General features: G+C 32.5%; 10 protein-coding genes across 18 annotated transcripts in view; 7 read left to right on the top strand and 3 right to left on the bottom strand.

The window, feature by feature from the left end:
- Positions 1–52,984: 52,984 nt before the first annotated feature.
- prom (prominin) lies at positions 52,985–154,536 on the top strand. 4 transcript variants are annotated; one of them, XM_075311073.1, is made up of 17 exons: positions 52,985–53,412; positions 102,736–102,901; positions 102,975–103,030; positions 103,099–103,325; positions 103,466–103,653; positions 103,957–104,052; positions 107,226–107,437; positions 112,204–112,360; positions 113,246–113,852; positions 119,142–119,433; positions 133,456–133,709; positions 133,791–134,144; positions 134,224–134,328; positions 134,384–134,500; positions 135,927–136,073; positions 139,638–139,800; positions 154,446–154,536. In XM_075311073.1, exons 2-16 carry the CDS (start codon positions 102,745–102,747, stop codon positions 139,729–139,731), a joined length of 3,063 nt encoding a protein of 1,020 aa, XP_075167188.1. In that variant the 5' UTR covers positions 52,985–53,412; positions 102,736–102,744; the 3' UTR covers positions 139,732–139,800; positions 154,446–154,536. The 4 variants fall into 4 exon arrangements, with proteins under 4 accessions (XP_075167188.1, XP_075167187.1, XP_075167185.1 ...); XM_075311072.1 differs by lacking the exon at positions 154,446–154,536 and adding an exon at positions 150,012–150,150; XM_075311070.1 differs by lacking the exon at positions 154,446–154,536 and adding an exon at positions 145,878–146,018.
- Positions 154,537–165,366: 10,830 nt separating this feature from the next.
- On the top strand, positions 165,367–189,051 carry Dark (Death-associated APAF1-related killer). Of its 3 annotated transcripts, none has more exons than XM_075309804.1 (10): positions 165,367–165,506; positions 175,973–176,165; positions 176,243–176,473; positions 177,772–178,451; positions 179,216–179,336; positions 179,437–179,654; positions 183,502–183,909; positions 183,972–185,562; positions 185,624–185,743; positions 187,518–189,051. In XM_075309804.1, the coding sequence occupies exons 2-10, from the start codon at positions 176,001–176,003 to the stop codon at positions 188,493–188,495; spliced, it is 4,512 nt and encodes a 1,503-aa protein (XP_075165919.1). In that variant the 5' UTR covers positions 165,367–165,506; positions 175,973–176,000; the 3' UTR covers positions 188,496–189,051. The 3 variants fall into 3 exon arrangements, with proteins under 3 accessions (XP_075165919.1, XP_075165918.1, XP_075165917.1); XM_075309803.1 differs by having other exon boundaries at positions 165,390–165,677; XM_075309802.1 differs by having other exon boundaries at positions 165,390–166,104.
- Positions 189,052–193,392: 4,341 nt separating this feature from the next.
- On the bottom strand, positions 193,393–198,750 carry Spt (Spitting Image). Of its 2 annotated transcripts, none has more exons than XR_012723340.1 (6): positions 198,590–198,750; positions 197,615–197,797; positions 196,889–197,549; positions 196,021–196,836; positions 195,837–195,966; positions 193,393–194,036 (listed from the first exon to the last, which is right to left on the bottom strand). XR_012723340.1 is itself a non-coding variant. In XM_075312349.1 (6 exons), exons 1-6 carry the CDS (start codon positions 198,680–198,682, stop codon positions 193,960–193,962), a joined length of 1,932 nt encoding a protein of 643 aa, XP_075168464.1. In that variant the 5' UTR covers positions 198,683–198,749; the 3' UTR covers positions 193,393–193,959. The 2 variants fall into 2 exon arrangements, 1 of the variants encoding a protein (XP_075168464.1); XM_075312349.1 differs by having other exon boundaries at positions 195,837–195,938; positions 198,590–198,749.
- A 1,333-nt stretch (positions 198,751–200,083) lies between these two features.
- On the top strand, positions 200,084–205,617 carry LOC142241398 (uncharacterized). Its single transcript, XM_075313163.1, has 2 exons — positions 200,084–200,430; positions 203,728–205,617. The coding sequence occupies exons 1-2, from the start codon at positions 200,304–200,306 to the stop codon at positions 205,224–205,226; spliced, it is 1,626 nt and encodes a 541-aa protein (XP_075169278.1). The 5' UTR covers positions 200,084–200,303; the 3' UTR covers positions 205,227–205,617.
- Positions 205,618–206,819: 1,202 nt separating this feature from the next.
- LOC142241399 (uncharacterized) lies at positions 206,820–208,344 on the top strand. Its single transcript, XM_075313164.1, has 2 exons — positions 206,820–206,970; positions 207,030–208,344. The coding sequence occupies exon 2, from the start codon at positions 207,056–207,058 to the stop codon at positions 208,187–208,189; it is 1,134 nt and encodes a 377-aa protein (XP_075169279.1). The 5' UTR covers positions 206,820–206,970; positions 207,030–207,055; the 3' UTR covers positions 208,190–208,344.
- On the bottom strand, positions 208,341–209,513 carry AIMP1 (aaRS-interacting multifunctional protein 1). The gene is made up of 3 exons (XM_075313165.1): positions 209,331–209,513; positions 208,639–209,272; positions 208,341–208,570 (listed from the first exon to the last, which is right to left on the bottom strand). Exons 1-3 carry the CDS (start codon positions 209,484–209,486, stop codon positions 208,395–208,397), a joined length of 966 nt encoding a protein of 321 aa, XP_075169280.1. The 5' UTR covers positions 209,487–209,513; the 3' UTR covers positions 208,341–208,394.
- A 2,890-nt stretch (positions 209,514–212,403) lies between these two features.
- Positions 212,404–227,077, top strand: LOC142240900 (guanine nucleotide-binding protein subunit gamma-1). Of its 3 annotated transcripts, XM_075312652.1 has the most exons (3): positions 212,507–212,521; positions 212,592–212,639; positions 219,462–227,077. In XM_075312652.1, exon 3 carries the CDS (start codon positions 219,482–219,484, stop codon positions 219,692–219,694), a length of 213 nt encoding a protein of 70 aa, XP_075168767.1. In that variant the 5' UTR covers positions 212,507–212,521; positions 212,592–212,639; positions 219,462–219,481; the 3' UTR covers positions 219,695–227,077. The 3 variants fall into 3 exon arrangements, with proteins under 3 accessions (XP_075168765.1, XP_075168766.1, XP_075168767.1); XM_075312650.1 differs by lacking the exon at positions 212,592–212,639 and having other exon boundaries at positions 212,404–212,521; XM_075312651.1 differs by having other exon boundaries at positions 212,485–212,639.
- Positions 227,078–235,009: 7,932 nt separating this feature from the next.
- Positions 235,010–237,361, bottom strand: CCT8 (chaperonin containing TCP1 subunit 8). The gene is made up of 3 exons (XM_075309659.1): positions 237,202–237,361; positions 235,914–236,944; positions 235,010–235,854 (listed from the first exon to the last, which is right to left on the bottom strand). Exons 1-3 carry the CDS (start codon positions 237,259–237,261, stop codon positions 235,305–235,307), a joined length of 1,641 nt encoding a protein of 546 aa, XP_075165774.1. The 5' UTR covers positions 237,262–237,361; the 3' UTR covers positions 235,010–235,304.
- A 1,358-nt stretch (positions 237,362–238,719) lies between these two features.
- LOC142239301 (guanine nucleotide-binding protein subunit gamma-1-like) lies at positions 238,720–240,173 on the top strand. Its single transcript, XM_075311089.1, has 2 exons — positions 238,720–238,843; positions 238,924–240,173. The coding sequence occupies exon 2, from the start codon at positions 239,122–239,124 to the stop codon at positions 239,326–239,328; it is 207 nt and encodes a 68-aa protein (XP_075167204.1). The 5' UTR covers positions 238,720–238,843; positions 238,924–239,121; the 3' UTR covers positions 239,329–240,173.
- Positions 240,174–257,733: 17,560 nt separating this feature from the next.
- Positions 257,734–288,358, top strand: part of LOC142240243 (DNA fragmentation factor subunit alpha-like) — a 187,906-nt gene continuing 157,281 nt past the window's right edge. The window contains exon 1 of the mRNA XM_075311935.1: positions 257,734–258,085. Coding sequence (XP_075168050.1) covers positions 258,056–258,085 — 30 coding nt within the window. The 5' untranslated portion in view covers positions 257,734–258,055. The remainder of the gene's footprint in view (positions 258,086–288,358) is intronic.

Below are 288,358 nucleotides of genomic sequence, written 5' to 3'. Positions count from 1 at the left end.
CAACTATAGCTGTGGAATAGGAAAGGATGAGGAACGATAGGTTAGAGTGGTCGCACACCTCTACCTGTCAGATAGGAAAAGGGGAAGAATTGTAGGAGCACGTGGCTGGAGTGGGATAGGTAAGGAGACTACTATGGTTTCTACGTTAACTACATCGCGCTACTACGAAATTCTTATGTTGATCCACTTACCTCGTTGATGTGTCGTTCTTGGCTGCTGTTTATCGCACACTATCACACACTATATGCCTTTTATACTTTTCCCCAGCATGCGTAATAGGTTGGTTTATAACGGCAACTTGTTTATTCCAAATACTTACGCTAGCTTATAGTTTTATAATATAATATTTCAAATGTACTTTTATATTATATCATTATTATTAAATAGTTACTATTATTATATGCTGTGGCTGGAAACGAGGGTCTCCGACTTCGAGCGTCACAGTAGTTGTCATTGATGTAGGTCGGATGGTATTACTAATAGGTCATATTGGACCACTTTTAGGTATAGTCCCAATATAAATGGACCCCAGATTTTACTTCTGATTCCCCGGAAGATTGTATCTCAACCAATCCGGTTGACGTTATGTCGGTACATAGTTGGCATGACCGAACTTTCGGCCATTAATACTTGTTTTCTGGTTTTAAGATTTTGAACTCAACGAAAAAAATTTCAAAGGCCAGTCCTACCACCTTATAAAAATAAAGCATGCCCTCGTACTTTTTACACCTGATTTTAGCTGCTTGGGAAAAATCATATGCGCACAGTTTTATCCCTAGGATATATCGTGAATGAAAAGCATCCATGCATACTCACACAAAGGAAATTGCTTATGTGAAGCTTTAGTAATATGGAAATTTACATATTCTGCGTTTATTCCCCAAAAAAAGAATACCTTCCTTTACCTGAAAATAAGGAAATGTAAGTTTTTGTTTTAAACAATAGACGTAAAACTAGGAAGCAATTTTTAGAATATCCATAAAAAAACAACTAAACATTGGCAATTTTCAGTTTTGGTAAAAATACATTAACGTCCGAAAAATTATTGTTAATAAATGTCGTTGTAGTCGTATATCTCCAGTGATACGAATATATGAATATAATATAAACAAGTATATACGGCCGTAAGTTCGGCCAGGCCGCATCTTATGTACCGTCCACCATGGATTGCATAGAAACTTGTACTAAAGACTGTCATCCACAAACGAATTACTTGGGTTGCGGTAACACTTGTCGATGACAAGGTATCTTGAAAACTTCTTAACACCATCTTCTCAGTTGTAAATTAGTCCATATGGGGTATATATTAAAAAAAAGCCGATTGAACACGTATATAATTCAGTATGACACAATTTTCTATAGAAATAAAATTTTGACAAAAATTTCTATAGAAATAAAATTTTTTATAATAATAAAATTTTGACAATATTTTCTATAGAAATATAATTTGCAAAAAATTTTCTATAGAAATAAAATCTAGACAAAATTTTCTATAGAAATAAAATCTTGACAAAATTTTGTATAGTAATAAAATTTTGACAAAATTTTCTATAAAAATAAAATTTTATATAGTAATAAAATTTTGGTAGATTATTTTTGGGGGTCGGCTATATATAACAATAGATCGATATGGACCACTTTTGGCATGGTTGTTAGCGGCCATACACTAGCGCAATGCAACAAATTTCACCACGTACCATATTTCAACCGGATCGGATGAATTTTGGTCCTCCAAGAGCTCCGGAGGCCAAATCTGGGGATCAGTTCAAAATGGAGGTTATATATAATTAAGACCGGTATGGACGAATTTTTGCATGGTTGTTAGAGACCATATACTAACACCATGTTCCAAATTTCAACCGGATCGTGTGAATTTTGCTCTTCCAAGGGGCTCCGGAGGTCAAATCTGGGGATAGGTTTATATGGGGGCTCTATATAATTATAGACCAATGTGGACCAATTTTTTCACAGTTGTTAGGGACCATATACTTACACCATGTACCAAATTTCAGCCGGATCGGATGAAATTTGCTTCTCTTAGAGGCTCCGCAAGCCAAATCTGGGGATCGGTTTATATGGGGGCTATATATAATTATGGACCGATTTGGACCAATTTTTGCATGGTTATGAGAGACCATATACTAACACCACGTACCAAATTTCAGCCGCTTCTCTTAGAGGCTCCGCAAGCCAAATCTGGGGATCGGCTTTTATGGGGGCTATATATAAATATGGACCAATGTGTGCCAATTTTTGCATGGTTGTTAGAGACCATATACTAACACCAGGTTCCAAATTTCAACCGGATCGGATGAATTTTGCCAAGCCAAATCTGTGGATCGGTTTATATGGGGGCTATATAAAATTATGGACCGATATGGACCAATTTTTGCATGGTTGCTAGAGACCATATACTAACACCACGTTCCAAATTTCAACCGGATCGGGTGAATTTTGCTCTATGGGGGCTACATATAATTTTGGACCGATATGGGCCAATTCCTGCATGGTTGTTAAAGACCATACACTAACACCATGTACCAAATTTCAACCGGATCGTATGAATTTTGCTCCTCAAGAGGCTCTGCAAGCCAAATCTGAGCGTCGCTTTATACACAGAATAAAATTTCACGAAAAATTTTCCAATTAAAATTTTAATTGAGTTTTAAAAAATATTCAATTAAAAATTTAATTGAATCAACAAAGTTTTTAATTGAAACAAAAATCAATCACAAAAATTAATAGTATCAATTAATTTTTTAATTGGATCAATTAATTTTTTATTTTCCTTCAATTAATTTTTGAATTGATACTATCATTTCTGTGATTGAAGACATTTCAATTAAAAAATTAATTGGATCAATTAATTTCGTGATTGAATCAGAAAAAATTTTTTTGTGTGTATGGAGACTATACGTAAAATGGCCCATTTGCAATAGGATAGGTATCCTAACTATTATTCGTTCGGAAGTTAGAGTGATTTCAACAGACGGACGGGCGGACGGACATGTTTAGATCGACTCAGAATTTCATCACGACCCAGAATATAAATACTTTATGGGGTCTTAGAGCAATATGTCGATGTGTTACAAACGGAATGACAAAGTTAATATACCCCCCATCTAATGGTGGAGGGTATAATAAAATGTTTTATTTATAAAATGTATCTCATATATATTTAAATAAAGATTAATTATTTTGTACTTTATATTATTATAGGGTTGTCATAGGGTGGAGTCATATTTTTAAGTATCCGCTGCATCGCATTATTTCTTTATATGGGATGCTATTTGTGTATTTCAGTTAGCGTTCAAAAAAGTTTAGGAATACCAAGAAAAATTTTTTTATAATAATTTTTTACTTGTGTCTCTTTATATATGGACCGATATCAATCTAATTTGGAAGTTCTTAAAACACTTCCAGATTTCCCAAGAAATCAAATCTGTCCATATGGAGGAATTCGTTGCAAATAGGCTGTACTGTTTGAGATTGTGCCGTGAATCGTGGGCGACTACAACATTTGCGAGATGTTCGAGGCCGTTATTCAGAAGCGATATCAGCTTCTCATGTACAGTCAAGCAGCTATAAAAGCTTGGACAATGCGGACATAAGGCCTAAGGTAGTCAACCCAAGTCGTAGAAAACTTAGGGTTCTCACTGAACAGCATAATGTAACTAATGACAAATAAAGAACCAGATGAGTTGGCTAAGCAGGGCGCTAATCGAACGAATAATATCCTTGGGTACGGATTTCCTCCTCTGTCTTCATATTTTTAGAGGAATCATGTCAAATACGTTGAACTTTGACGAGGACGTTGCGTCTCTTCGAAAGGTTGTGAACATCTGATGGCGATGAACAGACAGGAATTGAGGACTTTAATTGGCATTATAACTGACCATAACACACTTGGGAAACATATGGTAAGAATCGGCCTTAAAGAGGATATTATTTACAAATGGCGTCTAAACCTGGAAGTTACGGAAAACTCGGACCGCCTACAACAGCCGTTGTACTGAATTTGAATCACTTCTTAAGGTGTGATCCGAATTCAGTGTTTTGGGATTAAATTAAAAACGTTTGTGATATTTTGCATTCTAACGCTTGTCTGAAACGTTTGGCATGAATTCTGGCCTTCTGGCCGGCAAAGCGTCGCATAAAAGTGGCTCTGCGGTATTTGGGCCCATTTCCAGTCTTGACATACTCTCGATATTCCCCATGCGCAATATTCCGTAGTATTGAGATCATGAAATTTTGGGATTCAGTGCTGTCTTTAGGAAATTTTCGTGATACTATTAGGCATTCATTTTGGTCCACAACATTGCGATCGGTTTGTTGGAAAGAGTTCTGCATCCTTTGAATGGGTAAAGATATCAAAATAATGGTTTTGTTGTGTGAAAGCTGAGGTGGTTTCCTCTAAGTATGCAACTTTGTGGGTCTATGGGCTAGCCTATAGGTGTTGAAAGTTGGCCACTTCGGGTGTATGAAATTTTGTTTAGCCACCAAATCCGCAATTATGAAACGATTTTCATGATGTTTTCTCTGCTCGATAAAAGTTGTAAGCCCTGCGAATATCTCTAATAGTTAGCGAGATATGGGCCTTGCAATTTATTTTTTTCCCCAAAATGTTAACAAAGTGTGGTGAGTATTTTGTTCTCTTATCTTAACAATTCCCAAAATTCGTATCAAAAATCCCCTAAATCCCTAATGTGGGGACATATATTTAAAAAATCACCATTCTTATTTTCTTAACATAAGGTGAGTATTAAGTTCGAGTTTAGCCGCTAAAGTGAAAACTAAATCAGTAAAAAAGGTATACGATTATACATATTTGTTGCAAATTTTATTATAACGTGGCCCAAAGCTAATTTTCACAAAGTTTGTATTCCTTAAAATAAAATATTAAAGAAAAGTAATCGTTAACAATTGCCAGGCTGTTTTTAGATAGTTTACATTTTGAATCGCTAGTCAAAAAAACATTGTAGAAAATTGACTGTAAAAAATAAACTAATAAGCGAATCTACATTGTGTAAAATGGAAAATAGTACTACAAGTACGTAAAATAATATAAAACAAGTATATACGGCCGTAAGTTGGGCCAGGCCGAAGCTTATGTACCCTCCACCATGGATTGCGTAGAAACTTCTACTGAAGACTGTCATCCACAATCGAATTACCTGGGTTGCGGTAACACTTGCCGAAGGCAAGGTATCTTAAAACTTCCTAGCACCGTAATATATACCCTAAAAAAGGCCGATTAAATACGCATATAATTAAGTTTAAAGTTTCTATAGAAATAAAATTTTGACAACATTTTCTATAGAAGTAAAATTTGGAGAAAAAATTTTCTATGGAAATAAAATTTGAAAAAAATTTTCTATAGAAATGAAATGTTGACAAAATATTCTATAGAAATAAAATTTTGACAAAATTTTCTATAGAAATAAAATTTTGACAAAATTTTCTATAGAAATAAAATTTTGACAAATTTTTCTATAAAAATAACATGTTGGTAGATTATTTTTGGCTCGAGTGGCAACCATGATTATGAACCGATATTGACCAATTTTTGTGTGATTGGGGATCGGCTATATATAACTATAGACCGATATGGACCAATTATGGCATGGTTATAAGCGGCCTTATACTAACACCACGTTGCAAATTTCAACCGGATCGGATGAATTTTGCTCCTCCAAAAGGCTCCGGAGATCAAATCTGGGGAACGGTTTATATGAGGGACATATATAATTATGGACCGATATGGACCAATTCTTGCGTGTTTGTTAGAGACCACATTCTAACACCATGTTCCAAATTTCAACCGGTGATGAATTTAGCTCCTCCAAGAGGCTCCGGAGGACAAATCTGGGGATCGCCTTATATGGGGGCTATATATAATTATGCACCGATATGGACCACTTTTGGCATGGTTTTTAGAGACAATATACTAACACCACGTACCAAATCTCAATCGGATTGGATGACTTTTGCTCCTCTAAGAGGCTCCGGAGGTCAAATGTGGGGATCGGTTTATATGGGGGCTATATATAATTATGGGCCGATGTGGACCAATTTTTGCATGGTCATTAGAGAACATATACCAACACCATGTACCAAATTTCAGCCGGATCGGATAAAATTTGGTTCTCTTAGAGGCTCCGCAAGCTAAATCCGGGGATCGGTTTATATGGGGGCTACATGTAATTATGGACCGATATAGACCAATTTTTGCATGGTTGTTAGAGACCATGTACTAACACCATGTACCAAATTTCAGCCGGATCGGATGAAATTTGGTTCTCTTAGGAGCTTCGCAAGCCAAATCGGGGGATCGGTTTATATGGGGGCTATATGTAATTATGGACTGATATAGACCAATTTTTTCATGGTTGTTAGAGACCATATACTAACACCATGTACCAAATTTCAGCCGGATTGGATGAAATTTGCTTCTCTTAGAGCAATCGCAAGCCAAATTTGGGAGTCCGTTTATATGGGGGCTATACGTAAAAGTAGACCGATATGGCCCTACATCAATAACAACTACTTGTGCCAAGTTTCAAGTCGATAGCTTGTTTCGTTTGGAAATTAGCGTGATTTCAACAGACGGACGGACGGACATGCTCAGATCGACTCAGAATTTCACCACGACCCAGAATATATATACTTTATGGGGTCTTAGAGCAATATTTCGATGTGTTACAAACGGAATGACAAAGTTAATATACCCCCATCCTATGGTGGAGGGTATAAAAAATGGCAATTTTAGCGGCTAAAGTCGAACTTAATACCCACCTTTAACCATTTTGTAAAATAAAACAAAAATCCTTTTGAAAATTGCCGATTTTGGGATGACAAGAACTCATATCCAACTTGACCAAAATATAATATAAATATAAAAGCTCAAAACTTATCTTTATTTAGTGTTCTATAATAACCAAGCAAAAGTTACAAAATTATTACCAAGAAAGCGATTTGGAACCATTGTGCGGCGGCGATTGACTTTTGGCGTATATTTTCAGCTGACCTCTTTGGCAAGTGAACCCGATTATTTTTCAAAAACTCAATGCTCAATTTGAATGGGTTCGCATGGCCACCTACGTGCAGTATTTTCAGTCTACCTTTTCTCAGGCTCATTTCGTAATATGCGTTGCCTCCGTTCTCGCGATATGTTCAGCACCCGAGAAAGTTTTCTACCACTACGTTGGGGATTTTGATCAAATCTGGGCTTCACTTTTAAAATCTTTTCTGGTGTTGTTACCGATTTTTGTCGTTCACTTTTTGGACGTGATGCAACACAGCCAATATTACGATTACGAGCATTGCTACGTGAAATAAAAGATTTATTCATAATTAAATGCTAGAGGTCTTTAACGATACCCACTTGTGTCAAGCTTGAATTACATCACAAACAAGTTTATTTCTGAATACAATAGATTAAAAATGCTTTTGCGAGCTTGTAGACAATAAAATGAACTGTCACTGCACTGAAAAAAATTTCGTCGTTAACATGATTTTAAAGGACTCTGATAGCACATGAAGAAAACAAGCTGGAAAAGAGAATAAATTAAACTTTGTGGTCCTTACTTCAATTCTCCGCTTCTTTGGCTCGAACTCAATCATAAGTGCAAAGACAAAATATTTTGAACCGGACATGCTTATTATACCCTCCACCATAGGATGGAGGGTATATTAACTTTGTCATTCCGTTTGTAAGACATCGAAATATTGATCTAAGACCCCATAAAGTATATATATTCTGGGTCGTGGTGAAATTCTGAGTCGACCTGAGCATGTCCGTCCGTCCGTCCGTCTGTTGAAATCACGCTAACTTTCGAACGAAACAAGCTATCGACTGGAAACTTGGCACAAGTAGTTGTTATTGATGTAGGTCGGATGGTATTGCAAATGGGCCATATCGGTCCACTTTTAAGTATAGCCCCCATATAAACGGACCCCCAAATTTGGCTTGCGAGGCCTCTAAGAGAAGCAAATTTCATCCGATCCGGCTGAAATTTGGTACATGATGTTCGTGTATGGTCTCTAACAACCATGCAAAAATTGGTCTACATCGGTCCATAATTATATATAGCCCCCATATAAACCGATCCCCCGATTTGGTTTGCGGAGCCTCTAAGAGAAATAAATTTCATCCGATCCGACTCAAATTTGGTACATGGTGTTAGTATATGGTCTCCAACAACCATGCACAACTTGGTCCACATGGGTCCATAATTATATATAGCCCCCATATAAACCGATCCCCCGATTTGGCTTGTAGAACCTCTAAGAGAAACAAATTTCATCCGATCCGGCTGAAATTTGGTGCATGATGTTAGTATATGGTCTCTAATGGCAATGCAAAAATTGGTCCATATCGGTCCATAATTATATATACCCCCATATAAACCGATCACCAGATTTGACCTCCGGAGCCTCTTGGAAGACCAAAATTCATCTGATTCAGTTGAAATTTGGTACGTGATGTTAATATATGGCCTCAAACACCCATGCAAAAATTGGTCCACATCGGTCCATAATTATATATAGCCCCCATATAAACCGATCCCCAGATTTGACCTCCGGAGCATCTTGGAAGAGCACAATTCTTCCCATTCGTTTGAAATTTGGTACGTGATGTTAGTATATGGTATCCAACAACCATGCAGAAATTGGTTCCTATCAGTCCATAATTATATATAGCTCCCATATAAACCGATCGCCAGATTTGACCTCCGGTGCCTTTTGGAGAAGCAAAATTCATCCGATCTGGTTGAAAGTTGGTACGTGGTGGTAGTATATGATATCTAACAACCATGCCAAAAGTGGTCCATATCAGTCCATAATCATTTATAGCCCCCATATAAACCGATCCCTAGATTTGGTTTTGGAGCCTCTTGGAGGAGCAAATTTCATCCGAGTGAGTTGAAATTTGTGGATGACAGTCTTTCGTAGAAGTTTCTACGCAATCCATCGTGGAGGGTACATAAGATTCTGAAATTGATTGCAATACATATCAGCCACACTGTGGTCAGAAATACATATTTCGTTGTGTTACAAACGGAATTGCCAACTTATTATACCTCCATCCTAATACGGTTGCTATCAAAACTATGAAGTGTATACTTACATATATGAGGAAATTTATTTCAACATTCTCTTTAAAACATTATTGTTGCTAATGTTGTCATAAATGTCTGCCATCTGGTTATATTTCCTCTTTTCAATTTTAATTTTTTTTTCGAAAGAAAGACAAGATTTTCCTTAGCACAATCTCCAGATTTTCTTCGTAACCAAACAATAATTCTTCTTAGCTCTTTCACCTCATGTTATTATGTAGAGATTTTTGCCCCTGGAGGAGGGGGTGGGTTTCTATTGTCCTGAGAGCTTAGAAAGTCAAGTGACTGCATTAAATGTAATATGCGAGAGGTGAGAGAATGGATGTTTGGTTACTAAACAACACTCAGGGAAATTCCCATCCTCGCCCAAGAACAAGAGTCAAAAGAATGTCGAACTACATCTCTACACATATACACACACACATATTCTCTTTTGTGGTTACCATAAAATCCCATGGTATTGTGGCAAAAAAAAATATAAGAATGGGAGTCAAGTTAGCATTTCTCAGTGTTAAGCAATTTCACACTTGCAAATATTTCATGCATTTTCATGTTACCGACTAGAGAGGTGTATTACGAACAGAGCTCTAGAACTATGCACGATGCAAAAAAAGGTGATAGAGAAAATTTCACACAGTAAACCATAGAAAAATATCACCCCATATGATGGCGGGAAACAAATTTGTATTTATTCTTTTTTCTGCTATTTTTCATGGTGTGGTATTAGAGTAATTTAAAAATGAGGGAACCACAACTTACATTTCAAAATTATTAAAATTCAGACTCAATATAATGTATAAATTATGCTGTGTTGCAAGTAAAAAGCTCCTTTAAAATAAAAACTTGAAAAGGAATATCCTGTTTCGGAATAAAGGGTGATACGGTCAAAATTTGGTCAAGGGAAAACGCGTGCAAATCGGTGAAATCGTTTATTTAAAAAATCAAATTAAATTTCTTTTTCAAGTTCAATTAGTATAAAATTCAGGAAAAATATTCAGTTAGGCTTTCGCTTTTCCAAATCCGAATTGCCGGGCCTCACGCTTGACGCCTGCCATCAGATTTTGTACAGCCACCTTGTCCACCTTATTCGCCGCAGAAAGCCAGTTTGCCTTGAACTGCTGCTCGTCCTTAGCAGTTTTTTTGGTCTTCTTTAGGTTCCGCTTGACAATAGCCCAGTATTTCTCAATTGGGCGGAGCTCTGGCGTGTTGGGAGGGTTTTTGTCCTTGGGAACCACCTGCACGTTGTTGGCGGCGTACCACTCCATGGCCTTTTTACCGTAATGGCAAGATGCCAAATCCGGCCAAAACAGTACGGAACAACCGTGTTTCTTCAGGAAAGGCAGCAGACGTTTATTCAAACACTCTTTCACGTAAATTTCTTGGTTGACAGTCCCGGAAGCTATGAAAATGCTGCTTTTCAAGCCACAGGTACAGATGGCTTGCCAAACCAGATATTTCTTTGCGAACTTTGACAGTTTTATGTGCTTGAAAATATCTGCTACCTTTCCCCTTCCTTTTGCCGTACAAAGCTCCTGTCCCGGAAGCTGCTTGTAGTCGGCTTTGACGTAGGTTTCGTCGTCCATTACCACGCAATCAAACTTCGTCAGCATCGTCGTGTACAGCCTCCGGGATCGCGCTTTGGCCGTCGTATTTTGTTTATCATCGCGATTTGGAGTCACTACCTTCTTGTAAGTCGATAGTCCGGCTCGTTTTTTGGCTCGATGCACGGTTGTAGACGATACACCCAGCTTATTTGCGGCATCTCGGAGAGATAGGTTAGGGTTTTAGGGTCGTCTCAGTGGCTTCCGGTTTTCGATTTCCCCCCGATCCAGACTTCCTGGCTGTCGACAAACGTTCCCCAAACACTTTAATTACATTTGTAACGGTTGATTTGGCAACTTTTAGCGATTTTGCCAGCTTTGCGTGCGAGTAGCTCGGATTTTCGCGATGCGCGAGAAAAATTTTGATACGCTGCTCTTCTTGCTTGGACGGCATTTTGACAACTGAAGAGTGAATTCCAAAATCAAAATAGGAGCACCATTCTACACACACACCTTCAAAATGAGGGGTGTTCAGGTTCTTAAAATGCAAAATTCAAAGAAATACGTCAAGTTTATATTGACCAAATTTTGACCGTATCACCCTTTATAATTATGGACCGATGAGGACCAATTTTTGCATGGTTTTTAGAGACCATATACTAACACAAAGTTCCAAATTTCAACCGAATAGAATGATTTTCGCTCCTCCTAGAGGCTCCGCACGCCAAATCTGAGCGTCCGTTTATATGGGGGCTATACGTAAAAGTGATCCGATATGGCCCATTTTCAATACCATACGACCTACATCTATAACAACTACTTGTGCCAAGTTTCAAGTCGATAGCTTGTTCGTTCGGAAGTTAGCGTGATTTCAACAGACGGACATGCTTAGATCGACTCAGAATTTCACCACGACCCGGAATATATATACTTTATAGGGTCTTAGAGCAATATTTCAATGTGTTACAAACGGAATGACAAATTTAATATACCCCCCATCCTATGGGGGAAGGTATAAAAAATCCATGATGTTTGATTCATGGTGGTGGGTATTTAAGATTCGGCCCGGCTTAACATAAGGCGGTTATTCGAATTTTTAAATAAATATTTAATACTGCTTTAAATTTTTTTTTCAGTTTTCCCTACAATTTTTCTACCAAAGTTATTGTTAAATGGACACAGCGAGTGAATTCAGTCTAGCTGATCATAAAGTGGAGCAGGATATTAAAAAGTATCAAATTTTACATGCATATACATATGTTACACATAGAGCAACTTAAACACTTTTATTGCTGTTTTCTTAATTACATATGCTCTCCATCGCTTGAAAACATTGGTTTGTAAAACTTCATCTTTCTAAGAAGAATCACATAAACTCTAAAAAAAATTAGTTAATTCATAGACCTGCCTCGAATAGACGCTTATCCATGGTACACACATGCAATTATATGGAATATCAATATGTGTTTATTATGATTGTGAATGCTAGTGAATACCTATTGTGAATGTACATAGCTATTGTTATTGTTAAATAACAACAAACATACAGGTAAGGTGACTTTACAAAAAAAAGTTAAATGCTTTGGCGCGCACAGACAACAAAACCTTACTATTTCCATTATATTCCTTGAACAGGCACCCCAAGCGAGGACAATAATACAACCTGAAGTCCCCACTCTGATGACGAGAGACTTACACTATACATACGCATTTACACTAGAATGAATTTATTTACATAAATGTGCACCTTCATGCTTCCATGGTACTCGTGTATGAATAAACAGAGCAAGCAGAGAAAAGCAGACAATAAAGGAAAAATTTCTCTATAGGAGTATTACGGAAACTGTTAGTTAGTATGTGTGTATGTGTGTGTGTCTAGCTCTCCTGCATACAGATGTATGCCTCAAACTCTATCTATCTGGCAACAATTGTTTGAGCTTTCATGCATTATATCAATGTAGCTCACATTGAAAATGTTGCAGTTGCAGTCAATGGTCTAAGAGCTTACGCATTTATAGACATCCTAGCCTGTACTCCTGACATACATTCACCAGCATTATATTGCACATATACACGCATTCACTATAATCACATGCAAACTGGATATTTACTATCATCGTGTATAAACATTTCACTTGAATTATCTGGAATCACGTCGTTCCTAAGATTACATTTTCAAGTAGAGAAATCTAACAGAATTTAAACGAACACATCATCAACCTTTTTGGGAAATGAATGCAAATTTGTGCAAAGTTGAACATGTGTTGGAATTTATTTAGATATATGTGTGTGTGTGTGATTGTGTTAAACTATCAAATCATTTTGTTCACAAAAGGTATTGTGATTTTTCCTTCAAATATTCGGGTGTTTTATTTATATTTACCTTTAAAAATATTTACCAATCCCATTGTCTGGAATAATGCACATTTTCTCATGCAACTTTCACAAGAATTATTTATATGTACACGTATAAATTGGCTTCATACGATCAATATTTATATACTGCAGTCAGCAAAAGGTTGAATTAGGTTAAGTCGATGTAAAAACATTATTACTTCTATAAGAAATTATGTCAAAATTTAATTTTTTTATTTAAATTTTATCAAAGTTTCAATTCAATAGAAAATTTTGTAAAAATTTAATTTCATTAGGAAATTTTGTAAAAAAAAATGTCTATAGCAAATTTTGTTAAAATTTCATTTCTATAGGAAATTTTGTCAAAATTTAATTTCTATAGGAAATTTTGTCAAAATTTAATTTCTACAGGAAATGTTGTCAAAATTTAATTTCTATAGGAAATTTTGTCAAAATTTAATTTCTACAGGAAATATTTTCAAATAATATCATTTCTATAGGAAATGTTGTCAAAACTTCATTTAAATCGGAAATTTTGCCGGAATTTTATTTAAATAGGAAATTTTGTCAAAATTTCGTTTCTATAGGAAATTTTTACGAAATTTCACTTCTACAGGAAAGTCTTACAAAATATCATTTCTATAGGAAATTTTTACATTATTTCATTTCTATAGGAAATTTTATCAAAATTTAATTTCCATATGAAATTCGCTCAAAATTGAATTTCTATAGAAAATTTTATCACAAATTAATTTCTCTAGGAAACTTTGTCGACATTTCATTTCCATAGGAAATTTTATCAACATTTCATTTCAATAGGACCTTTTTATCAATATTTCACTTCTATAGGAATTTTTTTCAAAATTTCATTTCTATAGGAAATTTTGTCAATATTTCATTTATATAGGAAGTCAAAATTTCATTTCTGTAGAAAATTTTGTCAACATTTCTTTTTTATAGGAAATTTTGTCAAACTTTCTTTTATATAGGAAATTTTGTTAAAATTTCATTTATATATGAAATTTTTTCACAATTCCAATTCTATAGGAAATTTTGTCAAAATTTCATTTTTATAGGAAATTTGCTCAAGATTTCATTTCTATAGGAAATTTTGTCAAAATTTCATTTCTTTAGGAAATTTTATCACATATTCCTTTCCATAGGAAATTTAGTCAACATTTAATTTCTATAGGAAGTTTTGTCCAAATTCCATTTATATAGAATTTTGTCAAAATTTTGTCAATACTTCACTTCTATAGTAAATTTTCTTAAAATTTAACATCAATAGGAAATTTTGTCATTGCAGTAGAAAATTTTCTCAAAAATTAATTTCTTTAGGAAATTTTAAAATCCATAGAAAATGGTTTTAAACATTTCTTACCAAATTTAATTTCTATATGAAATTTTGTCAAAATTTCATTTCTATAGGAAATTTTACTAAAACTTCATTTCTATAGGAAAGATTTCAAAATGTCATTTATGTAGGAAATTTTGTCAAAATTTCACTTATATAGGAAACTTTTGTCAAAATTTCTCTACTATAGGAAATTTTGACAAAATTTCACTTAAATAGGAAATTTTCCTAAATTTTATTCCTATAGGAAATTTCGTCAAAATTTCAATTCTATAGGAAATTTTCCCAAAATTTCATTCCTATCGAAAATTTTGTTTAAATTTCATTTCTATAGAAAAGTTTGTCAAAATTTAATTTCATTAAGAAATTTTCTCAAAATTTCATTTTTATAGGAAATTTTTTCAAAATTTCATTTTTATAGGAAATTTTGTCAAAATTTCATTTCTGTAGAAAATTTTGTCAAAATTTCATTTCTGTAGGAAATTTTGTCAAAATTTCACTTCTATAGGAAACTTTTGTCAAAATTTCTCTACTATAGGAAATTTTGACAAAATTTCATTTAAATGGGAAAAATTTCCTAAATTTTATTCCTATAGGAAATCTCGTCAAAATTTCATTTCTATAGGAAAGTTTGTCAAAATTTAATTTCATTAGAAAATTTTCATTTTTGCAGGAAATTTTCTCAAAATTTCATTTTATAGGAAATTTTGTCAAAATTTCATTTCTGTAGAAAACGTTATCAAAATTTCATTTCTGTAGAAAATTTTGTCAACATTTCTTTGTTATAAGAAATTTTGTCAAACTTTCTTTTATATACGAAATTTTGTTAAAATTTCATTTATTTATGAAATTTTGTCAAAATTTCATTTCTATGGCAAATTTGGTCAAAATTTAATTTCTATGGGAAATTTTGTCAAAATTTCATTTCTTTAGGAAATTTTATCGCATATTCATTTCCATAGGAAATTTAGTCCACATTTCATTTCTATAGGATTTTTTTTGCATTTCTGTAGGGAAGCTTTGTCAAAATTTCATTTTTATAGGACATTTTGTAAAATTTCATTTCTGTAGGAAATTTTGTTAAAATTTCATTTGTATAAGAAATGTGGTCAAAATTTTCATTTCTATAAAAAATTTTGTTAAAATTTCATTTATATATGAAATTTTATCAAAATTCCAATTCTATAGGAAATTTTGTAAAAATTTCATTTTTATAGGAAATTTGGCCAAAATTTCATCTCTATAGGAAATTTTGTCAAAATTCCATTTCTTTAGGAAATTTTATCACATATTCATTTCCATAGAAAATTTTGTCAACATTTCACTTCAATAGGATTTTTTTGAATTTCTGTAGGGAAATTTTATCAAAATTTAATATTTATATGACACTTTGTAAAATTTCATTTCTGTAGGAAATTTTGTCAAAATTTCATTTGTATAGAAAATTTTGTCAAAATTTCATTTCTTTTGTCAAAATTTCATTTCTTTTGTGACAAACACAATTTCTATAGCAAACTTTTACCAAAATTTTATTTCTATAGGAAATTTTGCCAAAAATTCATTTCAATACGAAATTTTCTCAAAATTTCATTTCTATAGGAATTTTTGTCAAAATGTTATTTCAATAAGAATTTTTGTTAAAATTTCATTTCTATAGAAAAATGTGTCAAAATTTCTTTGCTATAGAAAATTCTGTCAAAATTTCATTTCTATAGGAAATTTTGTCAAAACTTAATTTCTATAGGAAAGTTTGTCAAAATTTAATTTCTATAGGAAATTTAATCAAAATTTAATTTCTATCGGAAAATTAGTCAAAATTTCATTTCTATAAAAAATTTTATGAAAATTTAATATCTTTTTTTCAATTTTTTTCTCAACATCACATTTTTTTTTGCCATTACCTACACCAAGTTTTGTGGTCTTAATTGAATTCTAAACGAAATATACCATATTTCTATGGGACTATATATTGATATTATATTCGAAGACTTAATTTTCCCATTCATATTTGATTTTCACATTTGCAATACAAAACCCAAAAGAGAAAAAATTTTTACTATGACATTTATTGAATTACCATATACAAATTTAATTCAATTTCTTTTTACTTGAATTCTTTTTATGCATCCACACTTGGAATAGTTTATCATTTATATAAAATATACAAATTGTTTATTGTGGTAAATCTTTTGAAAGGCAAATTTGCTAAGACATTTAAATAGACTTCGTTAGACTACAAAAATATTTCCCAAATTGTTATGGTACATACAAACACAGCCAATTAAATTTCTGATGCAATAATTTCAATAACTCAATACACATGAGTGATCTCTATTATACCATAACAATTTTATGCAAACATTCCAAGTAAAAGGAAAGTAATTTAAGCCAATATAGAATGAGAAAATGATAGAGATAACTGCACTAACTTAGCATATTCAAAGGGACATTTGCTTATAACCAAAAAGTGTTTGTGTTTGTTTGTCTAACAATAATAGCAAAGGCTATTAAAATTCGAACTAAGTTAAGTTATAGCAAAAGTTTCGATAAAAAGAATGACAAAAAATATTGCAACTTAATTGGTTTGAAGGGAGCGATATGGTATTAGTACCATAATAGGAAGATTAAAAGTCAATTAAGTTTTGAGATTGTCCATCATTTCGTATAGGCAATTATAATTAAATCCAGTACGCAAGGGGTTGTATGATGAATTTTAATTTAAATTCATAGTATAGACGTAGGAAACAGGTTTTTATTTAAAGAGAAATTACATTTTTACAAAATTTCCTATACAAATGAAATTTTTGACATATTTTCCTATATAAATTAAATTTTAAGAGAATTTCCTATAGAAATGAAATTTTAACAAAATTTCTTATAGAAATGAAATTTTGACAAAATTTCCTATAGATATGAAAAATTTGCATAATTTTGTATAGGAATGAAATTTTAACAAAATTTCCTTAGAAATTAAATTTTAACAAAATTTCCTATAGAAATGAAATTTTGACAAAATTTCCTACAGAAATCAAAATTCTACAAAATTTCCTATAAATATGAAATTTTGACAAAATGTCCTACAGAAATGAAAATTCTACAAAATTTCCTATAAATATGAAATTTTTGCAAAATTTCCTATAGAAATGAAATTTTGAATAGAAATTATATTTTAACAAAATTTCCTATAGAAACGAAATTTTGACAAAATTTCCTCTAGGAATGAATAATTGACAAAATTTGCTCTAGGAAAGAAACTTCGACAAACTTTCCTATAGAAATGAATTTTTAGCAAAATTTCGTACAGAAATGAATTTTTAGCAAAATGTCCTCTACAAAAGAAATTTTGACAAGTTTCCTCTAGGAATGAAACTTTCCTGAAGAAATGAAATTTATCAAAATTTCCCATAAAAATTAAATTTTGACAAAACTTCCAATAGAAAACTTCCAATAGACAATATATTCTATAGAAATGAAATTTTGAGAATATTTTCCTATTTTTATTTCTTCTAGAAATAAAATTTTAACGAAACTTCCTATTTCAACCGTCATATTTCAACCGTCGAACGGAACGGACGTGTTTTTTAATAGCGGATAAAATCATCGTAATAAGTACCTACTACGAATTTCAAGTGTGGTGGGATATTAGGCCACCATGCAGAGAAATTCAAAGACATCCACTGGGTTGCTAACTTCAGGGCCCAGTGGACGGGTATCGACTGGAGTTATAAATTTGGGCAATGACCAAGAGTTAGGCCCAATTAGTCGACCTGTAGACGGGTCGACAGGTGGCGACAATTTGACAAGTCGGACCTTTTCCAAGGTAACGGCATCAAAAGGAGGTAATCCCTCACGAAAGAGATTCAAAGAACGCAGAAATGCTTTGTTTATCCTAAAGAAATTAGGATCAGTCGACCCAAGCACGTTGTCGGCTAAAAAAAGCGATTCCTTAAAATGGGCTCAAGGAATTCTTGAGGCTGGAAAAAGGGAACGATCACCGGATGAGCTGCCATCCTCCAAAAGGGATCAACGATCGTTTGCCTCAGTTGCTAAAGACAGCCTTGTGATGGCTATCATAAATAAAGGAGCATTGGACGGTATGGTTCCAAAGCAAAAATGGGGGGAAATTGAGAATGCTTTGTCTGGCGTCTACTCACAGGTGCTGGAAAAGTTTCCCGGCCCAGATCCTCGACACCAAGAGGCTGGTTGGTATCAAGGACGATTTAAGCTAGTCGCATTTGAGGACCAGAGGTCTATAGAATGTTTTAAAGCTGCTCTGATACTAATTGGTGAAGTTTGGGAAGGAGCTGCTCTAGAGTTAGTCGAGAAGAAAGACATACCGGCTAGACCAAGAGCACATGCGTGGATACCTGCAAACCCTCCTGACCCTGAATCTATTTTAAATAGACTGAAACAATGCAATCCAGATCTTCCAACAGCTGATTGGAAGGTTGGCCGTTTGGATGAAGTGGATGGGCCAAGACGGCATGCAGTGTTTATATTGAACACTCAGTCTTTGCCACATCTAGCAAAGTCCCAGGGCCGTGTATGTTATGGCTTTCATTATATCCAAATGAAGGTGTATAAAAACGATCAGCTAAAGGATTCAGAAATGGACAAGCCTCTGTCTGAATCAGAAGTAAGCGGATCCTCTTGCGAAGTCGAGGGGGATACCAAGACATTTGAAGACATGGATAGATACCGTATGCGTGAGGAGGCTTCTACTGCCTCAGAACTCACCAAAGTTGAACCTATGGTTATTGCGAGAGTCACCGATATCTCTGAAGAGGACATTCTTGATGACTCGATTGAAGCGGCTGATGTGACGGTTGTTGAAAATCTCGATGGTCCTACGGATCCTCCAGATAAATCTTCATCATTGTAAGGCTGCATGTGCTGCCTTAAAAGTTCTCCTGATGAAAGGGGACATAGATATAGTTCTTATTCAAGAACCATATGTTTATAAAAACAAAATATGTGAATTAAGTACTCCGGGGTTCAAACTATTGCAGTATACTGGTAATGATGTAAATCGAGCCTGTATAATGGCTAAAAACGAGCTCAACTTGTTTCTGCTTCCTTCAATGTGCAATACAGACACCGTCGTTGCAAGTTTAGAAATAGCCAAATGCAAATATTGGGTATCTTCGGTCTACATGGGACATGACAGGGAGATGCCTCCATATGCCGTTAAGACCTTAGTGGAGGAGTCACTGAAAACAAAGACGAAACTCATTGTGGGATGCGATGCGAATGCACATCATAGTATATGGGGAAGTAGTGATACTAATGCAAGGGGAGAGTCGCTAATAGAGTTTATTTTGCGTACTAATCTGGTAGTTTGCAACAAGGGAGATGTCCCAACCTTTGTCACTAAAAACAGGCAAGAGGTTTTGGACATCACCTTGGCCTCGCAAGAACTGAATGAAATGATATCTGAGTGGCAGGTTTTATGTGAACACAGCTTCTCTGATCATCGCTACATCAGTTTTAAATTTGATGTTCATATCACCAAGATCATATTTCCGCCAAATGTTAGGAAAGCTGACTGGAATAGGTATAGGGAATCGTTCAATATGATGATACCGGAAATAACAGAGACAAATATGAGAAATGTGCAAGATATCGAACACGCAGTGGAGCGGATTACTAAGGCCTTCAACATCTCACTGCAAGCTGCATGCCCTAGAGGAAAGCCAAGGGGGAAACATCGACCACCATGGTGGTCTACGGAAATAAGTAATATGAGGAAATCCTGCAGGAAGCTCTTTAACAAGGCAAAGTCCACCAGAGCCCCTGAGGACTGGGACGCTTACAAGAAGAATCTGAGAGGATACAAGCGAGAACTGAGAAAGGCTCAGCATAACTCTTGGAATGCTTACTGCAGCAGTATTGAGAATACGTCCGAGGCTTCCAGACTACGGAAGGTTCTAGCATCCACCAACTCCGCTCCAGGTTTCATTAAAACATCGGAGGGCAATTGGACAACGTCCAGTGAGGAGACGCTGGAGGTACTATTGGACACACATTTTCCTGGAAATCAGATGGTTGAACCATGTACTGGCGGTGCCACAGTTGCTCAGCGGTCGTTTCCTGTCGAGGACATTGTATCGGAAACTAGAATAAGATGGGCGCTAAATAGCTTTGGACCATTCAAATCCCCTGGACCTGATGGAATTACTCCGGCGGAGTTACAAGCTGTAACTGACAAAATTATCCCCTGGTTGTCGGTGATATATAAAGGATGTATCAACTTATCATATATCCCAGGAAAGTGGAGGGAAACAAAAGTCGTTTTCATACCTAAAGCGGGAAAAGCCTCTCACTCGAGGGCGAAGGATTTCCGACCAATCAGCTTATCCTCATTCCTACTTAAGACTCTGGAGAGGATGATAGATATTTATCTTAGAACTAGCATCGATTCAAGTTTGTTCTCGAAACGACAGCATGCATACTCGAAGGGCAGGTCTACTGAGACCGCACTACATGAACTAGTCAGCTTTATTGAAAGCTCACTATCTGTCAAAGAATACACAATCGTGGCGTTTCTAGACATCGAAGGGGCGTTCAATAATGTCCATCCGAGCTCGATATTAAATGGACTGACAACTCTGAATGTTGATCCATGTATACTCAGGCTGTTAGACGAACTGCTAATGAAGAGACGTATTTCATCCACACTAGGACAAGCAAACATACAAAAGTATGTGAACAGAGGCACTCCCCAAGGAGGAGTTCTATCACCTCTTCTTTGGAATGTTGCTATAAATAGCCTTCTGGTTACTCTAGAAAAAGAAAGGATAAAAGTGGTGGCATATGCAGATGATGTAGCTCTGGCAGTCAGGGGAAAATTCCCATCCACAATCAGAGATATTATTCAGAGGGCCCTCCGGATGACTGAACAATGGGCGAAAGACAATGGTCTTGGGGTAAATCCTGCAAAGACAGAATTAGTCATGTACTGCAAAGATCGCAAAACTCCCACGGTTAGGCCTATTTCCTTAGGGGGCATTGAAATTCCCTTTGGTGGTTGTGCAAAATACCTTGGCGTTATTTTGGACAGGAAGCTGAACTTTAAGCTTAATATTGAAGAAAGGGCGAGGAAGGCAACTGTAGCTTTGTACTCGTGCAAAAAGGCAATAGGAAAAAAGTGGGGACTAAAACCAAAAATTGTGCATTGGCTATACACGGCAGTGGTTAGACCTATAATGCTATATGGTGTTGTAGTCTGGTGGCCGGCACTTCAGAAACCGACTGGTTTAGATAAAGTTCAGCGTATGGCGTGTTTGTGTATTTCAGGCGCATTCAGCAAGACAGGAACAAATTCCCTTAATGTCATGATGCATCTATTGCCTTTAGACATTTTGGCCAAACAGTCAGCTGCAACAACGGCTGTGCGGTTGCGCGAACTATCGCTGTGGTCGGAAAATGGTTACGGTCACAGTTCTGTCCTCAAAATAATGTCAGATGTGCCTAACGTAGTGGATTACACTTTGGCGAGTCCACTTTTCGACAAAAAGTTTGAGACTCTAATCCCCAACAGTGAGGCGTGGTGCACACATACCCCGGGGAATAAAGAATATATAGATTTCTACACTGATGGCTCCAAATTGGATGGACAAGTGGGTTTCGGAGTATATTCTAATGATCTGGAACTTCAAATAGCGAAAAGATTACCTAATCACTGTAGTGTTTTTCAGGCTGAAATATTAGCAATAAGAGAGGTGGCGAATTGGCTGAGAAGTAATGTTCCAAAAAATGTGGGCATTAATATATACTCAGACAGTCAACCTGCAATAAAATCCTTGGACTCTGTGTTCCTCAACTCGAAAACGGCCATCGATTGCCGCAAATCTCTCAATGAGATGGCTGAGCAGTACAATATTCACCTAATATGGGTGCCTGGCCATAGGAACATTCCGGGGAACTGCGAAGCGGATGAGTTGGCAAGGCTAGGGACTACCTTACATATTCCAGGGGAACTAGAATTTGTTGGTATGCCCCTAGCTACCTGCAAGCTCATGCTGCGTGAGAAGGCTGTTATGATGGCAAATGTTCGATGGGAGAATTGCAAGGGTTGTAACGACACCAAGCAAATATGGCCCCATTTCAACTTAAACCGCACACTAGATATGCTAATGTTCTCGAGACGTCAGGTATCACTCCTGATATCTGCTATAACGGGTCGCTGCCTGATAGGAGATTTTGCAAAAACTATTGGCGCGAAGTATAATGACTATTGTATGAGCTGTCATGATGCGGAGGAAAAAGAATCAATTAAACACCTCTTGTGTGAGTGTCCTGCATTTTGTGTAAAGCGCAAGCAACTTTTAGGAGCATATAGCTTCAGATTACTGGCGGATCTGGAAAAACGTTAACTTAAGCAGTCTGCTAATATTTTTGGAACAATCTGGTTGGTTCAACAAAGAAAAATAATCAAGAAGGTTCAGCGGTTAAAACTAGAAGTGTCCATATGTAATAGGTACTTTTAGTTAATGTGGTATCACAATGGACTGAATAGTCTAAGTGAGCCTGAATCTTAATCGGGCTCCCACTTTAACCTAACCTAACCTATAAAAATTAAATTTTGACAAAATTTCTTATAGAATTGAAATTTTGACAAAATTTCTTATAGAATTGAAATTCTGACAAAATTTCTTATAGAATTGAAATTTTTAACAAAATTTTTACAGAAATGAAATTTTTGACAAAATTTCTTATAGAAATGAAATTTTGACAAAATTTCCTATAGAAATGAAATTTTGATAAATTTTCCAAAATGAAAATGAATTTTTTGACAAAATTTCCTATAGAAATGAAATTTTGATAAATTTTCCAAAATAGAAATGAAATTTTTGACAAAATTTCTTCTAGAAATTAAATTTTGACAAAACTTCCTATAGAAATAAAATTTTGATAAATTTTCCAAAATATTAATGAAATTTTTGACAAAATTTCTTCTAGAAATGAAATTTTGGTAAATTTTCCAAAATAGAAATTAAATTTTTGACAAAATTTCCTATAGAAATGAAATTTAAACACAATTTCCAAATAGAAATGACATTTTAAACAAAATTTCTGATACAAATGAAATTTTGCAAAAATTTCCTATAGAAATGAAATTTTGATAAATTTTCCAAAATAGAAATGAAATTTTTGACAAAATTTCCTACAGAAATGAAATTTTTACAAAATTTCTTCTAGAAATTAAATTTTGACAAAATTTCCTATAGAAATAAAATTTTGATAAATTTTCCAAAATAAAAATGAAATTTTTGACAAAATTTCTTCTAGAAATTAAATTTTGACAAAATTTCCTATAGAAATAAAATTTTGATAAATTTTCCAAAATAAAAATGAAATTTTTGACAAAATTTCTTCTAGAAGTGAAATTTTGACAAAAATTCTTATAGAAATAAAATTTTGATAAATTTCCCAAAATAGAAATGAAATTTTTGACAAAATTTCTTATAAAATGAAATTTTGATAAATTTTCCAAAATAGAAATGAAATTTTGACAAAATTTCTTATAGAATCAAAATTTTTGACAAAAGTTCTTCTAGAAATTAAATTTTGACAAAATTCCTTATAGAAACAAAATTTTATACAATTTTCTATAGAAGTAAAATTTTGACAAAATCTCATATAGAAATGAAGTTTTGACAAGATTTCCTATGGAAATAAAATGTTGGCAAAATTTCCTCTAGGAAAGAAAACATTCCTATAGAAATGAATTTTTAGCAAAATATCGTACAGAAATGAATTTTTAGCAAAATGTCCTCTACAAAAGAAATTTTGACAAGTTTCCTCTAGGAATGAAACTTTGACAAAATTTCCTATAGAAATGAAATTTTAGCAAAATTTCCTATGTAAATTGAATTTTAACAAAATTTCCTTAGAAATGAGATTTTGACAAAAATTTCCTATAAAAATTAAATTTTGACAAAATTTCCTGTAGAAATTAAATTTACCAAATTTCCCATAAAAATTAAATTTTGACATAACTTCCAATAGAAATGAAATGTTGGCAATATTTTCTATAAAAATGAAATTTTGAGAATATTTTCCTGTAGAAAGGAAATTTTGACAAAATTTCCTTGAGAAATAAAATTTTGACAAAATTTCCTTGAGAAATAAAATTTTGACAAAATTTCCTACAAAAATTAAATTTTGACAAAATTCTTCTAGAAATGAAATTTTGATCAATTTTCCAAAATAGAAATGAAATTTTAACACAATTTCCTATAGAAATGAAATTTTGACAAATTTTCCTCTAGGAAAGAAACTTTGACAAAATATCCTACAGAAATGAAATTTTGATAAATTTTCCAAAATAGAAATGAAATTTTTTCACAAAATTTCTTCTAGAAATTAAATTTTGACAAAATTTCCTATAGAAATGAAATTTTGATAAATTTTCCAAAATAGAAATGAAATTTTAGACAAAATTTCTTCTAGAAATTAAATTTTGACAAAATTTCCTATAGAAATAAAATTTTGATTTTGGAAAAATAGAAATGAAATTTTTGACAAAATTTCCTATAGAAATGAATTTTTGATAAATTTTCCAAAATAGAAATGAAATTTTGACAAAATTTCCTATAGAATCGAAATTTTGATAAATTTTCCAACATAGAAATGAACTTTTTGACAAAAGTTCTTCAAGAATATAATTTTTTACAAAATTTCTTATAGAAACAAAATTTTAACACAATTTTCTATAGAAGTAAAATTTTGACAAAATCTCATATAGAAATGAAGTTTTGACAAGATTTCCTATAGAAATAAAATGTTGGCAAAATTTCCTCTAGGAATAAAACTTTGACAAAATTTTCTCTAGGAAAGAAAACTTTCCTATCGAAATGAATTTTTAGCAACATTTCGTACAGAAATGAATTTTTTGCAAAATGTCCTCTACGAAAGAAATTTTTACAAAATTTCCTCTAGGATTGAAACTTTGACAAAATTTCCTATAGAAATTGAATTTTAACAAAATTTACTATGGAAATGGAAATTTAACAAAAATTCCTTAGAAATTGCATTTTGACAAAATTTCTTATAGAAATGAAATTTTGACAAAATTTCCTATAGAAATTAAATTTTAACACAATTTCCAAATAGAAATGACATTTTTGACAAAATTTCTCATAGACATGAAATTTTGCCAAAATATCTTATAGAAATGAAATTTTGACCAAATTTCCTATAGATATGAAATTTTTGCACAATTTCGTATAGGAATAAAGTTTCAACAAAATTTCCTTAGGAATGAAATGTTAACAAAATTTCCTTAGAAATGAAATTTTGACAAAATGTCCTTTGAAATTAAATTTTGACAAAATTTCCTATAGAAATGACATTTTGAAAATATTTCCTACAGAAATGAAAATTCTACAAAATTTCCTATAAATATGAAAATTTTGCAAAATTTCCTATAGGAATGAAATTTTGAATAGAAATTAAATTTTAACAAAATTTCCTATAGAAACGAAATTTTGACAAAATTTCCTCTAGGAATGAATCTTTGACAAAATGTTCTCTAGGAGAGAAACTTTGACAAACTTTCCTATAGAAATGAATTTTTAGAAAAATTTCGTACAGAAATGAATTTTTAGCAAAATGTCCTCTATGAAAGAAATTTTGAAAAATTTCATATAAAAATGAAATTTTGACAAAATTTCCTATAGAAATGAAATTTTTGACATAATTTCCTATAGAAATGAAATTTTAAGAATATTTCCTATAAAAAAGAAATTTTGACAAAATTTCCAATAGATATGAACATTTTCCAAAATATCCTATAGAAATGAAATTTTGGCAAAATTTCCTACAGAAATGAAATGTTGTCGAAATTTCCTATAAAATTGAAATTTACTAGATAGATAGATATAAAAATTAAATTTTGACAAAATTTCCTATAGAATTGAAAGTTTAAAAAAAAATCCTGTAGAAATTATACTTTGCCAAAATATCCTATGAAAATTAAATTTTGACAAAATGCCTATAAAAATAAAATGTTGACAAAAGTTCGTATAGGAATGAAATGTTGAAAAAATTTCCTACCGAAATGAAATATAAAAAATAAATTTTGACACAATTTCTTATAGAAATAAAATTTTTCCAAAATATCCTATAGAAAAGAAATTTTGACAAAATTTTCTGTAAAATTGAAATTTCCTATAGAATTGAAAGTTCAACCAAATTTCCTGTAGAAATTGTACTTTGCCAAAATATCCTATAGAAATGTAATTTTGTCAAAATTTCGTACAAAAATGAAATTACGACAAAAATTCCTATAGAAATGAAAATTTGACAAAATTTTCTATAAAAATAAAATTTTGACAAAATTTTCTATAGAATTCAAATTTAACCAAAATTTCCTATAGAATTGAAATTTCGACAAAATTTCCTCTAGGAATAAATCTTTGACAAAATTTCCTCTAGGAAAGAAACTTTGACAAACTTTCCCATAGAAATGAAATTTTAGCAAAAATTGTACAGAAATGAATTTTTAGCAAAATGTCCTCTACGAAAGAAATTTTGACAAAATTTCCTTTAGGAATGAAACTTTGACAAAATTTTCTCTAGGAATGAAACTTTGACAAAATTTCCTATAGAAATGAAATTTTTAACAAAATTTCCTATAGAAATAAAATTTTGACAAAAATTTCCTCTAGGAATGAAACTTTGACAAAATTTCTTATAAAATTTAAATATACTAGAAATGAAATTTTAACAAAGTTTCCTATACAAATTAAATTTTGACAAAATATCCTATAGAATTGAATGTATAACAAAATTTCATGTAGAAACTATAATTTGCCAAAAAAATCTTAGAGAAATGAAATTTTGACAAAATTTCCTCTAGAAATAAAATTTTACAAAATTTCCTACAGAATTAAAATTTTGACAAAATTTCCTATAGAAATGAAATTTTTACATAATTTCCTTTAGAAATGAAATTTTGACAAAATTTCATATAGGAATAAAATGTTGACAAAATTTCCTGTAGAAAGCAAAAATATTGGTCTATTAGAAAATGTCAAATTACTTATAGAAAAAGAATTGCGACCGAAACCCACTTAGTGGTATGAATAATTTTAATTCCTTGTACCATGTGTTGTATGATTTATTTTAATTTAAAAATATTTTAACGTATAAGTTTGAATATTCTTTACATGTTTTTCATTTCATCTCGAGCAATATACACTCTATATACTAATGCAACAAAAATGTTACAAAGTCATTTTTGACGATCCTCGAAATCAATCGTCCAACAATAATTCAACCACAAAGTCATGTCTCAATTAAAGACGCCAAAAACTTTCCTTGGTTCATATTTACTTTTTTTAGGTTGAAACTTTATGTCTGGTAAATATCATAAATACCCTCCAATTCTATTTTGTACTAGAAAATGTATGAGTGTCAACGAAGAAGAAGAAATCATAAAAAATATTTAGAAAGGAAACTGTTCAACTCCCCAAAGAGTGGACAAGTAAAAACTTCAATGGCATTCATGATAATGATGTCTTTGACACATGGACACATTTATGACTTAATGTATTTATAACTTTGTATTGACATTATATAGACCATTGGTCTTTTGTCATTTCGTCCATAATAAATGATGTGGCCGTTTGGGGTCATTTATGTGGCACCCAATTCCCCTCAGACTGAGAAAATATTCGAGACACAAAAACATTGTCTAGGATAAACCTTTTTAATGGAACATTTAGAAAGTAAACATTTGGAAACTAAACTGTCAACCAATAAGGGTTTATGTGGTAAAAGTTTAATTTGACAGGTCTGAATACTTTAATTCAGCCCGGCTGAATAACGTTTTCTATAGAGAAACTTGAATTTAAGATGGCTGAATAAGATTTTCTGTTGGAAAACTTTAATGTAGTCTGGTTGAATATAGTTTTCTAAAGGAAATCTTCAATTCAGCCTGTCTGAATAAAGTTTGCTATTAGAAACATTTAATACAGCCTGGCTGAATAAGGTTTTCTACAAGGAAATCTTCAATTCACCCTGGCTGAATAAGGTTTTCTCTAAGTAAGATTTAATTTTGTGTGGCTGAATATGGTCTTCTATAGGAAAACTTTAATTCAGCCCGGCTGAATAACGTTTTCTACAGAGAAACTTGAATTTAACATGGCTGAATATAGTTTTCTAAAGGAAATCTTCAATTCAGCCTGTCTGAATAAGGTTTTCTATTAGAAACATTCAATACAGCCTGGCTGAATAAGGTTTTCTACAGGAAATCTTCAATTCACCCAGGCTGAATAAGGTTTTCTCTAAATAAGATTTAATTCAGTGTGGCTGAATATGGTCTTCTATAGGAAAACTTAAATTTCGCCCGGCTGAATAATGTTTTTTATAGAGAAACTCGAATTTAAGATGGCTGAATTAGGAAAACTATAATGCAGTCTGGCTGAATATAGTTTTCTAAAGGAAATCTTCAATTCAGCCTGTCTGAATAAAGTTTGCTATTAGAAACATTTAATACAGCCTGGCTGAATAAGGGTTTCTACAGGAAATCTTCAATTCACCCTGGCTGAATAAGGGTTTCTCTAAGTAAGATTCAATTCAGTGTGGCTGAATATGGTCTCCTATAGGAAAACTTTAATTCAGCCTGGCTGAATAATGTTTTCTATAGCAAAACTTGAATTAAACATGGATGAATAAAGTTTTCTGTTGGAAAACTTTAATGTAGTCTGCCTGAATATAGTTTTCTAAAGCAAATTTTCAATTCAGCCCGTCTGAATAAAGTTTGCTATTAGAAACATTTAATACAGCCTGGCTGAATAAGGTTTTCTACAGGAAATCTTTAATTCATCCTGACTGAATAAGATTTTCTCTAAGTAAGATTTAATTCAGTGGGGCTGAATATGGTCTTCTATAGGAAAACTTTAATTTCGCCCGGCTGAATAACATTTTCTATAGAGAAACTTGAATTTAACATGGCTGAATAAGATTTTCTATTGGAAAACTTTAATGCAGTCTGGCTGCATATAGTTTTCTAAAGGAAATCTTCAATTCAGCCTGTCTGAATAAGGTTTTCTTCAGGAAATCTTTAATTAATCCTGTCTGAATAAAGTTTGCTATTAGAAACATTTAATACAGCCTGGCTGAATAAGGTTTTCTACAGGAAATCTTTAATTCATCCTGACTGAATAAGATTTTCTCTAAGTAAGATTTAATGTTGTGTGGCTGAATATGGTCTTCTATAGGAAAACTTTAATTCAGCCTGGCTGAATAACGTTTTCTTTAGCAAAACTTGAATTTAACATGGCTGAATAAGGTTTTCTGTTGGAAAACTTTAATGCAGTCTGGATGAATATAGTTTTCTAAAGGAAATCTTCAATTCAGCCTGTCTGAATAAGCTTTTCTTCAGGAAATCTTTAATTAATCCTATCTGAATGAAGTTTGCTATTAGAAACATTTAATACAGCCTGGCTGAATAAAGTTTTCTACAGGAAATCTTCAATTCACACTGGCTGAATAAAATTTTCTCCAAGTAAGATTTAATTCAGCGTGGCTGAATATGGTCTTCTATAGGAAAACTTTAATTTCGCCCGGCTGAATAATGTTTTCTATAGAGAAACTCGAATTTAAGATGGCTGAATAAGGTTTTCTGTTGGAAAAGTTTAATACAGTCTGGCTGAATATAGTTTTCTAAAGGAAATCGTCAATTCAGCCTGTCTGAATAAAGTATGCTATTAGAAAATTTGCTGAATAAGGTTTTCTACGCCAAATCTTCAATTCACCCTGGCTGAATAAGGTTTTCTCTAAGTAAGATTTAATTTTTGTGCGGCTGAATATGGTCTTCTGTAGAAAAACTTTAATTTCGCCTGGCTGAATAACGTTCTATATAGCAAAACTTGAATTTAACATGGCTGAATAAGATTTTTTGTTGGAAAACTTTAATGCAGTTTGGTTGAATATAATTTTCTAAAGGAAATCTTCAATTCAGCCTGTCTGAATAAAGTTTGCTACTAGAAACATTTAATAAAGCCTGGCTGAATAAGGTTTTCTACGGGAAAACTTCAATTCACCCTGGCTGAATAAGGTTTTCTCTAAGAAAATTTTAATTCAGCTCGGCTGAATAAAGTTTTAGCCTGACTGAATAAAGTTTTCACAAAAAAATTAATGCAGCCTGGCTGAATAAGTTGTTCTTAAAGAAAACCATAATTTAACCTGGCTGAATAAAATTTTTTTAACGTTAATTCAGCCTGGCTGAATAAGGTTTGCCATTGGAAAACTTTAATTAAACTTGGATGAACAAGGTTTTTATAGGAAGACTTTAATTCAGCCTGGCTTAATAAGATTTTCTCTATAAAAATCCAAATTCAAACTTGCTTAATAGGGGTTCCCTATAAAAAAAAACTTATTTCAGCCTGAATGAATAAGGTTTTCTATAGGAAAAATTTAATTCTGCCTGGCTGAATAAGATTTTATCTACTATAAAATTGATTCATATAATATTTTTATCTTAAATTTTTGTTGACCTAAACATTTATTCGTATCGTTTCCATCTGATTTGTCCTGGATACATTGGCAAAAGTTTCTGTGGTAAGCTCATACTACTATGACAATTTTCATAAGATTTTCTTTGTTTATCCTTAATTATGCATTCTAGTCTGTTCAAAGTTTATTTGCCATGACTTTGTTTTTCTTTGCTGATTTTGGCATTAAGCGTTAAAAGGATACGGGCGGATTTCCAGCAAAAGGTCAAATCGCCATATCTATTTTTTTTCGCCATCTTAAAGAGCATTTGATAAAGCGTTACGGCATTTGCATAACGAAAAAATACACGGGAGTTCTTTGAATTGCATTTGTGATCAAATGAATGCTAAGGACTTTCTTTGAGACGTTGTACGTCTATTCCACAGCATTGCGGTATTGTGCGTAAAGTTCATTTGTTATTCCAATGACAAACAGCGACAAAACAAGCATAACAGTTCTTAAGCTATTTATGTGGGATATTGCTATTCTTGGAATTCCAAAGACCATATTGGCCATTAAATGTCTAGGAAGTTAGATGGTAGCCGTACATAATTAAAGTTTTCTTATAGAGAATCCTATTCAGCATAACTGAATTAAAGATTTCCGATGGAAAACCTTATTCAGCATAGCTAAATTAAAATTTTGCCATAGAAAACCTCATTCAGCCGGGCTGGATTAGTGGTTTCCTATGGAAAACTTTACCAAGCCAAGCTGAAAAAAACTTATTCAGCCAAGATGAATTTTTGGTTTTCCATAGAATACCTTAATCAGCGAATATGAATTATTGGTATAGAAAACACTTTTACAGTCAGACCGAATTTAAGTTTACCAATATGAAACCTAATTCAGAAAGGCTGAATTGAAGTTTTTCAATAGAAAACCTTATTCAGCTAGGCTGAATTGAAGTTTTCCAATAGAATACTTTATTCAGCCAGGCTGGATTAAAGTTTACCAATAAAAACCTTCTTCGGCCAGGGTAAATCATTGGTTTCACATAGAAAGTCTTGTTTAAACAGGCTGAAATAAAGTGTTCCTATATAAAACATTATTCAGCCAAGCTGAATTTTTTTTCCTATACAAAAACCTCACCTAGCCAGGCTGAATTAAAGTTTTGTTATGGAAAAGCTGATTTAGCCAGGATGCATCAAATTTTCTTTGCAAAAATCTCTATTCAGAAGGGCTGAATTAAGATTTTCATGAAGAAAACCTACTTCAGACAGGCTGCAGTAAAGTTTTCTTATAGAAAACTTATTCTGCCAGGCTGAATTAATACTTTACTATAGAAAACCTAATTCATCCAAGCTTAATCAATGTTTTCCTATAAAAAACTTCATTCAGCCAATCTAAATTAAATGTTTCCTAGACATAGTCCAATTCAACCAAGTTGAATTAAAGTTTTCCTGAAGAAAACCTTATTCAGCCAGACTTCAAGAAATCCTTATTCAGCCTGGCTTAATTAAATTTGTGCTACAGAAAACTTATTTAGCCTGGTGGAATAAGGTTTTTTTAAATAAAAACTTTAATTCAGCTAGGCTGAATTAGACTTCCTATAGGAAAACTTTAATTCAGCCTAGTTGAATAGAAAATATATAGAAAAATCTTATTCAGCCCCGCTGAATTAAAGTTTTCTTATAGAAAACATAATTTTGCCAGGCTAATTTAAAAATTTTGCCAGGCTAATAGAAAAACGTATTCAGCTTAGCTGAATTAAAGTTGTCCTATAGAATGTCTACTTCAGCCAGGCTAAATTAATATTTTCCTATAGAAAACTTTATTCAGCCAGTCTAAATTAAAGGTTTCCTATAGAAAGTCCAATTCAACCAAGTTGAATTAAAGTTTTCCTGAAGAAACCCTTATTCAGCCAGACATCAAGAAATCCTTATTCAGCTTGGCTTAATTAAAGTTGTGCTAATTCAACCAAGTTGAATTAAAGTTTTCCTGAATTCAACCAAGTTAAATTAAAGTTTTCCTGAAGAAAACCTTATTCAGCCAGACTTCAAGAAATCCTTATTCAGCCTGGCTTAATTAAAGTTGTGCTAAGAAAACTGATTTATCCTGGTGGAATAAGGTTTTTTAAATAAAAATTTTAATTCAGCTAGGCTGAATTAGACTTTCTATAGGAAAACTTTAATTCATCCTGGTTGAATAGAAAATATATAAAAAAAATCTTATTCAGCCCAGCTGAATTCAAGTTTTCTTATAGAAAACCTAATTTCGCCAGGCTAATTTAAAATTTTCCTATAGAAAAACTTATTCAGCTTGGCTGAATTAAAGTTGTCCTATAGAAAGTCTATTTCAGCCAGGCTAAATTAATATTTTCCTATAGAAAACTTTATTCAGCCAGTCTAAATTAAAGGTTTCCTATAGATAGTCCAATTCAACCAAGTTAAATTAAAGTTTTCTTGAAGAAAACCTTATTCAGCCAGACATCAAGAAATCCTTATTCAGCTTGGCTTAATTAAAGTTGTGCTAATTCAACCAAGTTGAATTAAAGTTTTCCTGAATTCAACCAAGTTAAATAAAAGTTTTCCTGAAGAAACCCTTATTCAGCCAGACTTCAAGAAATCCTTATTCAGCCTGGCTTTGTGCTAAGAAAACTTATTTATCCTGGTGGAATAAGGTTTTTTAAATAAAAATTTTAATTCAGCTAGGCTGAATTGGACTTTCTATAGGAAAACTTTAATTCAGCCTGGTTGAATAGAAAATATATATAGAAAAATCTTATTCAGCCCCGCTGAATTAAAGTTTTCTTATAGAAAACCTAATTTCGCCAGGCTAATTTAAAATTTTCCTATAGAAAAACTTATTCAGCTTGGCTGAATTAAAGTTGTCCTATAGAAAGTCTAATTCAGCCAGGCAAAATTAATATTATCTTATAGAAAACTTTATTCAGCCTGTCTAAATTAAAGGTTTCCTATAGATAGTCCAATTCAACCAAGTTGATTTAAAGTTTTCCTGAAGAAAACCTTATTCAGCCACACCTCAAGAAATCCTTATTCAGCCTGGCTTAATTAAAGTTGTGCTAAGAAAACTTATTTATCCTGGTGGAATAAGGTTTTTTAAATAAAAAGTTTAATTCAGCTAGGCTGAATTAGACTTTCTATAGGAAAACTTTAATTCAGCCTGGTTGAATAGAAAATATATAAAAAAATCTTATTCAGCCCAGCTGAATTCAAGTTTTCTTATAGAAAACCAAATTTCGCCAGGCTAATTTAAAATTTTCCTACAGAAAAACTTATTCAGCTTGGCTGAATTAAAGTTGTCCTATAGAAAGTCTATTTCAGCCAGGCTAAATTAATATTTTCCTATAGAAAACTTTATTCAGCCAGTCTAAATTAAAGGTTTCCTATAGATAGTCCAATTCAAGTTGAACCAAATTGAATTAAAGTTTTCCTGAAAAAAAACCTTATTCAGCCACACCTCAAGAAATCCTTATTCAGCCTGGCTTAATTAAAGTTTTGCTAAAGAAAACTTATTTAGCCTGGTGGAATAATGTTTTTTAAATAAAAACTTTAATTCAGCTAGGCTGAATTAGACTTTCTATAGGAAAACTTTAATTCAGCCTAGTTGAATAGAAAATATATAGAAAATTCTTATTCAGCCCAGCTGAATTAAAGTTTTCGTATAGAAAACCTTATTTCGCCAGGCTAATTTAAAATTTTCCTATAGAAAAATTTATTCAGCTTGGCTGATTTAAGATTGTCCTATAGAAACCCTTATTCAGCCAGGCTAAATTAATATTTTCCTATAGAAAACTTTACTCAGCCAGTCTAAATTTAAGGTTTCCTATAGATAGTCCAATTCAACCAAGTTGATTTAAAGTTTTCGTGAAGAAAACCTTATTCAGCCAGACTTCAAGAAATCCTAATTCAGCTTGGCTTAATTAAAGTTGTGCTAAAGAAAACTTAGTTAGCCTGTTGGAATAAGGTTTTTTAAATGAAAACTTTAATTCAGCTTGGCTGAATTAGACATTCTATAGGAAAACTTTAATTCAGCCTGGTTGAATAGAAAATATATACAGAAAAATCTTATTCAGCCCCGCTGAATTAAAGTTTTCTTATAGAAAACCTAATTTTGCCAGGCAAATTTAAAATGTTCCTATAGAAAAACTTATTCAGCTTAGCTGATTTAAAATTGTCCTATAGATAGTCTAATTCAGCCAGGCCAAATTAATATTTTCCTATCGAAAAGCCCTATTGCGAGAGGCTGAAATAAATTTTTCTTATAGAAAAACTTATTTAGCAAAGCTGAATTAATGGTTTCCTTTAGAAAAACTTATTCCGGCAAGCTAAATTAACGTCTTCCTATAGAACACCTTATTCGCAGCCATGCTGAATTAAGGCTTTCGTATAGAAAACTGTATTCAGCCATACTGAATTAAAGTTTTCCAATCGAAAACTGTGTTTAACCCGGCTTAGTTAATGTTTTCCTAAAGAAACCCATATTCAGCCATGCGGAATTTATGTTTTGCTATAGAAAACCTTATTCAGCTAGGCTTAATCTTATTCAGCCTAGCTGAATTAAAATTTTCTTACAAAGAGCCCAATTTCGCCTAGCTAATTTAAAGTTTTGCTATAGCAACCCTTATTCAGCCAGGCTAAATTAATATTTTCCTATCGCAAAGCCTTATTCCGATAGACTGAATTACTGAATTTTCTAATAGAAAAACTTATTCAGCAAGGCTGAATTAATTGTTTCCTTTCGAAAACCTTATTGAGAAAAGCTGAATTTTGCTGCAGGCTGATTAAAGTGTTCCTATGAAAGTCTTCTTCAGTAATTCCAAAGCTCAATTGACGATTTCTTACCTTGTGATTATTTCCAGTTTATTGAGAAAAGCTAAATTTTGCTGCAGCCTGAATTAAAGGGTTCCTATAGAAACCTTTCTTCCGTAATTCTGAAGCTCAATTGACGATTTCTTACCTTGTGATTATTTCCAGGTGTAGCAAAATGTCCTTTTTATTTTCATTATATTAAAATTAATATTCAAATGTAATACTTGAAACAAACTAGCGTACATGACCGAGTCATTGAGTACCTAGGACCACAACACCCCTGACACCCCCGACACCCAAGTCAACAGAACCTAAGCAATTCGCTAAAGTCCTTTTTTTACTTTAGTTATCCATGGAAACAAGAAAAAAGTTGTGCAGCTGACAAGGAGATGAAAACAAAATTGGTTAACATCAAAGTTTGCTTCCTGGAAAGCGCAATGACTTACTTGTGTGTACAGGTAAATGGATTGGCCCGCGAATCACCAAAGGTCCTATTGAAAAGCATCTGAACGCACTGGTAGGCTTAGCAATGAATAAAGGTCTCCTTGGCACAAAAAAGGTATTACACAACGTAATAGGCAAAATGACATAATTTCATCCTTTTATTGCGTTCTATTTTTCATCCCGCTTCTGTTGTTGGCAGTGTTGTTAGTGCTCTATGGGTATCTTGAATAAATAATGCTTATGATGATGCTCTAACTGTGACGGTGATGTGTTTGGCTTGTTTTTTTTTTTTACTCCATTCAACTATTCACCTTGTGGAATTAAATATTCTAATATACAAAATGATGGCGATGACAACGATGAAGCCTGGGAAAATGTCCAAAGAAAAAGACGATCACAACTATCCAATGAATAGTGGGTACTTAAGGAACGAAGCTTTAGATTATGGCCTCTTTGGTAACTTAGTTGTAAATTGAAAATAATTAAAGTTTTGCCATAGAAAACCTTATTCAGCTAAGCTGAATTCCATAGAAAGCCCTATTCAGCCTTATTCAGCTAAGCTGAATTCCATAGAAAGCCCTATTCAGCCAGGTTGAATTAAAATTTTCTTATAGAAAACTTTAATCAGCCAGGCTATATTAATGTTTTCCTATAGAAAACCTTATTCAGCCAGGCTGAATTAAAATTTTTCTTTTAAAATCCTTATTCAGCCATGCTGAGTTAAAGTTTTCCTAAAGAAACTCTTATTCAGCCAAGCTAATTAAAGTTTTCTTAGAGAAAAAAAAGCATTTCCGTTATTCGAATCTTATTCAGCAAGTCTAAATTAAAGTTTTTGTATAGAAAACATTATTCAGCAAGGCTGAATTAAAGTTTTTCTATAGAAAACATTATTCAGCCAGACGGAATTAAATTTTTCTATTGAGAATTTTATTCAGCCAAGCTTGATATGAGTTTTCCTATAGAAAACCTTATTCAGGAAAGCTGAATTTAATTTTTCCTTTAGAAAACCTCATGCAGCCAAGCTGAATTCAAGTTTTCGTATAGAAATCCTTATGCAGCCAGCTGAGTTAAAGATTTCCTGTAAAAAAACTTACAACGCCAGGCTGAATTAAAGTTTTCCTATTGAAAACCTTGTTCACATAGGCTTAATTAAAGTTTTCCTATAGAAAACCTTATTCACCCCGGCTGACTTAAAGTTTTCCTATAGGAAACCTTATTCTGCAAAGCTGAATAAAAGTTTTCCTGTAGAAAACCTTATTCAGCCAGGCTGACTTAAAGTATTCTTATAGAAAACTTTACTCACAAACTTTTCCTTTGGGAAATCATAAATAATAAATTAAAGTTTCTATCGAAAACCTTATTCAGCGTGGCTGAATTTAAGTTTTTCTATAGAAAAACTTTATTCAGCCAGACGAAATTTAAGTTTTTCTATGGAGAACCTTATTCAGCTAAGCTTAATTTTAGTTTTCCTATACAAAACCTTACTCAAACAGGATGAATTTCATTTTTCCTTTAGAAAACCTTATTCAGCCAAGCTAAATTAAAGTTTTCGTACAGAAACCCTTATGCAGCGCGGCTGAATTAAAGCTTTCCTATAGAAAACCTTATCCAGCCAGGCTGACTTAAAGTTTTCCTATAGGAAACCTTTTTCCGCAAGGCTGAATAAAATGTTTCTTATAGAAAACCTTATGCATCGAGGCTGAATAAAAGTTTTATTATAGAAAACCTTTTTCATCAAGGCTGACTTAAAGTTTTCTTATAGAAAACCTTATTCAAAAGCTTTTCCTAGCGAAAATCATATTAAAATCTTATTCAGCCAGATTAAATTAAAGTTTTCCTACAGAAAACCTTATTCAGCAAAGGTCAAATTAAAGTTTTCCTATAGAAAACCGTATTCAGCCAGGCTGAATTAAATTTTAAAATCCTTATTCAGCCATGCTGAGTTAAAGTTTTCCTAAAGAAACTCTTATTCAGCCAAACTAATTAATGCTTTCCTATAGAACACTTTATTCAACCAGGCCAATTTATTGGTTTCCCGTAGAAAACTCTATTCAGCAAGGCTAAATTATTGGTTTCTTATAGAAAACCATATTCAGGCAGTGTGAATTATTTTCTCCTATATGAAACCTCATTTAGACAGGCTGAATTAAAGTTTTGATAAGCAAAACCTGATTCAGGCAGGCTGAGTTAAGTTTTTTATACAGAAACGTGTATTCAGATATGCTGAATAAAGATTTTTATGGAGAAAACGTTGTTCAGCCAGGATGAATTAAAGTTTTCTTAGAGAAAACCTTAGGTTAGGTTAGGTTAGATGGCAGCTCGATGTATCAGGCTCACTTAGACTATTCAGTCCATTGTGATACCACATTGGTGAACTTCTCTCTTATCACTGAGTGCTGCCCGATTCCATGTTAAGCTCAATGACAAGGGACCTCCTTTTTATAGCCGAGTCCGAACGGCGTTCCACATTGCAGTGAAACCACTTAGAGAAGCTTTGAAACCCTCAGAAATGTTACCAGCATTACTGAGGTGGGATAATCCACCGCTGAAAAACTTTTTGGTGTTCGGTCGAAGCAGGAATCGAACCCACGACCTTGTGTATGCAAGGGGGGCGTGCTAATCATTGCACCACGGTGGCTGCCTATGAAGAAAACCTTATTCAGCCCAGCTGAATTAAAGATTTCTTAAAGAACCCCTTATTCAAACAGGCTGAATTATTGGCTTCGTATAGAAAATATAATTCAGCCAGGCTGAATTAACGGAAACTATAGAATACCTTATTCAGCCAGACTGAACTAAAGTTTTCTTGTACAAAACCTTATTCCGCCAGGCTGAGGTAATAGTTTGCTTATTTAGCCCTGCTGAATTAATGGTTTATTATAAAAACCTTTTTTCAGCCAAGCTCAATTAAATTTTTTCCTAATGAAAACTTTACTCAGCCGTGCAAAATTATATTTTTCCTTATGAAAACCTTATAGAGTCAGGCTGAATTAAAGTTTTCCTATAGAAAACCTTATTCAGCGAAGCTGCATTAAAATTTTCGTACAGGAAACCTTATTCGTCCATGCAGAATTAAAATTTTCTTATAGAAAATTGTATTCAGCCTGGCTGAATTAAAGTTTTCCTATAGAAAACCTTATGCGACCATGCTGAATTAAAGTTTTACTATAGAAAACTGTATTCATCCAGGCCGAATTGAAAATTTCCTACAGAATCTATTGTTCAACCATGCTGTATTAAAATTTTCCTATAGAAACCTTATTCAGCCAGGCTGAATTTAAGTTTTCCTATAGAAAACCTTATTTAGTCTCGATGAGGTGAAGTTTTCCTTTCGAAAACCTTAGTCAGCCAGAATTTATGTTTTGTTAGAGAAAACCTCATTCAGCCAGGCTTAATCTTATTCAGCCTAGCTGAATTAAAATTTTCTTACAAAAAAAAACCAATTTAGCCTTGCTAATTTAAAGTTTTGTTATAGCAACCCTTATTCAGCCAGGCTAAAATAATATTTTCCTTTCGCAAAGCCTTATTCCGATAGACTGAATTACAATTTTCTAATAGAAAAACTTATTCAGCAAGGCCGAATTAATGGTTTCCTTTCGAAAACCTTATTGAGAAAAGCTGAATTTTGCTGCAGGCTGATTAAAGTGTTCCTATGAAACTCTTCTTCAGTAATTCCGAAGCTCAATTGGCGATTTCTTACCTATTGTTCAACCATGCTGTATTAAAATTTTCCTATAGAAACCTTATTCAGCCAGGCTGAATTTAAGTTTTCCTATAGAAAACCTTATTTAATCTCGATGAGTTGAGCTTTTCCTTTAGAAAACCTTAGTCAGCCAGGCTGATTTAAAAATTTCCTAATGCAAACATTATTCAGCAAGGTTGAATTAAAGTTTTCTTATAGAAAACTGTATTCAGCCAGGCTGAAATTAAGTTTTTTCTATAGAAACTAATATGCAGCCTGGTTGAATTAAAGTTTTCTTAGAGAAAACCTTATTCAGCCCAGCTGAATTGAAGTTAAATTATATTTCTCTAAGGGTTATAAATTCTTTAAGTTTTATTATCGGCCCTTGTCCACACCATATTCCCATTCTCTTGTCACCCACTGTTTTCCTATCCCATTACTTAACAAATAAAACGAATCTATTTATTTGTTGTAACTCACCTTGCTTTGGGAATGTACTGACAATATTACTTCCATTGCTACTGCTACCACTCCTACCACTCTTTGCATTTTGCAAAACGTATCTTTAGTTTGTGTTCATTTATTCATTCGCCATTCATGTCGTTGCAAACACACGCCATTTCATTGTTGAATTATAAAGGATACGGAAATGAAAACAAATCGCATTGGGAAAAATTAGAAATGTGCTGAAAAGCGCATCTGATCCAAGAGCTTACATTCTTGTTACTTTTTTTTTTCGAATTAAATTGCATAGTGTCCCATTATAAACGAAATATAATAATGCACAAAGGAGCATAGAGGACCGACGAGGAACTACTATAGTTCCATTCAATTTATTGAAGGTTGATGAGAAAGATTTAAATCGAAATGAGATATTAATCTTAAATAAGAATAAATTTGTATTTCAACCGATTGCATTGGAAGTGAATACATTGGAGATGGCTAAAGAAGGTAAATTTACTTTAAATTCCTTTAGCTGAACCTGAGCCAGGATCAGTTTGGACCAAACTTAAAAGGTATTGAGAATAACAACGCATAGGCTTGAAAGGAAAATTCTCCGTTTCGGGCGAAAACTTCGGCTTGAGATAAATTCCAAAGGCTCTGCAATAAACGCCCTCATGACTGTCCTGCGTTATTCTAGGGCACCATCGCCAAATGTCCATGACAAAATTTTCTACGGAAATAAAATTTTGACAAAATTTTTTATAGAAATGAAATTTTGACAAAGTTTTTTTTAGAAATGAAATTTTTACAAAATTTTTATAGAAATGACATTTTCGCAAAATTTCCTATAGCAATGAAATTTTGACAAAATTTCCTATAGAAATAAAATTTGGCAAAATTTTCTATAGAAATGAAATTTTGACAAAATTTCCTATAGAAATGAAATTTTGAAAAAATTTCCGTATAGAAATAAAATTTTGACAAAATTTCCTATAGAAATAAAATTTTGACAAAATTTCCTATAGAAATAAAATTTTGACAAATTTTTCTTTAGAAATAAAATATTGACAAAATTTTCTATAGAAATAAAATTTTGACAAAATTTTCTATAGAAATACAAAATTTTCTACCGAAATAATATTTTGACACAATTTTTCTACCGAAATAAAATTTTGACAAAATTTTCTATAGAAATAAAATTTTAACAAAAATTTCTGCACAAATAAAAATTTTGACAAAATTTTCCATAGAAAAACAATTTCGACAAAATTTTCTATAGAAATAATGTTTTGACACAATTTTTCTATAGAAATAAAAGTTTGACACACTTTTCTATAGAAATAAAATATTGACAAAATTTTCTATAGAAATAAAATTTTGGCAAAAAAACAAGTAAGGAAAGTCTAAAGTCGGGCGACTATATTATACCCTGCACCACTTTGTAGATTTAAATTTTCGATACCATATCACATCCGTCAAATGTGTTGGGGGCTATATATGAAGGTTTGTCCCAAATACATACATTTAAATATCACTCGATCTGGACAGAATTTGATAGACTTCTACAAAATCTATAGACTCAAAATTTAAGTTGGCTAATGCACTAGGGTGGAACACAATGTTAGTAAAAACAAGTATATACAGCAGTAAATTCGGCCGGCCCGAATTTTAAATACCCACCACCATGAATCAAGTATAACAGTTTACTATGAAAACTCTTCGTCGTAGTGGGTTACTTGATAATATATAGAATTGTAGGGGGTTAGATGACAAATCTTCTCCCAAACGAGCCAGCTCCCGAAGACAAACTATAAAGATTCTACCTATGCAGACCAGGTAAGATTCTGGATTTATGAGAACCAATTTTGTTTGAGTTTTAGAGAAAATATAAACATATCGTGTATATGTTGAAATTACGCCTTGATTTAAAATCTTAAATCTGTAGATTTTTCCGCATTTATTTAAATACGATGAGTAAAATCTGGAACTTTTACTTTCAGTTTGAAGCAATTTTCATGATCAGTGCGCCTGCTATACCCTGAAAGAAGTGTTTTCTTTTTTGAGAAACGTAATTTTAGACAAGCAAAGTTTTCTTTTGACACAAATTTTAGAGACAATCGTTGAATAAACGAAAACACTTTATAAGAAAAAGAAATTTCGTTTGTCTAAAATTTTATTATAGATTACTAATTTCCAGCAAATCGGATAAAAACTACGGATTCTAGAAGCCCGGTGAAGATCGGTGTATATGGGGGCTATACCAAAACATGGATCGATAGGCACCATTTGCTACTCACATATTTGTGATCTTAAAATACCTCCAGATTTTCAATTTCAAACAAATCGGCCAGAAAATATAGTCTCTAGACGCCCAAGAAGTAAAAATCGAGAGATCAGTCTATATGGGGGTTATACCAAAAAATGGACCGATATACCTCAATTTCGGCACTCTTATTTGTGGTCTAAAAATCCCTCTAGATTTCGAATTTCAGGCAAATCATGTAATAAATACAGTTTATTGTAGCTCAAGAATTTCAGGCAAAGCGGATGGTAAATATAGTTTCTAGAAGCCCAAGAAGCAAAATGGGAGATCGGTCTATATGGGGGCTATACCAAAAAATGGACCGATGGGCACCATTTCGGCACACCTTTTTATGGTCCCAAAAGAACTCTACATTTTCAATTTCAGGAAAATCGGATAGAAAATATAGTTTCTAGAAGCCAAAGAAGCCAAATCGGGAAATCAGTCTCTATGGGGGCTATATCAAAACATGGACCGATGAGCACCATTTTCGGCACACCTTTTTATGGTCCTCAAATACCCCTAGATTTCCAATTTCAGGCAAATCGGATGGTAAATATAGTTTCTAGAAGCCCTAAAAGCAAAATCGGGATACCGGTCTATATGGGGGCTATACAAAAACATGGACCGATGAAAACCATTTTCGGCACACCTTTTTATGGACCTCAAATACCTCTATATTTTGAATTTCAGGCAAATTGGATAAAAACTACGGTTTTTATAGGCCCAAGACTCCAAATCGGGAGGGTTGGTTTATATGGGGGCTATATCAAAACATGGACCGATGAGGACCATTTTCGACACACCGCTTTATGGTCCCAAAATACCTTTAGATTTTCAATTTCATACAAATCGGATAGAAAATACTGTTTCTAGACGCGTAAGAAGCAAAATCGGGAGATCGGTCTATATGGGGGCTATACCAAAACATGGACCGATATGGACCATTTTCGACACACCTCTTTATAGTCCCACAATACCTCTAGATTTTCAATTTCAGGCAAATCGGATGGTAAATATAGTTTCTAGACGCCCAAGAAGCAAAATCGGGAGATCGGTCTATATGGGGGCTATATCAAAACATGGACCGATACGAACGATTTTCGATACACCTCCTTATGGTCCTAAAATACCTCTAGATTTTCAATTTCAGACAAATCGGATAGAAAATACTGTTTCTAGACGCCTAAGAAGCAAAATCGGAAGATCGGTCTATATGGGGGCTATACTAAAACATGGACCGATACGGACCATTTTCGACACACCTCTTTATGGTCCCAAAATACCTCTAAATTTCCAATTTCAGACAAATCTGACAAACTTATTACATCCCCGTCACCATTTTATGGTGGTGGGTATAAAAATATGTGAAACATTTAATCTGAAGCAATTTTAAGGAAACTTCGCAAAAGTTTATTTATGATTTATCGCTCGATATATATGTATTAGAAGTTTAGGTAAATTAGAGTCATCTTTACAACTTTTCGACTAAGCAGTGGCTACAATGCTAATTCTACTCCCTGTGCACAATTTCAACTAAATCGGAGCAAAAAATTGGTCTCTGTAGTCATTTGAGTGTAAATCAGGCAAAAGCTATATATGGGAGCTATATCTAAATCTGAAGCGATTTCAACCAAATTTGGCATGCATAGCTATAATGCTAATTCTACTCCCCGTGCAAAATTTCAATTAAATCGGTGTAAAAGATTGCCCACTGTGGTCATATGAGTGTAAATCGGGCGAACGATATATATGGGAGCTATATCTAAATCTGAGCCGATTTCAATAAAATTTGGCACACTTGACAATAGTACTAATTGTTCTTATTGTGCAAAATTTTAAGCAAATTAGGGTAAAACTCTGGCTTCTGGGGCCATATAAGTCCATATCGGGCGAAATATATATGGGAGCTATATACAAATCTGAACCAATTTATTCCAAAATCAATAGGGTTCTATTCTGAGCCAAAACACATACTTGTGCCAAATTTGAAGTTGATTGGACTAAAACTGCGACCTTAACTTTGATTACAAAAATGTGTTCACGGACAGACGGACATGGCTATATCGACTCAGGAGTAGAGGTGTGCACGTGAGTAATAGTTTGCTCACGCTCACGCACACTCACGACGGAGAAATCTTATTCACGCACACTCACGCACGATATTTTTTGGTAGGACTCACGCTCACGCACGCTCACGAAAAGAAAATTTGTACTCACGCACACTCACTCACGAAAATCTTTTAAATGTCGTGACTCACGAATAATTTTATGAGTGATTTTCCTTTAGAACCTGACTGAAAACATGAGTATGGTTAAAATCGTTTGTGTTATAAAAATCTTATCACCTAGGATGTCACTAAAATTATAAATGAATTCAAATCGTAAGCATTTTATGTTCGTCAGCGGAATTATTTTCGTGAGCGTGTTTATCCGAAATTCGTACTCACGCACACTCACGAGGATATTATTTTCGTGACTCACGCTCACGCACGACATTTGCTTGGTTAATCACGCTCACGCACACTCACGCCGTTGCCGCCAGCGTGACTCACGACTCACGCGTGAGTCTCACGAAAATTTTCGTGAGTCACGACAATTTCGTGTCACGTGCACACCTCTACTCAGGAGCCCACCCAGAGCATTTTTGCCAAAGACACCATGTGTCTATCTCGTCTCCTTCTGGGTGTTGCAAACGTATGCACTAACTTATAATACCCTGTTCCACAGTGTGGCGCAGGGTATAAAAATATGTAGAAATACATTTTTGACAAAATTTTCTATAGAATTAAAATTTTAAAACTTTTTCTACAGAAATAAAATTTTGACAAAATTTTCTATGGAAACAAAACCAATGGTCTATGTAAACCAAACATCTTTATTCAATAAGGAAATTTTAAGTTAACAACCAAATATGATTATTCTAGAGTTTAAGTAACTAATGTTATAACCCTATATTACTGCTGTTGCTGCTTGAATAACTATGGCCATATTTAGTATAGGCCTTTTTGTTGCAAATCACCAAAGCCATTTACCCTCTCCATGACCCGTTGACATTTCAAAAATCCCTTGGGATCACAAAAAGGGTTTGTGGAAAGGTGAAAATGACAATAGTTTGTGAATATACTTGTTGGAAGTTAGCAAATGGCTGTGAATGAAGGGTATCTGAAGGGGAAAAAATGTGTTTTGGTTTTAACCATAAGTCAACCCCTACCAACTCTAACAGTTCATTTAGCAATGGAGTCTAATAGGCTTAAAAATTTTAAGAAGTCAATGAGTAACAAAATTCTGTCAAATGAACTGAAGGCGGAAGTCCAACACATAGATATGTGGTGTGGACAAAACCGAGAAAATAAAAGAATTAAAAGAAATGTGAAGAAGAATTAGAAGATAAGTAAGAAGGGGGCTAAGTTTAAGTATGGTCGAATGGAACATACTCTACGTTAAGGGTTTGAATTATAAGGATCGCGTGATTTTTATCATTTAAATTCGGATTACTGAACTTAGCGCTTCTCTTACTGGCTTGACGGACGTGGATGATCCGATAGTACTTAGCCTATAAAAATGTACACATGCGGACCGTATTGACCCGATGGGCGCGATCGGCCAGCGGCTGCCACATCAGTGTGTCTGTTGTTTCGTCCAACTTTTTGTGTTGGGATTGGTGCATCCCGGAGATCCTCATCTGTTCGTTTCCGGTTCGATCCGAAATATACGAAAACCCTGGACCATGGTACTGTACAGTCTTCCGAAACCTGACTCATCACTGTTCGGTTTCGGTGAGGTGTAATAGGTGCCTGGAATGCGTGCATTTCTGGAACTGCTTCTACCTAACATCGCTGCGGAAGTATAGTCAAACTAACTACGACACCAGCAGTGGGTCGTCGAACTTTGCGATTACTCAGATATCCGCAGGATCTATTTTTGTAAACATTCCAGAAAGTCCATATTTTTGCAATTTCATTGCCATGGGCTCCGAGGTAAGATTATTGAGATTGTCAACTTTATCAATCGGAAGAGAATCAGGGTCGCGGGGATTCAAAGGAAGAAGCTGAATGTCAACTATAGCTTGCGCCACTGTGATGGATACAATATGCTACGTAATGATCGCACAAGGAATGAAGGTGATGGCCTGGTTTTCATATTGCACCGTTGCGTATAGACTTAACTCGCTTGTGCCAGACACTAGTGAACCCTACATGACATGTATGGAAACTGGGGTTGAAACCACGACCCTATGTATGCAAGGCGGGCATGCAAACCATTGCACAACCACTGCTGATCATAAAATCAGGGAACTGAATCTACAGTTTAGGGAGATATTCGACGAGTACAAGCTACACACATGATTAAAGGGTGATACGGTCAAAATTTGGTCAATATAAACTTGACGTATTTCTTTCAATTTTGCATTTAAAAAACCTGAACACCCCTCATTTTGAAGGTGTGTGTGTAGAATGTTGCTCCTGTTTTGATTTTGGAATTCACTCTTCAGTTGTCAAAATGCCGTCCAAGCAAGAAGAGCAGCGTATCAAAATTTTGCTCGCGCATCGCGAAAATCCGAGCTACTCGCACGCAAAGCTGGCAAAATCGCTAAAAGTTGCCAAATCAACCGTTACAAATGTAATTAAAGTGTTTGGGGAACGTTTGTCAACAGCCAGGAAGTTTGGATCGGGGGGAAATCGAAAACCGGAAGCCGCTGAGACGACAAAGAGAGTTGCCGGTAGTTTCAAGCGAAACCCTAACCTCTCTCTCCGAGATGCCGCAAATAAGCTGGGTGTATCGTCTACAACCGTGCATCGAGCCAAAAAAACGAGCCGGACTATCGACTTACAAGAAGGTAGTGACTCCAAATCGCGATGATAAACAAAATACGACGGCCAAAGCGCGATCCCGGAGGCTGTACACGACGATGCTGACGAAGTTTGACTGCGTGGTAATGGCCCGGCAATTCGGATTTGGAAAAGCGAAAGCCTAACTGAATATTTTTCCTGAATTTTATACTAATTGAACTTGAAAAAGAAATTTAATTTGATTTTTTAAATCAACGATTTCACCGATTTACACGCGTTTTCCCTTGACCAAATTTTGACCTTATCACCCTTTAGAGCACCTAAATCAATGTAAACAAGGCGCAGATACAGGTATGTTATCGTCAACAGTCAAATACTTCACGAACCCCGCTAAGATTCAGTCATTTTTACGACGAAGGTGACTGATCCGAAGAGATGCACGAGGTCTCTCAACCGACAGTTTGTTGAGCATAGAGCAAAAAAGTGAGCCATTCATCGCATTCATGGTCTCCCAACAAGCAGCACACCGCAATTTACCAAGCCAAAACAACTCATAAACAGCGCAAAACCTTCCAAAGCGCTGAACCCCGACAGAGTTGCTTAAGATCTGGGAATACTGGCAGTTGAGTACTTGACCAGACTCCTCAATTTATCCCTTCAACCATTAATTATACCCGATATCTGGAAAATAAGAAGTGTGATTCCATTACAGAAACCAGACAGCGACTCGAGCAAGGAGCCTTGTAGAGAATTTTTGGATTCAAAGTACATAGCACGACAATAGCTTTGCCTTAATAGAGGACTCAAACAACCATGCCATGTCACTGGACAGTCCTCGTGGCGCTTGACCTATAGAAGGCATTCGATACGTTCAGTCATGCCAGACTTTGCGAGGGCATTGGAAACTCCTCTCTACCGGCAGGAGCCAAACGGTGTGTTCTTAATTATATTTGCGGGTGCCAGTCGTACGTGGAATAAACTCAAGACCTCTTAGAGTGAAACAGGGGTTCCCCAAGGTGCGGTGTTATCTCCAGCACTGTTCAACATCTACATTTACCCTATTTCTCCTGACGACTTTGGGATTGTACGCAGAGTCGATAGCTAAACAATTCCAACAACAAACTCAACAGCCTTTTTAAATGGTCATGCTACACCTTTGCAATTTGTGATAAGCTCCACTGTAGAAAAGAGGTCCTAGAGTCGCTTGCCGGCAGCACTTGGGGTGCGTACAAAAAAAACCCTGTTTACTACCTATAAGTCAATTGATCGCTCATTTATAGACTAGGCTGCGCCAGTGTGAACACCTTAAACAAGTGATGTGCCAGAACTGGAACCTGTACTTAGAACTGGATCATCTCAGCGGTACACCTCTGGATCATCTTTATGTGGAGACCAAGATCCTCTCCGTGCGTAGGCACAATTATATGTTCAAATTCGTACCTCCTGGGATGTTATCACAGTAACCATCGAATTCACCTTCTTATGGATAGACATTCACTACCCAGGAATGTAAGAGTGAATACAATTCAACATCTACATTTACCCTATTTCTCCTGACGGCTTTCGGATTGTATTCACGACATGGAAGACAGAAGTACGCAGAGTCGATAGCTAAACAATTCCAACAACAAACTGCACCAAAGATCACACTCAACAGCTTTTTTAAACGGTCATGCTACGCCACTGCAATAAGCTCCACTGTAGAGTCGCTTGCCGGCAGCACTTGGGGTGCGTACAAAAAAACCCTGTTTACTAAATACCTATAAGGCAATTGATCCAATTGAGCCAGTGTAAACACCTTAAACAAGTGGTTTATCACCAGAACGTGAACCTGTACTTAGAACTGGATCGTCTCAGCGGTACACCTCTGTATCATCTTTAACATATGTGGAGACCAAGATCCTCTCCGTGCGTAGACACAATTATATGTTCAAATTCGTACCTCCTGGGATGTTATCACAGTAACCATCGAAATCACCATCTTATGGATAGACATTCACTACCCAGGAATGTAAGAGTGGATACAGGTTACAGATTAGATCGGGCAGCATACAAGATTTATGAGGATAATGTAGCTGAAGCTGTGAGAGGCTGCAGAGCAAATCCATAGCATTGGAGGAATGAAACATCCACCCAAGATAAAGATATTTTTGGCGCACAATATCACAATGGACCGAATAGTCTAAAAGCCTCTGAAACTTAATCGGGCTGCCACTTTAACCTTTGGCGCAACTAAGATCAGACAAATCTCTGCCTCAATCCTTTCCTATCAGTGTTTGATAGCAGCATAACTGACTTGTGTCCCATCCGTCATCAAAGACCACATGACATGCTTGCCCAACCCGACTCATCACTAGATCCTCTGGTCATATCTCATCTTAATCGCAGAGTTTCTCGAACAGGATATAAGCAGATGTTCCCAAAGGATGTGACCTCATTACTCAGATCATCCTTATGTGGAGACCTAAATCGTCTACGTGCGTCTCCTCAACTCCATGTTGTCAAAACAGTATCTCCTGGGTTTTTATCGTAATAACCATCCAAACGCATGGTTTGGATCTAACGTTACAAAATAAATCCAACGTTACAAAAGAGAGCCTCTATGTCAGGCTGAATACCAGGCAGGTCCAAATAGGATTCATGAGGTTACTCTAGCAGAAGCGGTGAAAAGTTAAAAGGCTAATTCTGTTCTCGAAATCCGACCATGGTGGTGGTCGGAGGAAAGAGGCTCACAACAAACTAGGGTAATGTTGACCCATAGACCATAGGCCTCAAATCAGTATATTCTGAGTTGTTATCGTAGTAACCATCCAAGCCACCATCTTATGGATAGATAAAGGGTGATACGGTCAAAATTTGGTCAATATAAACTTGACGTATTTCTTTCAATTTTGCATTTAAAAAACCTGAACACCCCTCATGTTGAAGGTGTGTGTGTGTAGAATGGTGCTCATATTTTGATTTTGGAATTCACTCTTCAGTTGTCAAAATGGCGTCCAAGCAAGAAGAGCAGCGTATCAAAATTTTGCTCGCGCATCGCGAAAATCCGAGCTACTCGCACGCAAAGCTGGCAAAATCGCTAAAAGTTGCCATATCAACCGTTACAAATGTAATTAAAGTGTTTGGGGAACGTTTGTCGACAGCCAGGAAGTCTGGATCGGGGGGAATTCGAAAACCGGAAGCCGCTGAGACGACAAAGAGAGTTGCCGGTAGTTTCAAGCGAAACCCTAACCTCTCTCTCCGAGATGCCGCAAATAAGCTGGGTGTATCGTCTACAACCGTGCATCGAGCCAAAAAACGAGCCGGACTATCGACTTACAAGAAGGTAGTGACTCCAAATCGTGATGATAAACAAAATACGACGGCCAAAGCGCGATCCCGGAGGCTGTACACGACGATGCTGACGAAGTTTGACTGCGTGGTAATGGACGACGAAACCTACGTCAAAGCCGACTACAAGCAGCTTCCGGGACAGGAGTTTTATACGGAAAAAGGAAGGGAAAAGGTAGCAGATATTTTCAAGCACACAAAACTGTCAAAGTTCGCAAAGAAATATCTGGTTTAGCAAGCCATCTGTACCTGTGGCTTGAAAAGCAGCATTTTCATAGCTTCCGGGACTGTCAACCAAGAAATTTATGTGAAAGAGTGTTTGAATAAACGTCTGCTGCCTTTCCTGAAGAAACACGGTTGTTCCGTACTGTTTTGGCCGGATTTGGCATCTTGCCATTACGGTAAAAAGGCCATGGAGTGGTACGCCGCCAACAACGTGCAGGTGGTTCCCAAGGACAAGAACCCTCCCAATACGCCAGAGCTCCGCCCAATTGAGAAATACTGGGCTATTGTCAAGCGGGACCTAAAGAAGACCAAAAAAACTGCTAAGGACGAGCAGCAGTTCAAGGCAAACTGGCTTTCTGCGGCGAAGAAGGTGGACAAGGTGGCTTTACAAAATCTGATGGCAGGTGTCAAGCGTGAGGCCCTGCAATTCGGATTTGGAAAAGCGAAATCCTAACTGAATATTTTTCCTGAATTTTATACTAATTGAACTTGAAAAAGAAATTTAATTTGATTTTTTAAATAAACGATTTCACCGATTTACACGCGTTTTCCCTTGACCACATTTTGACCGTATCACCCTTTAGGGTAATTTTGACCCATAGACCTCACAGGCCTCAAATCAGTATACTCTGAGTTTTTATCGTAGTAACTATCCAAGCCACCATCTTATGGATAGATAGCCACTAGCAATGAATGGGTTTGAAAAGGGTTGATCTTCATTATATAGAGCGGCATAATCAGCGCTACAAAAGAGAACCTCTAAATCAGGCAGCATATTAGCCAGGTTCGTATACTGTAGCTAAAGCGGAGAGAAACTGTAACCGTTCATAGCACCAGAGGAAAAACACCTCCCACGTCAGACTAGGGCAGTCTTGGTCCAACTAAGATCAGACAAATGCAGCTGCCTCAATGATTGATAACGGCCTACCTGACATGTATCCCAACTGTAATCAACGGAGCCACAGTGGATCAATGGTTAGCATGCCCACATTGCATACAAAAATGCATGGGTTCAATCCCAGTTTGTACAACACACCAAAAAGTTTATCTCAGTAATGCTGGATATATTTCTGAGTGTTTCATGTCAAACGCCGAATGGTTTCGGAGGTCTCCGTCATTAAGCTAAACACAGAGTTGAGTAGCACTCAGTGATAAGAGAGATCCTCACTACTGTGGTATAACAATGGACTGAATGGCCTAAGTGAGCCCGAAATATACAACTGTCACTATACCAAACCTAACCTAACCAGCACAAGTCATGTCGCAGGACGGTTCTCCTGGCAATTGACCTATCCACGGCCAAGGGCATCGAAAACTCCTCTCTACCGGAATAAACCAAACTTAATTATTTGTGCGATCGACCGTCGTACGTGGAATTTAGTGACGGAAAGTCAAGATCTCGTAGAGTGAAACAGGGAGTATCCCACACACATTTCACAGCCAATTTAAAGCTCCCTGATTTGTTAAAATGGCAGCCCGATTTATTTTCAGGCTCACTTACCCTACACTATTCAGTCCATTATAATACGGACTATTCAGTCCGGCAGGGTTGTCCCCTGTCGTCCACCAAAATATACAACACTATAATAAATTTGGTATTGCATCAAGTGGAGTGCCACTAAATACTTAGCGAAGCAAAATCCAATATTTCGATTTGTTACAAACCGGATGACCCATCAATGCCTTTTAATGGAGAGTGTACCAGAAGACTAAAAACAAAATAAAAAACTGGCCACATGGCCAAATAACAAATACTAAGTCCTTACCTCAAGTGATTGGGAAACAAACCACCCACATTTTACCGGCTACTTTCGATGGTGATTCAATGAATCCACAGATGTCATAACTACAAGGCACTGCAAGTAAACCACATTGTCCCATAGTGGACGTAGATGCTTTCAGCTGCCCCCTAGAAATGCGTTAAATACTGGAAAATGTAAACAAAAAAATTTTCATTCATGGACAGAAATCATTGTCGCAAATCGCAAGCGGGGCAATGGAATCATGAAAGAAAAAACTTGGAATTTCTACGATTTCACTATTCTTCAACTGTTCTCTAAAAAGGTTGAAACAAAAACTTGGCGATTTTTTCACATTAGTTTCGAAGAGTCTTCAAAAGCATTTAAACGTTTGGTTGGCTTTTTTACGGACGATAGAGAATCGAAATTCAAGCAAAAGCTAGAAGAAAATACAAAAAAAAACCTGTAAAACTATTACACAAAAACCATAGCAAAGTAGAAATCAATTTGCAACTTTTCAAATCACCTTAACTTGGCTAGAAAGTGCTAACTAAAATATAAAAAAAAAAACAAAGTTTTAAATTGAGCAAAACGAATATTCGAAATTTTTCAGAAAAAAAAATGAAATAAAAATCAATGACTTGAAAACAATGGAAATGTGTTAACGAACTGACATAAAAAAAAATAAAATAAAACTTTTATTAAATAAATATATATTAGATTTTATTGTGCAATGAGTGGATTAATATTTTAAACTAAAACTGCCAATCACTGTCTTCCTGTACATAAAGTTGGATAACAAAAAGGTTATTTATTAAAAAAAAATATGAGAAAAAATATTTAGTCCATAAAAATCGATTATGTAAGATTATTTATATTTTTCCTTTTTCTCCCCTATACCTACATATACACATATAAAACTTTCTTAAATAAATGGGTGTGGTCTTTAGACTTTTTGTGAAGATAATAATAAAATAAATCCGGTTATTAGAGGCTGAAATAAAATCTCTGCTAATAAAAAAACAAACAAAAATTTATTATTTTATAGTTTATGAATTTTTGATTCCATTTTTTATCGATTTAATTTTTTTTTATAATTTTTTGTTATATTTTATCATTCTTCTTCTGTATGCTCTATTTACTCACTTTCTCATTCAACTCCATTGATACTCTTATACTCTCCAAGTCTGTAGTGTTGACAAACTTAGCATGTTATCTCTTCTTCAGGAGAGCGGATAGTGAGAGTAAGAGTGTCTCTTCGAGAGTTTAGTAAATGGGATTGTGTAAATGAACACAGGAGACAGAGAATCTTTCATGTTGTCCAATGAATTTACGATTTTAGATATAGATCCTAAGAACAGTAATGCTGGCATTTTACTGGCTCTTGTTCCCAAAAGCTAAAATAAAATTCTTTACAAAAATCCCCAAAAATTTGTTTGTCAATGTCAAAAAAAATCATAAAATTACCTGTTGGCAATAAGTTGTATTATAATTATTTTATTGATAAGTGGCTTCTCAGGACCGAAATAGAAGCAAGTGCATACGACGGGCCGAATCTTAAATACTCACTACCATAAAACGCATACAATAATTTTCTTTTTCAAATAATTTTCAATGAAAATTACGGAATTTATGACCTCAAGAAGTCCAATCAGAAAATCGGTTTATTTGGGCGCTATTGCGACCAAGGTTGCCATATTCTTAGAATTCTACCAAAAATGGTAGATTTTTTATTGCTTGAGACTGGTAAAAAAATTTTCTATGGAAATAAAATTTTGAAAAAAAGTCTATTGAAATAAAATTTAAAAAAAAAAATCTATTGTAATAAAATTTTTTACAAAATTTTCTATAGAAATAATATTTTGACAAAATAAATTTTGAAATAAAATTTTGACACAATTTTCTATAAAAAAAATTTTGACAATATTTTCTATAGAAATAAAATTTTGAAAAAAAAAAATTCTATAGAAATAAAATTTTGACAAAATATTCTATAGAAATAAAATTTTGACAAAATTTTCTATAGAAATAAAATTTTGACAAAATTTTCCATAGAAATAAAATTTTGACAAAATTTTCTATAGAAACAAAATTTTGACAAAATTTTCTATAGAAATAAAATTTTGACAAAATTCTCTACAGAAATAAAATTTTGACAAAATTTTCTATAGAAATAAAATTTTGACAAAATTTTCTATAGAAATAAAATTTTGATAAAATTTTCTATAGAAATAAAATTTTGAGAAAATGTTACTATAGAAATAACATTTTGACAAAATTTTTTATATAAATAAAATTTTGACAAAATTTTATATAGAAATAAAATTTTGACAAAATTTTCTATAGAAATAAAATTTTCTATAGAAAAAATTTTGACAAAATTTTCTATAGAAATATAATGTTGACAAAATTTTCTATGAAATAAAATTTTGACAAAATTTTCTATAAAATAAAATTTTTTACAAAATTTTCTATAGAAATAAAATTTTGACAAAATTTTCCATAGAAATAAAATTTTGAAAAAATTTTCTATAGAAACAAAATTTTGACAAAATTTTCTATAGAAATAAAATTTTGACAAAATTTTCTATAGAAATAAAATTTTGACAAAATTTTCTATAGAAATAAAATTTTGACAAAATTTTCTATAGAAATAAAATTTAAAAAAAAAATCCTATAGAAATAACTTTTTGACAAAATTTTCTATAGAAATAGGTTAGGTTAGGTTAGGTTATGTGGCAGCCCGATGTATCAGGCTCACTTAGACTATTCAGTCCATTGTGATACTACATTGGTGAACTTCTCTCTTATCACTGAGTGCTGTCCGATTCCATGTTGAGCTCAATGACAAGGGACCTCCTTTTTATAGCCGAGTCCGAACGGCGTTCCACATTGCAGTGAAAACACTTAGAGAAGCTTTGAAACCCTCTGAAATGTCACCAGCATTACTGAGGTGAGAAAATCCACCGCTGAAAAACTTTTTGGTGTTCGGTCGAGGCAGGAATCGAACCCACGACCTTGTGTATGCAAGGCAGGCATGCTAACCATTGCACCACGGTGGCTTCCTTCTATAGAAATAAAAATTTGACAAAATTTTCTATAGAAGAAAATTTTGTAAATATTTTCTATAGAAATAAAATGTTGACAAAATTTTCTATAAAGGGTGATACGGTCAAAATTTGGTCAATATAAACTTGACGTATTTCTTTCCATTTTGCATTTAAAAAACCTGAACACCCCTCATTTTGAAGGTGTGTGTGTGTAGAATGTTGCTCCTATTTTGGTTTTGGAATTCACTCTTCTGTTGTCAAAATGCCGCCCAAGCAAGAAGAGCAGCGTATCAAAATTTTGCTCGCGCATCGCGAAAATCCGAGCTACTCGCACGCAAAGCTGGCAAAATCGCTAAAAGTTGCGAAATCAACCGTTACAAATGTAATTAAAGTGTTTGGGGAACGTTTGTCGACAGCCAGGAAGTCTGGATCGGGGGGAAATCGAAAACCGGAAGCCGCTGAGACGACAAAGAGAGTTGCCGGTAGTTTCAAACCCTAACCTCTCTCTCCGAGATGCCGCAAATAAGCTGGGTGTATCGTCTACAACCGTGCATCGAGCCAAAAAAACGAGCCGGACTATCGACTTACAAGAAGGTAGTGACTCCAAATCGCGATGATAAACAAAATACGACGGCCAAAGCGCGATCCCGGAGGCTGTACACGACGATGCTGACGAAGTTTGACTGCGTGGTAATGGACGACGAAACCTACGTCAAAGCCGACTACAAGCAGCTCCCGGGACAGGAGTTTTATACGGCAAAAGGAAGAGGAAAGGTAGCAGATATTTTCAAGCACATAAAACTGTCAAAGTTCGCAAAGAAATATCTGGTTTGGCAAGCCATCTGTACCTGTGGCTTGAAAAGCTGCATTTTCATAGCTTCCGGGGCTGTCAACCAAGAAATTTACGTGAAAGAGTGTTTGAATAAACGTCTGCTGCCTTTCCTGAAGAAACACGGTTGTTCCGTACTGTTTTGGCCGGATTTGGCATCTTGCCATTACGGTAAAAAGGCCATGGAGTGGTACGCCGCCAACAACGTGCAGGTGGTTCCCAACGACAAGAACCCTCCCAACACGCCAGAGCTCCGCCCAATTGAGAAATACTGGGCTATTGTCAAGCGGAACCTAAAGAAAACCAAAAAAAACTGCTAAGGACGAGCAGCAGTTCAAAGCAAATTGGCTTTCTGCGGCGAAGAAGGTGGACAAGGTGGCTGTACAAAATCTGATGGCAGGTGTCAAGCGTGAGGCCCGGCAATTCGGATTTTGAAAAGCAAAGCCTAACTGAATATTTTTCCTGCATTTTATACTAATTGAACTTGAAAAAGAAATTTAATTTGATTTTCGATTTCACCGATTTACACGCGTTTCCCTTGACCAAATTTTGACCGTATCACCCTTTAGAAAAAAAAAATTGGCAAAATTTTCCATAGAAAAAAATGTTGACAAATTTTTCTATAGAAATAAAATTTTGATTTTTTGACAAAATTTTCTATAGAAATAAAATTTTGAAAAAAATTTCTATAGAAATAAAATTTTGACAAATTTTCTATAGAAATAAAATTTTGACAAAATTTTCTATAGAAAAAAAAATTGCCGAAATTTTCTATAGAAAAAAAATTGACAAATTTTTCTATAGAAATAGAATTTTGACAAAATTTTACTATAAAAATAACATCATTTTAATAAAATTTTATATAGAAATACAATTTTGACAAATTTTTCTTTAGAAATAAAATTTTGACTACATTTTCTATAGAAAAAAAAAATTTGGAAAAATTTTCCATAGAAAAAATTTTTGACAAATTTTTCTATAGATAAAAAATTGCCAAAATTTTCTATAGAAAAAAAATTGACAAATTTTTCTATAGAAATTAAATTTTGACAAAATTTTACTATAGAAATGACATTTTAACAAAATTTTATATAGAAATAAACTTTTGAAAAAATTTTCTATAGTAATAATATGTTGACAAAATTTTCTATAGAAATTAAAGTTTGACAAAATTATCTATAGAAATAAAATTTTGACAAAATTTTGTATAGAAATAAAATTTTGACACAATATTCTATAGAAATAAATTTTTGACACAATTTGCTATAGAAATACAATTTTGACACATTTTTCTTTAGTAATAAAATTTTGACTACATTTTCTATAGAAAAAAATTTTGTCAAAATTTTCTATAGAAATAAAATTTTGACAAAATTTTCTATAGAAAAAAAAATTTGGAAAAATTTTCCATAGAAAAAATTTTTGACAAATTTTTCTATAGAAATAAAATATTGAATTTTGACAAAATTTTACTATAGAAATAAAATTTTGACAAAATTTTACTAAAGAAATAACATTTTGACAAAATTTTCTATAGAAATAAAATTTTGACATAATTTTCTATAGAAATAATATGTTGACAAAATTTTCTATAGAAATTAAAGTTTGACAAAATTTTTTATAGAAATAAAATTTTGACACAATTTTCTATAGAAATAAATTTTTTACACAATTTGCTATAGAAATACAATTTTGAATAATTTTTCTTTAGAAATAAAATTTTGACTAAATTTTCTATAGAAATAAAATTTTCACAAAATTTTCTATAGAAATACAATTTAAAAAAAAAAATCTATAGAAAAATTTTTTTTGTTTGGTAGTTTTTTGGTAGAATTTTCTCCAAATTTTGGTAGATTACTTGTGGCTCGAGTGGCAACCGTGATTGCAACATGGACAAATATATAGCAAATTTGGCGGAGCTACTTATGAACCTAAAATACCGCTAGATTTTAAACTTAAAGAAAATTTAATGAAAATTATGGCTTACATTGCCTCAAGAAATAAAATAGGAAGATCGGTCTATGTGGGGGCTACATCAAAATATGGACCGATATTTTTATCACAGCTCCTTTATGGACCTAAATACCTCTAGATTTCAAATTTCAAGCAACCCACACAGAAAAAAATTTCCGTATTGTAAAAAAATTATTTGTTAGTATCAGGGCTGTGGAGTCGAGTCAATTTTGCTCGACTCCGACTCCAGCATTTCTTATAAGCCTCGACTCCGACTCCGACTCCGGAGTCGACTCCAGGTGGTGTACCTAAATATCATTTTAACAGTATTCCAATTGTAATTTTAAGGTGTAGTGTTCCAAAAATAGACCAATATAAGTATTCTATGTTGCCCTATGTGTTTATATGTCCAAAAGAACTCTAATTTTAATTTTTGATATGACTCGACGACAAATCTCAGCATTTTAGGAATGTAAAGAACTCTAAATTTTAATTTCAGGCCAATAAATTAAAATACGACACAAGACTATATAGAGACCACATCAAAGTATGGGTAGATAACAACAATCTCCACACTGAAAAAACAGTGAACCCACCAGGAAGAAAACATTTAGTTAATTTTAGAAAATTTTTTATATTTTTAGAAAATTTTAACTAAATAGTATTACAAACGCTGACATCACGCCGATATCAAAAAAATAAGTCAATATTTTTCGACAAATTCAAGAAAATTTATTAGACATAATTATTTTTTTCCACTTGTTAAAGAAAATTTTGTAGTTTGAAAGAAAAAATTGGAGTTCAAAATTGCAAGAATGTCTTTAGTGACATACGAAGTTCATGAGGGACGAATTTGTAGTAAAATTTACAAATTTTAAGAAATAATGAACTATTTGGTGAGAAGTTCGAATTTAGTTAAACTTTTTACTTCATTTGTGTATAATTTTTTCCGTTTTTTAGTTCATTTAACTAACGTACGCAAAAAATTATTATTGTAAACGAAACTTTCTCCATATATAATAATTCCATGAACTAAAACAGTTAAATTGGCTTTAGTGAAATAGAGAGTTCACTTTTTTTGAGTGCAGAATATGAATTTATAAAAACACAAAATTTCAAAAAATAATTAGGCTTCCAGATGTTTAAGAAGTAAAAATCTTGGTATTGGTCTATGTAGGTATTTTATAAAAAAATAAATCTATATAAAAAAGAACAAGTATTTACAGCAGTAAGTTCGTCCGGGCCGAATCTTAAATACCCACAACCATGAATCAAATATTATAGTTTCCTTTACAATTTCAGGGGGGTTTGAAGACAGATATTCTCCCAAGCAGAACCGTTCAATTAGTGCACTTCCCGAAAGTAAATTTAAAGATTTTACCTTTGAAGACTATATCAGATTTTGGATTTATAAGAACCATTTTTGTTTGAGTTTTAGAGGAATCATTAACATATCTTGTAAGTGTACAAGCAAATGATGAAATAACGTCTTGATTGGAGATCTAAAATCTGTAGATTTTCACCCCCATTATTTAAATGATTACGAGAAGTAAAATCTGGTAATTTTACATTTAGTTTCAAGCAATTTTCATGATCAGTGCGCCTTCTATACACTCAAGAAGTGAAATTGGTCTATATGGAGGCCTTACCATACGGGCCGATAAAAACTATATCCGATACACGATTTTGTGAGTCTACAATACAATTTCAGGCAAATCCGATAAAAACTACGGTTTCTAGAAACCCACGGAGTTAAATCGATAGATCGGTCTTAAGGGTGCTATACTCAAACATGGACCGATAATCACCGTTTTCGGCACACCTCTTTACGGTCCTAAAATATTTTTAGATTTAAAATTTCAGGACAATTGGATAAAAGCTAGGGTTTCAAAAATCCCAAACAATAAAATCATTTCAATTTCAGGCAAATTGAACAAGTCCAAAAAGTAAAATCGGGAGATCGGTCTATATGGGCCTATACTAAAACATTGACCGATACTCTCCATTTTCGGCGCACCTCTTCGTAAAATAATTCTAGATTTCAAATTTAGTGCAAATTGGATAAAAACTACGGATTCTAGAGATCGGTCTATATGGGTGCCATACCAAAACATGAACCGATACTCACCATTTTTGGTATACCTCTTTATGGTCCTAAAATACCTCTAGATTTCAAATTGGATAAAAACTACGGATTCTAAAAGACCATGTAATAAAATCTAGAGATCGGTCTATATGGGGGCTATACAAAAACATGGACCGATACTCACCATTTTTGGCGCACCTCTTTATGGTTCTAAGATACCTCTAAATTTCAAATTTCAGGCAAATTGGATAAAAACTACGGTTTTTATAAGCCCAAGACCCAAAATCGGGAGGTCGGTTTATATGGGGACTATATCAAAACCTGGACCGATATATCCCATCTTCGAACTTGACCTGCCTGCAGAGAAAATACGAGTTTGTGCAAAATGTCAGCACGATTGCTTCATTATAGAAGGTTGTAGCGTGATTACAACAGACAGACGGACTTGGTTATATCGTCTTAGAATTTCTCCCTGATCAAGAATATATATACTTTATATAGTCGGAAATCGATATTTCGATGGTTTACACACGGAATGACTAACTTATTATACCCCCGTCACCATTCTATGGTGGTGGGTATAAAAATATACAAAAATCAAAATGTCGAGCTAATCAGATTTCTTAAAGCAAATCGGAGATGGGTTTTTATGTAGGTGCTATATCACAAAATTGTTCAGTATGACCAATCTTTGAACTCAACATGCCTGCCAAAAATTCAGAACGTTAGGTTCTACAATTGCCTTAAATTGTGCCTTTATCAAGAGTATGTATAGGGTTAAAAATTAATCACCGTGAAATTTCTCCCGTATAAATACAATTTGAATGGCCTGAAATCCAGTACTTTGTTTTTCGTTGTTCGATTAAAAACACCAATCGAATCTAAAATGTCAAAATATTTCTTTTGTTACAATTTTATTGATATGAAGTATTTTTCAAATTTTGTTTCGCCGGAGTCGGAGTCGAGCAAAATTTATACGACTCCGGCTCCGACTCCAGCAAAATCTTCAGACTCCGACTCCAAGACTCCGACTCCGGCTCCGACTCCACAGCCCTGGTTAGTATGTTAGTTAAATTTTATTACTTTTTGCGAATTTTTCCACAGGCCAATGAAATTTTCGTTTTTTTAAGTATGTCTCAAATATTTTATGAACTAAACGTGAGTATAAAGTTCGATGACCGCACACATAAGTTCAATATGAACTAAAGCAAATGAAAATTTTCGTAGGATTACCAAAAATAGTAAGAATGAACTACTGTATGGTTAAAATGGTCATGATTTGGCGCCAATGATTTTCTTCTTAACTTATAATTTAATATATTCTTCTATTAGAGGGTGTAATTTTGTGAACTGTAGTTAAAAAGTACAACAGGGCATTAAATTTTCCTAGATTTAACAACGCTTTGGGGAAATCTCAAAATGTGTTGCAAAATTTAGTTCAATTTTCATTTGAGTTAGTTTATTCTTCCTATAAAACAGTTTACTTTTTTTCGGTGCAGATGAAAATTGCAGTTTCCATGCCCTCAAGAAGTCAAATCGGTGGATGGGGAAACATGAGTTGATTTTGTCCATTTTCGAACTTGACCTGCCAGCAGACAATTACCGGAGAAATGTGCTAAAGACAGTATTGAAGCCTTGGACAGACAAACATTATGGCCGCAGACCATGAATATTCCAACAAGACTTAGCACCATCGCTCTCAGCCCGTGTCAACAAAGAATGGTTAATAAGGAGGTTTCTCGCTTCATTTCAATTGCACCATTTGGCCATCAAAATCTCCGGATCTCAATCCATTGGAATATTGTGCCTGGGACACTTTGGATATTAAAGTCTAAAAAATGCTAACGTCGATCAACTCAGAGCCACTTTTGTGCAGGCTTTGATGGCTTTGTCAGCGGTTCGAAGGCCATATTTCGTAGCCAAATCGAACAAATCTTTTCATGCTTGCCAAAATCAGGGACATAATTTCCTAGAAAATAACATGGTTACGACAAATAATTTAATTATTTCTCATGAAAAAGTAACATTATGCTCTTGAAACATATTTAAGGTGATCATATTCCTTCACTGGATATATATGGGGCGATATAGACATATAGAAACTGTATTCAATTTGGTCTGATTTTTTCTAAATTAAAAATGTTTAGGGCAAAATAAAACACTGATTTATACGAATGAGTATTTTGTTGGGAAATATATGCAGCTATAATTCATGTATATTAAAAAGCCCTCTAGAAAATCATAAAATGTTATACAAACCCAATAAAAATTTACAACTTCCTCAAGGGTCATCATTTCTTTGGGGGCATTTATTTCGTAACAAGTTAACAAATTCACACAATTATTACATCGTCCTCTAAATAGCTTTTTCCTATTCACATTGCGATTTGTGTCACTCCACCGCTCCTAAAAACAAAACAAACAGACTACCATCGCCCGAATAAATGTTTCTAATTCTGTGGGATTATACCCTTGATTACGAATAACATTATCCCTCAATAACATCGCCAGAGGAAACAAAATAAAACAAATACAACACGAAACATTATCATGTTCAAGTTAATTAAAGTAAATCTGCGAAAAATTCCTTAAATTCCTTAAGAACACTACACAATGGAGGATTTTTGTTAATATTGAAGGAAATATTTTTTTTATTAATATTATCGCCAGTGGAGTAAAATTGGTTCAGAAGCCATGAATTTAACATGTGCTTGTCACAAATATTTTCAACAATTCGCAATTTCTCTAGAATGGATTAGCATTTTTTATTTTATATTTTCTATCTATTATAATCTACCAATTTAAAAAAATCTTATATTGAAGTTGTTGATCAAATATTTGTGGTCAGTATAAAAAATATTATATCATTCGAAAGAAATGTTTTATATTGAATTTATAGAAAATTTTGCCAAAATCTTATTTCTATAGAAAATTTTGCCCAAATATTATTTCTATAGAAATTTTTGTCAAAATTTTATTTCTATAGAAAATTTTGTCAAATTTTTTTTCTATTGGAAATTTTGTCAAAATTTTTGCTTCCATTGGAAATTTTGTCAAAATTTTATTTCTGTAGAAAGTGTTATCAAAATTTTATTGCTATAGAAAATTTTGTCAAAATTTTATTGCTATAGAAAATTTTGTCAAAATTTTATTGCTATAGAAAATTTTTTCAAAATTTTATTTCTATAGAAAATTTTGTCAAAATTTTATTCTAAAGAAAATTTTTTCAAAATTTTATTTCTATAGAAAATGTCAAAAATTTATTTCTAAAGAAAATTTTGTCAAAATTTTATTTCTGTAGAAAATTTTATCAAAATTTTATTGTTATAGAAAATTTTGCCAAAATCTTATTTCTATAGAAATTTTTGTCAAAATTTTATTTCTATAGAAAATTTTGTCAAAATTGTATTTCTATAGAAAATTTTGTCAAAATTTTATTCTATAGAAAATTTTGTCAAAATTTTATTTCTATAGAAAATGTCAAAATTTTATTTCTATAGAAAATTTTGTCAAAATTTTATTTATGTAGAAAATTTTGTCAAAATTTTATTTATGTAGAAAATTTTGTCAAAATTATATTTATGTAGAAAATTTTGTCAAAATTTTATTTCTGTAGAAAATTTTGTCAATATTTTATTACTATAGAAAATTTTTGCAAAATTTTATTTCTATAGAAAATTTTGTCACAATTTTATTTCTGTAGAAAATTTTGGCAAAATTTTATTTATGTAGAAACTTTTGTCAAAATTTTATTTCTGTAGAAAGTTTTGTCAACATTTTATTTATATAGAAAATTTTGTAAAATTTTTATTTCTATAGAAAAATTTGCCAAAATTTTATTTCTATTGGAAATTTTGTCAAAACTTTATTTCTATAGAAAATTTTGTCAACATTTTATTTATATAGAAAAATTTTTCAAAATTTTATAGCTATAGAAAATTTTTGCAAAATATTATTTCTATAAAAAATTTTTGCGAAATTTTTTTTATATAGAAAATTTTTATAAAATTTTATTTCAATAGAAAATTTTTGCAAAATTTTATTTCTATAGAAATTTTCTCAACATTTTATTTCTATAGAAAATTTTGTCAGAATTTTATTTCTGTAGAAAATTTTGTCAAAAATTTTTTAAAGCTGAGATCAAAACAACAAAAATTATTACAGTACAAACCAACAATAAAACACAAAACATGAATGAAGTAAGAGGAAGCACGCTCAAAATAAACACAGCCAACTGCACTCAAATCGATGATTTGATGGTGGCAAAGGAAAAGAGAGATGTTTGTATGAATTTATTTCGGCATAAGCCGGCTATCATAAACCTTTTTTCGGAAGGATCAAGTGTGGTTCACTTTGGGTTTAGCGAACTGCCTGAATTTATTCTGATAATTGGTTGATAGTTTTGCTGCAAGTAGAGGATCCTGATGAGGAATGTAGTAATTCCGAAACATTCGTCCATCCAACCATCTTGCAGTCTATAGGGCTTCGCCCAAATAAATTTGACAAACATTCTATTCCTCTGTTGGTTAAGCTACTCTTGTAGTTTAGTCAACAAAATGATTTTAAAGCTGAGATCAAAACAACAAATATGATTGAAGTACAAACCAACAATAAAAAACAAAACATGAAAATTTTATTTCTATAGAAAATTTTTGCAAGATTTTATTTCTATAGAAAATTTTGTCAAAATTTCATTGCTATAGAAAGTTTTTGCAAAATTTTATTTCTATAGAAAATTTTGTCAAAATTTCATTGCTATAGAAAATTTTATCAAAATTGTATTTGTATAGAAAATTTTTGCAAAATTTTATTTCTATAGATAATTTTGTCAAAAAAAATTTTTTTCTATAGAAAATTTCGTCAAAATTTTATTGCTATAGACAATTTTTGCCAAGTATTATTTCTATAAAAAAGTTTTGCAAAATTTTATTTCTATAGAAAATTTTGTCAAAATTCTATTGATATAGAAAATTTTTGCAAAATGTTATTTCTATAAAAAATTTTTTGCAAAATTTTATTTCTATAGAAAATTTTCACAAAATTTTATTTCTATAGAAAATTTTGTCAGAATTTTATTTCCGTAGAAAATTATGTCAGAATTTTATTTCCGTATCAAAATTATCAAAATTGTATTTCTATAGCAAATATTGTCAAAATTTTATTACTATAGAATATATTGTTTACATTTTATTTCTACAGAAAATTTTGTCAAAATTTTATTGTTATAGAAAATTTTGTCAAAATTTTATTGTTATAGAAAATTTTGTCAAAATTTTATTGTTATAGAAAATTTTGTCAAAATTTTATTTCTATAGAAAATGTTTGCACAATTTTCTTTTTATAGAAAATTTTTGCAAAATTTTTATTTCTATAGATAATTTTGTAAATTTTTTTTTCTATAGAAAATTTTGTCAAAATTTTATTGCTATAGAAAATTTTTGCAAAGTATTATTTCTATAAAAAATTTTTGCAAAATTTTATTTCTATAGAAAATTTTGTCAAAATTTTATTGCTATAGAAAATTTTTGCAAAATATTATTTCTATAAAAAAATTTTTGCAAAATTTTATTTCTATAGAAAATTTTGTCAGAATTTTATTTCCGTAGAAAATTTTGTCAGATTTTTATTTCCGTAGAAACTTTTGTCAACAATTTGTTTAAGCTGAGATCAAACAACAAATATGATTGAAGTACAAACCAACAATAAAACAAAAAACATGAATGAACTAAGAGGAAGCATGCTCAAAATAAACTCAGGCAACTGCACTCAAATCGATGATTTGTGAAGTGTGGTTCACTTTGGGTTTAGCGAACTGCTTGAATTTATTCTGATAACACTAGCCAACAACCATTTTGTGAATTGTTTTTAGCATATTTTTTCTTATTGATTATGACCTACTGAACACGAAAATGATTTTTAAAAAATTTTCTGTCGATTGGTTTTCGAGATATAATTTTTTTAATTTTTTTTTAAATTTTTTTTTTTTAATTTTAGGAGGTACACCTACAATTTTGAGCATATCTTTCGTTTTCTTTTACCTTTTTGATCCTAATTCTACTCAAATTAAAGAAAACTGAGCCGTCTACAACTCATTCTCAGAAAGTTTTCAAATCGGGTAAGTAGTTTGGATGTTAGCGGCTTAAAAAGGTAAAAAATCGGCGTTTTTTAAGTAAAAATGTGGCAAAAAAAAACATATAAAAATTCATATAAAATATAAAAAAAATTCTAAATTTTGTTTTTTTACGTCCGCTATTTGTTGTCAGATTTTGTTAAGTAAGGGCTTAATTTCTTTGTAAAGATTCCAGCTACACGTAAAAAACAAAAAATTGCCGTTAGAATTTTTTTTATATTTTATATGAATTTTTATATGTTTTTTTTTGCCACATTTTTACTTAAAAAACGCCGTTTTTTTACCTTTTTAAGCCGCTAACATCCAAACTACTTACCCGATTTGAAAATTTTCTGAGAATGAGTTGTAGACGGCTCAATTTTCTTTAATTTGAGTAGTATTCGGATCAAAAAGGTCAAAGAAAACGAAAGATATGCTCAAAATTGTAGGTGTACCTCCAAAAATTAAAAAAAAATTATATCTCGAAAACCAATCGACAGAAAATTTTTTAAAATCATTTTCGTGTTTAGTAGGTCATAATCATATGCTAGAAACAATTCACAGAGAAAAGTTTGTGATTTGTTGCCTAGTGTAATTGGTTGATAGTTTTGCTGCAAGTAGAGGATTCTGATGAGGAATGTGGTAATTCCGAAACGTGCGTCCATCCAACCATCTTGCAGTCTATAGGGCTTTATTTTATTTTTTATTAAAATTGTATTTCTATAGAAAACATTGTCAAAATTTTATTACTATAGAATATATTGTCTACATTTTATTTCTACAGAAAATTTTGTCAATATTTTATTGTTATAGAAAATTTTATCAAAATTTTATTTCTATAGAACATTTTTAACAAAATTTTATTTCTATAGAAAATTTTTGCACAATTTTATTTTTATAGAAAATGTTTGCAAAATTTTATTTCTAAAGATATTTTTTTCTATAGAAACATTTGGCCAAAATTTTTTATAGAAATAAAATTATTTCTATAGAAAATTTTGTCAAAATTTTATTTCTATAGAAAATCATCGCAGAATGATTTGATTTTGCCTTAATTCTTCAGATGTGATGTTATGGGTAATCATATTCCCATATTCTTAATGCAAGTTTGAAGGCAAACTACTTTTTTCGATTATATTTTTTTTCTGGACACATTTTATAAAGACAATTGAGGCATGTGGGTATTCCACTTTTTATTTCCCTTTCCTACTGTGTTTTGCAAAATAAATGAACTATTGAAAATCTAAAGACTCCAAATAATCTTACAAAAAGATAAGAATAAATATTTACCATAATTTAAATATTAAATCCCGGAAACCAAGAAAAATGTTTCTCTAACCCCAATAACAAAATAAAATACCAAATATATTCATTTTTGGCAATGTCCTTGTGGAAAAAAAAATCAAATGGAAAACCCAAAATGCCAAAACGGAAAACCAAGCAAAATTAGTTTCAATAGAATCTTTGACACATCAATGCTTAACTATGTTGAAACAAAACAAAAAACGAACGAACGAAAAAGAACCTGGATCTTAACTACAGCCAATTCTTTCAATCGCCTAAACTAAGTCCTGGGCATTTGTTAGTGTCCTTTGGTCTACTAAATTGGCTACACTGAGAGCATGATGGGCAGTGGGTGCGAAGGAGGGAGTAAAAAGAGGAATCGAAAAAATCGCACATGCTAACAGAAAAAGAACCTTAAGATATAAAACTACCTCGACTTGTATTGAATTTTTAATGACCCAGTTTTTGGATTGTTCTTTACATTGCTTTCTTCGATTTTACTACCATTTCATTGTCTGCGGTTATTTGTTTTTTTTTTCATGTGGCTGTATTTGTTTTCGGTTTTCATTTTCATTTGCCATGGCGTTATGAAGAAACCACCATCACATTATTGGTTTGCACTAATTTTCAAGCCAAAGGCACATAAATGCTAAGAAAGAAAGAGCATAAAAATAAAAGACAAAAAAGAATACGAAGAAATCGTTATGGTAACCCAAAGGCCTTAGCTTGTGCAAAAGACCCCATAGATAAAATATATATCTAAAAGAACCAGCAACAATTGCTATGTCTCCCCATGGTCCAAAATACTCGTAACAATTGCATATAAAATCAACAATAGCAAATAATAGACCAACATCTCTCCCATACCATATTAACCTAGACAAGCAGTATTGCCAGTGTTTTTTGGGGCTCTTGTTCCCAAATGTGATATGTTTTTATTCCACATAATCCCCAATTTAAATTAAAATTCCTCACAAAAATCCCCACAAAATATTTTTTTCATATCTTTACAGTATTGCCTGTATTTTCCTGATCCTGCCCTGCTCCCCCCCAAATTGAGACACTTTCGTCCCAAAAAAATCCCCAATTTAAATTGGATATCCTCACAAAAATTCGCAAAAATGTTTTTCTTTTATCATTTTCTACAATTTTTCCATGCTCCTCGCTGTTGTACCCAAATTAAGACGATTTCATCCCAATACAACCCAATTTAAATTAAAATATCTCGCAAATATTTCACAACAAATGTCATCATCTCTTCAAAGTATTGCCAATATTTTCCTGAATGTTGTCCCAAAATTTGAAATTTTCTATAGAAATAAAATTTTGACAAAATTTTCTATTGAAAAAAAAATTGGACAACATTTTCTACAGAAATAAAATTTTGACAAAATTTTCTATAGAAATAAAATGTTTCTATAGAACTAAAATTTTGAGAAAAATTTCTAAAGAAATAAAATGTTGAAAAAAATTGTTATAGGAATACATTTGACAAAATTTTCTATAGAAATAAAATTTGGGCAAAATTTTCTATAGAAATAAAATTTTGAAAAAATTTTCTATAGAAATCAAATTTTTACAAAATTTTCTATAGAAATAAATGTTGACAAAATTTTCTACAGAAATAAAATTTTGACAAAATTTTCTATAGAAATAAATGTTGACAAAATTTGTTATAGGAATACATTTTGACAACATTTTCTATAGAATTAAAATTTGGACAAAATTTTCTATAGAAATAAAATTTGGACAAAAATTTCTATAGAAATAAAATTTGCACAAAATTTTCTATAGAAGTAAAATTTGCACAAAATCTTCTATAGAAATAAAATTTTGACAAATTTTTCTATAGAAATAAAATTTTGACAAAATTTTCTATAGAAATGAAATTTTGACAAAATTTCTATAGAAATAAAATTTGGACAACATTTTCTATAGCAATAACATTTTCACAAAATTTTCTATAGAATAAAATTTTCACAAAATTTTCTATAGAAATAAAATTTTCACAAAATTTTCTATAAAAATAAAATTTGGACAACATTTTCAATACATATAAAATTTTCACAAAAGTTTCTATAGAAATAAAATTTGGACAAATTTTTCTATAGAAATAAAATTTTCACAAAATTTTCTATAGAAATGAAATTTTCATAAAATTTTCTATAGAAATGAAGTTTAGGCAAAATTTTCAATAGAAATAAAATTTGGACAAAACTTTCCATAGAAATAAAATTTGGACAACATTTTCTATAGAAATAAAATTTTTACAAAATTTTCTATAGAAATAAAATTTTGACAAATTTTTCTATAGAAATAAAATTTGGACAACATTTTCTATAGCAATAAAATTTGGACAACATTTTCTATAGGAATAAAATTTGGAGAAAATTTTCATTAGAAGTAAAATTTTGCAAGCATTTCTATAGAAAAAAAAATTGGACAAAATCTTCTATAGAAACAAAATTTTGACAAAATTTTCTATAGAAATAAAATTTTGACAAAATTTTCTATAGAAATAAAATTTGGACAAAATTTTCTATAGAAATAAAATTTGCACAAAATTTTCTATAAAAGTAAAATTTGCACAAAATCTTCTATAGAAATAAAATTTTGACAAAATTTCCTATAGAAATGAAATTTTGACAAACTTTCTATAGAAATAAAATTTGGACAACATTTTCTATAGCAATAAAATTTTCACAAAATTTTCTATAGAACAAAATTTTCACAAAATTTTCTATAGAAATAAAATTTTCACAAAATTTTCTATAAAAATAAAATTTGGACAACATTTTCAATACAAATAAAATTTTCACAAAAGTTTCTATAGAAATAAAATTTGGACAATTTTTTCTATACAAATAAAATTTTCATAAAATTTTCTATAGAAATGAAATTTTCATAAAATTTTCTATAGAAATGAAGTTTTGGCAAAATTTTCAATAGAAATAAAATTTTGACAAAACTTTCCATAGAAATAAAATTTGGACAACATTTTCTATAGAAATAAAATTTTCACAAAAATTTCTATAGAAATAAAATTTTGACAAATTTTTCTATAAAAATAAAATTTGGACAAAATTTTCTATAGCAATAAAATTTGGACAACATTTTCTATAGGAATAAAATTTGGAGAAAATTTTCATTAGAAGTAAAATTTTGCAAGCATTTCTATAGAAATAAAATTTGGACAAAATCTTCTATAGAAACAAAATTTTGACAAAATTTTCTATAGAAATAAAATTTTGACAAAATTTTCTATAGAAATAAAATTTTGACAAAATTTTCTATAGAAATAAAATTTTGACAAAATGTTCTATAGAAATAAAATTTGAACAAATTTTTCTATACAAAAAAATTTTGACAAATTTTTCTATAGAAATTAAGTTTTGGCAAAATTTTCAATAGAAATAAAATTTTGACAACATTTTCCATAGAAATATAATTTGGACAACATTTTCTATAGAAATAAAATTTTCACAAAAATTTCTATAGAAATAAAATGTTGACAAATTTTTCTATAAAAATAAAATTTGGACAAAATTTTCTATAGCAATAAAATTTGGCCAACATTTTCTATACGAATAAAATTTTCTATAGAAGTAAAATTTTGCAAGCATTTCTAGAGAAATAAAATTTTGACAAAATGTTCTATAGAAATAAAATTTGAACAAATTTTTCTATACAAAAAAATTTTGACAAATTTTTCTATTGAAATTAAGTTTTGGCAAAATTTTCAATAGAAATAAAATTTTGACAACATTTTCCATAGAAATATAATTTGGACAACATTTTCTATAGAAATAAAATTTTCACAAAAATTTCTATAGAAATAAAATTTTGACAAATTTTTCTATAAAAATAAAATTTGGACAAAATTTTCTATAGCAATAAAATTTGGCCAACATTTTCTATACAAATAAAATTTTCACAAAATTTTCTATAGAAGTAAAATTTTGCAAGCATTTCTAGAGAAATAAAATTTGGACAAAATTTTCTATAGAAATGAAATTTTCACAAAATTTTCTATAGAAATTAAATTTTGGCAAAATTTTCAATAGAAATAAAGTTTTGACAACATTTTCTATAGAAATAAAATTTTCACAAAATTTTCTACAGAAATAAAATTTTGACAAAATTTTCTATAGAAATAAAATTTGGACAACATTTTCTATAACAATAAAATTTTCACAAAATTTTTATAGAAATAAAATTTTCCCAAAATTTTTTATAGAAATAAAATTTGGACGACATTTTCTATACAAATAAAATTTTGACAAAATTTTCTATAGAAATAAAATTTTGCAAGCATTTCTATAGAAATAAAATTTGCTATAGAAATAAAATTTGAAAAATTTTCTATAGAAATATAATTTTGTCAAAATATATAGAAATAAAATTTTTAGAAAATTTTCTATAGAAATAAAATTTTGATAAAATTTTCTATAGATATAAAATTTGGACAAAATTTTCTATAGAACTAAAATTTGGACACAATTTTCTATAGGAATATAATTTTGCACAATTTTTTAATTTTTAATTGAAAATAAGATTTTGATGCCCTTTTGCATTTTCACAGTATTGCCAGAAAATTATGGTTCTCCTACCCGAATTGAAATGCGTTCATCCCAAAAATTCGCCTCACAAATTTTTTACTCCGAATTTGGTTTAGAATTGCTCCACTATATAGGTTAGGTTAGGTTAAAGTGGCAGCCCGATTAAGATTCAGGCTCACTTAGACTATTCAGTCCATTGTGATACCACATTAACTAAAAGTACCTATTACATATGGGCACTTCTAGTTTTAACCGCTGAACCTTCTTGATTATTTTTCTTTGTTGAACCAACCAGATTGTTCCAAAAACATTAGCAGACTGCTTAAGTTAACGTTTTCCAGATCCGCCAGTAATCCGAAGCTATATGCTTCTAAAAGTTGCTTGCGCTTTACACAAAATGCAGGACACTCACACAAGAGGTGTTTAATTGATTCTTTTTCCTCCGCATCATGACAGCTCATACAATAGTCATTATACTTCGCGCCAATAGTTTTTGCAAAATCTCCTATCAGGCAGCGACCCGTTATAGCAGATATCAGGAGTGATATCTGACGTCTCGAGAACATTAGCATATCTAGTGTGCGGTTTAAGTTGAAATGGGGCCATATTTGCTTGGTGTCGTTACAACCCTTGCAATTCTCCCATCGAACATTTGCCATCATAACAGCCTTCTCACGCAGCATGAGCTTGCAGGTAGCTAGGGGCATACCAACAAATTCTAGTTCCCCTGGAATATGTAAGGTAGTCCCTAGCCTTGCCAACTCATCCGCTTCGCAGTTCCCCGGTATGTTCCTATGGCCAGGCACCCATATTAGGTGAATATTGTACTGCTCAGCCATCTCATTGAGAGATTTGCGGCAGTCGATGGCCGTTTTCGAGTTGAGGAACACAGAGTCCAAGGATTTTATTGCAGGTTGACTGTCTGAGTATATATTAATGCCCACATTTTTTGGAACATTACTTCTCAGCCAATTCGCCACCTCTCTTATTGCTAATATTTCAGCCTGAAAAACACTACAGTGATTAGGTAATCTTTTCGCTATTCGAAGTTCCAGATCATTAGAATATACTCCGAACCCCACTTGTCCATCCAATTTGGAGCCATCAGTGTAGAAATCTATATATTCTTTATTCCCCGGGGTCTGTGTGCACCACGCCTCACTGTTGGGAATTAGAGCCTCAAACTTTTTGTCGAAAAGTGGACTCGCCAAAGTGTAATCCACTACGTTAGGCACATCTGGCATTGTTTTGAGGACAGAACTGTGACCGTAACCTTTTTCCGACCACAGCGATAGTTCGCGCAGCCGCACAGCCGTTGTTGCAGCTGACTGTTTGGCCAAAATGTCTAAAGGCAATAGATGCAGCACGACATTAAGGGAATTTGTTCCTGTCTTGCTGAATGCGCCTGAAATACACAAACACGCCATACGCTGAACTTTATCTAAACAAGTCGGTTTCTGAAGTGCCGGCCACCAGACTACAACACCATATAGCATTATAGGTCTAACCACTGCCGTGTATAGCCAATGCACAATTTTTGGTTTCAGTCCCCACTTTTTTCCTATTGCCTTTTTGCACGAGTACAAAGCTACAGTTGCCTTTCTCGCCCTTTCTTCAATATTAAGCTTAAAGTTCAGCTTCCTGTCCAAAATAACGCCAAGGTATTTTGCACATTCACCAAAGGGAATTTCAATACCCCCTAAGGAAATAGGCCTAACCGTGGGAGTTTTGCGATCGTTGCAGTACATGACTAATTCTGTCTTTGCAGGATTTACCCCAAGACCATTGTCTTTCGCCCATTTCTCAGTCATCCGGAGGGCCCTCTGAATAATATCTCTGATTGTGGATGGGAATTTTCCCCTGACTGCCAGAGCCACATCATCTGCGTATGCCACCACTTTTATTCTTTCTTTTTCTAGAGTAACCAGAAGGCTATTTATAGCAACATTCCAAAGAAGAGGTGATAGAACTCCTCCTTGGGGGGTGCCTCTGTTCACATACCTTTGTATGTTTGCTTGACCTAGTGTGGCTGAAATACGTCTCTTCATTAGCAGTTCGTCTAACAGCCTGAGTATACATGGATCAACATTCAGAGTTGTCAGTCCATTTAATATCGAGCTCGGATGGACATTATTGAACGCCCCTTCGATGTCTAGAAACGCCACGATTGTGTATTCTTTGACAGATAGTGAGCTTTCAATAAAGCTAACTAGTTCATGTAGTGCGGTCTCAGTAGACCTGCCCTTCGAGTATGCATGCTGCCCTTTCGAGAACAACCTTGAATCGATGCTAGTTCTAAGATAAATATCTATCATCCTCTCCAGAGTCTTAAGTAGGAATGAGGATAAGCTGATTGGTCGGAAATCCTTCGCCCTCGAGTGAGAGGCTTTTCCCGCTTTAGGTATGAAAACGACTTTTGTTTCCCTCCACTTTCCTGGGATATATGATAAGTTGATACATCCTTTATATATCACTGACAACCAGGGGATAATTTTGTCAGTTACAGCTTGTAACTCCGCCGGAGTAATTCCATCAGGTCCGGGGGATTTGAATGGTCCAAAGCTATTTAGCGCCCATTTTATTCTAGTTTCCGATACAATTTCCTCGACAGGAAACGACCGCTGAGCAACTGTGGCACCGCCAGTACATGGTTCAACCGTCTGATTTCCAGGAAAATGTGTGTCCAATAGTACCTCCAGCGTCTCCTCACTGGACGTTGTCCAATTTCCCTCCGATGTTTTAATGAAACCTGGAGCGGAGTTGGTGGATGCTAGAACCTTCCGTAGTCTGGAAGCCTCGGACGTATTCTCAATACTGCTGCAGTAGTCATTCCAAGAGTTATGCTGAGCCTTTCTCAGTTCTCGCTTGTATCCTCTCAGATTCCTCTTGTAAGCGTCCCAGTCCTCAGGGGCTCTGGTGGACTTTGCCTTGTTAAAGAGCTTCCTGCAGGATTTCCTCATATTACTTAATTCCGTAGACCACCATGGTGGTCGATGTTTCCCCCTTGGCTTTCCTCTAGGGCATGCAGCTTTCAGTGAGATGTTGAAGGCCTTAGTAATCCGCTCCACTGCGTGTTCGATATCTTGCACATTTCTCATATTTGTCTCTGTTATTTCCGGTATCATCATATTGAACGATTCCCTATACCTATTCCAGTCAGCTTTCCTAACATTTGGCGAAAATATGGTCTTGGTGATATGAACATCAAATTTGAAACTGATGTAGCGATGATCTGAGAAGCTGTGTTCACTTAAAACATGCCACTCAGATATCATTTCATTCAGTTCTTGCGAGGCCAAGGTGATGTCCAAAACCTCTTGCCTGTTTTTAGTGACAAAGGTTGGGGCATCTCCCTTGTTGCAAACTACCAGATTAGTACGCAAAATAAACTCTATTAGCGACTCTCCCCTTGCATTAGTATCACTACTTCCCCATATACTATGATGCGCATTCGCATCGCATCCCATAATGAGTTTCGTCTTTGTTTTCAGTGACTCCTCAACTAAGGTCTTAACGGCACATGGAGGCATCTCCCTGTCATGTCCCATATAGACCGAAGATACCCAATATTTGCATTTGGCTATTTCTAAATTGGCAACGACAGTGTCTGCATTGCACATTGAAGGAAGCAGAAACAAGTTAAGCTCGTTTTTAGCAATTATACAGGCTCGAATTACATCATTACCAGTATACTGCAATAGTTTGTACCCCGGAGTACTTAATTCACATATTTTGTTTCTATAAACATATGGTTCTTGAATAAGAACTATGTCTATGTCCCCTTTCATCAGGAGAACTTTTAAGGCAGCACATGCAGCCTTACAATGATGAAGATTTATCTGGAGGATCCGTAGGACCATCGAGATTTTCAACAACCGTCACATCAGCCGCTTCGATCGAGTCATCAAGAATGTCCTCTTCAGAGATATCGGTGACTCTCGCAATAACCATAGGTTCGACTTTGGTGAGTTCTGAGGCAATAGAAGCCTCCTCACGCATACGGTATCTATCCATGTCTTCAACTTTGGTATCTCCCTCGACTTCGCAAGAGGATCCGCTTACTTCTGATTCAGACAGAGGCTTGTCCATTTCTGAATCCTTTAGCTGATCGTTTTTATACACCTTCATTTGGATATAATGAAAGCCATAACATACACGGCCCTGGGACTTTGCCAGATGTGGCAAAGACTGAGTGTTCAATATAAACACTGCATGCCGTCTTGGCCCATCCACTTCATCCAAACGGCCAACCTTCCAATCAGCTGTTGGAAGATCTGGATTGCATCGTTTCAGTCTATTTAAAATAGATTCAGGGTCAGAAGGGTTTGCAGGTATCCAGGCATGTGCTCTAGGTCTAGCCGGTATGTCTTTCTTCTCGACTAACTCTAGAGCAGCTCCTTCCCAAACTTCACCAATTAGTATCAGAGCAGCTTTAAAACATTCTATAGACCTCTGGTCCTCAAATGCGACTAGCTTAAATCGTCCTTGATACCAACCAGCCTCTTGGTGTCGAGGATCTGGGCCGGGAAACTTTTCCAGCACCTGTGAGTAGACGACAGATAGAGCATTCTCAATTTCCCCCCATTTTTGCTTTGGAACCATACCGTCCAATGCTCCTTTATTAATGATAGCCATCACAAGGCTATCTTTAGCAACTGAGGCAAACGATCTTTGATCCCTTTTGGAGGATGGCAGCTCATCCGGCGATCGTTCCCTTTTTCCAGTCTCAAGAATTCCTTGAGCCCATTTTAAGGAATCGCTTTGTTTAGCCGACAGCGTGCTTGGGTCGACTGATCCTAACTTCTTTAGGATAAACAAAGCATTTCTGCGTTCCTTGAATCTCTTTCGTGAGGGATTACCTCCTTTTGATGTCGTTACCTTAGAAAAAGTTCGACTTGTCAGAGTGTCGCCACCTGTCGACCCGTCTACAGGTCGACTAATTGGGCCTAACTCTTGGTCATTGCCCAGATTTATAACTCCAGTCGATACCCGTCCACTGGGCCCTGAAGTTAGCAACCCAGTGGATGACTTGGAATTTCGCTGCATGGTGGCTTAATATCCCACCACACTTGAAATTCGTAGTAGGTACCTATTACGATGAGTTTATCCGCTATTGAAAAACACGTCCGTTCCGTTCGACGGTTGAATAGGAATCCACTATATAAGGTCTATGATAGTTTTTACTTCCAAAAATCCCCCCCAAATAAAAATTACCCCTAAAAAACCCCCTAAACATGTACAAAACCCCTACATTTAGGGGGAAACCCTGGCAACACTGTCTTAAATTGAAACGCTTTCGTCTTAAAAAATCCCCAATATAAATCATTTCTTTCTAAAAATTCCCAAAAATGTGTTGTCATTTTTTTATAGTTTTGCCAGTATTTGCCTGGCTCTTGATCACAAAACGGAGACACTTTTGTAGGAAAAATTTCCAATTTAAATTAAAATTTATCAAAAAAATGTCGTCTTTTCAAAGTATTGCCAGTATTTTCCTGGCTCTTGTCCCCAAATTGAGACTCTTTAGTCTCAAAAAATTCCCAATTTAGAATTCCTCAACAAATCCCCTAACAAGAATGCCCAAAAATTTTGTTTTCATCTTTTCACAGAAATGTCAGTAGTTTTCTGGCCCTTGTCCTCAAATTGAGACGATCATCGTGTCACAGTATTGTCATCGTGGCTCTTGTCCCCAAATGCAAGACTTTGTCGTCATAAAGACTCCAATTTAAATTAAAATTCTTCCGCCACAAAAAATCCTCACATCAACGTTTTCGTCCTAAGAAAACAATTTACATTAAAATCTTTCATAACATTTGCAAAAAAAACTTACATTTTCACAGTAGCACTAGTTTTTCCCGGCTCTTTTCCCCAAACTGGGATGATTTAGTCCCACAAAAATATTATAATTTAAATTACAATTATTCACAAAAAAAACCAAAAAATATGTTTGCACTTCTTGACAATATTGCCTGACTCTTATCTTCTGATTGAAATTCTTTCATTTTCAAAATTCCCAATTTGAAGAAATTGCCAAAAAAATCAAATTAGTCTTCGTTAGACAGTATTGGCACTATTTTTGTGGCCTCTATTCCCAAAAGTGAAACACTTTCCCCAACAACTTTTTATCATCTTTTCACAGTGGTCAATTTTTTTGAGGCTCTTGTCCTGAAGAGATACCCAGTTTAAATTAAAATTCCAATTTAAAAAAAATCATTCACAATTGATTGTTTCTTCACATTATTCTCAGAATTTTCCTGCCTCTGGCTCCCAAATTGAGTTGCTTTCGTCCCAAAAAATCCCCAATTTGACATATTTTCACAGTTTTCCAATATTTTCCAAGCTCTTTCATTCCAAAACATCCCTAATAAATTAAATTCCTCACAAAAATTCCCTAAAAATTGTTATAATCTTTTCACAGTATTTTCCCATTTTATGTCCCCAATTATAGACGTTTTAGTTCCAAAAATTCTTCATTTAAATTAAAATTCGTGACAAAATCATCTTTTCACAGTGTTGGCCATATCTGAAAAAATCTCCAGTTTTTGGGGAAATCCCTAATTTTGGCAACACTGCAAACAATAGCCAGTGTAATAGACTGTTAGTTTTCTCTCCCCCCAAAACAAACAAACAAACGAATTCTCATACCCACTCACACACACAAACCCAAATAAACTTTTTACTACGGGGCATTCCCTCTCTCTCTCTCGCAAACTCATCGATTCCCTACACACACATATATGCATACATATACCCAGCGGGAAATGGAAGCGACGTGGAATCGATGATGGAAGTGCTGTCCGGGTAGCTATAAGGCCTGGGCGCTGCATTACGTGTTCATTTCAAAATAACATTGGATTGGATTGGAGACCAAGGCCTTGCCTCTCGCTTCTATTCGTATGCCTTCTAGAGGTGGTGTCGTCGATGCCATGTTATCAGGCCTTCATACTAAGTACAAAAATCATGCCTTCCAAAGAAGGCCCTCAAAAAGGCCTGGACAGGAAGGCATAAAAGAAAGCGTGTAAAAATAAATATTTTGAAGGCAAGGTTGTCTATGAACTGAATATTTGCCCTCATGCCTTTTACGTTAGAACTTAATTTGACTTACTTTTCCTATACAGTTTATTTTATTTTTGTGATTTTAATATTTACCTCAAGTGTATTTTTATTTTTCTGCTCCGTCGGGATTTGAACCGGGGTCCTCGTTATTGGTAGTCCTACACTCATCCACTGGCCTACGACACATTTATGTGATGTGGGAGCCAAAAGGTAAACTTAAGCTACACGTTAAGTCATTCCGCGTTCCCTTCTGTTGGAAGTGAACGTATAATGGGTATCGGATCTTTTATATGTTACAGAGAATGTCTTCTAGAAGGCCAAAGTTAGGAGTAACTAGACATAAGCAAATTAATAGCTTGGCAGCCAAGAAAGAATGAGTATGGGATCATTGGTGGGTTCGAACAGATTCTACCATAGGCAAAGTTATAGATTTTTGTTATTATTAATTTAATTATTAATTATTTAGAAAGATTTATGTTTATTTATTTAACCGCACTATAAAAATAAATAAATACGACCGTAATGTCAGGCAGGGCGAGTCTTATGGACGAGCCACCATGTATTACGAAGATAATTCTATTAAAGACAAGGTATCTTAAAACCTCTTAACATTGCCTTAATGTACATGGAGGTAGATTAAATACCTATATAAGCTAAATCAGTTCTTGGTCAGTTAACATAAAATTTCCTATTTCGATTGGATCGTACCAATCGAAATACCATCCGACCTACATAAATAGTAGCTACTTGTACAAAGTATCCCGTCGAACAGTGACCCCCAAACTGGTATTAATTCAAGGGAATAACCGATTTACATGAAATTTGGCAAAACGTTTGCTCTTGTTAATAGTAGTATCTCTGTCAATTTTCAAAGAGATCATGTCAGGTATATATATAGCGCCCGTATATATAATCGTCCGATTTGAGTTTATATCCCATATTACTCAGCCAATTTTTTGAAATTTTGAACAAACTTTTGTTTTTTTTTGAGTGGCAAGCACTTTTACTATGTTTAGTTCAAACCTGATCGGAGTTATATATACCTCCCCATATGTACAGGGTGGCTGATATGTAATACAACAAGTGCTATACTTTTTATTTTTTTTATGCCAACCACCATAGAATGGTGACGGGCGTATAATAAGCTTGTCATTCCGTTTGTAACACATCGAAATATAGATTTCCGACTATATAAAGTATATATATCTTGATCAGGGAGAAATTCTAAGACGATATAACCATGTCCGTCTGTCTGGCTGTCTGTCTGTTGTAATCACGCTACAGTCTTCAATAATGAAGCAATCATGCTTAAATTTTGCACAAGCTCGTCTTTTGTCTGCAGGCAGGTCAAGTTCGAAGATGGGCAATATCGGTCCCGATTTGGGTTATTGGGCTTATAGAAATCGTAGTTTTTATCCAATTTGCCTGAAATTTGAAATCTGGAGGTATTTTATGATCATAAAGAGGTGTGCCGCAAGTGGTGAGTATTGATCCATGTTTTGGTATAGCCCCCATATAGACCGATTTCCCGATTTTACTTCTTGGGCTTCTAGAATCCGAAGTTTTTATCCAATTTGCCTGAAATTGGAAATCTGGAAGTATTTTTGGACCAGAGGTATGCCAAAAATGGTGAGCATCGGTCAATGTTTTGGTATGATCCCCATATAAACCGACCTCCCGATTTGGGGTCTTGGGCTTATAGAAACCGTAGTTTTTATCCAATTTGCCTGAAATTGGAAATCTAGAGAAAATGGTGAGTATCGGTCCATGTTTTGGTATATCCCCCATATAGACCAATCTCCCGATTTTACTTCTTGGACTTAAAGAAACTGTAGTTTTTTCCAATTTGCCTGAAATTGGAAATCTAGAAGTATTTTATGACAATAAAGAGGTGTGCCGAAAAGGGCGTGTATTGGTTCATGTTTTGGTATATCCCCAATAATGACCGATCTCCGGATTTTATTTCATGGGATTATAAAAACCGTAGTTGTTATCCAATTTGTATGAAATTCGAAATCTAGAATTATTTTTGGATCATAAAGAGATACGCCGAAAATGGTGAGTATCGGTCAGTGTTGTAGTATAGCCCCCATAAGAACGATTTCCCGATTTAGCTCCTTGGGTTTCTAAAAACCGTAGTTTTTATCCGATTTGCGTGAAATTTCACTTCTTGAGGGTATAAAAGGCGCACCGCTCATGAAAATTGCTTCAAACTCAATGTAAAGTTTCCAGATGTTACTTCTCGGGTGAAAATCTACAGATTTAAGATTTCAAATCAAGACGTTATTTTATCATTTTCTTGCACACTTACAAGAGATGTTAATGGTTCCTCTTAAACAAAAATGGTTCTTACAAATCCAGAATCTGATATAGTCTCTCATAGGTAAAATCTTTAAATTTATCTCCGAGAAGTGTATTGGTTGAACTGCTCTGCTTGATTTGTCCTCAAACCCCCCTGAAATTTCAAAGGAAACCCTAATATTTGATTCATGGTGGTGGGTATTTAAGATTCGGCCTGGCCGAACTTACGGCCGTATATATTTGTTTTTAATTTTATTTTTCAAAAGCAAGGGAGAACAAACTATAGTAACCATGTAGAGATAAAACTGCACATATACAAAACAAAAAAACATAATTGTAAAAAGTTTATAATCTTAAATTAAAATCTATTTTATTTAAATTTAGTACGCGAATCTTTGAAATGTTCGTGCCTCTATCAAAGTTATAGGACCATAAAGTGAGGCCAATTTCACTTAATATAAAGAAGAAAAAAAATGTATTAAAGATAAAAAACTTCAAAATAGGCTAATACTTATTTGGAGGATTTTGCATTTTTGGTTAAAAATTTATTTGAAAATAAGAAAACATTTGTTGCATTAAAATGTATTTTACAATTTGGATTTTTATTCGAAATTTATTTATAGTTGTATACCTGTGTTGATATATTGCAAATCGTGAACGAAAAAAAAATATATATATGAGACCTGTATCCTAGCTTTAAATTCACAGAGCCTAGATCTAGAGCTAGTTAGCTTCCAAAAAAGTGACTTTAGATTAAAAAAAAAAACAATATTTTAGATTCAATAACGAAATCCTTAAGGAAAGGTCAAAAGATTTGAAGTCAAATAAATTTTTCTGTGTATATGCTCTCACAACAACATTACAAAACTGTATTATAACAACAACAACTAATATAGAAGACAAATAGAAATATCACGACCAAAACAAACCAATGGAAAATATGTGGGTAAATTGATCTACAACTAACTATATGTCCAACTTAATCCAAAAAAAAAAAACGAAAATTGTAAGACATCGCCAGAAATACTGTTTCGAATACAAAACGTGGAGGGTATAAAGATATATTCTATTTTAAATACACTGAAAGGCGGGGAGGGATACTAGTTTCCAAATTTCTGGCAAATGGATGAGAATAGCGCATTACATGCTCTAGAACTAAAATCAAGAACTATATCTAAATATAAATCATCTTGCGAAATAACAGCAAAATCTAGTTGTGAAGCAAATCTGTTAAAAATATTGATACAAATGTTTGTTTGATGATTATATAAAAAAAATGAATTTTCGTTCTTATAACAACAATGTAGGTCCTTCTTTTTCCAATTCCTAAAGAAGGCACAGAATAATGTTTGCGGGCATTATTTAGAAAGGAAGTGCAAGGCATTTTAGCATGCATGATAGGAGAAGGCATATGGGAAGGTGTTAAGGATCCCAAAATCATGGGTTAAGAAGGCATGATTTTTGCGGTACTTCGCAATTTTCCCGCTGGGTATGCAAACACTTCAACACATATTTATTTACTCACTCTCTAATAACTTTTAGGGTTTCATTTATTGTTTGCAAAAAACACATCTTGTGTAGCATATTTTGGGCTGAGAGTAAGAAATAAAATAAAAAAAAACGAAAGAGAAGAAGAAGAATCTTCTCAGTCACAATAGCAAATCAAATAAAATTCTATAGCAAACAATCAACAAGGTTCTTGTGCAGAATGGGTTAGGGTTAAAATCAAAAACCCATTGTCATTAGAAACATTTTAGCCAATAATGCATAGATCCACAAAAACAGGCAACCGGGGTTAAACAAAATAAACATAGGGTAAAAAATCACAAAAAAATACAATGTTGACTAAGAGAAGGAGACAATTGATTGTTGGCAAATAAAATTAATAACACGTTTGTGAAGACCTTTTTTCTTGCCTATTTATTTTTTTTTTCTTTCGTAGACTGTTGAATGCCTTTCGACCGAGAATTAGTTATTGGGATTTAGGTACATGGGAAATTTGGCTTCTTGGGGGCATAAAGAAATCAAATTGAGGTCATACATCTACTATAGTTTAAATGGGCTATATGTAGTTCTAGAAATATGGAATATGCAAACATCACGTACCAGGAGACTCCGGAATTCAAATCTGAGGATCAGTTTATATAGGAGCTATACCTAAAAGGATCGGACGGACATCGCTAGATCGACCCAGATCTTCACCACGACTCACAATATAGGTTCTTTATAGGGTCTGAGACCAATATTTTGATGTGTTATAAACAAAGTCATAAATTTAATATAACCCCGGCCCCATTCTATGGTGAAGGGTATAAATAAAGTAAAATTCCCGTGGTCGTTGTTGTTATTGTTGGAATTTCAAAATTGAAATTTTGTGATCTTCATTATCAGAAAACACATGAGATGGAGCATTACAAAAGATCCAGAATGGCTACCTCAGTGAGAGGAAATAAAGCATCGCTGAAAAACTTCAGTTGAAACTTGGATTGAAACGATTGACACATACATGACAGTACTTTGCCGAATTATGGATATCCTCTTGGGATTCACAAATTTCCTCGCCTTCCTTTTTACTATGCCCAATGTCTTTCCTTGCATTCAACCCTCAATTGAGTCATCCCTTCCTTATTTTAGCTTTTGTGGCGATTACCTAACTTTCGGTGTCCTCAGTATACACAGTACCTGTCTTGGTTGGTTTCATAGTCGGTTTCTCTCCTGTTTCTGTTTTGGTACCATATCGTATCATTTTAGACTGAGGCTTGGTTCTTTACTTCCCATATTGTCACTAGGACCTTTCTTGCATGACTTCTTGAGGGACTCCTCTCCCATTTACAAAAAGAACTAAGACAGAAGAATATCATGTCGTTGGTTTTACCTTCCCCCGGCCTATTCTCAGCACTTTTTTAAACTCAGGCTTTTTGTGAAAGACTCTTTTAGGAACTCCTCGTCGACCGTTGTCATACGACTCTTGTCTTTCTCACGTAGAACATAATGGTTTTACCTTTTGTGTCGGTACCCTACCTTCCGACTTATGCGCAGTAACATTCCTGATTGGATCTTTGGTTAGCTTCTTAGTCAGCTTCTCCCCTGTTTACCCTTTGATACCGATACCTTTCGCCTTAGACTCAGGCTCCATTCCTTACCGTCTTACCTTAGTTGTGTACTCTCCAGTTTTTCATTTGGTCCCGATTCCTTCCCTCTGAAACTCTGTCTCAATTCTTTCTTTATCACTGGAGTTTTTGTTGAAAGACTCATCGTCTGCTTTGGTTTTCCCATATTGAAAAAGACAGCTCTGGTCCAGTACATTTCCCGCTTGGATCCTTAGCCTCCTTAGTTGGCTTCTCTCCGATTTCTGTTTTGATTTCGATTCCTTGCATACCGACTTGACATCAGGCTTACCTTGTGCGATTCCTTAGCTTTTGGATTATAAACAGGGATTTTCTTGGGAGACTCCTTGAGGAACTCAGCGTGGTCAGGGGACCTTCCTATTTTGAAGAACACAGTTCTAGTCACAAAGAACGTCCTGCCTTTGTTCCATCTTTCGTGTCGATTCCTTTCCTCCCAACTTATCCTCAGTACCTTTCCTGGTTGGATCTATGGTTATCCTCCAAGTCTGCTCCTCTCCTGTTTATCCGTTGGCCCCGATTCCTTGCATATCAACTTTGCCACAGGCTCGTTTACTTACCTTCCAGGTTAATATCAGAGCCTCTCGTGGAAGACTCTGTGAGTGAATCTCCCTTCAACCCTAGCTTTACTCATATTAAAAAACAGTTTTGGTCACGAAGAACATGCCTTTTCTTCTTTGGTTCCGATTCCTTGCATTCCGGCTTAGCATCAGGCTCGATTCCTTACCTTCCAGGTTACCATTAGGTCCTTTCGTGTAAAGGGTGATACGGTCAAAATTTGGTCAAAGGAAAACGCGTGTAAATCGGTGAAATCGTTTATTTAAAAAATCAAATTAAATTTCTTTTTCAAGTTCAATTAGTATAAAATTCAGGAAAAATATTCAGTTAGGCTTTCGCTTTCCCAAATCCAAATTGCCGGGCCTCACGCTTGACACCTGCCATCAGATTTTGTACAGCCACCTGGTCCACCTTCTTCGCCGCAGAAAGCCAGTTTGCCTTAAACTGCTGCTCGTCCTTAGCAGTTTTATTGGTCTTCTTTAGGTTCCGCTTGACAATAGCCCAGTATTTCTCAATTGGGCGGAGCTCTGGCGTGTTGGGAGGGTTCTTGTCCTTGGGAACTACCTGCACGTTGTTGGCGGCGTACCACTCCATGGCCTTTTTACCGTAATGGCAAGATGCCAAATCCGGCCAAAACAGTACGGAACAACCGTGTTTCTTCAGGAAAGGCAGCAGACGTTTATTCAAACACTCTTTCACGTAAATTTCTTGGTTGACAGTCCAGGAAGCTATGAAAATGCTGCTTTTCAAGCCACAGGTACAGATGGCTTGCCAAACCAGATATTTCTTTGCGAACTTTGATAGTTTTATGTGCTTGAAAATATCTGCTACCTTTCCCCTTCCTCTTGCCGTATAAAACTCCTGTCCCCGAAGCTGCTTGAAGTCGGCTTTGACGTAGGTTTCGTCGTCCATTACCACGCAGTCAAACTTCGTCAGCATCGTCGTGTACAGCCTCCGGGATCGCGCTTTGGCCGTCGTATTTTGTTTATCATCGCGATTTGGAGTCACTACCTTCTTGTAAGTCGATAGTCCGGCTTGTTTTTTGGCTCGATGCACGGTTGTAGACGATACGCCCAGCTTATTTGCTGCATCTCGGAGAGAGAGAGGTTAGGGTTTCGCTTGAAACTACCGGCAACTCTCTTTGTCGTCTCAGCGGCTTCCGGTTTTCGATTTCCCCCCGATCCAGACTTCCTGGCTGTCGACAAACGTTCCCCAAACACTTTAATTACATTTGTAACGGTTGATTTGGCAACTTTTAGCGATTTTGCCAGCATTGCGTACGAGTAGCTCGGATTTTCGCGATGCGCGAGCAAAATTTTGATACGCTGCTCTTCTTGCTTGGACGGCATTTTGACAACTGAAGGGTGAATTCCAAAATCAAAATAGGAGCAACATTCTACACACACACACCTTCAAAATGAGGGGTGTTCAGGTTTTTTAAATGCAAAATTGAAAGAAATTCGTCAACTTTATATTGACCAAATTTTGACCGTATCACCCTTTATGACTACTTGACTCTCGTCGACCATTGTCTTCCCCATCACGAAAACGACAGGTGTGGGCACGAAGAACGTCAGACCTATGGTTTTACCTCTTGTGTCTATTCCTTACCTTTCGGGTTAACCTCAGTTCATTTCTGGGTAGGATCCTTGGTTTGTTTCCAAGACGGCTGCTCCATGCCTTTGGCTTTACCTTTGTGTGGGTGCCATTCCTCCCGGCTTATCCTCAATACCTATCATGGTTGGTTTCTAAGTCTTCCTTGCATACCGTCTTAGCCTCAGACTCAATTCATTACCTCCCAGGTTATCATCGTCGAAGATTTCTTGAGGGATTCCTCGTCTTCCCTTGTCTTTCTCATCTTGGAATAGATAGATCTGGTCACGGAGAACATCATACCTGTTGTGTTGAATGCTTACCTTCCGGCCTATCCACTGTACTTTTCTTAGTTGACATACCGACTTAACCTTTGGCTCGATTCCTTGCCTTCCAGATTATCATCAGTGCCTTTCGTGGAACATTCCTTGAGAGACTCCTCGCCGACCCTTGCCTTTATCATCGAGAAAAGGATAGATCTTGTTACGGTTTTACCTGTTTGGTTTTACTTTTTGTGTTGATTCCTTAACTTCCGCGATTGTTTTTAGTATCTTTAGTATTTATTAGATCCTTGATTGGTTTCTTAGTCGACTTCTATCCTGGTTTTTATTTGGTCCGCGATTGTTTTTAGTATATTTAGTATTTATTAGATCCTTTACTGGTTTCTTAGTCGACTTCTATCCTGTTTTTATTTGGTCCCGATTCCTTGAATATCAACTTAGCTTCAGGTTATCCCAGCATCATTCGTTGAGAGACCCTTGTCTCTCCCATCTTGAAAACGACAGCTCTGGTCACGAAGAACATCTTGCCTTTGGTTTTACCTTTTGTATCGATTCTTACCTTCCGGGGTTGTCTTCAATACCCTTCTTGGTTGGATCCATGGTTCGTTTGTTAGTGGGCTACTCTCCAGTTTTTTGGTGTGGTCCCGATTCTTTTCGTCTTAGTCTCAGACTCGATTCCATACCTGCCAAGTTCTCATTTGGGTCTTTCATGCGAGATTCGTTGAGACACACTTCGCCGGTCCTTTGTCTTTCCCATATTGAAAAAGAAAGCTCTGTCCACAAAGAAAAGTGTGCCTTTGGTTTTACTTTTTATTGGTTCCTTTTCTCCCGGCTTATTCTCAGTAACTTTTTAGGTTGGATCCTTTGGTTGGGTTAGGTTAGGTTAGGTTAGGTGGCAGCCCGATGTATCAGGCTCACTTAGACCATTCAGTCCATTGTGATACCACATTGGTGAACTTCTCTTTTATCACTGAGTGCTGCCTAATTCCATGTTAAGAAAGGGACCTCCTTTTTATAGCCGAGTCCGAACGGCGTTCCACATTGCAGTGAAATTACTTAGAGAAGCTTTGAAACCATCAGAAATGTCACCAGCATTACTGAGGTGGGATAATCCACCGCTGAAAAACTTTTTGGTGTTCGGTCGAAGCAGGAATCGAACCCACGACCTTGTGTATGCAAGGCGGGCATGCTAACCATTGCACCACGGTGGCTCCCTTGGTTGGTTGGATCCTTGGTTATCTCCTATATTATTTATCCTTTCGTCCCGATTCCTTGCATACCTACTTAACCTTACCTTCAAGGCCTTTCTTGGGAGACTTCTTTAGGGACTCCGCATCTCCTTTCTTTCCGTCTAGACTCAGACTCGATCCCTTACATTCCGGGTTATCGTCAGGGCTTTACATGGGAGACGCTTTCAAAGACTCCGCGCCGACCATTCAATCTTGAAAAAGACTATCCTGGTCGCAAAGAATGGCTAATCCTCAGTACCTTTCCTGTTTAGATCCTTGGTTAGCTTTTTAGTCAACTACTCTCCTGTTTATCTTTTGGCCCGATTTGGCCCGGGGTATTTCCCCTTTTCCTTTCTGTTTCTACGTGAGTTTTAGCACAGCTCAATACTTTTCTGTATATCGCAGTATTCGTCTATTGTGGAATACCCCTCTACTTCACCATCTTCAGTGTTTCCTGTTTCTTTTACCCGACTCCGGCTAATATTTAATGTTTTACCTGAGCTGACTGAAAATCCCTAAAGAAGTCCACAGATGAAACTGGTTTCCTTCTAGATATTTTGAGGTGTAGAGATAGAGGACCCGTATTCCTTAGAAACCCTCAATGCTTAAGTCGCCCTCTTTTCATTTTCTTCCCAACCCCTATTACAAAATGCCTTGACAATTTCTAAATATACCGAGTACTACAATGTCCATCAAATCTTCCTTGACACACTCTTGCATGTAATTGAATGTCACAAAGATTTATTTGGCGCCTTTCAATATCCCTCAACTTAGATGTTTCTTTTTTTATTGCTGGCGATGGAGAACAAAAACAGAAAAAAAACTAACATTAACACTGACCTGCTTTGGTCAAATCAGCATTTTGGTTGGTATGTGAAAACAATTCGAGACAGCATAGAAAACCATGTTGGTCTCACCAAAGGTCATTGGGGCCACATTACTGATGTGGTCGAAACATTCCAAATAATCACTCAACACTTGTCGAATGTCGAATGATTTAAACCCTCTTTTGAGACTTGCAATTTCTTTTCAAACCCCAAAAAGGCCATGATTTTCAATTGTTCACACTCAAGCCTATGTAAAATGTCACCAATTCATAGAAATTTTGAAAGCATTCGTGAGATTGGCCGATGAAAGATACCTAACATGCTCATTGTTATTCATGTTGCTACTCAAGTTGTTAATAGAATTAACAATCGAAAAATTTAAGACTATTCTTTGCATGTACCCGCTTCTCCCCTCCGCTCGCTTAGAGAAAACGACCTCAAGAGCTAATACAATTGATCTATGTTAAATTCAAGGATTTCCAATTCAACATTGTAAAATTGAATTTCAAACTTTTTGAAATGTTGTTCGTGGCTTTTTTTGTGAATTTTCAAAGCGACTAAAGCTATTTCTCTTCCTAAGCCTTTCCCCTTCGTTGTTTTGTGACAAATGTTTTTGTGGTGACAAAGGGAATTTATTAGAATTTGCAAAACAATGTTCGATGGCATATATGTATGTGGTAATATTTTTTAACGCATGCATAATCTACGTGACATTTTAGTATTTTAATGAAGTTTTGTTTTTCTAAACAGCAATTTATAGAAATTTAATAAATATTTAGCCTTTCTATAGAATATAGGGTGTCTCATTTAAATGAAGAATTTAATTAAATAATTAATTTATTAATTATAAATATAACTTACATTAAATTAAATTAATTTTATATAATTTAATTCTTATTAATTATATTTTATTCATTCTTTGTTCTTATATAATAGTTTATTTTAATTTAAAATCAAATCTAAACAAAATTTAATTTAGGTTAGGTTAGGTGGCAGCCCGATGTATCAGGCTCACTTAGACTATTCATTCCATTGTGATACCACATTGGTGAACTTTTCTCTTATCACTGAGTGCTGCCCGATTCCATGTTAAGCTCAATGACAAGAGACCTCCTTTTTATAGCCGAGTCCGAACGGCGTTCCACATTACAGTGAAACCACTTAGATAAGCTTTGAAACCCTCAGAAATGTCACCAGCATTACTGAGGTGGGATAATCCACCGCTGAAAAACTTTTTGGTGTTAGGTCGAAGCAGGAATCGAACCCACGACCTTGTGTATGCAAAGCATGCCCGCTAACCATTGCACCACGATGACTCCCAAAAATTTAATTTAAGTTCAAATTATTTCTTTTTATAAAGTTGTTCCAACTTGTTTTTTTTTTCTATAATTAATGCTTTTATAAAAAAATTATTCCATAAACTTTTTCAATAAAAATATTGTTCCGAAATATTTTCAATAAAAACATTGTTCCGAAATTTCTTTTCTAAAAAAAATGTTTCGAAATTTTTTTCTGTGATAAAATTTGTAGCAAACATTTTTTCTAAAAAACTTTGTTCCGAAATTTGATTCTATAAAAAAATTTATTCCAAAATTATTTGCTATACAAAATTTGTTTGTACAAAAAAAATGTTCCGAAATTTGTTTCAATAAATAATTTTTTTCTATAAAAAAAATTGTTCCTTTTTTTCTATAAACTAATTGTTCCACGACTTTTTTTGTATAAAAAATTGGTCCCAAAATATTTTCTATAAAAATGCTTTTGACGTTTTTCCAATAAAAAATTGTATTCGAAATTTTTGCTATAAATAAATTTTTCTGTGAATAAATTTGCTCCGAGTTTTTTTATGACAAAACGGTTCAAATAACATTTCCCAAAACAAAAATATTCCGAAAATTTTTTTATAAAAAATTTGTTCCACCTTTTTTTCTATAAAAAAATTTATTTCGAAATTTTTTTCCTATAATTTCGAAATTTGTTTCCTATAAAAAATATGTTTCTATAAAACAGCTGTTCGAACGCTTTTTTTCGTAAAAATATTTGTTTTGGTTTTTTAATTTTTTTTTGTTTGTTAAAAAAAGTGGACCCGATTTTTATTTATTCCAAGCTATTTGCTATAAACAAATGCTTTCAATATTTTTTCCTATAAAAATTCAATTCGATTTTTTTACATTTTTTCTGTAAATAAATTTGCTCCGATTCGTTTCATAGCAAAAATTGTTTCCATAAAAAATTTGTTACGAAAAAATTCTTTCAACTTTTTTCCTATAAAAAATTCTTTCGACTGTTTTCCTATAACAATTTAATTTGATTTTTTTTTTATAAATACAAAATTCTGTAAAATAATTTGCTACGAGATCTTTTATGAGAAAAATTATTCCGATAACTTTTCCCATAAAAAAAATTGTTCTTAATTTTTATACCCTCATGCTCATGCTCATGCTGCGTGAGAAGGCTGTTATGATGGCAAATGTTCGATGGAAGAATTGCAAGGGCTGTAACGACACCAAGCAAATATGGCCCCATTTAAACTTAAACCGCACACTAGATATGCTAGTGTTAACGAGACGTCAGATATCACTCCTGATATCTGCTATAACGAGTCGCTGCCTGATAGGCGATTTTGCAAAAACTATAGGCGCGAAGTATAATGACTATTGTATGAGCTGTCATGATGCGGAGGAAAAGGAATCAATTAAACATCTCTTGTGTGAGTGTCCTGCATTTTGTGTAAAGCGCAAGCAACTTTTAGGAGCATATAGCTTCAGATTACTGGCGAATCTGGAAAACGTTAACTTAAGCAGTCTGCTAATGTTTTTGGAACAATCTGGTTGGTTCAACAAAGAAAAATAATCAAGAAGGTTCAGCGGTTAAAACTAGAAGTGTCCATATGTAATAGGTACTTTTAGTTAATGTGGTATCACAATGGACTGAATAGTCTAAGTGAGCCTGGATCTTAATCGGGCTGCCACTTTAACCTAACCTAACCTAACCTACATCAATAACAAGTCGATAGCTTGTTTCGTTCGGAAGTTAGCGTGATTTCAACAGACGGACGGACGGACGGACATGCTCAGATCGACTCAGAATTTCACCACGACCCAGAATATATATACTTTATGGGGTCTTAGAGCAATATTTCGATGTGTTACAAACGGAATGACAAAGTTAGTATACCCCTCATCCTATGGTGGAGGGTATAAAAATAAATTAAATAATTAATTTATTAATTATAAATATAACTTAAATTAAATTAATTTTAAATAATTTAATAAAAATTAATTATATTCTATTCATTCTTTCTTCCTATATAATAGTTTATCTTAATTTAAAATGAAATCTAAACAAAATTTAATTTAAATTAAGTTCAAATTATTTCTTTTTATAAATTTGTTCCAACTTTTTTTTTGTAATTTTGGAATAATTTTTAAAAATTATTCCAAAAACTTTTTCAATAAAAAATTGTACCGAAATATTTCTAATAAAAACATTGTTCCGAAATTTCTTTTCTAAAAAAATGTTTCGAAAATTTGTACCAAACATTTTTTCTGTAAAAATTTGTTTGTATAAAAAAAATTTATTCCGAAATTATTTGCTATATAAAATTTGTTTGCATAAAACAATTGTTCCGAAATTTGTTTCAATAAATAAATTTTTTCTATAAAAAAAAGTTATTCCTTTTTCTATAAGTAGGTGTTCCAAGATTTTTTAAAAATTTTTTTTTATAAAAAAATATTTTTTATAAAACTGCTTTCGACGGTTTTCGTATAAAAAATTTGATTCGAAATTTTTGCTATAAATAAATTTTTCTGTGATCCATGGTGGAGGGTACATAAGATTCGGCCTGGCCGAACTTACGGCCGTATATACTTGTTATACCCTCCACCATAGGATGGAGGTATATTAACTTTGTCATTCCGTTTGTAACACATCGAAATATTGCTCTAAGACCCCATAAAGTATATATATTCTGGATCGTGGTAAAGTTCTGAGTCGATCTGAGCATGTCCGTCCGTTTGTTGAAATCACGTCAACTTCCAAACGAAACAAGCTATCGACTTGAAACTTGGCACAAGTAATTGTTATTGATGTAGGTCAGATGGTATTGCAAATGGACTATATCGGACCACTTTCAACTATATCCCCCATATAAACCAGTCTCCATTTCGCATGAAAACTGCCTCTTGTACAATCAGTATTCATGCGATCTGCTTGAAATTTGAAATTCAATTCAAATATACTGTATCAGACTGCATTAGTTCACTTTTGACATTTAGTGTAATTAAATGTTATATTACACCACTAAAAACTAACAAACACATACACGCAAAGAAAAAAAAAACGTTTGGAAAACGTGTACCGAAAACGTTTTTTGAATTGCTTCGAAAATTTTAAACTTTTATCACCAAAAAAATTCGTTTGTTACAAAATTTTTATTTATTCAATAAAAAAAGTTATTTTCGAAACAACAACACAGTCCATTTCGTTTATATCAAACACTGTTCTTTTCTGACTTTAGGTCTTTAATAAGACACATTTTACAGTTCTAAATTTTATATACTACAATGCACTATGGGCGGAAATTGAAAATTTGCGGCAAAAATTATTTACAATCAATCTAGTATCGCCAATCTAGTATCGTCCATCCGAGCTCGATATTAAATGGACTGACAACTCTGAATGTTGATCCATGTATACTCAGGCTGTTAGACGAACTGCTAATGAAGAGACGTATTTCAGCCACACTAGGACAAGCAAACATACAAAAGTATGTGAACAGAGGCACTCCCCAAGGAGGAGTTCTATCACCTCTTCTTTGGAATGTTGCTATAAATAGCCTTCTGGTTACTCTAGAAAAAGAAAGGATAAAAGTGGTGGCATACGCAGATGATGTAGCTCTGGCAGTCAGGAGAAAATTCCCATCCACAATCAGAGATATTATTCAGAGGGCCCTCCGGATGACTGAACAATGGGCGAAAGACAATGGTCTTGGGGTAAATCCTGCAAAGACAGAATTAGTCATGTACTGCAAAGATCGCAAGGCTCCCACGGTTAGGCCTATTTCCTTAGGGGGTATTGAAATTCCCTTTGGTGATTGTGCAAAATACCTTGGCGTTATTTTGGACAGGAAGCTGAACTTTAAGCTTAATATTGAAGAAAGGGTGAGGAAGGCAACTGTAGCTTTGTACTCGTGCAAAAAGGCAATAGGAAAAAAGTGGGGACTAAAACCAAAAATTGTGCATTGGCTATACACGGCAGTGGTTAGACCTATAATGCTATATGGTGTTGTAGTCTGGTGGCCGGCACTTCAGAAACCGACTGGTTTAGATAAAGTTCAGCGTATTGGGTGTTTGTGTATTTCAGGCGCATTCAGCAAGACAGGAACAAATTCCCTTAATGTCATGATGCATCTATTGCCTTTAGACATTTTGGCCAAACAGTCAGCTGCAACAACGGCTGTGCGGTTGCGCGAACTATCGCTGTGGTCGGAAAATGGTTACGGTCACAGTTCTGTCCTCAAAATAATGTCAGATGTGCCTAACGTAGTGGATTACACTTTGGCGAGTCCACTTTTCGACAAAAAGTTTGAGACTCTAATCCCCAACAGTGAGGCGTGGTGCACACAGACCCCGGGGAATAAAGAATATATAGATTTCTACACTGATGGCTCCAAATTGGATGGACAAGTGGGTTTCGGAGTATATTCTAATGATCTGGAACTTCAAATAGCGAAAAGATTACCTAATCACTGTAGTGTTTTTCAGGCTGAAATATTAGCAATAAGAGAGGTGGAGAATTGGCAGAGAAGTAATGTTCCAAAAATGTGGGCATTAATATATACTCAGACAGTCAACCTGCAATAAAATCCTTGGACTCTGTGTTCCTCAACTCGAAAACGGCCATCGATTGCCGCAAATCTCTCAATGAGATGGCTGAGCAGTACAATATTCACCTAATATGGGTGCCTGGCCATAGGAACATACCGGGGAACTGCGAAGCGGATGAGTTGGCAAGGCTAGGGACTACCTTACATATTCCAGGGGAACTAGAATTTGTTGGTATGCCCCTAGCTACCTGCAAGCTCATGCTGCGTGAGAAGGCTGTTATGATGGCAAATGTTCGATGGGAGAATTGCAAGGGTTGTAACGACACCAAGCAAATATGGCCCCATTTCAACTTAAACCGCACACTAGATATGCTAATGTTCTCGAGACGTCAGGTATCACTCCTGATATCTGCTATAACGGGTCGCTGCCTGATAGGAGATTTTGCAAAAACTATTGGCGCGAAGTATAATGACTATCGTATGAGCTGTCATGATGCGGAGGAAAAAGAATCAATTAAACACCTCTTGTGTGAGTGTCCTGCATTTTGTGTAAAGCGCAAGCAACTTTTAGGAGCATATAGCTTCAGATTACTGGCGGATCTGGAAAACGTTAACTTAAGCAGTCTGCTAATATTTTTGGAAAAATCTGGTTGGTTCAACAAAGAAAAATAATCAAGAAGGTTCAGCGGTTAAAACTAGAAGTGCCCATATGTAATAGGTACTTTTAGTTAATGTGGTATCACAATGGACTGAATAGTCTAAGTGAGCCTGAATCTTAATCGGGCTGCCACTTTAACCTAACCTAGTATCGCCAATAATGGTATATCGATATATCTTATCAAAATCAAATGTTACCAACAAAAAGGGAGTCAATCCCCCTTAGGCCAGGTGCATTACTATAGAGGGGTCGAAATTGTAATTCCACTATAGAATACCCTTAGATGGAGTTTAATTTATATTTGCTTATTTTCCTTATTAAGAAAGCGCCTTATCCCCAGAACTTGATGTAAATAGTATAAACCAATTGTCATTTTATTAAATTAATTTTATTAATTAAAATTAAACAAATATTAACCATCAAAATCAGATTCTTCGGTATCTAACTCTAATTCCGTCCCTCTGTGTTTGTTGTTCGCAGGATTCCGGTGGCAATTATTAACCGATTTTGATAAAATTTGGTACAACATGTTTTCTTGGTCAAAGGACAAACACGGTTGAATTTGGAAAAAATGGATCAAAGTTGCATATAGCCCCCATATATATGTATCGCCCGATTTCGACAAATTAGACCATACTGCGCTTATTTACCACCCGATTGTCTTCAAATTTAACACAAAGTAATTTTCTATAGTACCCTTAAAGTGTGCAAATTCGGTTCAGATTTAGATATAGCTACCATATATATGTATCGCCCGATTTTCCAAAATTTGACTATAAAACCCTTACATTTATTTTAGTATGGGCAAGTTTGGGCAGACAAACTTTACAGCACGTAAAAGTATACTTCCTCACGAACAATAATAAGCAAACATTTTCATTAAAAATCGTTAACATTTCTAGTTCTATTCCTCCCAAATATACGTATGTGTTACAATTTTCACATATAAACCGCACTTTTGAATCCATAAATTCAAGTTCAAAAACAAAAATATTTTGTAAAGTCTTTACAACATTTTGAACTACTAAACCTCCTCTTAAAATCTACATTTAAAAGTTTTCTTTATTCACTTTTATTGCGAAAAAAATTAAGCACGAAATTTGTCAATGTTTGTTCGCCTTGATTAAACGCAACTGGCATACATTTTGGTAAACATTGGCAGCCTTTTTCTCCTGAACAGGGTTGCCAAGTTTTAAATTAACTTTCGATTTTTACTATCCAAGATGTTCTATAGTAATTTCAATTGGAATATCCAATAATTTTTCATTTTGAAAATTTGACTTTTTGCCGCTGTTTTGCGATTTCCGCCCATAGTGCAATGTAATGTTGAACATTTTTTCGGAATCTTCCGAACATATCTGGATATATGTAAAAAAAAAAAACAAAAAAAAAAACTTTGGTCGGAGCGGGGATCGAACCCACGACCCATGGCATGCAAGTCGGACATAGCAACCACTGCACCACGGTGCCAAACTAAATGTTTGTTTCTGTTAAATAAACTTAGTTTATTCGGTTCGTGGGCGCCGCAAGCTATGCTATATAAATATAACATGTATGGATATTTATCTATTGATGACCATAACAGGTACATAGCTCAGTGGTTAGTGTGTTGGCTTACAAAGTGCATGGTCCGCGGTTCAATTCTCCGTCCAGGCGAAAGGTAAAACAAATTTTAAAAATTTATAAAATCGTATAATTTCTCCTACATTGTTGGTATTACAGGAAAAGGTGTTAAGAACTAAAAAACATCGTGGATGTGAGAAAGATGTGAGGGAAAATGTAATTAGCAAGAAAACAATGTTTTTTTGAGTTTGTCCTTATGAAATTGTTTTTACATCCTGGAAAAGTATAAACGTTTATCATAAAAAGTATATACTTTCTCCCAAATACACTTCCTTACAGCGAAAAGCAAATGAGAAACGAACTTTGTTTGTCTAAAATTTCGTTTGGGAGGAAAGAATTATTTTTTTGCGTGTATATATTCATGCAATTTAAAAATTCCTGATTTTAAAAATGACAATTTCCGACAGGTTAAATAATGTACAATGCAAAACCTTATGGCTATATGGAAAATCACATGCGTCCTTTGACAAAATTGGTAAATTTATCCATTGGTATCATTTAAAGCAACCACAAAACCGCCAATTCATTTGGCATTTAGGCTTGACGTTCACCAGATTAGTGGTAAAAAAAATTCTCTAATTTACTAATTGAATTTCTCTACCATTATCATAGAAGTTTGTTATTGAAATACATTTTACCAAACATGTTTTGAATTTAAGGCTAAACAAAAAACTATAGTCGTTTGAGAGCATTTTGTAATTTCAACTAAATTAACATTTATTTATGCAATGTGGTTGGCTAGCTAGGAGGATAAACCAAAAGTTTGAAATTTAAAATAAATTGAGTGTTAAATTAACTACACTATAATTTGATTTATAAAATCAAAAGTTTGGTCTAAATAATTGACTATATTATAATAGGTTAATTAAATATATGATGAAATTTAAACTAAAAGAAATATCTACCAATCGTTTTAATATGACCAAACATACTGTGATAATTTAAACAATACATTCAAAACAAATAATCTCAAACAATTTTTTTCAGAAAAAAATTGGAGCACATTTTTTAAAAAGAAAAACCGTAAACAATATTTTATAGCAAAAATCGTTAACTAATTTTTGAAAGCAAAAATTTCGTAACATATTTTATAGGAACAAATTGCCGAAATAAATTTTTATATTATTATAGGAAAATTAGAAACATATTTTTATGTTATATGAAAAAAGTCGAAATAAAATTTTTATAGAAAATAAATTTGGGACAAATCAAAAAAAGTCGGGATAAATTTTTATAGAAAAAAATAGGAGCACATTTATTTAGAGAAAAAACGTAACAAATTTTTTAATACAAAAAAACTACTAACAGTTTTTTTTTAATAGAAAACATTTTGACTCAGTTAAAAAATTAAATTTTTTTTAAAGAAAAACTAAATACTAGGATCAAGTTTATATACAAAAAACAAGTATATACGGCCGTAAGTTCGGCCAGGCCGAATCTTATGTACCCTCCACCGTGGATTGCGTAGAAACTTCTACTTAAGACTGTCATCCACAAATTTCAACTCACATGGTTGTTAAATATCATATACTACCACCACGTACCAAATTTCAACCAGATCGGATGAATTTTACTTCTCCAAAAGGCACCGGAGGTCAAATCTGGGGATCGGTTTATATGGGAGCTATATATTATTATGGACTGATAGGAACCAATTCCTGCATGGTTTTTGGATCCCCTATACTAACATCACGTACCAAATTTCAACCGAATGGGAAGAATTTTGCTCTTCCAAGGTGCTCCGGAGGTCAAATCTGGGGATCGGTTTATATGGGGCCTATATATAGTTATGGACCGATTTTGACCAATTTTTGCATGGGTGTTTGAGGCCATATGTTAACACCACATACCAAATTTCAACCGAATCGGTTGAATTTTGCTCTTCCAAGAGGCTCCAAAACCAAATCTCGGGTTCGGTTTATATGGGGACTATATATGATTATGGACTGATATGGACCACTTTTGGCATTGTTGTTGGATACCATATACTAACATCACGTACCAAATTTCAACAGAATCGGATAAATTTTGCTCTTCCAAGGGGCTCCGGAGGTCAAATGTGGGGATAGGTTTATATGGGGGCTATATATTATTATGGACCGATTTCGACCAATTTTTGCATGGGCGTTTGAGGCCATATATTAACACCACGTACCAAATTTCAATTGAATCAGATGAATTTTGGTCTTCCAAGAGGCTCCGGAGGTCAAATCTGGTGATCGGTTTTTATGGGGGCTATATATAATTATGGACCGATGTGAACCAATTTTTGCATGGTTATTAGAGACCATATATTAACATCATGTACCAAATTTCACCCCGATCGGATGAAATTTGCTTCTCTTAGTGCCAAATCTGGAGATCGGTTTATATGGGGGCTATATATAATTATGGACCGATGTGGACCAATTTTGGCATGGTTGTTAGAGACCATATACTAACTCCATGTACCAAATTTCAGCCGGATCGGATGTATATCGTCTCTAACAACCGTGCAAAAATTGGTATATATCGGTCCATAATTATATATAGCCCCCAAATAATCGATCGCCAGATTTGTCATCCGATCCGGTTGAAATTTGCAACGTGTTGTTAGTATAAGGCCGCTAATAACCATGCCAAAATTGGTCCATATCGGTCTATAGTTATATCCGGCCGATCCCCAATCACACAAAAATTGGTCCATATCGGTTCATAATCATGGTTGCCACTCGAGCCAAAAATAATCTACCAAAATTTTATTTTTATAGAAAACATTGTCAAAATGTTATTTCTATAGAAAATCTTGTCAAAATTTTATTTCTAAAGAAAATTTTGTCAAAATTTTATTTCTAAAGAAAAATTTGTCAAAATTTTATTTCTATAGAAAATTTTTTCCAAATTTTATTTCTATAGAAAATTTTTTCCAAATTTTACTTCTATAGAAAATGTTGTCAAAATTTTATTTCTATAGAAACTTTAAACTTAATTATATACGTATTTAGTCGACTTTTTATACCCTGCGCCACACTGTGGAACAGGGTATTATAAGTTAGTGCATATGTTTGTAACACCCAGAAGGAGACGAGATAGACACATGGTGTCTTTGGCAATAATGCTCAGGGTGGGTCCCTGAGTCGATATAACCATGTCCGTCTGTTCGTCTGTCCGTCCGTCTGTCTGTGAACACATTTTTGTGATCAAAATCTAGGTCGCAATTTAAGTCCAATCGCCTTTAAATTTGGCACATGTTCCTAATTTGGGTCAGAATAGAACCCTATTGAGTTTGGAAGGAATCGGTTCAGATTTAGATATAGCTCCCATATATATCTTTCGCCCGATATGCACTAGTATGGACCCAACAGCCAGAGTTTTATACCAATTTGCTTGAAATTTTGTACAAACATAACACTTAGTCGTATAGTCAAGTGTAACTGAAATCGGTTCAGATTTAGATATAGCTCCCATATATATCTTTCGCCCGATATGGACTTATATGGCCCCAGAAACCAGATTTTTGGCCGAATTTGGTTGAAATATTGCACTAGGAGTACAATTAGTAGTATAGTCAAGTGTGCAAAATTTGATTGAAATCGGTTCAGATTTAGATATTGCTCCCATATATATCTTTCGCCCGATATGGACTAATATGGTCCTAAAAGCCAGATTTTTGGCCCAATTTGGTTGACATTTTGCACAGGGAGTAGATTTAGCATTGTAGCTATGCGTGCCAAATTTGGTTAAAATCGATTCAGATTTAGATATAGCTCCCATATATATCTTTCGCCCGATATGGACTAATATAGTCCTAGAAGCCAGAGTTTTGGCCCAATTTGTTTGAAATTTTGCATTAGGAGTACAATTAGTAGTGCAGTTAAGTGTGCAAAATTTGATTGAAATCGGTTCAGATTTAGATATAGCTCCCATATATATCTTTCGCCCGATATGGACTAATACGGTTCTAATAGCCAGAGTTTTGGCCCAATTTGGTTGACATTTTGCACAGGGAGTAGATTTAACATTTGATTTGATTGAAATCGGTTCAGATTTATATATAGCTCCCATATATAGCTTTCGCCCGATTTACACTCATATGACCACAGAGGCCAATGTTTTACTCCGATTTAGTTGAAATTTTGCACAGGGAGTAGAATTAGCATTGTAGCTATGCGTGCCAAATTTGGTTGAAATCGGTTCAGATTTAGATATATCTCCCATATATAGTTTTCGCCCGATTTACACTCATATGACCACAGAGGCCAATTTTTAACTCCGATTTAGTTGAAATTTTGCACAGGGAGTACAATTGGTAGTATAGTCATGTGTGCCAAATTTGATTGAAATCGGTTTAGATTTAGATATAGCTTCCATATATATTTTTCGCCCGATATGGACTTATATGGCCCCAGAAGCCAAAGTTTTGGCTCAATTTGGTTGAAATTTTGCACTAGAAGTACAATTAGTAATATAGTCATGTGTGCCAAATTTGGTTGAAAACGGTTCAGATTTAGATATACCTCCCATATATATGTTTTTCTGATTTCACCAAAAATGGTCAAAATACCAACATTTTCCTTGTAAAATCGCCACTGAAATGACTCTAATTTTTCTAAACTTCTAATACATATATATCGAGCGATAAATCATAAATAAACTTTTGCGAAGTTTCCTTAAAATTGCTTCAGATTTAATTGTTTCCCATATTTTTTACTAACATTGTGTTCCACCCTAGTGCATTAGCCAACTTAAATTTTGAGTCTATAGATTTTGTAGAAGTCTATCAAATTCTGTCCAAATCGAGTGATGTTTAAATATATGTATTTGGGGCAAACCTTTATATATAGTACCCAACACATTTGACGGATGTGATATGGTACCGAAAATTTAGATCTACAAAGTGGTGCAGGGTATAATATAGTCGGCCCCGCCCGACTTTAGACTTTCGTTACTTGTTTTAGATTAATATATACCACGTATGGACTATGTGGTATATATTACGGTGTTAGGAAGTTTTAAGATACCTTGCTATCGGTCAGTGTTACCGCAACCCAAGTAATTCGATTGTGGATGACAGTCTTCAGTAGAAGTTTCTACGCAATCCATGGTGGAGGGTACATAAGTTTCGGCCTGGCCGAACTTGCGGCCGTATTTTATTTAATTTAATTTATTTATTATCATATGTAAAAATTTTTCTCTTCATTCCAGAACTTTATAATGGCTTACATGAACGAATCACTGCCCACAATACCAGCCACAACGGGGACATATTATTCATATACGATACCGGGTATGGATATCAGTAGTGGGTCTATGGTATTTAGTTTAATAAGTCAATTTCTGGGTGTAATAACACCAGAAGAATTGCCATTAGGTAAGTAAAACGCTTGGATAAAAATCGTTCAGCATGAAAATGATAATATGTGTGTGTGTTAAATTTCTTTAAGGTCAAGTTAGACAGTTACTGCATTCAAATTTAACCACATATGAATTTGTCACAAATGTAGGTATTCCAAATGAGAATATAAAAAAATTCCAACATTTAATTTACTTTTTGTTTTTCCTATAAAGGCTATAAAAGTTGAATCGGGCTTTATAGCCTTGATGAGTATATTTGTGATCTTGGCTTTGGTGCCATTATTAGCTGCCTGCTGTTGGTGTTGCTGTAGTCGTAAGCCAGGTGATGATGAAGAATTTGCCCGTAATGCTGCCATGACAAATGAGTCCTTGGAACAAAGTCTTTTGTGTCGTAAAAATGCCTCGATTACAACATTGTGGATAGTTTTCTTATTCCTAAGGTAAGCCGATGCAATGGAGAGGTTCCGCCACGAATACCTAGGCAATAAGCAATGGCCTTGTATTCTGGGATGATGTTAATCATGGTCATGACGATCTCTATAACGAATTTTCTTTGTTTTTTTTTTGTGTTTTACCACAGCTTAAGTGATTTGTGTATTTTTTATGCCAATAGCCGTTTGGCCAGTACCGTAGAGATGACACCCGAAATGATCAAATCAACCGTGCATGACATGGAGGTATTCCTTAAGGACACCCATTTACAAATAAAGCATAAACTTGATAATGGTTTTCATGTGTCAGTGGAAAAAGTTGTCAAAGATTTGGAAGGTTAGTAAACGAGAAATGGAAAGAGATGTTAACGACCATGGGAAAATATCAAACTATTTTACAACTTTATACCTCTACCATTTCGATTTTATTATGGGATCTTTTGCCGATGTGATATTGGTGTGACCATCACCAGGAGTTATAAAGTTGGTCTTTGATACTATGGTCTTTGCATTTCTTATGATTTTTTTTTCAGCTCGTTTTTGTGTGACATAAACGCCATCATTCATATGTGTTTTGTCCTTTCTGTGTCGTTTCATTATTTTCGTTTTCTGGGCCATTGCATATCCCTCCATCCATTAGATGTGGATGTTTTACTTGGTGAACCAATTCAAGCGGAAATTTCAGCACATACTGGCATTGAGTTGGCCTATGACTCTTTGGCAACCTTAAGTTTGGGTAAGTAATAAAAAATTGATTCATTTCTGGCAAAAATAAAAACTAACCACACAAGCTGTAAGTAAGTTGTGACCAGCAAAAACAAAGTGAGCGAAAAAAGTGGAACAGTAGTTACGATGTCTGATAATACAAACTCACTTTCGAGGATATTTATCCAACAAAATAATCTACCAAAATTTGAAGAAAATTTTACCAAACAAAAACATTTTATATTGACAAATTTTATTTTCATATCAAATTCTGCTAAAATTTTATTTTTAAAGAACATTTTGTCAAACTTTTATTTCTATACAAAATTTTATCAAAATATTATTTCTATAGAAAATTTTGTCAAAATTTTATTTCTATAGAAAATTTTGTCAAAAATTTATTTCTTTGGAAAATTTTGTTAAAATTTTACTTCTTTAGAAAATTATGTCAAAATTTTATATCTCTAAAAAATTTTTTCAAAATTTTATTTCTATAGAAAATTTTTTCAAAATTTTATTTCTGTAGACAATTTTCTCAAAATTTTGTTTCTATAAAAAATTCTGTCAAAATTTTATTTCTTATAGAAAGTTTTGTCAACATTTTATTTCTATAGAAAATTTTGTCAAAAATTTATTTCTTTGGAAAATTTTGTCAAAATTTTATTTCTTTAGAAAATTTAGTCAAAATTTTATTTCTATAGAAAATTTTGTCAAAATTTTATTTCTATAGAAAATTTTGTCAAAAATGTATTTCTTTGGAAAATTTTGTTAAAATTTTATTTCTTTAGAAAATTTTGTCAAAATTTTATTTCTATAAAAAATTTTTTCAAAATTTTATTTCTATAGAAAATTTTGTCAAAATTTTATTTCTATAGAAAGTTTTGTCAACATTTTATTTCTATAGAAAATTTTGTCAAAAATTTATTTCTTTGGAAAATTTTGTCAAAATTTTATTTCTTTAGAAAATTTAGTCAAAATTTTATTTCTATAGAAAATTTTGTCAAAATTTTATTTCTATAGAAAATGTTGTCATAATTTTATTTCTATAGAAAATTTTGTCAAAATTGTATTCCTATCGAAATTTTTTTTAAATTGCATTTCTATAAAAAATTTTGTCAAACTGTTATTTCTATAGAAAATTTTGTCAAAATTTTATTTCTATTGAAAATTTTGTCAAAATTTGATTTCGATAGAAAATTTTGTCATAATTTTATTTCTATAGAAAATTTTGTCAAAATTTTATTTCCATAGAAAATTTTATTTCTATAGAAAATTTTATTTTTAAACAAAATTTTGTCCAAATTTTATTTTTATAGAAAATTTTGTCAAAATTTTATTTCCATAGAATATTTTGTCAAAATTTTATTTCTATAGAAAATTTTGTCAAAATTTTATTTCTATAGAAAATTTTGTCAGAATTTTATTTCTATAGAAAATTTTGTCAAAAATTTATTTCTTTGGAAAATGTTGTTAAAATTTTATTTCTTTAGAAAATGATGTCAAAATTTTATTTCGATAAAAATTTTTTAAAAATTTTATTTCTTTGAAAAATTTTGTCAAAATCTTATTTCTTTAGAAAATGTTGTCCAAATTTTATTTCTATAGAAAATTTTGTCAAAATTTTATTTCTGTAAAAATTTTTGTCAAAATTTTATTTCTATAGGGTAGAGGAGTATAGAGTGGCAGTCCGGATGGCGTGGGAATAATAACCAGCTACCTAGAAATGAGAGCACATCTGCGCGAATAAGAGCAGCAGAAAATGGTACATGTAGGGCGTGTTTAGTGGAGGATGAGTCCTAGCAACACTACCATTGTTACTGTTCCTCCTTTACTACGCTAAGAACTAACCATGTTGGTGAAGAGGTAATTCCGGGCCTGACCCGGATCCGGACTGGAAACAGAAACTGAAAACAAATTAGGGAATTCGTTAGAGACACAGAGTTCCTGGAATAAAATATATGAACGATGGCCAAAAGCAGTTAGAGCGCACAACAACCCGAATACTGGTTTGGGTGTAATTTAGCCGACATGAGACAGGGAAACCTTGATGCTCTTTTCAACCTAACCTAGATTGAGTATAAGAGCAGGCCGTTATTTCAGGCTCAATTAGACTATTCAGTCCATTCACAGTGGTGAATTTCTCTCTTATTAATGACAGTTGTCTAGTCCAAACGGTGTTTCATATTAAGGCGAAACTACTTAGAGAAGCTTTGAAACATTCAGAAATATTGTCAACATTACATAGAGGCGATAATCCACCGCTACGAAACTTTTTGGTGTTCGGCTGACACTGGGGTTTAACCCATGTCCCTTTGTATGAAAGGCTGACATGCCAGCCATTAAGGTAGAATTACATACCATGCGTTCAATGCGTACAATGCGTACAATGCGTCCGATGAATGAAGAGTTGAAATTTTTCTTTGAAATCAAAAGCTCGAATAGTCTGCCGCAAACAGAAAAAAATCAACCCTTCCATCAACGCACGGATTGACGCATGGTATGTAATTCAACCTTTACACTGTGGTGACTAGATGCTCACCACAGTGTAAAAGATCGGTCCACACTGGTATTTGGGAATTTGAAATACATCTATATTGGACCGATTCGGCACACCAATTTGTTGACCTAAAATACCTCTAGCTTTCCACTGTAATACAATAAATTTCAATAAACTCTTACCCGAACTAATGATTCGAATTTGACCCAATTTTAACCACAACCATCCGAACACAATTTAAATCCCTACTCTATCCATCAATACCAAAATTATTAAAATTATGTTTCTCTCTTTACTCAAGATGTTAATCATACCACTGTCAATGTTTTAGTCCTTTTATAAATTATCGCAAAACCTGTAACATTGAACACCAAACATTATCCATACTCACACATAAATATAAGAAAAAAATAAATCAATTTACGAAGGATAAAGAAGCAAATACATAGATGACCTACTAAAATGACACAGAGACAGCTTGTAGAGGGCATCAAAACTTATAATTCAAGTATTTTTACAGTTCATTTCCAATAAAATATTGATTGAATATTCATTGTAGAGAGAGAGAAAAAAGAAGAATAAATCTATTGGGCTCATAAGTCATACACGTTTTTTAAACTCCATATATTGGCAAAATTTTTAAATGATTTATTTTAATAACAAAATATCAAGGACTTATATTTTTCTTCTCTGTTTTTAAATTTTAGCAAATGCTGAACTTATCTATCGTGTTCTAATGCTACAAGAGACCGTTGGAAGAGCCTTGAAAATCTCTCAAGAAGCTTCTGCCCGTATGGAAGAGCTACAAATACAATTATCGGTTTTACAACGTCAATGTACTTATCGTGATCGACCGTTATGTGATACGTTACGCATACGTAGTTTTGAAGAGAATGGTATAATAGATGCTCTTAAAACGGTAAGTGGCCAAAGTCAGAAAGAGAGGGGCAGTTTATTTGGGTCCCTTTTGTTGTTTTGTTTATCAAGAACCATTGCCTTAATTACATTAGGTTTGGTATTAAGACAGTGATTGACAGACAGAGATTTTTAATTGAATTTGGAATTAAGTAAAAACGAAATTTACTTCGATATTAAGTTTTCTAATTTGTTAAATTAATAATCTATTTAAAGACCCTTTCATTACTAATACTCCTTATGAATTCCACACAGAAAACGTTTTGGAGAGTAAGAGCAAACGCCGCGTAGTCTCTTTGCCCATCACTGTATTAAGATAGCCCTGTGGGTATAACGATTTTTGATAATTATCCCAAATTCTTACTGGAAGGCAGCAAGAGAGAGAGAGAGAGAGCCAGAGAAATTTTAAATTGGAGCAATGGAGAAGTTTTTGTTGGAAAATTATATTTTATATTTTGTGGAAAATTAGCTGCACGGATTCGACATATATTGAAAAATTAGCTTGTACTAAAGCCATTGAAGTTCCATAAAGTAAAAGAGCTCACCGATGCACCAAAACAAGATAGACTGGAAAAAGCCAAGGATTGGTTTCGCTTGCACGAAAAAGGCCAGTTAACCGAATTTGATTTCCTCCAATGAGCTTTGTGAACTAACAAAATAATCGGATTTACTTGCCAAAGAGGTCAGGTGAAAATTTACACCTTCGACTGGAGACCAAACCTCAAGCGCTGTCGACGGTAATATGATCGCTCCTATTCATCGATCGTGGGGTCAAAATAAATTCCCAATATTATCGAGAAAATGTCCTAAAGACAGTATTGAAACCTTGGACATACAAACCTTTGGACCGGAAATCATGTATATTCCAACAGGCCATATTTCATCCCAAAGCTAGTCAAATCGAACAAATCTAAACCGATTCCAAAATTTTATGTTTTATCCCTGAATGTCTTCGGATCACGGTTGTCACAGTTGGTAGTAAGCTACCAAAGACGGTAGATTTGTTACCGTTTACTGTTAGATTGATAGAATTCTTTATGTTTTGGTAGATTTTTACAAAATTTTCCATAAAAATAAAATTTTGACAAAATGTTCAAAAAAAATTAAATTTGGACAAAATTTTCTATTGAAATAAAATTTGGACAAAATTTTCTATCAAAATAAAATTTTGACTATATTTTCTATAGAAATAAAATTTTGAAATAATTATCTATTGAAATAATATTTTGACGACATTTTCTATAGAAATAAAATTAGGACAAAATTTTCTATATAAATAAAATTTTGACGACATTTTCTACAGAAATAAGATTTGGACAAAATTTTCTATTGAAGATATTTTTGTTTGGTAGTTTTTTGGTAGAATTTTCTTCAATTTTTGGTGGATTTTGACGACATTTTCTACAGAAATAAAATTTTGACAATATTTTCTATAGAATTAAAATTTTGACAAAATTTTCTATAAAAATAAAATTTGGACAAAATTTTCTAGAGAAATAAAACTTTGACAAAATTTTCTATAGAAACAAAATTTTGACAAAATTTTCTATAGAAATGAAATTTTGACAAAATTTTCTATAGGAATAAAATTTGGGCAAAGTTTTCTATAGAAATAAAATTTTGAAAAAATTTTCTATAAAAATAAAATTTGGACAAAATTTTCTAGAGAAATAAAATTTTGAACAAATTTTCTATAGAAATAAAATTTGAACAACATTTTTCATAGAAATAAAATTTTGACAAAATTTGCTAAAATAAAATTTTGATAAAATTTTCTATAAAAATAAAATATGGACAAAATTTTCTATAGAAATAAAATGTGGACAAAATTTTCTATAGAAACTAAATTTTGAAAAAATTTTCTATAGAAATGAGATTTTCACAAAATTTTCTATAGAAATGAGATTTTGACGACATTTTCTATAGAAATAAAATTTGGACAAAATTTTCTATAAAAATAAAATTTGGACAAAATTTTCTATAGAAATAAAACTTTGACGACATTTTCTCCAGAAATAAAATTTGGACAAAATTTTCTATAGAAATAAAATTTTAACAAAATTTTCTATAGAAATAAAATTTTAACAAAATTTTCTATAGAAATGAAATTTTTCCAAATTTTCTATAGAAATAAAATTTTGACAACATTTTCTATAAAAATGAGATTTTGACAAAATTTTCTATAGAAATAAAATTTTGAAAAAAATTTTCTATAGAAATAAAATTTGGACAACATTTTCTATGGAAATAAAATTTTAACAAATTTTTTATAGAAATAAAACTTTGACAAAATTTTCTATAGAAAAAAAAAATTGACAAAATTTTCTATATAAATACAATTTGGACAAAATTTTCTATAAAAATAAAATATGGACAAAATTTTCTATAGAAATAAAATTTTGACAACATTTTCTATAAAAATGAGATTTTGACAAAATTTTCTATAGAAATAAAATTTTGAAAAAAATTTTCTATAGAAATAAAATTTGGACAACATTTTCTATGGAAATAAAATTTTAACAAATTTTTTATAGAAATAAAACTTTGACAAAATTTTCTATAGAAAAAAAATTTGACAAAATTTTCTATATAAATACAATTTGGACAAAATTTTCTATAAAAATAAAATATGGACAAAATTTTCTATACAAATAAAATTTTGACAAAATTTTCTATTGAAATAAAATTAAAAAAAAAATTATATAGAAATAAAATTTGGACCACATTTTCTATGGAAATAAAATTTTGACAAATTTTTTATAGAAATAAAACTTTGACGAAATTTTCTATAGAAATAAAATTTTGTTTTGTTTTTTATTGTTAGTTTGTACTTCAATCCTATTTGTTGTGTTGATCTCAGCTTTAAAACCATTGTGTTGACTAAACTACGAGAGTAGCTTTACCAACGGAGGAAAAGAATGTTTGTCAAATTTATTTTGGCAAAGCCCTATAGACTGCAAGATGGTTGGATGGACGCACGTTTCGGAATTACCACATTCCTCATCAGCATCCTCTACTTGGTGCAAAACTATCAACCAATTATCAGAATAAATTCAGGCAGTTCACTAAACCCAAGGTGAACCACATTTGAACCTTCCGAAAAAAGGTTTATGATAGCCGGCTTATGCCGAAATAAATTCAAACAAACATTTCTCTTTTCCGTTGCCACCATCAAATCATTGATTTGAGTGCAGTTGGCTGGGTTTATTTTGAGCGTGCTTCCTCTTACTTCATTCGTGTTTTCTTTTTAATTGTTAGTTTGTACTTCAATCCTATTTGTTGTGTTGATCTCAGCTTTAAAACCATTGTGTTGACTAAACTACGAGAGTAGCTTTATCAACGGAAAAGAATATTTGTCAAATTTATTTGGTAAAGCTACTCTCGTAGTTTAGTCAACACAATGGTTTTAAAGCTGAGATCAACACAAAAAATAGAAATAAAATTTTGACAAAATTTTCTGTAGAAATAAAATTTTAACAACATTTTCTATAGAAATGAGATTTTGACAAAATTTTCTGTAGAAATAAAATTTTGACAAAATTTTGTATAGAAATAAAATTTTGACAAAATTTTGTATAGAAATAAAATTTTTAAAAAATTTTCTATGGAAATAAAATTTGACAACATTTTCTATGGAAATAAAATTTTGACAAATTTCTTATAGAAATAAAACTTTGACGAAATTTTCTATAGAAATAAAACATTGACGACATTTTCTATAGAAATAAAATTTGAACAAAATTTTCTATTGAAATAAAATTTTGACAACATTTTCTATGAGATTTTGACAAAATTTTCTATAGAAATAAAATTTTGAAAAAATTTTCTATAGAAATAAAATTTGGACAACATTTTCTATGGAAATAAAATTTTGACAAATTTTTTATAGAAATAAAACTTTGACGAAATTGTCTATAGAAACAAAATTTTACAAAATTTGGACAAAATTTTGTATAGAAATACAATTTTGACAACATTTTCTATTGAAGATTTTTTGTTTGGTAGTTTTTTGATAGAATTTTCTCAAAATTTTGGTAGATTATTTTTGGCTCGAGTGGCAACCGTGCTTGGGATTGTAGATGTCATCGGGATATTTTGGCTGAGATAAAGTTTGGCGCATTATTGCCTTGGAGACTATTAATGGAACTCCATTCTACCAATTCTACATTATTCTGCTTCCTCTGGGAAGCATGAATAAAGGTAGCTGCGGTTACTCACTGAAATGGCGATCGGCGTTCCGATGGAGGCATTGAAATTCGAATTCGAAGGTCGCTAGAATTTATGGATTAAGCTTCTCTTCACTTCCCATTGCTTCTTATAGTCAGTTCGATCTCACCTGGGAAATTCGACCAGCGGACATAAAGGAAGATGTTTTGCCAGTGAACTTTTTTATCACGAAATTTTGCTTCAAAAATGTCAAAATGGCAACACAATTATCATGTCATTCAATTATTCTCTCTCTCACATACTATTGTTCTTCCCTCTTTTCTCTTACTCGAAAAGTTCTTAAGCAATTTCCAGAGAAAAAATAAAAGAGAAATTTCTTAATCAAGCTTTCTTATTTAACAAAATACTCTGACCTCCCTTAACGATCACTATGATTCAACGGAAGACTCAATCGTATTTTTTTTTTAATTTCTTGATACATTGTACCCTTGATATTTTATCCATATATAAAATAATATTTATTTCCTTTAATTAACATATCTTTATTTTCTTTTCCCATGCATGCTTGCGTACTCGGCGGCATTGTGAATGCATCCCCTTCAGTTGCAAGAAGATCAAACCATATTCCGCATGAGATATTTGGGTGAGATTGAATTTGGAGCCACAGTGAAAAATTTAACATCGGAAGTTGGAATGTCACGTTCGATATTCAGTAATTTCCCCCAACAAGTTAAACTCGATACGGCATATGAACGGAATTGTAAGTATTGCAAGAATGAAACGATAAATAAATATTTGACCAAAGAACATTGTTGACCGACCGACCAACAATCAACAATGGAATGGAAATGAAAATTTTAAGAAATAGTGGCCATGAGTTTGTAAGAATAAATAGAGTTTATTTGATAAAGGAAATCTATTTGGATGTGTTTGTTAGGAAAATTCAGTTTAGAAAAAAGAAGTCGTTTTCTATTTTCTAATGGAGATGGGGGTATAATATGGTTTGCCATTCCGTATGTACACAGAAAAAATATTACCAAACTATTTTCAATTAAAAAGTAGATTGAAGTCAATAAAAAAATGAACTGATGCAATACATTAAAAAAAATAAAGTCAGCTAAAAAATTAAAATTTTTACGAATTTTATTAAAATATTAATTAAATAAAAATAAATTTAAAAAATATATATCCAATAGAAAATAATAAATAACTACAAATTGCATAAAATTAATAATTGATAATTTTGTTTGGAAATAAATTATTTCATAAAATTTAGAAATAATTAATTTCATAAAATTCATAAGAAAGTGTAAACTCTTATAATAAAATTTTGACTCAAATACACAGAAAAATCCAACTCGGAAAATTCATAAATTGCAAATTTATAAGAGTTTACACTTTACTCTTACAAATTTGAAAGAAAATTATTTAATTCAAAGGTAAAATAATTATAAATAAATAAATATTAATATAATAGATAATTGATAGCCCCCAAAAAAATTAATTGAGTTTTGCGACCCAAATCAATTAATTTTTTAATTGAACCATTAATTAAATAATAGTTTAATATCGTAATTGATCCAAAAATTGTATTAAAAAAATAACCAATTTGTACCTTTCATTCCCTTTCCCTATATACATACAGATACTTTGGAACAATTGGAAAATATACGACACCGCACCACAACCAATGCACAAATGTTAACCGACACCATTAACGTCCTATTGGGCCGTCTAGGCGGCGTTTGGGATTCCATCCAGCCACACTATGATAAATTACAATTATGGTCGAATAACTATTGGACCATTGGATGGGTAGCTGGTATGGCCATTGTATGGATTCTACTCTTCTTTGTGATGTCCTATTGTTGTTTCCTATGCGAGTCGAATGTTAAGGCCGGTGTCGTACTCTTCACCGCCGTTGTCATCATATGCCTTAGCAGTTTTGGTGTAGTCATCTTTGGTATCGTTTCATTGGCCATTGGTGGCAATGCGGAAGTGTTTCTCTGTAAACCATTGTATGATTCAGGTGACAATGTTGACAATCGCATGGATAGAACAGTACCTCTTAACATGATCCCGATACAGTATGAGACAACAAACGACAATGCCTATGAGGTATTAGGTAAGTTATTCGATAGGCCAGGCTACGTTTATGAACGTGAACCTCATGGAGGCATTATTGGTGAACTATTACGGCCACATGGTGTAAATCGGGCCATTGTTGATGTTAGCTTAGCGACAGCATTAAGGTATGTCCTTGTCGACTTTGTCGTTTTTTTTTTTTTTGGATCGTATACTAGCTATGGAGTATAATAACTTTGAAGGCTGCTACTACTATGTAATGCTAGATGTTCCTTTGTGTGATTGTTTCTGTATGCTAAATAGAAAATTTTGGTAAGATTTAAAACATGAAAATGCTTTAATTGGTTAAACTTTGAAAATAACCTTAAATTTAAAAAAGAGTACCTGGTATTTAAATATCAATAAACATTGACTTGGAATTAGAAATGACTGTGCAGTGAGTAACGGATACAAGCACTTCTCATATAAGCAAGCAAAATGCACACAAGGTGGATAATAAAAATATTGCAACCACACTGAAAAAATATTGAACTAATATGGAAGATTATGCAACTTAAATTTTAGGACTCGAAATTTACCCAATATTAAGGACAAAATTCTTTAAAATAATGACATTTTAATTAAAAGAAAGTTTATACTCCTTGCTTCAAATTTTTTTTCATTAAATTTAGGACACAAATCTTGAAGTTTTGCGTCTCTATGTTGAAGTTGTAGATCTTCGAAGAAAGGCAAATGTTCCTTAAAATAAAGAAAAACATTTTTAATTTAAAGAAGTCTTTAACTCAACTGACATATTGAATTTTTAAATTTAAGATAAAAATGCTTCAAATATAGGCTAAGATTTATTTTAAAGATTTGCATCTTTGGTTTAAAGTTTTTTTTTTAGCATTAAGAAAACAGTTTTTACTTTGAAATACTTGGTATAATTTGGATTTTGAAACTGGAATTTGTTTGTACATGAATACCTTTATTAATATATCGCAAACGGAGAATAAAAATTCGATGAATGAGATCTGTATACAATTTTAATTTTATCGATCCTAGATTTAAAGCCAGTTAGGTCCCTAAAAAATGTCTTTATTTTAAATAAGCCGCATCTTTGGCTCGGAATCAATACCAAAATCCTTAAAGGAAGGTCAAAACCGTTGGATCCAAGTAAACTTTTTTTTGAGTGTAACTTTGTTTTGCTATCATTCCTAAACCACTCACAGCTGACAGATTTATTCCAGTGGCAGATCATTTTATTGTTTACAAGCTACATTCACGGTTACCACTCGTGCCAAAAATAATCTACCAAAAATCTATCAAATTTATTATTTTTTTTGAAGATTTTTATCAATATTTTGCAAAATTTTATTTCTATAGAAAATTTTGTCAAAATTTTATTTCTATAGAAAATTTTGTCAAAATTTTATTTGTATAGAAATATGTATCAAAATTTTATTTCTATAGAAAATTTTGTTAAAATTTTATTTCTATAGAAAATTTTGTCAAAATTTTATTTCTATAGAAAATTTTGCCATTTCCTCTGTTGGTTAAACTACACTTGTAGGAGCCACCGTGGTAGTTGGAGAGGAATATTTTGCAAAATCTAAAACATCAAGAATACTAATTTTAGTACTTTAGAAAATTTTATCAAAATTTTATTTCTATCGCACATTTTGTCAAAATTTTATTTCTATTGAAAATTTTGTCCAAAGTTTTTCTATAGAAAATTTTGTAATTTTTTTTATACCCTCCACATCGAAATATTGCCCTAAGACCCCATAAAGTACATATATTCTGGGTCGTGGTGAAATTCTGAGTCGATCTGAACATGTCCGTCCGTCCGTCTGTTGAAATCACGCTAACTTCCGAACGAAACAAGCTATCGACTTGAAACTTAGCACAAGCAGTTGTTATTGATGTAGGTCGGATAATATTGCAAATGGTAGGTGTGGTGAAATTCTGAGTCGATCTGAGCATGTCCGTCCGTCCGTCCGTCCGTTTGTTGAAATCACGCTAACTTCCCAACGAAACAAGCTATCGACTTGAAACTTGGCACAAGCAGTTGTTATTGATGTAGGTCGGATAATATTGCAAATGGGCCATATCGGTCCACTTTTACGTATAGCCCCCATATAAACGGACCCCCAAATTTGGCTTTCAGACTCTCTAAGAGAAGCAAATTTCATCCGATCCGGCTGAAATTTGGTACATGGTGTTAGTATATGGTCTCTAACAACCATGCAAAAATTGGTCCACATCGGTCCATAATTATATATAACCCCCATATAAACCGATCCACCGATTTGGCTTTCGGAGCCTCTAAGAGAAGCAAATTTCATCCGATCCGGCTAAAATTTGATACATGGTGTTAGTACATGGTCTTTAACAACAATGCAAAAATTAGTCCACAGCGGTCCATAATTATATATAGCCCCCATATAAACCGATCCCCAGATTTGGCTTGCGGAGCCTCTAAGAGAAGAAAATTTCATCCGATCCGACTGAAATTTGGTACATGGTGTTAGTATATGGTATCTAACATCTATGCAAAAATTGGTCCACATCGGTCCATAATTATATATAGCCCCCATATAAACCGATCTCCCGATTTGGCTTGCGGAGCCTCTTGGAAGACCAAAATTCATCTGATTCAGTTGATATTTGGTATGTGGTGTTAGTATATGGCCTCAAACACCCATGCAAAAATTGGTCGAAATCGGTCCATAATTATATATAGCCCCCATATAAACCGATCCCCAGATTTGACCTCCGGAGCCCCTTGGAAGAACAAAATTCATCCGATTCGGTTGAAATTTGGTACGTGATGTTAGTATATGGTATCCAAAAACCATGCAGGAATTGGTTCATATCAGTCTATAATTATATATAACCCCCATATAAATCGATCCCCAGATTTGACCTCCGGTGCCTTTTGGAGAAGCAAAATTCATTCGATCTGGTTGAAATTTGGTACGTGATGGTAGTATATGATATTTAACAACCATGCCAAAAGTGGTCCATATCAGCAATCAAATATAGCCCCCATATAAACCGATCCCGAGATTTGATTTTGGAGCCTCTTGGTACGTTTAGAAAAAGTTTCTACGCAATCCATCCATAAGCTTCGGCCTGGCCGAACTTACGGCCGTATATACTTGTTGAGCACTCAAAATATCGATTTGATGTGTCATCTGCCGTATAGTCCTGACTTGGCACCAAGTGACTTAATTATATATAACCCCCATATAAACCGATCCACCGATTTGGCTTTCGGAGCCTCTAAGAGAAGCAAATTTCATCCGATCCGGCTAAAATTTGATACATGGTGTTAGTACATGGTCTTTAACAACAATGCAAAAATTAGTCCACAGCGGTCCATAATTATATATAGCCCCCATATAAACCGATCCCCAGATTTGGCTTGCGGAGCCTCTAAGAGAAGAAAATTTCATCCGATCCGACTGAAATTTGGTACATGGTGTTAGTATATGGTATCTAACATCTATGCAAAAATTGGTCCACATCGGTCCATAATTATATATAGCCCCCATATAAACCGATCTCCCGATTTGGCTTGCGGAGCCTCTTGGAAGACCAAAATTCATCTGATTCAGTTGATATTTGGTATGTGGTGTTAGTATATGGCCTCAAACACCCATGCAAAAATTGGTCGAAATCGGTCCATAATTATATATAGCCCCCATATAAACCGATCCCCAGATTTGACCTCCGGAGCCCCTTGGAAGAACAAAATTCATCCGATTCGGTTGAAATTTGGTACGTGATGTTAGTATATGGTATCCAAAAACCATGCAGGAATTGGTTCATATCAGTCTATAATTATATATAACCCCCATATAAATCGATCCCCAGATTTGACCTCCGGTGCCTTTTGGAGAAGCAAAATTCATTCGATCTGGTTGAAATTTGGTACGTGATGGTAGTATATGATATTTAACAACCATGCCAAAAGTGGTCCATATCAGCAATCAAATATAGCCCCCATATAAACCGATCCCGAGATTTGATTTTGGAGCCTCTTGGTACGTTTAGAAAAAGTTTCTACGCAATCCATCCATAAGCTTCGGCCTGGCCGAACTTACGGCCGTATATACTTGTTGAGCACTCAAAATATCGATTTGATGTGTCATCTGCCGTATAGTCCTGACTTGGCACCAAGTGACTTATTTTTAGTCCGTACATAAACTAATTAAATGAGAGTTCATCGTTTTTCAACGGGATCTCCTCCAAGAGGCTCGGGAAATCAATATTCAGTATGGGTAAAAAATAAATATTATTCTAAACAGTAAAGATGACCTGAGGTCTTCCTTCTCGTTCGTTCAATTTCTTTATGATCTTTGCCATTTTGGCAAACAATATACATAGGTGATATTGGCTTAGATTTAAATATCCATGTATTGCTATAGAATATCCTGTATCTATTCTGATTATCTCCAGTTTCATTTTTCATCACATCACAAAAATTAACTCAATATTTGTAATTAATTTCACCTTTCATTCCATGTAGAACCATTCCCAAATTAATCAAACTCAATCAATTATTGCTACCATATAACCCATAGAACTCACACCTTTGAAACTAACTTCTCAATGTCTATTCTATTTCCTTCAATTACGAAATGTGAATACATGCCAATTATCATATGATACTGTACGTGTTTCCTTCTTTTCCCTACAAAAAAAAAACAAAAACAACACAAAGACCCCTTCAGAGAAAGACAAACCTATGAATATTGCCAATATTCCTTTTGCCTTAGTTTGTTAAGTCTTCGTTATTTGGGATGTGAAAGGTATCTATAGCTAATGATGTCCTTCAATAGGTGTTTAATTTGTAACCAAATAGAACATTTCCTCCCCCTTTTACTGTGGCGAAAAGTCTTTGATATTGGAGAATACAACCTTGATTTCTTTTGCAATAATAATAATAGATACAGTATCCATGTAATAATTATCTTACCTCTGTGAATTTTCTCTCTTGAATTCTAGAAAAAAATAACTGAATTTTACCCTTCCCTCTTTTATGAACAAATTTAGCTTTCAAATGTACCTCTCTATATATTCTTCCTCTATCTCTAATTTCCCCCATTGAATAGTGAAATAACTGTATGCTTTATATGGTCTCACTTCGATAATTACACAAAACTAACATTAATTGACAACTACACTTGATTCTTGAGAAAAAAAACTAACAACAACAAAACAACATTTGTAATAAATTCTTTTGAAAATCTTCTATGTGACAAACTCTGCTGATAACATCATCTTACCACATCTGCCACTCAAAATCTCTTGGGTCTCTCTGTCTCTCACTATAAAAATCCTATTTCGTTCTATGGATACAAATCCACAACTCAACACTACAATCGCTCTCTTGCTCGCTCACTTACATGTCCCTACTCAAACATAAACAAACACACATGTAACCACCACCACCGCCACCCACACAGAGGTTGTGAAAAAAATGAAGCATCGTACAATGTCTTTCAATTGGATGCATTCGTTAATACAACAGCAATTTCCAATTTGAAGCAATTCCCCAAAGTCACGCAAGCTATAGATGCCATTGATGTATCCGAACGTACACTACTCTCATTGACTCAGACAATAGAGGAGATATTGGGGAATATGTTGGCAACATCTTCATTTAATTTGACCACATATCGAACTACAATTGGAGCACCAACACCCGAAAAGGATTTAGCAACATTCATAGATCAAATGCAAAGGGTTGCATTACAGGTGAGTATGGATGTATGGGTTGTATGTAGTTCAGTACGATTGATTGTATAGAAGTAATTATTTAGGTTAGTCGGTAGGTTAGGAGAATATTTTTTACGAGTAAAAACATAGTATGCTTCCGTTTTTTAATTTTTTTTTGTATTCACTTGCAAGATCTTGCAGAGATAAAATGAGTATTCCCTTTAGACGTTGGATCCTTGTGCCAGCATGGAGGTTTTTTATTCATACTACAAGGTGGCTGATATATAATGCAACCGAGTAAAACACTACTGTATTTTAATCTTAATGTTAGTGTTAAAAACCAAAAATATCGGAAATAACATCAAATTTTAGAATCAGTTTAGATTTGTTCGAATTTGCTACTTTTGGCACGAAATGTGGCCTTCAAATGGCTAACAAAGCCATTGCACGCTGCATGAAGGTGGCTCCGCGGAATCTTGGCCTATTCATTGCGAAGCGATGTTTTTTATAGAGGCAATCTTACTCTCCAAAATGGCCCAGGCAAAAGTTCAACGGATTGAGATTAGGAGATTTTGATGGCCTTTGTGGGAAAAGTCTCTTTTTTAAGCTATTCGTGGTAGATGCGATGCGATGGTGCCGAATCATATTGGAATGTCCATGGTTTTTTCGCTAAATATTTGTCTCTAGCCTTTCGTTCCCAAAAATCCCCAATTTAAATCAAAATTCCTCACAAAAATCCCCAATAAATTTTTGACAAGTTTTTATTAAAACAATAAAGGTATAATATCGGTAATAACAGGTTGGCTGATAAGTCCCCGGTCTGACACATAGATGGCGTCGCTAGTATTAAATGCATATTATTTTTATATAGTACCAACCTTCAAATGATTAGTGTCAAAATTTGACGTCTGTAAGTCAATTAGTTTGTGAGATAGAGCGTCTTTTGTGAAGCAACTTTTGTTATTGTGAAAAAAAAATAGAAAAAAGGAATTTCGTGTTTTGATAAAATACTGTTTTCTGAAGGGAAAAATACGGTGGAAGCAAAAACTTGGCTTGATAATGAGTTTCCGGACTCTGCCCCAGGGAAAGCAACAATAATTGATTGGTATGCAAAATTCAAGCGTGGTGAAATGAGCATTGAGGACGGTGAACGCAGTGGACGCCCGAAAGAGGTGGTTACCGACGAAAACATCAAAAAAAAACACAAAACGATTTTGAATGACCGTAAAATGAAGTTGATCGAGATAGCAGAGGCCTTAAAGATATCAAAGGAACGTGTTGGTCATATCATTCATCAATATTTGGATATGCGGAAGCTCTGTGCAAAATGGGTGCCGCGCGAGCTCACATTTGACCAAAAACCACAACGTGTTGATGATTCTGAGCTTTGTTTCCGGTGTTAACTCGTAATACAACCGAGTTTTTCCGTCGATATGTGACAATGGATGAAACATGGCTCCATCACTACACTCCTGAGTCCAATCGACAGTCGGCTGAGTGGACAGCGACCGGTGAACCGTCTCCGAAGCGTGGAAAGACTCAAAAGTCCACTGGCAAAGTAATGGCCTCTGTTTTTTTGGGTTCGAATGGAATAATTTTTACCGATTATCTTGAGAAGGGAAAAACTATCAACAGTCACTATTATATGGCGTTATTGGAGCGTTTTAAGGTCGAAATCGCGGCAAAACGGTCCCATATAAAGAAGAAAAAAGTGTTGTTCCACCAAGACAACGCACCGTGCCACAAGTCATTGAGAACGATGGCAAAAATTCGTGAATTTGGCTTCAAATTGCTTCCCCACCTACCGTATTTTCCAGATCTGGCCCCCAGCGACTTTTTCTTGTTCTCAGATGGTATCAAAAATGGTATCAAAATGGTATCAAAAAATTGGAAGGTTGTTATAATCGTTGTATCGCCCTTGAAGGGAACTATGTTGAATAATAAAAACGAATTTTGACAAAAAATGTGTTTTTCTTTGTTAGACCGGGGACTTATCAGCCAACCTGTTAATTTTATAATTTTAAAAGAATTATTGTCATACCAGCTTGCGAGCTCCAATAAGATCAAGATTTCGAAACACAACACTGGGAGACCAGTGATTATCTGTCAAATGTTCGAAAAATTAAAATTGGAGTTCGGTCACAATAAAAATGGACCGGTAAATAAATATGAAGATGAACCATCTTTATTATTTCTATATTTATGGGCTATATTGTCCAAATCAGTGATGAACACTGATGAATACATGACAATTATCATTAGGTCCGAATCCTCACGGAATGATTTCACAAGGTCTTAACCTAGCTGATTAAAATTATAAATTATAACTTGGGCCCCCAAAATAAAATCCTGTGTCCGTTTCGAGTCCAAATGCAGAATTTCATGAAAAACTGATTTATTATACTGAACAGATTTCGAAAAAATCCCCACAAAAACCCCCACATTTATGGAAATCTCCAAGTGTCCAACTCAAGATTTTCGTCCCCATCGACTAAAAATATCCCAAATTTGCGGAAAATCCCCAATACTGGCAACACTGCTTCCCAGGGCTTTAATACTGCCTTTAGGGCATATTCCCCTTAATATTGGGCATTTGTCTTGATATGACGTTCGATGACTTCGGGCTGGGAGCGACCATCGGTCGTTACAGCAGCCCCACCAATTGGCCGGTCAGTGATAAACTATACAGCGCCAGTGTGGACGACACACAGTGGGAAAACATATAGAACTGCCTTTAGAACTGCGGCAGAATGCCTCGCAGTACATACCTGGATCACCTTTATATGGAGTCCAAGAACATCAATGTGTGTAACACAAGGACATGTTGTCAAAGCAGTAACTCCTTGTTTGCTATAGCATTAGACATCCAACTCAACATCTTGTGGATAGGCAACCACCAACCAGAATGTAAGGATTGATCTTCATCTTCTAGAGCGTAGGATGTAGCGTTACAAAAGAGAGCCTCTAGATCAGGCAGAGAGGTCGGAACAGTTTTCATGAGGATACTGTAGCGGAAGCAGTGAAAAAGTGCAAGATTAATCCTGTTCTCGGAACTCGACCACTGCCCATAGCACCGGAGGAAAGAAACCTCCCGCGGCAGACCAGGGTAGTTTTGGGCCAAGACAGGTGCAGCCGCCACAATTCTTACCTTTCGATGAGTGACAGCAGCGTAGCTAACTCATCTATAATCAAGGGCCAAACATTCCCGAATCACCCTGGACACATCCCATCCTTGTCGCAGAGTACCTTAATCTGGATACAAATTTATGTACCAAAGCGTAAAACAGAAATGGATGAAATCATATAAAAAAATGTTACAACAACCATCGGCGGTGCTTGAGTTCAGGTGGCCAATCGAAGGTGAATATTTATTTTCTACTTACCTCTTTGGCAAGTAAACGCGATCAGTTTGTTTGTTTACAAACTGCAAACAAATTCGGTAACTGGTCACTTTCTTGCAAGCGACGACTTCTACAAATAGCTAAGAATCCTTTTCACCATAGGTAAACATGACCGAAAAGAGAACCAGGGATATACTGAAAGTAGACCGATGAGTACACTCGCACAGAGATCACTCTGGTACTACAAATGGTCCGAACAGGCCGCAAACACTGTAGGGAAACCCAAAGAAGCGAAGGATACGGGCGCATGGAATGGTGCAGAAGCAGGAAAGGGCCGCCAACACTATAGGGAAATTCAAAGGTGATAAAGACAATGATCAGTGCTTGCTAACGGAGTATTTATAATCCTTTTCGCCATAGGTAAACCTGACCGAAAGGAGAACCAGGGATATACTGAAAGTAGGCGATGAGTACACTCGCACAGAGATCACGCTGGTACTACAAATGGTCCGAAGGGGCCGCAAATACTGTAGGGAAACCCAAAGAAGAGTAGGATACGGGTGCATGGGATGGTGCAGAACCAGAAAAGGGGCCGCCAAATCTATAGGGAAAATTTAAGGTGATAGGGACAATGATCAGTGTTTGCTAACGGAGCGTTTGCAATTAAGGGCACCAGGGAGCTACAGTAGAAGAGTATAACGCCTAAAGCTAAGGCCGCGAGTTTCTGACTGGGTACCGATAATTAAGGGCTCTATTATTTCAAACGGGAACAGTGATTGTTAGTATATGAAATTATGCAACGATTTATCTCCTCTCAGCAATTCTGTAGACTTTCTCAAGATTACGAAGATTTTCGAAGTTGGTTCACTGATAGTGATACAAGCCGCCTAGACTAGTCTATAAATATGATGATTTTTGTGCTATGTTTGTGGTACGTTAACTGTCCAGATCGAGGAACTGGGGTTAGATGCGTTTAGAGTAATCTTGTGTAGAGACGGATAGGTTTAGCGAGGCAAACAAAAATGCGACGCTTTTCATTTGGCCTTCGATTACAAATGAGACACACGACAGCTACGCGGTTATCAATTCCTGATATATTGAAGTTGTGGGGGGCTGCACTTGCCGACTAATATTAACCTGGTTGTATTTGGAAGTCCTCTTTCCTCCGGTGCTTTGGGCGATAGACTCCGAGAACTGGATTAACTTTGTAGTTTCTCACCGCTTCCGCTACAATATCCTTATGAATCCCTTTCAGACCTCTCCAGTAGGCTGCCTCTAATAGAGGCTCAAGTTAGTATCGCTGACAATGGTCTTGGGGTAAATCCTGCAAAGACAGAACCAGAAAATGAAGCCGCCGATTTTAGCCGTCGCCGACCCGTTTTTAGCAGTCGACGCCGCCGCCGAATATGTCATCTCGACTCTAATTTAGCCACCAAGTAATCTGAAATATTGATTTATATAAGAAAAATTTAATAATATTTGTTATAGTTTTTGCAAAATTTTGAACTTTCAATCAATTATCAAGTTTTACAAAAATTTAGCTCAAAAAATTTGAATGAAATGTAAATTTGATTGTAAGATTGGTTGTACAACTAATCTCATTACAATTCGGATAAATTCAAATTGATTTTATAATAGATAATTTTGGGACGCCGAACAGACAATTTTTTATCGGCTTAGCCGTCAATCCGCCGCCGCCGGAGGCAAAAATTTAGTGTTAGCCGCCGCCGACAAAAATGGGTCAGCTTCATTCTCTGGACAGAACTAGTCATGCACGGCAAAGATCGCAAAACTCCCACGGTTAGGCCCATTTCCTTATGGGGTATTGAAATTCCCTTTGGTGAGTGTGCAAAATACCTTGGCGTTATTTTGGACAGGAAGCTGAACTTTAAGCTTAATATTGAAGAAAGGGCGAGGAAAGCAACGGTAGCTTTGTACTCGTGCAAAATGGCAATAGGAAAAAAGTGGGGCCTAAAACCATTGTGCAGTGGCTATACACGGCAGTGGTTACACCTATAATGCTATATAATGTTGCAATCTGGTGGCCGGCACTTCACCAGCCGTCAAATTTAGACAAAGTTCAGCATATGGCGTGCTTGTGTATCTCAGGCGCATTCTGCAGGATAGGAACAAATTCCCTTAATGTCATGCTGCATCTATTGCCTTTAGACATTTTGGCCAAACAGTCAGCTGCAACAACGGCTGTGCGGTTGCGCGAGCTATCGCTGTGGTCAGAAAAAAGTTACGGTCACAGTTCGGTCCTCAAAATAATGCCAGATGTGCCTAACGTAGTGGATTATAATTTGGCGACACCACTTTTCGACAAAAAGTTTGAAACTCTAATTCCCAACAGTGAGGCGTGGTGCACACAGGCCCCGGGGAATAAACGATATATAGATTTCTACACTGATGGCTCCAAATTGGATGGACAAGTGGGGTTCGGAGTATATTCTAATGATCTGGAACTTCGAATAGCGAAAAGATTACCTAATCACTGTAGTGTTTTTCAGGCTGAAATATTAGCAATAAGAGAGGTGGCGAATTTGCTGAGAAGTAATGTTCCAAAAAATGTTGGCATTAATATATACTCAGACAGTCAACCTGCAATAAAATCCTTGGACTCTGTGTTCCTTAACTCGAAAACCGCCATCGACTGCCGCAAATCTCTCAATGAGATGGCTAAGCAGCACAATATTCACCTAATATAGGTGCCTGGCCATAGGAACATACCGGGGAACTGCGAAGCGGATGAGTTGGCGAAGCTAGGGACTACCTTACATATTCCAGGGGAACTAGAATCTGTTGGTATGCCTCTGGCTACCTGCAAGCTCTTACTGCGTGAGAAGGCTGTTATGATGGCAAATGTTCGATGGGAGAATTGCAAGGGTTGTAAGGACACCAAGCAAATATGGCCCCATTTAAACTTAAACCGCACACTAGATATGCTAGAGTTCTCGAGACGTCAGATATCACTCCTGATATCTGCTATCAGGGTCGCTGCCTGATAGGCGATTTTGCAAAAACTATTGGCGCGAAGTATAATGACTATTGTATGAGCTGCCATTATGCGGAGGAAAAGGAATCAATTAAACACCTCTTGTGTGAGTGTCCTGCATTTTGTGTAGGTTATGTGGCAACCCGATGTATCAGGCTCACTTAGACTATTCAGTCCATTGTGATAGGTTAGGTTAGGTTATGTGGCAGCCCGATTTTGTGTAAGGCGTAAGGAAATTTTAGGGCGATGATTGACTATCCACTGATTTAGATGGTTTCTTCGATCACAATTTTGGAGATACTCCTTTAACCACGTGTAATTTATATATGCATTGAGAGTATCTTTGTCTCCACATAAAGACGATGTAGGGAATTGATACCTAGACGCCCGGTTGTTGTTCTGATGACAGCGTTCTGGTAGCTATAAACGTTATTCCTCTACGTGTCACTTGTCTGAGGTGTTAAGGTTTTTTGTCCGCAACCAATATTTTTGCTGTCTATGTAGTGAATTGGTCTAATAGTGACGATTTGGTGGCAGAGGAGGTACCTCATTATTGACTTTAACATGAGTCTCAGTAACATGCTCTCACTATAGATTAAATTAGTCTAAAAATCTAAGCAACTTCTTCGTACCTAATGTAAGACTTCTTTGGGTAAATTCCCACCTACCCAGTAGCCCAAAAATGAATTGAAACTAGAACTCTGATACATTATCCAAATGTGACCAGATGTACTCAACAGAATTTTAAAATTAACAGCACTCACAATTAAACCATCAACGGAAACATCTAAGCCAATCCAATGGACATCAAATATGTATCCTATATTGAACAATGTTTGACATTTAATTGGTCTTGCAAAACCTTCTTGGTAGAAAAAAAGAAACAGAATGTAATGGTAACACACAACAACCCATACGAACTCGACTCGAGTAACCAACACTAGCTTCACAACAAAATCGAAAATTTTCCATATCCATTATGGATCCTATAGTCATATGCGAAGGAGGCCTTTGGAATATCACTATCAGCATCTTAAAGCCATGGACACTTGGGAATGGTTGTTATTATTACATGGTCACAAAATGCTATGAAATTCTATCCTAGCATTGTAAACATACCAAATGTACAATGTCTCTACACATCGTATCAAATGGTAATAGCATGTCCTCGTACCATACGCATTTCTCACAATAACTTGAATGGTCACAATATCGAATTGCTAACTCGTTTTTTTTTTAACATTTGTGAGTGGCTGGATGTTGACAAGTTGGAAATGTTTTAAAGTAGCTCAAGAAAATATGCAATTTTTTTTCATCGCGTTGCATCTCTTGTCATTCTCCATTTGTACAATCCTGTCCATAGGGAAATTCATATGTTATGGCATAAGGCCTTTATTTGCAGAATCTAATATAATCAGATCATTCATGACGTAGGAGAAACCGTGGTACAGTAATTAGCACACCTGCCTAGATACTGAAGCTCGTGAGTCTTATCTCAACCTCTTCAGAAAATCTTCTTTTCTCACCAATGTTAGTAATTGTTAAAGCCTTCAGAGGCTTTTTAGTGCTGTCGCGCGTATCGCTCCATTCGGATTTGGTTATAAGAGTCTCCCTGGTCCTGATGTTGGACGTATTAATACCAGAGGTGGATTATATCCCCTCAGTAACACTGGTGACATATCTGAGTGTGCTGACGCTTCTCTTCGTGGTTTTGCCACAATGTAAAACGCCTTTCCGACTCGGCTTTTAGAAGGAGGTCACTTGACAATGAGCCATACACAGAATCGAATAGCACTCATTGATAAAGGAGATGTTCACTGCTTGTCAATAACCCTACCTTTGATCTTCTTCACTGTGCTACATTCATTTTAGAGACCTAAATAAGGCCACAGCCGATCGCTAGTGGAGTTTCCTAGAAGAGACCTACCTTGGGAATAGGGGACGAACATGGTCCAACTTAAGCTGCTGATTCTTGAATGAGGGCAAAGGGTCATGGATTCAATAAGAGTTTTGACTGAATACCAAAAGTTTTTCAGCGGAGGATTATTTCCACAAAGTAATGCTGGTGACATTTCTGAGTGTTTTGAAGCTTCTCTATATGGCAATGAGAAACACCGGCTATTAGAAGGAACCTTGGTGTAGTTTCCTAGATGAGACCTATTATGGAAACAGAGGACGAATGTAAAGCGATTCGTCGAACTTAAAGGGTGATACGGTCAACATTTGGTCAAGGGAAAACGCGTGTAAATCGGTGAAATCGTTTATTTAAAAAATCAAATTAAATTTCTTTTTCAAGTTCAATTAGTATAAAATTCAGGAAAAACAGCCACCTTGTCCACCTTCTTCGCCGTAGAAAGCCAGATTGCCTTGAGTATTTCTCAATTGGGCGGAGCTCTGGCGTGTTGGGAGGGTTCTTGTCCTTGGGAACCACCTGTACGTTGTTGGCGGCGTACCACTCCATGGCCTTTTTACCGTAATGGCAAGATGCCAAATCCGGCCAAAACAGTACGGAACAACCGTGTTTCTTCAGGAAAGGCAGCAGACGTTTATTCAAACAATCTTTCACGTAAATTTCTTGGTTGACAGTCCCGGAAGCTCTGAAAATGCTGCTTTTCAAGCCACAGGTACAGATGGCTTGCCAAACCAGATATTTCTTTGCGAACATTGACAGTTTTATGTGCTTGAAAATATCTGCTACCTGCTGTATAAAACTCATGTCCCGGAAGCTGCTTGTAGTCGGCTTTGACGTAGGTTTCGTCGTCCATTACCACGCAGTCAAACTTCGTCAGCATCGTCGGGTACAGCCTCCGGGATCGCGCTTTGGCCGTCGTATTTTGTTTATCATCGCGATTTGGAGTCACTACCTTCTTGTAAGTCGATAGTCCGGCTCGGTTTTAGGCTCGATGCACGGTTGTAGACGATACACCAAGCTTATTTGCGGCATCTCGGAGAGAGAGGTTAGGGTTTCGCTTGAAACAACCGGCAACTCTCTTTGTCGTCTCAGCGGCTTCCGGTTTTCGATTTCCCCCCGATCCAGACTTCCTGGCTGTCGACAAACGTTCCCCAAACACTTTAATTACATTTGTAACGGTTGATTTGACAACTTTTAGCGATTTTGTCAGCTTTGCGTGCGAGTAGCTCGGATTTTCGCGATGCGCGAGCAAAATTTTGATACGCTGCTCTTCTTGCTTGGACGGCATTTTGACAACTGAAGAGTGAATTCCAAAATCAAAATAGAAACAACATTCTGCACACACACCTTCAAAATGAGGGGTGTTCAGGTTTTTTAAATGCAAACTTGTAAGAAATACGTCAAGTTTATATTGACCAAATTATGACCGTATCACCCTTTAAGCTGCTAATACTTGAGAGTAATTCCTCTTCATACGCCAGGCAATGGTTCGAGTAAGGGGTGAAATGCACTAATTCACTTGAGACGCTACTTATACCGAACTACTGTAGGTACCAACTATCAATGTAGATTCCACATCCTCATGCTATTCTCTTGAGATTATAGAAAATAAGTCTAAACCGATGGATACGAATCTTTGGCTCTTAATTTGCATAGGCAGATTTCAAATTTGGAGATAAAATATTCAAGCAGCGTAGATTTAAACAAGGAGTCCCCAGGGCGCGGTGACATTACCTGTGGCCATCATCACCATTCCGTCAATAAATTACCCGTACATTATCCCAAGGCGCGGTGAAATTACCTGTGGTCATCATCACCATTCCGTCAATAAATTACCCGTAAATTCACGGGGTAATATTCTATAGTCTTTTTTAAAGTCACTTTCTAACATAACTTGGAGAGAAGACCTAGAAATCTGATGCAACTTCAGTGTAGACACAACAGACAATCGACTCATAGAGTCGATAGTAATACCTCTTGGTTTGTCTCTTCAGTAACCCTCTTATCAGCATCTGGTGAATAAGCAACCAACTCCCTGGAGACTAAGGGTCGATCTTCAATATCTAGGAAACCTCTAGATCAGAAAGTATGCAGGACATGCCTGAACAAGACTATTAGCCATTTTGTTGACAGAGGGTATGACCAACTACGATAATGCATGTGCAGACGTTTTAACTGCTAGTTATCCGGAGCTGCTAGTGAACTTGGAGAACCTGTTGAGGTAACGTGGGCCGAGGATGATGGGCACGGAAGACAACTAAAGCGAGTGGATACCAATGCAACGATCGGAAGAACGACGAAAAAACTGTGGGGTGACCTAGACAAGAAAAAGTCTGGAGAACTTCTCAAGGATAGTAGGACGACAGTCAAGAGGGAATAATGAGCCGGCAACTAGAACAGAGAGCACATCAGTGCCGAATAGGGGCAACAGAAGATGGTGCATGTAGGGCGCGTTCTAAGGATGATAAGTAGTGTCATTGTCACTGCCTGCCTTTACTAGACAAAGACTTAACAATTTCGGTTACGACCTCAAGATCTAGTAAATAATCAACCACCTCCAAGGAAACTAAGGGTCGATCTTCAATACCACTTAAGGGAACCACTAGATCAGAAGTATGAACAGACAACTTTTAGGTGACACATACAGGAAAAAGTAGTCCCTCATACTTTTTCCTGTAGGAGAGTAGGACGACTGTCCTGTAGGAGAGTAGGACGACTGTCGGAATTCAAGGAGAGTAGGACGACTGTCGGAATAATGACCGGGCCGGACCGGGAATAATGACCGGGCACCTAGAATTGAAAGCACACCTTTGCCGAATAGTAGCAATAGAGGATGCTGCATATTTGAGGATAATGAGACCTTGGAGCATTACCATTGTCACTGACCTCCCTTTACGAGACAAAGAGTTAACCACCTCGCTTACGACCTAAACGTCTGGTAAATAAGCAAAAACCTCCCAGGAAACTAAGGATCGACGTCCAATATCTTGGGAAGCTCTAAATCAGGAAGCATACTGGACATGCATGGACAGGACTATTAGCCATTTGGTAGGGCTAGGGTGCAGATGCTATAACTGCATAATGGACCAATGTGAGGAAATACTATGGGATGATCCCGACAAAAAAAGTCTGTAACTGCTACTTATCCGGAGCCGATACCAGGTCACTGGATACATAATGGACCAATGTGAGGAAATACTATGGGATGATCCCGACAAAAAAAGTCTGCTGAACTACTCAAGGAGAGTGGAGGCACAGTCAGAAGAACCGTGGGAATGATGGCCGGTGTTCTGTACCGAACAGCAGAGGATAGTCCATGTAGAGCAGATGACGAAAATACTAAGGTCTGCTGAACTACTCAAGGAGAGTGGAGGCACAGTCAGAATAACCGTGGGAATGATGGACGGTGTTCTGTACCGAACAGCAGAGGATGGTGCATGAAGAGCGAATGACGAAAATACTAAGGTTTGACCTTGAAACATTGTCACTGCCCCGCGTTTACCAGGAAAAGAGTTAACCATCTCGGTGAAGAGGTGAATTGTGAAACTGGTAACAAATTAGGGAACTCGTTAGAGTTCCTCTAAGAAAAGAAGGAGACACATAAAGCGATATGGTCCAAGGCTACGGTCGGAAGGATAACAAAACTACCTAGACAAAGGAAAAGTCTGTAAAAATTCTCAAGGTAACTAGGACGACTGTCAGGAGGGAATATTAATCGGATACCAAGAATTGAGAGCATAACTGTGACGAATAGGAGCAGCAGATGATGTTGGATTTATGACGTATTTTGTCACTGCCCTGCCTTTAATAGGAAAAGAAAGAGTTAACCATCTCGGTGAAGAGGTGATTCAGAACCTGTCCTTATTTGGAAACAGGCTCTGGAAACAAGTTAGGGTAATCGTTAGAGACACAGAGTTCTTGCAATAAAAGAAGGCGACCCATAAAGCGATGTAGACCAATGCAATAGTCGGAAGGATGACGAAAATACTATGCGGGCACCTAGACTACTCAAGGAGAGTAGGACAAAAATCAGGAGAGTCGTGGAAATAATAGTCGGTCACCTAGAATTGAGAGCACTACTGTATCGAATAGGAGCAGCAGAAGATGGTGCATGTAAAGCGTGTTTTGAGGATAATAAGACCTTGGAACATTACCATTGTCTCTGTCCTCCCTTTTACTAGCCAAAGAGATAACCATCTGGTAAATAAGCAACTACCTCCCAGGAAATTAAGGGTCGATCTTCAATACCTTGGTCTTAAATAAACTTCTAGAACAGGAAGCATACTGGACATGCATGAATAGGACCATTTTTTTGGTATAAGTTTTTTTTTTGGATCAATGGACATGGGAAACACATAAAGGAATGTGGACTTATCGTACTAAGGGGTGACCCAAACAAGAAAAAATCTGGAAAACTATCCAAGGAAAACAGAACGGCAGTCAGGAGAGTCGTGGGAATAATGGCCGGCCACCTAGAATTGAGAGCACCACTGTGCCGAATAGGAGCAGCAGAGGATGGTGCATGTAGAGCGTGTTTTGAGGATGATGAAACCTTGGAATACTACCATTGTCACTTCCTTGCTTTTACCATCTTAGTGAAGAGGTGATTTGGCCTCTTCTTGGACCAACCAACCTGGAAACAGGGTCTAGGGAACTCGTTAGGGACACAGAATTCATGGACTAAAAGAAGCAGACACATATACGATGTGGACCAAGCTTAGGTTAGGTTAGGTGGCAGCCCGATGTATCAGGCTCACTTAGACTATTCAGTCCATAGTGATACCACATTGGTGAACTTCTCTCTTATCACTGAGTGCTGCCCGATTCCATGTTAAGCTCAATGACAAGGGACCTCCTTTTTATAGCCGGGTCAGAACGGCGTTCCACATTGCAGTGAAACCACTTAGAGAAGCTTCGAAACCCTCAGTAATGCTGGTGACATTCACCAGCATTACTGAGGTGGGATAATCCACCGCTGAAAAACTTTTTGGTGTTCGGTCGAAGCAGGAATCTAACCCACGACGAGGCGGGCATGCTAACCATTGCACCACGGTGGCTCCCTGTGGACCAATGATGAAAATAAAATTGGGTGACCCAGACTAGCAAAAGTCTGGAGAAATACTCAAGGAAAGTAGGACGAAAGTCTGCAGGACCGTGGGAATAATGACAGGACATCAAGAATTAAGAGTCGAATAGAAGCAGCAAAGCATATCGGATGTAGGGCGTGTTTTGTCGATACCCTGTCTATATTAGGCAAAGAGTGAAGAGGTGATTCAAGACCTGGACTTGCTTGGAAACAGGGACTGGAAACAAATTTGGGATCTCGTTAGAAAAACAGAATTCCTGGAGTAAAAGAAGGATGCGATGGAAAGAAGAAGTGAGCGCGCACAACAAACCAAATATTGACCCCAGCGTATGTCAATCGACATGAGACTAGACAACCTGAATTCTCTTTTCAACCTAACCTTGACGAACCTTGAATCAGGGTACTGGAGCTAGATAATATTAAGAGAACCGAATCATGTATGTAGAATATTTCAAGCAAAATAACTTTCCATTTCGCAATATACAAAAGACTATTAGTCTTGAAAACAGCTGATCCCATACAATCCGTTGATTTATTCTTCATTTAAGTTTTGTACTAATCGGAAAATGAGAAAGCGACCATCGTTAAGGCCACAAAATGTTGGCCTCCATAGCCAAATTATCTCAACTGGATTGATGATATGGTTTTCTTTGTTTTTCTACATTGCTATACCAACCTCCGCCCACATATGTTTGTTTGCTATAACTTGAAACCATTTATCCTGCAGATACAAGACGTGGCAACATCCTCACGTATGACAACACTTGGCAGTCGTTCGAAACGTTTACAAGCTTCCATTCTACAACCATTGGAACAATTGCAAAATGAAATACTTTATCATTTGACAGCATTGGAATTGCAAAGGGACCCCTGGGCCAAACAGGTCAATCAGACTTTAAATCATTTGCGCAACATACAAGAGTACTTGGAGAAAACAGCCGGCGAGATATGTGACAATCAGACACGTATCTATACGGAAAGGTAATCATCATATATGGTTCATTTCGTTTTGTTCCATCATTGCGAGGTAATCATTTCCATTTAACTTTTGTTCGCTTACAGACTGAAAAATTATTTGACCAGCAGTAAGGCCACCATGTCCTCACAATTGGGTGATACAACAGCCAAATGTCGTCCATTTTTTGATATCTTTGATGCGAATCGCATATTTTTCTGTCGAAATATGATTGATTTCGTTAATGCCTTATGGTTTTTCACATTTCTCACTTTGTTATTGTGGTCCATTGCCACTCCGGTTGGTTTAAATCTCATTACAGTCCAAAGAAAATTGACGAGCTTAAAGAGAGTACGTTTGCGAGCTGCCCAAAGGGGTGACAGAGGTCGTAAACGAGATCGTGGCTCAGTTTCGCCAAGAGATCGAAGTACAAGTAGTACGGGACGAGTCAGGCCAGTACTGTAAGAAAAATAAATTAAGGTAACTTTACGAAATCTTAAACTAATTCCAAATTCTTCTTGCTGCCCTTGTAATAAATAGCAAACGATCTGCTACCGAAGAAACTTTGGATATAGATGATGTAGGAAGAGAATCGGATCGAGTTATACGAGCAAGACGATCACCTGCTCGAAGTCAAAGTCAAGGGTATGTCTATAACATTTTAAAAATTATCCTGACCTTATTGCATATTCTTCCACAGAAGACGACCACAATCTGATGTCGAAGATAATTGGCGATCACCTGGTCCAAGCCGTGGACCATCCAGAGATCGCAGCTCATATGAACGTGAAACCCCTCGCTTCAGACCACCACCCATGTAAGAGTATTCAACTAATCTTTGTAGATATCATGATGCTATGTCCTTTCCGTACTATATATACAAAATATACAAACAAAATTATTGCACATTTTTTCTTTTTATTTCTTTTTTACTTGTTTATTGGTTACTAGCAGCGGCTATTTGTAGATTTCCGGCAAGGGCTAACAATGGGACTTGATTTATTTCAAAATTTTCCATTTTTCTTCTCATTAGTGATGATGGCTCTACTTCTAAGATTATTCTTAATATTTTTTGAAATCATATGTTTGGTGTCGACATCGACTAGTAAGAAATGAAAGTGTGTAAACACAGCCATGGCGGTTGTCGATAGGCGAACTATTATTTATATGGCCTAGTACTAAGATCGTTTCAACGAAAAATTCGGGCACAACATGGATTCAATATAACAGACTCAAAAATGTTCGCAGTTATTCTGCGCAAAAAGTTTTTCATGCGGAAATGCATTTCCTATAAGAAATGTACAGGAATTTTTCAAGAGTAATTTCCATTACAATGATTTTTTTTTGACGCCAATAAGGGGTTTATGGCACCGTAGTCGATAAAGAGGTAATAAAAATTGGAGTAAATTCCTTATCGACCGTGGTGCAAAGGTTAGCATGTCCGCCTTTCATACACAAGGTCGTGGGTTCGATTCCTGCTTCGACCGAACACCAAAAAAGTTTTTCAGCGGTGGATTATCCCACCTCAGTAATGCTGGTGACATTTCTAAGGGTTTCAAAGCTTCTCTAAGTGGTTTCACTGCAATGTGGAACGCCGTTCGGACTCGGCTATAAAAGGGAGGTCCCTTGTCATTGAGCTTAACATGGAATCGGACAGCACTCAGTGATAAGAGAGAAGTTCACCAATGTGGTATCACAATGGACTGAATAGTCTAAGTGAGCCTGATACATCGGGCTGCCACCTAACCTAACCTAACCTATGTCGTGTTGGCAAATTTTGGACACTCTTAACAACTACAAAGGCAAAATTTTATTTTTTTGTATATATTTAAATGTAAACAGTCGATAATAACGCTCAAAGAATTTTCGGTTTCAAAAATACCAATGCACTTCTTGTGAGAGATAACAAATTTAGCTAGAGGTGCCTACCAGTTTTGGCTACTCTGGAATAAAATAAAAATTTAATTAGAATATTGAAGTTATTGGCATTAGGAGCGATGCTGGACACCAACCACTTATTAAGAATTATTGGCTGATCAAAAATTGTAGGATTGCTCTACCAGCGACTGCACAATCACCTTTATTCTCAAAATCAAGTGTGCTATTTAATATTCACTTTTCCAATTGGATCGTATTACTATTCTTTTTGTATTCTTTATTTACTACTCTAATAATAATTAATATTTTTAACAATATCAATTTTTTAATTTGTTTATTTAAATCAATAAATTAATGCATTCAAGGCGTCGACAAGGTACACAAGAATTTGATTTGGATGCTGAAGAAGCTTCCGGTCGAACTCGTGAACGAAGTCAACCACGTAGTGTAATTACAAGTCGCCAATCACAGGACCGTGATCAATCACAAAGCAGATCCAGGCCACCACCTTTGTAAGTATTTAACAAAAATTCTAAATAAATTTCCGCAACCAAAGAAACAATTTTATTGGTATAGAAAATTTGGTCGAAATTTTATTTCTATAGAAAATTTTGTCACAATTTCATTTCTATAGGAAATTTTGTCACAATTTCATTTCTATGGGAAATGTTATTAACCCTCTAATGCCCAAGCCCGCCTTTAGGCGGCCTTCACTTAATAAGGAAGCTTTTAGTAAAACACTCCTTAAGACAACAAAAATGGGCGAAATAAAAAGAAAACTTATTTGAAACTATTCAAGAGGCTTTGCAGCATATGCTGAATTTTACGGTATACATTTAATCAGCTGGCAAAAAAATTGGGGCATTAGAGGGTTACTATTTCATTTTTAGAGGAAATGTTATCAAAAATTCATTTCTATAGGAAATTTTGTCAACATTTCACTTCCATAGGAAATTTTGTCAAAATTTCACTTCTATAGGAAATTTTCTCAAAATTTCATTTCTGTAGGACATTTTTTCAAAATTTCATTGCTATAGGAAATTTTTTCAAAACTTCTTTTCTATAGGAAATTTTGTCAAAATTTCTTTTCTATAGGTAATTTTGTCAAAATTTTATTTCTATACGAAATTCTGTCAAAGTTTCGTTTCTATAGGAAATTTTGTCAAAATTTTATTCCTATAGGAAATTCTGTCAAAGTTTCATTTCTATCGAAATTTTGTTAAAATTTCATTTCTATGGGAAATTTTGTCAAAATTTCATCTCTATAGGAAATTTTGTCAAAATTTAATGTATATAGGAAATTTTGTCAAAATTTCATTTCTATAGGAAATTTTGTCAAAATTTCACTTCTATAGGAAATTTTGTCAAAATTTCACTTCTATAGGAAATTTTGTCAAAATTTCATTTCTATAGGAAATTTTGTCAAAATTTCATTTCTATAGGAAATTTTTTCAAAATTTCATTTCTATAGGAAATTTTCTCAAAATTTCATTTCTATTGAAAATTTTCTCAAAATTCCATTCCTATATCAAATTTTATCAAAATTTCATTTCTATAGGAAATTTTGTCAAAATTTCACTTCCATAGGAAATGTTGTCAAAATTTCACTTCTACAGGAAATTTTCTCAAAATTTCATTTTTATAGGACATTTTGTCAACATTTTATTTCTATGGGAAATTTTGTCAAAATTTCATTTTTATAGAAAATTTTGTTAAAATTTCATTTTTATAGGAAATTTTGTTAAAATTTCATTTTTATAGGAAATTTTGTTAAAATTTCATTTTTATAGGAAATTTTGTCAAAATTTCACTTCTATAGGAAATTTTTTCAAAATTTAATTTCTATAGGAAATTTTGTCAAAATTTCTTTTCTATAGGTAATTTTGTCAAAATACTGTCAACGTTTCATTTTTATAGGAAATTTTGTCAAAATTTTATTTCTGTACGAAATTCTGTCAAAGTTTCGTTGCTATAGGAAATTTTGTCAAAATTTTATTCCTATACGAAATTCTGTCAAAATTGCATTTCTATAGGAAATTTTGTCAAAATTTCACTTCTATAGGAAATTTTGTCAAAATTTCAGTTCTATAGGAAATTTTGTCAAAATTTCTTTTATAGGACATTTTGTCAACATTTCATTTCTATAGGAAATTTCCTCAAAATTTCATTTCTATAGGAAATTTTCTCAAAATTCCATTCCTATCTGAAATTTTGTCAAAATTTCCTTTCTGTAGGAAATTTTGTTAAAAATTTAATTTCTATAGGTTATTTTTATCAAAATTTCATCTCTATAGGAAATTTTGTCAAAATTGTATTTCTATACGAAATTCTGTCAAAGTTTCATTTCTAATATAAGAAATTTTCTCAAAATTTCATTTCTCTAGGAAATTTTGTCAAAATTTCATTTCTATGGAAAATTTTGTCAAAATTTAATTTATATAGGAAATTTTGTCAAAATTTCATTTCTATAGAAATTTTGTTAAAATTTCATTTCTATAGGAAATTTTGTCAAAATTTAATTTCTATAGAAATTTTGTTAAAATTTCATTTCTATAGGAAATTTTGTCAAAATTTAATTTATATAGGAAATTTTGTCAAAATTTCATTTCTATAGGAAATTTTGTCAACATTTCATTTCTACAGGAAATTTTCTCAAAATTCCATTTCTATAGGAAATTTTCTCAAAATTCCATTTCTATAGGAAATTTCCTCAAAATTTAATTTCTATAGGAAATTTTGTCAAAATTTCCTTTCTGTAAGAAATTTTGTTAAAAATTTCATCTCTATAGGAAATTTTGTCAAAATTTTATTTCTATACGAAATTCTGTCAAAGTTTCATTTCTATAGGAAATTTTCTCAAAATTTCATTTCTCTAGGAAATTTTGTCAAAATTTCATTTCTATTAGAAAATTTTGTCAAAATTTAATTTCTATAGGAAATTTTGTCAAAATTTCATTTCTATACGAAATTCTGTCAAAGTTTAATTTCTATAGGAAATTTAGTCAAAGTTTCAATTACATAGGAAATTTTCTCAAAATTTCATTTCTCTAGGAAATTTGTAAAAATTTCATTTCTATAGAAAATTTTGTCAAAATTTAATTTCTATAAGAAATTTACTCAAATTTCATTTCTATACGAAATTTTGTCAAAATTTCATTTCTATACGAAATTCTGTCACAGTTTCATTTCTGTAGGAAATTTTGTTAAAATTTCATTTCGATTGGAAATTTTGTCAAAATTTCATTTCTATAGGAAATTTTCTCAAAATTCCATTCCTATATGCAATTTTGTCCAAATTTCATTTCTATACGAAATTCTGTCACAGTTTCATTTCTGTAGGAAATTTTGTTAAAATTTCATTTCGATTGGAAATTTTGTCAAAATTTCATTTCTATAGGAAATTTTCTCAAAATTCCATTCCTATATGAAATTTTGTCCAAATTTCATTTCTATACGAAATTCTGTCACAGTTTCATTTCTGTAAAAAATTTTGTTAAAATTTCGTTTCTATAGGAAATTTTGTTAAAATTTCATTTCTACGGAAAATATTGTCGAAATTTTATATTTATAGGAAATTTTCTGAAAATTCCATTCCTATATGAAATTTTGTCCAAATTTCATTTCCGTACGAAATTTTGTCAAAATTTAATTTCTATACGAAATTCTGTCACAATTTCATTTCTGTAGGATTTTTTTTAATTTCATTTCTATAGGAAATTTTCTCAAAATTTCATCTCTATAGGAAATTTTCTCAAAATTCCATTCCTAGACGAAATTTTGTCAAAATGTCATTTCTATCGGAAATTTTATCAAAATTTCAGTTCTATAGGATTTTTTTAGATTTTAGTTTAATTTAATTAATTTTGTTTTTAATTTCATTTCCGTAAGAAATTTTGTCAAAATTTCACTTCTATAGGAAATTTCGTAAAAATGTTTTTTCTATAGAACATTTTGTCGAAACGTTGGTTTTTGTTGAAATTTTAATTCTTTAGAAAATTTCATTGAAATTTTGATTCTATAGAAAATGTCGTCGAAATTTTAAAATGTATTTTTTTCTTTGTATTTCTCTTTACCAGCCGAAGACAGGGAACAGAAGAATTCAATTTAGATGAAGAAAGTGGAAACCAGTCACAATACCGTCAACGAACAAAGTCAATCCAGAGCAGCTAGTAGCAGTAGACAATCACAACCATTGCAGCGCGGTCAACCTCAACAAATTGGCAAGGCAAAACCGCCCATGTAAGTTCCCAGCATAGGATTGGTTAGGCTTAAAAGAAATCCGTCTTTCCATACATTCAGATTATAAGATAACTTTGCTAGGAATTATCTAAGAATAATTTGAAATCATTCATTGTATTTAGTGACTTGACTTTGGAAATAATATTCAGCATAAATATTATAATAATACATCCATTATATATGGGTTTTGAACCTCTCAATTCTACTATTAGGGTTTCGATTCTGACATCTATGTATTCCTACGTCCTTTTTTATCTATTGACTTTCCTTTACTAGGCGAAGGCAGGGAACTGAAGAATTTAATTTAGATGATGAATATGGAAATCGGGATCAGAGTCGTCAACGTGAATCAAGCCAATCAAGAGCTGCTAGCAGCAGTAGGCAATACCAATCAATACGGAGGGATCAATCTCAACAGAGTGGCATGGCAAAACCACCCATGTAAGTTCAGGGAATGTTATTATTTGACCACGAGCATAAAGATCCACCATTCTATTGCAATAAACCCAATAGTTATAAAACCAAGGCCGATTTCTTTTCTATGGAAATAGGTTGCCTTAGTGTTACACTATTTATTCCTTCATTGCCCTTCCGCCCAAATTCTAAAATTATGGCTAATTCATAATTTTGTGAAGAGTCCTAAATCCAAACCCTCCGACAAAGTCGTTTATATTTAACAATCAATTTTGAATAAATTAGATTTTTAAGCATAACATCACCATTAATTCTTTTAGTTGTGGAATTTGTGGGTTCCGGCTCCATCATCAATTCTCGATTTCATCGCCTTCAGAAATGAAAGGAGATGTTTACGATCTATCATCTTTTGTTCACATAGGGTAGAATATACCACCCTCATACTAATATTGAGATTACATGTTTCCTATACTACATTCACACTATTACCAAAGTCACAAGTGTTCACATTGTCAAAAATTAGAGATTTATGCCTATATTCATAATAATTTAATGACAGTTTATCGAAGAAATTTGTATGGTAATAGTAGGTTTAAAGTTTACGTTAACGTTTGTGAATATGGAGGATAGTTAATTCGTGGATTTAACACCTGTTTTGTGTTTGTGATTTTGAGCATAATGTGAACGTAATATTATGATATGTTCCCACTGACTCGTTTTCCTCATTTGTTTTTTCAAAATATTTCACCGTTCACACCGAGTTGAGATGTTTTAGTTTGACGGTTGCCATCGAAACTCAAAATTTCCATTTACTCTAAATTCAAATATACGCACTATTTGTTCAAATAAATAAATCCCGATCGCAAAGAGGAAAAATTTTGTAAGTTATTTTCACATCCCTATGTTCTTCGAAGCCTTTTTTATTCGTTTTTTCTACGAAATTTATTTTAATAATTTGACATATATTTTTAAAAGAGTATGATCAGTCAGTGCATATTCCAAATTAGGGGCGTTTACATTATAAAATTGACGTGTTTTGGAGGGAAAAAATGCTTGGTGAGATCGCCATATTATATTCATCGTATTGCTTGTTTCAGGATACATTCTTATTAGATATTTTTTCTTGCATCATTTTCTACATACCGGCTTCATCTATCGCTCTAATGCATGAATAAATAATATTTTCGATTCTCATCATCAGTTGCTTTAGAGAGCATTCTGTACCGTCGCAAAAAAAATATTTCCGGTCGATAATACTGTTACTCTATTAGGTGTTACAGAAACGGTTGCCACAGTTGCTAGAATTTTACCAAAAAGGATAATTTTTTTTACAACTTGGTACATTGTATTATTGATGTTTTGGTAGATTTTTCAAAATATTCTTCTCCAACTACAAGGAACTTAAAATTTCTACAAAATTAAAATTTTGAGAAAATTTTCGATAGAAATAAAATTTTCTATAGAAATGAAATTTTGAGAAAATTTTCTATATTTTTTTTTTTGAGAAAATTTTCTATAAAAATAATATTTTGGGAAAACTTTCTATAGAAATAAAATTTTGAGAAAATTTTTTATAGAAATAAAATTTTGAGAAAATTTTTTTATAGAAATAAAATTTTAAGAACTTTTTCTATAGAAATAAAATTTTGAGAACAATTTTTTTTTGAAATAAAATTTTGTTTTGGTAGATTTTTCAAAATATTTTTCTCTGACTACGAGGTCTTCAAATATCTACAGAAAAAAAATTAGAGAAATTTTTCTATAGAAATAACATTTTCTATAGAAATGAAATTTTGAAAAAATTTTCTATAAAAATAAAATTTTGAGAAAATTTTCTATAAAAATAAAATTTTAAGAACATTTTCTATAGAAATAAAATTTTGAGAAAATTTTCTATAGAAATAAAAATTTGAGAAAATTTTCTATAGAAATAATATTTTGAAAAAATTTTCTATAGAAATAAAATTTTGAGAAAATTTTCTTTAAAAATAAAATTTTGCGAAAATTTTCTATAAAAATGAAATTTTGACAAAATTTTCTATAAAAATGAAATCTTGAGAAAATTTTCTATAGAAAAAAATTTGTTTTGGTAGATTTTTCAAAAGATTCTTCTCTGACTACGAGGTCTTCAAATTTTGTACAGAAATAAAATTTTGAGAAAATTTTCTATGGAAATAAATTTTTGAGAAAATTTTCTATGGAAATAAATTTTTCAGAAAATTTTCTATAGAAATAAAATTTTGAGAAAATTTTCTATAAAAAAAAATTTTGAGAAAATATTCTATAGAAATAAAATTTTGAGAAAATTTTTTATACAAATAAAATCTTGTTTAGGTAGATTTTCTCTGACTACGAGGTCTTCAAATTTCTACAGAAAAAAAAATTTTGAGAAAATTTTCTATAGAAATAACATTTTGAGAAAATGTAGTATAGAAGTAAAATTTTGAGTAAATTTTATATAGAAATAAAATTTAGAGAAATTTTTCTATAGAAATACAATTTTGAGAAAATTTTCTATAGGAATAAAATTTTGAGAAAATTTTCTATAGAAATAAAATTTTGAGAAAATGTTCTATACAAATGAAATTTTGACAAAAATTTCTATAAAAATAAATTATTGAGAAAATTCTCTATAGAAATAAAATTTTGAGAAAATTTACTTTAGAAATAAAATTTTGCGAAAATTTTCTATAAAAATGAAATTTTGAGAAAACTTTCTATAATAATGAAATCTTGAGAAAAATTTCTTTAGAAAAAAAAATTGTTTTGGTAGATTTTTCAAAATATTCTTCTCCGACTACGAGGTCTTCAAATTTTTACAGAAATAAAATTTTGAGAAAATTTTCTATAGAAATAAAATTTTGAGAAAATTTTCTATAGAAATAAAATTTTTAGAAAATTTCCTATAGGAATAAAATTTTGAGAAAAATTTCTTTAGAAAAAAAATTGTTTTGGTAGATTTTTCAAAATATTCTTCTCCAACTACGAGGTACTTCAAATTTCTACAAAATTAAAATTTTGAGAAAATTTTCGACGGAAATAAAATCTTCTACAGAAATGAAATTTTGAGAAAATTTTCTATAAAAATAAAATTTGGAGAAAATTTTATATGGAAATAAAATTTAGATTTAATATTTAAAATTATAGAAATAAAATTTTGAGAAAATTTTCTATAGAAATAAAATTTTGAGAAAATTTTCTATAAAAAAAATTTTTTGAGAAAATATTCTATAGAAATAAAATTTTGAGAAAAGTTTTTATACAAATAAAATCTTGTTTAGGTAGATTTTCTCTGACTACGAGGTCTTCAAATTTCTACAGAAAAAAAAATTTGTGAGAAAATTTTCTATAGAAATAACATTTTGAGAAAATGTTGTATAGAAATAAAATTTTGAGTAAATTTTATATAGAAATAAAATTTAGAGAAATGTTTCTATAGAAATACAATTTTGAGAAAATTTTCTATAGAAATAAAATTTTGAGAAAATTTTCTATAGAAATAAAATTTTGAGAAAATGTTCTATACAAATGAAATTTTGACAAAAATTTCTATAAATATAAATTATTGAGAAAATTTTCTATAGAAATACAATTTTGAGAAAATTTTCTATAGAAATAAAATTTTGAGAAAATTTTCGATACAAATGAAATTTTGACAAAATTTTCTATAAAAATAAATTATTGAGAAAATTTTCTATAGAAATAAAATTTTGAGAAAAAATTCTATAGAAATAAAATTTTGAGAAAATTTTCTATAATAATGAAATCTTGAGAAAAATTTCTTTAGAAAAAAAAATTGTTTTGGTAGATTTTTCAAAATATTCTTCTCCGACTACGAGGTCTTCAAATTTTTACAGAAATAAAATTTTGAGAAAATTTTCTATAGAAATAAAATTTTGAGAAAATTTTCTATAGAAATAAAATTTTTAGAAAATTTTCTATAGGAATAAAATTTTGAGAAAATTTTCTATAGAAATAAAATTTTGAGAAAATTTTCTATAGAAATAAAATTTTTAGAAAATTTTCTATAGGAATAAAATTTTGAGAAAATTTTCTATAGAAATAAAATTTTGAGAAAATTTACTTTAGAAATAAAATTTTGCGAAAATTTTCTATAAAAATGAAATTTTGAGAAAACTTTCTATAATAATGAAATCTTGAGAAAAATTTCTTTAGAAAAAAAATTGTTTGGTAGATTTTTCAAAATATTCTTCTCCAACTACGAGGTACTTCAAATTTCTACAAAATTAAAATTTTGAGAAAATTTTCGACGGAAATAAAATCTTCTACAGAAATGAAATTTTGAGAAAATTTTTTATAAAAAAAATTTTGAGAAAATTTTCTATAAAAATAAAATTTGGAGAAAATTTTGTATGGAAATAAAATTTAGATTTAAAATTTAAAATTATAGAAATAAAATTTTGAGAAAATTTTCTATAGAAATAAAATTTTGAGAAAATTTTCTATAAAAAAAAATTTTTGAGAAAATATTCTATAGAAATAAAATTTTGAGAAAATTTTTTATACAAATAAAATCTTGTTTAGGTAGATTTTCTCTGACTACGAGGTCTTCAAATTTCTACAGAAAAAAAATTTTTGAGAAAATTTTCTATAGAAATAACATTTTGAGAAAATGTTGTATAGAAATAAAATTTTGAGTAAATTTTATATAGAAATAAAATTTAGAGAAATGTTTCTATAGAAATACAATTTTGAGAAAATTTTCTATAGAAATAAAATTTTGAGAAAATTTTCTATAGAAATAAAATTTTGAGAAAATGTTCTATACAAATGAAATTTTGACAAAAATTTCTATAAATATAAATTATTGAGAAAATTTTCTATAGAACTACAATTTTCAGAAAATTTTCTATAGAAATAAAATTTTGAGAAAATTTTCGATACAAATGAAATTTTGACAAAATTTTCTATAAAAATAAATTATTGAGAAAATTTACTATAGAAATAAAATTTTGAGAAAATTTTCTATAGAAATAAAATTTTGAGAAAATTTACTTTAGAAATAAAATTTTGCGAAAATTTTCTATAAAAATGAAATTTTGAGAAAATTTTCTATATAAATAAAATGTTGAGAAAATTTTCTATAGAAATAAAACGTTGAGAAAATTTTCTATAGAAATAAAATTAAAAAAAAACTTCTAAAGAAATAAAATTTTGACAAAAGTTTCTGTAAATTCAATATTTTTAAACATTTCAATTTTCTTGTTAAAATCGTTAAAACAATTAAGATTGGATATACACCCAAAAATTGTCGCTAATATGATCTCTCCATAACATATAATATTGCAAATACTGAAATAAGCTTCTAAAATAAAATAATAAAATAATTCTTACAAAAAAAAATCATACTAACAACAAAAATTTTATCGAAAACTTCAAAATAAGATGTTTTTTTAAATTTGGTAGATTTTTTGATTATTTTTTACACCAGTGGCAACCGTGGTTACATTCCATAAGCATTTCACCTTTCCCTACTCAATGAAGTATACAAAAAAGCTCATCATTGGAAACCCCGTATACTTATTTTTAGAGCTATAACTCATACATTTTTAATTACTTAGCATTAAAGCTAAGAGTATTAAGCATTTCTTTATCGACCTCTCTTTCGGGGTAACTATTATCTAAATAATTTCCTTCACTAGGCGAAGACAAGGCACAGAAGAATTTAATTTAGACGACGAGTATGATAATCAGGATCAAAATCGTGAACGTGAACGCAGCCAATCAAGAGCTGCTAGCAGTAGTAGGCAATCCCAACCAATACGGCGGAGTCAACCACTACAGAGTGTTAAGGCAAAACCACCTATGTAAGTGAAACCAGGTGTAGTAGTAATTTCCAAGCAGGATTGTAGTATTTTAGACATGCTAAAATATAGAGCCACTGAATTTCTATTTTCTTCACTTTGAGTCCTAATTCTATCAAGATCATCTAAGCATAATAACAACATTTGCAAGGACTAATTATTTTCTCATCGAACTCATTGCCCTATTGCCTTAAGCCCGGTATGCAACACTATCCAATTTCCCACCTATGAATTACAATAGATTTTAATTTGGCGAAACGCCATTAGCCGTTACGGTATTCCATCGCATATTTTGGATACAGAAATATTCGAGAAGCATCAGAATCGATTGTTGATATTTTTCTCCCATAAGAAATGCAGAACTGTTGAACTGTTTTATCGGCATGACAACAAAATGTCCTTGAATTGAGTTCGTATGCTGTCAAGACGGTTTTAGATACGGTTTAAACAATTTTATTAGTAGCAAAGGTTTCCCTGCGGATATTTACTGGGATTTAGACCAACGCAGAGCAAGTCTGGAGCACAAGTCTGGTCGCATTCATACGAAATTACCGATACCCATAATGCGCCGTTCACACTATAAATTTATCCGGTCGGGATGTCTGCGTTTGTAAAGGATCTTACAGTTTGAAATCGCTAAGGTGTGTCGGCGATAAGCAAAATCTTTAAATATGTTATCGATCACATTAACAAGCTGCAGTATCGATTATGACATCGAACATAAATTATGGTGTGGGCAATTATCGTAGGGATAAACTGATTGTACGAACAGCGCATAAGAGATGGTATTTTCACTTTATTTATTACAAAAATTCTGCGAACTGTTGTTATCGCATTCTTTGCTTTCCGTTCCCATAAAAAATACATGACAAACTGTTAAAAACGGGAGCCACCGTGGTGCAATGGTTAGCATGCCCGCCTTGCATACACAAGGTCGAGGGTTCGATTCCTGCTTCGACCGAACACAAAAAAAGTTTTTCAGCGGTGGATTATCCCATCTCAGTACTGCTGGCAACATTTCTGAAGGTTTTAAACGCCGTTCGGACTCGGCTATAAAAAGGAGGTCCCTTGTCATTGAGCTTAACATGGAATCGGGCAGCACTCGGTGATAAGAGAGAAGTTCACCAATGTCTAAGTGTATAGTCTAAGTGAGCCTGATACATCGGGCTGCCACCTAACCTAACTGTATTGTTGGCATGCAACAGGAAGTTTCACAGGAGCTGCATAAACGGTTGCCACTCAACCTAAAAATAATCTACCAAAAACTGGAGAAAATTTTACCAAACAAAAAGAAATTTTGTCAAAATTTTATTTCTATAGGAAATTTTGTCAAAATGTTATTTCTATAGAAAATTTTGTCAACATTTTATGTCTATAGAAAATTTTATCAAAATTTTACTTCTATAGAAAATTTTGTCAAAATTTTATTTCTATAGAAAATTTTCTCGAAGTTTTATTTCTATAAAAATTTTTTCAAAAGTTTATTTCTATAGAAATTTTTTTAAAAAGTTTATTTCTATAGGAAATTTTTTCAACATTTTATTTCTTTAGAAATTTTCTCAAAATTTTATTTTTATAGTAAGTTTACTCAAAATTTTATTTCTATAGAAAATTTTCTCGAAGTTTTATTTCTATAGAAAATTTTGTCAAAATTTTATTTCTATAGGAAATTTTGCCAACATTTTATTTCTTTAGGAGATTTTCTCAAAATTTTATTTTTACAGAAAATTTACTCAAAATTTTATTTCTATAGAAAAATTTCTCAAAGTTTTATTTCTATAGAATTTTTTTCAAAAGTTTATTTCTAGAATTAGAAAATAGAAAATGTTTTCAAATTTTTATTTCTATAGGAAATTTTGTTAAAATTTTATTTCTATAGAAAATTTTGTCAAAATTTTATTTTTATAGAAAATTTTATCAAAATTTTATTTCTATAGAAAATTTTGTCAAAATTTTATTTCTATAGAAAATTTTCTCGAAGTTTTATTTCTATAAAAAATTTTTTCAAAAGTTTATTTCTATAGAAAATTTTTTAAAAAGTTTATTTCTATAGGAAATTTTTTCAACATTTTATTTCTTTAGGAAATTTTCTCAAAATTTTATTTTTATAGAAAGTTTACTCAAAATTTTATTGCTATAGAAAACTTTCTCGAAGTTTTATTTCTGTAGAAAATTTTGTCAAAATTTTATTTCTATAGAAAATTTTCTCAAAGTTTTAGTTCTATAGAAAATTTTTTCAAAAGTTTATTTCTATAGAATATGTGGTAAAAATTTTATTTCTGAAATTTTTTATTTCTATAGGAAATTTTGTTAAAATTTTATTTCTATAGATAATTTTGTCAAAATTTTATTTCTATAGAAAATTTTCTCAAAATTTTATTTCTATAGAAAATTTTCTCGAAGTTTTATTTCTGTAAAAAAAAAATTTCAAAAGTTTATTTCTATAGAAAATTTTTTAAAAAGTTTATTTCTATAGGAAATTTTTTCAACATTTTATTTCCTTAGGAAATTTACTCAAAATTTTATTTTTATAGAAAGTTTACTCAAAATTTTATTTCTATAGAAAATGTTCTCGATGTTTTATTTCTATAGAAAATTTTGTCAAAATTTTATTTCTATAAGAAATTTTGTTAAAATTTTATTTCTATAGAAAATTTTGTCAAAATTTTATTTCTATAGGAAATTTTGTCAAAATTTTATTTCTATAGTAAATTTTCTCAAAGTTTTAGTTCTATAGAAAATTTTTTCAAAAGTTTATTTCTATAGAATATGTGGTAAAAATTTTTTTTCTGAAATTTTTATTTCTATAGAAAATTTTGTCACAATTTTATTTCTATAGGAAATTTTGTCAAAATTTTCTTTCTATAGAAAATTTTGTCAAAATTTTATGTATATAGAAAATTTTGTCAAAATTTTTTTTCTATAGAAAATTTTGTCAAAATTTTATTTCTATAGAAAATTTACTCAAAATTTTATTTCTATAGAAAATTTTCTCGAAGTTTTATTTCTATAAAAAATTTTTTCAAAAGTTTATTTCTATAGAAAATTTTTTAAAAAGTTTATTTCTATGGAAAATCTTCTCAAAATCGTGTTTCTATAGGAAATTTTGTCAAAATTTTATTTCTATAGAAAGTTTTTTCAAAATTTTTATTTGTATAGAAAATTTTGTCAAAATTTCATTTCTATAGAAAATTTTGTCAAAATTTTATTTCTATAGAAAATTTTGTCTAAATTTTATTTCTATATAAAATTTTGTCTAAATTTATATCTATAGAAAATTGCATCAAAATTTTGTCAAAATTTAATTTCTATAGAAAATTTTGTCAAAATTTTATTTCTATAGAAAATCTTCTCAAAATTTTATTTCTATAGAAAGTTTTGTCAAAATTTTATTTCTATAGAAGATTTTGTCAACATTTTATTTATATAAAAAATTTTGTCAAAATTTTATTTCTATAGAAAATTTTGTCAAAATTTTATTTCTATAAAAAATGTTGTCAAAATTTTATTTTTATAGAAAATTTTATCAAAACTTTATTTCAATAGAAAATTTGTGAAGTAGTTAGAGAGGAATATTTTGCAAAATCTTCCAAAACATAAATAATTCTACCAATCTACCAAACAGTAAAAAAATCTAAAATTTTATTTTTATAGAAAATTTTATCAAAACTTTATTTCAATAGAAAATTTGTGAAGTAGTTAGAGAGGAATATTTTGCAAAATCTTCCAAAACATAAATAATTCTACCAATCTACCAAACAGTAAAAAAATCTACCATCTTTGGTAGAATTCTATCATCTTTGGTCACAGTGGATGCATACCAGACTTAATGTTGGACAAAATTATTTTTTAGGTTTATTTCTGTCTGTATAGGACTCCTCATGACGAACGATGTGTTTGTGTTTTTTCGATATTTATGTATCTCATAAATTTTGCACATTTTTATTGTGTCACTTTCTTGTTTATACGTAGGCGTAGACAAGGAACCGAAGAATTTAATATGGACGAAGAAGAAAATAGAGCCTGGAGAACTCCAGGCGATTCGACTCGACGTGGCCCTAGCGAACCCAGACGTGGAGATGGACGGTCTAGAAAATCGATGACACCAATTCTTCCTACAAGACGGGATGTACAACCTGCTCAACCATTACCACGAACGCCAACTAAATTAAGATCTCGAGTATCGTTGACCACAAGAGCTGTGGCCAATATTGTAAAAAATCGCGAATCAGCTAAAAGGAAAGGCTTGTAAGTTTGTAGTGATATGTATGTTTGTAGTGATTGATAAACAAAGTATGTGTAGCTCTAGTGAAAATTTCGTTTGCAAGCCGGTAGGATAGTTTTGTCTCGTTTTTCATAAAGCTCGCTATCTGTCAAGCTTGGACAATATGCATTTCCAGCGGAAACGGGTTTACTCATGCACTATACCTGGTATGCACTTCTAGAGAAATATCGTTTGAGTGCCAATAACACAGTTTCAGTATGTATGTCTTATGAGAGCAAAATGTAAACAATCAATAACAACGATTCCTAGCGATTCGCTAGCAAATGCTTTTCTTATGGGATGTGAAAATATCGTAGAATTTCATAGCAGTCTGTAGTCTAATAAACTCCTATAGCGAATTTTTTTTTTTACCCATAAGCCCAGTATGCCTCTCTAGCGAAATTTTCCCTACCGAGCTATATACACCTCTAACGAAAATTTTTTTTACTAGACACTGTTATCAATAATTTTTCATTTACTGGACATAAAACATAGTAAAACTGTCTTATTAATATTACCTCCGTGCATGCAGCTTTAGTGAACATTTCCTACATTCCTATATTTGCAAACAAAATTTTAAGGTGTTATTATCGACAGTATACATTTTACTACCCTAAGAAATGCGTGGAAAACTGTGTTGTTGGAACACATCCTCTTGTCAGAATTTCGTCTATGTGCCAATAACACAATTTCCCGCATACTTCTTACGATCGTAGAATACAAAAATCGATAATAACGTCTCCCATAATTTTCGTTAACAAATATAGTGATGCATTTCATATGGCTAGCGGAAATTTCGGCAGAGGTGCATACCAGCCTTTAGGGTGATATATAAAAATCGATAACAACGTAAAACTTCACTTTAAAATATTTCTCATGGTCAAACAAAAACAAATTTCCGCTAAAGGTTCATATAAAGCTTAATCCCCTTATAAGTTAGGTTAGGTTAGGTGGCAGCCCGATGTATCAGGCTCACTTAGACTATTCAGTCCATTGTGATACCACATTGGTGAACTTCTCTCTTATCACTGAGTGCTGCCCGCTTCCATGTTAAGCTCAATGACAAGGTACCTCTTTTTTATAGCCGATTCCGAACGGCGTTCTATTTTGCAGTGAAACCACAGCTTTGAAACCCTCAGAAATGTCACCAGCATTACTGAGGTGTGATAATTCACCGCTGAAAAATTTTTTGGGGTTCGGTCGAAGCAGGAATCGAACCCACGACCTTGTGTATGCAAGGCGGGCATGCTAACCATTGCACCACGGTGGCTCCCCTTATAAGTTACTATCGCAATCTTTTTATCCATGTATGCAGCTCTTACGACCATTTCTGTTGCATGCCAATAAGGCGATTTTGCCATATATCTATTTCTCATGGGAGAAAATGTAAACAATCGATAACGTCGCCCTACCAAAAGTAACGGAAATTTCTGGTACAGCTGCATACTGCGCCGTCCAATCTATCGACGGATCCCAGATGTTGGCCACACTATAAGTTTCTATAAAAAATTTTCTCACAATTATAGTTCTATGGAAAAGATTTTCAAAATTCTATTTCACCAAAAAATGTTGTCAAAGTTTTATTTCTATAGCAAATTTTATCAAAATTGTATTACTATAGAAAATTTTGTCAAAATTTAATTTCTGTAGCTAATTTTATTTCTATGAAAAAGTTTGTCAAAATTTTATTTCTATAGAAAATATTGGCCACACTATAAGTTATGACCGACAGCATAATCAATACTGCTACTTGTTAATGTGATCGTTAACACATTTGTCGATTATTTGGCAATCGCCAACAATTCGTATCGATTTGCCACACTATAAGATTCTTTACAAACACAGACATTCCGTCCGGAATAACTTATAGTCTGGACGGCGCATACCGCGTTTACGTCCAGTACGCACCTCAAGCGAAATTTTTACTAACAAGCTATATGCGCGTTATGCAGCTTCAGTTATAATTTCCAGTACCTGTAAGAAATGCATTGCTATATTTGCTAAAGTAAATTCCAGGCGGAATTATTATCGACTATAAAAAAACTCATAATAAATGTATGACAAAACTGTGTAATAGGTATATAAACAAAATTTCCGCCATTTATAACTATAGGTGAATTTCCCAAAAACTATTGGTTGTTTTCTGCCCATAAAAACCACAGGGGTACACTAAATCACACGCAAGGCATATTAATTAAAGTTAAGGTCACGAGCAAACGTGTGTACACCCCATGATATTTAGAAAGTCAAACTAAAATGGCAGTAGTGGGATTCTGTATTCAATTTTAATGATGAATCGCATCGTTAAGATGGGATAACAAGAAAAATAACATCCAAGGTATTCGGTAGACGTTTTAAACTACATTTACAATCGTTTAAAATCAGCTGTGTTGTTTTCTGTGCAGATAACAATAAATACTTCATTAAGTAAACAACGAAGATTTTTTGGTTGTTTATTTTCTCTAATGAATTCACGTTATCAGCAGAAAATTTCATTCATGCAAAATAGGGTCTTTAATTATGTACGCTACTTTTAATAGGAAAAAAATTGATCCCTTCTCTATTACAAAAAGAGTTTTCTGCAATATTTTAAAAATCTGAAGGTTCTAAGCCGTTCTAAGAATTTTATCGGGCGGAACTGCCTTAAATGGTCTTAAATTAAAGGGAATTTCATATAAGTTGAGAATATCACCCATTTTTCTCTTCCGGATTTGTGTGTTTCTTTTAAATTTCCATACAATTTCCAATTTTGCAAACTTTTTTTGTCATTCCACCATTTTCGTAGCAGGGTTGCCAAGCGCAGCGCAGCTAAAACAACAGTTGCTACATATTAGTTACAGAATGACACGATCGTTAGTGCAAACACGTTTTTTCGTAGACAACGTAAACGATGCGATTATCGTGAAGAAATACAGAATCCCACTACAGGTCACTTAAGTTGACATTTTGTGTATGTGTAGTGTTGTTGTATTGTAATATTTATGTACACAAAGAATAAGAAAGTTTTGGCTCATATGAGAAAATGTAAACAGTCGGTAACGTTGATCGAACAAATATTTCATCACCATCAGGAAATGTAATTAGTGTAACTGGATTTGAAGCAGAGTGCGCTGGTCTAGCGTAATGCGCTTTACAGACTATCAGTTATTCCGGACGACAGTGCTCGTGTCGAACATATCCCATACATTGGACACATATAAGTTAAGTCCGAAGGCATAATCGATACTGCTGCATGTTTATGGGATCGATAACACATTTTCTGATTATTTAGTCATCGCCGACAAGTCGTATCGATCCGACACATTGTAAGATTCTTTACAAACACCGACATTCCGTCCGGAATAACTGATAGTCTGTACGAGTAAAGCGCATAAAGTTGTATATGTTATAATACAGTTAGACGATAAGACAGTGTTGGTATGCGTTTCTTATTGGAATTTTTTTAACAATCTACAACATCTTCCTAACAAAAATTCTCTAAGTGTCTATGTATTTCTTATTTCGTTAGATTTATATATTGGGCTTTATGGAGATATACACAAAATCGATAATAGCGTGTATATAAGGCGTGGACTTGCTTTCCAAAACCTAAAATATCTTGGGGAAATGATTCAAAGAATCAATTAAATGACCCCCTTTAAAATAATATAATAGAGAAAATTAGTCGTGGAAGTATTTCACACAAACTTAGCACCGCTCATTAGCAATATATTGAGTAGCAAATATTTGGTTAATCTCAATATTCAGCTCTTAGGAAAAAATGCCTGATTTATGCCCATAATACAGTTTCCAATGTATTTCTTAAACCCTCTAACGAAATTTCCGCCATCCATCAAAATGCATTGAATTTCTGTGTGACGGTTTTATCGATGTTGTACATTTTGCTCCCATAAGAAACGCCCGACAAAACTGTTTGAAGCCCGGCATGCACCTTTAACGAAATTTCCGCTACCCATAAAAATGCATTGGATTTCTGTGGGACGGTTTTATCGATGTTTTACATTTTTTTCTCATAAGAAATGCATGACAAAACTTTTTTTATCGACATGCAACAGTAATTTTCACAAGAACTGTTTACCGGAATTTAGAGGTCCTTCCATGATTATAGGTGAAATATATCTCGAATATCTTCTTATTTTCAGGCAACGTCGAGACACTGAAGATTTTGATTTGGATGAAGATAATACCACATATGGCACATCAAGATCGTCAAGATCGTCAAGGCAAGCCGTTGAAGCGTAAGTTTGCATAATTGCTAATTGTAATATCTCTTCTTGTGATACAACTGTTGTGATCTTCTATTTACAGAGCTCGGCGAACACCACCACGTACAGCACCTCCCCCACCACCACCACCGTCTAACAGGTTCTCTCGTTATTAAAATTTCAGTTTTTGTTGTTACCAGACCAACAAGAACGCAATTCCACTACTACTTCTTCAAAAAAAAGAAATCAGACAGTTTATAGCATCTTTTCTGATTTTTTGAAATCTTTCTTTTCTTCTCGATTCTTTTCCCCCAACGAAGATCTCAATATAGTGATGTCCGTTCTGTTCGATGGACTACCACAAATGATGACATCGTATTCGTGGACTGCGACTCAGCGAATCCCATGTATATGATAAATGATCTCAACAATTAAAGTGATGCTGCTACTATATTGTAAAGGAAATTGCTGCTGTTCCTAAACTCAATATGAAGAAGAATTATGTGAGGTTATGATGAAAACAGAAAATAAAGGTTTCGCTCCTCACGCTAATTTTTCCTGAGTGAAGGAAACTTAGTGCCAAACCTTAGAGGGAACAAAAAAATGGAAAACTAAAACACCTTTACCATACTTACATTCACACACATATACTAGTGCAGTTGGTGTGATGATGGATCACACTCACATGTAAATATGTTTGAATGTTGGTAGTTTGTTTTTATACCGCCCACATGCACGATTTTTACAACAAAGTAATAACATTTTTTTTAAGAACTACACTTTTTTAAGTAAAATAATTAATATTTAATTTTATTGTTTTTTTTTTGTATACCTAAGTTGAATGATTAATTATAACGTTTTAATGTTTTACTTAGAGAATAGGTATTTATCAGTTAATAAAACTAGAGAAGATATAAAATAATTAAATATTTATTTTATTTATTTACAAAATTAGACTTATAAAGGGTGATTTGTTAAGAGCTTGATAACTTTTTAAAAAAAAAAACGCATAAAATTTGCAAAATCTCATCGGTTCTTTATTTGAAACGTTAGATTGGTCCATGACATTTACTTTTTGAAGATAATTTCATTTAAATGTTGACCGCGGCTGCGTCTTAGGTGGTCCATTCGGAAAGTCCAATTTTGGGCAACTTTTTCGAGCATTTCGGCCGGAATAGCCCGAATTTCTTCGGAAATGTTGTCTTCCAAAGCTGGAATAGTTGCTGGCTTATTTCTGTAGACTTTAGACTTGACGTAGCCCCACAAAAAATAGTCTAAAGGCGTCAAATCGCATGATCTTGGTGGCCAACTTACCGGTCCATTTCTTGAGATGAATTGTTCTCCGAAGTTTTCCCTCAAAATGGCCATAGAATCGCGAGCTGTGTGGCATGTAGCGCCATCTTGTTGAAACCACATGTCAACCAAGTTCAGTTCTTCCATTTTTGGCAACAAAAAGTTTGTTAGCATCGAACGATAGCGATCGCCATTCACCGTAACGTTGCGTCCAACAGCATCTTTGAAAAAATACGGTCCAATGATTCCACCAGCGTACAAACCACACCAAACAGTGCATTTTTCGGGATGCATGGGCAGTTCTTGAACGGCTTCTGGTTGCTCTTCACTCCAAATGCGGCAATTTTGCTTATTATTATTTTGCTTATTATTATTATTCTTATATTATACTAAAGGGTGATTCTTTTCAGGTTAGGATTTTCATGCATTAGTATTTGACAGATCACGTGGGATTTCAGACATGGTGTCAAAGAGAAAGATGCTCAGTATGCTTTGACATTTCATCATGAATAGACTTACTAACGAGCAACGCTTGCAAATCATTGAATTTTATTACCAAAATCAGTGTTCGGTTCGAAATGTGTTTATCGACAAATTTTGTTCAGCGATGAGGCTCATTTCTGGTTGAATGGCTACGTAAATAAGCAAAATTGCCGCATTTGGAGTGAAGAGCAACCAGAAGCCGTTCAAGAACTGCCCATGCATCCCGAAAAATGCACTGTTTGGTGTGGTTTGTACGCTGGTGGAATCATTGGACCGTATTTTTTCAAAGATGCTGTTGGACGCAACGTTACGGTGAATGGCGATCGCTATCGTTCGATGCTAACAAACTTTTTGTTGCCAAAAATGGAAGAACTGAACTTGGTTGACATGTGGTTTCAACAAGATGGCGCTACATGCCACACAGCTCGCGATTCTATGGCCATTTTGAGGGAAAACTTCGGAGAACAATTCATCTCAAGAAATGGACCGGTAAGTTGGCCACCAAGATCATGCGATTTGACGCCTTTAGACTATTTTTTGTGGGGCTACGTCAAGTCTAAAGTCTACAGAAATAAGCCAGCAACTATTCCAGCTTTGGAAGACAACATTTCCGAAGAAATTCGGGCTATTCCGGCCGAAATGCTCGAAAAAGTTGCCCAAAATTGGACTTTCCGAATGGACCACCTAAGACGCAGCCGCGGTCAACATTTAAATGAAATTATCTTCAAAAAGTAAATGTCATGGACCAATCTAACGTTTCAAATAAAGAACCGATGAGATTTTGCAAATTTTATGCGTTTTTTTAAAAAAAAAAGTTATCAAGCTCTTAACAAATCACCCTTTATTAGAAAACTTTTACTAAAATATTTTGCCAAATTGAAGAAAATCGATTAAAATTAATAAATATTTTCTACTGTTTAATAAAATTTCATATTTTAGTAGAAAACATTGGAATTAAAAATTGTTAACATATCGTTGGAGCTATATGAAGTTCTAGACAGACTCAATTTAAGCAAAATTTACTCTTTTAAGAAACTTATGAAATCAATTTCAGCAAACATCGCCCGCTTTATGAAAATATGAACTATTTTCATATTTAGTAAAATTGTGAACTTCATAAAACTTTTTTGCGCATATTTAGTTCACGTCATAAAAATAAGCAAAAAATAATTAAAATAAAAAAAATCTCACATTTGGCAAGATTGAACTAAAATCAACTAATTTTCATGAACTAAAATAAAGTTAAATCGGCTATAAAAAAATTAGTTGCCTTTTTTTCTTGGGGTAACCATAAGAAATGCATTTCTATACATTTGCCAAAGGAAATTCTGTGAGTTGTTATTACCGATTGTTTATTGGCACTCAAACGAAATTTCCACTACACTGAAAAAACAGTGAACCCAGCAGGAAAGAAAATTTTAGTTAGTTTTAGAAAAAATATATTAATTTTAGAAAATTTTAACTAAAGTATGTTGGAAACGTAGTTGTTACGCCGATTTCACAAAACTAAGTAAATAATTTTCGATAAATTAAAGAAAATTTATTATTTATTTATTCATTTTTTTCACTTGTTAAAGAAAATTTCGAAGTTTGAATTGGAGTCAAAAATGTCTTTAGTACCATACGAAGTTCATGATGGGCTCATTATGGTAAAATTTACAAATTTTAAGAAATTCTGAACTATTTTGTGGGAGACCCGAATTTAGTTAATCTTTATGCTTCATTTGTGTATATTTTTTCCTCTATTTTAGTTATTTTAACTAACGTACGCAAAAAATGATTAACGTCATGGAAACATTCTTAAAACGTAAAAATTCCATGAACTTAAATTGAATTAAATCAGCTTTAGTAAAATATAGAGTTCACTTTTTTTTGAGTGTAGAGTTGGAGGCTTTGTTATCGACTTTTACGTTTTTCTCCCATAAGAAATAACAGGTTGCCTGATAAGTTCCCGGTCTAACAAAGAAAAACACATTTTTTTGTCAAAATTCGTTTTTATTATTCAACATAGTTCCCTTCAAGAGCAATTTTTTAATACAATTTTGGTAGTACTCCTTCGGTTTTGCCTCAAAATAGGCCTCAGTTTCGGCGATAACCTCTTCATTGAAGCCAATTTTTTTCCCTACGAGCATCCTTTTGAGGTCTGAGAACAAGAAAAAGTCGCTGGGGTCCAGATCTAGAGAATACGGTTGGTGGGGAAGCAATTCGAAGCCCAATTCATGAATTTTTGCCATCGTTCTCAATGACTCGTGGCACGGTGCGTTGTCTTGGTGGAACACCACTTTTTTCTTCTTCATATGGGGCCGTTTTGCCGCGATTTCGACCCTCAACCGCTCCAATAACGCCATATAATAGTCACTGTTGATGGTTTTTCCCTTCTCAAGATAATCGATCAAAATTATTCCATGCGCATCCAAAAAAACAGAGACCATTACTTTGCCAGCGGACTTTTGAGTCTTTCCACGCTTCGGAGCGGTTCACCGGTCGCTGTCCACTCAGCCGACTGTCGATTGGACTCAGGAGTATTGTGATGGAGCCATGTTTCATCCATTGTCACATATCGAAGTAAAAACTCGGGTGTATTACGAGTTAACAGCTGCAAACACCGCTCAGAATCATCAACACGTTGTTGTTTTTGGTCAAATGTGAGCTCGCGCGGCACCCATTTTGCACAGAGCTTCCGCATATCCAAATATTGATTAATGATATGACCAACACGTTCCTTTGATATCTTTAAGGCCTCTGCTATCTCGATCAACTTCATTTTACGGTCATTCAAAATCATTTTTTGAATTTTTTTTGTTTGAGGTCGGTAACCACCTCTTCCGTGCGTCCACTGCGTTCACCGTCCTCCGTGCTCATGTCACCACGCTTGAATTTTGCATACCAATCAATTATTGTTGATTTCCCTGGGGCAGAGTCCGGAAACTCATTATCAAGCCAAGTTTTTGCTTCCACCGTATTTTTTCCCTTCAGAAAACAGTATTTTATCAAAAGGTGAGTATTAAGTTCGAGTTTAGCCGCTAAAATCGCTAAAGTGAAAAGTAAATCAGTAAGAAAAATGCATGAAATTATACATATTTGTTGTAAATTTCATTATAACTGGATGGGGAAAAGCCCAAAGCAAATTTTCACAAAGTTTGTATTCCTTAAAATGGATTATTGAAGAAAAGTAATCGTGAAAAAATGACGTTTTTAGCGGCTAAACTCGAACTTAATACCCACCTAAAACACGAAATTCCTTTTTTCCATTTTTTCACAATAACAAAAGTTGCTTCACAAAAGACGGGCTAACTCACAAACTAATTGACTAACAGAATCATTCATTCATTCATTTTGACACGAATCATTTGAAGGTTGGTACTATATAAAAAAATGCATTTAATACTAGCGACGCCATCAATGTGTGAAATTTAATCGGGCTGCCACTTTAACCTAACCTAACCTAACCTACAGAGAATGAAGCCGACCCATTTTTGTCGGCGGCGGCGGACACTAAATTTTTGCCTCCGGCGGCGGCGGCTTGACGGCTGAGCCGATATAAATTTGTTCACTCGGCGGCGGACAATTATCCATTACAAAATCAATTTGAAGTTAATCGAATGATAATGAGATTAGTTGTACAACCTATCTTACAAACAAATTTACTTTTCGTTCAAATTTTCTGAGCTAAATTTTTGCTAAATTATTATAGCAGCTTAAATATGATTGGTTGTGTTCAAAATTTTCTTTCTCTGCTAACCTATCTATGTGTCAGACCGGGGACTTATCAGCCAACCTGTTATAACTTTATCCGGACGACAGTGTTCGTGTCGCACATATCCCAAATGTTGGCTACACTAGAAGTTAAGCATGATATTGGTGCTTGTTTATGGGATCGATAGCACATTTGTCGATTATTTAGTCATCGCCGACAATTCGTATCGATTGGCCACATTGTAAGATTCTTTACAATTGCAGACATTCCATCCGGAAAAACTTATAGTCTGGACGGCGTATAACGGGCATTAGCGGAGGAAATGTAAAAAAAATCGATAACATTGGGCTTACAAAAAGTTCGGTAGTTAAAATAGCTATGCATTTCTTACGGTTAATAAAATTACCGTTTTCAGGCTCACTTATGTTCTCACACGTTTCCTCATTCGATTTCCAAAACGTTTCACGGTTCCCAATAAACACAAACGTTTGAAAAATGCTAAATTTCAACAATTTTTCAAACATTTTTTCAAAGGATTAGGGTAATATTCAAGTTGAGAAATTGTTGAGAAAATCGCGTTCTCAACAGAGAATGAAGCCGCCGAGTCGCGCCGCCGATTTTAGCCGTCGCCGACCCGTTTTTAGCAGTCGACGCCGCCGCCGAATATGTCGACTCATCTCGACTCAAATTTAGCCGCCAATTAATCTAAAATATTGATTTATATCAGAACAATTTAATAATATTTGTTATAGTTTTTGCCAAAATTTTGAACTTTCCACTTTTAATCAATTAGTATCAAGTTGCTATAATAGTTTTACAAAAATTTAGCTCAAAAAATTTGAATGAAATGTAAATTTGATTGTAAGATTGGTTGTACAACTAATCACATTACAATTGGGAAAACTTCAAATTGATTTTATAATAGATAATTTTGCGCCGCCGAACAGACAATTTTTTATCGGCTTAGCCGTCAAGCCGCCGCCGCCGGAGGCAAAAATTTAGTGTTAGCCGCCGCCGACAAAAATGGGTCGGCTTCATTCTCTGGTTCTCAACAAAAAACAGACATTACCCTCAACAGTGAAATTCAACACAGTAGCAATAATATCTCAAGTGTTATCCTCAAATTGAAATGCATCGCTACTCAATAATTTGTCAAATAATTTTCGATGCGAGTCAAATTCAAAATTAACATCGTTGCAAATACTTTTCAACCTAAATTTGTATGAATGGTATCCCCACTTCAAATTGAAAGTCAAAGCCAAAATTCTATGAATTTTGTATAATTTATTCATTTTCATCAAAAAAAATATATAATAATACACTACACTACATAATACACTACAATACCAATTGATTAAACATATCAACAAATAAGAACAAAAAAAAAAAACAAACAACAAAACTTTAAATATCTTAAACATTATTAGTAAACACTTTTGCATTGATAATTCGATTTCCTTCCTTTTGGTGTCATAAAACAGCATTAAAATGTATTAACATGCGGGCAATTTGAAATTAGGAACGTACTGGACCGCGTGTTAGAATTGATTTCCAGAAGAAGGAATTCACAAAATATCCATTTTAAACTGATAATAGCATATGAATTAAACTGACGATGTGATGCACATTTTCATCCAGAAGTTGTTGATTTCAACAATTTGTTGTTTTTAACAATTTTAATTGGTTGCACTTGTAATGTTTCTGGAAACTTTTTCTTGTCGATAAGCCACTCATTTTTCATTGGTCGGCTTCTTATTGTTTGCAAGAATGTAACATCCAAAGATTTTAGTTTTCTGCAAAGAGATTTAAATTTAGTGACTTCTTTAAAGTGTTGATTTAATTTTTCATATTGACGTACCAATTATTATAAACTATTTGAAGCAGTTCCAGTTAATTGTTCACCTTTTTTTCATTTGTCAGCTTTTTAATGTTTTCAAGAACGTAAAATCCATAATTTTAGTTTTCTACAAAGAGATATACATTTAGTGACTTCCTTAAAGTTTTATTTCATTTTTTATTTTCACTTACCTATTATTAAAAACTATTTGGTTATTTGTCTAAAATTTTCCTTTTTTTTTTATTTCTTGCAATTGACCACGAACTTCGTTGCACAAATAAGTATTGAAAACCACATGGTTTTTTCGTTGCATTTTAGGGTAGTGTTTTGTCAAAGTTTTCTCATATTATCTTCAACACCTTTTCAAAGATTTCGTAAACATTTTGGCAAATTGGAAGTAATTCGCAAACAATTTGAAGATATATTGAAGATGAGCTATTTCAAGTCAAGTTGAATTTATGTTGAAAATTATATTTACCCTCAAACTGAAAAGTTGTTGCATTTGAAAAACGCTCATCCTGTGTTTATTGGGTTCATACCGAGTTGATGCTTTAGTTTAACAATTACCATGGAAACTAGAAATTCCCATTTACTATAAATTCAAATATATGCAACGTTTGTTCAAATAAATACCGCGACCACAAAGAATTTTGTTTTTAAATAATTTTCACATACCTAAGTTCTTTAAAGCCTTTGTTTATTCGTTTTTTTTTTTTCTATGAAATGTATTTCAATAATTTGACATATATTTTGAAAATAGTATGTTTAGTCAGAGCATATTCCAAATTAGGTGGATCCTCATTCTAAAATGGACGTGTTTTTGAAGAAAACTTGTGTTTGAACTTGATTTTTTGTATGGAGAAAAAGATTTGTTTTAAATTCTTATAAAAGGAAAACATTTCAAACCCCAAAACATGTTTAATGAGAACGTCATATTAAACTAATCAGTTCATTGTGATACTACATTAAGGTGGATACTATGTTCGGTTTTCGAGTTGAAAATCACTTTATTTTCGCGATTACTTTTCCTGAAATAATCAAAATTATAAATTAAAACCAAAATATTCCTGTAAAGTCTTGCCGAAATCTAGGGGAACAAGAAACTGCGCATCAATTGAATTAATTTATCTGCTTCATATTGAACTGTTTTATTAAAGTAACCGCGAAAATTTCAACTCGAAAAGCGAACATAGTACTTACCTTTAACTAAAATACCAAAAAATCTAAACAATCGATAACAATTTTGCACCAAATTCTCGTTAGCAAGTATGTATAACAATACATTTCTAATGGTGCTGAAGGTGCATACAGTGTTTAATGCGCTTTACAGACTATCAGCTATTCCGGACGGAATGTCGGTGTTTGTAAAGAATCTTACAGTGTGTCGGATCGATACGACTCGTCGGCGATGACTAAATAATCGGTAAATGTGTTATCGATTCCATAAACATGCAGCAGTATCGATTATGCCTTCGGGCTTAACTTATAATGTGCACAATATATGGGATATGTCCGACACGAGCACTGTCGTCCGGAATAACTGATAATCTGTAAAGCGCATTACTTAGATAACGTAAACAATCGGTAATAGCGGGCCACAAGGCCGAAAATTGTGTATATGCGTCAAAGAATCTAATATACGCTGGAAGTATGATGGAATGAAGTACTATCATCAGTTTTTCCACCAAAACACTAAATTAAGAATAGAAAAAAAGTTTTATATAAAGACGATTACATTTTTATGAAGTGTTGTCAAACTATAAATGGAAAAGATTCAAGGCATTGATTGCTAAATATTTTATGTTTCTAAACTATTTGATTCATGAAAGTAACCGACAAAACAAGCTGGGTTTCAGCTTAAAAATTGAACATAGTTCTTACTTAGAAAGATTTGCCGCTTTCTTTTACCAAAGAACCTAAAAAGTGCACTTATTCACAAGAAAATTAAACTCCACAAAAAAAGAATAGAATCATATGTTTCGCAGACACTACCCAATAAACACAAACGTTTGAAAAATGCTAAATTTCAACAATTTTTCAAACATTTTTTCAAAGGATTAGGGTAATATTCAAGTTGAGAAATTGTTGAGAAAATCGCGTTCTCAACAAAAAACAGACATTACCCTCAACAGTGAAATTCAACACAGTAGCAATAATATCTCAAGTGTTATCCTCAAATTGAAATGCATCGCTACTCAATAATTTGTCAAATAATTTTCGATGCGAGTCAAATTCAAAATTAACATCGTTGCAAATACTTTTCAACCTAAATTTGTATGAATGGTATCCCCACTTCAAATTGAAAGTCAAAGCCAAAATTCTATGAATTTTGTATAATTTATTCATTTTCATCAAAAAAAATATATAATAATACACTACACTACATAATACACTACAATACCAATTGATTAAACATATCAACAAATAAGAACAAAAAAAAAAAACAAACAACAAAACTTTAAATATCTTAAACATTATTAGTAAACACTTTTGCATTGATAATTCGATTTCCTTCCTTTTGGTGTCATAAAACAGCATTAAAATGTATTAACATGCGGGCAATTTGAAATTAGGAACGTACTGGACCGCGTGTTAGAATTGATTTCCAGAAGAAGGAATTCACAAAATATCCATTTTAAACTGATAATAGCATATGAATTAAACTGACGATGTGATGCACATTTTCATCCAGAAGTTGTTGATTTCAACAATTTGTTGTTTTTAACAATTTTAATTGGTTGCACTTGTAATGTTTCTGGAAACTTTTTCTTGTCGATAAGCCACTCATTTTTCATTGGTCGGCTTCTTATTGTTTGCAAGAATGTAACATCCAAAGATTTTAGTTTTCTGCAAAGAGATTTAAATTTAGTGACTTCTTTAAAGTGTTGATTTAATTTTTCATATTGACGTACCAATTATTATAAACTATTTGAAGCAGTTCCAGTTAATTGTTCACCTTTTTTTCATTTGTCAGCTTTTTAATGTTTTCAAGAACGTAAAATCCATAATTTTAGTTTTCTACAAAGAGATATACATTTAGTGACTTCCTTAAAGTTTTATTTCATTTTTTATTTTCACTTACCTATTATTAAAAACTATTTGGTTATTTGTCTAAAATTTTCCTTTTTTTTTTATTTCTTGCAATTGACCACGAACTTCGTTGCACAAATAAGTATTGAAAACCACATGGTTTTTTCGTTGCATTTTAGGGTAGTGTTTTGTCAAAGTTTTCTCATATTATCTTCAACACCTTTTCAAAGATTTCGTAAACATTTTGGCAAATTGGAAGTAATTCGCAAACAATTTGAAGATATATTGAAGATGAGCTATTTCAAGTCAAGTTGAATTTATGTTGAAAATTATATTTACCCTCAAACTGAAAAGTTGTTGCATTTGAAAAACGCTCATCCTGTGTTTATTGGGTACCTTTTTGTTTCGCCCGCCGCCTATTGCTATGATTATGTTTACGCACTAACTGCCGTTTTTTGTGTACTTAATAGCGTCTGCAAAAGATGGCAACCTCGTAAGATGTTAATTTGCTTTGTTTGTTGTTTTTTTCCAACATCCACCGATACGAGACGTAGTGACCCGCTCTCATACGCGATAAAATTGTTAATTGAAAACGAAATTGAAAAATTAAATAAATAAAACGCGAATTAGAATATTTTGAATACAGAATAAGTCTCTTGTATGGTGCTATATAGTTAACATGATTAATTTTCTAGTAAATGACATAGCAAAACAGTGACCTCCAACTCCAGAAAACAAAAAAAAAATATATAAAAATTAATGAAAACAAAAGGAAAAAAGGAATAAGCAACACATGACTAATATTTACTGGAGTATTTTGTGAATAGAGGTGCTAGCCACAACGGTTCCAAGCAAAGACTATTAATAAAGAAGACATGAGATAAGCTTGCTCTTCCTCTTTTTCTTGAAAAAACAGAGATTAATATCATACATGTTCCATGAGACGTTGCAACTTTTTTTCGGTTTCTCTTTTCATTTTGCATTCGTAACAAAACTTAATTCGCTTATTTTAGCAATTTTTTTAACTCTTAAACGAACAAAAACACTTTGTGAAACATTTTATTAATAATTTAGTGCAACCGACACAGAAATTTGCGTGAAATGTTGGAGAAAATAGCTAAATAAAAATTGTCTGCATCAAACCAGTAAGTTCGGAGTGCTTTTCCAACAAGTATGATATTAATCTCTGTTTTCTAGTACTAACACTATCAAAGCCCATTTCATGTCTTCTTTATTAATAGTCTTTGGTTCCAAGTGTAAGTTGATTATCGAAATCAAAAACAATTGAAGAAGAAGATGTGAAAATGGCAGCAGAGGGTATCAAACCATTGACGGCGTTCGATGCAAACGTGTCGTTTATGATTTTTTGTTCCACAAATTAAACTAAGAATAAAAAGAAATTTATATCAGGGAATGACGTAGAACCATCGGTCAAAAGTTTCTTATTATTATTTACACAAAATTTAACATCATTTGTGAGTTTTTAACAAAAAATATTGCAAATTAAAAATGAACGAACGTGTATGTATCGAACACCGTAAATGCAACTTTTGGCATGACGTTGCCCATTCTCCCGTCTTCATCATCTATTGTTTTTGATCGAAATATTCTGGAATAATATTTCGAAGGTTATTAACCTGATTTGTTTTTTTTTTATCCTGCACTGAAATTGTCTCATTGCATTTTGTTATTTTGTTGACTGTTTAATGTATGTAATATTGTTGTTGTTAATTCTATAAAAAATCGTCATCTTAAACGAACACACAAAGAAACAAACTCAATGAAAAATATGATGATAGTGTTGTCCGTCCGTCCGTCTGTTGTGTCTACACGGTTGCAAGCAAGTTGCTGCTTCTTGACACTTGATTGTCCACCATATGCGTGCTCGGACCATGTATCGCCTATGGCCGCTGCCATTTTCCTGTTGTTGTCCATACTATCTTTTATATGTAAATTCGTCATTCGGAGATTTATTTATAACAACACAACAAGTGTCCAAATGCATTTACCACACAATTTTCCATATTATTCATGAGTAGTGGGTGGCCTTGCGATTTTTCATTTGCGTCCAAATAAACTCGAGAACAGAATTGGTCACATGTAAATTTTTGGGAATTTCTAACTTTTATTTGTATTCCTTCTTCCCCTCATAGTTCATTCAACTTTCGCGTTTATTAACCAAAGACTATTAATAAAGAAGACATGAGATAAGCTTGCTCTTCCTCTTTTTCTTGAAAAAACAGAGATTAATATCATACATGTTCCATGAGACGTTGCAACTTTTTTTCGGTTTCTCTTTTCATTTTGCATTCGTAACAAAACTTAATTCGCTTATTTTAGCAATTTTTTTAACTCATAAACGAACAAAAACACTTTGTGAAACATTTTATTAATAATTTAGTGCAACCGACACAGAAATTTGCGTGAAATGTTGGAGAAAATAGCTAAATAAAAATTGTCTGCATCAAACCAGTAAGTTCGGAGCGCTTTTCCAACAAGTATGATATTAATCTCTGTTTTCTAGTACTAACACTATCAAAGCCCATTTCACGTCTTCTTTATTAATAGTCTTTGTTATTAACAAAGACTATTAATAAAGAAGACATGAGATAAGCTTGCTCTTCCTCTTTTTCTTGAAAAAACAGAGATTAATATCATACATGTTCCATGAGACGTTGCAACTTTTTTTCGGTTTCTCTTTTCATTTTGCATTCGTAACAAAACTTAATTCGCTTATTTTAGCAATTTTTTTAACTCATAAACGAACAAAAACACTTTGTGAAACATTTTATTAATAATTTAGTGCAACCGACACAGAAATTTGCGTGAAATGTTGGAGAAAATAGCTAAATAAAAATTGTCTGCATCAAACCAGTAAGTTCGGAGCGCTTTTCCAACAAGTATGATATTAATCTCTGTTTTCTAGTACTAACACTATCAAAGCCCATTTCACGTCTTCTTTATTAATAGTCTTTGTTATTAACAAAGACTATTAATAAAGAAGACATGAGATAAGCTTGCTCTTCCTCTTTTTCTTGAAAAAACAGAGATTAATATCATACATGTTCCATGAGACGTTGCAACTTTTTTTCGGTTTCTCTTTTCATTTTGCATTCGTAACAAAACTTAATTCGCTTATTTTAGCAATTTTTTTAACTCATAAACGAACAAAAACACTTTGTGAAACATTTTATTAATAATTTAGTGCAACCGACACAGAAATTTGCGTGAAATGTTGGAGAAAATAGCTAAATAAAAATTGTCTGCATCAAACCAGTAAGTTCGGAGCGCTTTTCCAACAAGTATGATATTAATCTCTGTTTTCTAGTACTAACACTATCAAAGCCCATTTCACGTCTTCTTTATTAATAGTCTTTGGTTATTAACACCTTTGATTTGTTTTTGTCTTTTTGTTTACGTTTAGCCGTACCGGCGAGCCCTCTTGACAACCTACACAATAATCATTTTATAAATTTTTGCCGTCTGCTCTTTGTTACCAACAACAACAACGGCATGCAAATGTGTTAACATGTGGTTTTTGTTTTTGTACGTCTTCGACTTTGTTAAATTTGTAATACCAGAGTGAGTTATAGTGCTACTAGTCATCGTCTATTGTCCAATTATGAAACAAGGAATAATATGGACAAGGAATCAGATGTAATATTTAGTCGTTTAAAACGTATATGCAGATGTATCAATTTAAATATTGTGTATTTCACAATTTTGTATGACAATAAAGGCAATATTATACGAAGTATGATATCCCCTCAGCCCTTAAAATAAATGCACGTTAATACAGGTTTTTTGTTTTGTATGGTCGTGATTGTCTTTATCTTATAGCTTTATAATATTTAGATTTACTTTGTCGTCTTTTATCAATATTTTAGCTACAAAATCATGTACGTTGATAGTCTCCGTCAAATCAGATATAAGGCATTGGAATAAATTCTCGAAAATAAACAGTAGAACATTATATACCCTGAATAGTTGCTTAGCTTGTATGTTGCTGTAAGGCTACACACAGAATTTCCAACAATTTCAGGGAGCAGGTTTGCCCCCAATAGGAAAATTCTAAGATTGATGAAATAATTTTCCAACTCATATGGACAACTGTGACCACCAATGGCGGCTCTCCCATTGTTTTCATCGAGCTTAGGGTCAAAGTCAATTGAAACATTTTAAGCTGTATGATGATCTATAAGATTTTGATGGGTGTAGGAATTATCGGTTCCTCTTCATTGAGTTTCATCTTTCCAATTGCGCGTAATTTTTTACCTATCCGAAGAATGTAACATATATTGATTTTAATTATCTCTATCAACTTATTGATACTAACATTTGTATTTTAATACCTAGATATATGTGTTTAGCATAGGCTTCAGTATTGACTTAGTAGTCTTAATAACCGGATGGTGAGTCCTTCTCTCTGTAGCTGGTTACAACCCTCTGTTTCATATGCAATTCAAAAAAAATGGAAAAGTATTGGGTTCCAGATTTAAGGAGGACTAAACTATATATCTTTCACATATAAAACTGGAACCCCATCTTCATTTGGGCACAGTGTTCACATTTCTCTCGAGGATTAGTGCCTCCACTTTGTTCCAGCCCAAAAATTAAGACTTCCAAACACATTTTGCAATATCCGTTTTTACAACCGGATAGTGAACTAAAAGATCTTTCACATATAAATCTGGAACCCCATCTTTATCCACTTGGACATATTTCCCTCAGTTTCTTATGGGCAACATTACTGCGATTCGGAAGATTTGTGGCAAAAGGTTTTTATACCGATCGAAAGCTATCGTTTTAGTTTATCTTTGGTTAAAAATTTGCTTTTCTATCTTTTCCCGTTTGGCCAAGTTTTATGTCGTATTTTATCGCAAAAGAAGGTTTTGTATTCATTTTCCACATATAGGTGGCGCTGAAACGAATATTCATACAAAGAAACCACTGAAAGGTGGACACTTGCGGTTGCCTAAATTTTGTCCACATTTGGGAGATGTCTGGTTATGAGAGGTTAATTGTAATGTGTTAATACAGCAAACGTCCCCTGACAACTGTCCACATATGAGAGGTGTCCGGTTTTTAGAGTGTCCTAGATTGAGAGGTTTCACAGTATACGGATTATTTTTCCTTACATGCGTTACCACCTGATGATATGTCGCAATTAAATATTTCTTTTCGAAGTAAAATTGAAGGAATGTCCAGAAGTTTTTAAATCGCATCCCTCGCCATTGTACCCCCACAGTCAGCTAACAAGGATGGTATTTTAAATGTTTAAAGTTTTTACGAACCCAAATAAGTTAATTTTGCAATGGCTAGGACGAAATATATCAGCCTCAGGTCGTCGACACGAGAACGAAGTAGGGCGAAATAGTGGCCGGAGGCTGGTTTTCTGAAAGGTGAAACAAAGGCCTAGATAAAATAACTAGATGGGAACGAAAAGACCCAAATTGATTATAAAAAAGAAAAAAACTTACGCCAAAATAAAAAAAAATAAAAAAAAAATCTGTTAGCGATGAATAATAATAATAATATCTCAATTCAATTGTTAAATTGTGTTTTTCCCTACATATCAGATATAATATTGAATCTTTTTAACTCAATTTTGACTACCTCTGTATTTCCTTCGGGCTGGAAAATGGCTCGTGTGGTGCCAATTCCCAAGTTCAAGGTGGTTAATGGGCCGGATGACCTACGACCTATCTCTATTCTCCCTGTCTTATCGAAAATTTGTGAGCATTTGATTAAGGATCAGTTGATTTTTAAGTTTGGGAACAAGATTTTGAGTAGTCAACATGGTTTTCGTAAGGGCCATAGCACCACATCTTTACTATTGCACCTCACTGACTCCATCCGAGGGAATATCAACTCCGCCAATACCTGTGCTCTGGTCTCTATTGATTTGACGAAGGCGTTTAATTCTATTTGTTTTCTAACTTTGATTAAAAAGCTATGCCTTAGATATCATTTTTCCATAACCGCGTGTAGATTTATTCTTTCATATTTGAGTGGAAGGACTCAGTTTGTGGATTTGAATAAAAGAACCTCTTGTATTTTGCCTTTAAATTCCCCAGGGCTCGATTCTTGGGCCGCTGCTTTTCCTTTTATATATGGATGATTTGGGGGAATATTTAAGTGGTTGTGCTTGCTCTTTATTTATGTATGCTGATGATGTTTTCCTTCTCTTTAACTCTCGTCGCGGTTTTTCTGATGTTTTGGAAAGCAACATTAATTATTGTTTGGGTAGAGTCGCACAATGGTCAAGTGATAATTCTTTTGTTGTAAACCCACAAAAAACGAAAGCATTACTGTTTGGCGGTGATAGTGATGCGATCGATGTCCGTTTGGCGATGGATAGGATTGAATTTGTTAGTCAGATTAAGTGTTTGGGAGTTCTAATTGACCAACATTTAAGTTTTGTTCCTCATATTGAGTTGGTTCTGAATAAATTATATTCTACCTTGCGTCGAATTTATTCATGCAATTTAGTCTTTCCACCTTGGATTCGATACAGACTTGCACATGCGTTATTGTTGCCTGCTATAAGATACGGTCTGGAGATTTTTTCGGGAGTGACTGCTGCCCATTTTCAGCGATTGAAATACGCGATGAATACTATTGTCAGGTTTGTCTTCAATTTAAGAAGAAGAGATCATGTTTCAGAATTTGTGGTGAGGTTCCTTGGTGTATCGTTTTCTCATTATGTTAAGTGTGCCAATTTGCTCTTCTTATATAAAGTTATTCGTAGTGGGGTACCTAGCACTCTATGCGACTATTTTCGATTCTCTCGCTCGACGAGAAATCCTCAGATTGTGATTCCTCGTATCTGTTGTTCTTTATATGAAAAGTCATTTCTTGTGCGGGTCGCTCGTATCTGGAACATGTTGCCTCTTGATTTGAGAATTTTCTCCCATTCGAATAATGCTTTTCGCTTAAAAATGTATCTTTTTTTTCGGGAGCATCAATTTTAAGTTGATATTGATATTCTATAATGCTCTATATTTTTGGTGCTAATAACTGGACACTATCTGTTATTTAGTCTTTTGAATTCGTATTCCCTTACATTATACTTACTTGGCGGGGGCCCTTTATTTGACCTCGCTTTGTATTACGAAATAAATGGAAATTGAAATTGAAATTGAATAAGTTTAGTTGATTTTTGAAATGTATATAGGGGTAGAACCCATTCCATCGTATGTTGTATGTAATGTAGTTGCTTGACAAAAAACACTGCCTAAGTTTTTGTTTCGCATTGCCAATTTTGTTTGTTTTTTTTTTATCAGTGAAGCACGAACTTAAAATTGAAAACGATTATTGCGTTCAATTGAAAACGATTATTGCGTTCATAGAGAAAGTGTCAGTTTTTGTTTTGATTTACTGATTTGACCCTGATCAGACCCATTTTTAAGCGTAGTTAAATCTGAGATTTTGCTTATTATTAAACCTCTTTTTTAAGGCATTACCACCTTTTGATGTCGTATAGGTGTTAATTTTGTTTATTGCCCAAATTGATAAATTCTGTCGAAATTCGTCCACCGGCCCCTGAAGTTCACCACCCATTCATCATTTCATAGCATACTTCGAAAGATTCCGATTTAGAAAAACACGTCCATTAAGTTTAATGGTAATGAATACTACTATATGGTGTACCTCGAATTCCCAAGTTACTTTCCAATATGTTCCAAAAAATAGTTTAAATCGGACCGCTTCCCTGGTTGATTTTTAAGAAATTTCTAAAATGGCTTCTGGCATCATTATGTGGTTCTTCTAGTCTCCAAACGCAAAAGATTAGAAAGGTACGGTAATGATACCATACGATTTAACAAAATAATGTAAACCACCAAAAAACTTGAAGTTCAAAATATTTTGACCGAAAATGTTTGTATATCTTAATTAAATAATAATCATAGCTGGGATTTCCTTCACTCTTTTGTAAAAACCCCCCATATTATTAGGGTGATTAAATACTCAATGCTCATCGCCTAGATGGTTACGTGAAATTTTTGATTGGTGATGTGGTAAGAATGTATGTAAAATTAGAAAATAAAATACGCTATTTTTAATTGTTAATAATATATTCACGACTTTATAAAATCACACCACGCAACACAAATATCTACCCACAATAGAATTTTTAGGTTTTAGTTTTACTCCCAAATGATATGATAGGTCTATCGAGATACAGTCAGCAAAAAAGTTGTACACCAATCAATTTGAAATAAATTGTGAGACGATATGAAAATTATAAAGTAAATATATATGTGTTATTCCTTAAGTTAAAGCTTGAGATCCGGGCTACAAAATAAAAAGAAAAGTAATTCGAATTTATTTATGCACAAAATAGATTATTTAAATATTCTGAAGAATAATTTGGCCGAATCTGCCCAAAAAATGGGTCTGGAAGATAGTTTAGTTTAGGTTAGGTATAGTGGCAGCCCGATGTATCAGGCTCACTTAGACTATTCAGTCCATTGTGGTACCACATTGGTGAACTTCTCTCTTATCACTGAGTGCTGCCCGATTCCATTTTAAGTTCAATGACAAGGGACCTCCTTTTTATAGCCGAGTCCGCTGAAAAATTTTTTGGTGTTCGGTCGAAGCAGGAATCGAACCCACGACATTGTGTATGCAAGGCGGGCATGCTAACCATTGCACCACGGTGGCTCCCGTTTGGAAGATGAATTTATGTTTGTCCAAGATAACGACCCAAGCATTATTCCGATATTGTTAAAGAATACTTGCTATACAACACCAAAAAAGCATTATCTCACCCTCGGTAGAATCCGGACATGAATCTAATTCAACACCTGAAGACATATATGAAATCAAAGCCGAAAAACTTTAACATTTTTAGAAAATAAGAAAGAAAATTAATTCGGATTTATTTCCCTAAACCGAAATAAATTCGAATTAATTTTTCTTTCTATTTTGTAGCCCAGATATCAAGCTTTAATTTAAGGTATAATACATATTTATACCATATATCTACTTCATATTTTTCATGTCGTTTCACAATTTATTTAAAATTGATGGGTGTAAATTTTTTTGTCTGACTGTATTTTTATGTTTTTAGGGATCGCCCATCCTTAACACAAATGTTTTTAGATCACTTATGCATATAAAGACGTCATCCTTCCTATTGCATCATGGTGGCTTCCAAAAAATATAATCAGGCAATCTATGAATCGACCATTTTAGGGCATATAATTGCATTAATTGTATTTCTATGTAAATTGTATTTCCATGTAAGATTTTTGTCAAAATTTTTTTCTATGGAAATTTTTGTCAAAATTTTATTTCTATCGAAAATTTTGTCACAATTTTATTTGTATAGAAAATTTTGTCAAAATTTTATTTCTATAGAAAAGTTTGTCAAAATTTTATTTCTATAGAAAATTTTGTCAAAATTTTATTTCTATGGAAATTTTTGTCAAAATTTTATTTCTATGGAAAATTTTGTCACAATTTTATTTCTATAGAAAATTTTGTCAAAATTTTATTTCTATAGAAAATTTTGTCAAAATTTTATTTCTATAGAAAAGTTTGTCAAAATTGTAGTTCTATAGAAAATTTTGTCAAAATTTTATTTCTATAGAAAATTTTGTCAACGTTTTATTTCTATAGAAAATTTTGTCAAAATTTTATTTTAACAGAAAATTTTGCCAAAATTTTTTGTCTATAGACAATTTTGACAAAATTATATTCCTATAGAAAATTTTGTCAACATTTTTTTCTATAGACAATTTTGTCAAAATTTTATTTCTATGGAAAATTTTGTCACAATTTTATTTGTATAGAAAATTTTGTCAAAATTTTATTTCTATAGAAAATTTTGTCAAAATTTTATTTCTATAGAAAAGTTTGTCAAACTTGTAGTTCTATAGAAAATTTTGTCAAAATTTTATTTCTATAGAAAATTTTGTCAAAATTTTATTTCTATAGAAAAGTTTGTCAAAATTTTATTTCTATAGAAAACTTTGTCAAAATTTTATTTCTATGGAAATTTTTGTCAAAATTTTATTTCTATGGATAATTTTGTCACAATTTTATTTCTATAGAAAATTTTGTCAAAATTTTATTTCTATAGAAAATTTTGTCAAAATTTTATTTCTATAGAAAAGTTTGTCAAAATTGTAGTTCTATAGAAAATTTCGTCAAAATTTTATTTTAACAGAAAATTTTGCCAAAATTTTTTGTCTATAGAAAATTTTGACAAAAAAAATTATATACCTATAGAAAATTTTGTCAACATTTTTTTATATAGACAATTTTCTCAAAATTTTATTTCTATACAAAATTTTGTCAAAATTTTATTTCTATAGAAAATTTTGTCAAAATGTTATTTCTGTAGAAAATTTTGTCAAAATTTTATTTCTATAGAAAATTTTTTCAAAATTTTATTTTATTTCTATAGAAAATTTTGCCAAAATTTTTTTCTATAGAAAATTTTGACAAAATCATATTCCTATAGAATGTCTTTCAAAATTTTAGTTCAATAGAAAATATTGACGAAATTTTAATTCTGTAGAAAATTTTGCCACAATTTTATTTTTTAACAATTTTTTTTTAATTATCAGTTCTTTATGCCAAATATTTTTACTGTGCATCTTCTTTTTCCAATTATATTAACAATCTCTCCCATATCGTTTTTAAGTGAAATTTTTTGAGTGAAATTACCATTAACACTTGTATCAACAGAAAAATTCCTACTATGAAAACATAATTACTCTCAACTGACCTATCCTACGCAATAAAATGTTATTATTCATATCATTAACAAATTATAGACTAAAAATGTGCAGATAAAAATACACTTTTCATTCCATTCAATATTATTTTGTGTGATGAAACAATAGAGCTACGAAACACAAGTATGTCAAATGCCCGTAAATGGATTGATGGTGGCCGATCACTTGCTTTATCATTGCCTCTTGGCTTTGTGTTATTCTTAATGCTAAGTAGTAGTGGCTTTTAATTCTCCTCTGTTCTAGTTCAATGTATTAAATAAAAAAAATAAAGAACACTAACTAAATAAGCGTTGTCAGGCTTTTGTTATTCATTTTCCTCACATTTTTTTAATAATGACATTTTTTATTTATTTATTTTTTTTTTTTCATTCAGTCTGTAGTATAAACGACAAGAGGATAAAATGAGCTTTCATAGCCGTAGTTCTAGTGAAGTTGACACCACACCATTTGGTGAGATTCTATCTGTGTTCATCAAAGATTTTGGAAAAGATTTTGAATTCGATGATGTTAAGGAAAAAGTACAAAACCTATTTACCGGTGATGAATTTGACTACATAGAAAAGGCGGTATGTATAAATTCTACTATATAGCATAGCGAATACTACCAGATGGTATATTAATTAATTTTTAATTTTTTTTATAGAAAAAAGATGCACAAATTCTACATTTAATATGGGTCTTGGAAAAAAAGTCGGACGAGTGTATTATGCAATTTTTGGATGCCATTTCATATGACTACAAATGGATTGTGAACAAAGTAAAGGCGGAGCTGGTAAATCACAGTGCAGATACAAAGTTGTTTTTGGAAACGCTGCGTGACATTCAACATGACAATCAACTACATACCGATTATAATGTACATCGAACAAAACCTGTAAGTAGGCATTTATTTTGTACAAGTCATATAGTCAAACCGTACAATAAGTTCCTACAATATCCCTATAATTCTATAAGCCAAACATTCGTCATGGAGTTCTCTTCCAATTTCGGCTTTCTTACCAAACTCCATTATCTGTCATATAAATATTTTTTATGTCCCTACTTCTATGGCTTCGGTAATTGAAATATCGTTTTATCATATTTCTGTAGTAATGATATATAGATCGAAAAAACTTAAGAATTTGATTTTTTTTTTTTTGTAATCTCGAATAATCGACTTTGAATAAAAAATCAAAAAGTCAAATACTCATAAAATGTTGAAAGATTTTTCAATAATCGCAAACTTTTTCAAATTTCTAAAAATTCCATATTTGAAAAAGTCAAAAAATCGATTTTTCAAATTTTTTACAATATACAAATCTGGAAAAAAATTGAAGAAAAAATTTAAAAAAATCCCAAATTTTAAAAAAGTGGAAAATTCGAAAAGTGAATTTTTCAACATTTTGAAAATTATCTAAAAGGCGACAAACTTACAAATTTTAAAAATGGCGAAAGTTCGAAAAATTAACTTTTTGAAAAACAGCCTTTACCAAATTTTGGAAGCGAAACGATTGATTGCAATGAATTTTTGAATATCATGTCAAATATATCGCTTCTTAAATACAAAACCACACTGTTCAAAAAATATCAAAAATTATTTTTTACATACAATGTAAAATAAACGATGAAATTTTATTGTTTCGCTAAAACAGCCATCATTTTATGGTTGAAAACACCCGTAAACACACACGCACATAAACATATAAATTTTACAAAAATCATAAAATAATTAAAATTAGCTTTAAAAATGACGCTCCTGTATAATTTTCTTATTTTGACTTGTGGTGCTTTTGTATTTAGGAAGCGATATATAGGCAACTTAGAGTAGAAAAGTCGAATTTCCCATACTTTGAAAAATTCGAAAAGGCGACATATTTAGAAATTTTAAAATAGGCGAAAGGTCGTAAACTCAACTTTTTTAAATTCGTAAAAATTCGAAAACTGGAAAAGTCGCCCTTACAAAATTTTGAAAACGAAAATAACAGACAGTTGTTATTGAGCTTTGAATAACATGGTAAATATATATATTAAAAAAAAAAAAAAAACTATATAAAAAAGTGTGTAATGTCGAATAATCGAATGGTAGTTGGTGGTCACTGAATTTAAATATCTTCCTTTTGGCAAAAAAATGTGGATTTCAAAAATCTATGAAAAATTTACTCAATTTGCATATTTTTTTTATTTCATTTCCAGTTTATGTCCTTGGTTCGCTACTTGAGACGTCTCAACAACAAAAACCATAATAGTGTCGTACTATTGGGTGGTCTTGGCACAGGGAAAAAATGGCTGGCCATAGATGTCTGCTCTGATTACTCCGTAATGAAGAAAATGAATTTCAAAATGTTTTGGATAGATTGCCTTAAATGTACAAGCCCCCAAGAAGATTATAAAGCTCTTAAGACATTAATGATAAAACTAAATCCCGATTACTCTTTCCAAGATCAATCGGATTGTAGTATTCATGAGAAAATTAACACATTAAGGGCACAGATTAAACATATTCTAGAATCGAAGGAATTTATCAACTGCCTTTTGATACTAGCCAATGTGCAGAATGTTAAAGCTGAGAAAATCTTTAATTTGGGTTGCAAACGTTTGATAATAACACGAAATCAAAAAGTCCATGACTCCTTGTCCGATAAATTAAATCGTAAAATGAATTTAAACGACAATGGTTTGGATATTGAGGAATTCTATTTGCTTTTGGATAAATATATAAAACGTTATAGTTGGCGTGAAGAGGCAAGATCGTATGCCAATGACATTTATCACTCGAGCAATGGAGATCCCTATATGCTAAGTATAATAGCTCAACAATTACGTGTTAAAAGATCGAATTGGACCGAATGGAAAAGGAATCTGGATAAATTGCAGTAAGTAAAAAAAACATGTAAGGGAAAATCTATTTGTATATGCATATTCAGCGCCACCTATATATGAAAATATGACTAATATATGAATACAAAAAATCGATATAATCCTCCATAGAAATCGGCCAAAGGGGGTAGAGATATAATACCAATTTTATTATCATTAAGGAGTACTTCAATAAATATAAATATAAAATTTTAACTAAAGATACACTCTAGCTTTCCATTGGTGGAAAAACCGTTTGTCAAAAATCTTCTGAATCCCCGTAATGCATCAGATACCAAACAGAGAGATAAGGGACCACTGTAGGCAAATGGAAAAAGGTTGCGTCCAGATTTATAAGTGAAAGATAGATATTTTTGTCAACTTTCCGATGGTAAAAACGCATATTGCAAAATGTATTTAGGAGTCTGAATATATGGCTTGGAAAAAAGTGAGAGAAATGCGCCAAATGGATAATAGTGAGAGAAATGTGCCAAATGGAAAAGGATGAGCATCCCAATTTATATGTGAAAGTTTTTTCAACGGTTATTCCAATGGAAATCTATCGCTTCAGTATATCTTTGGTTCACAATTTAGCTTTTCTATATCTTCATATGGCAAAATTTTGTTTGTATATGTAAATAACTAATTTTTCACATACAGGTGGCGTTGGAATGATTTATTTCCCATACATAAGAAATATTTTTGTACTTAGGAGCCTGAGAAGATCAGAATCCTTAATTTAATTTATCCATGTTCTTCACTGATTGCGTATTTCTTTCAGGATTCCGGATAAAAAATTTCGTAAAGACATCGAAAATTCCCTTCAATTGCTAAGCCCAGAACAAATGAAACTATATGCCACCTTATCAATATTTCCCCATTGTGCTAAAATACCAGCAAAGGTAAGTCTTGAGATTGAATTAATGAATTTAGCTCCCAAATTTATAATTTTATTTATATCTATATAATTTTTTATCTCTTTGTTTTCTTTTTTGGTTTAAGCTCTTGGCAACTATATGGAAAAAGGAATTAAGCGATACTGAGATAATCATACGGAAATTCCATACAAATTCATTTGTTAAGACAGAAACATTAGATGATCATGACACAATGGTTTGTTGTTTAAAATATGTTTACAGTTCATATATCAAGAATTGCCCAAATATGCAAGCTTTAATAGATGCCCAGGAATTACATCGCATTGTTGTGGATTACTACAAGTAAGTATAATTCCGGTAGTCATGTTGAGATTACATGGAAAAAACATGTACATTGAAACCTCACAAACTTGAGCACACTGAAAAGCTGACATCTTGGACAATTTGCGTGAATTATTATCACATTAAAATTAAACTCTCATAAATTAGCATCTTCCAAGTGTGGACAAAGTTTGGGTTAAAAAACCAGACTATTTTCTGAAACCGGCAGACGGTTTTTTTAAAGAAACACTAGTCATTGTTGCCACAAAAATTCAATGTAATAGTATTCAATGAATTTTATTTTGCAGTCTATCCAATGTTTTATGTTGCAGTCTATTAATATAACCGGGTCTAATTGTCTTAAATTGGCCTTAAATTAACTATTTTACATTGAACTTAAAAAACCGAAACTCGGTTTTTAAGGGCACCACCGCAAATGAGATTTTCAACAAAACCGACAATCGGTGTAGAAAGGCAAACCAATTCAACGGTTTTGATCACTTCACACAAAAAAAATGTTTTTTGTCTTCAGTCACCAAATTAATTTTTAATTGAAATGCCTTCAATCAACTAAAAAAATTTATTAAAAAATTTATTGGTCCAATAAAAAAAAAATAATTGATAACATTAACTTTTGTGATTATTTTTTTTTAATTAAAAAATTTGTTGAATCTATTACATTTTTAATTGAATATTTCGTAAAACTCAATTAAGACTTTAATTCGAAAACATTTCGTGAAATTTTTTCTGTGCACAGAGAAGATCAAAAATCGATTTCGACGTATTTTTATTGATGGGAAATGGCTTGGCGTATAATATCACGCGTTTTCACAAATTCTTGCGAGACGAGTCCTTATCGAGTAATGCCTCCAATTCAGCATCTTTAAACTTCTTCGGCTATCCTGGATGTTCATTGTCTTCAACATCAAACTTCTTAAATCGACGGAGAAGCTTCGGAAAGTAATGGTTGCTGTTTGGTGGACACGACATATTGAGAGTACTTCAATAAATATAAATATAAAATTTTGACAAAATTTTCTATAGAAATAAAATTTTGACAAAATTTTCTATAGAAATAAAATTTCGACAAAATTTTCTATAGAAATGAAATTGTGACAAAATTTTCTACAGAAATAAAATTTTCTATAGAAATAAAATTTTTACAAAATTTTCTATAGAAATAAAATTTTGACAATCTTTTCTATAGAAATAAAATTTTTAAAAAATTTTCTATAGAAATAAAATTTCGACAAAATTTTCTATAGAAATAAAATTGTGACAAAATTTTCTACAGATTAAAATTTTCTATAGAAATAAAATTTTTACAAATTTTTCTATAGAAATAAAATTTTGACAATCTTTTCTATAGAAATAAAATTTTTAAAAAGTTTTCTATAGAAATAAAATTTTGAAAAAATCTTCTATAGAAATAAAAGTTTTAGAAAATTTTCTATAGAAATAAAGTTTTGACAAAATTTTCTATAGAAATAAAAGTTTTGACAAAATTTTCTACAGAAATACAATTTTGATAAAATTTTCTATAGAAATAAAATTTTTACAAAATTTTCTATAGAAATAAAATTTTTAGACAATTTTCTATAGAAATAAAATTTTTACAAAATTTTCTATAGAAATAAAATTTTTTTAGAAATAAAATGTTCATAAAATTTTCTATAAAAGAAAATTATTAGAAAATTTTCTATAGAAATAAAATTTTTAGAAAATTTTCTATAGAAATAAAATTTTTAGAAAATTTTCTATAAAAATAAAACTTTCAGAAAATTTTCTATAGAAATAAAATTTAGATAAAATTTTCTATAAAAATTAAATTTTTAGAAAATTTTCTGTAGAAATAAAATTTTGACAAAATTTTCTGTAGAAATAAAATTTTGATAAAATTTTCTATAGAAATAAAATTTTTAGAACATTTTCTATAGAAATAAAATTTGGACAAAATTTTCTATAGAAACAAAATTTTTAGAAAATTTTCTATAGAAATAAAATTTTTAGAAAATTTTCTATAGAAATAAAATTTTTAGAAAGTTTTCTATAAAAATAAAACTTTCAGAAAATTTTCTATGGAAATAAAATTTAGATAAAATTTTCTATAAAAATAAAATTTTTAGAAAATTTTCTATAGAAATAAAATTTTTAGAAAATTTTCTATAGAAATAAAATTTTGACAAAATTTTCTATAGAAATAAAATTTTGACAAAATTTTCTATAGAAATAAAATTTTGACAAAATTTTCTATAAAAATAAAATTTTTAGAAAATTTTCTATAGAAATAAAATGTTTATAAAATTTTTAGAAAATTTTCTATAGAAATAAAATTTTGACAAAACTTTCTATAGAAATAAAATTTTTTATAGAAATAACATTTTTAGAAAATTTTCTATAGAAATAAAATTTTGACCAAATTTGTATAGAAATAAAATTTTTAGAAAATTTTGTATAGAAATAAAATTTTTAGAAAATTTTCTATAGAAATAAAATTTTTAGAAAGTTTTCTATAAAAATAAAATTTTCAGAAAATTTTCTATTGAAATAAAATTTAGATAAAATTTTCTATAAAAATAAAATTTAGATAAAATTTTCTATAAAAATAAAATTTTTAGAAAATTTTCTATAGAAATAAAATTTTTAGAAAGTTTTCTATAAAAATAAAATTTTCAGAAAATTTTCTATAGAAATAAAATTTAGATAAAATTTTCTATAAAAATAAAATTTTTAGAAAATTTTCTATAAAAATAAAATTTAGATAAAATTTTCTATAAAAATAAAATTTTTAGAAAATTTTCTATAGAAATAAAATTTTTAGAAAATTTTCTATAGAAATAAAATTTTTAGAAAATTTTCTATAAAAATAAAATTTTTTGAAAATTTTCTATAGAAATAAAATTTTGACAAAATTTTCTATAGAAATAACATTTTGATAAAATTTTGATAATAGAAATAAAATTTTGATAAAATTTTCTAAAAAAAATAAAATTTTGATAAAATTTTCTATAGAAATAAAATTTTTAAAAAATTTTCTATAGAAATAAAATTTTTAGAAAATGTTTTATAGAAATAAAATTTTTAGAAAATTTTCTATAAAAAAATTTTGACGAAATTTTCTATAGAAATAAAATTTTGACAAAATTTTCTATACAAAAAAAAATTGACAGAATTTTCTATAGAAATAAAATTTTGACAATATTTTCTACAGAAATAAAATTTTGGCAAAATTTTCTATACAAATAAAATTTTGACAGAATTTTCTACAGAAATAAAATTTTGACAATATTTTCTATAGAAATAAAATTTTGACAAAATTTTCTATAGAAATAAAATTTGGACAAAATGTTCTTTAGAAATAAAATTTTGACAATAACAAAAAAAATATCAAAAACTTCAAAATATGAATTTTTTAAATTTGGTAGATATTTTTGTAAAATTTTATTCACATTTTGATTCATTATTTTTGGCACAAATTGCAACCGTGATTTAGAGCCAAAAAACAAAACTATTTTCACTCCGAATTACACTGAGAATGAAACCTATAAAATGAGGTTATGGCATGAATATATGCAGAAACAATATCACCAAAATATTACTAATTAAAAAGTTGATTGAAATTGAAAACTTTGTCAAATAAAAAATTAATTGATACAATTAACTTTGTAAACAAACTCTCAAAGTAAAATGAATCAAGTAAAAAATTAATTGAAATTTGCTTATAAAATCTATCTATGTAGTTTCAGTATTGTCTGAGTATATCCTGAACTACGCCATCTGTTGTCAATCCCGAATTACAATTAAGATAACTAAAATCTTACGGTATGTGGCAAATATTTTCTTATACATGTATTTTTTATCTTTTTAGAGTTAAAGATCATCTGGAAATTCGTAAAGATGTTGATTTGTATTTTGCTCCACAACATGATGATTATTTCTTTCGTTGTATTGGCTATCACATCTATGGAGCTAGATGTATGCATCTATTTCCAAAACTTTATATGGACTTTGGTTTTTTGGGCCAAAAAATGCGTCATGTCGGATTGGCCAGTACCATTGCTGATCTTAAAGATTATGAATATGAGATATTGAGTGGAGGATCGGAACGTGTATTAAACAAATTGATATTATTTTTGGCCAGAGTAGAGGAGAAACTTTTACATGCCCCAGATTGTTGTTTGCTACAATATGCCCTACTGGCTGGAGAAGATATAATAAAAGAATTGGCTCTTCAACAAATATCACAATTTCCACGAAGAGTGTGGTTCCAAGAAACGTAAGTAATTTCGAATGTGGTGGCTAAGGCACATCGATATAATTGTTGTTGTATTATTTCAGAGGACAATTTCATCAGCGACGCTTTATTCTCAAATTAAATAGTAGCTGTAAATTAATACGTATTTTGGAATCCGATATTTGTATAGCAGTCCTAGAGAATAATGAAACCTATCTTGTTGATATATCCTTAGAAGCTGTATGTGCCCCCATACAATTGATTAGAGGTTCCAGTGTCAATATTTTGGATATAAAAGCCTTTAATGGCAACAATCATATATTAACCTTGGACTCAATGGGTCAATTGAAATTATGGAAAATTGCCGATGAAGTAAGGCGTATGTTAGATCAACGTCGTAATTCCCGAGAAAATTTCAATCACATCGATTATAAGTTGTGCCATCAACCGATACCCACACGTACTTTTAAACAAATCATTAACGATCGTCTGCGTGGCTTTAGACGTGTTGTGGCCTTCTATTTGGAAGTTTTGGGAAATAAATTGCATGTTGCTCTGGACAATGGCAATATAGTTATTCTTGATTGGGCTTTGGAGGAATTTCAAACTAACAATAGCTATATGCCTTGTAAAACTGATATCACGGATATAAAATGTGTTTGTAAAGTCAAACAAAGCCATTGGATGATATTACATTCGAAAACAGACGATACCATTGATATAACCTTTGTCAATCAACGTAATACCGGCAAGGAGGAGATACATTTCAATTGGCCCCAAAATTTAAAGAATTTCATATACTACGAAGTTTGTGATGATATTATCCTGTTGGTATTCCGTAATACTATTGTTCGCCTAAGGCCTAAATTCGATACAGGAGTAGTGGCTGGCAATGTGGATGTATTATTTGACAATGATCATTTCAATATTACCTGTGCTAGAACATCGTTGAGACACAATTATTTAATTGCGGGTTCTGACAATGGTCTACATGTCTTCGATTTGGCCCAAGAACGTGAAGTTTTAGAAAGTATTGTCAGTGAAAATGTAAAGTCTGTGGATATTTATGATCTTGATGATGAGGAATACCAATGTATGGTAACTTGTGGCATAAAAGAGAAAAATATTGTCTATCTTTTGTGTCTGTGCAAGTCGTCGGACAATACCTTAATGTGGCAACATAGCAATTTACATAATTCGGCCTTGGTAAATGTGGCCGCCGAACAGCGAAGTAATATACGTCTAGTGGGCCAACGTATGTTTGATGTTGCCGGTTATGATAGCCAGACAAATCTATACGCTGTGGATACCATGAATCGTGTTCATCAGATCTCTACATCAGATATTAAAAATTGGAATATTATGGAATTACCCAAAGCACTGCCCAAAATAACTGCCATATGTTGTAATAAACGTAAAGCCTTTGTAGCCTTGCATAATGGTCAGATATTTGATTTACGCCTGAGAAAATGTATAGGCGAATGTGAAATAACTCAACCTATTGAAAAATTGAAATTAATCTCTTTATCGAATGATGAGGATATTTTGATAGCATCATCGAAAGAGTATACCGATATAATGCTGCTGAATGTGACATCGGGAAAGAAATTTGCCCGATTTAAATTTTCCACCAATAATTGTTTCCCCATAATGGAAGGCTATTTATTATTGGTGAATAATTATGGTGCTGCATTGGTATGTTAGCGATGTAATAATCCATTTAAAGGATTTATTAAAAATTTTATTTTATTTTTAGCTTTTGTCAAAGGACATATCAAGTACATGCAAAGTTGTCATAGAACCTTTTCAGTTATTGGCCAGTTGTGATCTTAAAGAGAATGTTCTTTTCCTAGGATTTACAAATTTCCTAGTAAGGGTAAGTAAAAAAATTAAAATGTAAATATAAAATTAATATATAAAAATAAATAATTTTTTTAACGAAATTTATCTATAGAAATGAAATTTTGACAAAAAATGAAATAGTGACAAAATTTCCTATAGAAATGAAATTCTGACAAAATTTTCTATAGAAATGATATTTTGACAAAATTTCCTATACAAAAGAAATTTTTAGAAAATTTCCTATAGAAATGAAATTTTGCAAAAATTTCCTATAGAAATAAAATTTTCAGAAAATTTCCCATAGAAATGAAATTTTCAGAAAATTTCCCATAGAAATGAAATTTTCAGAAAAATTCCTATAGAAATGACATTTTAAGAAAAATTCCTATAGAAATGAAATTTTGACAAAATTTTCTATAGAGATGAAATTTTCAGAAAATTTTCTATAGAAGTGAAATTTTGAGAAAATTTCGTGTAGAAATCAAATTTTTAGAAAATTTCCTATAGAAATGAAATTTTCAGAAAAAATTCCTAGCAAAATAAAATATTGACAAAATTTCCTATAGAAAAGAAATTTTCCGAAAATTTCCTATAGAAATGAAATTTTGCAAAAATTTCCTATAGAAATGAATTTTCCGAAAATTTCCTATAGAAATGAAATTTTCAGAAAATATCCCATAGAAATGAAACTTTCAGAAAATATCCCATAGAAATGAAATTTTCAGAAAATTTCCTATAGGAATTAAATTTTCAGAAAATTTCCTATAGAAATGAAATTTTTAGAAAATTTCCTATAGAAATGAAATTTTCTGAAAATTTCTTATAGAAATCAAATTTTTAGAAAATTTCCTATAGAAATGAAATTTTAAAAATATTTCATATAGAAATGAAATTTTGCAAAAATTTCATATAGAAATGAAATTTTGCAAAAATTTCCTGTAGAAATGAAATTTTACAAAAATTTCCTGTAGAAATGAAATTTTGCAAAAATTTCCTGTAGAAATGAAATTTTGCAAAAATTTCATACAGAAATGAAATTTTGCAAAAATTTCATATAGAAATGAAATTTTGCAAAAATTTCCTGTAGAAATGAAATTTTGCAAAAATTTCCTATAGAAATGAAATTTTCAGAAAATTTCCTATAGAAATGAAATTTTGCAAAAATTTCTTATAGAAATGAAATTTTGCAAAAATTTCCTATAGAAATGAAATTTTGCAAAAATTTCCTATAGAAATGAAATTTTGCAGAAACTTCTTATAGAAATGAAATTTTGCAAAAATTTCTTATAGAAATGAAATTTTGCAGAAATTTCCTATAGAAATGAAATTTTGCAAAAATTTCCTATAGAAATGAAATTTTGCAAAAATTTCCTATAGAAATGAAATTTTGCAAAAATTTCCTATAGAAATTAAATTTTTAGAAAATTTCCCATAGAAATAAAATTTTCAGAAAATTTGCTATAAAAATTAAATTTTCAGAAAATTTCCTACAGAAATGAAATTTTGCAAAAAATTCCTATAGAAGTGAAAATTTGCAAAAATTTCCTATAGAAATGAAATTTTCAGAAAATTTCCTATAGAAATGAATTTTTCAGAAAATTTCCTATAGAAATGAAATTTTCAAATAAATTTCTATAGAAATGAAATTTTCAGAAAATTTCCTATAGAAGTGAAATTTATTAGCCTAATTCGAGATAGTGGTAAATTTCTTTTAAAATTTTTACAAAAAGTTGGTTTTTGAAATCCAAATTAATATACTTAAAAACATAATAATTATAATGATAAATACAATTTTTCCTTTTTTAAAGATCTACACTTTAAATAAAACCAGTAATGAAATTGAGTGCGTAAAACGCTGTGAACTAAGGGAGAATGGCTCTACGATTACTTGCCTGACTGCTTCACCTAATGGAAAACTTTTTGCCATAGGTTTAAATCCCACCACCCCATTGAGGTCAAATAACAATACAATAACTGCGAGTAACACCCACAATAACTTAAGATCAAGTGGCGATATTGAAGTTTATAAACTAGAAGATAATTTTAAAGAACAATTATTGTACTGTCTCAAATCACATACAACTCCCGTCTACGATATGATTTTCTCACCACAAAATGATGTTCTTGTAAGCGTTTCAGAACAAATATGCTTTTGGAATATTTCGTTTATAGTCAACAATCCTCTGAACGTAAACAATAGAAAGAGACATAGTTCAAGATTCTCATCGCAAAGGAGTGCAGAAGAAGTGGATGCCACAAATCTAGTTGATAGAAGAGCTCGAATAATGAGGGGAGCCGATGAGGCTAGAAAAACCATGAATAGTGTATCATCTAATTGGACGACCAGTATGCAATTGTCCTTGTCCATGTCTTTTGATTGCGATGCAGAAGTTTTTGATGAAACCAGTCCTGCCACCGAGGAGGAACAGCAAGAAAATGTATGGCAAACACTAACGGGACCCGGCGATAAGCCTGAATTGTTATCTTGTTTGAAACTGGATGGTAATAAAGCCACACAAATATTCACCAATCATGAATTCACACAATTCTACACAATAGACGATGAAGGTGTCTACTATAATCTCAATGTCATTCAACAGCCCACCCCCTCGGCACCATCGCCCATCAAAGAGGATTCCCCCGATACTGTAGACCTTGGAGAATATCCGATGTTAAATAATTTGGATGAGGTCAATCATAATTTGCCTTATAGAGAAATGCATAGACTGTCTGTGGCCTCAACCATCTCTGGGGCCGATGTTGTCGATAATATATTACATACGTGACAACAGAAAATACTCTCTACTGCTGCTACTGCCAAAATACGCAGTACTTATGTCTTTAGGTATTTTAGTGAGATTCTAACGTCCCTTTTAATTATATGTAGTTTGATGTTTTTTAGTCATTTCATTTATACAAATATGTATGCATTTTTAATGTCATAGTCTAAGACATCGTTGCAAATTAATTTGTTTTGCCTTTTGATGTTTGTGTAAAATATGGGCCATATAAAAACACACATCAAATTTGAAATATATTTAGTCAGTATTATTAAGTCATTACATTCATTATACATTTTCGAAATTTAGCCAAGGCTCAAATCTGTTTATTATGAAAAAAGTATTTTTTTTTTTTTACAATCAATACATGTCAATTAAGTGCAATGTTTTTTAATCGGTTATCCATTTCATTTTGTAAATTTTTATTATTTATCATTTTGGAATTTTATTTCATATTTAGTATGAAAATTTACTCAAGACCACATTTGAGTCTATATTTTGTTTAATCATTTTTTTTTGCAGTCTTTTTGTGTTGAAAATATTAAAAAAAAAATAAATAAGTGAATAGTCTATTCTTTTACTAATAGGTTTAAAATGAGATTTGTATAAATGTACTGCCAAATTTATATAATAAAATTAAAACATTACTTTATAATGTTGTTTTTCAAGTGTTTGGGGTTTACTACGATATTAGATATAAACAAAATGTTTGTGGCATAATCTAGATTTTATGGAAATTCCATTCACGATAAAAATAATTGTAATCCATAGAACAACCCAGCAAAAAAAATTTGAAGTTTTTCAAAAGGCACAACTTTAAAAGCACTTCCAGAAGATGTACTCCCAATGATGTTCTTTATTTTAACTACACAGGAAGTTCTTTTTCATTCAATTTTTTCCATATTTTTAAAGCGTAATTTTAACTTTTTTTGTTTCAAATTGGTTAAAAACAGTTTAAGAATTCATAAAATGGTACAAATTATTATTTAAATTTTGTAGGAAAAAATGCTAAATCCAATCTGAAAAAATTGAGAATTTTTGAAAATATTTGAGGTCAAACGTTTAAGTCAAGAGTTAGATCGAATCCATTAAAAATTAACAGGTTGGCTGATAAGTCCCCGGTCTGACACATAGATGGTGTCGCTAGTATTAAATGCATATTATTTTTATATAGTACCAACCTTCAAATGATTCGTGTCAAAATTTGACGACTGTAAGTCAATTAGTTTTTTAGATAGCGCGTCTTTTGTGAAGCAACTTTTCTTATTGTGAAAAAAATGGAAAAAAAGGAATTTCGTGTTTTGATCAAATACTGTTTTCTGAAGGGAAAAAATACGGTGGAAGCAAAAACTTGGTTTGATAATTAGTTTCCGGACTCTGTCCCAGGGAAATCAACAATAATTGATTGGTATGCAAAATTCAAGCGTGGTGAAATGAGCACGGGGGGCGGAGAACGCAGTGGTTGCCCGAAAGAGGTGGTTACCGACAAAAACATCAAAAAAAACACAAAATGATTTTGAATGACCGTAAAATGAAGTTGATCGAGATAGCAGAGGCCTTAAAGATATCAAAGAAACGTGTCGGTCATATCATTCATCAATATTTGGATATGCGGAAGCTCTGTGCAAAATGGGTGCCGCGCGAGCTCACATTTGAACAAAAACAACGTGTTGATGATTCTGAGCGGTGTTTGCAGCTGTTAACTCGTAATACACCCGAGTTTTTCCGTCGATATGTGACAATGGATGAAACATGGCTCCATCACTACACTCCTGAGCCCAATCGACAGTCGGCTGAGTGGACAGCGACCGGTGAACCGTCTCCGAAGCGTGGAAAGACTCAAAAGTCCGCTGGCAAAGTAATGGCCTCTGTTTTTTGGGATGCGCATGGAATAATTTTTATCGATTATCTTGAGAAGGGAAAAACCATCAACAGTGACTATTATATGGCGTTATTGAAGCGTCGAAATCGCGGCAAAACGGCCCCATATGAAGAAGAAAAAAGTGTTGTTCCACCAAGACAACGCACCGTGCCACAAGTCATTGAGAACGATGGCAAAAATTCATGAATTGGGCTTTGAATTGCTTCCCCACCCACCGTATTCTCCAGATCTGGCCCCCAGCGACTTTTTCTTGTTCTCAGACCTCAAAAGGACCCTCGCAGGGAAAAAATTTGGCTGCATTGAAGAGGTGATCGCCGAAACTGAGGCCTATTTTGAGGCAAAATCGAAGGAGTACTACCAAAATGGTATCAAAAAATTGGAAGGTCGTTATAATCGTTGTATCGCTCTTGAAGGGATCTATGTTGAATAATAAAAACGAATTTTGACAAAAAAAAATATGTTTTTCTTTGTTAGACCGGGGACTTATCAGCCAACCTGTTATAAAAAATTATAAAAATTATTTAAAAACTATATCACAGAATTTTTTAATTTACACCCAAAACATTGAATTCGGATCAAACCCTAAGAAGTGATGCAAATTCAGTGCACCGGCTATTGAAATGGAAGACTTCCGTCCCATGACAAGCCCATGTTAAATTCATCGCTTCTGCGTCGATTTTGCACCACTTCCGGACCCAAACAGAACATTTTCATTGCTTTTTTGCGACGCTTTTTTTTTGCTGGGAATTGATATCCTAGTACCAGTATCTGGTCTGGCCGCAACGTATTCTAGGAAAAGTGGTGGTAAGAGTAGAGTACAAGGGAAAAAGAAGAGGAAATGCATTTAAACCTTGTTACAGGCTATATCTATTTATATGGGTATAGCGGCCGGCAGGCGGTATGGCATGGCTACGGCTATGGGGTCACAATTGAAATTCATTTTTATTGTATTTATCGTGCCCAGGTTGATTTTGGCGAACGGGACAGTTTATTGGTGACTTTGAGCGATTGAGATGAGGGGAAATTGCAAATTATTTTCAATTAAGAAAAGAATTGATTTTCGGCTCAAGTAGTTGATGTGATGCGTGTGGTATATGTGTGGAAGTGAAGTTGGCCGCAATGCTAGGCTGACAGATATAGTCATGTGGGCGCAAGGGGCCCAATGGAATATGGAATTGACTAAACTGGAGTGTTTTGGGTCATGGTTGGGTGGGCAAGTGTGAGGTCATAACACCAAGACCTCTGGATCAAAGTTTTCCCATTTGAGATTGTCGTAAGTCGTATGTTTTTTCTTTGTATTTGTGTAAGTTCAAATTTCTTTCAATGTTAGTGCTCTGGGTTTGATAGGCGGGTTGAGTCCCGCCCGTTGTGCAAGTTTAACTTTCTTTCAATGTTAGTGCTCTGGGTTTGATAGGCGGGTTGAATCCCACACCCACTGAAATCGCCGTAGTTAGCCGGACGGCCATGTCAAACGCCGCTATAGACGCACATAACAACCTTTGGCTGGCCCTGGAGTAAGAGCTGTATTTATTTGATCTTTGGAAGGTCTTTGAATTGGCCCCAAAAATATTTGCCGCTAAGGAGATCAATTTGGAGTTACAGGCTCAGATACATGGAGATTCCGCCAGGAGGCACGATTAACCGTAAGAACAAAAGAAGGCACTTGACCAAGCAGTGAAAAGGTTTCCAACTTTCGAAGAGAGAGGACTAGGGTGTACTAATACCAGTGAAGGACAAACATCATACACGAATTAGTTTACAGAAAAATCTATAATATACTTGCACTGAAGGTTATAGGATGAACCTTGAAACAACAGGAAAAATTAATTTTGCCACGATGCGAGAAAGATGAATGCGTTTACCGTGAAGGACGCATACCCGTTGCAGAACATCGATGGCATTTTAAATTGAATAGATCAGACCTGTTTTATCAATAGTGCCGACCTGAAATATGCCTCTTCTGGAAGAAGAGGCGAAGCCATACACAACCTTTACAGTTCCTGGTCGACCACTGTATCAATTTAGCGTAATGCCATTCGGGTTATACAACGCCAATTCCTTTGCAAGCTCATGGATAAAGTTATACCAGTCCGCCTAAAATCAAACATATTCGTTCGTCTATCTGGACGATTTATTGATCATTGCAGATGACTTTGAAACGCATTTCCGAATATTGGCTAAAATAACCTAGTGTTTAGAAAATGCGAATCTCACAATAGGATTAAGGTGGGCGAGATAGTGTGAGAAATGGAGTCCTTACAATATATATGAAGCGCATGTAGGACCAAAGGTGGGGAGAGCAGAGTGAAGGAGTATACAGCAAGTTCCTATATTCGAATGTAGTGGTATGTCAGTTTTGTATTAATGTTTGGGTTGGGACCGCCCTAGAGGATAATCCGCGAGTAGCCGGGACCCAATTAGCGTCGCAGCAAGGGGAGAGTACGTTAGAACACAGGAGTGGAAATAATTAATTCGGGAACAGTTGATGCAATACGATAGGATAGGAAAAGAAACAACCTGGTGACCTTTATCAAATTAATGAAAGTGGAAAACACCGGGTAAATACAACAGTCTACAAGAGTGCAGTGTGTTCCATAGATGACGGAATTATCAAAATAGAAATTGTACTTAAATGCTGTAGATTACTCAAACCCTTTTAAGCCATTATTTCAACTGTGGTGCCGCAACTCACTTGCCGTGGCCGTAATACGTAAATCTCGTTAAATCAAATGTGTTGTCGCAAAAATTCTCAAAATTTCTTGTTCTCCTTTTTTCACAAACTCAAAACTTTTTTTTTTTCATTCAAAATTCTATAATTCATAACCCTATGATATATAGGTGCAAATTTCCAGCTTTCAATTTTATACACACGATTTTTGAAAGTTAAATTGAAATTAGAATTATATTAAAAATAATTTTGGATATGATTTTAGCAGCTTTATTTGTCAAACCGGGGATTGAACAATTGATATATAAAATAATGAAAATTTTTGTTGATATGGAATTGAGACATACACAGTATTTATATACATAATATATTTATTAATATAATTTACCATATTTTATTAATTTACATAAATGACGATTATTTTTACAATAATTATGCGATGAGAAATAGTGTATTTTTTTAATGAATTGTCAAACGCAACACATTTACCATATATTAGTTACGGGCTTTGAACAACCCACAATAAGTGATCATTTTTATTTACCTTATTCGTCAGGTGTAATTTTCAATAATTTTTATTACGAGTTTTAGATATTTTGATATCCAAATAATTATCCCATATACGTATTTTTAAAACTAGATTTTTAACGAAACTTTATATTTAAAGAATCTATATATAATTTGGGAAATGTATTGTAGTTAAAATAATATTAATACTTATCGAATATCAATTAAAAAAAATTTATTATAGGACACTAAAAATTAAATATAAATAATGCGATAATAGTTCATTTTTTAGAACTATATTCTAATGTAGATGATAATCCATACTTGTTATGGATTTTTTTTTTGCATTTGAACGTTTGACGTTCTTTTAAATCTTAACAAAATATTTACAACTTTTTTAGTTTTTTTTCATATTATTTTGAAATAATACTTTTATTTAGTACACTTTCAGCGATATTGCTATTTATTTCGTTAAGTTGATCGAGAATTTCTGAAAATAAAAGAATTAGAAATTTATATTAAACTTAACTTGAACTAACTACTAAATCAACAGTACTTCAATGTAAGACAGAATTCAGATCTTTGTAATGAAAATTTTTGTCAAAATTTTATTTCTATAGAAAATTTTGTCAAAACTTTATTTCTATAGAAAATTTTCTCAAAATTTTATTTCTATAGAAAATTTTGTCAAAATTTTATTTCTATAGAAAATTTTCTCAAAATTTTATTTCTATGGAAAATTTTGTCAAAATTTTATTTCTATAGAAAATTTTCTCAAAATTTTATTTCTATAGAAAATTTTGTCAAAATTTTATTTCTATAGAAAATTTTCTCAAAATTTTATTTCTATAGAAAATTTTGTCAAAATTTTATTTCTATAAAAAATTTTCTCAAAATTTTATTTCTATAGAAAATTTTCTCAAAATTTTATGACTATAGAAAATTTTCTCAAAATTTTATATCTATAGAAAATTTTGTCAAAATTTTATTCCTATAGAAAATTTTGTCAAAATTTTATTTCTATAGAAAATTTTCTCAAAATTCTATTTCTATAGAAAATTTTATTTCTATAGAAAATTTTCTCAAAATTTTATTTCTATAGAAAATTTTCTCAAAATTTTATTTCTATAGAAAATTTTCTCAAAATTTTATTTTAATAGAAAATTTTGTCAAGATTTTATTTTTATAGAACATTTTGCCAAATTTTATTTCTATACAAAATTTTATTTCTATAGAAAATTTTGTCAAAATTTTATTTCTATAGAAAATTTTGTCAAAATTTTATTTCTATAGAAAATTTTGTCAAAATTTTATATCTATAAAAAATTTCGTCAAAATTTTATTTCTATAGAAAATTTTCTCAAAATTTTATTTCTATAGAAATTTTTCTCAAAATTTTATGACTATAGAAATTTTTTTCAAAATTTTATTCCTATAGAAAATTTTGTCAAAATTTTATTTCTATAGAAAATTGTCAAAATTTTATTTCTATAGAAAATTTTGTCAAAATGTTATTTCTATAGAAAATTTTGTCAAAATTTTATTTCTATAGAAAATTTTGTCAAAATTTTATTTCTATAGAAAATTTTGTCAAAATTTTATTTCTATAGAAAATTTTGTCAAAATTTTATTTTTTAAAAATTTTGCCAAAATTTTATTTCTATAGAAAATTTTGTCAAAATTTTATTTCTATAGAAAATTTTGTCAAAATTTTATTTCTATAGAAAAATTTGTCAAAATTTTATTTCTATAGAAAATTTTGTCAAAATTTTATTTCTATAGAAAATTTTGTCAAAATTTTATTTCTATAGAAAATTTTGTCAAAATTTTATTTCTATAGAAAATTTTGTCAAAATTTTATTTCTATAGAAAATTTTGTCAAAATTTTATTTCTATAGAAAATTTTGTCAAAATTTTATTTCTATAGAAAATTTTGTCAAAATTTTATTTCTATAGAAAATTTTGTCAAAATTTTATTTCTATAGAAAATTTTGTCAAAATTTTATTTCTATAGAAAATTTTGTCAAAATTTTATTTCTATAGAAAATTTTGTCAAAATTTTATTTCTATAGAAAATTTTGTCAAAATTTTATTTCTATAGAAAATTTTTGTCAAAATTTTATTTCTATAGAAATTTTTTCAAAATTTTATTTCTATAGAAAATTTTGTCAAAATGTTATTTCTATAGGAAAATATCCCAGAAAGAAGAATATTTAAAAATTAATCAATTACTTTACTTCGTGATATCTTTACTGTGTTGATTTAAAAGGTAAAATATCACTAATCTTACCACTTATTTGCAGACTTCCTGAGTTATTTTTGTAAATGCCATATAATTCTTCCGAGTCATAAGAGGTTCGTCTCTTGAACATGGCCTTTCGTAGACTTTCCTCTGAAAATAAAGGTCACAACATTAGATACTATCGTTATTATTTCAAAAGAAAGCAACATAAACCATGCTTGAAAATACTCACTCCTACGTATACTAAATCGATTGATTTGATGAACGGGCGCAGTTTCTTTCTTTGTGATATGAACACTTTTAAAATTCTGCACAGGATATGGATGAGAGACTGGTGGTGTAAACATAGGTAATTTTGAGGAATTACCTTTTAATGAATCACTAGCTAAACGCTTTTGCATGCGTTCATTCTTATTGGGAGTGTTATACAAAATACTACGAATTGAAGGAGATATCCCTATCGAAGCAAACATTTGCTGCGACTCGCTAAACTCATCAGAGCCCATTAAGAACACTTGAGATTTTGAGGCATTCAAAGGATTATCTATTGTTGCTTTATCGCCAAGTTCATCGATAAATTTTCTCAACATTGATTGTAGAATTTTAAATCGTTTTAATACGCGTTGTTTGGATACAAGTTCCTTATCGGAACATATTAGAATAGCTTGGCATTCACGTAACATAAGTGTGACTTTATTGAAAAGTTCTAAACGTTTTCCCTGCTTGCGTAACTCTTTTTGATTTACACTCAATTGGAAATGATCATATAAGAAATCACCCATTTTAATGATATCGTTGAGTGACTCTTTGTTGTATTCCTTATCGTTGGTTTTGATAGTTTGCGTTAGTAAATCATAATAACAGGATGTGAAAGCATGACTATCTACAATTTCCTGAATGGCTAATTTAAAATTCGAAACTTCATCATTAAAATGGTCTTCCAATATTTGGGCATACATATTCGAATTAACCTTGGCCTGTATTGATGGAATAATACAGGAGTCCAATGATTCAAATGATGCCAAACAGCTGCGTACTATAGTTTTTACTGCAAATAAAAGAGATTTAAAATTTATGTCATATTTGGCACTTAAACTTACTTTTAACATTTGAGGCAAATGCTATAGCAAACATTCCAATTTGTGTTGTACGATCTATATTGACATCGAAATCAGCTATTAAACCATCCAATTCAGCATCATCCGTAGATTTTTCTTTGATTACTGTTCTAAGCCTTTCCACCGATAATTTATTGTAGTCCAGAAAACAGGTAAATACCAAACGTAACAATGCTTCATTGATATAATCCTCCAATTGGTATAAAGCATTCTCCAGGGAACTTCCTTTTATCTTACGATTACTCTTACTCATCGCTATACCTGCAGCACATTCTTCTTGAAATGCTATACACTCCCGCAGAACCTTTTGACATAAAGCACTCAAAGCTTTTTTATCCTGTTTGAGTGCAACATTAGCAAAGGCTAAGGTATGACTCAATATCTGATCCACATTCGAGCGGATATCTTGACTTGCTAAAATAGCTTCGGAATCACTATCGCCAGAGGTTTCATCTACACTTTCCTCATTTTTATATGTCGTATAGGGTAACAATTGATCCAAAGCTAAATCCATGAGATCAACAAAGGTATTTTCTTCTGCCAACATTCCATGTGTATAACCACCTGATTTCAACAATCGTATACAAGTTCGCAAGCGATCTAGACACCATATAATGCGATCATGAAAATGTTGTCTAGCAGCCTTTAAATGTGAAAACAAAAAAGTTAACAATAAATTTATCAATGGAAACTCTAATCCCAGCTTACCGGTACAACTTGGCCTTGTTTTTGCTCGGATTTGAATGTCCTTTCCATATTCTTTATGCATGTTATAATTTGGGTTAAACACAAATACACTATTTCCGTGTGATTTTTGGTTTGTTCACCTTTGATCTGATCCAAAAATCCATGTAACTCTTCGGATAGTTTTAAAAATTCCATGCAGAAATTCTGAAAAATTTAAGATCATAAATTAGTAGGTATGAATAGCGCTAAAATTAGCCGCCTGGCCGAGTCTTTTATATCCTCCAACATCAGAAAATATCCAAGAAATAGAAACATATCAAAATTAACCATAACCACCATCTTCAGATAATTTATTTTTGGGTTTTGAATAATTTCTGAGACTGTCGGGCTGAAAAAACGTACATCTCAGGGCCTAAAATTTCCATCTTGCTTTTTATTGGATGTATGTACATACATTTGAGGCTTATGGCTATGATGCAATCTGAAAGGACCCCAGCATTAACGTGAAGGGATAATCCTTATAGGGCGTATTCACAAAAATTAGAGGCTTATGACGTAGGATGGGTTAGTTAAGTATAGTGGAAGCCCAATACTTTAGCCCCATTTAGACTATTCATTGTAATACCACAGGTGGTATACTTTTCTCTTATCAATGAGTGCTTCTATTATGAGCTCATTAACCAGGGACCTCCTTACAGCCCAGTCCAAACGGCGTTTCACATTACAATTAAACCGATTAGAGAAGCTTTGATGCACTCAGAAATATAAACAGCATCAATGAGAGGGAGTGCTGGTGTTGAATTCCCGTCCCTTTGTATGCAAGGCGGACATGCTAACTATAGACCCATGGTGGCTCACAGAATTAATATTCTACATGTTGGAAGAAACAATTGAAATGAAATATCCAAGGGAATCGTTTTGAGATTATCTATTGTGGCTCAATAGGATTTACAAATATAAAAAACTAGGATCTTTAAAATATACAGGCCATCTTACGTTTAGCACTTCCAGGTTGGTGCATCCTTTAGTCATAATATGCCGACATTTAGACAAATAAATTATTAGTTGATCTGTATTCACTTCATCCATTTCTAGTATTGAAACAATTGGCGGCTTAAAAATTAAATTTTGTTGTTAATCGATCTGTAATGTTATCGATACAAAATCTTTTTAATTTTTAAAAATTTATCGATAAAAAGAAATTAAAGAGGTTGTTTAATGCTAGGAGCCTTTCAACGTTTTTCACGAAAATAATTCTTTTATGCTGCCATATAGCGTGTTGTTATCGATTGTTTATATTTTGCTCTCTTTAGAAAAACACACCAAAACAAACGCATTATTGGCATGTAAAGGCCGGTACTCTGTTTGTTGGTGCGAAAAAAGTTCCACTCAATCATTGTTTCGCGTTGAAAAATGATAGTGTTGACAATATATTTTGAAGGAAAAAAATATCCATTTTGGAACTTTTTCGCGTTTATTTCATCGAAATGTATCGACAACATCGCAAAATGTCATGAAATTATTACATATACACAGGCAACTAGTGGCTTGATTTACACACACACGCATACAAAATAAATAATTTGAAAAAGAAGAAGCAGGCGAAGTTATTTTACAAATATCTTTGGAATTATAAAAATAAATTTGACAGTGCTGCATTTTATTTTTTGAAACATAGCAATTAATTCTTGTGATTCCATTCATTGCTATCTCGGTACTATACATGTTGGTTGAAGTGCTAATGCTTGTTTTGGAACATCAATTGCTGTGCCTCCTTTTGTTTAAATTATGTTTTGTGTTTATTAACCCGATGCCCAGTACAAATGAAACGATTGTAAAATATAATTCACCAAATAAAGCTTTCATTTTGTTAAGATTTGTGTTTAAATTTCATGTTATATATGTACATTATTTATATTCTACCATATAGTAGGGAGCGGCTAGATATTGTTGCTAGTTTATTATGGAAATACAACTCCATGTTATACTTTGTTTTATCAATCATCAGATTACATTTTTAAATAATAATCAGATCCACTTTTGTGTTATAAATTCACAAAAATCAGTTTAATAAATAAATTATTTCTTAATTCACATTGCAAATGGCGCCATGTTATGAAAATACTGACTACGCGCGTTACGTCAGTTTTTCAACTCGAAAAAAAAACAAAGTACCACAAATGGAAAAAATTTCGCTAGTTTTTCGCATGTTTTGGTTTTGTATGGAGTTTCAACGCGAAAACCGAACAGAGTACCGGCCTTAACAGGAATTTTCCCTCTTGCATAGAAACAAAGATCGCATAGCAAACTTTATACTACGTTCACATATGCTCGCAATCTCTCTGTTTCCAAATATACAAATCGTTTCTCAAATGTCAAAAGGGAGTTTTCCAGCATATTGTGAACGTAGTGTTATCGATATAAAAATCGTGCCGTCGCTAAATTCACAAAATACACGCCGTTGAACTAAAATCTCTATGTCACCCAACTACAATTGTATCGCCTTTGTTCTCTGCAAAGGCAGGATAGAATAAGTTTATTAATTGTTTTTCGGCCGTATTGCATTTTGCTGGAGTTGTGTAGCTTGTAAAAGAAGAAATCATAACAATTACATTACAAATTGTGATAGTGAAACCCACTAACCACCAATCACCAAAAAGCTGCTAAATCTCTCTCTGTCAAGGGCTGCTAGTGGGTGAGAATAGATAGGATGTCGACAACATCGAGCCGCAAAGAAACGGAAAGGACCAAATTAATACAGGAAAAATGTCAAACTCTATTAACTCAAATGCTGAGGGATGAGGACAACAAATATTGTGTAGATTGTGATGCAAAGGGTAAGAAAAACATAAATTTCCAAGGAACTAAAAAAAACAACTTGCTCTGTCGTCAATTGCCATGAAAAAATGGGGTGGGGAGGAATTGACTATGAAAATATCGACAAAAATTAATGCTACTGATAACAAGTGTTTGCACCATGAAAATTAAGCATTTAACACGTTTGCAATTTCTGTAGTATCTTCAAAACATAGTGACAGGGTCTGTTGTCTAGTCTTGCTGTTCTAGAGTTTTTGATGATGACGTTTAGGCCATTTTTATAATCATCACAAAAGAGATGCGTCATATATGTGAGTACTTGGTTAAAAAAAAAACCTATTGGGTAAACACAGTCAATACCAATATGTGTTGTTTTGTTGTTATTGAGTAACTATCCAACTTGTTTGGATTTGAAGCTACTAACTAATGCATTTTTGTTGTATTGACTTGAAAACTTTTGTCTGTTGTGGGCCAAAATTTTTGGGGCTTCATGTCATTGTAACAAATTTGCTGCATTGTTTCGTATAATTAGGTTTACCGCCGGTTTGCTTCTCAAAAAGTTTATTATTCACATTGCAATACCGAGATAGTCCATTTTTGTCACAAAGTTGTTTATTTGAAAATTTTATTCACATCTTTTTTTTTTTCAACAATCCAATAAATCCGCCTTCCTCAACGCCACAATATACTTGTGGTGTTGTTGATAGCCCAGCGTTTTAAATATTTATCATGGACGAATGCATTGCATACATATAGAACTATTATTTTTTATCAGAGTTAAGCTTTCGCTGTGTAAATAATTAATGTATGAAATATACTGTGTGTGTTAATACCTTCTTTCTTTCTAAATTTACATTTTGAAAATCTAGAAGCTCACCCCACTATCATCGCATATATCATATTCTATTTAGATGTCATGCTAACAAATACTTTGGACAGATATAAAAATAACTTAGCTGTATACTTACATCACTTAAAGTATAGATTAATTTGTAATTATAAAATTACATGCGTACATGCGTAAATGCTATTAGTAAATATTCAGAAAGATAAAATGTTGGAAATTTATTTTTTTATATTTTTTTTTTACTTAGCCAATAGTTTGGAATACCCACACATGTGAGAGAAACCAAAAGGATTGCCTTAATTATGAGAGATTCAAAATATGACTGGACAATGGCACATATATATTGATCTACTACAGTTGACTGACTTTTCATGAAATTCAAAATTGACACCATTCGTCTGGAATGGAACTGCAATAACTTAAGATAGATTTGCAAAAATACTGAGACTCCCTTAAGTCGGAAAAATCTACATTACCACCTCCCTGGTCCGGACAAAAAAAGTTTCGACCTTTTTCCGGACTCCAGTGCAAACAAATTTAAATTGTTTGGTTTTTTATATGGATATTATTTCTACAATTTGATATTACAAGACTGACGCATTTTCGTCACGAGCTTGTGTTATTGCCGTTAAATTTGAAGGTAAAATGGGGTTCGAAAATTAGGGTCAGTATTGATTTTTTTGTGATGCACTAAGAATTTTTAGCAGCTTGCCAGCGGCGGTAAAAAAAAAAAACAAAAAGCCAAAAAAACTTATGCGATCCACTTGCTTTAGAGCGAATCTTTCTTATGATAGTTTTGTTCTAGTTGCTGAAGTCTATGTTGGATGAACCCGTATTATTATTGGTCACATTTTCTCCGATCCAGGTGATGAAGTCTTTGTTGTGAACCCATATTGTTTTTGAGTGCAGTCTCCCCAAAAAAAGAGCTGATTCATTTGCGTTAGATATTTGGTCTTCACAAACCCCATTTCCTTGACTTGACTGTTTTCCAAAGGTTTGCCTTAAATGTCTTGGCAGCAGAAAGATAACGTGATAATTGTTCACCGCATATTTTTAGGCATTTTAAACCCCTATGAAATTTAAACTTTTTCGGAGAACCATTGCTAGCAACTTATCAAGTCCCACAAATGTTCTCCGAAAGTTCCTTTGCTTTACACCCAAATTGACATTCCTCCTCCCTCACCTATTGTTAGTATTAGGGTGCCACCATTGTGCAATGGTTAGCATACCCGCCTTGCTTACACAGGGTCGTGGGTTCAAACCCAGTTTCGACCAAACACCAAAAAATTATTCATCGGTGAATTATACCCTCTCAGTAACGCTGGTGACATTTCTGAGTGTTTTAAAGCTTCTCTAAGTTGTGTCACTGTAATATGGAACGGACTCAGTGATAAGAGAGAAGTTCACCATGTGGTATCAAAATGCACTGAATAGTCTAAATGAGCCTGATATATCGGGCTGCCATTATATCTAAACTAACCTAGTATTGTTTTAGTTTCTAGACAATCGATAAAATAATGAACAATTGCTGCAACACAAACAAAAAAATATTACTGACCGCATTGCAGAGAAAAATTTGAAAAGTGTGCGAAAAAGTGAGCTACAGGATTAGAGAGGTTAGAGGTTATACGGGTTTTTTGACGAACCGCCGAACGATAGTTTAACCAAAGGTATGAGCTGCGTGTGAAGATTTGTCAGCTGTAGTACAAATAGTGGCAGGAGAAAATGTCATTAATCGGGCACGCAACCATGAGTAATGTAAATCCACCTAGGCTAGAACACTAACACAATTTTACATATGCATGTGTCTGTCGTTATGTATCCATTCTATTAGCCATGACAAACATTGACTGGTAACATAGTTCTTCAAATAAAAGATATCCTCTAAACATATTCTCGAAGACAGGATAAAAAGATCTACATAACTCATAAACCTTTCTACTCAAAGTATACTCTGGTCTTTTTTGTTCTAAATCGATTTTCTTCAGTATAAAAAGTAAATTTAATAAATTTGAGAGGAACAAAAATTCTCATTTTACGTGAGAATTAAGTTCGTGTTTAGCCACAACTACATGTATTAATGGTAGACAGAGTTGATTTCTCCTCCCATGGAGACCAAGATATTACAGATATTATTCTTTCCCTCATTTGCTTGTCAGTTTATTCATCTATTTGTTGTTCTCCTGGACTGAATATTTAACCAATCTGTGGTATACACTACTCTTTTATCGATAGGTGAAGTCCGATTCTATATCAAAAAAAAATATATGTTTTGATATATGTTTTGATAGAAATTAATTCAATCAATGAAATAGCCATATCTAGTACCAACGTCATATACATTTTCGTAAATGAAAGGAAATTTCAGCGCTACTTCACGTAGCACCAATTTTAATGATTTTTATTTGCATTTAAAGACATTTCCGTTTAATTAACATACAATACAATATTATTAAAAATCTCTTTGCAGGACCACGTTGGGCATCATGGAATTTAGGTGTATTTCTCTGTATTCGTTGTGCTGGTATACATCGCAATCTCGGCGTACACATATCACGTGTCAAATCAGTCAATCTAGACACATGGACACCAGAACAAGTTATATCACTTCAACAAATGGGTAATTCTCGTGCTAGAGCTGTATATGAGGCACAATTGCCCGATGGTTTTAGACGGCCACAGACTGATACAGCCTTGGAATCTTTTATACGTGCCAAATATGAGCATAGAAAGTACTTGGCTCGCGAATGGGTACCACCATCGCCCCCTAAAGTTGATTGGGCAAAGGAAATTGATGAGGAATTGGAAAGGCAAAAGCGTAAAAAGAAAGCTGCCCAAGCAAATACATCGTTGGGTATTGGGGTTCTAGGTGGGGGTTCTTCTAGTACGCAAAATGATAAGAAGTCCTCCTCATCCGGTATGGCAAAATCTTCACCATTGCCTGCCCCTCTACCAAAACCTAAACCTGGACAAAGTGGAAGTAGTCCCAAAATACAAAGGGTCTCAACTAATAACTCTGGAACAGTTGAAAGCAATCATAGCAATGACTTATTGGGTTTAGCTTCACCCACAAAGCCCATACAAAACTCGTTAACTGGCCAAACTTCATCCTCCTCGAATATAAGCGATTTACAAAATGATAGTTTTAGTTGTTTCTTGAGTGCTGCGCCCGTGAATAGCGATAATCAGCAACAACAACAGCAGCAGATAAATAATGCAAATACATCGCAAAACTCTTTGGCCAAAGAGGAGGAAGACTTCTTCAATCAGGGTTCACTTTGTAGCGGAATGGATAAAGACAAATCAGGAAAATTAACTAAGGATAGTATATTAGCTCTTTACGGACAGGCTCCACACAATCCAACGCCGGCAATGAATTTCCTACAGCAGCAACAACAACAACAGCAACCTCAAATGAATTCACAATCATCTATGTTTGGTACGGCCGGTGGTTTCACAGGTATGGCACCTGGAGGTTTTATGGGGGCTGGGGTGCCTGCAGCTGCCCAACAACATCAATTCATGACGCCTCCCAATTCTGCAAGTATGTATAATGCTCCGGTAATGACAGCTCCTGCGGCATTTACAGCCTCTGGGATGTCAGGTTTGCATATAGGTGCTTCAAATGCCGGTTTCGCCCAATTTCCTATGCAATCAGGCTTTCCCCAAACACAGAACGTAGGTGGTATAATGGCTACAGGTCAGACTGGAAATCTTATGCATACAAATCAAAGTCTTATGTCCAGTTTAGCCGGCACCAATGGTCAGCCCCCAATGATGTTCCCCGGTATGCAGCCTTCAACGGCAATGTCAACACAACCGACATTCAATCAAGGAGGTCTGATGGGAGCTTTCCCCACAGCTTCCATGATGGGACCCCAAAATAGCTCTCCCGCTGTACCTCCAGCAGGAGCTAATAGTTTACAACAACAATTTGGAAATCTAAATATTGGCAATGTGTGGCAATAGATAGCGTAGATGGCGGCATATAACTGCAACGATTTGAAACTTGCCGTAAATTTCAAAAGAAAGATACCCCAGCCCCACCCCATGTTCCCCGTAAAGTATTTGACTTATGTTTGCTGAATTGTACGTGGTTTGTTTTTCAAATGAATGATGAAGATGTGCACCTGTCAGGGTCCTGTATAATGTAGTATTTGTTTATTATAATAATGATTATTATTATTTTTTTTTTTGAACGTAACGTTTACATACATAAAAAAATATTTAGATATTCAAACTTAAACTTGTCCTTCCCTTACCCCCAACATTTCCTTTCTCTCTTAACTCCATAAAATTATAAAAAAATCTGTAAAGGTTTTGAAATCACTTAATAAAAATTAAGTATATTTTTAGCTTATGCAGAGCGACTTTCACTTACCACAAATATATATCACATATATTTATCAAAAAACACAAAGAGAATTTAAAAAAAAAAAAACAAAGAAAACTTTCAGAAACAATGATACGCCGACAATGATGATAAAAATATAAAGCTAATTGTTTTAGTTTTAATGAGAAATGAAAAAGTTGATAAGTGAAATATACATAAATAGATATGAATAAAATAATAATAAATATATTATAACAATAAATATAAAACAAGAAAACTTAAATAGATGCATGTTTTAACACATCCTAATCAATTTATTTTGATTTCTCACCTATTTACCAGATTTTATGAACCTTTGGCGAAAATATAGTATTTTATTGACTTATTTCTCTTTTCTAAATAAATAAGTTATCTCGTTTTTAATATAGAAATATTTTTTGCATTTATTTGTTTCTGCGATATAAAAAAATATTTTTCCTTTAGCGGAAAAAACTTAAATATTCTGCATAAAGTTGGGTTATATTATTGCAAAAAATAAGAGATCGCTTTTATAAATCTTATTGGTAAATTTGTAAGTTATTCGTCTTGCGACTATAAGTTTACGACTATAAGCACAACAGTGGCCGTGTCGAACATATCCCATATATTGGCCACATTATAAGTTAAGTCCGAAGGCATAATCGATACTGCTGCATGTTTATGGGATCGGTAACACATTTTTCGATTATTTAGTCATTAACGAATTCTCGTATCGATTGGACACACTGTAAGATTCTTTCCAAACACAGATATTCCGTCCGGAAAAACTTGTAGTCTTTAAGACGCATTACTCAAAATAACAACCTGGTAAAATTATTTAAAAAAATCAGCCTTTTTTTAATAATTAAAAAATTCAACGTTGTTGTTATTTTTTCCTTTAAAATAACTCCCACCGTCAGACGGGGCTGTAGATTTAGTTAGCACATACGGGTATGTAGATCTCCATTTAACGAGTTTTGAACTGAAAGTTTCCCCTAAACTGTTGCCACTTCATAAGCAATAAAAATAGGCGTGGAAACTCTTCTTCGTGATCAAATTGTTATAGGTAGGGTCAGAGAATGAAGCCGACCCATTTTTGTCGACCCATTGAAATCGGCGGCTTCATTCTCTGGGTAGGGTAGCACAAGCAAATGACCCATGTGAACACTAAGACACCGTTCACGTTATCAATTTGAACGTATACATTAATATAGGGCTGCCACATATTCACACAATACAGCAACCAGTGATGATTTGCCACTTTTACGGAATGTAACTTGGTAACTCTTTTATTATACCAGCTGTTTTTTGTATTCTTCATTATCTTTCTTCCACCCATATAATTTTTTATGAGAAAAAATTGTAAGTCAATATAAATAATACATTTTGATACGTGTCCTTTTCACAACAAAACATTTTAGGAATCTGTCATAACAGAAATTAAAAAATGAGCGATAAAGAGGAGAAACTTGGTGATACCATCAAAAACGATGTCGAAGAGATTACCGCAAAGGTCCCAGTTGATGGAACAAGTACCAGCGAAACCAATGATAAATGTCGTGAAATATCAACAAGAGAGGCATATTTTGCCAGTTTAAATGAGTGGGTTAAAAATGCGAATATTTCCCAGAATGCTATGGCCATGTTTCCCTGGTATCTAATGAGCAGTTATCCACAACTTTTCGCACAACAACCGCAATCTCAATTTAACAATTTTATGCCTGTCATGGGATTAAATATACCCCCAAATAACAATCCTCTAGCAGGTGGAGTAGCAGCAGGCCAAGTTCCAAATATCAATAATTTAAATGCTGCAATGGCTGGTGTGGGTGGTGGTGGTGGTTTTAATGGGTTTGGAGGCGGCTTCCGCATAATGAACGATCTTGCTCAAGCAGAAGTTATAAATCGAACTGGAGGCTATGAATATGTGTTGGCTCCATTTTGGAAAAGAGCCGTCGCCGAGCTAATCGATATGGTGATTATGCTTTTCTTGAAAATCGTTACAATATTTGTGATTACCAATGTGTTTGGTTTTAACATTATGCTGGACATGGATAAAGAGGTTTTAAATAAGGCCATGGAAAATGATGACTTTGCGAGTGCTCTAATATACTCTCTTGACTTCTTAGCTTTCTCCTCGGATTTATTGGCTTTTGAAGTAGCAACGAAATTATTTGTTTGCCTTTACGAAGCGGTTTTGACAATATTTTTGGATGGAGCCTCGTTGGGAAAACATGTCATGGGATTGAGCATCAAGTACTGTGAAGCTATGGTACAAATTCCACCAAACGGCCAAATACCCCCGCCAATGGGACCCCAAATACAATTAGGCTTCCAGACACCACGTGTACAAATGCGAGCTCTGCTATTCCCAGCCGAAACGCCCACATTTACAAGGGCTTTTGTGCGTGCTGTTGCCAAAAATCTTATTCTAAGTCTACTATTTCCCATGTTTTTCCTCATGATATTCTTTAAGAATAATCGTACCGCCTACGATATAATGACCAAAACTGTTGTGGTGGAAAACAACAGCAGCCAGCCTCCCATTCTAAGAAGACCACCCCAGGCTGCTCAACAATAACCGGCATTAACTCCTATTTATTTTTGATTTTGTTGATTTGTTTTTAATATTAAAAGAGTAGTGTTATCCTTTCAATAGACTAACTTGCCATAGAAATCTGCTACATACTTTTTATAGGCTCTGAGGGTGAATAAAGGCAACATATAATATATAAATTTTACGCTTTTCGTTCTTTAAATATGGTTTAGGGATTTCAAGGAACAAATTATTTTACTTGGACATTTTTCAAGGTTTGGGCAACAATGTTACCCTTTCCAGGCACACATAGTGGAGCTCCCTTATAACAGGCAACCAATTGGTCATTGGTTTTTAGGTCTGGAGCACAAGTTTCAAAAATTTTCTTTTTAGGATTCATTTGAGCATCGGGTTGGCGATTATAACCTAGAAGGAAAAATAAATTAATGGTGAACATGATGTTATGAGCAAATTGGCACAGATCTAGTATATACCTTCGCAGTGTACCAAATCCCCGGGTACTGCTCCTGCAGGTGGACTAAGGACTTCAACCTTGTCTGGAGTGGAGGCACACATTACCATGGCTTCGGAAGTAACCCCACGCATTTTTGCAGGTTTCAGATTACATAAAACGACAACCATTCTGTCTTTCATTTCCTCCAAAGGCACAAATTTTACCAATCCTGATACAACAGTACGAGGCTGTGGTTCACCGCAGTCGATCTTTTCCAGATATAAGCTATCTGCATCAGGATGTCTGCCAACTTCAACGATTTTACCCACCCGCATATCAAGTCTGCCAACGTCTATGGGCAACTCGGCAGATGCCGCAGCAGATGGGTTCGCTTCCTTTTTGGCTCCCTCCGCCTTCTCTTTTTTGGGTTTCTTGTCTTTAGCTGGTTTTTGTTCGGCATTAGTAGGAACCTGGGATGGAGTTTCTGTGCTAGATTTCACGTCGGTACACATGGAACGTATAGCACCAGGCACAGGAATTTGCTTCTTTCCATTCTTTGTTTCCAATGCAATTAACTGATTTCGGGCCATATCCACTTTTTTCCGAAGCGCTTCATTTTCTAGTACAAGCTCTTGTTTTTTACGTGCTATAAGCTCTCCACGTATCGCCTGGAGCTGTAAGGAATTTTTGACATACATATATCTCACATAACCACGCATTGAATTTACTTACCTCATTTTTTAGAGATTCTATCATATCCAAACTCCGTTTGTTGTTTTCAACCACTTGTTCTACAGTAACCATCTTGCTTTTGGATGCAAAACTTTTAAGATGAACCAAATCTGAGCGTAATAAAAAAATTGGCCTGGCAGCAAATAAGCGATTCATGTGTGTCAAATTAAATGTCAAATATCTATGACAATATTTAAACCCAGCGAACATATTAACCGGATTATGGTCATGATGTAATAACAAGGTGGCCATGCTTTCTCTTCAGAAAACAATTTTCTCTAAAAATATTTTCGTATATTCAGAAGTTTCACTTTTTCAAAATCTAAATCTCCTATTCAGATAAAAGTGACATTTCAAATGTAAAGGTGGGTATTAAGTTCGAGTTTAGCCGCTAAAATCGTCATTTTTTCACGATTATTTTTAAAAATCCATTTTAAAGCTGAGTACTATGTTCAGTTTTCAAGCTGAAAACCAGCTTATTTTCACGGTTACTTTTTAATCAATTAATTTCGAAATATTAAATGGATCGGAATCAATACATTGGATCTTTTCCATCCATAATTTGAAGAGACTTGATAAAAATATTATCGTCTTCATATATATTTTTGCACTTTTAATTTAGTGTTTTGGTGAAAAACTCGAACATAGTACTCACCTTAAAGGTGTGTACTATGTTCTGTTTTCGAGTTGAGAACCACTTTATTTTCGCGATTACTTTTCCTTAAATAATAAAAATTGTAAATGATAACAAACATATTCCCATAATATCTTGCCGAAATTTAGAGGAACAAGAAACTGTGCATCAATTGAATTAATTTATCTGCTTTATATTGAACTGTATTAATAAAGTAACCGCGAAAATTTCAACTCGAAAAGCGAACATAGTACTTACCTTAAGGAATACAAACATTGTGAAAATTTGCTTTGGAATATTCTCCACATAGTTATAATGAAATCTGCAACAAATATGTATAATTTTATAACTTTTTTATTGATTTAGTTTTCACTTTAGTGAAAATTAGCGGCTAAAGGTGAGTATTAAGTTCGAGTTTAGCCGCTAATTTTCACTAAAGTGAAAACTAAATGAGTAAAAAAGTTATAAAATTATACATATTTGTCGCAGATTTCATTATAACTTGATGGGGAATATCCCAAACCAAATTTTCACAAAGTTTATATTATATTCAAAAGCAAATTTTCACAATACAAACTTTGTGAAAATTTGCTTTTGGCTTTTCCCCATCAAGTTATAATAAAATTTGCAACAAATATGTATAATTTCATTCATTTTTCTTACTGATTTAGTTTTCACTTTAGCAATTTTAGCGGCTAAACTCGAACTTAATACTCACCTTAAAGCTGAGTACTATGTTCAGTTTTCAAGCTGAAAACCAGCTTATTTTCGTGGTTACTTTTTTTAATCAATAAAGGCCGGTACTATGTTCATTCTTGCGAAAAATGTTTATGGAAACCATTATTTCGCACATAGAAAACGGCGTTTTTTTAGGTAGCTTGGAGCGCTATTTAACAGGGAGCGATATTGGATTAAGTTGGTGGTGTTGCTTGTTTTTACAAAATAACATTTTATTTTTCCTTGGGCAATTGATCTGCTATTCCTTTGATCCTTTGTATAGTTTCGGAACAAAAATATAGTCCGTGTTTGATTTATAAACCCGCACAAATAGTTTTTAATAAATAAATTATTTCTTAATTCACATTGCAAATGGCGCCGTGCTATAAACGTCAGTTTTTCAACTCGAAAAAACAAAGTATCACAAATGGAAAAAATTTCGTAAATTTTTCGCATTTTTTGGTTTTGTATGGAGTTTCAACGCGAAAACCGAACAGAGTACCGGCCTTTAATTTCGAAATATTAAATGGTTCGCAATCAATACATTGGATCTTTTCCATCCATAAGGCCGGTATGCACCTCTAGCGAAAAATTTCATTCCCATAAGAAATGCATTGCTATTTATGCTAACGAAATTTTCGGTAGCGTTCAATTTCGTAAGCTGGTACGCACCTCTAATGAAAATAACAGGGTTGTCAAATCATATTTTGGCAGCAAACTTTTAATTTATTACAATCATTGTGTGCGTAAAAGTTTTAAAAGGTCTGTAAATAATAAACAATTTATTTAAGGAATATTTGGAACATATATTAACAATTTTTAAAAGCGATTAGCTGGTTTAAAATTTGTGTACACAGCCCTGTTTTTTTGTTGTAGACTTAAATAAATTTTTGCTACCGAAAATTTCGCTAGAGGTGCATACCGGCCTTAAGGTGAGTACTATGTTCGAGTTGTAGATGTAAATTTCATGCAAAAATTGGATTCATCTTGGCCACATATTGTAAGATTCTTTACAAACATCGACATTCCGTCCGGAATACCTGATAGTCTGTAAAGCGCATTACAGTGTGTCGCATCGATACGACTTGTCGGCGATGACTAAATAATCGGTTAATGTGTTATCGATACCATAAACACGCAGCAGTATCGATTATGCCTTCGGACTTAACTTATAATGTGCACAATATATGGGATTTGTTCGACACGAGCACTGTCGCCCGGAATAACTGATAGTCTGTAAAGCGCATAATGCGCCGTGCAATTTATCCGGACGACAGTGCTCAGATATATCCAAGATATTGGCCACATTATAAGTTATGCCCGACAGCATAATCGACGGTGTAGGTGGCAAACATATCCCAGATATTGGCCACATAATAAGTTATGCTCGAGGAAATAATCTATATTGAAGGTTGTTTATGGAATCAATAACACATTTATCGATATTTTGCTACGTCCGGCAATTCTTAGTGGTCGGCCACACTGTAAGGTTCTTTACATACACAGACATTCCGGCCGGAAAAACTTATAATCTGGACAGCACATTTGTCTTCGAAAATAACTTAGAATGTGGCCAATACGTATGGATAAACTTATATTTGAAAGGCACGTAAACTACGTCACTTTACTGTACCTCTTCTCGTCTAAACGAATCATTAATATATGTGACTTTTCGATTACTGATAACTGCGATTTGTGTAGAGAAAAAAATCGATTATTAGTTTAAAATCAAAATCGCCCTTCGATATAAACGACTAGGATTCGATTCACCCATCCGATACACACACACTACATAGATCAAATCACCAGCGTCATTAATAGCAGCAGAAAATTTTTTTGGGTGTGTATTTTAAATTAGAAAGAAATTAAACGAGTACTAATAAACGCTTTTGCCGTAAAAACTAATAAAGCTAACAACTAACTAATCTATATAGTGCACTTAGTTTAACAGGAAAAAGGTAAATGTAATAACTTGTAGTCATTTGTGTTGTGCAAAAAAAAAAATGTGTGAGGACAAATGTCCTTCTAATCCTTCCCAAATACCCCTGCCATTTTGTTATTCATGATTAAACTTGTAAAAGTTCTATAAATAATCATGAAATTGCAAGTGAATGCTTTCAAAATTAGGATATACGCATTTGCGCGTATGTTTTCTTTTTCAGAATGAATGTTCTGTCATATATCATTCTCCTGCCTTTCCCACTGACCAACCAACCACCTAATACTTTATCCATTTGATCTATGGTATTCCTTTCTGGTCTCCATGTCCAAGATAATCCTTTAAGAGGAAAAAAAAATGCTTAGTAAAATCATTTCTTTTGTTTTGTACATTTTGATTGTGTTTGCCACTCCCACTAGGGCCATAGAAAATTAAACCCCTCGCCCACGACAGATAGAAGGAAATCGAAAATTGTTGTTTGTGTAGATAGAAAATGAGAAAGGGAGGGGGTTAATGCTAGTGGTGGGCCTTTTAATCGATTCATTTTAATATTGAATGTTGGCATGGTGCAAAGTAAACAAAAATTCCCCAAAAAAATATGCCTGTTCTTTTCACAACTCTCAGATGGAATTGTCCATTTTTCCCCCAAAACACTACAACTCAAGATATTAATATCAATAACTTGTACCTTTTTGTATATATGTATGTATATATATGTGTGTGTGTGTTAAGTCCCCCGAGAGATACCCCTGTGTGTGGCCTCGATGTCTGGCGGTGTTGCTTCTTTTATTGTGGCTGTTAGCTGAGCTGCTCTTCTTCCGCTGTAATTGCTACTATTTATAGTATTATTTTGCCAAAGCGTAGATTGTATATACACACATAGTAGTACATACACAAACACATATCATCTTATATTGTGTATGCATCGGCCTTAGTTTGCTTTCTATATTAAAGAGATCCTTTGTAATGCGTTTGCGATGTTTAATGCTCTAAATTAATTTGTTTCTAGAGAGTCATTGTCTTGTAATTACAATTTTTATTTTGCACTCAACTCTGTGTGAATCATTTCACAGGGATTAGTCAATCAAATGGGATTGGCAAGATTAATAAGTTTTTGCTACTTTTGGTTGTGCAGAATCTTTGCTAATCGCAATTAAAATTTCATGAATGAAATATCCCTGGTAGCTACTAGGCCAATAGCAAACCAAAATAATATAACTATAAAACTTGAAAATTAATGGGGAAAACTTTGGCATTTTTTTTGACTCAAAAGTTAGATTTCCAACTGTCATATGCATTTATATGCGTAATGGTTTATGTAGCAGGTTGAAAAGGTTGTTGGCTAACCTTGGTGGTTCTAACTGTGACTTTAGAATATTTTTGGTCTTGAAGGTTGTGTATAATTATCCACAATTGTACACTTTTTTATAACAGGGACAATTTACTTCATTTTGTAAGAATAACTAATTAAAAGTGCAAATGGTTGTTGCAAATATATATCCTTTAGAGAGCCATTGTAGACATTAAATGATAAAAGCTTAAATCATGCATCTGACTTTCAAGGAGGTGCAAAGTAAAAATAGTTTTTATACCTTAAGCCTAGTACTAAGATCACGTTTTCGCACGAAAAACTATTATACTCCATATAAAAAACGTTAGCGTGGAATAAATGCGAAATCTTTGCTTTGCTCATTTTTAAACACATATTTAAACAACCCTGGATGTTTCGCAAAAATAGGCAGGCATATTATTTCGCATAAATAAGTTAACATCCCTGCGTTTGAGACCCTATTTACGGAGATAGATGAAGATATTCGTTTTTCGCAGAAACGAACTTAGTACTAAGCATTAACAACTACTGTTGTATAGGGTATAATAAGTTTGCGCATATGTAACACCAAGAAGGACCTGTCTGAGATCCATCGTTTAGTATACCGACCGTATTAGAATTAAATTCTGAGTCGATTTAGTGATGTCCGTCTGTCCCTGTATTTTTGTATGCAAAGTACAGCTCGCAGTTTAAGCCCGATCATCCTCAAATTTGTCATAGGGTGTTACTTCGGCTCAAAGCCAATCGCTATTGTTTTTGAAAGAACTCGGTTCAGATTTAGTTATAGCTGTCATATATGTAGGGTAAGTGCAGCAAATGTGGTATAGGCTGGTAATGTGGTATAGTAGCTTTTTTTCTATCTAAGAACATACGAATAACTAAACCAAGCTGAATAGATTGTGGCTGTCAAAAAATGAAGCAATCAAAGATCAATTTGATTTTTGCAACTCTTTCTTTATGCCAGTTGAAAGAATTCATATTTACCGTGCTCGAAGGTTTTTTTTTTGGTGGATGTTAATCATTTCGTTTTGTGTGAAGATATATTTTAAATTTATTAATTTTCGGATGTAAATAACTGACTAGTACTAAATAAGCATAAAGTTTATGCAATTGCGATACACATATTGCATTTATTTTTTTTACAAAAAAATTTACATTATGGTGTACCACATTACCTGCACATTTTATGAATTTGTGCTTATTGTCTTTTTTAATGAATTCGCAAATATATCCGAAATTATGGGTTTCTTATTTTTCGCACATAGTTGCGTGGATGGCTAACACTAGTAAAATGAATGTGGTAAAATCTTAGCCTCGTCGAAGAAAAACAAAAAATTTGGCTTTCGAAAAACAAATGGGTATACCACTTTTGCTGCACTTACCCTATATTTATTTATTTATTCTTTTTTCATGATCTGGTCATCGTTGACGTATTTACCAAACGATCTCCTACAAATTTCGTATATCCTAATGTTTTGTGAGTTCCGTAAAACCTGAAAAATATCAGCCAAATCGGTTATTGCTCCCATATATATCATTCTCCGATATTCACTTATATGGCCCCAGAGGCTAGAGTTTTACAATTAATCAGGCATGCCAAATTTGGTTGAAATCACTTGAGATTTAGATATAACTTCTGTATATATCTTTCGTACGATATGGACTTATATGGCCTCAGAAGACATAGTTTTGCCCTGATTTGCTTCAAATTTTGCACAAGGAGTACAATTAATAGTATCGCCAGACAGGCCAAATTTTATTTTAAATCGGTTCAAGTTTAGATATAGCTCCCACGTATATGTACCTTCGTATGGTAGAAGAAATTGGCCATATCGAACCACTTTTAGGTATAGCTCCTCATGTAAACCGACACCTAGATTTGGCTTACGGAGCAAATTGTATTCGATGTGATCTCTAACAACCATGTAGAAATGGGTCCATATCGGCTCCCATATAAATAGATCCAGAGATTTGGCTTGCATAATCTCTGGGAGGGGCAAATTTCATTCGATCCGGTTGAAATTTGATACGTGGTATTAGTATACTTCCTCTAATCACCACTCAAAACATGGTTCATAGCCCAGATTTGATTTTCGGAGCTTCCGGTTGAAATTTTGGTACGTGATGTCCAATATATGGCCGTTAACCATCATGCAAAAGTTTGCTTATACCACAGCAAATTTGATTCGATGTGATTTCTACAACCATGCAAAAATTGATCCATAATTATATATAGCTCCCATATAAAGCGATCCCCAGATTAGGCTTGCGGAGTCCCTGGGAGGGGCAAATTTGGTCCATTGTTATATATAGCCTACATATAAACCCATTCCCAGATTTGATTTCCGGAGCTTCCTGTTGAAATTTTGGTACGTGATGTCAATATATGGCATTTAACCATTATGCAAAAATTTGTTCATATCGGTAGATAATTATAACATATATATAGTCCACGATATAAACCGTTGCCCAGATTTTACTACTTGAGCCTTCAGGAAAAGCAAATTTTAAGCTATCCGATTGAAATTTGGTACGTGATGTCAGCATATGCTTTCTACTAATAACGCTAAAATTATACTATATAGCTCCCCTATAAATTGATCCCCAAAGTTAGGTTGGGTTAGGTGGCAGCCCGATGACTATTCAGTCCATTGTGATACCGCAGCGGTGAACTTCTCTTATATCACTGAGTGCTGCCCGATTCCATGTTAAGCTCAATGACAAGGGACCTCCTTTTTATAGCTGAGTCCGAACGGCGTTCCACATTGCAGTGAAACCACTTAGAGAAGCTTTGAAATAGAGGTGTGCAGGTGAGTAATATTTTACTCACGCTCACGCACTCTCACGGCGGAAAAATCTCACTCACGCACGATATTGTTTGGTAGGACTCATGCTCACGCACACTTACGAAAAGAAAATTTGCTCGAAATGTCGTGAAAAATACCGTGACTTACGAAAAATATCGTGACTCACGAAAAATTTTATGACTAATTTACCTTAGAGACGTGTTTGAAAACATGAGCATGATTAAAATCGAGAGCGTTATTAAACTCTTAACATCCCAGGTGTCACTAAAATTGTAAATGAATTCATCTCGTAAGCGTTTTATGTCCGTGGGCGGGATTTTTTTCGTGAGCCTATTTTTCCGAATTTCGTTACTCACGCACACTCATGAAGATATTATTTTCGTGACTCACGCACGACTTTTGGTTTGAAAATCACGCACACTCACGCCGTTGCCATCACCGTTGTCAATTTCGTGTCACGCGCACTTCTCTACTTCGAAACACTCAGAAATGTCACCAGCATTACTGGGGTGGGGTAATCCACCGTTGAAAAACTTTTTGGTGTTCGGTCGAAGCAGTAATCGAACCCACGACCTTGTGTATGCAAGGCGGGCATGCTAACCATTGCACCACGGTGGCTGCCGTGGTGGTTGATCCCCAAAATTAGACTTCTGAAGCCTCATGGAAGAACAAATTTCAACCGATTGGTAGTGGATATAGTAAAAAAAGGCCAAAGTTTCATTCCAAATTACTTGGAATTTTGTACAATGTATGCCAAATAGGCTTAAAATCGGTTCAGATTCTGACATAGCTCTCAAATATATTTTGCTCGATATTCACTGTTAGAAAAGCACAACCGAATGATTTCAGTGGACACGATGGTCACGCATATTTTGTATGCATTTGCCACATTAATTAAATGTATGTATGTAAAGTAAATAGCTTAGATAAAACAAGTATATACGTCCGTAAGTTCGCCCAGGCCGAATCTTATGTACCCTCCACCATGGATTGCATAGAAACTTGTACTAAAGACTGTCATCCACAATCGAATTATTTGGGTTACGGTAACACTTGCAAGGTATATTCTTAACACTGTCTTCTCATAGTCCATAGTCTAGTCCATACGGGGTATATATTAAACAAAAAAAGGCCGATTAACTATGTATATAATTCAGTTTGACAAAATTTTCTATAGAAATAAAATCTTGACAAAATTTTGTATAGTAACAGGTTGGCTGATAAGTCCCCGGTCTAACAAAGAAAAACACATTTTTTTTTATCAAAATTCGTTTTTATTATTCAACATAGTTCCCTTCAAGAGCGATACAACGATTATAATGGAGCCATGTTTCATCCATTGTCACATATCGACGGTAAAACTCGGGTGTATTACGAGTTAACAGCTGCAAACACCGCTCAGAATCATCAACACGTTGTTGTTTTTGGTTAAATGTGAGATCGCGCGGCACCCGTTTTGCACAGAGCTTCCTGCATATCAAAATATTGATGAACGTCTTTTGTGAAGCAACTTTTGTTTTTTTTTTTTAAATTTTTAAATAAAATTTTGACAAAATTTTCTATAGAAATAAAATTCTGACAAAATTTTCTATAGTAATAAAATTTTGACAAAATTTTCTATAGAAATAAAATTTTGGTAGATTATTTTTGGGGATCGACTATATAACTATAGACCGATTTGGACCAATTTTGGCATTGTTGTTAGCGGCCATATGAATCGGATGAATTTTGCTCATCCATGAGGCTCCGGAGGTCAAATCTGGGGATCGGTTAATATGAGGGCTATATATAATTATGGACCGATGTGAACCAAAGTTTGCGTGGTTGCACCTTTTCGTATATATGTATGTATATATGTGTGTGTGTGTTAAGAGACCATACACTAACACCATGTACCAAATTTCTGTCGGATCGGATGAATTTTGCTCCTCCAAGAGGTCTGAGCGTCGGTTTATATGAGGGCTATACGTAAAAGTGGTCCGATATGGCCCATTTGCAATACCATCCAACCTACATCAAAAACAACTACTTGTGCCAAGTTTCAAGTCCATAGCTTGTGTCGTTCGGAAGTTAGCATGATTTCAACAGATGGACGGACGGACATACATGCTTAGATCGACTCAGAATTTCACCACGACCCAGAATATATATACTTTATGGGGTGTTAGAGCAATATTTCGATATGTTACAAACTGAATGACAAAGTTAATATATACCCCCCCCCCCCCATCCTATGGTGGAGGGTATAAAAATGTGGTGCTCTTTAATTTCATAGGCTAATGGCCTTGGCAAAGATCACGTGCTCAATTTTGTTTTTTACATTTGTATGTATTTAATATTGATTTATAATCATTTTTGTATATATTTTTTCGTATTCTTTTTCTTTCTATTCCCATTGGCATTTAGCATCACAAAAATATATCAACGAATTTGTATGCACTACAATCCTACTTTGAAATAACCTCTCTTCCTCACATCCCCAAAATTACAAAAAAAAAACAATACTAAAAAAAACAAAATCAATCAACCAATCCTTCCTTTTCGCACATTCAACAAAAACAAAAAAGTAGATTATTACGAGTAAAATAAATTCATCTTTAATTAATTATTCTTAACTCTTCTAATCGCAACAATAACAACCCCTACTACCACGGCCACCTGTCGATTCAATTTTGCCTATAACATAATATTATTGTCATCATAGGACTATCAGAGACCGCCGTTATGGACGTGATGTCTTCTTCATTGCAACAGCAACGCATTATTGTGGAACAATTGAGACGAGAAGCATCTGTGGATCGTCAACCCATATCAGAATCATGTGCTGCCATGATGCGTTACATATCGCAACATGAGCAAGACGATTATCTATTGATTGGTTTTAGCAGTCAAAAAGTTAATCCCTTCCGTGAAAAATCCTCATGCAGTGTTCTATAAACTCTAAATTGAGAAAATACAAAACAAAACCTAAATGATGTTGGAGAGATGGTAATTAGCGATGACAATGACGACGATGATGATGATGATGATGACACAAAAGGTAAAGGCAATGTTATAATGGCTTTAATAATGATTCTGGAAACTCCTTCATTGCGAAGGCAAAAGGCAACGAACCAAAGAACAACAACAAAAAGGAGATGATTAATAGAAAATGATGCATATAACATAACAAGATCTATAAAAAGGATTATGCTAGATAGCGAATAACACTAAACAACAACAACAACACCACCACCTACACAGACAAACAAACAAACAAATAAAACGACTATTGGAAGTGAAGTTTTTCTTTTTTAAAGAGGTTTTGTGAAGAAGATGTTAACACAACAACACAATAACAATAGCAGTAACCACAACAATAACCGCAGTATATAATCGAAGAAAACTAGAGAATTTGAACAACTTTTCGGTTTTTGACAACACATCAAAATGGAGGAAACCATGGATAGCCAACAGTAACAACAAACATATTTTACGAAGGAATTATAAGGAATCATTATTATTATATAATATATCCTCGTATATATATACATACATATATCAGAATTATATACACATATATACTATCTATATATCTATCTATATATATTTATGATACTGAACAAACAAAACAAAAGAAAAAAAAAAAACAAAATAGAAGAGAAGAGAACAAGAACATATTTGAAGCTATTTATATTACAGAACAACAGACACTCCAAATGCTATACATAATAACACAACTATTATTATTATTATTGCTATAATTATTATTAAATATATTGTTTGTGTATCCCAAAGGAATAACAATTTGAAAAACAAAAAAAAACTAAACAGATAAAGGAAACGAACACCATTTTTCATCACATAAAATTAAATTCAAATCATTTAAATCGAAATTGTCCAAACATTCTCCTCTTGTGGATTCATTAAAATATGATCTCTTCTATTAATTTGTATTAGCCATTTCATTGTTATTCATACCATACTATATCTCTACCATCTATATACATAGCTATTACTATTTTTCACATCATTTATGTATTGTTTTGAAAAACCAAAAAAAAAAAAAATAATAATATTTGAAGAAAATGCATAAACCAAAAAAATACAAACTCAATAAACTCGAAAGTTCTCAGTAATACAAATTGAATACACAATCTCAATGATACTCCTAAACAATAATGAACAGGTCCCCTTTGAAGAACAAAACCCAACAACAAACAACTACAACAACCAAAAATATAATGGCATTGGATAAATGTCATAATAGAAATATATCCTCCTTGATTTTGTGATCAAGGACATTTTTTTTTTCTTTACACGACTTACTCACTCATTCAAACCCTGAGCAAACGTAACGTAAAAGCAAATTATAAACATATATATATTTTATTACAAACATAAAAAAAAACAAAAAAACTAAATATAAAAAAATTTAAAAATTAAATTACGAACAAAGAAAAAATATTCCAAGTTAATATTGAATGAAAGAAAATCTTATACCCCCCATATATACATATTTATTTAAACAAGCAACCAATTGAGCTATATAAAATAAATATGAAATACCAGAAAAAAAAACAAATTATTTAAACAAAAAAATTTACATTAAACCAAAATCTCCCATTATCCTCGAAAAAAAAAACCAAAACCAAAAAAGCTTAAAATAAAATGCAAAGCAACAAATAACATCAAACGTTTAAAAAATACTAACTAACCTATAATTATATTGATATAAATCAACATTTACATATATATACATATATATTTTTCTTCGTCCTTAATCATATTTAAAAAAAATCAAAAAAGATAAAAAACGTTAAAAAAGTTATTATATATCTATTCCATAAATTAGCTTAGAATAACAATTTTAATTCCTCCTCCTCTTACCATTAACCACCACCTCTTCTCTCATTCTCATGTCTCCCCAAATCAATATTTGGGGGGGGGGTTGGAGAGAACTACAATTCCATATTTTATTTTTTTTTGCCTTCAATTAATCGAAACAAGTTTAGAAAAATTCCAAATATCAAGAATAATATTTTAGCGCGCGTTTATAAAACAATTACATAAAATATATATATTTTGCTAGCTGCATTAAGCTTCAATTAATTAATGAAAATACTTTATTCTAGAGTAGCTACATTAAATAGTTTCAATTGTTAACAATATAAAAAAAAAAAAAAACAAACGAAAAAAATAAGCGAAGACATTTAAACAGACGAACATTGAAATTCTTAAAAAACAAAGGAAAAAATTTTTTATTACAGAACACGGTGACATATTATTATATAGATATATATTTAAAAAATATTTATATTTTTAAAAGCTAGCAATTGGTTTATATGATAAAAATATGATATTTAAACAATTAACTTTAAGTGCGTGATAGTAAATTTATTACAAATTTAATTTAGTTTTTTTTTTGGTCTAATCACCACAAGCGTGTTATTTGTCATGGGATGAATTGAAAACTCGAATATTAAATCTTTCAACGAATTAACGAAACTCATCACTTTTGCCCCATTTACGGCAAAAGTGAATTTTAATTATTCTTAAAATTTTAAAAGTTAAAAATTTCTCAAAAATCCGTGTTTTTTTTTTGATTTTTCGTAAAATCTACGTTGAATTAGATATTTTCAATTCATAAAATTGTTCAGTATTTTAATTTTTTTTCAAAACGGCAAAAGTCAATTTCGAAATTTTATTTAAAATAAAAATAAAATAAAAAGGCGATTTGTCAAATTTTTCTTGCGTCCAATTTTATCGATTTTTAAAAAATCTGAGTTTTTTTTTAATTTTTCGCAAAATATACTTTGGATATTTTAAAAAGACGACTTTTTACATTTTTGTAAAATTGATACCTATCTTCACATAAAATTTAAAATTAAATTTTCTAAACCGGCAAAAGCCAATTGTGATTAAGAGAATATTATTGATTTTTTCCCAAAAATTTTAAAAGGTAACAAGGCGATTTGTTAATTTTTCCTAAGGTCAACTTGGATTTGTCAAATTTTTCTTGCGGTCAATTTGATCGATTTTTCAATAATCCTAGTTTTTGTTTCTTTCACAAAATCCACATTGATTTTTTTCTAAATTGGATATTCATAACAGAAAAAGTCAATTTCGATTAATATAATTTTGATTTTCCAAAAATTTCAAAATGTAAAAAGCCGATTTGTCTTAGCGTCAACTTAATATATTTTTCAAAATTCAACTTTTTTTTTATTTTTTGCAAAACATATTTTAATTATAGAAAATAATTAAATTCAAAAACTTTACCTAAATAAAAAATGTACTTACCCACAGTATATTTGGCTCCCCAGCCTTTTATAAATCGGTTCCCAGCTAAAATAAAAGTACTTTCCATTCATAAGACGAATTTGGCTTTTAGGTCCCCATGACAAACTTTACATGCCATTTGTAAACCCTATCTGATTGCAAAGACTAAATGAATTTATTTTTTTTAGGTTAGGTCTTTGTATGATGGATATAATAACAGCAACAACAAATATTTTACCGTTTTGGCCCAATGATTTCAAAAATTGTTCACCAATCCACATAATTTTTAAAGTAAAGCATAGCATTAACCAAAGTCTAGTTGTTTGGCTTCTGATGGAAAAATTCTGTTATGACAGTAGTGCTGTCCTTGTCCTATCAGTTGAGTGCAAAATATAGAAAATAGAAATCGGGAAAAAATGGGAAAATCGACTTTTTCAAACGTCTTTCGATTCCATCTAAATGTCTTTTCGCATCCCTTGTGACCTTAGGGAAAAGAAGTTTATTTTTCGATTTTTTTTTAATTTAAGCAGAAGCAGAGGATTTTTTTTAATTTGAAAATGTTTTCTTTCGACTTTGGTCAATGTAGTTTTTTCACCTTTTTGCGACGTTTACAAGATCGACTTTTGCGATAAGACGAATTTTTACATCGAAACTTTAAATTTTTTTTGAAGATTTTTCATCAAATCACATGGTACGTGTATCAATTCAAATTTGACTCTTCGATTTTTTTGACCACTAAGAAATCGCTTAATCGATTTTGACTAACATCAAAATCATCGGTTAGTATGTTTTAGACATACAAACAATACTCAAAAATCGACATTTGTTAAAAAATCGGAAAGTATAATTCGACTTTTTTGTAGTATGAATTTGACCAATCGACTTTGATATTTTTTACAAATCGATTTCAACATTGGATTAATAGGGTGATACTCAGTGAATCGTAGACGATATCATTTATTTGAAAAAATGATTAAACATGCGGAGAATAATATTTGAAAAATCTAAGAAAATTCGATTTTTTATAATTTTAAAAAAGTTGAATTTTCATAATTAAACAAATCAAAAAGTCGACTACCAAAAAGTCGGGAAGTCGAAAAATATGAATTTGACCAATCGACTTTGATATTTTTTACAAATCGATTTCAACATTGGATTAAAAGGGTGATACTCAGAGAATCGTAGACGATATCATTTATTTAAAAAAATGATTATACATGCGGAGAATAATATTTGAAAAATCCTAGAAAATTCGATTTAAAAAAAGTTGAATTTTCATAATCGAAATGTCGACTACCAAAAAGTCGGGAAGTCGAAAAATATTTTTTTTTTAAAGACCAACCCCCATATTCATAAAAGTTAAAGTAAACTTTAATCCTACTATTACCATACGAATTCTTTCCATAAACTGTCAGTAAATTATTATGAATATGGGCATAATTGAATATTGTAATACATTGTATATAAATGAAATAAAAAAAAAACTCGAAAAGTGTCATTTCCACATCTTTCAAAAGTCGAAATTTCATAATTTAAAAATGTCGAAAAGTCTTCCAAGCTTTCAAACGATCAAAAAAATTGGCTTTTCAAAATCTTGGACAAAGTCAAAAGGTCGAAAAGTCGATTTTTTGAATCTGATTGCAATGCCTAATCGATGTGACTCGATTTCAAACAATCCAAACGTCGATTTTTTGACAACAAATCGAAGGGCAGTAGTTTGTATAGGAAAACTATACCGTATTAGAATAAATGATTATACATGCGCGGAATAATATTTGAAAAATCCTAGAAAATTCGATTTTTTATAATTTAAAAAAAAGTTGAATTTTCATAATTAAAAAAATCGAAAAGTAGACTACCAAAAAGTCGGGAAGTCGAAAAATATTTTTTTTTAAGACTAAAACTCGAAAAGTGTCTTTTCCACATCTTTCAAAAGTCGAAATTTCATAATTTAAAAAAGTCGAAAAGTCTTTCAAGCTTTCAAACGATCAAAAAATGGGCTTTTCAAAATCTTAAAAAAGTCAATAGGTCGAAAAGTTAACTTTTCAAAATCTTGGGCAAAGTCAAAAGGTCGAAAAGTCGATTTTTTGAATCTGATTGCAATGTCTAATCGATGTGACTCGATTTCAAACAATCCAAACGTTGATTTTTTGACAACAAATCGAAGGGCAGTAGTTTGTATAGGAAAACTATACCGTAAAAGCCGTTTGCATTTTTAATGGCTAGCAAAAAAATCATACCTTAGGCACTATTCGGGGTTTATATAGGAAACCTTTACTCCTTCCAAGAAAAAGATGTACGCAAAGGTCACCATTTGCGTACCTAGTAGTAGTTGGGGCTAGTTGGCCATTAAACAAATTCGGTAGAATTTTTTTGGAGACTCGATCCTATCCTTAAAAAAAAACTATTTTATAGCTAATTTAGGTTAATAACAAATTGGAGATTGGAAAAGATTTCTGAAATATTGGGTAGATAAAATACCAAAATATATTTTTTATATACATATTTTTTTTGTAAGATCCTTAGTTCTTAAAATTAAAATCCTTTGAATTATTTTTATGGACGTGTGATGGTATTGCTTGCTTACATTTAATTTTCCATTATTGTGATTATAATAGGCTTCCATTTTACTATTATTACAAATCAAAGTGATATTTGTTTTCCATTAAAAAAAATATATATGAATTAATCCACTTTAGATTGAAGCCGATAACAACGAAATGACCTGTTAGCTTTTTTCTCTTCCCCCCTAATGAAAACTTAATAAAATTCCTAAACAAATTTATTCTCGACAAATGGCATTTATGACACCCTAATGAATACATTTCGGTTGGGATTTTGCTGTCGTGAGCAAACAGCAAAAGTTTAAACGAAATACCCTCATAAGGTTCTTAAAATGCTTATTTGCCAATAATAATAATTTCAAGGATTTTTATTAATCTTTTCAAAAATCCCAAAACACCTGTAATTAATGAAATAGAAATGAACGATGAAAAATACATAACGGTTGTATTGGAAATTGATGATCTCAAGGACCATTTAACGATAAAATGGACCATAAATATAGAATAAAAAAAATTAAATTGCAAGTACCTACATTAACCAATTGCAGCATTTTAAAAATATTTTTATAATTACGCTAAAAAAATATAATTTAATTTTTTGGTTATTATTTACTCGTCCATATATTACACAATCGCAAACTTTATAGGCATATGAATGTGAATAGAAGTTCTGGTCGCATAACATATTTGATATTTTGAAAATTTTCTCAATATTTTTATTAAAAACAAAACGTAAAAAAAACAACAATTAAATTACCAATAACCTAAACAATGAAGAACAAAAGGAATTATAAATTTCCTTGTTACAAAAAAAAAAACAAAGATTTATTATTACAAAAAATTTAAATTTCTCATAAAGCTTTTCTCTTAATATTTCAAAAGTACAACATACAAATATTATTATTAATAATAAATAAACAAATTCAACTACTCTACTATTACTTCAATAACAATAGCATTGCAAAATTTCTAAGATTTAAAACCACTATAAACCAAAACAAAACGATATCTAGGGGTTTTTAACCTAGCCTTGGAAATTTTGGCCTTTGCAACAATAACCACAAAAAATTAAAAAAAAGAAACAAAAAACAAAAAATAGAAACAAAATTTAAACGACAAATACAGATTTATTTTGTTTGGAATATTGTCGCATCGTCACAAATAACCTCTTGTTATAAAAATATAGACACAGAACAAATATCGAAGAATTAAAAAAGAAACAAAAAACATGTTAACTGTGACTTCTGGGGTGACACATACACACACTACTACTTCAGACTTTTTTTTTTTTTTGATTATTATGGAACACAAGAACAACAGAACCACCAAATAAAAACGCATCACATGAATACAATTCATAAATGAAATCAACCAAAAAACAAAATATCAACAAAAAAAGTTCGTTTGCTTGGAGAGATTTCAATAAAAAATCAATTTAGATGTGTTAACTTAGCGGGACACAGTAAAACCCCCTTAAAAACCAAAAACGAAAAAACCTAAACCAGTTAAATGGTTTATGTGTGTTTTATTTCCTAACCAAAATATACCATGAAAGCCCAATATAACAAAATATGTATATCTTGTATGTAAGATGGGCCATGTAAGTTTTTATTCAAAATTTTGAATTATTTTTTTGTAATTATCACATTTCCATCCCATACCCATCAAGTTGTTCGTTGTTGACGTTATGTTTATAAGTTTCCTCGTAATTGAGCTAATTTGGCAATGCATTAGCTGAGATGCTATTTGCATTCCCAAGTGAGCTCATAAATCCATAAAGCATTAAAATTCCACAGCATATCATTAGAGATTAGAAATATCATAGTAAGAAAAGTCAAGAAAGAAGGAGTATAACTCAGGTAAAGTTGGGAAGTCTTTGGGGATTCGAAGCACGGTTGCCACAGTTGGTAGAATTATACTAAATTTTGACATAAAATTTTGATAAAATTTTCTATAGAAATAACACTTTGACAAAATTTTCTATAGAAATAAAATTTTGACAAAATTTTCTATAGAAATAAAATTTTTACAAAATTTTCAATAGAAATAAAATTTTGACAAAATTTTCTATAGAAATAAAATTTTGACAAAATTTTCGATAGAAATAAAATTTTGACAAAATTTTCGATAGAAATAAAATTTTGACAAAATTTTCTATAGAAATAAAATTTTGACAAAATTTTCTATAGAAATAAAATTTTGACAAAATATTCTATAGAAATAAAATTTTAACAAAATATTCTATAGAAATAAAATTTTGACAAAATTTTCTATAGAAATAAAATTTTGACAAAATTTTCGATAGAAATAAAATTTTGACAAAATTTTCGATAGAAATAAAATTTTGACAAAATTTTCTATAGAAATAAAATTTTGACAAAATTTTCTATAGAAATAAAATTTTGACAAAATTTTCTATAGAAATAAAATTTTGACAAAATTTTCTATAGAAATAAAATTTTGACAAAATTTTCTATAGAAATAAAATTTTGACAAAATTTTCTATAAAAATAAAATTTTGACAAAATTTCCTTAAGAAATAACATTTTGACAAAATTTTCTATAGAAATAAAATTTTGACAAAATTTTCTATAGAAATAAAATTTTGACAAAATATTCTTTAGAAATAAAATTTTGACAAAATTTTCGATAGAAATAAAATTTTGACAAAATTTTCTATAGAAATAAAATTTTGACAAAATTTTCTAGAGAAATAAATTTTTGACAAAATTTTCTAGAGAAATAAAATTTTGACAAAATTTTCTATAGAAATAAATTTTTGACAAAATTTTCTATGGAAATAAATTTTTGACAAAATTTTCTATAGAAATAAAATTTTGACAAAATTTTCTATAGAAATAAAATTTTGACAAAATTTTCCATAGAAATAAAATTTTGACAAAATTTTCTATAGAAATAAAATTTTGACAAAATTTTCTATAGAAATAAAATTTTGACAAAATTTTCCATAGAAATAAAATTTTGACAAAATTTTCTATAGAAATAAAATTTTGACAAAATATTCTATAGAAATAAAATTTTGACAAAATATTCTATAGAAATAACATTTTGACAAAATTTTTCTATAGAAATAAAATTTTGACAAAATTTTCTATAGAAATAAAATTTTGACAAAATTTTCTATAGAAATAAAATTTTGACAAAATTTTCGATAGAAATAAAATTTTGACAAAATTTTCTATAGAAATAAAATTTTGACAAAATTTTCTATAGAAATAAAATTTTGACAAAATTTTTTTATAGAAGTAAAATTTTGACAAAATTTTCTATAGAAATAAAATTTTGACAAAATTTTCTATAGAAATAAAATTTCGACAAAATGTTCTATAGAAATACAATTTTGACAAAATTTTCTGTAGAAATAAAATTTTGACAAAATTTTTTTATAGAAGTAAAATTTTGACAAAATTTTCTATAGAAATAAAATGTTGACAAAATTCTCTATAGAAATAAAATTTTGACAAAAATTTCTATAGAAATAAAATTTTGACAAAATTTTCTATAGAAATAAAATTTTGACAAAATTTTCTATAGAAATAAAATTTTGACAAAATTTTCTATAAAAATAAAATTTTGACAAAATTTTCTTAAGAAATAACATTTTGACAAAATTTTCTATAGAAATAAAATTTTGACAAAATTTTCTATAGAAATAAAATTTTGACAAAATATTCTTTAGAAATAAAATTTTGACAAAATTTTCTATAGAAATAAAATTTTGACAAAATTTTCTATAGAAATAAAATTTTGACAAAATTTTTTATAGAAATAAAATTTTGATAAAATTTTCTATAGAAATAAAATTTTGACAAAATTTTCTATAGAAATAAGATTTTGATAAAATATTCTATAGAAATAAAATTTTGACAAAATTTTCTATAGAAATAAAATTTTGACAAAATATTCTTTAGAAATAATATTTTGACAAAATTTTCGATAGAAATAAAATTTTTACCAAATATTCTATATAAATAAAATTTTGACAAAATTTTCTATAGAAATAAAATTTTGACAAAATTTTCTAGAGAAATAAAATTTTGACAAAATTTTCTATAGAAATAAATTTTTGACAAAATTTTCTATAGAAATAAAATTTTGACAAAATTTTCTATAGAAATAAAATTTTAACAAAATTTTCTATAGAAATAAAATTTTAACAAAATTTTCTATAGAAATAAAATTTTGACAAAATTTTCCATAGAAATAAAATTTTGACAAAATTTTCTATAGAAATAAAATGTTGACAAAATTTTTTATAGAAATAAAATTTTGATAAAATTTTCTATAGAAATAAAATTTTGACAAAATTTTCTATAGAAATAAAATTTTGATAAAATATTCTATAGAAATAAAATTCTGACAAAATTTTCTATAGAAATAAAATTTTGACAAAATTTTCTATAGAAATAAAATTTTGACAAAATTTTCTATAGAAATAAAATTTTGACAAAATATTCTTTAGAAATAATATTTTGACAAAATTTTCGATAGAAATAAAATTTTTACAAAATATTCTATATAAATAAAATTTTGACAAAATTTTCTATAGAAATAAAATTTTGACAAAATTTTCTATAGAAATAAAATTTTGACAAAATTTTCTATAAAAATAAAATTTTGACAAAATTTTCTATAAAAATAAAATTTTGACAAAATTTTCTATAGAAATAAAATTTTGACAAAATTTTCTATAGAAATAAATTTTTTGGTAAAATTTTCTCCAAATTTTGGTAGACTAATTTTGGTAACCGTGATTCGAAGTGGTGGGTAAGTCGATTTTGGATTGTAGAAAATATCAATAATAAAAATCCTGAAAATTGGGACTTGAAAAATCGACTGATGGAATATCAATAATAATATAAACCGACACCAATTTTTGGCTAAGTGATCGATATCACGCAAGTTAATTTTTTTAAAAGTAGTCGAGTTTTTGAATTTTGCAAACCTTGATCTTTTAAAATTTTTTGTTTTTGCAAATAATATATTTGTTTCTAGGGATTTTTTAATTTTTAAAACAAGTTGGGCCAGGCCGACCCTCCACCATGGATGGCATACAAAGTTCTACTAAATAAAGACTGTCAACCACAATCGAATTACTAGGGTTGTGGTATCAATTTCCGATGGCAAAGCACGGTTGCCACACGACCAAACAAAAATCTACCAAAACTTGGAGCAAATTTCACCAAAAAAAAAAACAACAAACAAAATTATATATATTGCCAAAATTTTGTTTCTATAAAAAATTTTGAAAAATTATATTTCTATAGAAAATTTTATCTAAATTTTATTTCTGGAGAAAATTTTATCGGTTTATACATAGGAGTCTATAACTAATTTTTAAACGATATGAACCAATTTTTCCATGGTAATTAGAGGGCCAAATTTCACCCGAATTAGAAGAAATTTGCTCCTCCAAGACTTTCCGTTGGTCAAGTTGAGGAATCGTTGTATGTTTATAATTATGGAGCGAAATGGACCAAATTTCGCATGGTTGTTAGAGGCCATTGTCATTGAGCTTAACATGGAATCGGGCAGCACTCAGTGATAAGAGAGAAGTTCACCACTGTGGTATCACAATGGACTGAATAGTCTAAGTGAGCCTGATACATCGGGCTGCCACATAACCTAACCTAACTCAACCTAGAGGCCATATACTAACATCATTCAACCCATCGGACGAAATTTACTCTTTCAAGAGGCTCCGGAAATCAAATTTGGGGATCGCTTTATATGTGGACTAGAGATGTGCACGTGACACGAAATTGTCATGACTCACGCGTAAGTCACGCTGATGGTAACGGCGTGAGTGTACGCGAGCGTGATTAACAAACCAAAAGGTCGAGCGTGACTCACGAAAATAATATCTTCGTGAATGTGCGTGAGTCACCAAATGCCCTCACGAAAATAATCCCGCTCACCAACATAAAACGCTTAAGAGTTATATTCATTTACAATTTTACTGACACCTAGGATATTAAGAGTTTAATAACGCTCTCGATTTTAATCGTGCTCATGTCTTCATGAGGTAAATTACTCATAAAATTATTCGTGAGTCACGACATTTTCCATGAGTCAAGATATTTTTCGTGTCACGGTATTTTTAGTGAGTCATGACATTTTCGTGCGTGAGTGTGCGTGAGACCTCTCAAACAATATCGTGCGTGAATGTGCGTGAGTGAGATTTTTCCGCCGTGAGAGTGAGTCAAATATTACTCACGTGCACACCTCTAATAGGAGCCACCATGGTGCAATGGTTAGCATGCCCGCCTTGCATACACAAGGTCGTGGGTTCGATTCCTGCTTCGACCGAACACCAAAAAAGTTTTCCAGCGGTGGATTATCCCACCTCAGTAATGCTGGTGACATTTCTGAGGGTTTGAAAGCTTCTCTAAGTGCAAGGTGGAACGCCGCTCGGACTCGGCTATAAAAAGGAGGTCCCTTGTCATTGAGCTTAACATGGAATCGGGCAGCACTCAGTGATAAGAGAGAAGTTCACCAATGTGGTATCACAATGGACTGAATAGTCTAAGTGAGCCTGATACATCGGGCTGCCACCTACCTAACCTAATGTGGACTTTAATAATTATGAAGGCATATGGAACAATTCTCGCATGGTCGTTATAGGGAATATACTAACATCACATACTAACTTTCAATCGCATCGTATGAAATGGACTCTTTCAAGTCGCCGGAAATCAAATTGGGGATCGCTTTATATATGGGCTTTAATAATTATGGACCGATATGGAACAATTTTTGCATAATTGTTAGAGATCATACATCAACATCGCGTATCGAATTTTGACCGGGATGAAATTTTAATGGGGATGGTTAGGTTAAGTTTGCTCTTTAAAGAGGCTAGGGAGGTCAAATCTGGGGATTGGTTTATATGGACTTAATAGTCTAAGTGGACCTAAAATAACGGGCTGCCACTATAACTAACCTAACAACATACTATGTTTTCAATGATAGAGATTGTATACCTTTCCGCCTTGCATTTATCCAAGTTTAGGCCGAACATCATTTTCTGCACTAAATGCCCATGGTCATGATTTAAATCAGAATTTCGACCGAATACCTATAATTATTTTCAGTATGTGTTCATTCCCTCCCAGTAAAGCTGGTTACATTTATAAGTGATTCAAAAATTCTCTAAGAGATTTTACTGTAATGTGAAACGCTGCTCGGTCTCGACTACAAAAAGGAGATTCCTTGTCGATTGGGCTAATCGCAGAATCCGGCAGCACTTATTAAGTAGCAAATGGGAGAAGTTCAACATCTGTGGTATCACTATGGACAGACTTGCTTTAAGGGAATTTAAAATAGCGGGGATTCCATTCTACCTAACCTTACTTAATTTAGATTGACTTATGAGCTAACAAATCTTATAAAAAATTGTTATGTTTTAGATATTTTCCAAGTAGATTCATTAGCAGAACTTCTTCCAATCATTCGCCATACCTAACCAAACCTAAAAGTTTATTTGAGAATTTCTATGCGTTCATTCTGAATATTCATTTTCCCCGGGAATAAAATCCTCCTATTCTAAACAGTAGGTGAAGGGAATAACAAGGGAGAAATAATTCAGAGTATTCGAAGTCAGCTGTTTTACTTCAACTGTTTTATTTTAATAAATTTTTAATATTAAAATTTTGAATTGAAATTGTATTAAATTGACGTAAAAGTTGAGTTAAACGCGAGAAAGCTACGCGATGCCATTAACCCACTTGAGTTGCCTGAAACGTTGTAACTACATACTTGTACATGAAGAAGTTGTTACTTAGTTCATGGGATTTATAGGGTTAAAGTGGCAGCCCGATTTGATTCGGACTCACTTAGACCACTCAGTCCATTGTGATACAATATTATAGGGTAAATAATACAGCCTTCAAATACCTGTTGGATGTATTAGCAGCCCACATTCCATCTCAACGCAAGTCTTTTGGATTATCTCCACTAGTAAGATTAGGTGCTACGCTTCTTTGGCGAAGGTGGTTCCAAAAAGGGCGTAGGAAAAGATCGAGACATATCTGTGGCCCAGAGTGGCCTGAACAAAGTTCATAAAGAAGTCATAAATATATTTAAAGAACACCTATGCCCGAATTGGATATATTTCATCAAAACGGAAGAATAAAACTAGTAAATTTCTTCAGCTTTTTACGCCACGCGGGACACATGTTCGCATTATTGCTCCTTTAAGAAACAAGCACCTACTTTAAAACAGGAAGGGATATTATAGTTTAAATGTAAAACATTTATTTTCTATATAAAAGAATTTTTAAAATATGTACAGATCAGTGACCATGAGATGAGCATTCGGTAGTTGGATGCATACCATCATCAATTTTAATTTAAGGTTTTTGACCGGAAATTACAGAGAAATGATGCATTTTGGTTACAACTCCCTTGATTTTTTTGGGGGAATTATTCCCAAAAAATGTCATCGTTTTTCCCTTTTTATTGTCATTTGTAATACCAATTTTTCCCCAAGGAAAAAATTTCCCATTTTCGAAGTTGGTTTAGAATAAGGGAAAAGGGAATAAAGAAAAATTCCCCAGGGAGGGGAATAGGGAAAAAATTCCCAGGGAGTTATTGTTGAGAATTGGGCTAATAAGGAACTACACTTGACTTTTCAAAACTAATATCTGTCATCATTCCAAGTAGTATACCACCAAGTTACTTTTATTATCATTTTCATGCTTGTATATATTGCTACAAATTCTATTCAAGAGGAATGAAAAAAGAGTATGAATGTATAAAAATTGGGTAAGTATATGTCCAAAAATAATCTACCAAAATTTGAAGAAAATTTTACCAAAAAAACTATCAAACAAAGAAAACTTATTTTGTAAAATTGAATTCCTATAGAAAATTTTGACAAGTCTTTTTTTATCTCGTCAAAATTTTATCCCCATAGAAATTTTTATGAAAATTTTATTTCTATAGAAAATTTTGTCAAAATTGTATTTCTATAGAAAATTTTGTCAAAATTTTATTTTGCATAGAAAATTTTATTTCTATAGAAAATTTTATCAAAATTTTATTTCTATAGAAAATTTTGTCAAAATTTTATTTCTATAGAAAATTTTGTCAACATTTAATATGTGATAGAAAATTTTATCAAAATTTTATTTCTATAGAAAATTTTATTTCTATAGAAAATTTTATCAAAATTTTATTTCTATAAAAACTTTTGTCAAAAAATCTATTTCTATAGAAAATTTTGTCAAGATTTAATATGTGAAGTACCTCATAGGGAGGAATATTTTGCAAAATCCACCAAAACATCAAGAATTCTTTGAATCTACCAAACAGATAAATGATTAAGATGTCCTTCCAATTTTTGATAAACTATCTTATTGGTCCCAATTACCCACAAATGATGACCCAATAAAAAACGAAAATATTAAAAAAAGTTTTCTGTATTAAATTTTATTTGTTCAATATTCATTTTTGCAAAATGATTATTCATTCATTCAACAATAGTTGTTGCTTTAAGTGTTAATTAAATCCTTAAATAAAAATAATATGAAAGAATAGAGAAGAGGCGTTAACAAAAAAAGTAGTAATTAAAATTAATACATTATGTGTGTTGTGAGTGCAGAAGAGCGTAGAGATGATGAATAACCCTAATTTATATTAACACGAAACAAAATACGGTCTGTTTAGATGATACTGAGGTGGGTGGTTGGATGTAAGATTTAACTTTCGTCATCACTACCAGCATTTTGACGAGGTTTGGGTCCACCAGCTCTCTTGGCCATAATAATTTGATCCACCTTCAGTATAGTGTTGGCGGCACCAACAGCGTATGTCATTCCCCAGTGTTTTGATTGATAGAGATCATAAACCTTGGTTGTGGTGACATCAATAGTCTCTGCCTTTTCGGCTTCAATATTGTAGCCAATATTTTTACCTTTGGCATCGGTATGGGCCAAATATAATTGATTCACAACGTCAGTACCATTAACACCAGTGTTTTCAGCTAATGCCTTGGGAAAAGCTTCTAGGGCTGTGGCGAATTTACGAACGGCATATTGTTCTAAGCCGGGTAATGTATCAGCATATGCAGCGATTTCTGTGGCTAATTCAATTTCAACAGCACCAGCACCAGGCAAATAGCGACCATCGCGGGATAGACATTTGAAATTGTTCACACCATCATCGATGGCTCGTTCAATATCGTCCAAGAAATTGTCGGTGGCTCCACGTATCACAATTGTAGCAATGCGAGCATCTTTGCCTTCATTTCTAAAAATAGATGGCTTATAAGAAATTTCAAAAATATTTCCAAAGTCTAAAACAACTACCTGAAAGCCACGATTGTGGTATCACCCAATTCCTCGATGCAAACCTTGTCACAATAGCCCAATTCCTCTTGACTGGGTGTTGTTATGCGTGGCAACACAGTACCATTCACAGCTCTAGACAAACGTCTCAAATCGAATTTCGAATTTAAACGAACAGCCATTAGACCATATTTGTTTAGGAAATGCAAAGCCATATCACCAACTTTACCACCGGAAACCACAACCTTGGCACCAGTATCAGCAATAGCTTTAATTTGTGTCTCCAAAAGGTTTTCTTCGCCAGCAGAGAAGTTCATTAGTTCATCAGCAGATTTAATTAGTACGGTACCTTTGGTTTCAGTCTGAATGATATCGATGGGACAAGAGAAAATGGCCACTTTGGTTTTTTCGGCATATGTAACATCGCCTTCAACAAAACGCTTGAATACCATGCCATGGACGACCTCAGATTTGGACAAACCACTACCCAAAATTTTACACACGCGGATATTGTCAACATTGAAAGTACCCTTATCGGGCAATATGGATACACAAGCCTTAGCAACCAAGTCTGTAAGGAAATCTTCTTGACCATATTGCTTAGACATAAGAGCTGATCTCATGCACTCCTTAACTTGTTGGACATCACGATAATCCTTAATTTCATGACAAACCAATTTTGGTAAAATTTCCAAGGCTTTGTCCAATGCTCTCTCATAACCTTCGGCAATTTCTGCTGTGGTGATACCTAAACGCAAAAGTTCTTCGGCCTTTTCCAACAAAGCACCGGCAAAAATTACAACAAAATTGGTGCCATCGCCCACTTCGGCATCTTGCATTTGGCTGGCCATAACCATTAATTTAGCAGCTGGATGTTCAACGTCCAATTCACGCATAATGGTGCCTGCATCACTGGTCACAAATTGTTTCTCAATGTGATTGATGATCATCTTATTCATGCCATTTGGTCCATAGGCGGAACGCATGGTCTGAGCGAATTCTTTGCATGCTGTGATGTTACGATAGACAGCCTCTTCCAAGCCGCTGTACATCTGTGGGACAAAAAATTATTACACATCATTTTAGTATATTTGACAATTTTTGTGTCATTAAATTAAGGAACTCTTTCGTTATTTGCCCCAATTTGCTTAGCTCAAATCTCGTGATGAGTCAGATCAAGAAATTGAGTAGGGGTAGCAGTTGGTCATTTAAAAAACCGCATGACATACGGTTTGTTTTTTACAAAATTTTCTAAGAAATAAGGCAAATTTCTCAAAATTTCCTTTCATAGCCATTGAATTTTACTTACCCGAGCTCCATCCTTGAGCATCTGCGAAACACCGGGTGCTTTTGGAACAGATAAAGCCATTTTTCCTCACAGATTTTTTTCTTAACAATCGAGAATGAACGGACGACAGAGAAACTTGTCAGAAAACAAAATTCAGCTAACCTCACTTATGGGAGCAACACAATGCCGGTAGATAAGTAACGCCGTTGAATTTTGTGTACGGTTATTTTCTAGAATAGTCATATACGTACGCATTTGTGAAGAGGTTGAACTACAGCGAAGCTACACTACAGATTGCGGTCGCTATCCTCTAATCGTTCATTATTTTTCTATAATAATTATACCCTTCACCACTACTGTGGTACAGGGTATAATAAGTTTGTGCATTTGTATGTAACGCCAAGAAGAAAAAGTCTGGGACCCATCTTAGAATTAAATTCTGAGTCGATTTAGCAATGTCCGTCTGTCTGTCCGTCCAAAGTACAGCTCGCAGTTTAAGTCCGATCGTCCTCAAATTTGGCACAGAGTTTTACATTGGCTTAAAGACAATCGCTATTGATTTTGGATAGCTGCCATATATATTTATCACCGATCTGCTCATAATTGACGTATTTATCAAATTTTTTTTCAAAATTTCGGCCAAATATTTTGCGGCTTTCGTAAGATGTGCAAAATATCAGCCAAATCGGTTCAGATTTAGATATAGCTCCCATATATATTTTTTGTCCGACTTTCACTTATATGGCCCCAAAAGCCAGAGTTTTGTCCTGATTTGCTTAAAATTTTGCACAAGGAGTACATTTAATAGTATTGTTAATTGTACTAAATTTGGTTGAAATCGGTTCAGATTTAGATATAGCTCCCATATATACCTTTCGTCCGATTTCGACTAATATGGCCTCAAAAGCCAGAGTTTTGCCCAGGAGTGTGCTAAATTTGTTTAAAATCAGTTCAGATTTAGATATAGCTCCCATATATATATCTTTCGTCCGATTTAGACTCACAATTGACCACATATCTTGGCGAGATTTAACCAATATCCTTGTAAAATTGCCACTGCTGTGTAGCAAAAATTGTAAATATAACTCAAATTGTCCTATATCTCGAATACATATGTATGAAAGAAATTTGCCATTACTATTGGTACAAAAGCCATTTTATATATTGTGAAATACAACTAGCTTACGAGAGCTTTCAAGGAAATAGCAAAATAGAAATTGTCGGCATCAAACCAATATATTCGGTGCGGGTTTCCTACAGTGATTATTTTCCTACAGTATTATACTAATCTCTGGTTTCTGATACTAACACAAGTATACCTTGCATCGTATTCTATAGTCTTTGGTGTCTATTAATTTTTTTTTGGGTTTAGTAATAAGCCTTTTTGGGCTTCCTATAAGAAATACACGTAACCAAGTGTTCGCCTAACGCCTATCGCTATGGTTATGTTTACGCACCTATTAACCCAAAACAAAGGGCGTTATTACATATTATGAATCGATAACAAAATAATCGTTCACAAACCATAATAATCAATTATCGGGTTGCACATCGTAATCGGTTTACTCTTCAATAAATTCATTATGTATTGATTTTCTAAAAGTCAATGAAGTACGACTGCTACAGCAGATAAATTAAACTGTAAAATAAATTGATATTCAAGGTAAGTCGAATAAAATATAACGCATAAATGGATTTTTCTTTTACTATGGATTCGTTTTGGTAAATTTCAATGTCTTTTAGGTTGTCATTAGAATTCCTAAACATAAATAAATAAAGCCTACTTTTGGGCGCTTGAGAAGCTACAAGTGCTTTGCAACTTCATAAGGCCAAGACATATTCTACTGCAAAACAAATTTAAGTTAATAATTTTCATTTATATAAAACGAAATAACATTGAAGGCCTTCAAAATAGGACTCGCGGAGACAGCAATTTTGGATATGATGGCTGCGAATGTACAACAGCAGCGTGTTATAAACGAACAGTTGAGACGGGAAGCGGAAATCCCACGTATAAGGATTTCGGAGACATGTATGATAATGATGAAATACATGGCCGATCATGAAAACGAAGATTATCTATTGAAAGGCTTTAGTAGCCCCAAGTTAAATCCATTTAAGGAGAAACCTTCATGTACTGTATTGTAAATCACAGGATACATTGTGGCATATGGTTGCCAAAACTAAGAACTAAGCGTAAAAACAAATGTTCCTCTAATATTATGTAACTAATGCTGTAAAAGACCCCCCATAAAACTAGGCAGTGAAAAGAAGGAAAACACAAACAAAATGGGGACAAACAAACAAAGGGCTTAAAGGAACTCAATTATTTTTTCAGTAGTGAGAAATTGAAACTAGCTAAACAACAGTATTTAAAATGAAAACCAAAAGAAAAAATGAAAAACAAATTTAGCCGTCTATTTGTTATACTATATTTATACAATACACGTAGTTATAAGAAACAAAAATAAAATATAAAACACAATATCTATTTTATAATCTACATATAAATGGATGTGGAACATACATACATACATACATATACAAAGACAAATTAGAAACAATTATACAAACATACATATATATGAGAATAGAAAATATCCATCTCCCTTATCTACCCTTATCTATTTAAGACAAGAGAATAAAACCCAACGGAGATATACACAAAGAAATCACAATAAATCTCTACTTTATATTGGAGTAGTAAACGACCTGGGTCAATAAATTTTGCTCAACCCACCTCTTTTTCTGTTTTGTTTGTTTCCTTTTTTTTTGCAAGTGGATGCAACAACTGCATTGGAATAAAATACAATTTTTCTGTGTCTATATATAGGTATAAGTATATGTGAATATATCTGTGTTTAAATGTGTTATTTTCTATGTAGTGATATATCATTTACAGATATATGAAAAATAAATAAACCATGTAACTTTTAATTGGATGGACATCTTAAATAAAGTTGAAATGTACAACATTTTATAGGAGACCAAAAGGATAAGTGTTTTCTTTTATTTCAAGGGCTGGATTATGGGAGGTATAAAAGATGAGGGCGATTTTTTCACAATTGTGTACGTAGGTTAGATATAAAAAAAAAAAATAAATCAATTTTCAAATTGCGAAAAAATTTAAATCCGACTGCTTGAAGATTACAACAAAATTCCAAATGGATGTCTTTTTAAGAATTTTTTCTTTAATTTTTTCGTGCCATTTAATGTCATAGATTTGTTTCTTTCAATCCTAAAGAAGTTTTCTTCAAAATAGTGCTTGGATCTAAAAACAGCAATGTATGTGGTATGAGTAATTTAACGGAAATAATATATGAATCAGATTCTATTTGCATCGTTTTATATGCCCTCCATTATGAATCTTATTAGAGATTTAACCACTTGTAATACAACGACTTAATAGCTAACAGCCATATAAGGTCACATATTTGTGGTTTTAAAAAACCGTCTTAAACTACTTTTAGTGCAATATTATTTATGGCAATGTTTAGACCTATAATACCATTCAGTATGTATTCTATTGACAGGAGCTTTAGCAATTGAATTAACTGTGGTTATCATGCCAGTTTACCGCCAAGAGTTTCGACCAAACACCACACATTTTTTCAGCTGTCGATTGTAACCTCTCAGTAATGCTAGCGACTTTTCCGAGTAATGTTAGCGACACTTCATTTCTATGAGTGGTTTCACTACAATGTGAAGTGCCGTTTGGACTCGACTCTAAAAAAGGAAGTCCCTTTTGTTTGCGTTAATCATAGAATCGGACAGCACTTATTGATAAAAGAGAAGTTCACCATGTGTAGTATCACAATGGAATGAATAGGCTATGCGAGCCTGAATTTATTTGTATTTTTTTAGGATTTTGATAAAATTTTTGATTTTTTTGAGAGTGATTACGAATTAACCTCCTTTTCGCTCTACGACCACAATTGCCAATCTAGCCAAAAATAATCTACCACAATTTGAAGAAAATTTTACCAACAAAATACCAAACAAAAAATCTTATTTTGTCAAAATTTTATTTCTATAGATTTTTTTTTTCAAAATTTTATTTCTATAGAAAATTTTGTCAAAATATTATTTCTATAGAAAATTTTGTCAAAATTTTATTTCTATAGAATTTTTTTCACAATTTTATTTCTATAGAAAATTTTGTCAAAATTTTATTTCTATAGAAAATTTCGTCAAAATTTTATTTCTATAGAAAGATTTTTGCCAAATTTTATTTCCATAGAGAATTTTGTCAAAATTTTATTTCTATAGAAATTTTTTTTCAAAATTTTATTTCTATAGAAATTTTTTTCTCAAAATTTTATTTCTATAGAATTTTTTTTCAAAATTTTATTTTTATAGAAAATGTTGTCAAAATTTTATTTCTATAGAATATTTTTTTAAAATTTTATTTCTATAGAAAATTTTGTCAAAATTTTATTTCTATAGAAAATTTTGTCAAAATTTTATTTCTATAGAAAAATTTTGTCAAAAATTTATTTCTATAGAAAAATTTGTCAAAATTTTATTTCTATAGAAAATTTCGTCAAAATTTTATTTCTATAGAAAAATTTTGTCAAAAATTTATTTCTATAGAAAATTTTGTCAAAATTTTATTTCTATAGAAAATCTGGTCAAAATTTTATTTCTATAGAAAATTTCGTCAAAAATTTATTTCTATAGAAAATTTTGTCAAAATTTTATTTCTATAGAAAATTTTGTCAAAATTTTATTTCTATAGAAAATTTTGTCAAAATTTTATTTCTATAGAAAATTTTGTCAAATTTTTATTTCTATAGAAAATTTTGTTAAACGTTTATTTCTATGGAAAATTTTGTCAAAATTTTATTTTTATAGAAAAATTTGTCAAAATTTTATTTCTATAGAAAAGTTTATCAAAATGTTATTTCTATAGAAAATTTTGTCAAAATTTTATTTCTATAGAAAATTTTGTTAATATTTTATTTCTATAAAAAATTTTGTCAAAATTTTATTTCTATAAAAAATTTTGTCAAAAATTTATTTCTATAGAAAATTTTGTCAAAATTTTATTTCTATAGAAAATTTGGTCAAAATTTTATTTCTATAGAAAATGTTGTCAAAATTTTATTTCTATAGAAAATTTTGTCAAAATTTTATTTCTATAGACAATTTTGTCAAAATTTTATTTCCATAGAATATTTTTTCAAAATTTTATTTCTATAGAAAATTTTGTCAAAATTTTATTTCTATAGAAAATTTTGTTAAAATTTTATTTCTATAGAAAATTTTTTCACAATTTTATTTCTATAGAAAATGTTGTCAAAATTTTATTTCTATAGAAAATTGTGTCAAATTTTTATTTCGATAGAAAATTTTGTCAAATTTTTATTTCTATAGAAAATTTTGTCAAAATTTTATTTCTATAGAAAATTTTGTCAAAATTTTATTTCTATAGAAAATTTTGTCAAAATTTTATTTCTATAGAAAATTTTGTCAACAATTTATTTCCATAGAAAATTTCGTCAAAATTTTATTTCTATAAAAAATTTTGTCAAATTTTTTTTTCTATAGAAAATGTTGTCAAAATTTTATATCTATAGAAAATTTTGTTAAATTTTTATACCCTCCACCATAGGGTGGGGATATATTAACTTTCTCATTCCGTTTGTAACACATCGAAATATTGCTGTAAGACCCCATAAAGTATATATATTTTTGGTCGTGGTGAAATTCTGAGTCGATCTGAGCATGTCCGTCCGTCCGTCTGTTGAAATCACGCTAACTTCCAAACGAAACAAGGCACAAGTAGTTGTTATTGAATTAGGTCGGATGGTATTGAAAATGGGCCATATCGGTCCGCTTTTACGTATAGCCCCCATATAAACGGACCTCCAAATTTGGCTTGCAATTGCTTTAAGAGAAGCAAATTTCATCCGATCCGGCTGAAATTTGGTACATGGTGTTAGTATATGTTCTCTAACCACCATGCAAAAATTGGTCCACATCGGTCCATAATTACATATAGCCCCCACATAAACCGATCCCCCGATTTGGCTTGCGGAGCCTCTAAGAGAAGCACTTTCATCCGATCCGGCTGAAATTTGGTATATGGTGTTAGTATATGGTCTCTAACAACCATGCAAAAATTGGTCCTCATCGGTCCATAGTTATATATAGCCCCCATATAAACCGATGCCCCGATTTGGCTTGCGGAGACTCTAAGAGAAGCAAATTTCATCCGATCCGGCTGAAATTTGGTATATGATGTCAGTATATGGTCTCTAATGACCATGCAAAAATTGGTCCACATCGGTCCATAATTATATATAGCCCCCATATAAACCGATTCCCAGATTTGACTTGCGGAGCCTCAAAGAGAAGCAAATTTAATCCGATCCGGCTGAAATTTGGTACATGGTGTTGGTATATGGTCTTTAACAACCATGCTAAAATTGGTCCACATCGGTCCATAATTATATATAGCCCCCATATAAACCGTTCCCCAGTTTTGATCTCCGGAGCCTCTTGGAGAAGCAAAATTCATCCGATCCGGTTGAAATTTGGAACGTGGTGTTAGTATATGTCCGCTAATAACCATGCCAAAATTGGTCCATATCGGTCTATAGTTATATATAGCCGATCCACAATCACACAAAAATTGGCCCATATCGGTTCATAATCATTTTATTCTAAGAAAATTTTGTCAAAATTTTATTTCTTATAGAAAATTTTGTCAAAATTTTTGTTCTATAGAACATTTTGTCAAAATTTTTGTTCTATAGAAAATTTTGTCAAAATTTTATTTCTACAAAAAATTTTGTCAAAATTTTATTTCTAAAGAAAATTTTGTCAAAATTTTATTTCTAAAGAAAATTTTTCTCAAAATTTTATTTCTATAGAAAATTTTGTCAAAATTTTATTTCTATAAAAAATTTTGTCAAAATTTTATTTCTATAAAAAAATTTTGTCAAAATTTTATTTCTATAGAAAATTTTGTCAAAATTTTATTTCTATAGAAAATGTTGTCCAAATTTTACTTCTATAGAAAATGTTGTAAAAATTTTGTTTTGTAAAAATTTTATTTCTATAGAAACTTTTGTCAAAATTTTATTTCTATAACAAATTTTGTCAAACTTAATTATATACATATTTAATCGGCATTTTTTAGTTTAATATATACCACGTATGGACTACCTTGCAATTTAGAAGACGGTGTTAGGAAGTTTTAAGATACCTTGCCATCGGCAAGTGTTACCGCAACCCAAGTAATTCGATTGTGGATGACAGTTTTGAGTAGAAGTTTCTACGCAACCCATGGTGGAGGGTACATAAGCTTCGGCCTGGCCGAACTTACGGCCGTATATACTTGTTTGAAACTATGAATATTTGAATCAAACTAAAAAGTTTTAAAAATAGTTATAGAAAGTGGTTGAAATATAGTATAGCGATTAAAAATAATTTAAAAATTAATTGAATTTTGCAATCAACATCTATTAAAAATTTAATTGAATCAATTTAAAAAATTAATTGAAATTTGCTAATGAAATCAATTAAATTTTTAATCTAGTATTTTTTTGATGCTCAATTAAATCTGTGAGTGATACTATCATGTTCGTGATTGAAGACATTTCAATTAAAAAATTAATTGGATCAATTAATTTTGTGATTGAATCTGAAAATGTAGGATTCTTAGGATTCTTATGTAGGATGAAGGATTCATAGTTTAGGAGATGTAGGATTCTTAGTTTAGGAGATATTTAGATGGAATTTTGTATTTTATAAGGTTATCACGAATTAACCTACTTTTCGCTGTAGGACACTTAGTTTAGGTGATACGAGCAAAAGACCTTTTTTTTTTGGCCCATTTTCGACGAAGCTAAGCCTTGAGATGATCGCAAAAGTCCGACGAAATGAGATCCGGAGATTTTTGTGGCCATTGCGCGGTAGAAATGAAGGGAGTAACCTCATTCAATACTGTCTCTACGACATTTTCCCAATAACATGCGGCATTTATTTTGACCCCACGGTCGATAAATACGAGTGGCGAGCTACCATAGGCTTTATGGCGACCCACACCTTTACCATCGGAGGCATTTGAGTTCTGGTAGCCAATCGAAAGTGTAATTTTTAAGCTGACCTCTTTGTCAAGTAAACCCGATCATTTTGTTTATTCATAAACTGCTCAATCTGGAATGCCTTCTCATCGGATAAAACCAAATTCGGTAACTGGCCACTTTCGTACAAGCGAAGCAACTCTTTGGCTATTACAGTCTATTTTTTTTGGACATCGGTGATCTCTGGCACTTTTTGGAACTTTAATGGCTTTAGTGCAAGCTCATATGTGTTGCATCCTTTCACGCGATATGTGTTCAGCTCACGAGCAAGCTTTCTACCACTGCGACGTGGATTTCGATCAAATCTGGTCTCCACTCTTCGGATCATTTCTTGTGTTGTTACCGTTTTTTGACCACTTTTTGGACGTGATGCAAAATTGCCAATATTACGGCAACGAGTAATGGTACCAGAACTATTAGATTTATTTACATTTAAATACTGTAATGCTATAACGACTGCCACTTGTGGGGTTTCAGCTAAAAATAAAGCTATCATGCTTTAATTTTATAACGAATAGCTTTATTTCTGAATGGAATAGATCAGAAAGCCTTTGTAAGCTTATAACAATAAAATCAACTGTCACTGGAATGAATCCGTCAGCTGTCAGACAAGAGGTTTAAAAATTATAGCAACCTGAAGTTGGTTGCATAGATATCACCCACCCTGTTATGTATATTATAGGGTCTATCGTTGATACGTTATATTCAAGAATATAAAAAAATTGCTACTTGTCCTCTGTATTACAATGGGCAAGTTACGTATGAGTAACATAACTGTGTAAAGTATACGCTCAATGGCCCTTTAGCTACTACAAATGAGTTATTCTAAATTTGCAACTATTATTTCGTTATTATGATTAATGATCTCGAATATTCCATCAACTACTTTCATCGACTATGCCCCAAATTAAAACAATGATCTTAATCCATTTGTCTTTCTTTTCAGTAGCTTGCATTTGAGTACTCTCTATTATTTGATAGTGAAAACAATTATTTGGGGCCAAAAGGTCTTTATTTAAGAAAAGGACACGAATTAGTGCTAAGTAATGTGTAGAAGCAAAAACAAAACAAATTTCTACATATGTATGTATATGTAAATGCATATATGCAATGGCCTTTATGATTATGTGTGCGTGTGTGTACGTATTTCGTCTATTAAAATGTGTCGTTTCTATAGGTACTTGACATGCCATTTATTTCTAAGTACTTAAGTTTTCCCATAGAAATTACCAACACTAGCAACGATTACAACAACGAAAACAACAAGTGAAGAAAAAAAAAAAAAACAACAACAACATAGCACCCCAGCCAAACAAAGCTGAATGGTAGTAGAACACACATTACATCCTTACTTACATTTATTTGCTTTTATTGTAGTAGCCAACAACATTGTTGGTTCAATGACCCATCCAACGATGGCATGACATGTTGACAAATTCATAAGCTTGCACACTGCACACACATACACAGACGAATTACATTACATTTCCATACACACAAATATGCATAATACATGGCTGGCACTTATAATGGCAAGAACACAGCATTCATGCATCCTCTATGGGGAGATTTTATGCAGTTGGCTTTATATGTATTTGTTAGTTATATGTTGTCACATATACTCAATCTCTTACTAAGTGCATATTTGATTTTTATGCTCCATAATTCCTTCCAGAAGAGAGTGTATGTATTTCCCTCTCTTTATGTCATTGCATTTGGGTGTGTTATCATGCTTTCTTCGTAACACATTTACCCACATATACAAAAACTATCACGGAGAGAGAGAGAGAGAGAGCGGGAGAGAATTATGTTAAAAGTATATCTCCAAAAACCTAACATCATTTGAGAAGAGAATCATTACTAATACATGTCTCTGTTATCTTAGAGTACAGTAAATGTGAGTGATATTACTGTTATTCTGCATTATTTGGTTCAATTTGTAGAAAATAGAACATAGCCTTTATTTTCCAGAATTGTGGAGGCGCGAACCAATTATTTGACATATTTGTAAAAACAATAAATATACATATATGTATGTGTATATTTATTTATACATTAACTAGATTAGCAAGGATTTCGTTGAAATTTTGTGGTTAGTGCATTTGGAATGTATGAAGAATTTTGTTTTCTTTTTTTTTAGGGAAATAAGTTAGTATTTTTTTTTTATTATATCCTTTAGAATGGGATGTGTTACATAGAAATACAGGCTTGCAGCACAATATGTATATTATGTGTATTTTTTTAGATATGGAATTTTAAGGCGATTTATTTTTCCTATTCATCTGCTGAAATTTGTTGTCATTTTTTCTTTAAAACCCCACCAGCACCTTATTAATAATATATGAGTAAATATATAAGAAATTATGCCCGTCCTTATACAATACATTCTACAAGTCTTCCATACGAGGGAGGTCCTAAAATTAGTTAACCTGCAAAAAAAAAATATAATAATTTCAGAAATGTGACGATTTGATTTTCAACCTAGTCTTCTATTAAATCGAAAAGCTTGGACCAGCGATAGGTTAGGTTTGGTTAGGTATAGTGGCAGCCTTCTATTTCAGGCTCACTTAGACTATTCAGTCCATTGTGATACCACAGTGGTGATCTTCTCTCTTATCACTGAGTACTGCCCGATTCCATGTTTAGCTCAGTGACAAAAGACTTCCATTTTAAAGTCGAGTTCGAGCGGCGATGCTTCAACCTTTTTAACGCGCTTGAACAATATATTTTCCCGATAACTGTAAAATAGACCTCCGCGGCGGCGATTCAAAGACGGCGATAACTCATTCCGTGGCGGCGATGATTTATTCCTTGGCGGCGATAATTATTCGACACGACTACCATGTGAATGAGTTTTTCAAGTTTGGAAAGAACAATATGTCTTAGAGATCCAAATCAGGGGAATACGATGGATGGGGCCAGCCGTTCGTTGCCCAATTTTTCTTCGCTAAATGGGAAGATTTTCTTTTAAGTTTCGAATTGGCTCCATATATCGGCATAGTATAGCCCTGTGATCATATTAAACTTCTACAGGTAGTGGTGTGTGTGTGTGGCAATGTCACACCTTGAGAATCCCAGAACATTGTGATCATCATAAATCCGGTCGACGGGAGAGTCTTCGCCATTGTAGGAGCTTTTTTGACAGTTCCGATTTCATCGACAATAAAATGATTTTGGTGGCTTATATACAATATAGGTTAAGTTAGGTGGCAGCCCGATGTATCAGGCTCACTTAGACTATTCAGTCCATTGTGATACCACATTGGTGAACTTCTCTCTTATCACTGAGTGCTGCCCGATTCCATGTTAAGCTCAATGACAAGGGACCTCGTTTTTATAGCCGAGTCCGAACGGCGTTCCACATTGCAGTGAAACCACTTAGAGAAGCTTTGAAACCCTCAGAAATGTCACCAGCAGTACTGATGTGGGATAATCCACCGCTGAAAAATTTTTTGGTGTTGGGTTGAAGCAGGAATCGAACCCACGACCTTGCGTATGCAAGGCGTGCATGCTAACCATTGCACCACGGTGGCTCCGTGATATAAAAAGATGTCAATAAATATAAAACGGTATTGGTTCTCGCTCTTTGAGAACTGAGAGAATCTTCCCCAGGCCTCTCATCAGCTGTTCGTGGGAATTACGTGGATATAATTCCCTCTTTTCGGCTGAACGCAATTTCTATAGAGTACCATGTTAACACAAAACCTTTCATAGTTGAACCATGCATCAGTGTTATTAACCTAAATATGACCGAGTACTAAACAAAAACGATATACATAACATATGCACATGTGTGTGTGTGTTTGTGGTTTTGTATGGGTCAGCGAATGCTAAATGTAGCACAGTTATCTATTTTTAGGTACAAGGAATAAAATACCAGACATTTACAGTTAGACTCCTGCCCCACCTTTTATCATCGGGTATTGTAAACTTTTTGAAAATCGTTTTATACACTCAACGTCATCAATGCAAGGAAAAGAGCTCTCGGTTTGATACGCACACATAAATTCATATCTACAACATCATGTTGTGGGTTGACTGTCTGCATTGTGTGGTGTTGTTGTGACGTCATTAGATCATCTATGGGCAAGAACAAAGAGTAGAGCAAACATATGTGTATGTACATGCATACAATAAAATTCTAGGAGATTCACGAAAATTATATTTTATTGGTACATAACCTACTTTTATGAGAGCATAAATAACAGCAGCAGCAACAACAACTAGAATAAATAGAAACAAAGCACTTACTCATATTGTATATGTTTCGTTTTTGTTTTATAGGCTTGGTAGTTATTTGCAAGGGTTTAGTTGTTACTATGTGTGTGAGTATGCGAATCTGAGCATATCCGTTTGACATGTATAATAGTCTTGTGTCGTTCCGGAACGAACTAGTTCCAATGAACGGTTCACTAAAAGGAACGACCGTCACTAGTTCCATCTCTTTCGTTCTCATCGTTCCTGTTGTCATTTAATTTTATTTTTAATTTACGCTCCATCGTTCCGCGGATCGCAGTTTGATTTTTTTACTTTTTTTTGAGCTATTTGCCAATTCATTCATTTTTGGCGCGTATGTATTTATATCATTGATTGATAATAGAATAATAGAATCATTAATTCCATCTCAGGCTCTTCGAAAACGAAAAAAAAATCGTAATTACTTGCAATGAATAATTTTGCACAGAGTATAGTATTATTAAATGCAAAAATCCATTCCATTCCTTTCATTATTTTTTCTTACTCATGTCTGTTCTGGCTCACACCGCATTGTGCACCACACTATACACTTTCTACACACCACACACAAAGTTAGTTGTTCTGAGTCACACGTGTGAACTCTTTTTTCGGACTTTTAATCGAAAAATGTGACAGCTGATTTTTTCTGCAAGCCATATTATTTGCAGATAGAAATTATAAACAAAACATATTTTGCCGGTATAAACATAAAAAATTAAATGTAATGCGTAATTCAAAGCCATAAAATGCCTGCCGGATTTTTGTTAGGAGTGACTAATGTAAGGACAAGAGCAATTTATCAAGAACAAATAAGAAGGCGATTTCTACCTTTGTTTTGATTTGTTTTTTTTTCTATCCCTCCTCAATGTTACTCATGAACAAACGATCGCTGTGTCGTTCTCGTTTTAGTTTTTGACGGCGGAGAAGTTTTTATTTTGGTTTTGGTCAAACAGTTTTTAACATCCATACATTAAAGGAAATTTAATTATAGTGGGCATAATTAACTATTCTGTTAAAGTTTTTCTGATTTGTATTGCTTAAATATTTACAATAATATTGCAAACAAATTTTCTATCGTGGCGGCCTCCATTTGCAGAAAGATATTGGCGGCGTTAGTTTTTTTTAATTTGCTCAGTGATTTGTGCACCAAGAACACTTTGCAGAATTGAAGATGCCATATTTTTCATGCAATAAATTTGGTAAAATTCACTTTTCTTAGCCCATTGATTTTGTAAAAGTTATAATTTAATTACCTTATATTTTCAAAAAGACCTTTGATTTGTTTAGGAAAGCGGATAGTATTCACAAAAATCAAAGATAATTTTGCTTTAAACTTTTTGTGTTAACTTTTAAAAATTGTGGCAACATTATACTTTCGAACACACTGAAAAACAGCTGATTAAAACAAACCCAAAATTTATACACCAATCAGAGAAAATTTCGGTTCAAATTTTAGATGGATTTTTAAAATCGTGGTTTCTGCCATATATAAGTGACTTTCCCAATAAAATTTGCAAATATTTATAAAAAAACATATTAAAGTTTTAGAATCTGTTATTTATTTGTTATAAAAACTTCTAACTTTGCATACGATGGCTGTACACTAAGCCTACACAAAAGAAATGTTCGTGTACATTTTTCAGGTCTATGACGGTGTATAGTGTTGGCCAGAACACCTTTTAAGTGTGACGCCATACGAAAATTGTACATGTGTGTACCAGAACAGACACGACTATAAACTATTTGAAGTAATTTCACTAAATTTTCCATATTTTTGTATCTTTCAATTGACCACGAACTTCGTTACACAAAGTAAACAAACAATGTCATGTCTGCCTTTAGTAGATGACAGTGATGAAAATTAAAAAAATCCGGAACGAAAAGGAACGATGGAACGATTTGAAGGAACTAGTTCCTTTGTACAAAAGGAACGATGAGTCCGAATCACTACGGTGAACGATTTTGCCCAAGACTAATGTATAACCAACTAGTCGTCTAGCGGCAAAGAGATGCAGTAAGTCTAAGCAAAGAATGCATGAGTGTATGCATGTATATGTGAATGAATATGATTTTGTTGGGTTTCTAGTTATTCATCTACATTCATAGAGTTTGCAAGAGGGAATTCTATGTTTCATTCAAATATGCACTTCTTGTGTTAATGATGAACGATACCGATGATAATCGTCTTTGTGGGTTTGTCTCTAGGATGCGTTGATTGCGTGAGTATATGTGTATACTTTGAGATGTTAATGATAATAAGCTATAGCTTAGTCTATACGAAGCATAATTATAATTTGACCCAGTTTTTATTTCCTCTCTCTCTCCGCTTCAACTTCTCTTCTCCTTGTCATACTTTGTAAGGATTGTCTACATTCACTTTGGTTTCTCAATGCAATGAATAATGTTGGTTATTCCATCCATTTGATTTTGTTCTTATTGGAGGTGAGTGATTATAACAGGAGTGAGTATACATGTGTAATTTTTAGTTTAGTTATTTTTTCGTTTGATATGTTTTGAATGAATAACAGGGAAAATTAAAGAAAATAATTTCTTACATTTTTATAAATGTAGAACATGTAGAGTGAAATCCTAAAAGACTTAAAAAGATTTTCATATTAAGTGCAAAGACCTAAACTAAATCCCAATGAAAGGTAAGAAATTCACTATAATTTGTGTTCCACCCTAATTCACCGATTTAAACAAAATTACCTATAGAAATGAAATTTTGACAAAATTTCCTACAAAAATGAAATTTTAACAAAATTTAATATAGAAATGAAATTTGCACAAAATTTTCTATTGAAATGAAATTTTGACAAAATTTCTTATAGAAGTTAGAGGTGTGCGCGTGACACGAAATTCTCGTGACACGCGTGATTCACGCAAGAATCACGTGTGTCGTGAACAAAATCCAAAGCAAGTCTCGTGAATGTGCGTGAATGGGACAAAAATAAATATGTCGTGCGTGAGAAATAAAATCGGTTCGTGAATGTGCGTGAATAAAATTTCTGCAAAATCACGCTCACGAAAAAATTAAGATTTAATTCATATTCGTATTTTAACTGAAATTAATTTAGCTCTCGAACTATATTCTAGTTTTGAAGTTTGTTACCTTTGCAGATTTCCGTTTGGAAAATGTCGTGAGGTTCGTGAATTTGTCGTGAATCACGGGAATTGTCGTGAATCGTGCGTGAACGTGAGTCTTTAAAAGTAGTTCGTGCGTGAGTACTGGTTTTCATTTCGTGAATGTGCGTGAGTGGGATTGGCTACAACACGTATCGTGCGTGAGCGTGCGTGAATAAACATTTTGTTTCGTGAATGTGCGTGAGTGTGAGTGAAATTTCAGTCACGCGCACACCTCTAATAGAAGTAAAATTTTCACAAAAATTTTCTATTGAAATGAAATTTTGACAAAATTTCCTACAGAAATTAAATTTCGAATAGAAACGAAATTTTGACAAAATTTTCTATAGAAATGAAATTTTAACAAAATATCCTATAGAAATGGAATTTTTACAAAATTTCCTGTAGATATGAAATTTTGACAAAATTTCCAATAGAAACGAAATTTTGACAAAATTTCCTATAGAAATGAAATTTTAACAAAATATCCTATAGAAATGGATTTTTTACAAAATTTCCTATAGAAATGAAATGTTGATAAAAATTTCTGTAGAAATGAAATTTTTACAAAATTTCCTGTAGAAATTGAATTTTTGACAAAATTTCCCGTACAAATGAACTTTTTACAAAATTTCCAATAGAAACGAAATTTTGACAAAATTTCCTAGGTCAGGTTAGGTGGCAGCCCGATGTATCAGGCTCACTTAGACTATTCAGTCCATTGTGATACCACAGTGGTGAACTTCTCTCTTGCTGGACTTTTTTTGGTGTTCGGTCGAAGCAGGAATCGAAGTCGGACATTCTAGCCATTGCACCAAAATTTCCTAAAAAATTAAATTTTAACAAAATTTTCTACAAAAATGAAATTTTAACAAAATTTCCTATAAAAATCAAATGTTAACAAAATTTCCTACAAAAATGAAATTTTAACAAAATTTCGTATAGATGTGAAATTTTCACAACATTCTCTATTGAAATGAAATTTTGACAATATTTTTTATAGAAATGAAATTTTGAGAAAATTTTCCATAGAAATGAAATGCTTACAAAATTGCCTGTAGAAATGAAATTTTTACAAAATCTCCTGTTGAACTTAAATTAAAAGTAACAAAATTTCGTATAGAATTGAAATTTTCACAAAATTTCTTATAACATACAAATGAAATTTTAGGTCTTTTTGGACCTAACAGTTAAGTCAAGTCGGATCTGGGGATCGGTCTATATGGAAGCTATATCGAACAAGCATACACGGCCGTAAGTTCGGCCAGGCCGAAGCTTATGTACCCTCCACCATGGATTGCGTAGAAACTTCTAGTGAAGACTGTCATCCACAATCGAATTACTTGGGTTGCGGTAACACTTGCCGATGGCAAGGTATCTTAAAACTTCCTAACACCGTAATACATACCACATAGTCCATATGTGGTATGTATTAAACTAAAAAGGCCGATTAAATACGTATATAATTAAGATTATAAAATAAAATTTTGATAATAAAATAGAAATAAAATTTTGACAACATTTTCTATAGAAGTAAAATTTGGAAAAAATTTTCTAAACAAATAAATTTTTGACAAAATTTTCTATAGAAATAAAATCTTGACAAAATTTTCTATAGAAATAACATTTTTACAATGTTTTCTATAAAAATAAAATTTTGGTAGATTATTTTTGGCAACCATGATTATGAAGCGATATGGACCAATTTTTGTGTGATTGGGGATCGGCTATATATAACTATAGACCGATACGGACCAATTTTGGCATGGTTATTTGCGGCCTTATACTAACACCACGTTGTAAATTTCAACCGGATCGGATGAATTTTGCTCCTCCAAGAGGCTCCGGAGATCAAATCAGGGGAACGGTTTATATGGGGGCTATATATAATTATGGACCGATATGGACCAATTCTTGCGTGTTTCTTAGAGACCACATTCTAACACCATGTTCCAAATTTCAACCGGTTCGGATGAATTTTGCTCCTCCAAGGGGCTCCGGAGGACAACTCTGGGGATCAATTTATATGGGGGCTATATATAATTATGGACCGATATGGACCAATTCTTGCATGGTTTTTAGAGACCATATCCTAACACCACGTACCAAATTTCAACCGGATCGGATGAATTTTGCTCCTCTAAGAGGCTCCGGAGGTCAAATCTGGGGATCGGCTTATATGGGGGCTATATATAATTATGGACCGATATGGACCAATTTTGGCATGGTTGTTAGAGACAATATACTAACACTACGTACCAAATTTCAATCGGATCGGATGACTTTTGCTCCTCTAAGAGGTTCCGGAGGTCAAATCTGGTGATCGGTTTATATGGGGGCTATATATAATTATGGGCCGATGTGGACCAATTTTTGCATGGTCATTAGAGAACATATACCAACACCATGTACCAAATTTCAGCCGGATCGGATGAAATTTGCTTGTCTTAGAGGCTCCGCAAGCCAAATCGGGGTATCGGTTTATATGAGGGCTATATATAATTATGGACCGATGTGGACCAATTTTTGCATGGTTGTTAGAGAACATATACTAACACCATGTACCAAATTTCAGCTGGATCGGATGAAATTTGATTCTCTTAGAGGCTCCGCAAGCCAAATCTGGGGATCGGTTTATATGGGGGCTATATGTAATTATGGACCGATATGGACCAATTTCTGCATGGTTGTTAGAGACCATATACTAACACCATGCACCAAATTTCAGCCGGATCGGATGAAATTTGCTTCTCTTAGTGCAATCGCAAGCCAAATTTGGTGGTCCGTTTATATGGGGGCTATACGTAAAAGTGGACCGATATGGCCCATTTGCAATACCATCCGGCCTACATCAATAACAACTACTTGTGCCAAGTTTCAAGTCAATAGCTTGTTTCGTTCGGAAGTTAGCGTGATTTCAACAGACGGACGGACGGACGGACAGGCTCAGATCGACTCAGAATTTCACCACGACCCAGAATATATATACTTTATGGGGTCTTAGAGCAATATTTCGATGTGTTACAAACGGAGCAATGTTTCGATGTGTTACAAACGGAATGACAAAGTTAATATACCCCCATCCTATGGTGGAGGGTATAAAAATGGAACGATACAAACTATGTTCGGTACACCACTTTCTGGATCTAAAATACCTCTAAGTATCCATTTTCAGGCAATTCGGACTAAATTGCATTTACTAGATGCCATTGAAGTCAAATCTGGAGATTCGTTTTGAAAAATTGTGATTCCTCTCTTTTTTATTACTTTTCCCAAGACTCACTTAGATTTTTCCAGTTGCTTGTCCTCAAAATGGATTGCAAAGCTATACAGCATAGAACAGCTTTACATCACAAATGAACAAAGAATGTCTCGCCGTATCCCTAGTGTAGGGTACCATATGATCAATGCTTTGCCGGAGTATTACTATTTTTTCATTATTTTTCACCTAACTAATAACAACTATGACTTTTTGTTGAATTGCCTTTTCATCGTTATTTATCTCTGTTTTTTGTGTTCATTGTATCGCAGCTACATGTGCGATTTCCATATTTAATGACAACAATCAGACAACTTTGCAAGTTCAATGTATTGTGAGAATTAGGGATCTATAAATCGAAAATCGATTAATCGATTATTCGAATTTTGGCATGAAAATCTAAAAAAAATCGAAATCGATTATTAACCTAAAAATAATCGCAAAATCGATTTTAGATTATCAAAACTCGATTTTAGTGTTTTCTGTTTTCATATTCATTGGTTTCAATTTAATTGAAAAATACCGAGATATTTCTTCATTTTTATTTATAGAATTCTATTACCAATAAGAATAAAAATATTGATTTGATTAAGTTAAATATCAAATTGGTTTAAATGAATCCTTTGTGTTTTCGAGGAATTCAAGGAAATTGAATTTATTTTGTGAAATAATGATAAATGATTCGTACATGTTAAAAATTTTATACTTAACATTTTAAAAATATATTAAACAAATTTAAAAAAAAAATTAACATGTTTGACTAGAACACTAATTTTTGCATTTCTCTAAAACTCGCAAAAACAAAATAGATTTCATAAAATCGAATATTTTGTGTAATCATTATTTCTATGAAATTCGATTACGAAAAATCGAATATTCGAATTTTGAATGGTAAAAATAATCGAAAATTGATTTTTGATTAAAAGTCAATAATCGAAAAGTCGAAAAATCGATTATTGGTTTGTACTATAGATCCCTAGTGAGAATATATTGATTCAGGGTTGCCAACGTGAAATAAAAGTGGAGCCGTTATGTAGTTTTGCTCACAAAATCGTAGAGAAAAATCTTCGCAACATTCCACAAGGAATATTCCATCTTACGGCTGGAAGGAAGGCCAGGGAGAAGATTTTGAGTTGATTAATACTTATAAAGTGGAAAGGGGTAACGCTGAAATATTTGGCTACAAGTTTTCCATTTGATGGTTGACTAAGGCAGTGGGGCGAGTTTTGTTTTTCCTTATAGTCATGTATTTTGCTTTCTTTTACTTATTCTTGCATCATGATCAGAAATCTGTTTTTTGAATAGTTGGCAACTCTAAGACAACACCTTCAAAGTTATTGTTATGACGTTACTGATTCTCATATGAAATAGAACGGTAAAATTACGCTCCATTGCTGTGGCATTAACTTGTGTGTGGCATACAAACATAGATTATCCTCTCTTACTCTCGTGGTCCAATATGCTTGGCATAAAAGTGAATATTTGTAAACAAATCTCGAATAAAATGGGGCGCGTATTCACATACCCACACACACACACTTTTGAATGCGATAAAGTAGAAAAGTATAGAAGTATCTTCACTGTACCAGCATTTTTGAAAGGTTTTAAGAGGGTAGAGGTGGGTAGCGGGGTTTAACATAACAGACAATGCAAAAGAAACCTGAATGTACGCTACAATGTTAAAAATAAACATCTGTAGCAGACAGTACTTGAGAGATTACTGGAGAATAAGAGAACACATGGCATGTTATATTTCTCTCTTTGGCTATCTATAGAATATAAGAATTTGCAATATAACAAAGCAGCACATGCTAAATTCTGGCTCATTCAAAATACAACCGGTGCTCGTTAAAGTCGTTCTCTAAATTTGCCATTGCAAAATCTCATAGAGAAGAACAAAGAAAATATCCAGTAGTTTACTCACAACACAAAATCATTGAAATATTTAAGCAAAAAAGAATAAATTATTCTCACCTATATAAAACAAAAACAGGTGCTCTAAGGAAAAAAGAAAATCAAAACAAAATCCAAGCGAATTTAAAATAAAAGTGCGTTAACATATATACGTGTGTTTATACTTAAGGTGGGGAAGTGTATTAAACAGACAGACGACTAGACGACAGATATCACAACAAAAACAACAACAACAACAGCAACTACAAAAATGGAAGCTGACAACAAAAAGCCTTTTAAAGTAAGTTGTTAACCCCAATAATAAAAGCAAACAAGAGAAATTTCCTCCCCTATAAGGGTTGCATGTTAACCTCGTGAAACATTCAAGATTTTACAGAAATTTAAACAAATCAAAAAATGTTTTTATGTAGCGGATATGGGCGTCTCTGAGTTCACAAGTAATATTTGTTGCAATATTTCTATTCTCCCAAGAATTTCTTACTGTGCCAAAAGATGTCTAAATATGTCAAATAGTGGGCCAAGTAATATGAAGTACCTCGTTTTTTTGTTTGAGTTTTTAAGATTTTCATGCTGAGTGCCTTCGCCTTGTCTGGCTGCCTGTGAAATAAAACTAATTGTTGTTGTTAGTGGTGGTTGTGTTTTTATTGGCAGTGTTGTCAATACGTGCTAAAGGTGAAGGACCGCTACGTTGTTAGTAGGGAAGAAAAAAATTGATAAAAAATAAAAAAATTGATAATTAACATCATAATGACACTTTTCACAGAACAAATTTTAGAGAAACAAAAATCTTTTTTGTAACTGATTTTTTTAAGAGACCAATAGCAAATTTATTACAACTTTACATAAAAATAGAAGTCTACTAAAATTGAAGTGATCAATTTTTAGCTTAAATTTGTTCGGTAGGTTATTTTTATCTCATGGAAAAATAGATTAGCCTTTAGGAATTGAATATCCCAACAAAAAAAAGCGTCACCAAAAAAGTAGTGAAAATGTTCTTTTTGGATCATGAGGTGATGCAAAATTGGCGCAGAAGCGATGAATTTGACATGGGCTTGTCATAAGACTGATGTCCACCACTTCAACAGCAGTTGCATTGAATTTGTATAATTTCTTAAGGTGTGAACCGAATCCAGTGTTTTAGATGTGTATTAAAAATTTCGTAATATTTTGCCAAATAAATAATTTCTATAATATTTTATAATTTTTAATGCACCCTAACACTTGTCTGAAACGTTTGACATCAAATATTTTTAAAAATTGGCATTTTTTTGAATTTAGCTTTTTCGACAAAATTTAAATAAATTGTACCATTTTATTCATTCTTACTCTGTTTTAAACTTATTTAAAACAAACAAGTTTAAATTACCACTTACGATGTCCATATGTCTGTTGTATTTACGCTACAGCCATCAATAATTGTGATATAGTTCTCAAATTTTGCATATGCTCGCCTTTTGTCTGCAGTCAGGTCAACTTCCAAGATAGACTATACTGGTGCCTGTTTTGATATAGCCCCCCATATAAACCGACCCGCAGATTAGGGATCATGGGCTTATAGAAACCGTAGTTTTCATTCGATTTGCCTAAAATTGGTAATATTGAGGTATTTTAGTGCCACAAGTAGGTGTGCTGAATAGCGTCTGTTTCGGTTCATGTTTTGGTATAATGGACGGATCTGCCGATTCAACTTTTTTAGGCTTCTAGAGCAATTTTTCAACAATTTGCCTTAACATGGAATCGGGCAGCACTCAGTGATAAGAGAGAAGTTCACCACTGTGGTATCACAATGGACTGAATAGTCTAAGTGAGCATCGGGCTGCCACATAACCTAACCTAAACTAACCTAACAATTTGCCTAAAACTAGAAAACTAGTGGCAGGACCAAAGATAGGTGTACCGAATATGGTGTGTATCGGTCCATGTTTAGGTATAGCTTCTATATAAACCGATTTTCGGATTTGAGTTCTTGGGCTTCTAGAACCGCAATTTTTATCTAATTTGCTCGAAATTGGAAATCTTGAAGTATATTTTTTGCCTTAAATAGGAAATCTAGAGGTATTTTACGACCGCGAATAGGTGTGCCAAATATCGTGTGTATTTTTTGGTATAGCCCCCATATAAATCGATTTTCCGATTTGAATTTCGCAATTTCGGACCGGTCGAACTTAAAGCCGTGTGTAGTTTTGTTTTTTAATTTTATTGTTAAAAATCAACAAATACCGGGAGTGACATCAAATTTCAGAATCGGTTTAAATTTGTTCGAGTTGGCTACATTTAGTTCAATTTTTGCCGTTCATCACACGCTGCACGAAAGTGGGTCTGCTGTTATTAATTTCATTTTGGTGTTTTTATTGTATAGTAAAAAAATGTCTCAGGCGCAATAGTCCAACCGATTGAGATCCGTAGATTTTGGCGGATTTAGTGAAGCGGAGATTATTCATTTTCAGCCATTCATGGTTGACGCGTGCTGAGTGCAATTGTGGTGAGTTTGTTTCGAATGTCCATAGTCAGCGGGGGCTTCAATACTGTTTTTAGGACATTTTTCCGAAAATAGAGAGGGAGCAACCATTGACCTTTATGGCGGCCCAAACCATTACCATCGGCAGCGCTTCAGTTCTGGTGGCCAATTTGAAATGATCTCTCATTACAGAAAAACAAGTTCGGTAACTGTCCACTTTTGTGCAAACAAAGCAATTTCTTGGCTCTTTCAAGTCTGGATTTTGGGTATCGGTGAGCTTTTGTACGTTTTACAACTTTAATGACTGCAGTCCAAGTCTTTTTTGCAATATGTGTCAAAGAGGTTTTTAGTTTTTCGTCGTGGATTTCGATCAAATATGGCCTACACTTTTCGGATCATTTCTGAAGTTGTTTTTTGGGCGCGATGCAAAAGATTTATTCACATTTAAATGCTGAGGGCTCTAACGATAGCTACTTGTGGTTTTCCAGAAAATTTAAAATCTGTATAGTCTACACTGAAAAACAGTGAACCCACCAGGAAAGAAAAGTTTAGTTAATTTTAGAAAATTTTAACTAAACTGTATTAGAAGCGCAGATGTCACGCCGATTTCACAAAAATAAGTAAACAATTTTCGACTAATGCTAGAAAATTTATTAGACAAAATAATTATTTTTCACTTATTAAAGAAAATTTTGTAGTTTGAAGCAAAAAATTGGAGTTCAAAATTGCAAAAATGTCTTTAGTGCCATACGAAGTTCAGGATGGGAGCATTATTGGTAAAATTTACAAATTTTAAGAAATTCGGAACTATTTTGTGGGAGACACGAATTTAGTTCCACTGAAATTATATATTTTTTCAAATAACCCTATACACCGAGGGATTTTCAAAGGAAACTATTATACTTGGCTCATGGTGGTGGGTTTTTATACCCTCCACCATAGGATGGGGGTATATTAGGTTAGGTTAGGTTATGTGGCAGCCCGATGTATCAGGCTCACTTAGACTATTCAGTCCATTGTGATACCACAGTGGGGTATATTAACTTTGTCATTCCGTTTGTAACACATCGAAATATTGCTCTAAGACCCCATAAAGTATATATATTCTGGGTCGTGGTGAAATTCTGAGTCGATCTGAGCATGACCGTCCGTCCGTCCGTCTGTTGAAATCACGCTAACTTCCGAACGAAACAAGCTATCGACTTGACACTTGGCACAAGTAGTTGTTATTGATGTAGGTCGGATGGTATTGCAAATGGGCCATATCGGTCCACTTTTACGTATAGCCCCCATATAAACGGACCCCAAAATTTGGCTTGCGAGGCCTCTAAGAGAAGCAAATTTCATCCGATCCGGCTTAAATTTGGTACATGGTATTAGTATATGGTCTCCAACAACTATGCAAAAATTTGTCCACATCGGTCCATAATTATATACAGCCCCCATATAAACCGATCCCCCGATTTGGCTTGCGAGGCCTCTAAGAGAAGCAAATTTCATCCGATCCGGCTGAAATTCGGTACATGGTGTCAGTATATGGTCTCTAGCAACCATGCAAAAATTGGTTCACATCGGTTCATAATTATATATAGCCCCCATATAAACCGATCCCCCGATTTGGCTTGCGAGGCCTCTAAGAGAAGCAAATTTCATCCGATCCGGCTGAAATTTGGTACATGGTGTTGGTATATGGTCTCTAACAACCATGCAAAAATTGATCCACATCGGTGCATAATCATATATAGTCCCCATATAAACCGATCCCGAGATTTGGTTTTGGAGCCTCTTGGAGGAGCAAATTTCATCCGAGTCAGTTGAAATTTGGTACATTGTGCTAGTATATGGCCGTTAACAACCATTCCTACCTAGGTCCATATCGGTCTATAGTTATATATAGCCCTCAGATAAATCGATCCCCAATCACACAAAAATTGGTCCATATCAAGTTCATAATTGTATATAGCCCCCATATAAGCGACCCCCATATTTCAATTCTGGCTCCCTACGTACCGTGCAAAAGTCCATATCGATTCGTAATTATTTGTAGACTTACCTACACATACCTTTTTTTCAAATATATACCACGTATGGACTAACTCACAATTTAGAAAACGATTTAAGATACCACAACCCAAGTAATTCGATTGTGGAATACAGTCTTTCGTAGAAGTTTCTACGCAATCCTTGGTGGAGGGTGCATAAGATTCGGCCTGGCCGAACTTACGGCCATATATACTTGTTAAGACTTGGTCCGGCCGAAACTTTATATTCCTAAACTTTTTGGCATTACACACTGAACATTTTAACATTTCCATTAGTTTCGTTAATAGTAACCAGTCGTCAGAGTAAATGTTACGAAAATTTATAAAAAACAATAAACCAAAAAGCTTCAACAAATAGCAAGCGAAAAACGCTACATTGTAACACTGGTCATTGTACTCATCAATTATTTAAGAGAACGCCCAAATGCTTTTTTTTTATTCTTTTGTTTTGGCATGGGATAGGGAATTCCACCAGCCCTCTTCAATACCAAAGAGAATAACTAAACGCAAAGCTCTTTGGTGGTGTTCTCTTTTAATTTAACATGCAATTTATTTGTCTTATCCATATCATGGACCTACAGGAGAGCAACATACATTGCAGAATGTATTGATAAGAGTGACATTTTTAAACTGTTTTTGTAATTCAACAAAGCATCAACATAAAAAATTAAAAACAAACTTGATTCTATAAACATGGGAATAATTCAGATGGCTGTTAATATAAATACAAAATTTGCCAATATTTCTGTAATTATGATTAACGAGAGAAGAGATAAGAAAATAGTTCAACATTAAAGTGGGTAGTTGTTTAAGGGGGCTAAATCAAAACAGCACTTGAGTATATATGTGATGATATAGTTTTCTATGGGAAAAGTGTAATTCAGCACGACTGAACTGTAATTTAGCCCGGCTAAATATAGTTTCATAAAGGAAAGCTTTAATTCAGCCAGGCTGAGAATAGTTTTCTATATGTTTCCATAGGATGTCGGCTAGGTTGAATAGAGTTTTCGATAGGAAAACTTTACTTCAGCCTGGTTGAATAGAGGTTTCGATAGGAAAACTTTAATTCAGCTTGACTGAATAAAGTTTTCTATAGGAAAACTTTAATTCAGGCTGGCTGAATAGGAGTTTCTATAGGAAAAAATTAATTCAGCCTGGCTGAATACGGTTTTCTTTAGAAAAACTTTAATTCAGCCTGGCTGAATAGAGTTTACTATAAGACTGAATAGAGTTTTCTATACGAAAACTTTAATTCAGCCTGGCTGAATACGTGTTTCTTTAGGAAAACTTTAATTCAGCCTGGCTGAATACGGTTTTCTTTAGAAAAACTTTAATTCAGCCTTGCTGAATACGGCTTTCTTTAGGAAAACTTTAATTCAGCAAGTCTGAATATGGTTTCCTTTAGGAAAACTTTAATTCAGTCTGGCTGAATACGGGTTTCTTTAGGGAAACTTTAATTCAGCCTGGCTGAATACGGTTTTCTTTAGGAAAACTTTAATTCAGCCTGGCTGAATACAGTTTTCAGTAGTATAACTTTTATTTAGTCTGCATGGCTGTTTTTAAATTTTTACACCACATATGTATATCCTAAATTTTAACAGAGAAGGGTAAATTTATTTTAAATTATTCACTCTCATCACGCAAAGTTAGTCGAAGGGAGAAAACCACATTGAAAGCCAGAAATCAAGTTAACAAGTTCTTCAGTTTCTTCATTCATAATTATTTGATTTCATTGAAAAAAATTTCTCAGCACAGTTTTTGTTGCTGGCTATTGAACTGTTTTATAAAACTCTTTCATTCAATGCCATAACTCAAGCTGGCACAAAACAAAAAAAAAAAACAAGAAGAAAAAAATAAATAACCCAGTCGCTATGGATGAGTGATGCTATGCTCTTAACCACTTTTTTTTCATGGTGCCTGATTTCCACAACTGCAGGAATTCGTATTAAGCCCTTCCATTGATACACACAGGTAACATTAGCAGGACTTCGGTTAATTCAGGGTGAGTAGTGGTGAATGGTTTGCATGAAAATAAAACCCATACAGAAAATATGACTCCCACAATTTGTTCACAGTCAAATTGAGCACATTGTAACCAGTGGAGTAATGGTCAGTACATCGCAGCCAACTGGGGCTTTGAATTTCAAGTGGGTAGCCAAATATTTGTGTTACATACTATTAGAGAGGGTTGCTCAAAGGTTTGTATGCGATTGTATGCTTGTTTAAGTATTCGTTTAGGTTTATTTGGCAATTGATTGCCTGCAAAAATTGTGATAAAGAGTACTTGAGTTTGGGACTTATGGAAGAGATAAGTCCATTCAGACCTTCTGGTGTTAAACAAGAAAAAAAGTACAAAAGTTCAATAAGGCCAAATTCGATTAAAAAAATATTGGTTTGAATCAAGGCAGAATTAAGTTTTACTATGGAAAACTCGATTAAGACAGGTTGAATTAAAGTTTTCCTAGAGAAAACACTATTCAGCCGAGCTGAATTAAAGTTTTCCTATGGAAAATTGTATTCAGTTAGTCTAAATTAAAGTTTTCCTGTAGAAATCTCTATTCAGCCAGGCTGAATTAAGATTTTTCTTATAGAAGATACTATTCAAAATTAAAAATTTTCACATAGAAAATTGTATTCATCAACAATAAATTAAAGTTTACTCGTCGTAGACTCCATTCTGCTAGTTTTTCTATAGAAAACTCCATTCAGCCGTGCTGAATTAAAGTTTTCCTATAGAAAACTCAATTCAGCCGTGCTGAATTTAAGTTTTCCTATGGAAAATTGTATTCAGCCAAGCTGAATTAAAGTTTGAAAATTGTATTCAGCCAGGCTGATTTGAATTTACCTATCAAAAACTCTATTTGGACATGCGGAATTAAAGTTTTCTTATTGAAAAGTACATTCAGCCTGGCTGAATAAAAATTTTCCTGTGAAAAATTATATTCAGCCTGGCTGAATTAAAGTTTTTCTATGGAAATCTCTATTCAGCTAGGTGGGATTAAAGTTTTCCTATAGAAAAATGTATTCAGTCAGGCTAAATTAAAGTTTTCCTACGGGAAATTATAAGCAGACTGGCTGAATTAATTTTTTTTTATGGAAGATTATATTCAGCCTTGCTGAATTCATGAAATTTTCCTGCTAAAGTTATATGCAGCCAGGCTGAATTAAATTTTTTCCTATGGAAAATTATATTCAATCAGGCTGAATTAAAGTTTTCGTATGGAAAATTTTATTCAGCTGGACTGATTTAAAGTTTTCCTGTGGAAAACTCTATTCAGCCAGGCTGAATTAAAGTTTTCCTATATAAAACTTATCCACTATGAATTTAGCCAAACTGAATTGAAGTTTTCCTATGGAAAATTATGTTCAGTCAGCCTCAATTAAAGTTTTCCTATAGAAAACTCTATTCAGCAAGGCTGAATTAAAGTTTTCCTATAGTTAACTTTATTCAGCCAGGTTGAATTAAAAATTTCCTACGGTAAATTGTATTCTGCCAGGCTGATTTGAAGTTTTGCTATAGAAAACTCTATTCAGCTGGGTTGAAATTATGTTTTCCCATAGAAAACTCTATTCAGCCATTCTGAATTAAAGTTTTTCTATAGAAAACTCTATTCAGCCAGGCCTATAGAAAAAATTATTCAGTCAGGTTAAATTAAAGTTTTCCTACGGGAAATTATGAGCAGACTGGCTGAATTAAAGATTTTTTTGTTTATGGAAGATTATATTCAGCCTTGCTGAAGTCAAATTTTCCTCTTAAAGTTATATACATTAAAATTATATTCAGTCAGGCTGAATTAGAGTTTTCCTATAGAAAAATCTATTCAGTTAGGCTTGATTACAGTTTTTCTATAGAAATTTTTATTTAGCAAAGCGGAATTGGAATAAGAAAAACTCTATTCAGCCGGGCTGAATTAAAGTTTTCCTATGGAAAATTGTATTCAGCCAGGCTGATTTGGAGCTTTCCTATAGAAAACTCTATTCAGCCAGGGTGAATTAAAGATTTCCAATAGAAAACTCTATTCAGCCAGGCTGAATTAAAGTTTGCCTATAGAAAACTCTATTCAGCTAGGTTGAATTAATGTTTTCCCATAGAAAACTCTATTCAGCAAGGCTGAATTAAAGTTTTCCTATAGATAACTTTATTTAGCCAGGCGGAATTAAAGTTTTCCTATAGAAAACTTTATTCAGCCAGGCTACATTAAAGTTTTCCTATAGTACAATCTATTCAGCTAGGCGGAATTCAAGTTTTTCTACGGGAAATTATAAGCAGACTGGCTGAATTAAAGTTTTTTTTTTTTATGGAAGATTATATTCAGTCGTACTGAATCAAAATTTCCTGTTAAAATTTATATACAGCCTGGCTGAATTAAAGTTTTCCTATAGATAACTTTATTTAGCCAGGCGGAATTAAAGTTTTCCTATAGAAAACTTTATTCAGCCAGGCTACATTAAAGTTTTCCTATAGTACAATCTATTCAGCTAGGCGGAATTCAAGTTTTTCTACGGGAAATTATAAGCAGACTGGCTGAATTAAAGTTTTTTTATGGAAGATTATATTCAGTCGTACTGAATCAAAATTTCCTGTTAAAATTTATATACAGCCTGGCTGAATTAATGTTTTCCTATAGAAAATTATATTCAGTCAGCCTGAGTTAAAGTTTTCCTATATAAAACTTATCCACAATGAATTCAGCCAAACTGAATTAAAGTTTTCCTATGGAAAATTATGTTCAGTCAGCCTCAATTAAAGTTTTCCTATCGAAAACTGTATTCAGCAAGGCTGAATTAAAGTTTTTCATAGATAACTATATTCAGCCAAATTTATTCAGTCAGGCTAAATTAAAAAATTTAAATTATAATAATTAAAATTTTCCTACGGAAAATTGTATTCAGCTATGCTGATTTGAAGTTTCGCTATAGAAAACTCTATTCAGTTAGGTTGAAATTATGTTTTCCCATAGAAAACTATATTCAGCCATGCTGAATTAAAGTTTTCTTATAGAAAACTATATTCAGCCAGGCCTATAGAAAAATTTATTCAGCCAGGCTAAATTAAAGTTTTCCTATGGGAAATTATGAGCAGACTGGCTGAATTAAAGTTTTTTTTGTTTATGGAAGATTATATTCAGCCTTGCTGAAGTCAAATTTTCCTGTTAAAGTTACATACAGCCAGGCTTAATTAATTTTTTTTGTATGGAAAATTATATTCAGTCAGGCTGAATTAAAGTTTTCCTATATAAAACTTATCCACAATGAATTCAGCCAAACTGAATTAAAGTTTTCTATAGGAAAAGTTTGAATTAAAGTTTTCCTACGGAAAATTTAATTCAGCCAGGCTGGTTTGAAGTTTTGCTATAGAAAACTCTATTCAGCCATGGTGAATTAATGTTTTCCTATAGATATTCTGAATTAAAAAATCTGAATTAAAGTTTGCCTATAGAAAACTCTATTCAGCTAGGTTGAATTAATGTTTTCCCATAGAAAACTCTATTCAGCAAGGTTGAATTAAAGTTTTCCTATAGATAACTTTATTTAGCCAGGCGGAATTAAAGTTTTCCTATAGAAAACTCTATTCAGCCAGGCTACATTAAAGTTTTACTATAGTACAATCTATTCAGATAGGCGGAATTCAAGTTTTTCTACGGGAAATTATAAGCAGACTGGCTGAATTAAAGTTTTTTTATGGAAGATTATATTCAGCCTTGCTGAATTCATGAAATTTTCCTGCTAAAGTTATATGCAGCCAGGCTGAATTAAATTTTTTCCTATGGAAAATTATATTCAATCAGGCTGAATTAAAGTTTTCGTATGGAAAATTTTATTCAGCTGGACTGATTTAAAGTTTTCCTGTGGAAAACTCTATTCAGCCAGGCTGAATTAAAGTTTTCCTATATAAAACTTATCCACTATGAATTTAGCCAAACTGAATTGAAGTTTTCCTATGGAAAATTATGTTCAGTCAGCCTCAATTAAAGTTTTCCTATAGAAAACTCTATTCAGCAAGGCTGAATTAAAGTTTTCCTATAGTTAACTTTATTCAGCCAGGTTGAATTAAAAATTTCCTACGGTAAATTGTATTCTGACAGGCTGATTTGAAGTTTTGCTATAGAAAACTCTATTCAGCTGGGTTGAAATTATGTTTTCCCATAGAAAACTCTATTCAGCCATTCTGAATTAAAGTTTTCCTATAGAAAACTCTATTCAGCCAGGCCTATAGAAAAAATTATTCAGTCAGGCTAAATTAAAAAAAAAATCCTACGGGAAATTATGAGCAGACTGGCTGAATTAAAGTTTTTTTGTTTATGGAAGATTATATTTAGCCTTGCTGAAGTCAAATTGTCCTGTTAAAGTGACATACAGCCAGGCTTAATTAAATTTTTTCTTATGGAAAATTATATTCAGTCAGGCTGAATTAAAGTTTTCCTATATAAAACTTATCCACAATGAATTCAGCCAAACTGAATTAAAGTTTTCCTATAGAAAAATCTATTCAGTTAGGCTTGATTACAGTTTTTCTATAGACATTTTTATTTAGCAAAGCGGAATTGAAGTTTTCCTATAGGAAACTCTATTCAGCCAGGCTGAATTAAAGTTTTCCTATGGAAAATTGTATTCAGCCAGGCTGATTTGAAGCTTTCCTATAGAAAACTCTATTGAGCCAGGCAGAATTAAAGATTTCCTATAGAAAACTCTATTCAGCTAGGCTGAAGTAAAGTTTGCCTATAGAATACTCTATTCAGTTAGGTTGAATTAATGTTTTCCCATAGAAAACTCTATTCAGCAAGGCTGAATTAAAGTTTTCCTATAGATAACTTTATTTAGCCAGGCGGAATTAAAGTTTTCCTATAGAAAACTTTATTCAGCCAGGCTACATTAAAGTTTTCCTATAGTACAATCTATTCAGCTAGGCGGAATTCAAGTTTTTCTACGGGAAATTATAAGCAGACTGGCTGAATTAAAGTTTTTTTTTTTATGGAAGATTATATTCAGTCGTACTGAATCAAAATTTCCTGTTAAAATTTATATACAGCCTGGCTGAATTAAAGTTTTCCTATAGATAACTTTATTTAGCCAGGCGGAATTAAAGTTTTCCTATAGAAAACTTTATTCAGCCAGGCTACATTAAAGTTTTCCTATAGTACAATCTATTCAGCTAGGCGGAATTCAAGTTTTTCTACGGGAAATTATAAGCAGACTGGCTGAATTAAAGTTTTTTTTTATGGAAGATTATATTCAGTCGTACTGAATCAAAATTTCCTGTTAAAATTTATATACAGCCTGGCTGAATTAATGTTTTCCTATAGAAAATTATATTCAGTCAGCCTGAGTTAAAGTTTTCCTATATAAAACTTATCCACAATGAATTCAGCCAAACTGAATTAAAGTTTTCCTATGGAAAATTATGTTCAGTCAGCCTCAATTAAAGTTTTCCTATCGAAAACTGTATTCAGCAAGGCTGAATTAAAGTTTTTCATAGATAACTATATTCAGCCAAATTTATTCAGTCAGGCTAAATTAAAAAATTTAAATTATAATAATTAAAATTTTCCTACGGAAAATTGTATTCAGCTATGCTGATTTGAAGTTTCGCTATAGAAAACTCTATTCAGTTAGGTTGAAATTATGTTTTCCCATAGAAAACTATATTCAGCCATGCTGAATTAAAGTTTTCTTATAGAAAACTATATTCAGCCAGGCCTATAGAAAAATTTATTCAGCCAGGCTAAATTAAAGTTTTCCTATGGGAAATTATGAGCAGACTGGCTGAATTAAAGTTTTTTTTTGTTTATGGAAGATTATATTCAGCCTTGCTGAAGTCAAATTTTCCTGTTAAAGTTACATACAGCCAGGCTTAATTAATTTTTTTTGTATGGAAAATTATATTCAGTCAGGCTGAATTAAAGTTTTCCTATATAAAACTTATCCACAATGAATTCAGCCAAACTGAATTAAAGTTTTCTATAGGAAAAGTTTGAATTAAAGTTTTCCTACGGAAAATTTAATTCAGCCAGGCTGGTTTGAAGTTTTGCTATAGAAAACTCTATTCAGCCATGGTGAATTAATGTTTTCCTATAGATATTCTGAATTAAAAAATCTGAATTAAAGTTTGCCTATAGAAAACTCTATTCAGCTAGGTTGAATTAATGTTTTCCCATAGAAAACTCTATTCAGCAAGGTTGAATTAAAGTTTTCCTATAGATAACTTTATTTAGCCAGGCGGAATTAAAGTTTTCCTATAGAAAACTCTATTCAGCCAGGCTACATTAAAGTTTTACTATAGTACAATCTATTCAGATAGGCGGAATTCAAGTTTTTCTACGGGAAATTATAAGCAGACTGGCTGAATTAAAGTTTTTTTTATGGAAGATTATATTCAGTCGTGCTGAATCAAAATTTCCTGTTAAAATTTATATACAGCCTGTCTGAATTAATGTTTTCCTATAGAAAATTATATTCAGTCAGCCTGAGTTAAAGTTTTTCTCTAAAAAACTCTATTAAGCCTGGCAGAATAAAAGATTTCCTATAGAAAACTCTATTCAGCTTGGCTGAATTAAAGTTTTACTATGGAAAATTATATTCAGTCTGGCTGAATTAAAGTTTTCCTATGGAAAATTGTATTCAGTCAGACTGAATCAAAATTTCTCTGTGGCAAATCATATTCAGCCAAGCTGAATTAAGGTTTTTCTATGGAAAATTTTATTCAGCTGGATTGATTTAAAGTTTTTCTGTAGAAAACTCTATTCAGCCAGGCTGAATTAAGGTTTTTGTATGGAAAATTGTATTCAGCCAGTTTGATTTGAAGTTTTCCTATGGAAAATTATATTCAGCCAGGCTGAATTAAAGTTTTCCTATAGAAAACTGCATTCAGGCGGGCTGAATTAAAGTTTTCCTATGGAAAAGTCAGTCAGTCAGTCAGAATTAAAGTTTTCTGTTGCTCAACCAGGCTGAATTTGAATTTTTTGCAATAATTCAATTTTTCCTTTTCCTTTTCAATTTCTATTTAAGTTTTCCTACTATATTCAGCCAGTGTGTATTAATTTTTTTCCCATGTTTCACTCATAATTTTTGCTCTCATTTGAATTTTATTGTACAATAAAAATACATATAGGCGAAAGTCTGCTGCCTGTCAACTCAGCAAGACAATGTGCCATTGCCCATTATCCACATGAGAGGGCTCTCAGTGGATAGGAAAACTCAAAAGCAAATTCTTTGCCAGACATTTATGGCTTTTTGCCTAATTTCCCCTAAGGTTTGTGGCAAAGTGTTTCTAAGTTAATAAATGATGGAACAATTTGCAAAGTAGCCTTCATTTGTTTCAAAGTAGACCTCACCAAAGTAAAATAATTTGATTAACTATAAAATATAGCAAGAGAACTTTGTTCAACTAAAATCAGGTAGTTATTTTCAGTTGTATCATTAACCTAGGGCATTAGACCATAAAGTTTTGCCATAAAGTTATTCAAGCGTAAAATGATTATGATGTGGTGAGTTTACCAAAAAACCAAACGTATCCATATAAAAAAACATATTAATAAAGTTTTTTCTTTCAATTAAGAAAGAATTTTCTTTTCATTTTTACTACCAGCATACCAAACAGAGATAGTGGAAAATTAGGTTTTAAATATTTACATTTTTTTTCCTGCGCAAGCAAACAAACTCGTCCCAAAAGTACACTTCAGTCGAGGTTTTTTTGTTGTATGGCTTTTACACAGATTTTTCTGTTTCACTTACAACTCAGGTCACCTCCCTAAAGTATGCAAATGAACTATAATCATTAATCCCTTAAGAATATTAAGTTTGGAATGGTGGGTTTGTTTTTTTTTCATATTTTCCCCAATACAAAAAAAAAAAAAACAAAACGTAAGGAAATTAAAAATAACAAGAGTCTAACAAAAGCCAGCTTTGATTGGAAATTATTTGCAAAGACCAAGAGAGTTATTCATAAAACGCTCAAACCTTCACAAAAAACTGTGGGCTTGCCTAAAAGTATACACTGAAATTTTATATTACAATTAATTATACTAATTGCACAGATGTCAAGGACGAATGTAAAGCATATTTCATAGCAAAGAAAACATGTGTTAATTATAAATGAATGAAATGCCATTCATTCAGTACCGAGGGTTAGTTTGAAAATCAAATAACAGAAATTTCAATATTATTGAATGGATACCTAATCAAATAAATGGCTATAACTAATTACATTTTATTATTATTGTAGTAAAATTGTCTCATCTCAAAGTAGGTTTACAATAGGATCTTCTACAAATGATTGACATATATTTTCCTAAGATTTAAATAACCCCTAAAATAAAAGCCTACTTATTGGCCAAAGAAATATAGTCTACCTTAAGGATTTATGAATATAGAAGGAATATAGTATATTTAAGGATTTGTAGCTAGTTTTAGCGAGCACGAAATTTTTTTTTCTCATCTCAAAATAGGTTTATAATAAGATCTTCTACAAATGATTGACATATATTTTCTTAAGATTTAAATAACCCTTAAAATAAAAGCCTACTTTTGGGGATCAGTATTATTGGTCAAAGATATATAGTATACATTAAGGTTTTATGAATATTAAGGCTATTTTAGCCACCTTTTCCGTTTGTCTATTTATCCATGAAGCTTCATCAAAGGTCTATATATGCAAATAATAATGAAATATAAGAAAAATATACAAGGGAAAAAAGGGAAAAGAGAAAAAAAAATAATTCCATAAAATTGTAATAAATCCCCTCAAAAGACGAATACGGATTAAATACTAAATTTATAAATTTAAAAAATTTAAATTTACTCCTTTTGTAAGTAAATTTTATCTAGTCAAAATAGGTGAAAAATAATATCTTCTAAAATATTTGCCATTAGTAAAAAAAACCTCATTCTTGACAAAAGAAAACAAGTATATACGGCCGTAAGTTCGGCCAGGCCGAAGTTTATGTACCCTCCACCATGGATTGCGTAGGAACTTCTACTGAAGACTGTCATCCACAATCGAATTACTTGGGTTGCGGTAACACTTGCCGTTGGCAAGGTATTATAAAACTTCCTAACACCGTAATATATACCACATACTCCATACGTATATATCACGTATGGACTAAAAAGGCCGATTAAATAGGTATATAATTAAGTTTAAAGTTTCTATAGAAATAAAATTTTTGACAAAATAAAATTTTGACAACATTTTCTATAGAAGTAAAATTTTAACAAAATTTTCTATAGAAATAAAATTTTGACAAAATTTGCTATAGAAATAAAATTTTGACAAAATTTTCTATAGAAATAAAATTTTGACAAAATTTTCTATAGAAATAAAATTTTGACAAAATTTTCTATAGAACAAAAATTTTGACAAAATTTTCTATAGAACAAAAATTTTGACAAAATATTCTATAGAAATAACATTTTGACAATGTTTTCTATAAAAATAAAATTTTGGTAGATTTTTATTGGCTCGAGTGGCAACCATGATTATGAACCGATAAAAGATACTAACACCACGTTGCAAATTTCAACCGGATCGGATGAATTTTGCTCCTCCAAGAGGCTCCGGAGATCAAATCTGGGGAACGGTTTATATGGGGGCTATATATAATTATGGATCGATATGGACCAATTCTTGCGTGTTTGTTAGAGACCACATTCTAACACCATGTTTCAAAATTCAACCGGATCGGATGAATTTTACTCCTCCAAGAGGCTCCGGAGGACAAATCTGGGGATCGATTTAAATGGGGGCTATATATAATTATGGACCGATATGGACCAATTCCTGCATGGTTGTTAGAGACCATATACTAACACCACGTACCAAATTTAAACCGGATCGGATGAATTTTGCTCCTCTAAGAGGCTCCGGAGGCCAAATCTGGGGATCGGCTTATATGGGGGCTATATATAATTATGGGTCGATGTGGACCAATTTTTGCATGGTCATTAGAGAACATATACCAACACCATGTACCAAATTTCAGCCGGATCGGATGAAATTTGCTTCTCTTAGAGGCTCCGCAAGCCAAATCGGGGGATCGGTTTATATGGGGGCTATATATAATTATGGACTGATGTGGACCAATTTTTGCATGGTTGTTAGAGACCATATACTAACACCATGTACCAAATTTCAGCCGGATCGGATGAAATTTGCTTCTCTTAGAGCAATCGCAAGCCAAATTTGGGGGTCCGTTTATATGGGGGCTATACGTAAAAGTGAACCGATATGGACCAATTTTAGCATGGTTGTTAGAGACCATATAATAACACCATATACCAAATTTCAGCCTGATCGGATGAAATTTGCTTCTTTTAGAGCAATCGCAAGCCAAATTTGGGGGTCCGTTTATATGGGGGCTATACGTAAAAGTGGACCGATTTGGCCCATTTGCAATACCGTCCGACCTACATCAATAACAACTACTTGTGCCAAGTTTCAAGTCGATAGCTTGTTTCGTTCGAAAGTTAGCGTGATTTCAACAGACGGACGGACGGACATGCTCAGATTGACTCAGAATTTCATAACGACCCAGAATATATATATACTTTATGGGGTCTTAGAGCAATATTTCGATGTGTTACAAACGGAATGACAAAGTTAATATACCCCCATCCTATGGTGGAGGGTATAAAAATAGTAGGCTTTATTTTCAATTGGTTTTATATTAGACCTTCTCTCTTAACAAAAATCAAATTGTTTAGTAAATTTTTATACCCTCCACCATAGGATGGGGGTATATTAACTTTGTCATTCCGTTTGTAACACATCGAAATATTGCTCTAAGACCCCATAAAGTATATATATTCTGGGTCGTGGTGAAATTCTGAGTCGATCTGAGCATGTCCGTCCGTCCGTCTGTCTGTTGAAATCACGCTAACTTCCGAACGAAACAAGCTATTGACTTGAAACTTGGCACAAGTAGTTGTTATTGATGTAGGTCGGATGGTATTGCAAATGGGCCATATCGGTCCACTTTTACGTATAGCCCCCATATAAACGGACCCCCAAATTTGGCTTGCAGACCCTCTAAGAGAAGCAAATTTCATCCGATCCGGCTGAAATTTGGTACATGGTGTTTGTCTATGGTCTCTAACAACCATGCAAAAATTGGTCCACATCGGCCCATAATTATATATAGCCCCATATAAACCGATCCCCCGATTTGGCTTTCTGAGCCTCTAAGAGAAGCAAATTTCATCCGATCCGGCTGAAATTTGGTACATGGTGTTAGTATATGGTCTTTAACAACCATGCAAAAATTGGTCCACATCGCTCCATAATTATATATAGCCTCAGATTTGACTTCCGGAGCCTCTTGGAAGACCAAAATTCATCTGATTCAGTTGAAATGTGGTACGTTGTATTAATATATGGCCTCAAACACCCATGCAAAAATTGGTCGAAATCGGTCCATAATTATATATAGCCCCCATATAAATCCATCCCTAGATTTGACCCCCGGAGCCCCTTGGAAGACCAAAATTCATCCGATTCGGTTGAAAGTTGGTACGTGATGTATATATGGTATCCAACAACCATGCAGGAATTGGTTCATATCAGTCCATAATTATATATAGCCCCAATATAAACCCATCCCCAGATTTGACCTCTGGTGGATAAGTAAAATTCATAATTTAGTACATGGTGTTAGTATATGGTCTCTAATAACCATGCAGGTATTGGTCCATGTCAGTCCATAATTATATATAGCCCCCATATAAACCGATTCCGAGATTTGGTTTTGGAGCCTCTTGGAGGAGCAAATTTCATCCGAGTCAGTTGGTAATTTGGTACATTGTGCTAGTATATGGCCATTAACAACCTTGCCTAACTAGGTCCATATCGGTCTATAGTTATATATAGCCTTCAGATAAATCGATCCCTCCCGTGTAAAAATTGGGGGATCTAAGTAGATATGATTAGATCTCAAAATTGGCCGCCTTGGATCCAAGCAGACTTACTTAGATATGATGAGACACTATTAGATATTATTATATATAATTCCACTTATGACGAGATCAAACATTAGATCCAACTGTATATAGGGATAGATATAATCATATCTAAGACATTAGATCTAGGCCAATTTTGAGATCTGATCAGATCTAATTCCATAGTAATTAGATATGATTAGATCTTACCATTTTTCGGATCTACTCATATCTAATTGTATCAAATTATATCTCTCAATTTTTACTCGGGCAGTCACACAAAATTTGGTCCATATCAAGTTCATAATTGTAGCCCCCATATAAGCGACCCCCATATTTCAATTCTGGCTTTCCACGTGCCGCGCAAAAGTCCATATCGATTCGTAATTATTTGTAGACTTACCTATACATAACTTTTTTGTCTAATATATGTTATACCACGTATGGACTAGCTCACAATTTAGAAGTGTTAAGATACCTTGCCATCGGTAAGTATTACCACAAGAAGCCAAAAGTGGTCCGTATCAGTCCATAATCATATGGACTATCTCACAATTTAGAAAACGATGTTAGGACGTTTTTAGATACCACAACTCAAGTAATTCGATTGTGGATGACAGTCTTTCGCAGAAGTTTCTACGCAATCCATGGTGGAGGGTACATAAGATTCGGCCTGGCCGAACTTACGGCCGTATATACTTGTTAACCATGTAATCAAATGTCTACACACTCCATAAAATATAAGTGAGGAAAAAAAAAAGAAATGTTATCGCCCAAAGAAAAGTAGTCTACCTACAGGCTACCTAAGGAGTTATGAATTCTAAAGCTAGTTTTAGCTACCATCCAATTTTTTCTCATCTTAAAATAGATTTGCAATAAAAATCTTCTACAAATAATTGACATTTATTTTCATATACTTTCAATAACCCTTGAAATAAAGCCTACTTTTAGGGATACACATCATTGACCAACGAAATATAGTCTACCTTAAGGATTGAATGAATTCTAAAGATATTATTAGCTACCATCAACATTTTTTTCTCATCTCCATATAGGCGTACATTAATACCTCCAAACAAATGATTGACATATTTATCTTCATATGATTGGCATTATCTTCATATGATTTAAATAATCCTTGAAATAAAATCATACAACTTTATTGGCCAACGAAATATAGTAAAACATAAGGATTTATGATTTCTATAGGTATTTTTAGCTACCTTTTGTGTTTTTCTATTTACCATGAAATTTCATCAAAGACCTACATACTCAATAAAATATCCAAGTGAAAAAGAAACGGAGAAGAGGAACATAAAAAAAAAAACATCCAATAACATTGTAGGTAAATCCCCTCTTAACGAAAGGCTCAAAAGATGAATTTTGGTTAAATAGTAAATTTATATTAAATTTATTTATTTAATAGTAAATTATTCTCATCTAAAAATAGTTGTGTAAAAACATCTACAAATGATTGACATTTATTAGCACATAATTTAAATAACCCCTAAAACTAAAAGCCTACTTTTGGGATTAAAATTATTTACCAAGGAAATATAGTCTAACTTAAGGATTTATGATTTATAAGGCTATTTTTAGCTACCTTTTCCATTTACCATGAAACTTCATCAAAGGTCTACACACTCAAATAATAAACTATAGGGAAATATTCAAGGGAAAAAGAAAAGGAGAAGTAGAGCAAAAATAAAATCCCATCAAATTGTTAGTAAATCCCTCTTAACAAAAGGCCCAAAATACGAATTTTTATTCGTAAATTTATATCTTATCAAAATAAATAAAAATATTCATACAATAAAATCTTCTACAAATGATTGATATATATATATATATATATATATATATATATATATATATATATATATATATATATATATATATATATATATATATATATATATATATATATATATATATATATATATATATATATATATATATATATATATATATATATATATATATATATATATATATATATATATATATATATATATATATATATATATATATATATATATATATTTTCCTATGATTGACATAGCCCTTAAAATAAAAACCTACTTTTGGGGATCAACATTATTGGCCGAATAAATAAGTCAACCTTAAGGATTTATTATTTCTATGGTTATTTTTAGCTACGATTTCTGTTTCTATTTACCATGAAACTTCATCAGAAGATAAATTATAGGAAAATATAATAGAAAAGTTAAGAAAAGATAGGGGAGAAAAACAAAAAAATATCCCATAAAATTGTAAGCAAATCTCCTCTTAACAAAAGGCTTAAATTACGATTTTGTTTTAGTAAATTTATCTTAAATTTAATTATTTTTTTTTGTAAAACTTTCTTGTCTCAAAATAAGTTTGCAGTAAGATCTTCTACAAATACTTGACATTTATTTTTCTATGTTTTAAATAATTCTAGCAATAAAAGCCTACTTTTGGGGATCACCTTTATTGACCAAATATATGTAGGATTTATGATTCCTAAGGCTATTTTTTTTATTTTCTATTTACCATGAAATTTCATCAAACGCCTACACACTCAATAAAATATAAGAAAATATCCAAGTGAAAGAGAAAATGATGAGAAGAGAAACCAAAAAAATATCCAATAAAATTGTAAGCAAATCCCCTCATAACAAAATGCTCAGAATACGAATTAGGATTATGTAGTAAATTTTAGAGTAAATTTATTTATTTTTAAGTAAATTCATGTCAAAATAAGTGAACAATAAGACCTTCTAAAAATTTTCACACAGTTTAAACAATCCCCTGAAATAAAAGCCTACTTTTGGGGATCAATTTTATTGGCCAAAGAAATATAGTCTATCTTAAGGATTTATGTATTTAAAGGCTATTTTAGCCTTATAGGAAAATATCTATATATAGTAAGTAAATCCCAGAAGAGACCTATTTTTATACCCACCACCATAGAATGGTGACGGGGGGTATAATAAGTTTGTCATTCCGTTTGTAACACATCGAAATATCGATTTCCGACTATATAAAGTATATATATTCTTGATCAGGGAGAAATTCAAAGACGATATAACGATGTCCGTCTGTCCGTCTGTCTGTCTGTTGTAATCACGCTACAGTCTTCAATAATGAAGCAATCGTGCTGAAATTTTGCACAAACTCGTCTTTTGTCTGCAGGCAGTTCAAGTTCGAAGATGGGCTATATCGGTCCAGGTTTTGATATAGTCCCCATATAAACCGACCTCCCGATTTGGGGTCTTGGGCTTATAGAAATCGAAGTTTTTATCCAATTTGCCTGAAATTTGAAATCTAGAGGTATTTTATGACCATAACCAGGTGTGCCAAAAATGGTGAGTATCGGTCCATGTTTGGGTATAGCACCCATATAGACCGATCTCCCGATTTTACATCTTGGGCTTATAGAAACCGCAGTTTTTATTCAATTTACCTGAAATTGCAAATCTAGAGGTATTGTAGGACCACAAATACGTGTGCCAAAAATTGTGAGTATCGGTCCATATTTTGGTATGGTCCCCATATAAAACGACCTCCCGATTTGGGGTCTTGGGCTTATAGAAACCGTAGTTTTTATCCAATTTGTCTGAAATTGGAAATCTAGAGGTATTTTAGGACCATAAAGAGGTAAGCCGAAAATGGTGAGTATCGGTCCATATTTTGGTATAACCCCCATATAGACCGATTTTATTTCTTGGGCTTCTAGAATCCGAAGTTTTTATCGTATTTGCCTGAAATTGCAAATCTAGAGGTATTGTCGGGTCATAAAAAGGTGTGCCGAAAACTGTGAGTATCGGTCCATATTTTAGTATAGCCCCCATAAGAACGATCTCCCGATTTAACTCCTTGGGTTTCTAGAAAACGTAGTTTTTATCTGATTTGCCTGAAATTTTAAATACTCTGGTATTTTAGGCTCACAAAAACGTGTGTCGGATTAAGTTTTTATCGGTCCATTTGGTAATGCCTCCATATAGACCGACTTCACTTCTTGAGGGTGTAGAAGGCGCACTGATCCTGAAAATTGCTTGAAACTCAATGTAAAATTTCAGGATTTTACTTCTACAGATTTAAGATTTCAAATCAAGACGTTATTTTATAATTTTCTTGCACACTTACAAGAGATGTTAATGATTCCTCTAAAACTCAAACAAAAATGGTTCTTACAAATCCAGAATCTGATATAGTCCTCATAGGTGAAATCTTTAAATTTATGTTCGGGAAGTGTCCTCAAGTCCTCAAGCCCTCCTGAAATTTCAAAGGAAACCCTAATATTTGGTTCATGGTGGTGGGTATTTAAGATTTGGCCCGGTCGAACTTAGTTCTGTATATACTTGTTATTGGTAAATTTGTATAGAACATATTTATTTTATTATTATACCCTCCACCATAGGATGGACTTTGTCATTCCGTTTGCTACACATCGAAATATTGCTCTAAGACCCCATAAAGTATATATATATTCTGGGTCGTGGTGAAATTCGGAGTCGATCTAAGCATGTCCGTCCGTCTGTTGAAATCACGATAACTTCCGAACGAAACAAGCTATCGACTTGAAAGTTGCCACAAGTGTTGTTGTTGTAACAGTTTATTGTGATCTCATCCATTTCATGTTATACGCTTGGTACATCAGCTTGTTGGCAGATCAAGGAACTCTGCGACTAAGATGGGGTGTGTCCAGAGTGATCTGGTGGTAAGTCGGGTTGGTTTGGCTGGGCAAGAGAAAATATGACGCGTGTCGTGTGGCCCTTGGTTGCAAATTGGACAAACGTCAGCTACGCTGCTATCAATCACCGATAAGTAGGAATTGAGGCGGCTGCACTTGCCTGATCTTAATTGGGCCAAAACTACCCTAGTCTGCCGTGGGAGGTCTCTTTCCTCCGGTGCTATGGGCGGTGGTCGGACTCCAAGAACAGGATTAACCTTGTAGCTTCTCACCGCTTCAGCTACAGTATCCTCATGAATCCTGTTCAAATCTGCCTGGTACGCTGCTTGATCTAGAGTCTCTCTTTTATAGCGCTGGATCTCGCGCTCTAGATTATGTATATCAACCCTTACGTTCCTGGGTGGTGGTTGTGTATCCATAAGATGGTGGTTTGGATGATTACTGCGATAACAACCCAGGAGATACTGCTTTGACAACATATAGTTGTGTCTTCGCACAGGGATGATCTTTGTCTCCACATAAAGGTGATCCAGGGGTGTGCTGCGGAGACACCCAGTCGCAGTTCTAAGAGCAGCGTTCTGGCAGGTTTGTATGTTATTCCACTGCGTGTCACTGGTCTGCGGTGTCCACACTGGCGCTGCATAGTTTACCACTGACCGGCCAATTGCCTTATAAGTAGTTAGCAAGGTTTCTTTGTCCGCACCCCAAGTACTGCCGGCTAGTGACTTGAGGACCTTGTTTCTACCACGGAGCTTATTACAAATTGCAGTGGCATGGGCAGATGACCTAAAAAGGCTGTCGAATGTGACCCCAAGAATCTTGGGGTAATTTGTGGTCGGAATTATTACTCCATCGACTCTGATATTCAACTGCCTGCGCACTTCTGCCGTCCATGTAGTAAATAGTGTGGCTGAGGATTTGGTGGGGGATATCCTCAAGTTTCTCGCAGTGAAATAACTGGTAAGATTAGCTATGTAGACGTTCAACCGATCGCAAGTTGCCACAAGTAGTTGTTATTGATGTAGGTCGGATGTTATTGCAAATGGGCCATATCGGTCCACTTTTACGTATAGCCACCATATAAACTGATCCTCAGATTTGGCTTGCGGAGCCTCTAAGAGAAGCAAATTTCATCCGATCCTGGTGAAATGTGGTACATGGTGTTAGTATATGGTCTCTAACGACCATGCAAAAAGTGGTCCACATAGGTCCATAATTATATATAGCCCCCATATAAATCGATCCCCAGATTTGACCTCCGGTGCCTTTTGGAGAAGCAAAATTCATCCGATTTGGTTGAAATTTGGTACGTGGTGGTAGTATACGATATTTAACAACCATGCCAAAAGTGGTCCATATCAGTCCATAATCATATATAGCCCGCATATAAACCGATCCCGAGATTTGGTTTTGGAGCCTCTTGGAGGAGCAAATTTTATTCGAGTCAGTTGAAATTTGGTACATTGTGCTGGTATATGACCGTTATATATATCCCTCAGATAAATCGATTTCCAATCACACAAAAATTGGTCCATATCAAGTTCATAATTGTAAATAGCCCCCATATAAGCGACCCCCATATTTCAATTCTGGCTCTCTACGTACCGTGCAAAAGTCCATATCGATTCGTAATTATTTGTAGACTTACCTATACATAACTTGTTTGTCTAATATATACCACGTATGGAATTTAGAAAACGATGTTAAGAAGTTTTAAGATAGCACAACCCAAGTAATTCGATTGTGGATGACAGTATTTCGTAGAAGTTTCTACGCAATCCATGGTGGAGTGCAGGGCTGTGGAGTCGAGCCAATTTTGCTCGACTCCGACTCCAGCATTTTTCATCAGCTCGACTCCGACTCCGGGTAATATAACTAAATCTCATTTTAATACCACTAATTTGTAGTTCTATTGTGGGGGTACCGTAAGTGGATCGATATAAGGTTAGGTTAGGTATAGTGGCAGCCCGATATTTCAGGCCCACTTAGACTATTCAGTCCATTGTGATACCACATTGGTGAGCTTCTCTCTTATCACTGAGTGCTGCCCGATTCCATGTTAAGCGCAATGACAAGGGACCTCCTTTTTATAGCCGAGTCCGAACGGCGTTCCACATTGCAGTGAAACCACTTAGAGAAGCTTTGAAACCCTCAGAAATGTCACCAGCATTTCTGAGATGGGATAATCCACCGCTGAAAAACTTTTTGGTGTTCGTTCGAAGCAGGAATCGAACCCACGACCTTGTGTATGCAAGGCGGGCATGCTAACCATTGCACCACGGTGGATCCCGTGGTGCAATGGTATTTATTTATGTGTGCACAAAAGGTCTTAATTTCACATTAGATGCCAATTGAACTCTATATTTCAAATTTATGGCAATGTTTAAAAAATAAAATAATGATATAAATACCCATCATAATATGAGAAGATACCAACAGTATATGTATTTGTGGACCAAAATTATTTATACTATCTCAAATCCTTTAAATTTGTTGCGAGCTATATAAAGGTTTATATTCCCATATGCCTGAATTTGAATCTGAATCGATTTAGACAAAATTGTATATACTTCTACAAAATCTATGTACTTAAAATTTAAATCTAACGTTATGGGACGTAACAGAATTTTAACAAAAAATAAAAATGCAAGGAAAGTCTAAAGTCGGGCGGGCAATATTTGGGAAATATTTATAATTGATTAGACAATTTCGCAAAAATGCATTTATGATTCATTCATTGAAAAATTTGAAAATTTGAGTCATTTCTACAAGTTTTAGACTTAGCAGTGACCATACAATTTTGGAAAAAATTTTGTCTAGTAAATAAAATTTTGCAAAATTTTCTACAGAAACAAGATTTTGACTAAATTTTCTATAGAAATAAAATTTTGGCAAAATTTTCTATAGAATTAAATTTTGACCAAATATATAGAAATAAAATTTTGAATAAAATTTTTATAGAAATAAAATTTTGCAAAATTTTTTATAGAAATAAAAGTTTGAAAAAATTATCAATAGAAATACAATTTAAAAAAAAAAAACCAAATTGTGTAGCAATCAAAATTTTGCAAAATTTTCTATAGAAAAAAAATTTTGCAAAATTTTCTATAGAAACAAAATTTTAAACTAAATTTTCTAAAGAAATAAAATTTTGACAAAATTTTCTATAGAAAAAAAAAAATTGCAAAATATTCTATAGAAACAAAATTTTAGACTAAATTTTCTAAAGAAATAAAATTTTGACAAAATTTTATATAGAAAAAAATATTTCTATAGTAATAAAATTTTGAATACATTTTTTATAGCAGTGAGTATCAATGAGCATCAGTAAGAAAAAAAATTTGAGAAAATTTGCTATAGAAATAAAATTTGACAATTTTTTCTTATACAAATAAAATTTTGAAAAAAAATATCAACAAAAATACAATTTTAGAAAAAATTTTGTGTAGTAAAGAAAATTCTGCAAAATATTCTACAGAAATAAAATTTTGACAAAATTTTCTATAGAAATAAAATTTTGAAAAAATTTTCTATTTAAATAAAATTTTGACCAATTTTTCTAATAAAAAAATTTATTACTATAAAATGTTGGCAAAATTTTCTATAGAAATAAAATTATGACCAAATTTTCTAATAAAAAACTATTACCATAAAATTTTGGCAAAATTTTCTATAGAAATAAAATTTTGATTTAAATTTTTATAGAAATAAAATTATCGATAGGAATAAAATTTTGAAAAAATTTTTGTGTAACAAACAAAATTTTGCAAAATTTTCTATAGAAATAAAATTTTGCAAAATATTCTATAGAAACTAAATTTTGACTCAATTTTCTATAGAAATAAAATTTTGACTAAATTTTCTATAAAAAAAAAACATATTTCTATAGTAATAAAATTTTGAAAAAAATTTTATAGAAATAAAATTTTGACAAAACTTTTTATAGAAATAACATTTTGACAAATTTTTTTTATAAAAAACAACTTTAAAAAAATTTTCTGTCAATATTTCACATATGATATGTATATGGCCTTAAAATAAAATTAAAAAAAAAAAATAATTTCTATTGTTTGAAAATTTTTAAACAAATTGATATGAGCATAAAATGGATCGATCCAGCCCATCTGCTAGTCTACCATTCTAGGAAACATAAAAAGATAGACGTAATTGGAAGTTGATTTTCATTTACAATCATGCTGTACATTGATCGAATGAATAACGCAATGGAAACTAATTTGCGTAAAACTTGCTTAGTTACAAAAATGTGAAGTGTTTTAAAAAATTTGGTTTAGCCGGAGTCGGAGTCGAGCAAAATTTTTACGACTCCGACTCCAGCAAAATCTTCAGACTCCGACTCCAAGACTCCGACTCCGGCTCCACAGCCCTGGTAGAGTGTACACAAGATTCGGTCGTATATACTTGTTCTTTGTTCGTACGGTCGTATATACTTGTTCTTTGTAAATTTATATTAAATTTATTTATTTTATTAACTTACCTAAAAATAGGTGTTCAATAAGATCTTCTACAAATGACTGACATTTATTTTCATATATTTTAAGTAACCCCTTAAATAAGAGCCTACTTTTGGGGATCAATGAAATTGACCAAAAACATAGTCTACCGTAAGGATTTCCGAATTCTAAGGCTATTTTTAGCTACCTTTTCTATTTACCATGAAACTTCATTAAAGACCTACACACTCAAATAATAAATTATAAGCAAATATCCAAGTGAAAAAGAAAAGGAGAAGAGCAACACAAAAACATATCCCATAAAATTGTAAGCAAATCCCCTCTTAACAAAAGGCTTAAAAGGCGAATGCCACATACCATTGTGAATGTTCGCTTGGAGTGAGTATACAAATAAAATGTGTAAAAATCATCTCAAATGAAAAAGGCTAACGTAAACATTTTTTTTTTTCATTTTTCTATGGAATTTTCTTCATCATATTTCCCCTTGTGTCTGTTTTCATTATTGGAGGTCATAACATTTTTGAGGTTACAATGCCGATGCTTGGAACTCTTTTTTATAAGTTTTTTTTGTATAAAATTGCTAGAGTTTATTTTGCCACAATTCTTAAGAAAAATCTAAAAAAATGTTCATTTTGTAGTCTTTTATTTGCGTACATAAAAGAAATGTTTTATAAAGAAATTGAAGATGATACAGTTGAATGGTATATTTCACCACTTGGACTATTATTAAAAATAATTAGAATTAGCTTAGAGGGAATAATAACTAATAGCATAGCCAAGTCCATAAAACCCCCATAATTAAGAGATTAACTACACCATTGTATAAGGTTTTTATACATAGAAAAAATATTTATTGTCTTCAATCACGAAATTAATGATTGAATAATAGGCAAATTTATACGAGTGCTTAAAACAGATATTTTAAGTTCTTTAATAATTATTTTTTGTGATCGATTTTAATTTTAATTAAAAACCTTAGATAAGCCAATTAAAATTTTAATTGACAAAATGTTGGTGAAATTTTGTATCACACAAGGAATCGAAGAATTGTACGTATTTGATAGAGGTTCTGGGTGAAGAAAACAAAAAAAAAGAATAACCACAAAGATTTATAAAGCCTGAAAATTGGCTACATTTTCGACGATAATAATAGAAATCCCTAAAGTGGGCTTTAATTAAAGTATTTATTTAACTAAATTTATAGTAATATATAAAATTTTCTTTGATTTTGACAAAATTCTCTATAGAAGTAAAAGTTTGACAAAGTTATCTATAGAAATAAAAATTTGACAAAATTTTTTATAAAAATAAAATTTTGAAAATACTTTTCTATAGAAATAAAATTTTGATAAAAAATTCTATAGAAATAAAGTTTTGACAAAATTTTCTACAGAAATAAAATTTTGACAAAATTTTCTATAGAAATAAAATTTTGACAAAATTTTCTATAGAAATAAAATTTTGACAACATTTTCTATAGAAATAAAATTTTGACAAAATTTTCTATAGAAATAAAATTTTGACAAAATTTTCTATAGAAATAAAATTTTGACAAAATTTTCTATAGAAATAAAATTTTGACAAAATTTTCTATAGAAATAAAATTTGGAGAAAATTCTCTATAGAAGTATAATTTTGACAAAGTTATCTATAGAAAAAAATTTGATAAAATTTTCTATAGAAATAAAATTTTGACAAAATTTTCTATAGAAATAAAATGTTGACAAAATTTTCTAAAGAAATAAAATGTTGACAAAAGTTTCTATACAAATAAAATGTTGACAAAATTTTCTATAGAAATAACATTTTGACAAAATTTCTATAGAAATAAAATTTTGACAAAATTTTCTATAGAAATAATAAAATTTTGACAAAATTTTCTATAGAAATAAAATTTTGATAAAAGTCTCTATAGAAGTAAAATTTTGACAAAATTCTCTATAGAAGTAAAAGTTTGACAAAGTTATCTATAGAAATAAAATTTTGACAAAATGTTTTATAAAAATAAATATTTGAAAATACTTTTCTATAGAAATAAAATTTTGATAAAAACTTCTGTAGAAATAAAGTTTTGACAAAATTTTCTATAGAAATAAAATTTTGACAAAATTTTCTATAGAAGTAAAATTTTGACAAAGTTATCTATAGGAATAAAATTTTGATAAAATTCTATATAGAAGTAAAATTTTGACAAAATTCTCTATAGAAGTAAAAGTTTGACAAAGTTATCTATAGAAATAAAATTTTGACAAAATGTGTTAAAAAAATAAAATTTTGAAAATACTTTTCTATAGAAATAAAAATTTGAATTAAATTTTCTATAGAATTAAAATTTTGACAAAATTTTCTATAGAAATAAACTGTTGGCACATTTTTCTATAGAAATAAAATTTTGGAAAAATTTTCTATAGAAATAAAATTTTGGCAAAATTTTCTATAGAAATAAAATGTTGACAAAATTTTCTATAGAAATAAAATTTTGATAAAATTCTCTATAGAAATAAAATTTTGACAAAATTCTCTATAGAAGTAAAAGTTTGACAAAGTTATCTATATAAATAAAATTTTGACAAAATGTTTTATAAAAATAAAATTTTGAAAATACTTTTCTATAGAAATAAAATTTTGGCAAAATTTTCTATAGAAATAAAATTTTGGCAAAATTTTCTATAGAAATAAAATTTTGACAAAATTTTCTATAGAAATAAAATTTTGATAAAATTCTCTATAGAAACAAAATTTTGACAAATTTCTCTATAGAAGTAAAAGTTTGACAAAGTTATCTATATAAATAAAATTTTGACAAAATGTTTTATAAAAATAAAATTTTGAAAATACTTTTCTATAGAAATAAAATTTTGATAAAAACTTCTGTAGAAATAAAGTTTTGACAAAATTTTCTATGAAATAAAATTTTGACAAAATTTTCTATAGAAGTAAAATTTTGACAAAGTTATCTATTGGAATAAACTTT

This window comes from Haematobia irritans, chromosome 5 (genome assembly GCF_050003625.1).
Source record: "Haematobia irritans isolate KBUSLIRL chromosome 5, ASM5000362v1, whole genome shotgun sequence".
Lineage (NCBI taxonomy): Eukaryota > Metazoa > Arthropoda > Insecta > Diptera > Muscidae > Haematobia > Haematobia irritans.
This window is presented reverse-complemented; position numbering and strand designations above follow the sequence as displayed.

Bases quoted from the DNA above. Each gene is read 5' to 3' on its own strand.
- AIMP1 (XM_075313165.1), bottom strand. From the start codon at position 209,486: ATGAATCGCTTATTTGCTGCCAGGCCAATTTTTTTATTACGCTCAGAT. The intron at 209,273-209,330 runs GTAAGTAAATTC...AATTCCTTACAG, and splicing joins TAGAATCTCTAAAAAATGAG to CTCCAGGCGATACGTGGAGA. The intron at 208,571-208,638 runs GTATATACTAGA...TTTTCCTTCTAG, and splicing joins GGATTTGGTACACTGCGAAG to GTTATAATCGCCAACCCGAT.
- LOC142241399 (XM_075313164.1), top strand. From the start codon at position 207,056: ATGAGCGATAAAGAGGAGAAACTTGGTGATACCATCAAAAACGATGTC.
- Spt (XM_075312349.1), bottom strand. From the start codon at position 198,682: ATGGATGAAGTGAATACAGATCAACTAATAATTTATTTGTCTAAATGT. The intron at 197,550-197,614 runs GTAAGCTGGGAT...TCACATTTAAAG, and splicing joins AACAAGGCCAAGTTGTACCG to GCTGCTAGACAACATTTTCA. The intron at 194,037-195,836 runs GTAAGATTAGTG...TTTTATTTTCAG, and splicing joins AGGAAGTCTGCAAATAAGTG to AAATTCTCGATCAACTTAAC.
- CCT8 (XM_075309659.1), bottom strand. From the start codon at position 237,261: ATGGCTTTATCTGTTCCAAAAGCACCCGGTGTTTCGCAGATGCTCAAG. The intron at 236,945-237,201 runs GTAAGTAAAATT...TTTGTCCCACAG, and splicing joins TGCTCAAGGATGGAGCTCGG to ATGTACAGCGGCTTGGAAGA. The intron at 235,855-235,913 runs GTAGTTGTTTTA...ATCTATTTTTAG, and splicing joins ACCACAATCGTGGCTTTCAG to AAATGAAGGCAAAGATGCTC.
- prom (XM_075311073.1), top strand. From the start codon at position 102,745: ATGGCTTACATGAACGAATCACTGCCCACAATACCAGCCACAACGGGG. The intron at 102,902-102,974 runs GTAAGTAAAACG...AATTTCTTTAAG, and splicing joins ACCAGAAGAATTGCCATTAG to GTCAAGTTAGACAGTTACTG. The intron at 134,145-134,223 runs GTAAGAAAAATA...TGTAATAAATAG, and splicing joins GGACGAGTCAGGCCAGTACT to CAAACGATCTGCTACCGAAG.
- LOC142240900 (XM_075312650.1), top strand. From the start codon at position 219,482: ATGGACGTGATGTCTTCTTCATTGCAACAGCAACGCATTATTGTGGAA.
- Dark (XM_075309804.1), top strand. From the start codon at position 176,001: ATGAGCTTTCATAGCCGTAGTTCTAGTGAAGTTGACACCACACCATTT. The intron at 176,166-176,242 runs GTATGTATAAAT...TTTTTTTTATAG, and splicing joins TTGACTACATAGAAAAGGCG to AAAAAAGATGCACAAATTCT. The intron at 178,452-179,215 runs GTAAGTAAAAAA...TATTTCTTTCAG, and splicing joins AGGAATCTGGATAAATTGCA to GATTCCGGATAAAAAATTTC.
- LOC142239301 (XM_075311089.1), top strand. From the start codon at position 239,122: ATGATGGCTGCGAATGTACAACAGCAGCGTGTTATAAACGAACAGTTG.
- LOC142241398 (XM_075313163.1), top strand. From the start codon at position 200,304: ATGTCGACAACATCGAGCCGCAAAGAAACGGAAAGGACCAAATTAATA. The intron at 200,431-203,727 runs GTAAGAAAAACA...ATCTCTTTGCAG, and splicing joins TGTAGATTGTGATGCAAAGG to GACCACGTTGGGCATCATGG.